The sequence below is a fragment of the Leptosomus discolor genome, chromosome 25 (assembly GCF_034619465.1).
Source record: "Leptosomus discolor isolate bLepDis1 chromosome 25, bLepDis1.hap2, whole genome shotgun sequence".
Classification (NCBI taxonomy): domain Eukaryota; kingdom Metazoa; phylum Chordata; class Aves; order Leptosomiformes; family Leptosomidae; genus Leptosomus; species Leptosomus discolor.
The window spans coordinates 4,633,197-4,921,554 of record NC_141415.1 but is presented as its reverse complement, the minus strand read 5'-3'; the positions used below and the strand labels follow the sequence as shown (position 1 = coordinate 4,921,554).

General features: G+C 47.5%; 4 protein-coding genes across 9 annotated transcripts; 1 reads left to right on the top strand and 3 right to left on the bottom strand.

Annotated features, from left to right (window-relative positions):
* Nucleotides 1-1,765: 1,765 nt before the first annotated feature.
* KCNH6 (potassium voltage-gated channel subfamily H member 6) lies at nucleotides 1,766-34,219 on the bottom strand. Its single transcript, XM_086477833.1, has 16 exons — nucleotides 34,144-34,219; nucleotides 30,764-30,994; nucleotides 22,305-22,460; nucleotides 19,309-19,418; nucleotides 17,123-17,435; nucleotides 15,384-15,595; nucleotides 10,445-10,873; nucleotides 9,346-9,745; nucleotides 8,805-9,004; nucleotides 6,646-6,898; nucleotides 5,995-6,188; nucleotides 4,981-5,080; nucleotides 4,424-4,711; nucleotides 3,806-3,986; nucleotides 2,447-2,645; nucleotides 1,766-2,053 (listed from the first exon to the last, which is right to left on the bottom strand). The coding sequence occupies exons 1-16, from the start codon at nucleotides 34,217-34,219 to the stop codon at nucleotides 1,766-1,768; spliced, it is 3,630 nt and encodes a 1,209-aa protein (XP_086333959.1).
* An 8,219-nt stretch (nucleotides 34,220-42,438) lies between these two features.
* Nucleotides 42,439-59,358, bottom strand: ACE (angiotensin I converting enzyme). Its single transcript, XM_009948357.2, has 25 exons — nucleotides 59,149-59,358; nucleotides 55,604-55,771; nucleotides 54,117-54,204; nucleotides 53,730-53,873; nucleotides 53,293-53,484; nucleotides 53,039-53,136; nucleotides 52,333-52,505; nucleotides 51,815-52,038; nucleotides 50,268-50,412; nucleotides 49,848-49,946; nucleotides 49,492-49,614; nucleotides 48,797-49,008; nucleotides 48,133-48,269; nucleotides 47,674-47,832; nucleotides 47,175-47,262; nucleotides 46,860-47,003; nucleotides 46,438-46,629; nucleotides 46,004-46,101; nucleotides 45,536-45,708; nucleotides 44,873-45,096; nucleotides 44,486-44,630; nucleotides 44,182-44,280; nucleotides 43,638-43,760; nucleotides 42,889-43,076; nucleotides 42,439-42,635 (listed from the first exon to the last, which is right to left on the bottom strand). Exons 1-25 carry the CDS (start codon nucleotides 59,356-59,358, stop codon nucleotides 42,439-42,441), a joined length of 3,843 nt encoding a protein of 1,280 aa, XP_009946659.1.
* Nucleotides 59,359-67,089: 7,731 nt separating this feature from the next.
* On the top strand, nucleotides 67,090-70,846 carry CYB561 (cytochrome b561). Its single transcript, XM_086478056.1, has 7 exons — nucleotides 67,090-67,188; nucleotides 68,226-68,423; nucleotides 69,051-69,258; nucleotides 69,459-69,557; nucleotides 69,629-69,732; nucleotides 69,815-69,972; nucleotides 70,648-70,846. Exons 3-7 carry the CDS (start codon nucleotides 69,057-69,059, stop codon nucleotides 70,844-70,846), a joined length of 762 nt encoding a protein of 253 aa, XP_086334182.1. The 5' UTR covers nucleotides 67,090-67,188; nucleotides 68,226-68,423; nucleotides 69,051-69,056.
* A 7,248-nt stretch (nucleotides 70,847-78,094) lies between these two features.
* Nucleotides 78,095-284,956, bottom strand: TANC2 (tetratricopeptide repeat, ankyrin repeat and coiled-coil containing 2). Of its 6 annotated transcripts, XM_086477854.1 has the most exons (28): nucleotides 284,890-284,956; nucleotides 232,145-232,216; nucleotides 229,126-229,128; nucleotides 226,655-226,834; nucleotides 201,094-201,204; nucleotides 182,994-183,142; nucleotides 176,168-176,354; nucleotides 162,379-162,642; nucleotides 150,075-150,200; nucleotides 141,659-141,940; nucleotides 139,204-139,337; nucleotides 127,793-128,024; nucleotides 124,493-124,659; nucleotides 121,862-122,469; nucleotides 108,082-108,190; nucleotides 103,585-103,707; nucleotides 102,586-102,822; nucleotides 100,650-100,835; nucleotides 98,389-98,482; nucleotides 92,829-92,962; nucleotides 92,250-92,373; nucleotides 87,819-87,994; nucleotides 87,400-87,532; nucleotides 86,810-86,839; nucleotides 85,817-85,908; nucleotides 84,196-84,342; nucleotides 82,141-82,241; nucleotides 78,095-80,054 (listed from the first exon to the last, which is right to left on the bottom strand). In XM_086477854.1, exons 1-28 carry the CDS (start codon nucleotides 284,954-284,956, stop codon nucleotides 78,095-78,097), a joined length of 6,228 nt encoding a protein of 2,075 aa, XP_086333980.1. The 6 variants fall into 6 exon arrangements, with proteins under 6 accessions (XP_086333980.1, XP_086333984.1, XP_086333981.1 ...); XM_086477858.1 differs by lacking the exon at nucleotides 201,094-201,204 and having other exon boundaries at nucleotides 226,766-226,834; XM_086477855.1 differs by lacking the exon at nucleotides 229,126-229,128 and having other exon boundaries at nucleotides 78,095-80,057.
* Between the last annotated feature and the right edge of the window lie 3,402 nt (nucleotides 284,957-288,358).

Below are 288,358 nucleotides of genomic sequence, written 5' to 3'. Positions count from 1 at the left end.
TCCCTAAGTACAACATGTACCTGTCTCTTAAACACCTCCAGGGATGGTGACTCCACCACCTCCCTGGGCAGGCTGTTCCAATGCCTGACAACCCTTTCAGTAAAGAAATTCTTCCTGATACCAGCCTGAACCTCCCCTGGTGCAGCTTAAGGCCATTAAAGGCCAGGTTTAACCCAATGCTGAAGGCAAGGAGTCTTGTCCTCGCCACTCAGGGCCATACGGGGTCCATTGTGGGTGATCCTGGGTCTAGCCCTCCTGAAGAACTGTCTCATTTGGACAGGAGTTGTGTCCCCTTCAGCAAGAGATGTAGTTTGGACTTTAGGTATCCCTGTGCTCATCTGAAGTCCTCCTTGCTGCAAGGACTCTGAGTGTAATCATTGCCTGAGGTCTGTTTGTGAGGTTATTTCTTACATGCAGGAGAACAGCAGCAGGCTGGTCTTGTAGAAAAATTTTGCAAATTGCTACTGAGCCTGAACCTGCATCCTATTGGGAAGGAATAGCTCAGCAAAGCCCCCGCCGGCCCCATCCTTGCCCTGTAAGACCTGCACGTGGGCTCCATTAGCCCCACACTCCCTGGAGGAAGCAACTGGGGTTTGACCACAGCCTTTTCAGGGATCTTTGCAGATTAGCACCTGCGCTTGGTGCTGACAGAGGTGAATTCGTGGATGCTCACAACAAACACAGCTGTAATCCACATTAGGTGCCAAAAACATCTTTATTAGCAAAGTGTACACTAAAACTCCAGAGAAAGAGATGCTCACAGTTTTACTACTCTCAAAGGGAGCTTGATATATTACTTGAGCAGGCGGCCTAGGACTGTCACAGCATCTAACCGAATGGCAAGGCGGCAGTGCTAAGTGGGCTTCTCCTACGGGGATGCTGCGGGAGTCTGCCAGGGAAAGGGCTGGGGAGGAGGAAGCCTCTGTCAAACCTTTATCAAAAGAGAGAAGCTGGGAGGAAAGGCTAGAGATGAGGTGGCTGGGGCTTTTCAGTTTTCTGGGATTGTGCTTTTGAGTTTTGTGCTTTATGCCCAGGCCAGTGACCAGTTGGATTCATCTGGGAGTTGTGGGATGTGTGTTGGAGTTTGCAAGGTGCAGTCGGCCTTGCTGAAGAAGTCAGTGCCCTAGGACTTGTGCTGAAGCATGCTGAAGTGGCAGGGGCTGTTGGCCCTTAGTTTCTCAGTGGCAATCAAGTAGGACAAGGAGAGCTTCTGTCCTCTGTCCTTGTCCTGGGCTTCCCACCTGCAGCTCCCCCCGGTACCACACTGTGGAGATCTCCTCCTCCTCTGGTGACTACCCTTTTTGTAACGCCCACAAGCTCTGCTGGGCTAAGCCCAGTACCAACGCAATGGTCCCTGCTCCAAAGAGCTGACAGCAAAGTGGCCTCACAGCTAAGAGCTGTGGATTTGCTCTCCTTTGGTCGCTGTGGCTCACTTGGCTTGCGCCGTTCTTGAGAGGAAGCCTTGGCAAGGAAGAGGCGGTGGGTACCGTTTGGCCTAGCCAGCTTGTTGGTGGCCATAAGAAAGAACTGCTCTGGGTTCTCTATAATGTGCAAATGAAATCTACTCTACAGGAACCGCTGGAAAACGTTGACCTTGGAAGCCAGCCACTCTACGCTTCCTTTCACGGTGGCAGAAGACAGCTACAAATTATACCCCTGAGCCAATGGCATTGTCCTCCGTCTTACCCTTGCAGTCAAAATCAACATCAACTGACCGAGCTCGCAGTTGAGGTTCCTCTTGACTTGCTTCGCAGCCCCCATATCTCTAACTTCCAGGAAGCACTGGGTCGGAGAGGTGTCTCTGAATGTCCTGGTGCTCAGAAGATGCCTCCAAGTGCTCAGGGAGGGAAGGGAAACGAGAGCCCCGGAAGAGTCCCTGGGTATTTGGTACCCTTTGGTGGGGAGGCTCTGGGTTCGGGAGAGGTGGGGAATGGTGCTCCTGCTCGGAGTAGACCGTCATGGTTTCGTCAGATGCCACAGCGAAGTGCATTCCGCTTGACAAGGAGTCCCTGGATTTCAAGTGGAACTTTTCTACCTCCGTGTAGCTTGGGCTCTGGTGGGAAAGGAGGAACCAGGTGGGTTATGGCAAAAGCAAAACAAAGTAGCCATGCTTTCTCCTCACCCTATCAGTCTGCAAGACCCAAAATGTTATTTTTTTGCCTGAGGAGGCCTTGGAGCAGAGGAACCCACTCCTCTTCCTACTGATGGGGCAAGTGGTAGTGCTGGAGATGGCAGGCTGTGCCCCCAAATCAGCGATGCACCGGGCAGAAGCATCTCTAGGTAGATCTACTCCCATTTCAAGACCCCTGGGCTTTGCCTGGACCCACGAGTGCTTGTCTGTGCTTTGCATGCAGGGAGGCTGAAGGGAACCCCTGGCCCTCCAGGACCCATCTGCTCGGGGCAGAAGGAAGCTTGGCTGGTGCTGAGCTAGGCGGGGTGGCCTTACCTGCTCTGGGGTTGTTGCCTCCTCAGCCTCCTGGGGTGCGCAGGGGGTGAGAGGCTCCAGGCTCCGCGGGAGGATGCCGTACATGGCCAGGTTCTGGGAGGATGGCGAGATGGGGCTGTATGCGGGCGGCACTTGGGACAGCTGGCGCTGCAGGAGCTGGAGGATTATATTAATGTCTGACGACATCCTGGACTCCAGCCTGGGGACAGAGGAGCCCGGCATTAGCACAGTGCATCCCCGCTGCATCCCATGAGAGCCAGACCAGCAGCTGGGCAGGGGAGGCACTGGGGAGGAGGTGCCAATTGAACTGCCTGAGGGTGATGATGCTTTGCCTGGTGCTGCTTGGTGAGGTTTTTAGAGAGCTTCAAACTAGCACTGCCACAGAGAGATCAATCCTGCCAGCTCTCTCCTGCCACAGTCAATCATCCCCTGCCCAATTTTTGTGGACCCACACTGGGATCTGGAGCGGGGAACTGAACAAAGCTAAAACTACCCTGGAGGGGGGAAAAAATTGCAATGGTTAGTTTTAATCTGGATCAATTCTCCAGGCCAGCTGCCTGTGCTGACAGATGGGAGCAAGGCAGGTTGGTGCCAACCATCTTCAACTGAAGAATGGAAGGAAATGGAAGAGTAAGTCCCTTCCTTTTGCCTTGTGCTTGACTGAGACAAGCAGCTCTGGCAGGAGCGGGCACAGCTCCCCTCGCAGGCAACAGTCCTGGCAGTGCTTACGGAGTGGGTAGGAGATGTAGTCCCTGCTGCTGGGGACGGCACATTGGTGAGACACTGAAATACGTGTGTGGACACTCTGGTGAGTGAGCTTAGCATGGGCAGCAGCCGTGGGCAGGGGAGCCAGCCGCTCGTGTGGGTGCTGCCTGGGGCCTTTAAACCTACATCTCTGGTGTGGGCTCTTCTCATTCAAAGATCATGTGCTATTTCTTATTTAGAGGGCAACAATGTGCACGAGGCTCATTTGCTCAAGCAAGAGGATGCTTGCAGCTCTTTGCAACAGGAAGAGGAGTCCTGCAAAGGGCCCAAGTCATGAGCCTGTGGGTGGTTTCATGTGTGTGATTGCATCGAGTTTGGAGGCAGTGGCAAAGTGGCAGATCCCAGGGGTGGTGGGACAGTGGCAGACGAGGTGCTGGGCTGCAGCCAGGGCCAGGACTTGTAGGACTTGAGACGCTGCTGCATTTGCAAAGCGCTCCCACCACCTCTCCAAGGAATGCAGGGTCCCAGGGGGTCAGGATGAGGCATCTGCTGCACACAGAGCCCACTGCAGCCACCCCTGGAGAGCAGAAGAAGGTGATGGCCTGGAGTCCCCCTGGGTGGTCTCCAACCCCTGTGCCCCAGGGACCTGCCCACCTGCTGAGCTGGGCCTGCAGGAGCTCCAGCCTGGACTCGATCTGCCCCGGTCTGTAGTCACTCTGCAGGGGGATGTCCCGTGAGCTGTGTACCAAGGAGATGTGTTGCAGAGGCTCTGAGTCGTGGTTTGGCCTTCGGTCCTCCCAGAAGGTGAACATGTTGGGGATGTCCAGGGGGGTGGCTGGAAGGAGAACAGACATCTCAGCACTTCTGTCTTGCATCCCTCAGTCCCACTGGCATGGAAGTGCTCCAGAGTCCATCACCCAACATGTTCATGGAGAGTCATCACCCTGACATACATGGTGCTCAGGGAGAGTCCATTACCCTGGCACCCAAGGTGCTCGTGGACAGTCCGTCACACTGGCATCCAACATGCCTATGGAAGGCACATAGCATTTGGCCCCTTGGGGCAGCCCCAAAGGCATCTCTGGGTGCTAGGAGAAACTGCAGAGCACAGGAGGGACAGAGCAGATACTACTGGGGACAAAAAGACTCTTGGCCACAAGCGTGGCTCGCCTCAGATCTGTGTGAGTTGCTTGGCTCTGTCCCAAGACAAGGCCACCATGCCCAAGCATCCCCCATCACCCTCCTGCCAGCTTTGGCTGCAGCCATGGATACCTGCATAGGACTGGCTGCTCTCCGCTGCCTGCTTGCCAACCTCTGTGCCGCTGGCGTTGGTGGTGATGAGGCTGAGCGTGGGCAGAGCAAAGTCATCCTTTTTGGATGGGGGGAAGGGCTCAGCTTTCGCAGGGCTGCCAGTCTTGGCCTCGTCATCACTGGTCTGGGAGCAGGGAGTGGTGCTGCTGCCCAGGTCATCCCACTGGTCCTTAGTCAATGGGTCCTGCGGGTTGGTGAGCTCTGAGTAGGTATGATACTGCTCTCCATCAGAGATGCCTGTGTCTGGGTCTGTGGGGCAGCACAACAGGTTAATTTGGGGAGTACCACACATGACAAAATGAGCCCCCATCCCCTTTAGGGTGCCTGTAGGGCTGAAGCATCCTAAGGAGACAGAGGGAGGGAGGGAAGGCATCATGGGTGCCCCCAGGGTGGGGACATACAGGCTGGTCTGCAGCAACGGAGGCCTCTGCTTTGGGGTGCCTGCCAGGGCAGTAATTAAATGATGATCCTGCTCCCCAGCCCTGCAAGCCAGGCTCTGCTGACGCTGTGGGACTCACCAGGCTTGTTGGGCTGGCAGAGGGAGTGCTTGCGTCGGTGCGCCCGCCGGTAGGTGCAGTCATACTCCTCGCTGAGTGGTGAGCGGGGAACGCTGTCTGCCTGGGGGATGAGAGGGGCTGGTCACCAGGGAAAGGGTGCTGTGTCCCATCCACAGCTACCACAGCCCATCCATGGATGCCATGTCCCGTCCATAGGTGCCATGTCCCATCCATAGGTGCCACGGCTCATCCATGGGTGCCATGGCCTCGGGTGCTGTGGGGGCTACAGCCCATTCAGCATTTCCTAGGGCTGGTCTCCAGCTCCCTCCGGCTCTACATCCCTGCCCTGTCCCACCCGGTGACTTCTGGACCCGTGGCATAGGTCAAGGGATCCTAGAGGCAGGCCTCGGTGCTCTGAGACTGAGTTGAGGGTGTCAGGGCCATGGGGAGGGAAGGAGCATCCTGAGGTGGGGCAGGATGTCCTGGGGTAGGACAGGACATAGAGGGAATTTGGCTTTCTTTTCTGTCTTACCAAGCAAGTGTCTCTGAAAAAAAAAATGTCAGGAAAGGACAAAGTCCAGTCATAAATTTTAAGAGTCAAACAGCAATGACAAAAATGCTCCAAGCCTCTCATGGATTGCAAACTTTAAAAAGGAATTTTCAGAGAAAGCTGGAACCAACTCAGTGAAGCATGAGAATATTTCTTACTTCAGCAGCCTCAAAACGTGTGTGACCCACTTGCCCAGGCTGGAGCAGTCCTGGAGAGGATTTACGAGTGCTGCAGAGCAGACTGCTACCGATATGGTTTGTGGGGCCAACTTCTCCAAAGAGCTCAGGAACGTGCAGTATGCACGTGCCTGCTGGGCTGTGGGGGAAATCATAACCCCATGGAGAGTGCCTTGGGGAACATGGCTGCTGGCCAATCCACCACCAAACTGAGTGAGGAGCACCTGTTGACATCCTTGCTTCAGCCCTCCCACTTGCCAAATTTAAGGCATTGACCACATCCCTCCCAGGGACAGCCCTGGCACTCACATCTCGCAGGTTGAAGGTGATCTCTAAGTTGCTCCAGAAGTTGTCAGAGAAGGCTGGGTACATGTCCAAGACCTCCAGCAGGTCCTCCCTCTGGATCTTGTGCAAGTCGCAATAGGTCAGGGCTCTCACATCGGCATTGGACTTCCCTGGGCGGGCGTAAAGGCTGATGGGCTCCCCAAAGATGTCATTCTTTCCTGTGCCAAGAGACAGCTCATTAGGGGGAGGTGGGCACCCACCCCAGTTCCAGATGTACTGGACCAGCAGACTTCATTTTGGGGCTCATGGACAAGGGGATGCCCAGCAACTCTGACCCTGGTTGTAGATGCTGGGGATTACACCGTGAAAGCCATCACTGATGGGTAGACCGAGCCAGGGGTCATCAGTGGTGGTTGTGGACTGCTGAGCCATGGCCTGCTCTCCTCACTCCTTTGTGGCCTCTCCCTGGCATTTACAGGGAATCTTCCATCCCCTGTCCACTGGTGCATCACCAGCCAGATGTTGATGAATAACCTTCCCTTCTCCAGAACATGAAGTCCTTTGCCCCTCACCTACTACCCTTGGTGCACTGCTCATTGCACATCATCCTTCACCCATTACCCTGTGCCCCTTGCATACTGCCCCTCGCCCTCCCAGAAGGAAGGACTTTTCCACCTAAGATGGCCACCACAATGTCTTCCCGGAGAATCTCGATGGAGCCCCGGGAGATGAAGTAGAGTGTGGTGAGGACATCTCCGTAGTGCACCAGGGTGTCTCCAGGTGGCGCGTGGGTCGTCTTGAACTTCATGGCCAGGGCACGCAGGCAGCCTTTGCTGGCTCCTCGGAAAGCCTTGCAGTTCTGGAGCAGCGTGCGGTTGAGGTGGAGGCAGATGTCGGCCTGCAGGCAGTCAGGGAAACCCTTCAGCACCTGCGGAGAGCGAGGGAGAGATGCTGTCACCCCACCATCCCTGGGAAGGGCTGCCATGGCAGACCTGGGAGGCTGTGCGACGCAGCGTGACACGGCGGGGCCAAACAGGGAGCCCCCAAGCCCAGAAAGCCAAAGCTGGGGACCTCTTCTGATCTTCCCTTGGTGGAAGCCTGCCTGCCTGTTGCTGTCTTGTACTGCATGTGGCTGGCGATGAGAGCGCTCCCAAGCAATAAATAATAATAAACAATCAATCTATTTATACCCATTGGTGGCATATCCCTCTTTTCATCTTTACACCCACTAAACTTGGCTGAATGAGAGCATAAACTGGTAATGAGGTGCTGTCCTAATTAAACGGCACCTGCCTGAATGCCAAGAAGCAGCACGGGCCAGTTGTGTGCACCAACAGTTAAATATACCCATGGCAAATACCTCATGTTGAACAAAAGCTAAATCTGAAGGTGAAATCAGGGTAAAATTTGTGATATGGAGAAAGCTGTTGCCACCGGTGGCTTGTGGTGCCAGGGTAAAATCCACCTGAGTTTGGGATTTTGTTTGGAGAGCAGCATAAGGCTCCAGGATCTCCCTTGCTCTTACATCCTGCTGGTGGCCAAATCTGGGACAACCAGGCCAGGGCTGGTGAGCGCAGCTCATTCCCAGCTCCATCATGATCTCACAGGCTGGCAGCAGTGCCTTAGTTTCCCTACTGGGAAATCGGGGGCAGATGAATTGATCAGGCCATGGGATGATTGATTAGATCGTATTGCGTCTCAGCAGCATCCAGCAGGAATCAGTGTGAGCAGTGGCACGTCCAAGCTGCAAGCTCAGCTTGTCGCGGGAGATTTGTGACCTGGGTTCACACTAAGCCAGTGGAACTTGTGCTTGGTCGAGTGCCATGGCTTGGCTTCTAGTTATTACCACTGGTGTCCAGCCCAGGATGTCTCCTCCATGGAAGAGGTTTACCCCGAAGCTCTCCCGGTGATAAACCCCCAAATGCTGCCCAGTTGTTTAACAAGGTGGCAGCGGCAGCTGAAGATGGAGTGGTTGAATTAATGCAAATCTGTGTCCCAGTAGTGCCCAGGGACAGAGAAGGATCAAGTCTTAGGAAAAAGGGGAGCATGAGTGAGCAGGCTAACGGCCTGCCCAGGGCCAAGAGACGGGGAGTACCAAGTCCCATCTCCCTGCTTGCCTCTTCCTTTCTCATTCCTCGCTCTGTCTTGCAGCTGGCCGAGCCAGCACGTTTGTGCACCAAACCTGTGGCCATGAGCTGAGTCCTGCCACCGTGGCCCCAGCCTGGGACTCCTCGGCTGAGCCCCCTCCTCACCCCTGCGGTGCCCCGGCGCCGTTGGCACAAGCCTTCCCACCAGGCTCGGAGACACGGCGCCTCCCCAGTGCAGCTTCGCCATTGATCTCCCCTTTGCTAGCAAACAGCCGCCTCTCTGGGCTCTAATTAAAATGGATCGAGGTTTATTTAAATGCCCTCCTTTCCCTGCCACTGAGAGCGGGATGCACTTTGCTTAGCAACCGGCGGTGTGGAGAGGAGCTGGATCGATACCGGCTCCGCGGCTCTGTGCCACCAACAGACACCGGCCTGAAAGTCCTCGGCGCCGATGGGAGCTCTGAGCTCCTCACCAGCATGCCGGCACCAAACCCGTTCTCTGGCCAAGAAATGCTGTCATGGCCCCAGAAAACCTCTGGGTAGATGTGAAGGGATGGAGAGGGGGAGAAAGGGAGATGCAGGAAGCAAACGGGCAGACAGACTCTGTCTCCAGCCTCCCAAGTCTCCACCTGCCTCCTCTCCACCCTGATCAAAAGGATGGAATGTTTGGTTGGACCCAGAGCTAGACTCTGGGTCGTTCATGACGAGATACCGTGAGGACATGAGGCCTCCTCGCCCCGTACTCACCGCATTCATGTCGATGCCGTTGGTGTAGGACCAGGCGTGCTGGAAATACTCCTCCAGGCGCTGGCGCAGGGGGTTGGGGATCTGGTGGAAGCGGATGAACTCCTTAACGCGCAGCATCTGCGTGTGGTAGCGGGCTGTGCCCGAGTACAGGCGCTGGATAATGGCGGAGACGTTGCCGAAGATGCTGGCATACATCAGAGCTGCAACGAGAAGACAAGACTCAGCAGGACATGGGGAGCCATCTGTGTCCAACTACCTCAGACATGGAACCAGCAGGTTTCCAAAGTCCGTTATCTACCATGGACCTGAAACCAGTGGGTTTCTGAAATCCGTATTTCTATCTATCTATCTATCTATCTATCTATCTATCTATCTATCTATCTATCTATCTCCCTATCTGTTTGTCTGTGCAGAAGAGGCACAGGCAGAGGGAGATGCTCTCTTAAAACCCCACATGCTACAGCCTGGTAGGTCTCTCCCTGTTTCTCCCCAAAGCAGCCCCTCCAACCTCCAAGGGATGGGGACAGGGGCAGGCACTCACAGCCAATAAGCATGACACAGATGGAGAAGATTTTCTCAGAGTTGGTGTTGGGTGAGACGTTGCCGAACCCCACGCTGGTGAGGCTGCTGAAGGTGAAGTAGAGGGCAGTGACGTATTTATCCTTGATGGATGGCCCGGAGGAGAGATCACTGTCATTGTAGCGCTTGCCGATCTGGTCACCCAGGTTGTCCAGCCAGCCAATCTTGTGCTCCATGTAGGGCCGCTCCACGTTGCCAATGGCGTACCAGATGCAGGCCAGCCAGTGGGCGATGAGGGCGAAGGTGCACATGAGCAGGAAAAGCACGGCTGCTCCATACTCGGAGTAGCGGTCCAGTTTGCGGGCCACGCGGACCAGGCGCAGCAACCGGGCGGTCTTCAGGAGGCCAATGAGGGTGGTGGTCTGCAGTAGAAAGGTGAGAAACCTCAGGGACAACCAAGAGATAAATCTGACCAGAGGCATGTCTCCAGCCTAGCTGTGCTCGCTTTGAAGGATAAAAATGCCTTTCTAGAGCATGAATCACCTTGTCCTGGAGGTGACATCTGAAATAGGTTGGGTGAATCATGCCACAGAAAGGGCAGTTTCCCTCTGCTGACCATAAAGGCAACAAGCCCTGCGATTACAGGTAGCAAGTGAGAGGAGCCAAGGCCAACCCCCTGTCTCCTGATGAGTCCTCACCTTGCCAACCATTGCTCCCAAAACAGCTGCATTTCACTCCATCCCACAGGCTCTTTGCCAACATTTTGAATCTGGCTGGCAATGTGACCCCAATTTGGCCTTGCTGGAGTGTGGGGCCAGTCCCTAAACTGAGCTCCCAGCCTGCTCTGCTGGGACAGCCCCAGCAAGGGAAGAGGGTCCAGTTAAGCACTGTCTTGGCACTTACAATAGGGCCTGTGTGGCTGTCTGATCCTACTAAGTAAAATCCCAGGTCCCAGCTGCTTAGTAAAAACCTGTAATTACGTCCTTGTCCATGCCTCTGACTAACCACCCCTCTCCTTGCAGATCTAGCCATCCACCGCATACATCAAGCCATCCATATCCCTCTCTTTCTGTCCCATACATCTCTCCCTATCCATCTGTGAGTCCCCTCCTGTCCTGTACCTCATCAGAGCCGGAACGGAAGATGAGCAGGTCAAAGGGGATGGCAGCGACCATGTCGATGAGGAACCATCCCTTGAAGTAGTGGATGGCGATCTTGCCAGGGTGGCTCACCACCTCGTCGTTGATGTTGACGTAGGTGGTACGGAAGTTGATGACGATGTCCACAATGAACATGATGTCCACGATGAGGTCAATGATGTTGAGTGGGTCACAGGAGTAGCTGCAGTCCCAGTGCTTCTCCTCCACCTGCTCCTCATTGAGCAGGAAGGCGGCTGAGTAGGGGGTGAAGACGGCTGTGTAGATGACCAGCAGAAGGATGAGCCAGTCCCACACAGCCTTGAAGGGACTGTAGTGCAGGATGGTCCATCGGTGGATGCGTGGTGCCTGCAGCTTGTATTCAGGAAGGACGTCGGCACCCAGGGACAGCACCTGCCAGGAGATGGGTGTGAGAAGGACAGGAGACCAGGAGAGGATCGAGAAGGCCAGAAGCCAGGCAAGGGGCTTCCACATGCTGGTAGGGCAGTGAGGAGCGTGCAGTGGGTTTCCTACACCCTCTTCACCTTCGTTGCTTTCGTACGTGTCTGTCCAGGAGGCCACAAGATGAATTGCCCACTATGGCTTACACCAAGGTCTGCCCAGCTCCTTGTCTGTCTCTGATGGCCAGAGCACCCTTGAGGCAGCTGTTTACCTCCTTTATGCCCTTCAGACCCTACCATGCCGGCAGAGAAGAAAGTGCCTCCTGCTGTGTCTCCTTCTGCCCACAGCTCTGTGCCACCAGCCTGAGCGTTGGGTGTCCCTGGCACAGGGCTATGGGGATGGGCAGCTTGGAGATGCAGTCCCACAGTTGTGCCATGACCTGGCCCCGAGGGTGATGGCACATTAGGTGTCCTGCAAGCCTCGCATGGTCCCTTTCTTGGCCCCAGCAGGGACCTTCCCCTTGATGTCCCTATGGCACAGTTGTCCTCCAAGCACAGGGGACAGTTTGGGCTACCGACAGCAAAGCCTGGCCTCAGGCAATGCCCATTTCCCATCTGAGCATCCCATCTGCAGCCACCAACGTGCAAACACCATCTCATGCATGCAGGCGCCCTCCCATATTGTCATGTGTCCCCAGGTCTGTCTGCCCTCATGGGGACATGCTCCCACGGCACCAGTGAATCCCCACCTGTCCCAGCTCCTGCCTCCAGGACCAACACCAGCTCCCAACGGGCTCTGAAGCCACCCCGGGGACACAATGCAAGGTGCTGGGGACCGGGAGGGATGAGGCTGTCCTGCTTTGGGTGCTGAGAGATGGTGGCATGAAGGGTCTTATCTGGAGTTGGGGGCAGTTGTATCCTTCCTGCCTGCCACTGCCACTCTCTTGTCCCCCGCGTGTCCCCGCAGTGCTGGCCACCAGTGCCACCTGCAGTGGAGGATGAAGGGCACCCCAATGCTCTCTCCCGGCACCGAGCCCCCAGCTAAAAGGGTGCTTTTTGCTGGTCTGCGAAGGAGGGGTGAGAGGAGGCTCCACATGCCCCAAGGCCACGGTGATGAGCACCACCACGACAGATCTGGAAGAAGGGCCTGATCCTTCCTGCACTGTCACCAATCTTGTTCAAGGGTTCAAGGGCTTCCCAAGGGCTCCTGGTGCTGCGGCACAGAGCAGATCCAGCCCCACAGCCCCGTCCCACCACGAGCAGCCACTCCCACATCCTGCAGCCCTGGGACATCCGTGGGTCCTGTGCCCTGGGGGTGCCCCCTGCTCCTACCTGCCTGCAGCTTGCCCGGCGACCCAGGCGGCAGCTGACCCTCGAAGTTCGGGTGTCCACCGTGGGGGCCCCCAACCCCGCACGCCCAGGCAGTGACCGGCACGGTGGGCGCAGCACCGGGGCCACGGCATCGCCCATGCAGGCACGCATGCACTCGGTCGGGCGAGTGGGAGACATGCGGCTGCGAAGGGCATTCGGGAGCCCGGCGTGGATTAATCAAACCCAATCGATGCTGGGGCCCCCGTAGGGACGAGAGCGCCAATGGGGCAGCGGGAGCTGCCGACGTCGCTGACGGATGGAGAGGGGAGGGATTGGAAAAAGTGACCCAAACACAATCGTTGCGGAGGGGAATGAGGCACCGGCTGGGCTTGGGGACCAGCTCTTGTGGGGACGGTAGGGAAGGGGACAAGGTGATGTTGGTAAAACGCTTGGTCCCAAAGCTAAGACGTGCCCAGCAGACTGGAGACAGGCTCCTATTCCTTATGTCTGGGAAAACCAGCAACACTCCCACCCTCAGAAGCCGAACCTCCTGTGCTGCCTGGCCAGATGCAGCTCTGTGGGGCTAGTTGTGAATTTGGGTCCCCAAATGCTGCTCCCCACGCTGGGATGCCAGCCCTGCCCCTTGTCCCTGCTCCTGACACCCAGCTCTTGCGGCAGAAGCAAGAGCAGGTCAAGCCCCGTTTTTTTCCACCCAGGAATTAATAAAAAGCTGTAACACCAGAAATTTGAGGCAGAAAAGGGAAAAGAAAGAACCCCCAAAAGAGCATCCAAACCAATGCAGAGCTAGGGAGCAGCTGCAGCCTTGTCACTCTCTGCTCCTTGGGGATGGAGAGGGCTGTGGGTGGCACCCTTGGGTGGCCTGGGTGGCTCTTGAGTCTCTGCGGGTGGCAGTGCCAGGTGCCCCTCATGGCGATCCCGCTGGGTGCCCCTTCCCTCTTCCCCTTCCCCCCGCGCTTACCGGCTTCAGCTGCAGCCGCAGGCTCATGGTGTGGGGTGCTGGGTGCTGGCAGTGGGGTGCTGGGTGCTGGCAGTGGGGTGCTGGGTGCCGGCCGGTGAGCGAGAGAGGGAAGCAGCCGTGGGAGGGAGGAGGAGGGAGGGAGGAGGGAGCAGGGTGCGTGCGGGCTGTGGGTGACAGAGGGGGGAGGCTCCCACGGCTCTGGCTAACCCAGGCTGTTGCTCGTGCCCTGCAGGGCCCAGTGGCCATGTGCCTTCCTCCTCTCTTGCCCCGTGCTGGGGATGGGACTGGGGAGGAGTACACTGAGCTGGGGAGGGGTCCACGCCAGAGTCACCAGGAAACCCTCAAGCACAGGGGGCTGGGCAGGATCAGGCCCATGGTGCTGGCTGCAGGCAAGCACTGAGCCAGTGCCCCTCCTAAAGTGTATCCTGACAGAACTAAGCGCCCCCATCCCTGTCTCCAGCTCTCTCCTGCCCAGCTCCACCTCCACCCGCTGCCCACAGGGCAGTTCAAGGGGACTGGGAGAGGGGCCACCCACGAGATAGGACCCCAGCACGGTGGCGCTGAACCCATGGCATCCCCATGTGCCTCCAGCCGTGCCCCAGAGCCGCAGCCTGGGTAGGCTGAGCCCAGCACATTCATTGCACTTGTGACCTGCCCTTGCTGCAGGGCTGAACCACCCCCACCAGTCTGTCTGCCTTTCTCTGCCCACCAGACGGTATTTTTAGACGCCGTTAGTGGCGTCTCGACGCTGTCTCTGCCTCACCCATGAATTATTTAGTGACCAGGAGCAGGGAGCCATGGCTTGGCAGGAGGCACGGGTGATGTTGGGGTGAGGACAGGCAGGATGCCTGCGTCCCCCAGGGCTGTGGGGAGATGTGGCAAGGAGGTCCATCTCATCCCATCCCATCCCATCCCATCCCATCCCATCCCATCCCATCCCATCCCATCCCATCCCATCCCATCCCATCCCATCCCATCCCATCTGGAGATTTAAGGCAAAGGGAAGACTGACCTTTGTGGGTGCCGCATGGCTGCACCGCAGGGCCCTGCAGCCACCACCCATCAGCTCTGATCCTGTCACCCCACAGCCAGCTAATGACCCCGCATCGAGCGGCCAGTTCCACCATGCCAGCATCACCTCAGTGCGCAGAAGCAGTCCCCGGTGTGGGTGTCCCCTGTGATGGGGATAGGGGCATGGAGGGTGCTCACCATCCCACTAGGGCATTCAGGGGCTGATCCCCGGTCACTACAGTCACCCCCGGATCAGAGGGACTAAGCAGGTTTTGGGATGAAGGGGACAAGCCAGAGGGACAAGCCTAAAAACTGCCCTGTGCCATGGGGAGCAGGGAGCCTGTTTGCCATGCACAGAGGCTGCGAGGCTGAAGGTTTGCTGGCACCAAGACAGGAGGAAAATCGTGTGGAGCAGCCTGCTCTGATGGAGCAGACTGTCCATTCCAGAGGCTTTTCTGGGGTCAGATGGCTGAATTTTCATTAAATTGGCCCTCGGCTGCTGCTGGCAGGTGTCCTTAGATGTATTTTGTATATCGTGGCTCTCCCATGCCTCAGTTTCCCCAGTGGTAAGAGCTCCTGACCTGGGACTGCAGGATACAGCAGCACATTTCACACACACTGATGTCCCTGTGTCCCCTCGGTGACAGTACAGTGCCATATGTGTCCCCCACGGTGCAAGTGCGATGCCATGTGTCCTCTGCAGTGACAGGACCCTGCCACACGTGTTGGTGACAGTGCAGTGCCACCTGCTGTCTCCCAGGGGATCCTGTGACCCTCAGCGTGGCCACCCGGCATGGGGTCCCTGGCTGAGCGCCTTGGGGCCAGCAGTGCCCTGGAGGCTCCATCCCCGGCGTTGGGGGGCAGGAACCAGTGGCCAGAGCCTCCCCAACAAACCAAGGCACATGCACACACAAATGTGGACGCGTGTGTGTCCCCTTCAAGGCCACAATCACACCATGAGCCATTCATGCCTGTGTTCCCCATGGCCACAAATTACCAGAAATACTAATTTAGAGGGGAAAAAAAGAGTATTTCAGCCATTCAGAGGAAGACAAAAAAAAATCAAACACAGGGAAACTGGCATTTCCTAAGATGGAAACTCCAGGTATCGCTGCCTGCTCTGCTCCTCGCTTCCAAAAACCACAGGAATGGCTGTTACCATACTCCAGCAGCAGCACCATCTCCCCACTGCTGCCTCACTAGCATCTCACTCCCCACGTACCTGTGTGACCTTCTCAGTGACGTTCTGGGTGCGCTCCATCACCTTGTGGGGAGCAATTATCTCAATCTCCGTTGTGGAGCCCGAGCGGTGCTTCTCCAGGTTGAACTCCACAAAGTTGAGCGTGAACTGGGGGATCTGGCTGATGGTCCGGTACTTCATGAGGTCTGAGTCCGAAGTGGAGTTGGGGGGGTTGGGTTTGACGTGAGAAGCCTCTGAAAGAGGATGGAGAGGAGCATTGAGGAGGATGGTACGAGCAGGAGCCAATCCGCGGAGACCTGATCTCAGTGCAGGACATCCAGGAGCTGGGGACCACCACAATGTGCCACTAGAAGGTACCAATATCTGCCTGGCCATAAAGGCTTGGCTTCTTCAGAGTGGCATCTGACATAGGATTCCCAACCTGAGATGCCTGAGAGGGGGTGCTTTTCAGACACTTCACCCATCTTTTCACCATTAAACCTCCTTCGGGGGGGTTAGACCAGCTGCCAAAATACACAGGCACCCAGTATCCTTTGCCACCTCTGAAGGCTGTGGCAGGTTGGGGACCAGCCCCAATGAGACCCACCAGGGAGGGATGCCAAAACTGGCATGAAAGCAGATGAAGGAGGAGGTGGGTCTCCTCCACCCTTGCGTGCTTCAGCCTGACCAACACAGCTCCTGAGGTGCTGCCTTGGTTTTTGGCCACCAAACTGAGCCAGGAGCTGGATGATGTCTCTACCTGCATGTATCCTCCACCCCCAGGCTCCAGGTAGGGAGGTCAGAGCTTTCTTTTGAAGAAGAGCTGTAGTGGGGCTGAATTGTGGCAGTTTCCCCTGGGGACCTGGGGATCTGCCTCTCTGGGTCACCACAGTGCAGGACCAGGGAAGAAGCCCCAGAAGGCTCATGGTCTTGCTTGTGGCAATGTGTAGTCATGGAGGGAGCATGTACCCACACCCAGGGCTTCAGGAACATCCCCAAGCACTGTAACCACGGTGTCCCTCTATCTCCTTTGGGTAGGGCAGGGTTATATTTTCAGCTCTATCCCTTGCACTCCGACATTGACCCAAGAGGTGTCACAGGCAGGAGGTGTCTGAAGACATTGTGAAGGTGCCCAGTTAGCCCCAGCCATCCTGCTGCCACCCTTCTTTCTGCTCATTCCCCTTTCCTCTCTCTACATTGTATTCCCTCCTGAGGGTCTGTAACCTATGACTATTTGAGGATCATGATCCCCCACCCTGTTTTCTCAAGCCAGACACCGCAGACTGATCCCTCTCCACCCCCAGTTACTGAGGCTTCTCTCTTGCCTGACCTCCATCTTATTTGCCATCATCTCTCTAGTGAGAACAAGAGATCTGGACGTGAACACCATGGTGGAGGTACATTTCCTCCAGCCCTATAGAGTGGCCTGGCTGGTGTCTTGTCCACTTCCAACACATGGACACAGCTCACATTGCACATGCCTGTAGACCCCTTCCCTCCCTCCTGGGGAGCTGGGACAGCATCGGGATGCCCCTCATGTGGGGCAGCCAAACACAGCCTCACGCGATCTCACAGCTCACGCACAACACCACGGATGGCTCTACCCAAAGAGCAGGACCTGCCTACACAGGGAATCACATGGGGACCAGCGGGTTTTGGGGAGAAGACCCCAGCTTATCTCCACTTTGCAGACCTCCCCCCCGCCCCGAGACGTGCTGGGGCCATTGCCCGGGACCGTGGCTCTCGCAATAGGACCGACAGCTCCGGGGTTTTTCCCCTACCTGAGTTTGCCCTCCTTTCCCTGAATTTTCTCTGGAACTCAGACCTCGCAGCCTCAAAGTTGTCCAAGGAGGAGACCCTGCGGAGGCTGTGGAAGCTGCCCCCAGGGCGAGACCGAAAGAAACCCCACGCAGAGTATGACCCTCGTGGGCCCAGCAAGGGAGGCTCTTGTTTCGGGGACGAGTGTTGTAGGGTGGGGTCGGCCTCCAGGCTTGGCCTCCGCTCCTTTTCCAGGAGGGATTCGGTCTCTGACTGCACACAGTTCTCCTTGGGCGATGTCTTCAAGTCCCTCAAAATCAGGGAGTCACCACCAGGCTTTAAGACAGCCGGGAGAAAGCGTTTTATTAGAAGGAGTCCTCGCGTGCTGAGGGAGAAGGAGGGGGAGCTGGGGGAGGTAAGAGAAAGGGCAGAGGGCTGGGAAGCACTGCGGTTCCTGAGGTCACCTCCAACCGGGACCAGGACTTGCTTTGCGATGGGATGACCGAGTCCTTGAGGACTGGGCAGCTCCTACCTCCTACCCGCTCCTACTGAAGGCGGGGCGGCCGCGGGACGCTTTGCAAGGCGATGCTGCGCAGCTGGGAAGCAGGCCAGAGCAAGAAGAGAAGAGGAGACCCTAGGGATAAGCTTGCCTGGAGTACCTGCCTTGCTGCGCGCTTTTCCGAGGTGTCCCTACATCCCACTACTGGACAAGCCTTTTCCTCACCCGCTGCAAGAGTTCAGGCCACCACCGAGGGTCGGTGCCCGGGGGTCCTGTGCTGGCATGTATGGGAGAGGATGTGCTCTGCACCGGGAAGCACTGGAGGAGCTGCTGGGCTTGCAAATTTGGCCATATGTGGTCCTCTCTCTCCTACAGCACTCCTTGGCCATTGCTAAACCTTTTTCCCTGGAGACCTAAAGAGTTTCCAGCCTTTAACGACTTCTGCAATGGGGTGCACAAAGCAGCCACCTGCTGGGGCAGAAACCTACGGGTCTATGCCCATGCTTGTCATACTCACAGGAGGGACCAGGATTTTGCGTTTGTGCCCAAGGCACACTGTGGCACTTCTCACTATCCCTAAGGACCTTATTGCAGGTTTTAGGATGGGGTGCTTGGAGGGGCTGGCTGCTGGCTGCTCCTGCACCTGCTAGGCTGCCCTGAGTTGGACCAGGCTCCACCAAAGTGGTGGGTCATCAGGCTGTCCTCAATGCACATCTTCCATGCGTGTACACCTGAAACATTGCAGTGCGTCATGCAGCTTCAACCTGGGGGTACCCAGAGCCTTTAGCAGTGCCGGTGTCTCTAGGAGCAACATACTGAGAACATCTGATATGTCTTCAACTTGCCATAAGTACAACCTCTGAGAAGAACAGGCACCTTTCACCTCATCATATCTGTAATTTTGGGAAGCAGCTTTATCCAAGCTGTCTGGATACACCCAGCACTGTGAGAACCTGGCGCCTGGGGATGCATTAGCAGAGCAAAAGCCTCCTGCCCACAGCCCTGTGCCTCAAGCTGCAGTATTTCAGAAAATAACACGATTGCCCAGAGGTACCTTGAGCACTTTTGAGAGTCAAGAAGCCACCAAGAACAGCAATCTAAAGAGGTCCCACCAACATTTTTCCAATCTTATCAACTCAGCAATGACAGCATCACCCTCCATCATGGAAAGCACAGTCTTTGCTGAAGGACTAAGCCAGAGGTGCCTGTGCTGATCCTGCCAGGATAATGTGGGGAAATGGGCCCTTTCAAGGTTTGCCTGCAAGTCCCTGCCAGTCCCTGCTCAGAGCAGACCTCCTCCAGTCTCCCACAGTAACCGGCACGTCCCCTCGTTGGCGTGGGGACAACTCCCTGGAGCTCCACCATCCCGGACAACTTGCACTACAGATCCAGGCCTTCCTCCCAGCTTTGGCAGCGGTGCCCGCCAGCTTGGCACATCTCCCGCTCCCCCTGCGAGCCACGGCACATGCCGTGCCAGGCTGGCCCCACAGAGCAGCACCATCTAGCTCTATCCCATGCCACGGAAGCACCGCTGCTCACCGCCAGCCCTTGCCGAGGCCAGTGCTCAGCGCTGACCCAGTGCCAGAGCCCCTACCACCAGATACGGCCCGAGCCACAGCAGCCGAGGGAGAGCGGGATGGGGAGAGCGGAGGAAGAGCGCTGGGACCTGGCCTGAGGCATGGGCTTATATCAGACAAAGGCTACGGTTACCTTTCCATAGTCAATGGCTACTCCATCAAACTCACTGGTGGGCAGAGATTTCCGCTGGATTTTGAGTCGCCGCAGGGACGGGAGACTAAACTTCAAACTCCTACCTTGACCTTGTTAAAAAGAAAAACAAAACACAAGAGAGACAGATGTAACCTAGCTGCACGTGATGGCGGGAGCGAGACAGGGCGGGGTGGTGGCAGGGGAAGAGGCTACGGAGAATTTTGGGTAGCTTTGGGGGACGTACGTGCTGCGTGGTCTTTCCTCCTCCAACACACTTGCTATTCCCATGCCATCACATCGCCGTGTGCTCAAGGCAGACCCTGACCTGGCAGAAAGCACCACTGGGCTGGAGGAGAGTCCCCTACAACTGTGGATGCAAGACAGGAAAGGTGCAGAGCATTCCTAAGCCAATTAGAGAGGCTAAAGCCACTTAAGGGATTTGGACCTGGAGGTAATCGAGCCTCTAAAGCTGCTTGGTGGGACTTGGGGGGGAAAAAAGTACACAAAAGAGATGGTAAGTTAGCAAGGCATTAAAAAAAGTAGTTCTAGCAATTTTGTTCCTGGAATGTTCTGGATTTTAGGGGAGGGATGCTGGAGCAAAGACAGGGGGCGTCTCTTGCTGCTATCACAGGGGACCAGGAGACCACTTTGCTGGAGACTGGGACTGGGGCAAGGGCAGCCAGGCCTGCAAGGAGCTGCAAAAGAGCTTCAGGAGAGGAAGGGGCCAGACATGGAGAGGAACCGGCAGTGCCCACAGCAGGACCCAATGTCCCTGGTTGTGACACCCGGTACAAAGTTGCTCATCCTCTTCTAGTCCTGGTCCACAAAGGAGAGTGTGGCTGCCTGCGACTCCAGGGTTAATGTGAGCAGCCAGGCTCACACCCTGCTGCCCCGGGGCCCAGGTCAGCCCTGGGGTTCATCCAACCCCTGGCAGCACCAGTTGTACTCACTAACTGGACCAAAAGTGGCCTAAATCCCAGGGATACGACACGAGCTCCGCAAAGGCATTGTCCGCTGGGAAAAAGCAGCACATTGAGGGGCTGTTTGGCTTTGGCAGGATTTGCTTCCCTCACTGAGACCTGAAACACTGCTGAGCCACTCGGGCAGGCTCCCGACCTTGCCCAGCTCCCCAAAAATGCCCCTGCCAATGGGGGGACCTGCGCAGGCTCCCTCTGCTCACCCCATCCCCGCTGCCCAGAGCAGCTTTTCAGCTGGAAGAAGCAAAGCAGCCGCCTTCCCCTGTGCACCAGAGAGCCAGGGACCAGCAACAGAGCCGCCTGCAGCCGTGTAATTAAAGACTGAGTCAGAAAACCCGTGCACGAGAGACCGATCTGGGCTGGTGCCAGCAGCTCTGGCCTTTCCGCGCTGCCCGGCGCTGGAGCGGGACACCCGCACAACACTCCTCGGGATGCGCAGCGCAATCTCCACGTGCAGGAAAGCGATAGGTACCCTTTTTATTTGGGTGCCTTCTGCAGCCAAAGGTACGTCTCAGGGTACGGAGGCATCATATGTGGAGACGTACTGAGAGGTGAGCGGGCTGCAAAGCAACACCGGTGCTGGAATTTAGGATTTCCTCAGCAGTCCATGCAGAGGCCAACTGGTACTAAAGCAATACACCAAAACCATAAATCTTATCACTTCATAGACACGGGAACACATGCACAGGTTATATATACATTCACACGCATATGTCCATGAGTCCTGTGGGCATATGTCTGGCCTGAGGAGGTACAAAACCCATCACCGCACAGAGCTCCTCCGCTGGTACCCGCTGCCCCGCATGCAAACACCTTAACGGCCCCGGGATGTACCTATGCACCGAGTGTGAATGTATTAAGACTCATTACTGTACCGTAACAACGGGCAGCGTGAAGGGTCCCCATTGGTCCCCAATGCAGCCCTGGCCCAGGCACCAGTCCCAGTCCCGCATGCCACCCCACATGCCGTGGGGGGACAGACTTGGGCTGCTCCCACAGCTTTACTTTGAGGCCTGCCCAAAGCTTTCCTATAGCAACCCGCGTTCCTGGGGAGTGTTTGCACAGAGATAGATGTAGGATTATTTCCCTGACTAAAATACAGATGACTGGCACCAAGGGCCATATAGCAGGAGGATATTTAGAAGCTACATCTCTCCTTCCCGTGGTCAGGTCTACCATCTGCATCCCTGGGTATCCACATCCCCTTGAGAGCCTCATCACGGCTTCCCTTTGATCCAGCTTTCCCAAAAAAGGGAGGGCGAATTTTCCACTGCCTCCAAAAGCTCCACAAAACCCCAGGATGAGGCTGGGACAGCAAGGAACAGCCCAAAGCTGGGGCAGACTCAGAGCTGTCTCAACGCGACCATCTTCGTGGCATTTGCCTGCGGTGATGTCCCCATAGCACAGCCATGCTGTTGGTGACACCAAATGTCCCCTGGCCCTCCCGGTGACACCACACACAGGTTCTGTCCCATATGAGCACCTCCTGCCCTGGCTAATGCGCTGCTGCAGGCACACAGGAGGGGCCCAAGGCGCCGCTGGAAAAAACCTCCCAGCATTAAATATGGAAAGGACGCAGCAAGGTGGGGGTGTGCGGTGGGGCTGCATGGCTCCGCTCACAGCGAGACACCCTCTCCTTAAAAATGCACCATCCCATATGAGGGGGTTGGTCCCTACCGCTGTCCCCAGGCCCCTGGGGGTTCAGGAGGTGTGTGCAGGCTGGTGTGCACGCGAGGGTCTGTGCAGGGAGCACAGCCGGCTCAGATGGACTTTTTTCACCCAGTTAGTGTGTGTCCAGACCAGTCCCCGAGCCGGCAGAGCTGCGGCCGTGCAGAAACACAAACCTCTGCTCCTGGGCACTCTGTGGGGCTCAGCCCCATGGTGCAGGATCCTGTGCTGCCATGGGTGCATCCTTCAGCCCCCATGAGCTCCCGAGAAAACAAAACCACGGGATGGGGATAGCCCTGAGGATGCTGTGCTGCCCTCCCCCCTGTCCCCACCGTCCCCGGTGACACCCACCTCCACGCCAGCTCTGCGACAGGCGCCGGTGCAGGCTCCGGCCGGCGCTCTTGGCGATGAGCTGTGCCAGGTCCTCGAAGTTGAGGATGAACATGATGACGACGCCATCCTCGTTCTTCACCGGCACCACGTCCACCAGGCAGCGGAAACACGAGGCTGCCGAGCAGAGACAGGCTCAGGGGGGGCTGCACAGGGGCTCTGCCCACCCATCCACCCCCCAGCATAAAACACTGGGTAGAAAAGTATTTTTAAACGCTTTGGTGGGTGTAATCCCTGCTGATGGGGAGTGGAGGGTGGGCCATATCTCTGCAGCATCCCAGCTCGCCCAGATCGCATCTTGCTTTTTTTTTTTTTTTTTTTGTGCCAGACAGTCATTTATATTAACGTACTTGAGAGCAGCAATTAAAGAGCAGGTAATTAAGAACTCAGAAAGTCCCAGGTAGTGGTTTAACCTCATTAAGCATGCTGCTTGTAATCACGCCGTAACGAATCACCTTGCAATCGCCAGGCAGGTTTTGGAGACTGACACCAGCTGTCTCGTGTCCTGGATGTGGGCCATGGGGGTGAGCCTGACCACATGCCCCGTCCCGACCCTGGGCAGCAGGACGTGGTGGGATCGGTGTGATGGTCCTCAGGGACATCCCCTGAAGGCATGGCATGGAGTGCTCAGGCACAGCCTTGTCTCATTCCTGCCGTGGGGAAACTGTGGCACGAGGGGGGCACAAAGACTGGCTCAGTGTCCTGGGAGTGAGGGGGGATGCAGGGAGGACCCCAAACATGGCCACAGGGCATGAGGCCATATGGATTTGCCTGTTGGATGCCAGCTTGACCCCATGGCTCTGCTTCTGCTGGCAGCAAGGCACCAGTTTGCAATTAAGGGCACCCAAAAATACCTGCAGGCCTTTCCCAAAGCAGCAAGTGGAGGATACAGGGGAGTTCCCACCTCCCTTGCCAGCTTTATTCCCCCCAAATCCTTCAAAAACACTACCTGAAGGTATAATCACTATGAATCCCTTCCTTGAGATGCCTCAAGGCACTGGTGGGAGCAGGAGCCCCCCAGCTGCAGCCGCTGCTGCAACCCCTCTGGCAAAACCCCCTGACCACCACTCCAGGCTCCTACCCCAAACCTCCTAGAAATAATGGAGCAACCAGGTACCACTGCCTGGCCGGTACGGAGCAAAGCAACCTCCTTCCACGGGAGTTTTTGCCGGGTGCGGATCCCTCATCTCGCCTTTCCCCCACGCTCTGATTCCCAGGGATTACGGGATCCGGCAGGGATGTGCTGCCGGCCCGATCCAGTGCTCTCCTGCTCTCGCCGTGGCCAAGCTCTGGCCGGGAGGGGGATGTCAGCCTTACTGCGTATAATTTTAAGGAGCTCAGGGCCTCCCGTAATCAGGAGCAGATGGCCGGCATCGGGCAACTTCAAAATCTGCCGTGACGTCAGGGATGTGCACATACACAGACACACACATACATGCACAAGAACGGGAAAGAAATGGATACGGTGAAATCCATTTAAAGGGCCCAGCAGCCAGGATTATTTCTTTCTTTCTTTATTTCATCGTTGTTCACCACAGGGAGAGGAAATCCACTTAAATGCGTGAGCTGGGGAGGAGGCGGGGGGGATTTTCAGCAGATAAAGCTGTTTCGAAGGGACGCCCGGGCACGCTGTGGGCTATCCGTGTGCGGAGCCAGCAGGGATGGAACGAAACGAGCCCTGTTCCCTCCCTTTGTCAGGATTTGCAGGGATCTAAAAGGCGAGCGGTGGCCTTGAGGTGGTGCCGAGCGAGTGAGGTGTCCTGCGTGATGCTAAGGTGGCACATGCCCGGCGGGATGATGGGGTGCCATCCCTGAGATGCCGTGGCTCTGCTGGTGCTGGCATTGGTGTGTGCAGGGGGTGTGAACATGTGTGCCCGCTCGCCTGTGCGTGTGAAGCCCAGCGGCACTGGATGCTTTCTCCTTCGGTGTGTTGTAAAATGAGGGGTTTTGTTTTCCCCTGCAGGTGATTTCAAAGCATCACCAACTCCCCTGGGACTCGCAGCCCAGCAGGGTCCATTGGCATGGGCAGCCGTCAGCTCCATGCTTCCCCCCCCTGGACTGGGAATCCTGATCCAGATGGCCTGATCCTGGCTCACGAGCTCTGCCCTGCTGCTTCTCTTTCACCACTTTTCCTTCTTAAGCCCCTCTGCGGTGGTGGTGGGGGATGGCCTTTGAGGTGTTCTCATGGGGGCCGGTTCCTGGCAGGCCCTGTGTGGCATGGAAAGGGTTAATCCCATGACTGATGCTGAACAGCTGAAAACTAGGCCCAGTTACATCCAGTTGGAGGGATACAAGGAACAGCTGGGAGGTGGCTAGGGCTGGGTTTGGGAGGCAGCTGGTGCCTGGTTTGATCCCCCAAATCTGGGAGGTGCTGAGCCTGAGCAGCCCTGGCTGACGCTGCTGCGAGGCCCCATGCTGATCCCTTCTTAAATTAAATAGAACAGACTATTTCTGTTGGAAGGGACCTTCAATGATCATCTAGCCCAACTGCCCGACCAATTCAGGGCTGGCCAAAAGTTAACTGGGTGCAGGACCCTCCAAAACCAGGGGAATCACCCCAAAAGTGGCCCTGCCAGACACAGCCCTGCTTGCCAGGAGCTTGGTGCCTGGCTCAGATCCGCACCCCATAGCATGGATGGCATCAAGGGGATGACGGAGCATCAGGGCAGGGGCTGGGAGCAGTGGGTTCCCTTCAGTTTGGCCCAAAGACAGGGCAGTCCCCCAGGATTTGGGGTCTCTGGGCAGCTGTGATGTGGGGTACCCCCAGCTCTGTGGAGAGGCTGCAGCTGGGAGACCCCTGGCACCCTCAGCCCTGACTTGGTTTCCCTGCGGCAAGCCAGATGCCGAGCCTCCTCGTCGCTCCCCCCAAAAACTGGGCACCCCAGGCCTGCTGCGGTGCCAGTGGGCTGAGCCGACCCCAGGAGGGACCCCAGCCCTGCGCTCCCATCCTCGTTCCTCGATCGACTGTCCCCATCCATCTGCCCGTCTCTTCCCTTCAGCTGTTCGGCTAATCTGTCTCCATCCATCTAATTTTATCCAGCCGCCAAATGATCTCTTGGAGGAGCCCTGGGGGCATTCTCAACCTGCCTGCGCTCCCTGGCCACTGCCGTGGGACTACCGGTGCGCCCACCCGGGGTGAAACCCAGCCTGGGGGGCTGCGGAAAGAGCTCGGCAGGAGGGATGCGATATGGATGCTGTTTTGGAGGGTCCCACGCCCAATGCAATGGGTTTGCATGGGCTGGGAAAAACAGCTCATTCCCTAAAACTCAGGGCTGGGTTTGATCTTCCCAGCACCCAGCCCACCTCCCTCAAGCCGAGCCCTCGGAGGTTTGCGCTTTCTGACCCATCTTGTCTTCTGACCTTGATAAAAGCAAGCACTTAATAACATTAAAAATGTCATCGTCGGGGGCCCTCCCTCCCCGGCCCTCTTATCCTCCGCAGCCACCGGTGGTTAATGCATTTGTTGGTATCATCAGTATTAAACTAATCAACAGGACACGGGGGTTTCCGAGAGCCGGACACAAACCAGTATTGTTATGAATATTAAAAAAGCAAGCTATTAATCTGCCCTCGGAGCTCTTACCGAGTCCCTCCCTCCCCCCGGCCGGGAGATTTAATCTGCAGGGTCTCATGGCAGAGTGGCTAAATCTATAGTGGTATTATATAACGGAGCAGAGGAGAGGGGCTGGGAAGGGCACGGAGGGGACGGGGACAGGGATGGGGATGGAGCCGTGCTCCGCGGCTGGCTGGCACGCCTGGGGAGATGCTCAGGGGAGGGCTGAGCCTTGCTCCCATCCAGGGATAAATCTGCCAGGGTGTGGTAGAAACTTCAAAGGGAAGCGCAGATTGCTGGGAGGGCCTAAAGCAAATCCTTGAGGCGGGATGGAAAATGATGGAGGTGGGGGCTGAGCAGGCGGGAGATGGGTCTCCCTTGGGGTCTGAGGTGAGTGATGGGTGCTGGGGAGATCCTGCACCCAGGTCTGCACCCTCCTGCACGGGGAGGGGATGTGTACTGCAGGGTGTGCCCCTCTCCCCGCATTCAAAAGGGGCATCAGGAGCCTGAAACCTGCTGTGACACCAGACTGGCAAAAATGCTCCTTGCAGCAACCCCCAAACTGCTAAAATGACCTTATTAAGTAACGGCCGTGGGATGGAGGGTACCCCCTGTGCAGTGAGGAATAGCAGGGCTTTCTGGGCTTAGCAGGGAGCTCGCTGCTGGAAAGCAGCAGTAGAGAGGGAAAACCAGGAGCGTTGGGTGGCTGAGGGTACCTGCCAACAACGAGGTCAGAAGCAGCCCAGCAGGGTGTTTTGGGATGCAGGTGGAAGGATGCTCTGATCCCCGGGAGCCAGAAGGGGTCCCAGATCAATACAGGGGGGTGGCAAAACACATCTTAACCTCTGCTGCAAGAAAAGCGAGTGGCCACATGCAGGCCCATGGTCCTTCCCTTGCTAAATCCCCACCGGCCACAGGAATTAGTCCATCTTAGCACGAGGCTGTGCGGCCAAAGCTGCAGTGCTGACAGCATTTCCCAGGGCTGTCCGGCCATCCTGAGGGCCCTGGCCCCATGACACATGGAGTCACTTCCCACTGGGGATGCAACAGCCAGCGAGGATGGGGATGGAGGGTTTGGGGTGGGAATAAGGGCTCTGCTGGGGCAGGGATTGCAGGAAAAGCCTCCTGGGAAGCATCCCTGGGGGTGCTGGGGATGCTCTGGATTTGCCCCTCCATTTCTGGGACATCTGGGCCAAGCACAAAGCATCCAAGGAGCAGCAGAGGATGGAAAAACGTGTCTCTTCCAGCTTTGTGCCCTGATTATGCCACCCCTGGGGCAGAGCTGGGGCAAGGGGATAGCCGGAGCTGCGGCGCCGCCGTGCCGAGGATGGCAGAATTGGCCCCACAGCGCGGGATTTCTGGGACTGAAGCATTTGTCATTGCGAGGCGGGATGTTTATAAGTCCCCATCTGGAGTCAGGCCATGGTGTCTGTCCCTTTCCCAAAGTCACAGCCCAGCTCTGCTGAGCACGACCCTTAAAGGAATGCAAAGCAAACAGCCCCAGCTTGGCTTAAACCCCACATTTTTGTACAAGCAAAGAGCTCAAGTTGGGGTTGGGGTTTTGTCAGCTGGCCGTGCTTCCCTGCTCCTCTGCCACGCAGGAGGTTGCCTCCGTCCTGCCTTGTCCACCCCATGGGGCAGCAGTGGAGGCTCCGTGGGGCTGCTGGCACCAGCCCCTAGCCCTGAGGGTGCCAGTCTGGCAACAGCCGGTGGGATTTGCCGTCCTGCTTCCAGTGAGCCCATCGGGCATGTCACACATTGCTGTTTATAAAGCTGTACAGAGAAACCTTGGCTGGATCCATCCCCACCTGCCTTAGCCAGGGCTTCCTGGCAGCAGCTGCTGGAGAGGTGATTGCTGTGCCATGGATGTTCCCTGGGCTGGGGACAGATCACCTGAGTCCCCCTGTCCCCTCTGGGTGCGGTGACACCCTGCAACCCATGCCTTCCTGGCTGCCAGCCCCGCAGCTGCCTGCTCAGGCACCCCACGGGGACCTGCGGGGGGACATCCTGGGTGACACCGGGTGCCCCAATCGCTCTGTGACCTCCCCCCTCCTCCTGGAGCCCCCGGGGGAAAATCCCAGCTTACAGCACCAGTGCAACGAGTTTGCTGGGTTGATCTGGTCCCTAATCCCTGGCCCCAGGGGACCGACACAAACCGCTCCTGCTGGAGGGGACGGGGATGGAGGGGCTGGGGCCGCAGGCAGTGGCTGCCCCACCAGCTGCTCCGGCTGTCTTGGCCCCGCACCTCCCCTTTCGTATTCATAAGCATCACATTCACACAGATTAAGCAGGAGCGGGCACTGCCAGCTGCTGCTCAGGCCATGCCAGCGCCGTGGTGCCCAGCACCTGCGGCCACCAGCCCCGCTCCAGGCACCTCGGGAGCACTTGACGGTGGCTTCACTGCGAAGTACATCACCCTTGGGGGGCAAAAAACCCAACCCTGGATGCGGCTCAGCCCCACCAGCTCCTCGGTGCTGTGCCCAGGGGATGCCGGAGGGGGCTCGGCTCAGCCCTGGACACTGCAGCCAGTGTGTCCCCGGGGCTGTGGACATGGCTGCTCCTTGCCGGGGCAGGAGCTGATCCCATACTGGCCCCCCTGGCTGGGGCAGCCCCAGCTGTGCAGCATCTTGTAAGGAAATTAACTTTTCACTGATCTCCCGGCTTTGAGCAGGGGATTAGAGCCCACACGCGCCATGGTCGGGCTCTCCCCTCTTTCCGAGGCCTTTTTGGGACTGCCATAGCAGGGAGGGACAACTGCCCTTGCTGGGCCGGTCCCATCTTCTCCCAACTGGACTTGGTTCTTGGCTCCATTTCGGCTGCCCGGAGCTGGACTCGTCGTTGGCACCCGCGTCTCCTTTTATAATTAGCTAATGACAGCAGGGGCGTCCGGGGGAGGACCGAGCAGCAAGGCTGTCCCCAGGGACACCATCACTTCGTCATACAGCATCCTGCCCGTGCACCGGCAGAGCCACCTGCCCGGACACCCATGGGTGTCCCTCTTCCCACCTACCTCCATCCATCCCACCCTGGACCTGCTAGGAGGGCTCCGACAGGCAGATTTGGGGTATAATATTGTCTCTGGCAACCAGAAAATCAAGGAAACAACCCTGTGAGCTGCAGAGCCAGGAGTACCGCAGTAATAAACAGCAGGTCGAGGCTGGAGATTGGTGCTGCCGGTATGAAAAGGACAGGCGGGTTCGGAGCCTCCGCCGGCTAATTAAGCAGCAGCTCCCTATAATGCAAAGGCCTTTTCTTTGCCGATAAGACCCATTTATAATGGGCTGAGCGGTCGCAGGCTGAGTGCTGGGGGGAAACAATTGGAAAGCACATTGCTGGTGGGGCTGGATTTTAAAAATAGACATGAAGGGCTTGCTTCTGGGCTTTTTTTTTTTCCCTTTTTTTTTTTTTTCCCTAATAAAAAAGAGAAGAAAGCAGCTCAGAGCTGCACTGAGAGTTTCCCGTGGCCTAGAGGAAAAGCAGGGCTCCGAGGAAAGCACCGAGCATCCCGTGAGCCCGGCTGGAATGCTTCAAAGCAGGGAGGATGGCATTGGATTGGGCTCAGAGCCGAGCAGTCCCCAGGGATGGATGGGGAAACTATCCCGAGGGAGGGGAACAGGGCTGCACACGCTGCCCTTGCCATGGCCACGCGTTGGCGTTGGGATGGGAGCAGGGGGAAGCATGTGCCCGCTTCTCCTCATGCCTCCCAGGCTGCGCTGGGCTCCAGCCAGCCCCCTGCAAACCGCAGCGGCCGAGGGGGCACTCACAGCCCAGCCCTGGCACCGCTCCCCAGTCCCACTTCACCCAGGACTGGCCCCATGGGGAAAAGCCTCGACCGGGTCCCTCCACAAGGATGGGAGGAAAATCATATGGGAAATGTGGCCGGTGAGCGACCTGATCCTGCCACCACTCAGGGCCCGGCCCCGCTGGGTTAACCGTGCGGGTTAACACACAGGGCTGCTGCCAGCGGATAATTCCCGGGGCCGATACGCTGGCACTTGGATGCCAGCCCAGGAGATAGGGTCTGGGAGGGAGGCCAGGACACCCGGGTCCCAGCCCCGGAGATAGGGTGCTAGGCTGGGAGCCAGGACTCCTGCCTTCTCCTTCCCTTTGCTTCCAGTTGTTTCTCCTCCGTCCTGCCACTCCGGGAGCTGCCGGCAGCAGGGTGCAGCCCCTTGCTCAGGCCAAGCCCCCATTAATACAATCTAAAGACCCACAGGTTGAAAAAAGGAGATAATTCATATTTTTAACCTCTAGTGAGCACCCGATCTGCATTCCCCCCGCCCCTGGGAGCCCTGGCTGCTGCTGATTTGCAGCATCAAGCACTAAATATTTATTTAACTTCCTGCAGTATTAGAACTAATCACTAGTATTTTCCATCAAAGCTTCATTTTCATCTTAACGTAATTCCGTCTGTGCACGCACAGCCGCTTGGAAGGCCATCGCCTGCACCCGCTTTCAGCAGAGACGGGGCGTCTGTCTCATCTCCTTTAGGAGCACAGACCTGGACACCCGCGTCCCAGCCCGGCATGTCCATGGGCTTCCCATGGGATCCTCACTCATGATGCAGGGATCCCATAAGCGATGCCCTTGCTTGCTGTGGGAGCTCTGAGCCATCCCCAAGGGCTCACAAATGACTCGATTCCCAAATAATCTGCTCGAGGTCCCAACACCCTCCGTGCCCCATCACACAGAGACAGCTCCATCCTGCCAGGAGCCACCATAGACTTGCCCTCGGCAAAGCCCTGGGTCTGGGTGCAATCCCAATGCTGTGGTCCACCAGACCCTCTTTGCCTCCCACCACCAACAGCCCGAATCCCAGGCAGGTGACACTTCCCACCACTGGATCACCCCAAAAAGCGACTCTTACTGTCTTTGCGGTAGTAGAGGATCTCAAGCTTGCACTCCTCGGAGCCGAGCAGGGCCTGGGTGAGCTGCGCGATGGAGCTCTTGGTGGTGTCGGGACCGGTGAGGAAGTCGCAGGTGCAGGGTTGCTGCATCACCTCCATGCGGGAGTAGCCGAACATCTCGCAGAAGCCGTCGTTGCAGTAGATGATGGCGCAGTTCTCCATCTGGGCGTTGGCAATGAGAAACTTGCGGTCTGCGGGGATGCGGGAGAGCGCGAGGTTTAGGGGGTTGGTGGAGACCCGCAGGGATGGGGGACAGTCTGGGTGGATGGGGGGGCGCTTGGGCTTTTTGATGCCACCATGGGGCTTGTGCAGGGATGGCTTCCCTGGGGACACTGGTGACAGGGCTGGGGGCAGGATGGCTGGTGCCAGGCCACACCACCCTGGGTGCTGCCCTGCTCTTCAGAGGGAAAAAAATCCCCCAATTTCATGTGAATTGGTGACAGTGGGGACAGGGGGACCCGAAGCATGGGTCCCCAGTAAAGGCAGTTTTTTGCTGGGGTGGGCCAACCCACACAGCCTCGATGTCTCACCGCTCGCATGTAGGGACTCGCTGCTGTCTAATACGTGGGCAATCTGTCTCCGACGGGCGCTGCAGGCAGAGGGAAGAGCTGCAGCATCCGTCCCTCCCCAGGAGCTTATCAGGGACCTGAGTTATCTCAGAGACTTCCCACCCTTGCTCAGATTTGACTGAAGTCAGCCAAGGGGTGAGAGGAGGAGTGAGCGTGAGGCTTGGCTTCGTGGGAAGCTGCATGAAACCCGTCACACAAATGATTCTCCTAATGTTTTATCAAATAACTGTGCCTTCAGGCTGAAGCTGAAATCCAGTCCCTGCTGGGCTGCATGGCCCCTGTGCTCAAGAAGAAAAGGGCTCAGGTGGAGGAAAGGGGAAACTGAGGCAGGGAGAGGTGCTGCATCATCCCCTCCTGGTGCTGCAGCCACCTGGGCTGGGCTGGGGCCGGACTCGCTGTCGTGCCGGGGTGTATAGCAGCACTTCCCAGCCCACATTGTCCAGCCCAGAAGGAGCTGCTTCCACCCTTATCCTGGGGGAGACCCAGCCTAGAGCTTTGATTTGGTTGGATTTTTGGGTTTGGGTTTTTTTTTTTCCAAGGAGAACAGGGGGCACTGGGCTGGGGAGGGCCCTCTCTGGGACAGGTTTGCTGCAATGTGATGGGGGGCTGCGGATGCTGATGCGACGGATGCCGTGCCCCACCCATCACCATCTCCCTCAGCGTTTGGCATCGGCTCCAGGCTGGAGCTGGAGACAGGTCAGAGCAGAGGGTCCGTTTGGAGGCTGCCTCCAAACCCAGACCCCAATTAATCTCCTGGATTACCCAGGAATGGCATCTGCAGCCTGCGCTCTCCAGAGCCCCACTGAGCTCCAGCCTTGTGGGGAATTTCACCCAAACGTGGGAGAAACCTCCGCATGGCTGCGGCACCCAGCCCCTGGACATGGTGGGGTGGGGGGACCCCTCCCTGGCACATTAAGTCTCTCCCTAATGTCACCTGCAGAGTCCCAGCTCTGGAGGGTGCCTTCCAGTAAAACCAGTGACCCCAGGGATGCTGCACCGACGTCTTCTGCTTCATCCCACCCTGTGACAGCCCTTGGTGGCCCTTTGTGGGGGACTCCCACCCCAGCACCTTTCCCTCTCCCACGCAGGGCTGACACTGGTGCCGGTGCTGCAAACAGCACAAACCACCATGGCCAAATATTTCCCAGTTCCCTCTTCCTGATCTTTCTCTACCCAAATTGCTCTGCCAGCTGGAAGGCAGCACCAGGAGGGGACCTTCCCCCAAAGCCCCGCTGCTGGGGCACGCTCCTGTGATAAACATTTCCCCATCCAGCACCAGCTCCATGGGCTGGATCCAGGCTGGGCTGGTGCAGGACAGGATTTATGGGGCTGGCAGGGTGCTGGAGGAAGCTGTGCTGAGCGCAGGGGATGTGACCAAGGCTGGGATGGGAAGGAGCTGCAGGGCCAGGTCTCCTTGGGGGTATTTTCACCCTAAATTTGCTCTCAGCCCTACCCTCACCTGCAGATTTGGCCTTGCCCCCGCAATACTAGCACTCTGCACCGGCCCTGGGAGGGAAGCGTTGGGCCTCTCCCTCTCCACTGGGGACTCACCGTGTGCAGCTGCACCCATGGGTGCTGCAGGTGGGGGGTGAAGTCACCCACAAGCAGGGGAGGATGCACTGCCCGTGGTAACAAACGTGACCTGGGTGGGGGGGCTGGTTTGGTGTCTCTCAACTCTGGAGTTTCACACCACAAAGCTGCCGTGGAGGAGCGCAGGGCAATGTTTTGGCAGAGCCCAGCTGGTGCCCGACATGGCTGGCAGAGCGCAGGCAGGGAGCGGGCAGGGACGAGGGGGCCTGGCTGCTTCCCCGCTGGCACACGTCGCCGCGTGCCCCCGCTGCTCCCCAGCCGCCGCTTCCCAGCGGAGACTGATAGGAACCAGGGACAGTTTTTCTCGCTTTCTGTCCCCAGGGTCACGTCACTCACTGCCAGGGCAGGCAGTGCAGATCTGGCAGGGATGGCAGCGCCAGGGGCGTTTGCCCACCCGGCAAACTCAAGACACCAGAGAAAAACCACAGCGAGCCGGGGCGGTGTGGGGTGTACAGCCCCGGCACCCTACAGCAGACCCCCAAGCACAGCTTTTGGGGGCAGCCCAGTGCCTTGCTTCCCTCCCCTCGTCCCCAGCTGCATGGGGGGGACCCAGCCCCATCGGAGTGCCCAGACAGCAGAGCCCCCGCCGCCTCCTTCCCCACAGCCCCCACCCAGCCGCACGCAAACCCCAGCGCTCCCCGATGCGCACCAACTCTTTCGCTGTGTTTGACAGGAAAACCAGCCCAAAAATTCATATAAAGGGATTACTCCGAGCAACAGCAAATGGCAACATTTCACCAGGGACGGCTGCCTCCGAGCAGCGCAGAGTTGAAGGCAAACAGGCAGCGAGCCCGTCTGCGCTGGCGTACGCCCCACTCCCCCAGCCCTGCTAGCCGGGACCCCCTCCCCGCCACCCCGGGGACCCCCTCCCAGCCCGGGGACGGCGGGGGGGGCTGCGGTGCCTCCAGCCCCCGGGGGACCACCGGCATGGGACCGCTCTTCCCCCTTGTGTCGCCCTGTCTATAAAAACCCGCGGGGACGCTGCCTGGCTGTCGCCTACCCCTCTCCCGCCCCCCCCCGCCCCTCTCGGGGCGCCTTCGTTCCCCCGGGGACACCCTGCGGGTGGCCCCGCTCTGCCCTCCCGCCTGCCCCCCCCCCTCGGTCCCCGCTGTCCCCCGAAGTTGGGGGGCCGGCCGCAGCCGCGGGGGGAGCGGGAGCGGGGTCGGGGGTGCGGTACTCACTTTGCCCTTCAAATTTGCGGATGATGGTGTCCAGGTAGGTGTTTTGGGGGGCCACATGGCCCCGGCGTACCGGCATCGCTCCGCCGCCCTGCGCTCCCCGGGAGCGGCGGAACTTCCCGCGGGGGCGGCGGGGAGCGCGGCCCGACCCCGGAGCGGCTCGGTACGGCCCGGCACGGCGCGGCCCCGCTCCGCCTCACCCCAGGGCTGGCCGAGCTCTGGAGCCGAGCCGGCCCGGGGCTCCCATGCTCCCGGTGGCCGGAAGGGGGAACCCCTCCGCCCGCCCTGCCGCGCCCGGCTCCGGGCGGGGGCGGCCGGGGAGGATGAGGATGAGGAGGGAGGGGGGAAGTGGAGGAGGACCCGCTTGAAAGGGGGAGAAAATAATAGAATAAAATAATAAGAGTAGAAATCCCCAAAGTGCTTAGTCACCGCTGCCCCCGGGAGCCGTCAGCAGCAACAGCTGCTGGCTGGGGAGCGGGGACCCCCCGGGTCTCCCCGGTACCCCCCGGCATCCCGCGGCACCGGCACCCTCAGACTGGGGGTGCTCCGGGGCGGAGCGCGGAGGGGGGGAGGGCGCAGGTGGGTGCTGGGGGTGCTGGAGGTGGGGTCCTTGGGGGCTGGGACAGGGGGTGGAGGTGAAGTCCTTGGGGGGCTGGGGTAGGGGGTGCTTGGGGGGAGTGGATGTAGGGTCCTTGGGAATCAGGGGTAGGGAGTGATGGGGGTGCTGGAGGTGGGGTCCTTGGGGGGCTGGGGCAGGGAGTGCTTGGGGTGCTGGAGGTGGGGTCCCTGGGGGCTGAGGATGATGAAGGGGTGGAGGTGAAGTCCTTGGGGGGCTGCGGTAGGGGGTGCTTGGGGCTCTGGAGTTGGGGTCCTTTAGGGGCTGCGGCCGGGGATGATGGGGGTGCTGGAGGTGGGGTTCTTGGAGGGGCTGGTGCAGGGGGTGCTGGAGGTTTGGGGTGTTGGGACAGGAGGATGTGCTGGAGATGGAGGGGACTGGTGAAAGTGGAGGTGAAGGGTACTGGGGGTGCTGGAGATGGGGGTGGTGAAAGAAGGGTGCTGGCTGAGGAGGTGCTGGGAGGGGTGCTGGGAGCGGGGGGGTAGGGATGGTGAAGGAAGGCGGTGATGGGGTGCAGGGGGTGGTGGGTGGAGGGGGGCGTGCAGGTGATGCCAATGTGCAGGGAGTGGTGCGGGCGGGGGTGCAGGGGCGGAGGAGGAGATGCAGAGGTGCAGAGGCAGAGCAGGGGGTGCCGGTGGGTGCAGTTGTTGGCGGAGGGGGTGTCTGCGGGTGCAAGGGTGCAGAAGCAGAGGAGAGAGTGCTGAGAGGTGCGGGGTGAGGGGAAAGGGGTGCAGGGGTGCAGCGGGACAGAGGGTGCCGGTAGGCGCAGGGGGGCGCAGAACAGGGGGTGCGGGGGGGTGCAGGAGAAGGAAGATGGGGTGCAGGGTGAAGGAAGAGGGGGTGCGGGGCCGGGGTGTTGGAGGTGCCGGGGGGAGGTTCGGGGGTTCCCGGGGGGGGGGGGGGGGGGGGGGACGACGGGTGCCGCGGGCCGGGCGGGGCCCCGCGCCCGGCGCTGTCCACCCGCGGCGGTGCTGAAGGGGCGGGCGGGGCGGGCGGGCGGGGGGGCTGCGGGTCTGTACTGGGGGGGGGGGGCTTGGCATGGGGGGAACCCAGCCTGGGCTCTGCGGGCACGGAAGGCCCCCGAGGGACATGGAGAGTCCAGGGGGTCCTGGGAGCTCTGGGGGACACGGAGGGTTCAGGGGGTGCTGGGGTTCTGGGGTCCCAGAAGGTCCCGTGGGCTCTGTAGGGGACAGGGGGCCTGGTGGGTACCCGGGTCCCTGTGCGATATAGGGGTCCCAAGGCGATGCTGCCCTGCTAGAGCAGATGTTCAGACCTAGCCCCAAGTTCAGCTCTTCTCCTGCCCACTTCTCCATGCCCCTCAGGGGTGGAGGCCAAGGGGACCAGCTCCCTTTTCTTCCTGAGACATCCCCTCTGGCAGGCCCTCTTCTCCCAGGCCCTGCTAAGGACAGTGTCCACTGAGGGACTTTCTGTTATTATTTTGTTATGCACGATTTTTCAGGCATGAAATTGGTCTAAGAGGATTATGGTCCATTATCATCAGCAGCAGTGTTTTGCTGGGATTTTCAATTAATATTCCAGTGCCCCTCAGCAATACACATGGGGACCAGGCCAAGCCCATGGGGCATTCGACCCACAGCATTGCCTGCTGGAGTTGCCTCTTGTCCCTGGGCCAACAATGCAAGTGGGTGAGCAGAGGCAGGTGCACTTTCAGGCCCATTTCAGAGCCCTACTGCTGCTTTTATCTCTGTCTCTCACAGAAGTCAGCCTTCCCCAGCGGAGAAAAACTTGTTCTATTGTTGAAGAGGGTGAAAAACCCATTATCTCCCCCCATCCACTCTGCACACTGCCTCTGCCGTGATTTACTGCGAGTCGTGGAGGATGTTTTGCTCTATATTACACAGATGCAGCTTAATAGCATGGGGGAGGGAGAGGGACACCGAGTCCAGGCTCCTGCCTTCTCTGTTTTCTTGTTGATATACTGGGTGACTCGAGGGAGACAGCTCTGTGCCGCAATTGCCTCGCTAGAAAATAAGGACGCCGGTCACTTGGCCTTGTGAAACCGCTCTGAGATTCCTGGATGACCAGTTCTGCAAGGGAAAGCAAACTATTATTACTACAGCTAATATGACCATAATTATGATTATTAATCACCAGGCAGTCAGGATTTAAGGTTGGCCTCCTGCCCTCCTCTCATCCCATAAATCAGTCCGGGATGTTCATGAGCACATCACGTGGACACGGATATGTCTGATGATAAGGGCACGTGCTGGCTCACAGCCCTCCCTGGTGGGGAGCAGGTCTGCAAAGGGAGTGCAGGGGCACCAGCAGGGCTTTGGGCATGGAGCAGGGCACAGCCCTGGCCTCCCCAGCCCTTCTGCCAGGGCTGGGTCTGTGGGGTGACACCAGGAAGGCTTGTCCTGCTCTGGGCATGGCAATGGGGCCACTTTGATCCCCCTTTCTCTGGCCGGGGAGTCTCAACCCATCACGTGGCTGATGAAAGAGCCTCTCTTACCAACCATCTTCCCCATACAGCCCTCACAGATGGAGTTGAGTCATGTCATTCCCTTTCAGGTTATTAATGACTAAGCTCCAGGAGACTCCCAGTGCCCCCATAGCTCTTGCACTCCCCCCACGGCTCTCCTAGTACCCCCAGTGCACCTCTGCAGAGCTGGGTCATCCACAAGGCTGCTGGTCCGTGCCCTGCCTCCTTGCCCTCCTTGAAGCACTTTATGCCCAGACTTCTTTCAATTCCCTGGGTCTTAAGCATATGCTTGCAGTTAATCCTCTGCTTACATTTTATTCTGAACAGGAAGAATTGGGGTCTCTGGGCAAATTCTCCTGCTGTTCAAGGCAGCTGAAGGGCTCCCTCTAATTCAACCGAGCAGTAATCCTTTCTCTGCCTGCCCTGCTCTCCTCCTCCTCCTCCTCCCTTGCTCAGTTCTTTCCTCTCCTCCTCCTCCTCCCTTGCTCAGTTCTTTCCTCTCCTCCTCCTCCTCCTCCTTGAGTGTTTTGCACATTTTGCTCCTTTCCCCTTCTTTCCCTCATTCCTACACCCTGGAGAATCTGTGGGAAACCACCCAATTTCCAGGGCAAAGGAGACCTGGGTGCTTCCCAAGGGTGTCCTCCCCCTCCCTGCTCCTGCAGCACAAGTGCATAAGGAGCCACCTGGGAGTGCAGGGAGTGACGATCTGTGCAGAGAATTATAATCTGCGCAGGAAATTATCACCCATCGGGTAAGGGGCTGCCCCAGGCAGGTGCAGGCACATCGGATGAGGGGGTACAGCCGTGAAATGGGGTGTGGGTTTGGGGTGGGAGGTGTGGGGTGGAGGGGACAGGCGCCCGCTCGAATCTCAGCACGGCAGCTGCCGGCTGGCACTTGCTGGGAGAAGTGTTTGCCAACTGAGAGACGGCATTTCTCCACATTTCTGTAATTAGAGCCGCACGGCAAACACAGCCGGCAAGGGAGAGACGGGGCTCTTGCGGTCCCCAAAGCCCCTTGCAGCCACCAGGGCTGTCCCCAGATGGGCTCCAGTGTCCCAGCTGCCTGGTGTGTTTCGTGCCCCTGCTTTGCCCTTCACTTTTGGAAGATGCTCCGAGGATGTGACAAGGGAGGAAGGAATTGGGGCTGTAAATGGATTTTGCAGGGGGAAGGATGCTCCTTGTCCTGACTCCCCGCCACACCAAATCCTGATGTATTTTTCCAGGCTTTCACCGCTGCACTGTTTGCTAAGTATGAAAAAAAAAAAACCCAAACCCACCTAAACCAAACAACGGTTAAATGTGCAGCCAAAATTAACCCTCATCAGCCTGGGCTTTGTGCCACACCCTCCCAGGGGAGGCCCGATGGGAGGCTACAAACCTGGGAAGGACTCGGTGACATTAAACCAAGTCACGGACGTTGTTTCCCGACAAGAGCCACTTCCCACTCGGAAGGAGCAGAAAAAGCTGTGGGGACTCAGCTCTGGGATGTGGCACGCTCGGTTCACAGCAGCCACACCGGCATCCTGCCTGTCCTTGCTGCACAGCAGGGGAAACTGAGGCACGGGGCAGGCTCATGACTCACCCACAGTCCTTGGGGCCAGGAGGATGGATGGGGCGAGCAGGCGGCTGCAATAACTCACAGCGATGCTGCAGGGAAAGCCGGGGAAGGGCAGGATGCGGCCGCAGGAGGGGGGCGCTGGCAGTGCCTGCAGCGGGTCTGTTTGGCTGGAAACCCTCCTGGGCACGGGAGGGGGGAGAGGAGCCGAGTGCCAAGGGTTTGGCCGCATGCTCCCCCCGTTGTTCGGGGCTGCAGCACTTTCAATCTGCAGCATTTCTCTCCCCGCTGCCTACAAGGCCTTGGTGGGGACGGTGTCAGCTTGAGGGGGAGCCCTGAGGGGTGGGGACGATCCCCACCAGCTTAGGGACACGGCATGGGGACATGGGCAGAGCCTGCTGCCAAGGCACCTCGAGGAAGCGGGACGGGGGGATGCTGCCCACGCAGGGCTGGGAAGGGGGTCAGGCCAGCTCACACCCCCGGGTGCATCCCCTGGTGAGGGTGGGAGCCAGCTGGGTGCCCGGTGCAATGCATCCACAGGCGTGGGTGGCACCATCCAGGTCCCTGAGGCTTGATGGGGGATAGAGGGGACATCAGGAGGGTGGGGGTGTCATTTGGGCTGGGCCTGGCCCCTGTCCACTTCGGTAGGGAATTCTTGCTAAGCCATGGGGCTGGGGGGGTGTCTGAGCTTGCTTGGGTGGGGTCTTTAGGGTCCCCCACTTGCCTCTCACCCCCGAGTTCACCTTTACCCTGCCTCAAGCAGGAGGAGGGAGGGATGGTGCCAGCCAGGGCTCGCAGGGACTGAAGCCACGGGCAGGGAGCTGGCAGGGATGGGGAGTCCCCGCTCCCTACCATGGCTCACCACATCCCTGCGACACTTCTGTTGTCCCCTGGGACCCCCCCCACTCTGCTTCCCCCCCATCTCCCCCACCCGGGGTGGCCCCCGCTGATGGCCCCTGGCTGCTGCCAAGCTGTGGCTGCGTGTTTCCAGGCGCTCCTTGTCCCCGGGGAAGGGGAATGTGAGGAACGCGGCCCTGTGCACCCTGCCTGCTCCTGCCCAGCCACCCGTCGCCTAAGAATAGACCTGACTTGGCCGGGCCTCCAGCAGCAACGAGGGGCCGCGGGGTGTGGGACCCCCCAGCCACCTTCCTGGGTAATGGACCTAAAAAGAAATTGGAAAATGGGTTTCTGTGGTGCTCAAAGGGTCACTGAGACAGCGAAGGGAGGCCAGGGTGTTTCTTGCTTTAAATTTATGTGATTTTAAAGGAAATCTCTCCTCGTGCGCAGACAGGGTGTTGCAGGGCAGCCCCCCACAAGCCTGGGGTACCCGCTGCTTCCTGAGCTCCCCATCAAGGAGTTATGTGAATTGAGGGGGAATCTCCTCCTTTTTTCTTCTTTTACATTGTTTTTTTTTCCTCCTTAGGGAGTAATTTCGCTAAGCCTCCTAATTTCAGCAGAAAGCGTGATGCAGGAGCCAGAAGGCAGCAAAATCTCTCCAGATGTTGTCGCAACGGGGAAGGGAAATCGTCCTCGCTTTAAAGGTATCTTGTAAAACATTGCTGCCGGCTTGGCAGAGCCCTCAGGGCACCAGGAGGCCTTTATTGTCCTTAAAAGCTTCACCTGGGCCCCCCACCCATGGCCCAGCAGCTCCAATTTAAGCTCAAGCTTCGGACTTTGAGCTGGTCCCAGTCCCTGGGCTGGGCTGGGCGTAACCTTATGTCCAGTCCCATCTCCTGGGTTGACTTTGGACCTGTGTTGAAGGTAACCTGGTGTCCACCCCTGTCTTCTGGATGGACTGTGGGGTTGGGTTGTCTGTGTAGCTCTGAGCAGGAGGCCACAGCCCAGTGCGCCCACCACCCACCGTTGTATCTGTGTCCACTGTCCATTCCAGTCAGCTCCTATGTGGATTCTTTGATGTCTAATCAGGGCTAAGCCTGTGTTGCAGTCCCTGAGCGAGAGTGATCAGTGTGGCTCTTTTTTCTTTATTTTTCTTCCAGAAAGCAATTTTCATGAAGCTTGTAGGATTTTGATGAGCTTGGAGACTTCTTTTCCTCCACTAATGGGGCAGAAAGGAGCCAGGGGGCTCAAAATTACCAGTGAGGAGCTGAGCTGGATGGAGCACACCTGCACCAGCCTGCTTTCCCAGGCTGAAAATACACTTGGCTTCAAACCCAGCTCTCACCATGCCAGGTCTCTGCTCCACAAGCATCGTGCTGCTGGGAAGGGGGGGAGAGGAGAGTGCCCGGTGTGCTGGGATATAAAGCAGATGCATCAGGATGTGGCCATGGGAAGGACAGGGGTGAGTGCAGGCGTCTGGGGTGGCTGCTCCCTGGGTCTGGGGACTGCGGCAGAAAGACAAGCAGTCGGGGTTTCACCTCCCTGTGGGTGTGCTGTGCTTGGAGGAGGATTGAAAGCAAACAAAAACCCGAGCGTGGGCGAGCAGACACCTGCCTTCTACTCCTCTCCCGGGTGCAACAAGCCTCTCCCGGGCCTCAGTTTCCCCATGTAAGACGTGACCGAGGGCAGAGGCCATCAGATGGGATGGGGCTGGGTGATCATCCCAGATCCCCTCATTTCCCCTGCTGCGCCCGGCCGCAGCAGATCACGGCTCTTTAAGGCTGCAATAATCCCCAGCCTGGGATTAGTTTTGCACCTAATCACTGCAGAACAAATACGAAGTTTTATTTACAGAAGCAGAAGAAAGACGGGGCCGGGGTGGGGAGGAAACCTCAAGCATGGCTGATCCCAAGATAATCAGGAGCTGGAGGGCAAGAGGCGATCGCTGACCTCAGAACCCCCCCTGGTTCTTACGTAAATGCATGTCGTTCCTGCGCCCGCTGGAGCTGCAGCAGTCGGGAGCTCCAGCCCTGTCCCAGCTTGGGCTCAGTGACACACCACATCCCCCCCTCCCCGCTTTGAACAGTTCAGGCCTGGACTTTGGGGGTTTCTGGCCCCAATTCAGCTGCTTCCTTAGGCACATGCTCCACAGGGAGCCCATGTACTGTCAGCTGCGATGGGAGCCATGGTTTAGGGGAGGATGGAGACGTTGCAAGGGAATGCTGAGCTTTCATGAATGGAGATGGGGGAGGTTGGGTGCTGCAGTTGTGTTGCCCCAAAGCCAGGCTGGTCCCCAGGGATTAGTGTTGTGATGGGGTTGGGGTGGCAGCTGTCCTGCTGGAGAGCCCTGTCCCATTGAGATCCCAGCCCCCCCTGCAAGAAGGATCCGAGCTGCTGCTCAGAGGGTGACAAGACATGGGTTTATTTTTCATCCATGCAAGTGAACAGCCTGGCAGCAGGCAAACCAGGGGGTGGCAACATGCTCTGTCCCTCCCCAAACTGCCCTCTGTCACTTGAAGTCTCTGTGGTTTTGCCCACAAGTTGGAGATGGCTGGTGGGTGTCCAGGCTGGACCAGCTCCCAGCCCTGGGTGCAGAGGCAGCTTATGATAGCTCCGTGCCTGCCGGTGCCCGAATTTCTCTTTCCCCTGACGCAGACGCTGACAAATAAATAGCTCTTTTCTGCTTTGGCTCTTGCATAGTGAAAAAAAAATCTGACCTGATTGGAGAGAGAAGTCCTGGGCTGTAGAAACCCATGGCTTCGTTGGCAAATGTGCCCATGGCATAGCTGCCAGCCTGGCCAAATGCCCATGCTTGCACCCTGTCCGTGCTCCCCTGCTGATGGTTGCCTTATTTCAGTTCCATTTCTGAGCTGGATTTGAAGGCCTTTCTCCTGGCTGAGAAGAACTTGACGCCCAGGAAGATGGTGGCGATCAGGAAGACGAGTGCCAGGGCGAGCAGGACCCAGCTGCCTGCTGTGGCTTCATGGCTGGCCAGGGACATGCCCAGGAAATCAGTTTGGCTGGAGCCAGCTTGGGTTGAAGTGGCTGGAAAATGGAGAAATGAGGGACATGGTTGGTGTTGGTGGCTCTGGGCTGGGGTGTGGTCTCTTGGTGGTCTGTCTCCTTTAGACTCAGCTCCTTGAGGAATTAAGGAGAAGCATCCAAACACCCTGTGGTATTTGGGATGGCCAAGGAGGCACCAAGACAGCTCCATCCCTTCAATGTACCCCATTCTGGCCCTGGTGAGGGCTGAGCTCTGCCACATCATGGACCTGCTGTTTGGCTGAGCCCTGCATACCTGTGTAAGGAGTCCAGTTGTACTCGGGCCAGCCCAGGACCTCCCCGTTCTTCTCATTCTCCTTCACCAGCCATGTCATGAGCGGCTCAAAGTAGCTCATCAGGGCATCAGCTGACATGTTTGGCTGCCCCGTGATGAGCTCCATGGCTTCAGGCCATGGCTTGCTGAAACCCAGCTTCAGGGCCTCCCTGTGACAGGAGAAATCAGCTCCAGTGGGTTCCCCTTTGCCCTCTTGGCCACCAGCCCTTCCCTTTTCCCCAGGGCTTGGTACTTTTGGTATCAGAAACCCTTTGGAAACTCTTCTGCCAGCCCAGAGCACAGGGAAGGATGTTCGGCTTGGGGGGAAGGAGGGGGGTTACATGGATTAAAGCCCCCCAGTGAATCCAGCCTTATGAAGAGCAGTTCCTGGATGAAAGGGTTAATTTTGCAGGTGCTTTTCTTGAAGCAAGGGGGGTGTTTTCCTTAAGGAACCGGGGCTGAGGAGGAGTAAGAAGGGAGCCTTCCACCTGTCAGGGTCCCAGCTACCATCTAGTGGCTGCTTTTGCAATCACAGCCCCAGAACCCAGCCCAAAGTGCCCCTGCCCAGGGTCCTCCCCTGCCCTCACCCCAGGGCCAGGGACCAGAGCATCCCATGCTGGGGCAGAGAGGGGATGGATGACCAGGGACTGTGTTGCCTCCTGTCTTGCTGAGCTGGCTTTAAGGTATTTGAGGACACAAATGTCTTGGCTCTGCCCTGCCCACACACTTACCCCAAGATCCTCCCAGCCTCCTTGGACTGGTAGATGTCACATGTGTGCAGGGGACCCGTGTGCCTGGCTGCTTCACAGAGAGCCTTGTGGAACTGGAACTGGATCACGAAGCTGACAAAGTACCTGGTGGGGCGGCGGAGAGGGGTGAGGATGTATGAATGGGCCCTACTAATGGCTATGCAAGAGAGGATGTGGCCCCCCTCATCCCCTGGTTGCACCCTTCTCATCTGGAGGAACATCACTGGCTTTGGAGCTCCACCTCCATCAACTTGGTCCAATCTACTGGTGCCATTTCTCCTTTAACATGTGTTTTATGGCTGCCTGGGTGGAAGAGCCGATCCTCCTCAGATAAGGAGAAATTCCCCTAAATCCAGCCTTCCTCTCTGAGACTCTGTCAGGTCCCTGGAGCTGCCCAGCACCCTCAGGGTACTACCACCAAGTATCCCACCAGCCATGAAACAAAGTACCATCACTGGCATCTGAACTGGAGGTCCTGCTTCTGTGTCCAAGTAGTCTCCCTCCTGCCTCAGCCCTGCTTGCTCACCTGATGTAGGGAACGTTGGCAGGGATGTGAAACTTTGCCCCGGGGTCAAAGTCATCTTCAGACCTTGGTGCTGGTGGGCACAAGCCCTGGTACTTCATCCTGGGATGGAGAGGAAGAGTTAGCCCAGCATGGGGAAGAGAAGGTGGGGTAAGCCAGGAGGGGACACAGCGGGGTGTGAGGACAGTGTAGGGCGTTATGTATCCCATTGTGTCCCCTTGCAGCCAACTGGACCACAGGGAGAAAACACCCAGAGGGATGATGGCCAAGGCCCTTGCACCGAAGAGGGGTCTGAATTCAAGCACACCTGAGGTTCCACCACTGCTGGTTATACTCGTCCTCCTTGATCCGCCCATCAAACACCTTCCAGCGCCACTGGTCCATGAGGTACCCGAAGGGCAGGAAGGCGATTTTGTCCAGGGCAATGCTCATCAGGTAGTTAATGTCACTTTCTGCCCAGGGTGGGAAGGTGTGAGCCAGGCAGTGCTGTACCCACCACCTCTCCACCCTGTACGGGTCATTCTGCCCAAGAGTAAGTTGTCCCCACCAGGTCTTGTCCTCTCCACGCATGCAAATGCACTGTGCACATCCCTGACCCCTTCCACCCTGCCCAGCCCATCCTGACCCTCTGCATTTCCAGCTGCCCCCAACAACACCCCCACCTTTGCGGTGTGGTACCCCCCTGCCAGCTCACCTTGGTTGTCTGTGACTTGGTCCAGCAGATTGATGCTGTGCAGGTGTTTGGGGGTAGAGACGGACAAGGCCATGACATCCCCAACGGCCTCATGGAAGCCAGGGTTGGCCCCATCGCGGAATGAGATGGGCTGGTCCATGTACTGCAGGAAGTACTGGACGTGTCCCATCTCGTGATGGACTGTGATTAAGTCATCCATGTTTACCACGGTGCACTGCTTGATCCTGGACCAGGACATGTGGGATGGAGGAGAAGGGAGGGCAGTGCTGGGGTGAAAGCCTCCATGAATGATGACACCCCCTACTTGGCCTCCCTTTCCACATGCCCCCACCCCACGTTCGATGCCAGGCTGGACCGGTTCTACTCCATTGGGTTGGTCACTCTACTTTCTCCTGCATCTCCTGCTGCCCCTGCCCATTCCCTGGCCCTGTTCACTGGATTTTCCATTCTCCATGACAGGGAAGGCATTGATTGCCCTCCATCCACCATGGGGGCTCTTGCTAGCATCTCAGGTACCAGTGGCAATGCCAGAGTGGGGCTGCCACAGCCACAGGGCGAGAGACACTGCGGTGGCATCAGGCCATTTGCCCTTATTCTACCACGATGTTGCTATCTGCCCCAGTGCCATGTCAGCTGGGGCCACCACTTGTTTCCCATAGGCACCTGAAGTCTTTGCGGTTGTAGAAGTCCCAGGCTGAGGCGTGACACACCACCTCCCGCCCATCTGCTGGCTTCTCGATCATGGACTTATCCCAGAACTCCTGTGGCATGGGGATGAGGCCCAGAGAGGTAAAGAAACGGTCCGACTCTTCAAACATCCTCTTGGGTGTCCAACCCTGGGGAGAGAGCAGATGGAGGACCTGGTGAGGGGCAATGGGGGATGCTAGGGGTGCTGGAGGCTGTGGGAAGGATGGGAGGCCAGGGGCAGCCTTGTTCCTCTGGGAAGTGAAGATTTTTAGGGGGCAGCTAGAGCTGGATCCAGCCCTTGGCATACCCAGGTGAGCAGAGAATACAGATGAGGCATGGAGGTTTTTGGCAGCAACAGAGCATTTGGCAACATGGGTGGTGGCGATGGCCAAAGGGTGCTGCGTCCCAAGGGTCTTGCCCAGAGCAGTCTGGAAAAGCACTGACCTGTTGTTTCATGGCTGGGGTGGCATCCACCTTGGTGGCATCTGGGAAAGGTATCACCAGGTCGAAAATGTTGGACCATGACTGGGCCCACATGTTGCCTGGGAAGCACAGAACGACACAAGGTGGGAGTGAGACAGGGAGAGAAAAGCAAAGGCAACGAGTTACTCCCGACTCCTGTGCAGAGTGGATCACCCTGCCTGGTCCCTGCCCTGCCTGCACAAGGGTGATGCAAGCAGGAGCCTGTCTGTGCAGGAGAGGTCGAGTCACACTGAGTGTATTGCCCTTTCCTGGGGCAGACTGGCCTCTGCAGATCCATCTCATGGGGCTTTGGGCCTTTAGCCAGAGCTGAACAGAGACCAGCCTCAACTCTTAGCATGACTTGGAGCAAACTATGCCTGGTGGGAGACACAGCTCTGCTGGAGCAGAGCCCTTACCTAGCAGGTGAGCAGGGATAGGACCCTTCAGGTTTATGTGCTCTGCACCATACTTTTTGTATAGGGCTCGGCGTACGTAGGCATGCAGGTTGAGGTACAGGGGCTGCAGCTGCAGATACAACCTCTCTAGATCTTCCTCGAAGGTAGGTGTCTCATACAGGGATCTCCAGTAGGCCCCATTGTCGGTATAGCCTGTGGCAGGGCAAGAGCAGAAGCTGTCAGACACTGCCCTTCTTGGACCACAGTCTGCCTTGCTGCCCAGGCACCCCAGGTCCCTCCATATCTATGAGACAGGGGATCTCATGGGAGTTGGTGGGACCTCCACACCTTCAATATTTTGGCTCTGAGTTGGACTATCAGCCCACTCCTCTGCTCACAGGATGCTAAGAGCATAGTGGGTCTCTAAGGAGTGGGACACTGACCATTGAGCACGGCTGCCTTGTTGCTCAGTTCCACGTATCGCGTGTAGTTGCTCTTGATGTTCTTCCCAGAAGCATCCCGCCAGCCCTTCCAGGCAAAGAGGAGCTCATCATAGTCCCGTGAGGTGGCCATGATGTCTGTGAGGTCTGAAGGGAGAGCAATGAAGCCAAAGTGATGCTGTTGGATGGGCTGGACTAATGCAATGGTGCTGCTCAGGTGGGAAGGTCCCTTTGTGACCTTTCTCTATGTCCCTATTAAAAATCCCTCTTTTCTGGACCTGTTGAAGGTGACTCACTGGACACCCTGCCAGATCTTACCAGGATCCAGGGGGTGACAGATTTGGTTCTCTCTGCAGACCTTGGCTACGCTGTATGTGGTCTCCATATCTGAGAGAAGGGTGTTGTACTGCAAAGAAAATCAGATCATGTGAGCTGGTTATCCTTGCTCTTGCTTTTCGACAACGTCACAACCCATTGTGGTGTTTTCAAGTGCTTTCCTCTGGTCCCTTCCAAGGCGAAGTGTGACCCCAAATGGAAGCAAAGTGGAGCCCATATAGGAGGGACTGGGGCCAGCAAGCAATGTGCCATTGCCACCCAAGCAGCCAGGCCCCACTGCAGCCTGCGACGGGCAACCTTTGGGTGGAAAATCCTGGAAAAAAGGATCATGGCTTTGTGTAGAATGTACCGAACTATCACCTTGTTCAAGGGCAGGGAGTGGCTGCCCAGTGACACTTCCTAAAAGTGGGGAGAAGCCTGTGTCCCCACACAAGGTAGTGGCAAGGGACACCCCATTCTGCTCTGTCCCCTTGCAGCTCACCTCCTTCAGCTCAGTCTCAGGCAGGGCTGCTCTCTCAATGACACTCAGCTTCTTGAGGATGCGTGTGACACTTTGGTCCTGAAAGTCAGTGGAGTCGAACTGCCTGGCCCTCATGCCATACTCAAGGGTGTGCTTGGACATGGCCAAGTTCTTCTCCAGCTGCAAGACCAGAAGGGGACAGAAGGAGTTACTTCAAGAAGATCCGTGAGACACAGGCCATCCCTAGAAACACCACCTGGCATGCCTTGACTGACAACCTCCCCATGGCTGCCCTTGTGGGTGCCTCATGGCATGATGAGGATTTTCATGGAAAAGGCACCTCCTGGGTGAGAACATTACCCCTTGGCTAGGGACAGAGGCTGCCCTGTTTTTCAGAGCTCATTTGAAATGTGCCCTGGGTACCAGCTGCCTGCCTTGGCTGTTGCCTCTCCCCACACAGTCCCAGGGTTGTTCCCATACCATGATGTCCTTGTTGTGGTCAGTGATGTTGGTGTTGTAGGCCCAGGATGCCTCAGTGTAGGCGTTCCACACTGCCTCAGCTGTGCTGTTATACTCGGACAAGAATGCTTTAGCTTGTGCTTCATCTGCTATTTTGTCTAGAGGAGGAAATAAATGGGCAAAGAGGAGGGGAAGGTCAGGAGAGTCCTTCTCTTTGCAAGAGCACCACCCCATGAAGAAGCCACGGTTGAGCTTTTCCTAGAACTGCAGGTCCACTGAAGGATGCTACAACTTGGGAGCAGGTTGAGCCAAGAAATGGGGGCAGAGGGGCGCTGCTGGTGTGTCGCGTTGGGCAGAGGATGGGATAACAGGACAAGCTGCACGCCCTAGACACTCCCGTGTGAGCAGAAAGGGTGCAGCTGAAAACAGATGACTTGTCACACCATGACTGATGGTGTTACTACAGCAGAAGGGCCACCACTTCAGACAATGATATGTCAAGGGGTTGGCTAATGGCACCTGCTTCCTGGGAAGCAACACCCTGTGTGACTCCACGTGGAGCTGGTTATGTCTCTTTCCTGGCATGGGGACCTCCCTCAGCACTGTCCTGTCTGAGGGTTAGGGAAGTCTCTTGGAAGTCATCTTCCTGCCCCTCCCCAGGCCCAGGATGGAGCTGCAGCCTTACCAATGCCTTCAGGGTAGCCTTCAGGGACAGGGGGACGCCAGTCAAACTCAGGCCAGCCCAGCACCTCATTTGTCTTGTTGTTCTGCTCCTGAAGCCACTCAGTGACAGGTTTGAAGTACTCCAGGAGGGCCCCAGCATCCATCTTATCCGTGCCAGTGAGTTTTGACAGGATTTCCTGCCATGATTTGGAAGACCCAGCTTTCAACACTTCCCTGCAGAGGAGTGGGACAGCAAGAGCCAGCGTGAGGCCAGGGGATGGGTGGGAGAAAAGCGGCGATGGTATCTCAGCATCATGAGAGTTGAAGATGCTGTTCCTGAGTGGGACATGAACCTGGGAACTGCTTCTGAAACCCCCATCTGTCCTGCATATGGGGACTGAGGACTCCTCATCACATATTCATGCGTTTGTTAACAACGCAGGGAGTCAATAGGAACCAAAAGTGTTTTAGTGACCTCTTGTCTGGGTGGGACGTCATGACAGGGACAATAGCAGGACTCTGGTGAGGACCACTCACCCCACCCCAGTGCTTCCATGTATTTCCATCTATCCATCCATCCATCTGCAAAGCTATTTCTCCAGTCATCTCCACAGCCACTTTTCCTTCCTTCCTTTCTTCTTTCCTTCCTTTGCACACCATCAGCTTCCACGCACACATCTGCCCGTGGCGATTGTCCCGACCCAACTCTGTCCCCACCTGAGTTTGTCTCCAGCCTCTTGGGACATGTAGATGTCACAGGTGTGCAGAGGACCGCTGTGGTTGGCTGCCTGGCACAGCGCCTTGTGAAACTGGAACTGGAGGATGAAGCTCACAAAATACCTGCCAAGGAAGCCCATGAAGGTGAGCGCTGGGAACAAAGGGAAGCAGACAAGTCCCAGGGCATGGGGGAGGACACCCGGCCACATGTCAGCTCCCCACCATTTGTGGTGCCAAGCGCTGGATGGTCTCTATGTCTTGTGCAGGGGCAACATGTCCCTGTCCCCGCTCACAGAGCAGAGCCCCCACCCCCCGTGCTCCCCAAGCCTCCAACCCCTTACCAGCACCTCCTCTACCTGATGTAAGGGGTGTTCCCAGGGATGTGGTACTTTGCTCCAGGGTCAAAGTTGCTTTCATTCCTTGAAACCGGAGCACAGATACCCTGGTATTTGGTTCTGTAGGCAGCAGAGAACAAGAGCATGAGCATGGAAATAAGGGTCAAAAGAATAAAGGCAGGGAACATGAAGGGAAGGCACAGTGCTAAAGGAATCTGCACAATTAGAGCATGCTTCCATGTATTTTGATCCATCCACCCATCAGTCCATCTACCCACCCACTCATCTACGCATCCATCCCACCCACTCAACTATCCATTGTTCTCCAGCCATCTCCATGCCTACTTTTCCCTTTTTTCCTTCCTTCCATCTTTCCTGCCTTCCTTCCTTGCACACCCCCAGCTTTCACACCCCCATCCACCCTTGGTAACTGTCCTCTACCTGAGATACCACCAGTCATAGTTGTAACGGTTCGGAGGTGTGCGGCCACTGAACACGTTCCAGCGCCACTGGTCGATGAGGTAGCCGAAGGGCAGGAAGGCGATCTTCTCCAAGGCCATCTTCAGCAGGTAGTTGATATTGCTCTCTGCAGGAAACAGAGCCTGAACCAGGATGGGAAGGAGTCTGGCTGGACAGTGCTGTGGCCACCAGACTTTTTGTGGGCAAGAGGGTGTGCAGATCCGGGTGAGAAATGGTGACAGCATTTCAACACACAATTTTGCTCCCTAGAGAAGGCTATGTAGGACACAGGAGGTTTCTCTAGATACAACTCCTACTTGGGGTAACATGTGCCCTTTTACTGAGTGGGGACAATGGGAGTGAGAAGCATGGTGTCCTCTTGCTTTCAGCCTGGCTCTCGGAGTGAGAAGGTTTTTGGTGAGTGTAACTCTAATGATTCCCTTTTCATACGTCCACCCTGTGATCTCAGGGTGAAAGGGGTTCAATCTGGAGGGCTGTCACACCACTGCAAAGGCCTTCATGATTTAGACTGGTATCAACTCTAGGACAGCCACCACCATATGATGGGGAGCACAGGGGATGGTGACATCTGCCTTCCCCATTGCCTTGAGGAAACCCGGGGAAGGACGGTTGGAGAAGGACCTGCTGGACACCCAACTGAAGCTGTGGGGTCAGAGAGGGGTCGGCAACACTACCCTGAGGGTCTATTGGCTGCCATCACTATGGTGGCATGGCTGCCAAGGCCTGATTAGTTGGGCAGCGATGCCTTGAGGCAGAGACCATCTGCTCCGTGGTGTTTATGCAGCATTGGTCCAATGCTCCTGGCTGCTGTGACGGCCTCCGCGTCATGAAACGTATTTAATGACAAGGCAGGAGGATCCCAGGACTGTCCCTCCTCCACACAGCAGCTGCCTGCAGCAGGAGTCTGCAAATGCTTGGTTTCCTCTGCCGCCGTCTGCTTTGACGTGTTGGCTGAGAGACGTTGGGCGGGGGGGAGAGACTCTTGCCAAGCCGGGCAGTGCCCTGTGGCGACAAGTCCTCCTCCACTGCACTGGCTGGCAGGCAGATTCGTCACCCGCTGACTGTCCTCATGACTGTGCACGTAAGCGCTCAGTGCCACCTCTGCAGAGCTCCTGGGGTGGATGTTTCTTGGCGAGGGAGGGGGGGGAACGCTGGAAAGGTCAAAGCCGATCAAGCACAAAGATGCTGTTTTCAGGTTTGAGGCTCTGATGGAGAAGGGAAGGACACAGACAAGCTCTGGAGAGCATCCCTCCTGCCCTCAGGGGTGAAGAAGGTGGAGCCATGAAGGGTCCTACATGGACCCATGGGGACAAGAACTCCACATAGACCCATGGAGACAAGAAGGGGTTGTGCATGGGTGAAAGGCACACATCAGCCATGTGGTCTTGCCTGCTCTGGGCTGCGTTGCCAGACTGCAGCCCATCCTGGCATGTTCCAAACCCTTCCTGGTGCCGCAGGCAGTGCCTGAACCCTCCAGGCCACCCAGCTGCCCAAGGTGGCTGCCATACCTTCATCCTCAGTGGCAGTGCTGAGGAGACCAATTTTCTTGAGGTGGCTGGGGGTGGAGACAGACAAGGACATGACGTCGCCGATAGCCTCATGGAAGCCAGGGTTGGCCCCGCTGCGGAAGGAGACGGGCTGGTCCTTGTACTGCAGGTAGTACTGGACGTGGCCCATCTCATGATGCACCGTGAACAGCTGCTCCATAGTCACCGTCGTGCACTGTTTGATCCTGCCAGGTGAAAAGGGAGCGTTGCCTGAGCTGAGTGAGGGACCTCACACCGCCTGTGCACCACCTTGATGGGAAGGACCCTCCACAGTCCCTGAGAGGGTGGCAGGACCCCATGGGGTTGGGGAAAGACCCAGTGGAGGGGAAGGCAGGGCAGTGTGGTGACCCAAGACTTTACCCCAGAATATGACAGATTGGACTGCACAGCCGGGCTGGGGGTACCCAAAATGGTGACCACCAAGGGGGTGGAGGAGGATCTTACCCTGTGGCCTTAGGTCCCTGTGTGCCCCCACGCACCTGAAGTCCTTGCGGTTGTAGAAGTCCCAGGCTGAAGCGTGACACACCACCTCCCGCCCATCCGTTGGCTTCTCAAGCATGGACTTCTTCCAAAACTCGGGGGGCATCTTCAGCAGCCCCAGGGAGGTGAAGAACTCGTCCGACACCTGGAACATGTGGGTGGCGTTCCAGCCCTGTTGAGCAGCAGGCAGAAGGTTATGGCTGAGGAAGGAGATGCCCATGCCCTGGACTTTGCCTCTGATGTTCTTTCAGCACTGTGGGGATGAGGTGGGTCTCTCCAAGGGACCATGGTCCTGCCCCTTTCACCCTGATGGGAGTCCTGGCCCCAGAAATGGGGTGAGCATTCCTAAGAACCACTGAACAGTGGTGCTAGCACCCAGCAGGGACAGGAGAGGAGAGCAGGGCTGATGCCTCAGGGGGGCTTGGAGCTCTCTTATGGTATAGACACAGCCCCCAACCCAGGCACTGGGACGGGTCCCACCACACTGTCCTTCCTCTTTGCCCACCCGCTGCCTCTTTGGTCATTGCCTGAGGGGAAGTTGGGGTCATTTCTTTGTCCCTTTCCCCTCCCAGACATGGCTTTTCTGCTGTCCCCTACACAGGTATGGAAAACCACTCACATGGGGTCAATATTATGTGCAAGCCTTGGCCAACACCCCCTGGTTTTGTCCCACTGGTGCCACCAATGAGTCCCTCAGCCCATCACCTGCTGCACCATGGTGTTCGTGACATCAAGGTTGGGCTTCTCAGGGTAAGGGACCATCAGGTCATAGATGTTGTTCCACTGCTGAGCCCACATGTTGCCTGAGGAGAGAAAAGAGCTGGAGCAGAGATGGTGGTATGTCGGGAGGAAGAGAAACACGGTGATATCTGGGACCTCCCTGACCCACCATGGCCCTGCACGTGTCCCCCTGGCCCCACCAGCATCCTGGGCACAGGCTCGAGGGTCCCTCCTCTTACCCAGAAGGTGAGCAGGGATGGGACCCTTCAGGTTGATGTATCTGGGGCCATAGCGGTCATACAGCTTCCTCCTGACGAAGGCGTGCAGGTTGAGATAGAGTGGCTCCAGCTGGTTGTAGAGATGCTCCAGGTCGTTCTCAAAGGAGGCTGAGTCGTACCAGGAGCGCCAGTAGCTGCCCGTGTCCTCAAATCCTGCCAGGGAGGCAGTGATGACTCCCGGCACCAGCCCCCAGGGGCTGCCCCCCACCCAGCCCCAAGAGCTGGTACCAGGGGACAGCAGTAGGATTTTTGCCTTTTCCCCAAAGTGTTGGCACTGGGGAGATGGAAGTTGGCTGCCCAGCTGCATGTGGATGGGGAGAGCCACAGGGGCACCCTGTTGCCCCAGTTCCCAGCCCTGATCCCTAACCACCCCCTGCATCCCCCCATCCTGCTCGTACCATCCATGTGATAGGCCTCGTTGCTCAGCTTCACGAACTCCTCGTACATGGCACGCAGCGGGTTGCCCGCGGCATTGTGCCACCCTTCCCAGGCGTAGAGCAGCTTCTTGTAGCTGCGGGAGGTGGCCATGATGTCCGAGATGTCTGGCACAGAGGGGACAAGTAGGACATGAGAGTGGGGCAGGAGGAAATCACATCCCACAGCAGCTGGGCAGAGGTGCCACCACCATTGCACCAGACCCAAATACCCATCCTCGCCCCAGGACAACCCCGATGAACATCAGTGAGACCTGCCAACGCCAGCCTGCTGGGGATGTGGGGACCAGGATAAACTTGTGGCTGTGGGGTGCTCAGCATGCCACAGGGGCAGAGGGACAAGGGCCGTACCTGGCTCCAGCTCCCAGCAGGTACCGTTGGGCAGGCACACCTTGGCCGTGGAGTAGATTTTGTCCATGTTGCTCAGGATGGTGTTGTACTGCAGGGAAGGAAAAGACATTGGGGCTGGCAGGGGATGGGAATGGCTCTTCAGGAAGGATGCACAGACTTCTCATCTCTGGAGCGTGCGCGCGTGTGTGTTTGGAGGGATGCGGAGGAGGATCGGTGTGTTTACACAGCGCATTTTTGGTGAAATAAGCATGTTATCACCCAGTTTTACACCCTTCACGCAGTGGGAGCAGGGAGGCTCTTTGGGACAGACAAGCCGTGCACAGCCGCCCACTGAACCCTCCCCTGAACACGGTGTGAGCGCTCACGGTGTCCCGGAGTGGAGCTATTTATAAAGCTCTTTGTCAGCGGGGCTGCGGCACAGCCTGTTTATCTAAGCGGGTTAAAAAAAAAATAATAAGAAAAGCAGGAGGAGGAGGGGGATTTATTTCTGTGAACTTCAACAACAGCAAACAATATCAACAGGAGGTTTCCTGGAACCTGCTCAGGGAGCCCATTCCCAGGGAAGGAAATTCCTCTGCTCCGTCCCTCTCTCCACTCCCATCCCTCTGCTCCAGCTGGGCCCAGGGGATAGAGGCAGGGGACAGCGGTGGCTGCAGGATGGAGCTGCCTGGGGACAGGCGAGACGTAGCTGATGTACAGGGAGGAGACGTGATGTTGTCTGTTATGTGGAGAGGGCAGGGATGGGTTTCCTGGAAGGAACTGGGGCCAACACTTCTCCGGAAAAGATTGTATTAGTGGGCTTTGCCAGGGTTTTGGTGGGCAGGGCTGTCAGGGAGCCACGGGCCAGGCTGGAGGGGATGGCAGTGCCAGCATCCCTGTGCTGGCGCAGAGGGAAGAGGCTGCCAGCCTCAGCCTGGGCAATATTTTCATACCCAGAGCCTGAAATCACGTTGTGTTTAGGTAAAAGACCCTGAAACCTCAGAACTGCGATGGGGAAGGCTCAGGATGTCCTGATGTCCCTAGCGTGGAACTGTGTCACCAAGGCACAGCGCTTCTGGGCTCTCAGGGAGGGCTCAGGAGCCAGGTGGCTGCAGTAGCCCTCCTTTTCAGTGGGCTGCATCCCCGAGGAGCTCTGGGGTGGAGGGTTGAGCCAGCTGGCCCCCAGCCATGGGCACAGCCTGGCTGGCCTCCAGGTGATGCCCAAGGCCGGTCCGTGTAAGCAGGAAATCTCTGGTTCTCACTGGGGCAGCTCTGAGATGAGATTAGGTCTGGATAACAGGGCCAGCAGACACCCCACATCCCCAGGAGACAGCACCCCGTCTCCCCACTCCATCACTGTCTTCCCTGTGCAGAGGCCAGGGAGACCCTCCAAAATGCAATGGAGGGGCAGCGGGCTGGGAACAGAGTCTGGAGGTTTGAGCAAAATGCCTTTAAGGGGTTTTGCAGCACCCCAGCAATGCCCAGGGCTTCACTGGCACCTTGCCTACCTGCTCTCTCTTCTCCAGGGGCAGGTTGGAGGGTCCCAGGGTCTGGATGGAGCCAATGATTTTCCTCAGCTGTGGGTCACTGAAGTTGCTCCAGATGCTGCTGTAGAGCTCCTTGGCTTTCTTCCCCCACAGCTCCGTGAAGTTTTGCTCCTCCAGCGATGCCTCAATCTGCACAACAAGGCAGGAGGGACATGGGGACTCAGGACCAGCCCTAGGGACATGCCACCACCCAGGCAACAATTTGGGTTCAGAGCCACAAGGGTTTGTAGGAGCCAGAGGGATGGGACACGAGGTGTCAGGCAGGGCTGTCCCCAATCCGTGACATTCATAGATAGAGACATCAGCTTCCAGCTGAAGCAGCAACGTCTGCAGCCCCTGCTTGCCTGCGGTGCTCCCGGCTAGCACTCGCCAAGGTGGCCTTTGAGGACATTTTGGAGGCATCTCCAGGGTGTTGTGGCCCGGATGGGGTGGGGGTGCTGGGACAGGGCTGTCCATGCCATGCGGGCAGGATGTCTGGGTGCTCCCAGGCTGGCTCTGGCCAGACCCCAGTTTCAGAAGGAGCTCTTAAGTCTGGCTTCATTTTGTTCCTATTCCTGCTGTTGCTCACCTCTGCAGAAGCCCAAAGGAAAACTACAAAGACGCCACATTCTCTTTTCTCCTTCCTTATACCTCCTTGCTAGATCTGTACATTTCTCCTTTGGCTACCTGCAGCCTGTGCCCTGTAAGTGCCATACCTGGATTTCACCTTGTAGAAGGGCACCCATTTGCACCAAGCCCCTGGTTTTGGGTCTCTCACCGTCACCCATCTCCTGCCAGACCTGACCTCCCTTCCCAGGGCCGTGGGATGCCTGGGAGCTGCTTGCACCATGGGGGGTTATTTAGGCAGCTGGAGCTGGGACCAGCCGCCACAATTTTGGAACTGGGTGTATTGCAGGCGGTTGCATCCCAGCCCAGCCAGTGATAGACGTATTTTTGGGAAATACTGATCTTTTGAGAGTGTCCTGGCCCGGGTGATGCGCAGGATGGAATGAGAAGGTGCAGAGTGCCTGTTTGCTGTCCATGTGCTGTCCCAGCATGATTTATGGAGCTCATTAGCTGTTATTCGTGGCATTTTTAGCCTGGCTCCGACAAGCCTGGTTTGTTTTATTTTAATCTTCACATTCCCTCAGCTGGCAGCAGGGAGGGAAGGGAGTTACGGTATGGCAGGGCTGGAGGCTGCCCGGGGCAGGCACCCACACAACTGGGAGACATGAGGGTGGGGATGCTGAAAGTGCTGGGTGCCCCTGGCAGCCCACTGTCAGGCACCCACCGCCTCCCTCGGACATCCCAGCACCCGTAGCATCACTCTGGGTACCAACTGTCCCTGATCCCCTGGCATGCCAGGATGCGCCAGCCCCAAGGACACCCTGCATGGGGGCAAGGTGCTCTTGCATCTCCCCACTAAAGAGGGGATATCTCTACCCCTTGCCAGACCCCGCTGTGGAGCCAGGGGAGCTGTAGGAAGCAGAGTCCAGCTGTGTTTCATCTTCTCCTTGAACAGGCGCCTGTGTTTGGTCAGGCAAATTGTACCCTAAACTCTCCTGACAGCTCCGCTGGAGCGAGCCGAGGCCAGCACTGCTGCCTGAGACCTCCTTGCCACAACCGTGCCCACCAGCCCTGGCCCTTTGCCTTCACTCTCTGTGGGGGGTGCCCCTCTGGGGGGGCTCGAGGCCCCTGGATGCCCACAGCCCCCCAGTCTCCCTACCAAAGCCACCCACCTCAGTCCCTCCCTGCTCCTGATTGCACAGTGAAGATTCAGCAGCGCAGGATACAGCCCAGGGTGCTGGGGCTGCTCTGCCCCAGGCACCCAGAGAAGTCCTGCACCCATGAGCAAACACCATCGCCAGCCTCTTGCCCAGAGCCACACCTTGCAGGAGATGGTACATCTCCCTCTCCCACCGCCGAACTCCCGGTCCTTTCATGGCAGGTCCCGGAGTTGCCCACACCGTGGTGGCCTGGCTCAGCCCCCCTTGTGTTATAGACACAAGCCTGGCCTAAGGCTTCCCCAAATCCTGCAATTTCAACCTTTCAGGTTGTGCTGGCCAGCTGTTAACCCTTTAGTACTCAGTGCCTCCCCATCCCACTGCACACCTCCCTGCTGCCCCATCGGTGGGCTGATCTCAGGAGCTGGACCCCTTCTCTTCCTGGCCTGGCTTGGGAGCCTTGACATCACAGGGAGCTCTTAGCTGTGATCCTTGGGTGTTTATTAACACAGGGTAGGGTGAAAGCTGGCCTGGAAACGCCTCTTGAGAAAAGTCCATGCAAGGTGATTTCCTGGCCCTACGCTTGGACTCAGCACGGCCGGGATGCTCCCACTCTGCCCCAAGGTCCCCGACTGCACCGCAACATCTGCAGCAGAAGCTGGGCGCCTGCCCAGACATTGCATCAGCTCGACAAAAAAAGGCCGAAGGGGCACTTGGGTGCTCTTGGGTGTCCTGCCAAGTTGGCAGCGGCTGGACCTGGCAGCGGTCTCCCCCTTGCGCAGGAAAACGTGTTTCCTTCCTTCTGCAAGGCATGCTGTGTTCTCATCCCTGTGGGATCCAGAGGGGTTCGGGGTTGTATGGCAGCCCTTGGGGTGCGGGGGTGATGCTGGGGTCCCTGAACACATCTATGGGCTTCACCAACCCCTTTGCACCAGTAGCCATATGGGGTGGCAGGTATATCTCCGAGCTGTATGCAGCACTGTGGCCGTGCCCCCCACATCGGGGCAGCCAGCAGCTCCCTGGGCACAACAAGAGCCGGGGAAACCTCCGCAGCCTGCCCACCCACCGTGATTTCCCAGCCCACGCTGAGCACGGGCCTTGCTGCAGCTCACCCAGCTGAGAGCAGCCCCCGGGCTGTTTGAACTCCCCGCCTCCCTAAATCCAGCCTAAGGATATGCAAACCCCCAGCCAAACCTGCACACGCCTGTGGGATGCACGCAGCCCGCCCGTAGCTGGGCTGATGGCAAATTCCCCATAGCCTGGAGTGCTTCCCTGAAGCTCGCTTCATCCCTGTGGGCTGGGGACACAGGGTTGGGGGTTGGCAGCCGTGGTCCTGATGCCACCCTGTTGCTTGGGCACACTTTGGGCTCTCAGTGTCTGCCCCAAACCAAAAGCCCCCAGCGCTGGGATGCAGCAGGGCTCTGGCATGGCACAGGGCTGGGATGTGGTGACACTGGCCAGGGATGGGGACAGGGAGACTTGACACCTGACCCTGGTTTGGGAAGGAGGGGAAGGAAAGTATAACGGTGCTGGGAGGAGAGAACTACCTCTAAAAATAACCCGGAGTCTGCTCTGGGACCAGGGCTGTCGCTCCGGAGCAGAGCCTCTCTGAGGGCCAGTTTGGGGCAAAACCCTGTGGTTCCCGGGCTACAAGTCCCAGCCCTGGTTTGCTATCCTGGGGTGCCAAGACAGGAGCCCACAGGGAGGAAGGGGACCACACCAAGTGTCCCCACCATGCCTCAGCTCCCCCCCAGTCACCGGTGCTGGGGACACCCCCACGGTGGCATCACCCCCATCACCCACCTGCAGAGCAGCATTTTCGGTCGTCAGGTTGGTGTAGTAATCCCAGCTGGCCGAGACGCTCTCGAAGAAGACGAGCTCAGCCGTACTGTTGTAGGCGCTGGCGAAGAGGGCGGCCCCTTCCTCGGTGGGGTCATACTCGGGGGGCTCGAGGCCGGGCTGAAGGGCACCCACCAGGCTCAGCCCCAGCAGCAGCCCCAGCGCTGGGGACATCGCGGCGGGAGCGGAGCACGGAGGGGGCCCCCCCCCCCGTTCGGTGCCTTGCGAGATAGCTTTGCCTCCGCTGACGGCTGCTTATAAGCCGGCAGCCTTCGCACAAACCCTGCCCACCGAGCCTGCCTCCCCTCGCAGATAAGACCGAAGCATTTTGGTCTCCCTTTGGCAGCTCCCGGGCTTGTGGGAAGGAGCAAAGAGCGAGAGCTGCCTTGGGGTGCAAAGTCGCTTTGGCACTTGGCCACGCCGGGAGGGGCTGGGCAGGAGGGAGGGGAGGAGATGAAGGAGACTTGAGGGAAAGGCAGAAAAAAGGAGAAAGGAGGAGATACGCTGGGGTGGACGGGGTGGGCGGGAGGCAGCTCCATCCCTGCAGGGTCCTGGTCCACTCCTGGCTCAGCACAGGGGGGATCCAGCTCAACTAGACCATGGCGCTTGGCTGGACATCCCCTCCCCACGCCAGCATCACATGGTGAACATCCCTCGGCAGCGCCCCAGTCACCCGCCGTGGGGCACGAGGGCGAGCACAGTGGGGAAAGCACTCACTTGGAGGGCAGCCAAGGTCCATGTCCTGCTGCTTCTTGCCAAAGTGACCCCCTTCCCGGCATAACCTCATTTTCCAGAGAAATGGAGTATTTCTGCTGGCTGTGAAGGAAATCCCATCACATCACACCAAGTGTTTTGAACTTGGAGGGATTAGGCTGATGACAAATGAGTAACAAAAAGTTCCTTCAAAATGAAAACCAGACCCGTGTCGGTGGGCTTGATAGTTCCTTTCATTTCTTTTTTTTTTTTTTCTTTTTAATTAACTAAATCCCTTTCCCCCAGGGCCTGGCCGCAGCCCTGGGAGCTGTGCCCAGGCTGAGCTTAGCCCTGGGGTTGGCTGAGCCCATCACCCCTCGTCAGGGCCACCACCCCATGGGGACAGAGCGGACACCTGCCACGGAGGGGAGAGATTTTTGGCGCGGGGACAGAGGGAAACCCCTTGACTTGCTGGCCCCGTTGGACACTGCAGCGCAGCTGGGCACAGCCACAGCCCCTTGATGTGAGCCCATGGGGTGACTCCCCATGGGGTGACTCCCCCATGGGGACAGTGTGACCCCTCGACAAGGGATGAGTGCTCCTGCCAGGGCTGGGGACCCTACGGGGTGTGCAGAGTCATTTTGGAAATAAATAATAAAAAAAGTAATTTAGGAGCCTGCAACCCTCCGATGTCTATGAAACCTTCCAAAAATCACAGTTTCCCACTCTGGCCTACCACCCACCACCTGTGTAGGCTGGTGTGGTACCCAAAAAACCTTCATCCATCCCTCCCCCCCCCCAACCAAGCCCATATAGGTGTGCAAACAGCACCGGCACCGCCTGCAAGCCTGGACATCACTGATCCAGGGGTGAAATCATCATCTGCCTGCAGCCCCCCTTGCTGACCCCTTTCACCACCAGCCGCAGGTCTCTGGAAACTCTAAATTACTGGGAAGCTGGAAAAAAATGGTTGGTTTGGCTCCAGTTTGGCCGGTGACCAAATGCCGATGAATGGAGATTTCCTGCGCCCCGCCAGCCTCTGCTCCCAGCTGCACTGGGGAGGGGTTTTCCCGGCTCCAGGGCGTTGCAGCGCAGCCTTCGGCACTGGTGGGGGTCTCGGGTGAGCGGCATGGATGAAACAGGCTCTGCAACCTCAGCGTGGTGCTGGTATCTGGAAATCCCAGCAAGGAAGGCCTTTTCCAAGGTTGGTGTTTCCGATGGGTGACGCTGCAGGGGAAGAGCAGCTCTCTGTCATTTTGGATGTGAGCAGCTTTCAAGGTTGGTGCAAGAGGGGCTGCTGCTGCGGGACTTTGTGTTGGGTAAGAGGTCCTCTCGTTGGTTGCATTGCCCCATCCTAAAAACCTCCAGCTGGGATCAGGCAGAAAAACACCCTGCATGTGGGAGAATGCTGGCAGGTGACGTGGCTGTTGTCCCAGGAAGGCAGGTGAGATGCCTGCAAGCTTGAAGATGCCCATTGGTGCCTCTGTGTTGCCCCAAATCCATGTTGTGCCCCAACACCCACCAAAGATGGGCTCAGAGACACCTCACAGGACACCCTGCAGAGCAGGGGGACAGGTCCTTGCTCTCCCCACCTCTCTCAGGATTGCTGGGGTGGGTGATGGACACCCATCTACTCCCAGTGTGCAGGGTACCCAGGGATGCTGGTGCCACAGACCAGAGGGACAGAAGGTTTCGAAGGATGTGACAGATGTGTTGCCACGGAGACGGATGCTGAAGCGCTCTCGGGGACGTGGGCTCCGGGGACGCTGGGCGAGATGTGGTGTCCCTGGCGGCTGCCCTGGGCCAGGAGGAAGCTTCCCATCGTCTTGCATCGCCATCACCAGCTGCGTGGAGATGTTGTCCTCCCCCTCGCCAGCGTGCGTGTGCACGGACACGTGTGTGATGGCTGGACTGTCGCCGCAGCGCACCGGGGGTTGCAACCGCAGCCGGTGCCTCCCTTGCGAAGGAGCACGACTTGCTCTCAGCATTTTGGATGAGCTCCTTGGCTTGCCAGACCTGCAAAATCTCCCTGCACCCGCTGGTGCAGCCCCTGGCCCCAGAGTCCCCAAAATAAGCAACTAAGGAGTTTGACAGCAAATATTTCTTCGGGGAGCTGTAAGGTATCAGCTGTGATAGCACTGTGAGAGCGAGAAGGGGTGGTTGTGCAAAGGTATTTGGGGATGGCCCCAGTGCTGGCTGGGAAGATGTGGTGATTTTTCTGCGTATATCCCAGCCCTACAGCCTCTGGCTGGGGAAGCTTAAGCCCGTTTTCCCCTTCTTTTATTATAAACCATGTTTTTGGCTTCCCTATCCCATTTCTCCAAGTGTTCAAGGGTGCTCCAAAACTCCTGTCTGATCCATCTCTCTGTTTGAGCAACCAAGGAGCTTCTGGAGGGGAAAGAAAGGATTCCTTCCTGCTTTAAACCTCAAAAAGAGCTTTTTTTGTTAGGTGTGCAGCCTCATGTGTTACTTTTCCTGATGTCTGTGGTTTCGTGGGCATGATGGCTCCTGCGCTGCTTGGTACAAATCACTGCATGGAGAATTTTTTCCCTCCCTCTCTGGACCCCAAGTTTAAAGGCTCCTGCTTTATTTACTGATGAATTCAATCAATTATCATAGCATATAATTCGCTAAGCTGCTTTCCCAGATGTGATGACACTGCCGTGAGGGAGAAGGGAAAAACCACCTCTCTGGTCCAAATTCTTTGTCTAAACAAACAGCTTATTTCTGATCCTTCAAAACAAAAACAAAAAGAAAAGAACACCACACCCCAAGCAACTGGTTTTTTTACCATTTATTTCAGACCCGTGATTGCTAAAATAATTCTGAACTGTTAGAGTAAGTTCTGTGGCCAGGGCAGCCCTTCAGTGTCACCTGGGCTTGGGGACCAGGACGGCAAGAAGACTCAGGACTCCTCACTCCTGGGTCCTGCTGTCTGACTGCAAAATATCTCTGCTGAGGGGTTTTTTGGCAACACAGAGGGGTTGTTTCCAGCTTTTCCCTGGATAAAAGATGTATTTAAAGCCTGTTATGTCCCTTCTGCATGGAGACGGGGTGCAATGGGCCATGGGGAGCTCACCCCTAGCCCCAGAGCAGTGATTGCTGCTTTATCACTGCAAGTGCACACTCAGCTCTTGCCAGAGGCTGAACGCAGCAGAAACGCTCCTTATCAGCAGGATTTCCACCCTCCCCTGCAAAAACGCTTCCCAGCACATGCCTGCCCTAGGACAAGGGTTTATGGCCCTGGGCAGGCTGGTCCTGGTGCGGGCATGGGACACACACGTGAGCTGGGCTGGCTGCATGGGGCAGCCCGAGCGGGACCATGTGTTTCCTCCAGCCTCAGCTCTGGGCAGCTCAGTGGGGCCGGAGGTGGAAGGGAAGAGGATGGAGATGGGGTTTCCACTGTACGTTTTCCTCAGGCTCCATCCCCTGGGCTGGGACCAGCAGCAGCAGCCCAAGGATGCACTATGACATTGCAAGACCCTGAAAGTGCAGTGTACTGAAGGCAGCCGTTGGCTCAGGGCCCCTAAATGATGCCCGCGTCTCAGGAGGGTCCTAAATAAATACAAGACCCTGATAGTCAGTCCCTGGTGACACCCCCCCCCCCCCAGCCACAGTGCAGGAGATGTGCCCAGTGCAAGGCATGTCACTGGGAGCAGCACGGGACAGAAGTACAAGCCCAGCTAGAAATCATCCCTCCTCCTTCATCCATCATCCTTTGTCCTTCATCCTTCATCTGTCCTCCTTCATCCCTCATCCCTCCTCTTTCATCTCTCATCCTTCATTCCTCATCCTTCTTCCCTCCATCCCCCCTTCCTCACCAGCTGGCCAGAGCTGGGCACCGGTAGGGAGTGAGCAAAGAGCCCAATGTGTTCCCTCCGCACCCATCAGACCAATAAAACATGGCAAAGTCCATTATTTTCCTTTTTTCCCCCTTCTTTAATAACCGAAAACAATCCCAGCCCTGAGGCGAGCGAGCGTGACTGCTCTGGGAGCATTAATCATCCGCTGCGAGCCCGGTGTTTATCCAAGCTGCTATTAAAAAAATGCCATAAACGCGCCTTCAGCCTCTTCTGAAAGAGATTAAGTGTTTGCACTGGCTGCGCTGATCGTGTTGCCTGCCTGGCTCAGCCAAGTTGTGTTCCCGGTGAGGAGGAGGGCAGGGTGGCTTAATTGGTGCCAGGAGGAGAACCAGGGTCTTTTCCAGCCAGGATGCTCCCATCCCCAGCCTGAGAAGGAGCCAGGTTCCCAGGGGAGCTTCGTCCCAGCTGGGAGTCACCCATTTTTGAGGCTTCACAGGATCCCAGGGAACTGGGGACCAATCCCGCTGATGTGACACAGCAGGACAATTTGTGCTTAGCCCTGAGCTACCCCACAGCCACTCCCTTGGCAGACGTAGAGCCTTCCAACACGACTTTTAGGGGGTTTTTTTTGCTTATATTTAGTGAAAAAATGCTGTTAATTTTGCCCCAAATTTGGGATTTCATGGGGAACCGCAGCAGCTGGGGTTGTTTCAGGCAGCAGCTCGGCTCCTCCGAGGCAGCTGGGCTCTTCAATCGCAATCCTTCAGGGAAGCATCTTGCAAATTAGCATTTCTTAGCGATAAAAACTTGATTTAGGAAGGAAAAAAAAAACCCAGCCCGAAAGAGGTTAGATCAGCAAAATGGTAATTTGATAATCTCTGTCGGAGGGCGCCAGGGCGGGGGTGAGCAGCCGGGGAAAGGCAGGAACTGCTGGTTTTACCATGAATTATCAGTTGATGATGCTCCTATTGATCTGCGGGTGCTCGGCAGCCCAGGACACACCCGGAGCAGGTGCTGAGCTTGGCCAAGAGCCGGGGAGCGGGAGCAGCATCCACTGAACCGCTTCGACTCGCTGATCTTGCAGGAAGCTGTGGGCAGCCCCGAGCAGCCCCAAACATCCCTGAGCCCCGTGGGTCCGTGCTAGGACAGCCAGCACTGGCTCTGCTACCCGACTGGCACATCGGCGTCCCAGCAGTGCAGGGAGGATTTCATTATTGCCAGCTCAGGGAAAGCTCAGGCAGATTTAATAAAGTCGTTATGCCCCCGGCAATGTCTTTAATTAAAGAGCTGGTTACAAATGGCTCGCTGTTCCCCCGTGAGAGGAGGGTGCTGGCTGGTGTTGTGGGGGCTCATTTGTCCCTGGATCGGCTGCCAGCGAGCCCACTTGCACACGGCAGTGGGTGCAAGGACCCCCTCGGCAAACACTGCCGTGTGCCACCCTTGGGTTTGTCCCTGCTGCGTGGTTGGGACGAGCAACCATGTCCATTTAATCATGGAGGCTCGAGGGCTGCTACGTCTTTTTGGCTGCTGAAATTTGAGGTAGGTCGGCTGGATGCGGTTATAAACATTTATAAAGCTGTTTTGTACTGTGTTGCAACAGTGCTGTTCTCAGCAGAGGGCGAAGCTTTTTGTCTCGCCATGTATCCTAAAGGATGAACCCCCAAGTCTCACCGGCTTTGAGGCTTTTCCAAGGGTCTCAGCTGGACCATGGTGGGGGAAAACCCTCCCTCCGCTGTGCCCAGAAGCCCGGCTGGCCCTTTCCAGCCCCAGTGGCTCAAGGTTTGCGGTTTACGGTGGCTTTTATGGTTTAGCTGATTAACTCTGGTAAACCATTTGCTAAGAATTGCCACAGTGATAAAGCCCAGCTGCAGGCTGGGAGGTGGCAGCAGCTGTGATGGCAGTGCTGTACATGGCTTCCTGTGGCTCGGGGTGGTGGCCCTGGAACTCTGCCCCAGGCTGCAGCGGGACGGGACTTTGCTTTTGGGCGTGATGGGTCTCCATCAGGCCCCCGGGCTGCATCAGGATTTGGGTTCTGCTGAATCACGCCGTGGTGGCAGTGGGGCGGGTTGTCCAGGTCCTGGGGTTTAGGGGGGGCGGGGGGGAGGAGGTGACGGGGATGTTGTGGGGGGGACCTCAGTAGGGTCTTTGGGGTGCCTTTGCTCAGGTCTGAGCAGGTGAAAGCAGCCCCAAGGGGAAGGGCTGGGGGGAGCAACCCTGCACCCAGGCAGAGGTGGTTACACCTGATCTTCTGCACCAGAGGAGCAGCAGATCCCACCAGCCACTCCAAGTCCCCGGGTGCTCCGGCTCCCATGGGTGGCCCAGAGCCAAGGGTGCTCCAGACCCCCACCACCCACTCTAGGTGTGAGGGTGCGCTGGCTCCCATGGGTGATGTGGCTCGGGGGGTGCTCCGGGTCCCTTTGGGGATCCAGACTCCGGGGTGCCGCCGGTCTCACCTGGTCACTCCGGATCCCACGGGGGGTCCGGGGCGGCCCAGGTCCCCACCACGGGACGGCTTTGCAAAGGGTCCCGGCCGCCCCCAGGTCCTCCCGGCCGGTCGGTCCCGCCCCAGGGCGCTGCGCACCGCGGGCTCCTGGTGACACCTAGTGGCACCGTGTGACACGGACAGACACACAGACACAGACACGGCGGGGAGAGGAGGGGGGGGACCGCAACCGGGCCGGGAGGAGCAGGGAAGGGGGGACCCACACCTCTCCCCCCCCCCCCCCCCCCCCCATCTCCTCCCCATCTCCCCTCTCCGGGCTTTTCTCCCTCGGGGACATCCCACGGGGGAGCGCAGGATGCGGCCGGCGGTGCTGGAGGGTCTCCCCGGGGGGTGGGGGTGGGGCATGAGGAGGTGGTTGCGGGGGGTCCCCGGGGATATGTCACCCCGCTGCCACCCCCCGACCCACAAGCCCGGCGAAGGGCCCTGCAGGGGTGCTGGGTGCCCCCACATCACCCCAGTGCTGCTGGTGGGGTGCAGGGGGTTAAGCGGGACCTCATTAAGCCGGACCCAGCAAAGCCCTCGTTAGCGCTGCCCAAATACAAACCGAACGGTGACAAAGCTGGTGCACCCTGCACGGGGGGACAGGGTCCCTTGGGGGCTGGTCCGTCGAGGTTGTGGGGTTCCTGGCCTGGTTTGGGGCCAGGCTGTCCCGGGGCGGGGGCTCAGGTGGGTGCTGGGCCTAGCACAGCTGGGGAGGGGATCACACACGCTGCCAGTGACTCATCCCCTTGGGGACGGTCCCCACAATGCACAGACTCCCCCTTCCATGGTGATATACCACACCCTCATACCCCCCCTCCCCTTCAATTTTGCAGCCCCCGTTCCCCCTCCCCAGCCTGCGATGGCACCCTCCCTCTGCAGCGGTGCTGAAGGGGGGGGTGCAGCCTCCCCCCCCCCCCCCGCTTTGCCATCGCTCCGTTGCCTTGCCAACGCGGTGGCCCTGTCCCTTGCTCAGACACTGTCACCGCTGGCCCTGGCACAGGCAGCACCACCCGGCACCCACAGGTAGGGTTGGGGGGACGGGGACGGGACGGGGGGGACGAGGAGGGGGCTGTGTGGGTGTCTGCCTCCAACCCCCCCCCCCCCCAATACATCACTCGGGCTCCCCAGCTCTGAGCTGGAGTGAGCCCCCTCCCCTGCACGAGCCTACAGCTCCCATCCAGAGCAGAGACATCCCTCACAAGACCCTGCCAGGGATTTTTGGGGGTTCCCATCCAGAGGCCATGATGAGGGGCTGCTGGGGTATGCAAGGTGCACACACCAGCCCCCCTGCCCAGGCCATGTGGGGAGGGTTTAACTGGAGACACCCACCACTCCAAAACCAGGGAGTGCTGGCTTTGCCCTGGGAGGGGGGAACCGGGGCTGTGCTTGGGGGGGTGCAAGGGGGGCAGAGATGGGGTGAGGGGGACACACAGGCAGGTCCCCACCACGGGATGGCTTTGCAAAGGGTCCCGGCTGCCTCCAGGTCTCCCAGTGCTCAGTGGTAGCTGGGAGCAGCAGACGGATAGTTTTGGGGCTGACAGGCAACTCTCAGACCCTGTTTCAAAGGCACCTCCCCGAGTCCCACTGCCAGTTCCCGTGGTCGGGGGTGGGATGGGGGGGGCGAGGTTGTTGTTCTCTGTCCCTCAGCGTGGCTGGGGACCGGGTTGGCCCCCTCTACGAGTGCCAGCAGGGCCAGGTGTTTGCCTCTGGCGGGACGATGCCCGGGGCTGACACACCTGTTTGGGACCCCCATTGGAGCTAGCAGCCCCCCAGCAGTGGTGAGGGTTTGGGGGAGGCTGCTGTGATGCAGGAAGGAGTCGGTGCCTCTCGCTGCCCCTCCACCCTGGCCTGGTCCCTGTGCCCGTCCCGCAGAGCATCCCATGGCCCCGGGCAGTGAGGCCAGGCGGCCTTTGCAGTGCAACCTAATGGGATAAACCAATTCCCTTAACCCACTTATCCGGCTGATCCAATAAAGGTGGCTGGGTATAAAGGGTGTGCATGGTCTTAATGCATCCCCCACTCCCCCCTTCCCCCGCCCCCCCCCTCCATGCTCTCCCCAGACTTGGCAGCACTGTGGGTCTGTCTGCTGCAGCCGGCTGGGTGCTCCTCCCCAGAGGCAGCTGCAGTGGGGCCAGAGCAGAGGTGGGACGTTGGCCCCCGCGGCTGGGACTTGCTGGCCCTGGAGAGGTGGCTGTGCTGGTGGAGGTGGCTCTGATCCCCGGGCCAGCGGGGAGCATCGGGGGATAACCCAGCACAAAGCACAACGTGGGTGCAGGTGGGTCATGGGGGCCATGGGACAGCTGTTTGGGTGGGTAACACCGTGTGCCTGTTCCCTGCCTCAGCACAGGGGGTTTGCTCAGCCCCAGGTCCCCAAGGGCCATTGCCTTTGTCATGGGGGGGGGGGGGGGGGGGGGGGGGGGTTCATGAGCAGCCTCGCTTGCCTCCGCGCTACCTTCCTGTAGCAGGGGCTGGGGGGCTGCTGGGGGGCTCTGGGGGTGGGTGAGGTGGGAAGGGGGCAAGGGTGGGACATGGGACGGGGATGGAATGGGAGGGCTGGGGATGGCAGGACAGGGATGGAGGGCTGGGGTGGCTGGAGGGCGGGGGCAGGAGGAACGGAGCAGGCAGGATGCGGGCAGGAGCAGGCAAGCAGAGGCAGGACGGCAGGGCCAGGCGTGTCGTGGCAGCCGGGAGCCACCTCCGGGTGTGGGTGACGCAGTGGCCCCGGCGACACCAGGAAGCGTCCGGCTCCGTGGCAGGTGAGGGTGGAGCGGCGGTGCCGGACACTGGCCGCAGCGGGACCCCGCACCGGGGCCGGCTGGCCAGGACCCCCGCTGCCACGCGGGCCCAGCTGTGGCTTCGCTGCCCCCTCCTCTCTGTCCCCGCAGGCCGGCATGGACGGGGCTCCTCTGCCCGCCAGCCCGGCCGGGCTCTCGGCGTACGTGGCCGTGTCGCAACTGCTGGGCCTGACGCTGCTGGCCACCACGGGCGCCTGGCTGGGCCGCTACCGGGGCGGCGTGGCCTGGCACAGCTCCCTCCAGTTCAACGTCCACCCGCTCTGCATGGTGTTGGGCATGGTTTTCCTCCAAGGTGACGGTGAGCAGGACTGCAGGACAAGCGCCCTGTCCCGGCTGCAGCCAGGCAGGGAGTGAAGGGGACAGAACAGTGACAAACAAGATGGGGAAGATGCCCCAAGACCCACCCCGCCCCTGCCTGCGTGCAGCACCCCTGGGAGACGTGGGGTGCAGGGGAGGTGGGGGACCCCCGTGGATGCTCATCCGCCCTCTCTCCGGCAGCTCTCCTGGTCTACCGGGTCTTCAGGCACGAAGCCAAGCGCTCCACCAAGGCGCTGCACGCGCTGCTCCACGGCCTGGCCCTGGTCATCGCCCTCGTCGGTGAGCGCCGGGGCTGGACTGGGCCAGTGGGGCTGGATCCGGCCCCGGCGGTAACGGGCTCCTCCCTGCAGGCATCGTCGCCGTCTTCGAGTCCCACCGGACCAAGGGCATCCCCGACATGTACAGCCTGCACAGCTGGTGCGGGATGGCCGCCTTCGTGCTCTACCTCCTGCAGGTGAGGGCTGGGGAGCCCCTGGGGCCCCCCCCGGGGGCAAAGGGACCCCACAGCACCTTGCAACATCCCTGTGCCTCTGCAGTGGCTCCTGGGCTGTGGTTTCTTCTTGCTCCCGGGTGCCTCCTTCTCGCTGCGCAGCCGGTACAAGCCCCAGCACATCTTCTTCGGCATCGCCCTCTTTGCTCTCTCCATCACTGCCTGCTTGCTGGGTATCACCGAGATGCTCCTCTTCAACATCAGGTGGGTGACCAAGCTGGGGGGTGGGGGGTGTGGGGTGGAGTGGTAGCCCCCCCAGATCCCCCTGACCCCCAGCAAAGGGCTGGTCTGGCTCCTTGGGGCAGAGTTTGGCCCCTGCTCAGGCTGTGGCTCCGTGGCTATTAAAACTCCCCGAGGCCTTTAGTTCTGCTGCTGCTGAGTCACTTCCCAGATGATGTTTAACAAGGGCCAGATCCTGTGACAGCTTTCTTTGGGGATGGGGATAAAACACCCACCATCGCCTCTCCGCAGCCAGGTGTTTTCAGAAACCCCCTGGGATGCTCGTGTCCCCAGGGCCTCAGCCCTCACAGCTGGAGGATACGGCGATGGCCCCAGCTGGACATCAGAGTCCTCCCCAGCCCCAACACCATGGGGATGTGGCTGTGGGGCACCCCAGGAGCTGCCTCCCCCAGGCTGGGGGAGCACATCTGGCAGGGGAGGTGCTGGGCTGTCTATGCCCCCAGTTTTCTCTGCCGTGACCAAGACTGTCCCTCCCTGAAGCAAGCAGCACCTGGACGCTCCTCTCCTGCTTTAATTTGGGGGAAAGGGACCTTTCCCATGGCGTGTGCCCAGAGGATGAGGACAACAAGGGGGTCCCAGCCAGGGTATGGACAGGCTGCCCCCACCCTGAGGCTTGAGCATTCCCCTCTGCCCCTGCAGGGACTCCTACAGCCACTTTGTGCCCGAGGGCATCCTGGCCAACACCCTGGGGGTGCTGCTGGTGGCCTTCGGGCTGGTGGTGGGCTACGTGTTGACACGGGATGACTGGAAGCGCCCGCCGCTGGCCGAGGAGCTGGCCCTCTCCATGGACTTCAAGACCTTGACGGAGGGTGAGAGCCCTGGCGGTGGCAGCCAGTGACATCCCCAGCTTCCCGGTCCCTGGCATGGGCTCCTCGTGGTGTCAGTGGGATGTTCCTGTGTACCCCGTCCCCCGTGTCTTGGGGCTCTGCTTGGCTCAGGGTGACAAGGACAGCTGGGGAAGGACATGCTTGTTGGTGTAACGCTGCCCATTGGGTTCAGCCATGCTTGGCCTTAATCTTCCTCAGCTCTGCCCTGCACAGCGCCTGGTGACCCCCTGAGCCTGCCCCCAGCCACACGGGAAAGTCAGTGCCACAGGCAGGGGGAGGGGCTGGCAGCAGTGCTGGGGCACAGGGGATGGGGGTCCCCAGGCTCTGCCCTGCTCTAGGGACCGAGGGGTGGGAGCCCAGATTTCCCTGTTGCGAGCAGCTGAAGCCCAAAGCCCGTTCTCTGGGCCGATGGGCAGAGGAGATGTTTGCCATCACCAGGATTTCCCACCTGCTGGCAGCCCATTGCCCTCCAGCGCAGCTGCGCATGGGGGCTGCTCCCCCCAAAAGGGCTCCCTGGGGGCTCGGAGCGACCCAACGTCTGTGCAGGTTCAGTGTCTTCGTGTCTCAAATGTTTTTCCCTCTTGTGCGATGTGTTGTCTGCTCAGCGGATGCTCCCGACCTAATAAAAGTCTGCAGCTAACCCTGTCCTCCTCCCGTCTCTGCTCCCCCAGCTCACCGTTTCGGGGTACCCCTGAGCTCCCACACACACCGTGGGCAGCCAGGACACGAGCTGCCCAAGGGGCTGGGGAGGGCAGGGTGGGGATTTGGGATGGGATTGTCCTGTCTGCACCCCATGCCATGCACTCAGTGCTGCAGAGCTCAGCGGTGAGCGTGAGGGACCCCATGGGGCCATCTCCAGGGGCTGGCCAACGCACTGGATGTGCCTATGGAAGTGGACGAGACCCACCGCCCTGAGGAGGCGCATCCCTGAGACCTGGGCTCATCTCTGCCGAAAGCATCCTTCTGGGTTACACAGGCAGCCGGGCCGGGGAAGCTCCCGGAGCCCAGTGCTGCAAAGCAACCGCAGCCCCCGGCGGCAAAGGCACAAGCCCAACTCGGGGGACTTTGCTCACCGCAACCCCGACGTGCCGCATCCTTCCAGCGCTGCGCCCCCAGCCCGGCCCGGCAGCTGGAAGCAGGGATGCTCGCAGCTGCGAGGGGTGTTCGGCCGCGGAACCGAGCCCTGGGTTTGGGCAGGGATGAAGCGAGCAGACAGGCGGGAGCTGCAGGGCTCCGGTGCCCACAGCGCTGAGCTGCGCTTCACAGTTAAATCCAGAAAACTCTCTGATGCAGCTCCCCCCCCCCCGCTGTTTTATTAACGCCCCTTTGCTAACGGCAGTAGCGCTGCTGCCTCCGTCCCCTCCTGCTCCTGGTGGTGCCAGATGCCTGTCCCCATCCCCACCCAGTGACAGCCAGACCCGACCCTCGCACCGTCCTGACGTCCCCAGGTTACTTCCACACCGAGAAGCCACAGCACGCTCCCTCGCTCACCGCGGCGTGGGAAAAACACCAGGCCAGACGCCGTTTCCAAGTGTTAACCATTTATAAATAAGTACATTTTTTCATACATACAGTTTTCATTGTACAGATTACAATCTGTATACATTGGGGGGGGGGGGAATGCATTCTTTTGAACTTTTCACATCTATCTCACAGCTCACATGTACAGACAAGAAAACTCTGCTCAAGCAAATACAGCAAAGGAAAAAATATGTTTTCTTCTTTCCTTATACATGAGAGGCGAAGGCCTCCGCTGTTGGCAGGGGCTGCTCTTCCCACTGCACAATATCACAACTGTGTGGTGTTCAATATATCAGTAGAGAGAACAGAACATGCATTGAATAATATACTGTACAGAGAGAAAGTCCTTTACATCAGAATTATAGAAAAGCTAAAGGAAAATTTAAGTGTCTTAAAGATCTTCCCAGCAAGTGTCTCAGAGGATGGCAACCAGGGAACGGTACAAAGCACAAGGTGTGTGTACTGTACGGGTCTGTACCAAACTCAGATCCTCTCGGATGTGAAGACAGAAGGAGACGAAACGCTGAATGCAACACTATGGGAAAGAAAAGGCTGGACAGGGATGACACCGGCAGTACTGGCAGAGTCCACACGAGTCTCTGGGTTATCGGTGTAGCAACAAAATGGACTTTACGTAGCACACAGTGCTGCTCTCAGTGTCTGGCTTCTCAGTGCACAGCGAGGCAGCCCCACGGTGAAGCGACCCAATTCCCTGGGCATGAGGCTTTCCCACCCACCCAGCACGGCCCCGACCCGCCGGAGGAGACGACCCGCAGCCCCGCCGCCGTCCCCGGACGGCGTCACCTAGAAGGGACAAAGTCTTTTGGCAAAGCAGCCCTCTGTTTTCGCGACTATAGGATGCGATCCTGTCGGACGGGGCCCAGCTGCTGACTCCCCAGTACCGTGACAGCTAGAAAAGAAGCAGGAGGAAAGGATTCGGCGGATGGGTTTGGTGTCCATCGGCTTTCCCGGTGACGGTCGCACTAGCTGTGTTTTCTCTCGGGTAGGTTTGTAGCAGTTGCAGTGAGATCCAGCTGTATAGTCAGGAGTTGGACACGAACGCATCTTGCTAAAGAATTGAGCCCTTAGTGGTTTATATTAGAAAAAAGAGTTTGATTGAATGAAAATCCAGCAACTATTCACACAAATCTGAAAAAAACGCAGATTAACTTTCAACCATTGTGCTTTGTGTCCAACACGCACCCCACCAGACTTTGCGTAGAGCAACCAGCACGGGGTGAAGGCATTTATCTGCAGAGGTCCAGCGGGTACAACAGCTCTTCCCCTAAGCCCTTGGTTAAACACCGTTAATCCCGGTAGAAGAGTTATCTTGAATTCCCAAGACTAAAGCAAAGTACAACCACCAAAGAGCTTTCAACAGCTCACCACGGACCCCCCTTTGCAAGGAGGGGGGAGGACGAGCAGGCACGCCGGCTTGCTTTTCTCTAGATAAGGCGGAGCTGGCACTTCGGTTTTAGCTAGACTTCTTCTGGGTAACCCTGAATATACAGCAACCTTTGTACGAGGGGACTGAATCGCTCCAAATTTAGTCGCCACCCTGGTTCCGGACCTAATCCAAGTATGGCTTAGGTATTTGTCACACGCACACACAAATGTTCACACTAGCCAAGCCGTTTTCTTTACAGCCAAGTTAAAGAAAAAACCCAAAAAGTTCAGTGCTCAGACGGACCCACCTGCAGGCACCGGTGCCCGGCGGCAGAGGGGCAGACAGACGGACGGACGGCTCGGTTTGTCGGGAGCCGGCCAGCCTGCGCCCTCCCAAGCAGCGATGTGGAGAAGGCGGCTCAGGCTGTGCAGCACTTTTGCCTTTGGAGACGGATCCCAAGGGATCTGTCTTGGTCAAACCCTCCCTTTCCTAAGCACTAACGACTATTTTCAAAGCCCTCCAATGCCATTCCCGGCCTGGCTGGCGGGGACCGCTGCAAAGCCCCCAGCCAGGCGGGTGTCCCCTCCCCTGGGACCGGAGCATCCTCCCAGCCTGGGAGACGAAGCAAGAGCTGGTGAATCCCCGCCCGTGGGGGCGGCAGACACCCGCACCCCGAGCTGGGAGACGGCACACCCAGCTCTTGGAGCGGCTGCGGGCAGAGGATGAGAGACACCTGGTGGGAAGGTGGGCTGAACACGGGGGTCGGCTTCTGCATCGCCTACCCAACCAACGCGCCCCAAGAACCAAACCCGGAGGTTTCAACGTCATCAAGAACCTGGTTGACTCGGTGCACCTAAGGATCCTACTCACTCGATGACAGGGGCTCACCGGCAGTGCCACTGCAGCCAGGGAGGGGACGGAGGCGCCGGCTGGCAGCAATGTCCCACATCTTCATTACTCTTTGAGTAATTAAATGAGCAGAGAGAGGACGGACAAGACAGCACCGCGCCTGAAGCTCTGCGCACGCTCCCGCACTGTCTAAGATTCGAGGGCGAAGGGACACCGGGTGAGAGCGGAGCCTCGTGCTCCACCGAGCCACGCGTACGCCAGCGCGCTTCGCAGCAGGACCACGCGCGACAGCACAGCACGGAACGACCTCTGCTCTTCATCCACGCCAAACGCGAATCGTGACTTTGAGGACACAGGGGACTGTGTAGAGAACGGCTTTTCCAGGGAGAGGTGTGCTCCTTACCCACCCGGGGACTCCAGCAGCCATCCTGCCTCAGCTGTCCCTAAGAGAATTTGCTGGGGAAGTGCTTTAAAACCACTGCAAATCATTTTGTATTTAAAAATTACTCGATCTGTTGATGCTTATATACAAGAGTCAGTTCTTGTGCTATAAATGTTATGATTCATTGCTTTGTTTCTTTTCTTTTTTTCTATTTTTTTTTGAAAAATACACTGAGACAAGAGCTGTTTTGCTATTTTCTAATGAAGACACTACTCACGCTTAAATATCCAGTATTTATCATAGTAACAAACTCAAACAGTAAAGTGCACCCATTTACAGAGAGAACAGATGGAAAACCATTAGTGCAAGAATCCTGTGAAAAATGGAACACGTGGTATTGTGAAAAAACCTGCACGCCGCAGTGTTTAAGCCTTCTTTCAGCTTGGTGTTTGTGTTAGAAGTGTGAGCCGTTTTCTTTTTCCCTTAAAACATCTTCACAAACCCAAAAGTTACACACAGAAGTGCTGTGAGGGGACGTTTCGGAAGGACACTACTAGGAGCACAAGGCAGTGAACAGCGAAAGCGAAGCACGGGCGGTTCTCGCATCGCGGCTCTCGGACCGTCCCGTTTGCACCTCAGCGGAGAGAACCGGCTCACGGCCGCAGCGCGTCTCGCTCGGCCGTTTCAAATAAGGACGGGGCTGAATTTGGTTACTTTTCCCTTTCAAAGAAGCAACTGAAGGTAGGAAGCCACTCACTTGGTCACAAAGCTGGAGGATGGGAGGCGTTGAGCAAAGCGACTGGTGCTTCCCCAGACCCAGGGACAGGCGTGCCCTAGCTACAGGCGCACTGGATGCGGAGGAGAAACGGGTTATTCCTTACAGAGCAGCACACGCTGCTTCAAAAAACAGAGAAGAAGAAAAAAACCTCATCAACACCCCCTCTGCAAGGAGAGAAATAGTGCACGGAGCTGAGTGTCCCCGCGGCCGCAGGGAGCCCGCCCTACCGAGGGGTCCCCCAGCCCACCCCCCGCTTTACAGAGCCCTGTAATAAAGCAAAGAGTCAGCACTGGGTTGCGCCTCGAGAAAGAAAACACCAACCTCAATCCAAATACTGGCTTGGATAAACCCCAAATAGCCCCAAAGAGCACAAAAACCTCCAAAGCCCACGGAGGAATCTCCCCCTCTCAGCGTGTCTACAAGACACAAGCTTCCATCATCCCAAGGTGTGCACGTCCCAGTTCGCTCTGAGCAAATTAGGCAAAGAAATAGCAACGAGATGTGCTGATCCACACGCAGAAGGAAAAAAAAGAAAGCCCCATCGAAGCCAGGGTTTGCTTAAGAGTTTCGGACCAAGCCTTTAGGCTGGTGTAAACAGATGTAGCTGCACTGATGTGGCGCTGGGGATATGCTCATTTACACCAGCGGAGGTCGGACCCCATGATTTGGTTCAAGAAGTCTTGCAATCTATTCGCATAGCCCTTTGGAAACACCGAAAGGTATCGCTCCTCCCGCTCAGCACTGAAATCGCTCTTGAGAGTTGATATGAGTGAGGTTCGGCATCGGGCAACAGGCACTATTTTGCTTTAAAACAAGCTACAGGGTTATCGCTCTCCCCCCCGTTCATCCCACCCTTTGTCCTCAGGAACTGAAAAGGCGGATTACACACCCACCAGTAATCAATGAATCTGTAAAGAAAGTGTGTTGCCCCCCCCCCCCCCCCCAAAATTTCAGAGAGTCATCAAAAAATTATTGAAAAGCCTATAAAAAGGATTTTGGAACCGTTCCCTGTTTTTCACACTGTCTTGATGTGATTTGCATTTGATTTAAAAAAAAAAAAAAGAAAAAACAACCCAAACCAAAAACTGTCCTGAAATAGATCGCATAAAGAAATTATAAATATCTCTCTTTTAACTACAGCCCCTTAAAAAGCAGAACATGGTCTCCACCATTTACAGGTACGGAACACAGCAACCGCCTTCCGAGATTTCGGGAACAGATCTTAAGAGAAGCACAGCCCTCGCTACGGCACCGGCTCCCTGGGCGGGGAAGGGAAGGGATGCTGCCGGGCTGGGTGTGTTGAAGGACCCCTCTGGTCTTGGGAACCACTGTGCCACATTCTGCATCCTCGTCATAAAAACATAAAATAAAAATTAAAAATTGCAATTTTCCTCCTTGAATATCATTTTCTAAGTCAGATTTTTGTTTTTCCTTGCAAGGAAAAAACCCCACCAAATGAAACCCCCAACATGAAGCCGTCCCGGTGACAACGCGGTGCTGTGTGCGAGGTGCAGTCGTCTGCTAACGGTGTGAAGAAGAAGTTGTAACCCCAGCTCACGCGCAAGAGGTTTCTGGCCAATTCCCCTGGTTAAAACGCACACAAAGGGCCAACTTCAATCTCTCAATGCTTGTAAAACGCCCCAGAGCAAATGAGCGTTGGGGCAGCCGGCAGGCAGGCTGCACAGCAGCGAAGCATCGTGTGATCCCCACCCTTTCCGGCCGATGACGCGATTAAATGATGAAGGAACCCAATTCGGATTAAAACACTATCAATCAGATGAAGCAGGACGGGTGCTGTGCATGGCTACTGGGTATTAAACACATCGCGCCCTCGCTCGCTGTGGACAATTTGCTCTTTGGGGGCAAAGAGCCAAACGACCCGGCTGGCACAGGGACCTGCAGATGCAGCCCTGGGGAAGGCTCCTGTGATCCCTGCTCTGCTCCCGCTAGGATTCCCATCAGAAGTGAGTAAGAGCTCATCAAGACAAAAGAAACCAATTTAAATCGAACGCGATTGTCTCTTGAAAAAGAGCTGGTTACCTCCCGCTGCGTAGGGGCTGTTTCTGGACCACCCCGCACCACGTACTAAGGTATCCGGGTTGGGAACTTAGCTGGAATTGGGCAAACGATACTGGCTCGGCTGATGTTGGCTTCACGGTCAGCTGGGGAACGAAAGGGCTGGAGCACGTGCATGGCTGTCTGACCACCACACAAAGTACCGGAGCAACTTGGTCATGTAGCTACCAAAGAGAAATAAAAATAATAATAATAATAATATGCATGGAAATCAAGCTTGGAAGTGTGTGCTGAAAACATGAGGGTCTTACTCCAACAAGCGTCTTTTACACATTAGACTCCACAAATGGTCTCTTTGGTTTGATTGGGGATGTCTGCCCTTGCCTGGAGTCCCTGGAGAGCTGCCTGTACAGGTTGTCCTGGTAGGCCTGCGCCACAGGCAGCGTCCTTGCCACCTTGACGTCGGGATACGAGGAGGCTTGGGTGACTCTCTCCAGGAGGTCTCCCCGGGACCCATTGGCCAGCATCCCATGGGGGCTGTAATAGTCTTCCTCTAGCAAATGGCCATTCTGTGCATTGTTGGTTTTGTTATAAAAGGCAATGTTGCTGATCGAAGAAGGCGGGCTAAATGATTCTGGCTGGGGGAGATTGCCAGGAGACGTAGGACTAATGACAGTGTCCACTGATGACACAGCCCAGGTCCGGTTCTGCTGATGGAGATGGGGGTACTGCTGAGTCCGAGCAGTTTTATCTATGATTCCCATGAACGGCGTGGTCCGGGAACGGGCCGGCTCGCTGGGGTAACCCCCCTGCGTGGGAGAGACCGGAGAAAGCTCATCGCACGATCTGTCGTAAGCTGGCTTGAGAGGAATCTCCATTTGCTGAATTGAAGCAGAAGGGCGGAAGTTGGGAGTCAGGTTGGAGGTGGAGGAGATGCTATTGCTGGAAGGAGAGAAGCGGAGGCCAACGCTCTGAGAGTGGAGCAGGGGCCTTGGAGTCGGCGGGTGAGGCTTGATTTCGCTGGGGTTAACTGTGATGGGCCTTCTTATGAGGTGCGACACATCTGGAGAGCCCAGCTGGCTGGCGGGGAGGGAAGAACGTTCCAGGTCAAGCTTTGAGTGACACACCGGATAGTAGGAAGCGGACTGGCTTCGCCCGATCTGAGGTGTCTGGCTGTATCTCATCCCCCCCCTGTACGCCGAGGACGGTCTCTGCGGAAGGTCTTCTTTAGCCAGCCCTCCGTGCTGACAGATCGCTCCTGCGCTGAGGCTCGCCTGAACGTGCTGCACCGGTCTGCCGTCCCCGACGATGCCCCCGATGGAGCCCTGGTAGACCAACCTGCTCTGGCTGACCCCCATTTCCCCTGACGCCGACTGGTACTTGCTGGCCATCGAGTGGGCAACCTGGCTGTAAGCACCGGTTGGGATTACAGTACTCGAATGGACGGCTGAGCTGGGCTGGTTGCTCCTCACGATCTGCGCCTTGGCTGGCTGCAGCCTCAGCCCCTGCTGCGGCACGGCCACGGGGAGCTGGGGCATCTGGAAAGACCTCTGCGTCATCTTGGATAAGGGAGACTTTGGCCTACCGGGGAGCTGGCTGACTCCGCTAGGTTCTTGCTGATAACGAACCGGGGAACCGGACTGTGACCTATAAACGCTCATGCTTTCTGCTGGGGGGCTGGCGCGATACTGAGGACCTCTGCGAAGAGGAGAAGGTGGTGGGCTTTGATATTCCTTCCCTTGACTTCCGACAGGAGGTGGGCTGAAGCGGTAAGAGGAGCCCTGGTGAGCAGGGGACGTGTGTGGAGGACTGGGTCTATAATGCGAGTTTTGGTGCGTCGGAGACAGAGCAGGAGATGTGGACTGGTACCCTTGCCTGGTTGGTGAACCCACAGAGCTATTGGACCTGAAATCAAAGACCTGATGAGAGCCAAGAGGTGAGCCAGAAATATAGGCTGAGTCCCTGTGAGCTGGGGATGGGGGTGGGCTCTGGATGATGGGCAGTCCTTGGTTTGGCCTGGATTCTGTCTGCAAGCCAATGGAAACGTTTTCTACATCCTGCTCAAGGTATTCCTCCTCAAAGATATCTTGCACAGAATACAGCTCTTCATGCTGGGCTTCAGGTTCAGGCTCCACCGGGAGCGGCGGCGGCTGCTGCTGCTGCTGCTGCTGTTGCTGCACCTGCCTGCACTCCTCTTCCACCCGCATCAGCAGCCGCTGGATCTCACGGTTGTTGGGACACAGCTTGATGGCCTCGTTCAGGTCTTCCAGGGCTGCTGAAAACTGCCTGCTTGACAAAGGGACAGAAATGAGAACTGAAATTACTCTGGATTTGAATGGAGCTGTTCTCAGAGGCTCCTGAGGGTTAAGTGGCTTGTCCGTGTTACTGAGGGAGATGTCTGTGATTGCTACCACTCGCTGCATCTCTCAAACTCTGCCTTATGTGCCTCCCTTGGATTTAATTTAGCCAAACTGAAGGAAAACAGTGCCAGCCATTCTGGAAAAGAGGGGAACACAGTCCTGAGATGGCACAACCCAGACTACCAAAACCGCCTGTCCTCTGCAGTGTGCATTACAGGCGAATTAATGACTCCTCACAGCACCACCAGGAGCTTTGCCCCTCCGTTAGCAAAGGGGAAAGCAAAGCATCGGTGACTAAGAGCCAAGCTCACCACTACTGTAAACAAGTGCAGCTTTGACAGAGTTGCAACCGCTTGCGCCAGTGAAAATTTAACTTCTGCCTGATGCCAAGACCACACAGCGTCAGGGCTGGCTCCGGAGCTCAGGGGCTCCCACGGGTCAGCGCTTTAGGCCAGGCTTGTCTCTCCAATTTTGCAGTGGTTCTGGCTAACTTCCTCCAAACGAAGGAACTGAGCCTGTGAGCTGCCCCCCGCCCCCCGCCCCGGGGAAGCCTTTGCAAGGGAAAGGCCAGCCTGTGAGGAGCAAAAGGGAGGTGGGGGTTTGGGGAAGGGGGTTGTCGTTTACAGGGACACTGTTCGCTTTTGAGCAAAACCATCTGTTTGAACCTGATTTGTCATCTGGGGGGATGATCGCAGCAAGAAGCTCCCCAGCACCTCCCAACACCGGCCTAAGCTTTTGCACAAGCCATTGAAACCCAGGCGGAGGAAGGAAAAGCCTCCTGTTCCCTGGACTGTGCTGTCCTCAGGGGTGCTGCTGGGCATAAACTGGGAAATAGAGAAGAAAAGCCAAAGCGGTGACAGTTTCTGCTGGAGAGACCTGGGGAGAAAAGGACACTTGTATGTGGGGAGGCTGATACCATCTGGAAAGGAACCTGGTTCTTAAGCTTCCTTACAAGTGTTTTGGAAACAATGGAGAGGAAAACCATTAAAGGAAAGGCACTGGGTCAGCGTGGCTCAGCTAGCAGGACTTCTCTGCAGAACAGAAGGTCACGGCTTCACCTCCCACATCAAGACCCGGTGGACCAGGCAGCGCAGCATCAGCTGGGCCAGGAGCCTGGTTCCACACATCGCCTCCAGCACGGAAGGTCAGATGGTGGTGGTGGTGTCTGCTGAGCTACGACGTTTGCACTGGTGGACCTGACATACCTCCGGCTACTGGTGGTTCTCTGCACTGCCCTGCAAGGCACCTTGGCTGCCGGTTAAAACCAAGACGCGTGCCACGACAGCGCGCCCAGCCCTGGAGCACAGGACTCAAAAGCAAGCCCTCCCGCTCCTTTAGGAATGGCATTGATCGGTTTTGAAATCAATCTAATCTCACATCTTTTAGCCTTCAGGGAGGTTAACAAGGGAATCCTCTGGGCTCCATCTGAGATGCAGAGAGATCCCAGGGCTGCAGCTCTCTAGAAGCTGGTTGCAGTGCTGAGCACAAGCTGTGGCTGGAAGCTCACCGGCCGGCGCTTGCCTGCACAGTCACTGCACAGCTAGTCAGCAGTTTCTGCCTTGCAAAAGGTGCTGTAGGACAGAGAGATTAATAGATTTTAAGGCCAGAAGACATCACCGTGAAGAATGAGTCTGCCCTCTTGCATAACACTGGCCACAGGGCTTCCGTGAGTCACATTTTGCTTCAAGTCCAAGTTGTGGTTGAACTAAAGTGTATTTTGAAAAAGAATACCCAACTTTGGTGTAAAGGTTTCCAGTGTAGTAAGATGTTCAGACAAAGTTCAACTAAGATGAACCTCTCAAAACGTTTGCAATCAACTGCCTCCAGAAATGACCAAATGAGGGAGGGTGTTACTTTGGAGTTTGAGAGGTTTGTAATCTCATTAATGAATGTTCCTTTGCCATTTCTTCCCATGGGGACACTGGTTCGGTTTGGCACGGTGGACGCCTACATCGGTGCGGCCAGGCTGGAAGAGACCAGCCCCTCGCACTTTTCTCTCTCTCTCTCCTCACCTGCTGCTGCGTTTGGCCCTTGCTCTTGCATAGTAAGCTTCGTAAGATTTCGGTTTCAGCTCCAGTGCTTTAGTAGCAAATTCCTCCGCCATTCCAAAATCCTGTCATTACAATAGGTGTGCAGATAAGTAATTGAATAGATATAGAAATAAAAATATATACAGTTTGGGAACAAAACAAACTTCATATGGACCCTTTTTTTTGCACGTACCACGGAAAACTTGATGGTACTGGAATGTTTCACATGGATTCAACATCGTTTACAGCCAGAGAGCTACGATGGCACGTCCAAAGAGTCAAAGCCCTCTCGTAACGCCGGATGCTGTCAGCACCCACAGAGGCCAGCGTGCCACTGGCTCCGTTCTCATTGATTGTGTCCCCAACAAGTGCATGCAATCCCTCTCCAACAACCTACAGTCTTGAGGAAACATCTGGTCTCGCAGAGGCTGGAATGTAATCTCATGAAGGATTTTTTTTCCATAGTTGAAAGCAATAGGAAACCTTTCCCACGCCCTCTGCTTCCCACTCTGCAACACACTGACATACTTCGAAGGGGCTGAATAAAGCTGCACATGAAGGGACTACGGCATCTCAGTAGCTACAAATAGGACTTGCCTGGCAAAGGTCTCCTACCAATGCGACCCCTTCCACTGTTCCTTGCCTCTCCCCCACACCTCACTTGGGAGACTGGTTTGGGAGTGGGGAGGGAGAGGGTGACGGCATGGGATGGAGACTGCTCTGCGTGCTTTCGAGTGGCAGTGCCACGAGATCAGACTATCAGCTCCGGTTCAGACCCCGCCGGCTGTCCTCCCTGGCCTTGTCCTGAATGCTTCACGGACCACTAAGCTCAGCTGAAGCTCGGCACTTGCGAAGGAGAGCTCTTCCCAGTGGAGGGGCTTTCATTTCACAACCAAACGTTGCTTTGGATTGCTGACTTGGGCTATGACCCTGAGCAGTCCTGGGAGGAAGGACAGCAGAGTACTCCTGATTTGTTCAAAAACTCAGTAGGCAAACTCTTGCTATCTGGAGCTTTCTCTGGACACCCTGCCTGGGGAAGCTCAAACCTTTGTTTGTACCTTCCTCAGCAGTTACTGAAGAGCTATTGCTTTATGGACTCAACTGGGAGTGTGGTCCAGAGGCAGGTACCTTTATGGTCTCATCTATAGGAGAGGAGGAATTACAACCCTCTGAAATTTTCTATCACAAAACCTGGGATTCCCCAGCTAACAATAAACCCAAAATCTCGTCCTTAAAGCACATGCTTAGCTGCGAGTTGGCTTGTTTAAACAGAAGGTTCACACTTTTTTCTACAAACTGTGTGGTTTGTTCACCAGCATTAAGATTTTACTTTTGCTGCTTTTCATCGTTCTCCCTCACAGTTTAAAGAAATTAAGGTGCCACAAAAGCCCCTTCCCCTCCAGTGTAATCTTCACTGGCTCACAGCCTCAGTGGAGATTTCCCTTCTCAAGTCTATGGAGACTGTAAGTTGTAGAGGTGAAAGCCTCTGCATGCAGAGCAAGGGGGAGGTGGCACTCGTCTGCTGGAAGAACAGTCATCCTGCAGGAGTTGGACGCTAGATGCTGCTAGATTGAGGCGGGGAGAGTGGCAGTGATCTGGCAGTTCTGGGAGGAGAGGGAGTATGTGGGGGTGTTTCTGGATGAGTCACTGCCCTGGGGAAGTGCTAGCCCCCTAAGCATATGCTCCTTCATTTTAAATTAATTAGTATTCAAAGGAGAACATCTCCTGGCTCCTCCCTCACCACTGCCCTAGAAATCTGGAAAATGCCTCCACCCCCAATTCACATCATCATCAAAAGGGAGTAATAAAAAATTCAAAAAGCTATAAACATAGCAATGAATTTTTAATCATCAGAAATGCATATTAAATCATTACTTCTTTTAAATCATAAAATGTCAGTGCTCTGTGAAGGACAACCGGGTTACACAGAGGAGAGATCTCAGAGGTCAAAGCACGATTACGGGATGGACACGTCTCTGTGCACAGGCAGAAAGCTGGCAGCTTGCGCTTAAGGCCACGAAGAGCGGGGAGACTTACGTTCATTTTCCTTCGACATCGGGAGAGGTTGAGAAGGAGCGACACCTTCAGCTCACGGAAGGTTTTCAGGTCTTCTCCAAACCCTTCCCTGGGGAATTTTTTCAGGGCATACTGGTAGCGCTGGGCAGCCTCTTTCACTTTACCTTTCTAACAGAAGAAGAACACGTCAAAACACGTCCCTGGGTTGAGTTTACTTCACTGCAGAGAACACACTCACCAGCCCCATGAGTGTTTCAGGTGGTTAAGGTAACACGCCTTCGCTATTTAGCTCCTTTCTAGAATGGAAAGCCAGAATGTTTGGACAAGGGAACACCCGATCTGGAAATGCAGATGCCTTGTACAAGTTAGGTTCTCCCCCTTCGTACAGAGTTGTCATGCTACAGTGGGAAACACAGCAGGAATTGTGTTATGTCAACTTGATACAACTCCATCTGGTTTCTGGATGGATGGGCTTTTGAGCTGGGTGATCAGCAACTCATTTCTGGAGAACATCCTACACCCAAAGCTTAATAAGCACCAGGGAGGGCAAAGAACACAAAGTGTGGGACTTTGGGTGGAGCTCTTGGGGCTCAGAGAAGCCTCTGCAATAGCAAAGGCAAATGTTACGGGACTGACGTGGCTCTGAAGTTGGACAAATGGGTTGAGGTTCATCTCCCTGGACTTCAGATGTCTCAAAATTAGGTGTCTACATCTGAGCCTGTCAACTGGGTTCCTTTTATAGTTATCGGGACGCAACAGTCACCTTCAAAGGGTGACTCATCTTTGCTATTTTGGGCACCTACTTTTGCGATGGCACTATCTGCGCCCTGGGAGGGGGGGGGGGGGCAGCCATGGCAGCTAGGGTGAAAGAAAGAGGGCAAAATGGGATCTAGGACACATGCAATTCGTGATGACCCAGACACAAATTTCGCAGCTACGAACAGTAAACTTTAAAACCTTGTAGACTCAGGTTTCTCAGCTGTATCACGTATCTCTGGCAGATAACTCCAGTTACAATGCCAGCTTTGCATATTTTCTGCTTCACCCTTAGAGCCTAACAGTGAATCATTGTTGTACTTGCACATTTTGTGTGTGTGTGCAAGTCTCCAGGTTTTGAAATTCTGCTTAAAATAAACACAGAGCAAAAAAGACTCTAACTGTAACGGTGGAACGTCTCCCATGGGCTAAAGGACACGACAAAGCTGTCTGTGTCCTGACAATCCATTTTCACTGCAAGAAGTTTCTTCCACAAGCTTTTCTGGGATATACTATCTTGTTGCCTTGTTCCACAGCAGTGAGCCTGCTAGGTAATGACAACGTTGCCAGATCTGATGCAATGACATCAACACTCCGAATCTCTGTAAAACACTTGGGTTCTGGTGTTTTCAAAAAGGAAATGAAGTGCTGGCTCAAACCCAGAATGACAGAGACTTGGCTTTGCTTCAGCTTCATTATAGACTTGGGCAATCAATTCCCCCTCCCCAGTCCCACTAAGCGAAACCAGTTTGCAACACAAGGAACGCTGCGAGCACTGGCTTTTACTTGCCATGGGTTAAGGCAGCAGCATTGCTCAGCCAAAACCTCATACAAAGTTATGCTGCAAGCTGCATCTGTTCAGTTTTTCCAAAACCGCTGTTCTCACCTTATAAAACATGTCTCCCTCTTCCATCAGCTTGCTCAACAGGATGATCATGATGTCTGGTTTGGAGGTTGCCATCGCCCATGTTGCTGGACCTGTAGTGTACAGGATGCATGATGGGTAAAAAACTCATACAATGCAAGGGTGGTAGGAAGCTGGGTGGAAAAAATATCCTGGGGTGGGAATTTCTGCTGGAGAGAACAACTTGGCACGGTCAAAGGGCAGAGCGCTCCAAATGATTGAGCTGACAGTTCCTCTCGCACTTCAACTAACGTCATCCTCACTGCAACGGTTTTCCTTTGCAGTCATTAAAGCTAATCCTAATCACCACCACCACGATGGTCTGGGAAATGATGGGAGCCATTTCCACGAGAGGGCAGTGCTGGTTGTGGAACCAGCTGGGGTGGGGGAAATAAAACATACTTAAAAGGAAAAATCAGAGTGGTTACATAAAAGCATTTCTAAATTAAAATCTCTGGAAGTCTACTAGGAAATCTGCAGTTCGACTGTCGATAGGCGTTTAAGTGGATTGTGATTTCCAGCTTCACAAGATGTGAAATACTAGAGTAGAAAATCCATTAAGGTGGAAAATATGAGAAAGGAAAGGTCACGTCTATGTGCTGCTGGTGCTGAAGCCATCTGTTGGGCTGGGGACATGCTGGCTCTGTGCAGGGGTCCACCCGTGCAGAGCCAGTTGTTATCTCAAGGACTAATACTGGGAGGGAAGGGGTGGCAAAAATTTGGGGACAACTCGTTAGTGCGGGTGAAGAATAAGTCAACAATACTCTATAAGTAGATTCAGTACATTTTGGGGGAAGGAGGTTAGTTTTTGAGTTCAAGTTATTCTCTGCAACAGTCATTAAAAAAATTATTTGAAGGTGAGGTAAATTAAAAGATTAGAGGTGTTTGGGACGCATGCAGGCTAAATCAAACAGGAGAAAGCAAGGCTGACAAAGCTATCAGATCGAAGCTGATGCTGACAGCAATGAGATATACCTCGTGGGCGACTCGGTAACGTCTGACAACCTTCAAAGAAAGGAGAAAACAAAAAGTTGTAGGAGAGAGGGGGAAAAAAAAATGGATGAAGGTGAAAAAAAAAAAAAAAAAGAAAGGAAAAAAGCAGCTGTGAGAGGCAGGCAGCAAAGAAGCCAATGCACCAGCAAAATCCCCTTTCACAGGAAAACGTAACGTGAGCAGCTGTGTGGCGCAGTGCAGGTAACACTAAGGTCTGGAAGCATACACAGAGCAAGTGAATGCAGCAGCTCACAGCAATGCATGGACATAGTACGTTTGTCGACTCCGACTAGTAAAGATAGAAAAAGCATTACCAGAGGAAAGACCTTGCCAAAGAAACAGTTGTTTATTGATTAACTTTGCTAAGTAATATGACAGCAAAAAAAAAAATATTCCCCACGTTAATAGAGAGAACAAGGCAGTCATGACTCGCCGGCTGCTTTCAGAGTACGAAGCAGCCCTGGGGCTGAGGCTGCCTCTGCGTCACGCTTGTATTTTCTAGGAAGCCAGCCCCACTGCTCCGAGTCCTGTCTGAGCACCGAGCCGACGGCGGGTTGTCCCCTTGTCCCTACCTATCTTTGCTCCTTTCTTCAGGAGAGTGACGACGACCGAGGTGTTGCGGCACCCCACCGCCCTGTCGAGGGGGCGCATCCCGCTGTAGTCCACGTGCTCAATCATGGCCCCATGGTCCACCAGAAACTGAACCTGCAACGAGAAGCCCAACAGTCGGTTCTGCTCCTGGGTGAGACCTTCGTGCGCTGCTGGGGATGTACAACCAGCACAAGCTTGCTCTGCTCTGCTGCTTGGGCTAAACCCGCTGCGATAGGGTCTGAGGGTGCACCAGCCTCACGCGCTGTCCTCTGCAGAAGCACCTGCACGTACGGAGGGCCAGGACTCTATATGCTCATGGCTACCTCAAGCTGAACCGTACCATTTTAAGGCTTTTACACCAACTGCCCGTTTTCTTCTGCATGTATTACAGGCCACTTACCACCTCTGCATCGCCGTAAAAAGCTGCCAGGTCCAGCGGAGTGCGTCCGTTTTTATCCGCGTGGTCGGTGGCAGCCCCGTTCTCCACCAGGGAACGCACCACGGAGAGATGTCCCTTCAGACAAGCCCAGCTGAGGGCTGTCAAGCCCTCCTTGTCCATTAGAGAAATGGAGGCACCTGAAAGAACAAGCATCAGTTCACTTAAGCAGCTCTCTGTTGTTGAGCACGGTGATACAACAAGCCATCCGCTTAGTGACGACAGCCTATTTTTAGAGAGCTCTGTGCATAATTATTAACTACTTTATTAACATTTCTCCCACTGCGGGTCCCACCCTCCACGGCAACTTCAAGTGCACTGATAGGAACTGTGGCAAGTGAGTTTATTCACACCAAGCTGCAAACTTTTTCGCACCTAGCTCTGTAGGCTTTCCTGGCAAACATCTTCTGAGCAGCAGGGTGGATTTGACATCCCTCATCTGAGACATCAATCTTTCAACATTCCCCCCCCCCCCCCCCCCCTTTTCTTTTTTTTTTTTTTTTTAAATCCAAACCCATTCCAGCCTGTGTGACGAAGGCCATTTTGCTGTTTCAGCAGGTCATGGCATCCCAAGGGGAACTAAGTCAATTCATACCAGTTCTTCTAAAAATCTACATATTTTCCCCTCTTCACTCCTCTCCCCTTTACCCAAATCGACACGATTTCCAGCAGTATTTCTCCCTGAACTTTACCCAATACAAATACAACGTTGTGGGATAAACTACTGCCAACTGCAAGCCAAGGAGAGAGGGACTTGACATTTTCTTGGACGAAGAAATCGCGCTGCCATACCAATGGGTCACTATTGCTTCATACGGCATATGGATACGCATATGAGATCTGAACAGCAGTATTAAGTGAACACTCCTCTTCATGGCATAAAGACAACTCCTGTTGCCATGGCACAGGCAGGGCTCTGGCTCTTGAGCGTGCAGAAGAGATCCGTATCAGCTCTGCTCCTGTGAGGAATTGTGACTACCTGTGTGATGCTCCTGCCGGCAGGGTGGGATGAATTGCTGCTGCAGTATTTTTCGCCTGTAAATAAACTCTAAACCGCCCAGCGTGGGATCTCCACCGGCTCCAAAAAGCTCAGCAAGTGCAGGAGTAATTTCCTGAACCTTCCTCTTCATCCCAGCTGACATCCCCCGGGTAGCACACACTGCCCAGACGACAGCAAACCGATCAGTCTTCCAGCTTGCACCAACTTTTTGTTTGCGGAGGAGCACAACACAGGAACATTTGCTCGGGGTATGCTCAGAAACCTCTGCCCAGAGCGCTGAAGCACAGCTGCAGCAGCCTGCTCGCTGCGTGCCTCCCAGCTGCAGCGTGGTGTGCCAGCGAGGGAGGTGGCAAACGATGTCTGGGGCAATCTGGTGTGCCAAGGAGGGACGCCAGCTGCAAGGCGGCTCAGATGTACAAGCTAAAGGATGACAACATAAGCTCCCAACACCTTGCTAGCCTTCTTTCACGTGCCCACACTGCACCCAGGAACCCTTCGGAAATCCTGTGAAAGCCCTCCAGATGATCCTCAACTGACCCAAGGCCAACTTTTGCTCAGCAAAGCAGGATAAAGCCTCATTTCACTCCTTATTTGTACCAACTTTCCTGAAATTAAACCATTGAAGTTTCCTCTTGTGTTTTCCCTCTTTGACTCTTCTGGAGCAGATGAGAAAGCTCCTGTAATAAGAGGGAAGGCTGGAAAGCCACGTCATCACTCAACCTTCCCACTCTTTTCCCAGCCCAGTGGAAGAGACACACCGTACCAGAGGGGCAGAGACTTCAGGGTATTGCTGCCGCGATGTAAGCTGAAGGTCTAAGTGAGCGGACAAAGCACACCGCTTCAGAAATGCCAAAACGCTGCTCCGAGGCAGGCTGGGCACGACCTCTGCGGAAGCGCCGAGCTCCCAAGGCAGCCGTGGCTCCCAGCAGAACCTCTGCTTGACTCTGAAGGCATCTTTTGCTCCTTGGGCGATCTCTGACCTACTCTGCATTAAAGCAGTCAGACATGAAACAAACTGATGGTTTCGAGGGCAAGTGGCTTGAGGTGACCTTATGGGATCGATCCCTGTTGCAGCGGGAAAGACTTTGTCTGGGTAAATCCAGCTTGCTTCTGAGAAGAGCTGGGCTGCTCCTTCCCTAAAAAAATTAACTGGCTAAATGCAAGAGTTTATGCTTTAACGTTATCCAGTGGGCAGCCATCAATGAGCCAGCTAGAGAAACAAAGAAACGGCTGACACTCGGAGCATCAGAAAGAAGCAGGGAGCGGCCAGGACGGTCGGATCCTTTCTGTACAGTGGATGCATGCAAAGCTGTAGCACCCAGGCAGGGTCACCCCCCCAGGGGGACGAGGCTCAGCGTCGTGTGTCAGAGCCACAAGACAGACAGCCGGGAGCAGCATCCACACGTACCATGTACCCGAAGGTAGCAAAAACATCGAGGGATTGATTTCTGCAGGAAAATGAGATTCAGAATCAAGCTCTCTCCAAACGGAACGAGTATCAAGAATTATTTCCCTTTGTGTAACACAGAGCCGTACAAACATCAGCTTTAGCAGAGCTGCTGCCAGGAAGGATTAATTCACTGTTCACATGTCCATTACTTCTGGGTGTTAAGCGAGAGCAGCAGGTAACTCTTAAAAATTTGGAATTGATTGATGACCACAACTCTGTTAATAACAATTGTTTACAAATGCTGACTGTGTTAATCAAGCACAGTCAAATGAGATTTGCTTTGCAACACACTAATTAATGCTCATGGCTTATGATTCACACACTTTGATTTTAATGAAACATTGAACAGGATTGTCAAAGCCATTTTAATTAAAATATACCATATATCACTGTACTCTGCCCAGGCTTGGGATAACTTTTCAGGACCATGTGCCATAGCATATTTAGGGGAGTTTATTAAGCTATTTAGAAGAACAGACCTTTTAAAGTAAAAAAAAAATATCACATTTTTGACTTCTTGGGCTCTCAGTGTCCAAAGAGCCAGGGAAACATTATGTGCATTTGCTGGTGAGCCCATAGCCAAGGTCAGATTATCTGGTATTTTCATCCTCCATGGAACCAGTCAGTCTTAATATGCACAGTTCTCAAGTCTGGCAAAAAAAAAATCACTTATTTTAAGCCTTTTACACAGATTTGGTCAAGCTGCAAAAGGGACCACATTACAACTCAAACAGAGAGTGTTAATTTGAAATTTTTAAAATAACAGGCCATCTGAAAAGAATTAATTCATAAGAAACTCATGCCTTTGTCACATCCCTATGTGAGTTACAGCACTGAACAGCAAGGATCCCACTGGTTTGTGGCTCAGGATAGACAGACAGGCAATGAGAAAGTTGTTCTTGGAAGCCTGGCAATTTTACAGTGAAAAAATGTTCTTAAAACTATTATGTTAAACATTCAAGTGTCTCACATTTTGGCTAAGAGGTCAGACAGAGTCACTTACGACAGGAAGAAAATATCCCTTCCCAAAGAGGGATCTTACCTGAAATAAAAATATCAAATAACAATACAAGAATTAAATGCTATTTCTAGCCAAAAAATAATGGAAAATTACCCAAACCAAGCAACGAAACATTGGCTATTTGTCAAAGTAAAAAAAAACAAAATTAGTCTCTAAGGAACTACAGAAATAAGAAAGAATCGTGTTCACACAGGTTGCAGGCAGCGTGTCGTTCTGACTCACCTCAAGCATGTACAGCAGAAATGAGTAAAACTGAAACATGTTCCTGTTGACTGAGTAACTCCTCGTGAAGGAGAGTTATTAGACACTAAGAAAGCACTGAGCAAAGTGAATCTGTGAGTGCAAAGCTGAAGAGCAGACTAACTTCAAAACAGTTCTGTTTTGTTTTCAACAAATACACCAAACCCTTGCCTGCGTCGGGGCCGTATCCTCCTGCTGATGTTGGCATCAAAAACGTGGGCAACAATACTAGCACTAAAAATGGAAGTGTTAGACTGCATCTCAAACTCTAGTCCTGTGGTTGAGTCTTGCCTGCCTTTTCCACGGCGATGTTGATGGTTCGATCACGTTGCTTGTTGATTTTTTTTTTCCCTAAGAGCAAAGCTCCAAGCGTGGTTCAAGTGCCTATTCTTCACTCAAGGCTCAATGCACCTGTGATAGGTTATTTTATTTCTAACTCAAATGAGTGGTTTTGAGGCTGTGAGCACCAAACACAGACAACAAAATGGACAGCCAAGACTAACACCATGACTAGTCTTGTTCTCCAATAAGCTGCATACAGTGCTGAGAACCTCTCCCACCGCCCGATCCAACAGTGGGATTACAATCCCCACCTCAACACTACAAACTCCAGCTGTGCAGGAGACAGTGCGGTGGGATTTGCCGCGGCTGGTCTCCAACACACTTCCAGACACGTGCTCTAACCTTGTGCAAGCAGAAACTCCACGGTGCCCAGATGTCCTTCAGATGCAGCCATCATCAGCGGTGTCCGCCCCTGCTTGTCTGCCATGTTCACATCAGCGCCGTGTGTGAGCAAGAGATCTACAATCTGCAACACACCAAGCGAGAACACACGTTGTATGTAGAGACCCAGCTGGGAACACACGTCGCACGTAGAGACACGGCTGGAAAGAAACCAGAGCCAAGGAAGAGCAGAGTGGTCCCCATGTCTTGAAACCTCACCCCCCAAGGCATGGTGCCCTCCGGGATTACTGCTGCAAGATTAGGGCATGGGAGAAGCAATGGAGGTGTAAGGACAGGAAAAACGACCTTTTAAGTCAAGAGCATCCCATTTTCTTCCCAAACGGTGAGATAACACAATACTTAAGCAAAAGGAAAAGCCAGCAAGAGCTCAGGGTGTTTGAAGCCTCAATATCACGTCTCACTCCGACCATTCCCCAGAAGAGTAGGGGTTTGTCTTCTTCACCCGTATTTCAGCAAGACGGAAGGGATGGCCTGACCCTACATTTCCAACCATCCCGGTGGCACGAGGAACCCGCTCACCTGCCAGTGGCCCTGTCTCACGGCGCTGAAGAGCGGAACGACCCCGCGGCGGTTGGGCTGCGCCACCGCAGCGCCCTGCTCCAGGAGGAGCCGGCAGACCTCCAGCTTCCCGCGCCCGGCCGCCGCCGTCAGAGCTGGAGGAGAGAGAAAACCAGTGAAGGGAAAGAGCCACACTCTCTGCTGAGTTTTTTCCTACCTGGAGATAGGTCTTTCTGATGGGTACCAAAGCGGTGGTGCCTGAAATGCCAAACACAGCTCACGACAGGCAAAATGAACAAAGAAAATGGGTTGGATCAGGACAGTTCTAGCTCTTACTTGTCTTTTTAGTTTACTTTGGAGATCAACTCTTTCATGAAAAGATCTTGTAACGTTATGGAAAGGGGCTGACTGGGACAATCAGCTTTCATTACCTTCTGCAAGTCGCAGTGAAACCGTACGAGAACCGCAGTAAGCGTAAAACGATCTACCAGCACGTGTGACTGAGGTTCACGGTGCTGCTGCAAAGAAATGTAGAGCCTTGTCACGTGAAACCTTCACCGTTTCCCCTGTGCCTCCTGCAGCTTTCCCTACTGCAAAAGCTACAGGCTGCAAGACTGAGTGTGTCTCAGTAGGGGCACAATGTCCAGAGAAAACACAGGTCTTTGGGTATGTCTGTCTTGACAAGACCTTCTGCAACCTGTCCTTGACTCCTTCCACCATGACTATGAGACAGCAAGTGAGGGATCAAGCTGGCAGCACTGACAGACCACTGCCACCCACTGGATGTCTGTCAGATTTGTGGCTTTCCTCTGTCCGAACAAGCACAGAGCAGTGTAATTCGGATGGAGGACTTTTATTTTTAATATCCGACTTTAGCCTGTAGATCTTTGAAACCAGGGAAACAGTTGGAAAGCAAAAGTGGTATGAATACGTTCACCCGTTCTTCTAGAAAAACACTAATTCTGGGCTTTGTTTGTGGCCAGGACTGATCCTACCAGCAAGAGTCTTTGTGCAAAATCAAAATCGTCTCTCGTTTCCAGTATTACAGATGCCCACAATACTACAGGTGGGTAGAAGTAACACCTGACAGCTCTTTCCCTGACAAAATGCGCCCTGTGAACTCAGAAAGTATGGTTGGGTTAGAAAAGACACATTCAATCTGAAAATAGTTCCAAGTGCAGGACCTGCCTTTGACTCGTCTTTGGTATTAATTTTAGACTTTTCGGTTCCTCCCTCCTCTCCTTAACTTTCTGTGCACTTCAGCGCAGCTCCGCTGGCTCGACGCTCGGCTGCTTCTAGCAGGAGTTTGAGCAGAAGGTGGGAGTCTATTTCTAACTGACGTAGCTTGTTTTTTCTTTGAAGTACATTTCTGTGGGATGGCTGATTACGAGGTGTTGATGGGTTTCCAACTGCAATACTGTTAATGTTGGGGGATTTAATTAATTTTCTATTCTGTTCCACATTATGGTTGAGTTTTCTCCTCTTGGGACTGAGAGACACCAAGAGTTAAAAGAAAAATCATCTCGCTGCCACAAGCAGAACATACTGCAAAATCTATAATCAGATCCATGTGGGTTTTAAACGTAAGCTACAAATATAGAAGGAGGACTGTGTGTAATGTGCACAGCAGAGGGACTGGTATGCAGGGCTTTTGGGTTCTATTTCAAAACCTGCCTGCACTTGAAATGTTGCAGGTTAATTTGAGGTATTTCACGTCAAACTGACTTAGGTTTGCAACAATGACAATACTGTAAATGACTCAGGTGTTTGGTGTTCACCACGAAACGTTCTTTGGAAAAGCCTTTACTGAAACAGGATAATTTGATCCATGGCCATCCCCTTCTTCACTCTGCCTTGCAACCCACTCTACCTGGACATGTCTTTTGCTCTCTGTTCCTCAGGGTGAAAGCAATCTGTGCAGGTAACGTGGCTCCAGTCTGTCCTTTGCAGCTCCAACTCAAGGGAAGCTCAAACGCTTCTGTGCTACTGAGCAGTCAGACCTTGCTGCTTCAGGAAGGTTCCACACTGATGACCTGGATTTGCTGCCTGCTGCTGAGAGAAACCTACCCAAGCTCAGCTTGTATAATGCAGGTATCTAAGCATAATCTATCCTCAGAAATGGAAACACCCTTCGAGGGGTGAAAGGACCTCAGTCCAGCTGGACCCTAGGAAACCAACTCGGTAAGGTACACCCGGACTTCACCAGTGCCTGTGCTTTGAACAGAAGGGTGGACTAGACAACCTGCTGTGGTCTAACTGCAATGAACCAGACAGTCTGCTGCTGCTCTGACTGCAGGTGCCTCACCCCTCTATCTCCAGCCTTCTAACCAAAGCAGCTTTTGACATCCCCAACAGCTCCACTGCTGGTCACCTCAAGCCCAGAGCACTATCCTGTGGCTGATGTCCAACTGTCCAAGCCCAAAAGCTCAATTAAACTACTTCAGGGAAAAAAAAACCCAGAAGTACCTGCTTATTTAAGCCTTTTAGCACTCCTTAGATGGACTTACCAACCTGTTTCTGACATCACCAATGTGCCTTACAACAGCCATTAGACTCCAAAAGACCCACAACACAAGGTAAGGCTGTGCCTGGTGTGTTGAAAGGAGATTGGAAAGGCCAAAGAAAGGTGATGAGAGGAAATGAGAGAAATGGAAGTGGTTTTGTTTGAAGTTTTGCTGTCTGCCATACAGCTCCCGTGGCCCAGCCTCAACAAGGTGAGTCCACCAAGCCCAGCCAAGGAGCAGCAACCAGGATCCTGGGCTGGAAAACAGGAACGTTCATTTTGCAGCTTTTCCATGAGGATGTAACACCAGGAGAACAACTCACCATGCAACAACAAAGTCTTGGCATAAATGCCATAAAACAGTTGCTGCATTTCCCAAAACACGGCTCAAACAAAACGGGACACAAGTTTCAGGTGTGGACGTGCCCCCCTTCGTCAGCAAGCAACGTCAGACAAGCCCCAGTCTCCAACACCAGGTATCTGCAATGGCACATTCTGCCTCTGCTGTTGTGCAGAGTATGTCTGTTTCTTAGAGAAAAAACAACTTTATCTGGAGAAGGAATCACTAAATTGCTCCTATACAGCACGTGTATCTGTTTCACAGCCTGGCAGCACGACAAACGCAGTTTGATGGAGTCGTTCTTTGCACCTCCAACTCTTGGGGAGTTATTACAAGTGACTCAGATACTTTTGTGCTGGGTTTTGATATTAGTCTTGTCCCAGGGGGAAATATTCCATCTGGAGTTGGCTTTAAGTTGTGCTGTCAGCAATTCCTAAACTTATGATGTAACTTGGCACTGCCATTTGGATGATATCAGGCTGATATCACTAAGCCAGGCAGTCAGTTCTGCTCTGCGGAAGATTAGACACATGAGCAACAAGTATCAAAAACCAGACAAGACACGATTCAGATTTTTAGAGCAGATTGCTATTTTGAAGTGGAAACCAGCATTTCTCTTCAAATTTATCTGAACTCGCTATTTACTTTTTGGAAAATAATAATAAAACAATGTGAAAGGGAGTCTTGAGATCTATATAAACTCATCCTGCCCGTGACAGGACACAAGACTGCTGAATTTGGTGCTTGGCTCGTTTTTCCCCTCTTACCTACCACCAGTTTTAATGGGATACATGGGTGTTCCTTTGAGACGGCTCCTCAGTTTGTGTGCGATTTGCTAATCACAAATCCACATTCCCAATTAACCCAGTTACTCAGAAACCCCTCTTAGAGAAACTCCCAGACGTCCATGGGAGTCCAGCTGTTGGCACTGCTGGGGGGAGAGGTACGGGAAGGGGGACAACAGAGGTGGAAAAGGCTTCTGCTGCCGAGTCCTCGAGGCAATGGGCGGGCTGGGAATGGCAGAGCTGCCCAGAACACAAGGAAGGAGGAAAGACAAGAGCTGGACTTTGTTAGGGAGAAATGCGGCGCTCAGCTTTCAGACCAGAGAGCACGGCCGAGCAGGCGAGAGCAGGACGGCGTGACCTGCGAAGGCAGAACTCCAGGGACAGGCAGGGTTAGACACCAGCTCAGAAAACACCTATGGCTTCACACCAGGCTTTGCCACACTCATCCAGACGACCCAGGACTATCTTAACTCAAGGAGCTTATCTGTAGTATCTGCCACTGCCCATGAGGTTACACTGCAGGGAGACAGTGGCTTTTGATCAAACTCTGAAGGCTCCGGACCACCATCCTATTCATGAGCTAGCCCTCAGGACCCAAACACTAGGGAACAGTTTTGATGAGCTGTCTCTGGCCCCGTGACCACCGTGAACCGCAAGCTCACCGACAGCAAAGCCGTTGTCCTACTACCAGTGCTCAGTCATTTCATTTGACTAATTCCATATCCAATTTCTTTTTTCTCCCGTGACACCCTAGGGGCACTTCTAAATTCCTTATTTGTATATGTTGCCCTTATTTCTGCTAATAATGGTACAATGCCCTTGCTACTCAGTCAGGTCCCTGTGGGTGCAGGAGCTGACTCCTTCCCTAACGCCCCATGAGTGGCCCAGAGCAGCCCGGCCACTCGCCAGGCTCCCTGTCAGGACGACTCCTCCTTCCATCTTTATCCTTCAAAGCTCAGGCAACACCTTCTGATAGATTCTGTTCATCACAAGGCTCTAATAAGGCTGCGTATTCAAACGTACAGCGTACGAATCAGCGCAAATGATAACCCAGCTTTTTCCTGCCCCCCTGCTTCTAACCAGGAACAATCTGACCAAAGACCAAGCCACACGCCAGCCGCTGTCTGTACCCTTGGATCGTGTCATTTTTAAACAAAGCCGACAGAATCAAAATCAGTGCTCTGCTACCCAGACAGGAACATTACCTTGGTGTATTAACTTGACAGGAACATTACCAGTGATGCAAGTAGATCAGTGAGTTGAGTACAAGAGACAGTGGATTATATTTATGAGGTCATTGGAGTTAAAAGCCAACAATTGCAAGTTTGAATATCTCAAGAAATGGAAATCCTAATGCATTTCGTATCTGTGGAGTGGAAGGGGTGAATGGCTGCTTTTGTTTTGGTAGAGGTTCACAAAGCAGGGCTTCTGTATTATACCCATCAATACAAAAATACAGTGTTGCAGTAACGGACATTTGTTTAATTACCAGGTGCTAAATAACGAGAAGTTTTCAGAAAATCAATGGATAATTTCACAGTCATGGTGCTGCATGTAACAGAGAAGGGGAGAGAGAAAGAAACAGGGAGATGCTTTCAATAAATATGCCCCATATCAAGAGAGAAAGCAGAATTTGGTGTCCATCTCACTTAACCTGAGATGTTTCAGAGAAATTAGTGGCCTGGATGTCAGACATGCTGCATGCCTGCACGCTCCTGAAAAGTGCCAGGAGCTGCAGAAGCTCAGGATTTTCAACCCCCAAACTTCTCTGTTTTACTTAAGCTGAGTGCCAGCTCCACCCTGGCACCTGTAAATCACCTGAAATCAAATCAGAACTGACCGTCCTCCCTTCATCAAAACAATGCCAGAGATCAGGGGTGCATCAGGTGACGGGGAGCCCATAAATACAAACACAAACATGCAAGAAGCAGCTACAGCTTCTACAGAAATCACCTGTCTCTCCCCAGAGGCTGTCAAAGCTGTTGATTTGTGCTCGCTCCACCTCCTCTTCGTCTTTTTCTGGAAGATCGAGCAGGTAGGAGACGATCTAAAACAAAATGACATGTCAGCTCACGAACTTGGATGTGTTATATATAAACTGCTGACATCTTAACATGAGCTGCTCTGAATACACAGAGGAAAAGGAACAGTCTCTGCCCGGCACCCTGAGCTCAAGTAAATATTCTTCCAGAGATCAATCACTGAACCTGCTGCCCTGTCCAAGCAAAAAAACCCCGTGTGTCTCGATACGACCGCACATGATGAGCCTTTGCAGCACCAGCTCCTTCTAACTGCGTCTGTCCTGCTACAGCTGACCCGGCGTGTGCGGTGGATGCACCATCCTCTGCAGCTACAGCTGCCGTAACCAGGGAGGAAACACCGATGTGTCCATCCGTGCCCACCCTCACCTGGTGGGGTGCAGTGAGTATGATCATCCCCTTTTACTGCTGGGGAAACTGAGTCACGGACAAGCGACGCAACGGTGCAACGATAATTGTTTGCCTCTTCATTACCTTAAGTTCCAGCCAAGATGAAGTTACTTCCAGAAACTATTAGCTCCTTTCTAGCAAATACTGGTTTTAAGTAGACTGTTAAGAAGATTTCCACTCTTTTTCTTCTAGCTGAGGATGCTTGAAACCCCAGAGAAGCAAATTACCTTCTTTAAAGGGTAAATTAAAGGATTTAATTGACTGAAAACTGGCAGAAAATGTCAGTGTTTGGATCATACGATGCAAGAAAGCAAGAGGCTAAGAAGAAAATGGAGATTTTACTTTAGTGACTGAAGGACAAAAGTGTTTTTCTCATTCTAGGAGAAACAGTTGTCTGCTGGGGTCTAGGCTCCAACCAGCATTTTCTGAGTACCTGGGGGGAAGCCGTGCCTGCCCCACTGCCCACAGCTGCCTCTGGGCACAGACCGAGAGAGGGACCAGCGCAGGGGAGCAGGGATTCCGGTGAGGAGTGTCCTGCCAGTGATGCTCTAGTGCTAAACGGGACATTGGGAACGACAGCGGCACAGGGGGGAACCAGAAACTCAGGAGAGCGCCCACGGGGAAGATGCCGTTGAAGTGATGCCCACGGTACTTCCAGAGCAGACACCTTGTGCGTATGTTGCTGCCCTGATGGGAGAGTGTGAGCCTGGTGTAACAACCCCCCCTGCGCTCGGCTGACCTCCCAGCCGGGTGCTGTCCTGCACTGCCTTCTGTGCCCGGCTAAAGCGTAAAGCTACGTCCAGGATGGTTACGCCAGGGTAACCACAGCGAGGACTCCTGTGTGGCTCCACCAGGGATTAAGATCACTTTAGAAACATGTTAAATATTTGTTTTGTAACCAAAGTCGGAGAAAAACAGCAAAGTAGTAGTCAGCTTGCATCTCCTATGACTGCAAGCACCTCAAAACAGGGACTTGGAATATTTTCTGTAAGCAAATGGTACAAAAGAAATATTTTTATGGTACAAAAGAAATATTAAATGATTCCAAAATTCCTTTGTATACATTATAAGGGTGACCAGTATTATTTGGGGGGAAATTCCCATTTTGAAAGTTCTGTGTCCTGTTACAAATTACGTCCTCGGCCTGCAGATCTTTAGGGTTTTGAAGTCACATCTGCTTCTAATCGGTTCAACTCACAGTCACTTAGCTAATAAGAATTTCCCAGCTTTCTTTAATTAGCTCCTCTGATCTGAGCACATTACCTATGTTTTCATGGATTATGCTTAACAAAAGCAAAACCTAAACTCGAGTAAATGAGAGGAGCTCAATTTAGCAAAGAAATCAACCAATGCAAAAATCCTCAAAGGCTGCTTCTCGGCATGAAAACATCCATCATTTTCCACATCACAAATCTTCATCAGGATGACAGGAGGAAGCTCTTTAGCTCTTCTCACCCCCCAACATGCAGTCCAAAGCTACATGGTCTCACACCCCCCTAACAGTGCTGGAGGAGCTGCGTAAGCAACATGTTGTTTATCCACCCTTGCTTAAAGGTTTATTCCAACAACTTAAAGGCTTGTTATGCTTCCGCTCTTGGACGCCTGCCCAGACCACAGGGTTTGCCAAGGGATCTGTGAACCCCACTCTGGGATGGGGAGGGGAGGAAGAGGACAGAGGTACTGACTCCACCTCCAAGACCCTCTTTGATCAACGTTTGGCTAGGAAACGTACTCAACCCTTGGTTTCCCACCCTGCAGAGGCAGCGATGGGCTGGTAGGTCTTACCTCGGTGTAACCCATGCTGGCCGCAGCGATCAGTGCCTGCTGGATGGCGTGGCTCTTCTTAAACACTCCCTGCTGTTGCCCAGCCATGGTCCAGTCGCATTGGATCAAGAACTTCACCACCTCCAAGTGTCCTCTGAGAGCAGCGTGAACCAGAGCGCACTGACCGTTTTTGTCCAAATGATCCACCTTGAAAAGAGACGACAGAACGCAGTTAAGCCAAATCACGGGCAAAACATCTTTGTTTCTTCAGAGTTTCCAGCCATGGTTTCAAAATAATGCCACATGTGCAAAATGTGCATTTTTCTGGTAAACTCTCCCTTCCACAACCGGAAAACAGCCATTCCCAAAGCAACTCTGCCCCAGGCTTAGGCATCCTCTTGGCCACAAGTGTTTGCTTTGGGTAAGTTACCATTATTTTTAGCCTTCTTCAGTTTTCTTCAGACTCGGAGGCTGCAAAAGCATTTTCCCCTTTGTGTCCTGAAGTCCAGCAACCGTGTTTTCTTGCAGACTGAAATCATACACACTGGTATCATCTCCTTCATCCAAATCCACAACAGGAAAACCAGCTTGTTTTCCAGATACCATTTCTTTTGAGCGACACAGAAGTGCCTCAGCCTGCACAACGTGAACCAAACGCAGGCAGAAGTCAATAGGAAACAGAGATCGCGCTTGGCAGCCCTGCAGGAACTTATTTGGTTGGCTTTTCAGGACTGGGCATGGTTGTCACTCGATGCCTGAATACATCAGCTGGGATTTGTAGGTCCTGTCCCAACACCAGTAACTTGGAGAAAACAGGACAGGCAGCTCAGCTACTGTCCTCCTGCTGGTTAACCCCAACAGTGCTCTGCAACATACTAGTTTTCTTTTCTCATAATTATAAGTAACAATTATTGTATTAATATATCCTACTAATATTAATTATAGTAATATAATACATAGGAGAAATATCTCTCATAATACATTAATATTAATAAATATACGAATATTTCTCAACTTTGGCAGCAATCAGTGTTGCAGGTTTCTATGCCAGAAACAAACCCCTCAGCCTTCAAACTAAACCCAGCTGGTTTCGGGGTATTTCCTCAATACAGACAGGGATCCTCAAGGAAAGCTATGAGCGGCAGGACTCCTGCATTGCATCGTGTAGCCCAAATACTCCTGTTCTCGGAGACGAAATGCTGTTTCTTTCCAACGAGTGTCAGGGAGTCATCCGACTCTCTCAAAATATCTCAACAAAAGCAGAATTCTTTTGTTTTTCCTTTATACTGTTGTCGCATTATTACAGACAACACGGCAAGATCTAAACGGGTCCCTCAGGCATCCCAACTTTCATACCAAAACTATACAAACCCATATTTTGCTTTTTGAACTGAAGCTAAACATATAGAGAAACCACAAATTGTTTCCAGGAGGCTCCACTTCAAAAATCAGCACAATTTTCTTCTTCAACAAAATATTTAAACTTGACTCATTATATACAATTAAAACTCCAAACACTCACCACAAAGCTAAACAAAGGGTATTTTTCTAGGACAAGCCTGACAGAAGTTTTTGGAAAATGTGTCTCAAGGAGATATTTAAAGAATGCTCCACGCTGCAAAAGCAACGTTGCCATTTTAACCTCGCGAGGTTCAAGGACTTCTCCAGAACATCCTTCCGCAGGCCACCAGCGCAGCGTGACAGTTCCTACCTCAGACCTGAATTCCAGAACACTAATGACAGACTCTCAGGAGTTACTCAGCTTTGGTGTCAATGCGAGATTTTCAAAGCCACGGCATTTTAGCAGAAAAGCCAACCCTCCACAGCAGCATCCTGGCTTCATCTGCTGGAGAACATTCCTTAGTGAGCGTTACGTATCCTGCCTGCACCTTGTGCCCTGCTTTGTGTAAACACAGAATAGTTTAAATCAGCTTTTAGAGGAATGTGGTCACTTTACCTTGGCCCGTTTCTTGCACAGCAGCACAACGATACTTAGAAATCCAGCAGCAGCCGCATAGCCGAGGGGGGTCAGGCCACTTTCTGAAGCGGCGTCTACGTTGGCCCCAAACTCCAAGAGCAAAGCCACCATCTCGGTGTAACCCAGGTGAGATTGGACACACAAAATGGGAGCGTTGTTCAGAACTTCGGTCCGATAATTCACGTTTGCACCTCCTAAAATCAGCAACCGACTGACCTGCGCAGGGAAAGAAGAGCTCCTGTCAGCTGAGTCTTAGGGAGTGACATTAGTTTATTTTCAGGGGAAAACCCCGAACCAGGGTTATGAAACCAGGGCCCTCTGCAGGACTCCACGCAAACAGCGAAGGACATAAAATGCCCAGTAAACCCACTCACCAAATACACAGTCTATTTTAGGCATTTTCGCCTGTATGGGAAGGAGCTGAGGCAAACATCCTTCCCGATGAAGGACAATTTGAAATCACTGTCTGAAATCCTTTTTGCTGCAGAGATGAAGTCACTTCAGCTGACACATTCATCCTTACCGATGCAAATGGGCACGAAGGGCCTGAACTAGCACGTGAGCACGTGCCGTTGTGTCTGGTGTCACCTCCGAGTCAGTGCCTGTCTAAGCCAGAGCCCTTTATGGGGCTGTCAAATTTCAACACCAGTTGGTTGCATCCCACATTTTTGGGGATGAAAACCGCAAGTGAACCATTTTGCACGAGCGCAAATTCACTGTTGACTCGCTGCAATTCAAAGGAGATCCCTGGTCAACATAGAAGAGTTGAGGGATCATCCCAGACGGTAACAAAATCCCAATCGAACTGACGGCCTCTCCGCAGCTCAAGACGAATGCCCAGAGAGCTGCTCAGCACTGCCCAGGACCACTGCCACGGGCAGGCAGCTACAGCAAACACCCTGTGTGTGGTCACTGTGCAACACTGGGAGCTTCTCGTGCGACTTCTGAACTACCCCAGCTCTCCTCCTCCTCCAGTACCTTTATGTTTGGGGTGTAGAGATTTCTCAAAGATGCCAAAGCCATCGAAAGACCTTCAGTACTGTAGGAGATCCAAAGCCCTTGAAGGATGGAGGAAGACACCCCAACTTTTTTACTCAGCCCCTAAAAAAGAAAAGATGACTTAGATCCAAGCTTACAAATATGCTCAGTTACACTGGGCAGATCCTCCTGGGTCTCTGGACTTCAAAGAATTTCAAGACACTAACAGCTATACACGAGATAACGTGACAACGTGCCACATCCAACCTTTGCAGTGATTTAATAAGGTTGTAGAAAATAACTTGCAAAGGTACTGTGGCCATCTCCGAGGTCTAGGAGAGGCAGGGTTAAACTGTGAGCAACCTGAATCCATTCAACACCCTCAGAAAATGCCATGCTAAGGAGCACAGCGTGCTTCTTTTTTTCATTTTTCTTTAAAATAAAGTACGCATTATTTTGGCAGAACTGGTGCACCAAGTTTCCTTACTATTCACACGGTTAAACTAGATGACAAGATCTGCTCACAATAAGATAAATTAAGGAAGTCCCAACCTCAGCCTAGAACAGTACTCCTGTATCCCACACCAGACTGTCTCCGACCTTTCCAGCTGGTGTCCGTGATGAGGCTCCATGTAACATACAGAAGGTCTGACATCTTTTTCCAGCACCACTAACTGGCAGAGCACGGAACTGTTAAGCAAGTTTCCCCGCTCCTATCAAAGGAGCAATAATTGCTCTGTAGCCAACAGATGGGAGCAAACGGCTGGATCGAAGAGGAGAGGACTGGGTTTGCAACTCCAGCACCGAGCTTCGCCGCGTGTCGCGCTCCGTTGTGTGGTGCGGGTACGCCCTATATGTTGCTGTTCTGCTATCGATTTACCATTAAAGTCTGCTGTTTCCATGGAAACCGTACCGACACCTTTAATTCTGTTTTGATACGCAAACCCTGATTTCTACTTCCTCGCACGCCGTGTGGTCACTTCTATCTGTGCAAAGCAGCAGGACCACATTTCAGCTTGGGAAGCCTTTTGTATGACAGACGACACGGACGGTGTAGGGCGGTGGGAAGAAAACCAGCAGCAAAAGGTGGGATTTGTTCCCTCTAAAGGAAGATGTGCAGGAATCACCAGCTGAGCCTGCTGCTGGACTCAGCTGCCGACCTCTAATACCTACGTGTGAAAGATATTCTGAAGCATCGCACCAGCCATCAACAGATTTGTCACTTGAAATGGTTTTACCATAAAAAGAAGCAACAGATTAGACAAGCTCTTATAAATAACAACTCCATGCGCTTGTTTCCTTCAAAATTCCGGGAGCTAAACAGAGACAAATATCTGCTTGTGTTAAGAGGCAGAAAAAGAGCTCAGGAATTTTAGCCACCACTAAACGCTGCTTTTGAAATGGCACAATACAGGACATTAGAGGTCAATATTAAATTTCAGTGAACTCAGTACAGTATAATTGGACAAATGGAAAACGATTTTATAATAAACGGTTAAAATAATTTAAAAATAGTTATAATACTATCAAACCCATAAATAAGTGGTTTGAGTCACCACCAGGACCCAAGGGAAAGAGTATGCATTTTCAGAATAGCCATCTGAAGACAATCACAAAGCTATAAAAATCTTAACCACTGTATTAGAACGTATATACTTAGATATTAGTGCAAGACATAAAAGATGATGTTTATCCTTTAAAGAATAAATACATTCAACACCATTATCACTCAGCTGCTGAAACAAAACCGCACTATTTCTCATTTTACAGACCATACCTTCCTTTTCTATTTCCCTTTTCTGCCCAGAACTGTGAAGCAGCTTGAATCCCTCAGTGAAAGCAAAATCCCAACTTGACACAGCATTTAACTGAAATACCATCAGTGGTTTCCACTTCACTGGGACCATTCGACAGAGGACCAAGGCACGGCCTGACCATGCATGCTTCATTTGAATAACTTTGCCAACACCACACAACCCCAGTTTGCAAACAGCCTTGCTTTTTTGTCCTGCACTCCTGTATGCAGCTGTCAGCATCCCTAATTTCTAACTTAGCGCCTACTCTGCTATTTCGCCATTAGCACCTTCAACACAAGATCTTTAGAAGGCTGTTTTTCAAGGAATATCAGACACCTTTACATACCTGTAGCTGTCAAAGTGGGTGTTTCTGCCTGTAACTGTCATTACATTCTCAATCTGGGGACAAGGGACACCCATTTCTGGATTACTGACATTTTAGCTAACTAATTTAAGATGAAACTGAAGACTTCTCTGCAGTTGATTTGCAAAACATACGTCAGCACGAAGTTTGGGCCTTCTTGTATCATTACTGCACATTTCTCTTCTTGCCCTTTCATTCCATGCCAGGCTTTCCAAGCTGGGTTTCCATATGCTCCTGTTAAGACTGGTAATTGCTTTGAAAGCCTAAAACATTTGTACTCTTTTTTCCCCCCAAGCTGTTTGAGGATGTTTGTGTTTAAAAAAGAAAACCAGCAGATCTCAGCCATCAGGTGAAGAGGGGAAAGCAAAAGCTTCTTACCACCTGTGTGTCAGGTCATCACCTCCTGTCTGCACATCACTGATTTTTTACACCTGGAAATCCCAAGGGTCCTGTCATTACCTCGCACAAGGTACCAGTGGATTTGAACTAAGAGGGATTGGGGAAGGACAAATAAGTTTTCCGCACTGTTTAATCAAAGTTTGTCTCTAAATCCAGCCCTCAGTACTCCCTGGCTGAAGAAAATGCTTTAGCCCTGTTCTAATCCTCTCCTGGCTTCATGACGGGTAAATAAAATGGAATTACAATGGCATCAGGCCTCCACAAATACCTTCAAATTTGGGATCTTCGTGGCTGCAGAAAGCTGCTGTTGTAACACGAGAACTTCAGGAAAAACACACTGAATTGATGACCTGACACGCTCCCTACTTGGTAGAAAACCCATGTCATACTGGTAACAGCTTCAGCAAGAGATCAGACAGAATGAAAAGCTCAAATGGAAAAAAAATGCTTGTTTAGAAACAAATACAGCCAGTAACAATGGGAAAAGGAACTCTTGGAAATATTTGCTTTAAAGACTGCTCGAGATCTTAAATGTGGTCTGCAATATTCCAGCTCAATGCCTCCTTCAAAAACTAATGCAGCCGTTGTTTCACTCAGCAAACACTCACAAATCCTCAGTAAACACTTGTTAAAAAAAAAGGAATAAAACCAAACCTATTCAAGTAAAAGCAAAAGACTAAGTTTTACAGTGTTTGTAATCCAGCTAATATAAACCCTTTCAAAACTTTATAGTGCTTCCAAATAACATACTGTTATGCTTATCTGTCACCGAGACATACTATTCTTACTGAAGTGTTGCAAAACGAAGGATTTTGCCGAGTGATTAGAAACAGAAGGCTGTACTGACATTTTTCATACGTTAATTGGCATTTTCTACTATTGTAAATATTGCTCAATTAAATTTGGAATCTACAGGCAACTTGTCCACTTAATGAAAATTGTCATTTGTTTAGAGCCTGAAACCCTGTTATTTGTTTCTATCGTGGAAGTGTGAAACGAAGAAGATTTGGAACCGGATTTAGATGTAAATGGCAGCTGAACAGTAAACTCACTGCTGAACTTGGCCTTGTGAAAGTAACTCAAAATTCGACAATTGTACACTGATCGGGTAACGCGCCGATCCGACGCTCTTCCCGTTGGCTCCAGCCACTGCCTTCCTAAACAAGGAGACTTTGCTCCCACACCTGATGGTGAATTCGGCACAGGGAACTCAGTAAAGAAATCCAACAGGACTGACACAAGACAGACTATCTGTTTGCTCTAGAAATACAGGAGTGCTGAAGTTCTCGAGCCTATAAAATCATACATAGATCAGATAAAAGTACAGCCTCATTTTGCCAGTGTTAAGTACCCACAGATCCTAAGTTTTAAGAAATTCTGTATTTCCTGTGACCTTACAAATCCACCCTCTCATTTCCATCTTCTGGCACATGGGCCAACAGGCACGAGGACGATACTTAGTTTATGGGTCATAGTGATGTTCACATCCAGGTTTGCCTTTCAGTTATCCAGGTCTTAAATGTCTGTGTGAAGAGTAAAATGGACCGACCACTGATTTTAATGACGATCACATTCTCCCTTTACAATCTAAATTTCGGGTTGGATTCTTCAAAACCACTCCTTTTGAAAGATTATTTTTTCTAGATGTTGTTACAGGAACTCATCTTACACGGAAAGAAATCTCTTAGGGTAGAAGAGTAATCTTAGGTAAGGAGGCTATCTGTTGAATTTACAGTCTGAAGGGTGGTTTAATTTCAAGGATTTCTTATATACCACCGCCAATTTTCTAAAGCTCACTTCTACACGTTTCAGCAGCCTGAAGCAATCACACTTCTTACAGTAACCCTAAAACAAGAAGAGACTGAACGCTGCCAGTGCTGGCAGATGATATGCAGCGGGGATGAGGTTGGCATAAGTCTTCATTTTAATTTTTGTTACCTTAAAAATATGTGCTTTGAGAATGTGATGTCCCAGTTCAATAGTTTGCTGTCGATTTAGCTTTCCTTCTTGACGGGAAAACCAGAAGGCAAGTAATGTGTGGCCACTCCTAAAATCAGAAGAAACAGTATGTTAGTATTTGCTTGTTACACCACAAAACAACTTCTGACAACAATTTTTGCTCCTGCTAAGCCTTCAACCTCGTCCAGCTTTGGGAAACAGAGCTGGACTAATTTTCACCTGTAAATCAGCAACTAATTGTATCCTTTATTACTGGTGATTGCTGATAGCTCAAAAAAACCCCAAACACTGGAGGACAGCAAAAATAAAATAATATATTTTCTGAGAGACATACTTTGAAAAAAATGGCCTTTAAATGACAACTACATTCTCCGCCCTGTGAAACCTCCTGCAGAGGGAAGCAACTTTATTTCCATGTAAAACTCCTAAACACATTCTCCAGCTTTTCCAGTAATAAAGATGCTTCTGGCAACGACCTACCAGGTTGACAACCAAAGCAACTTAACTGAGCTACACACAGCCCTATTTAAGGCAAAACACAGAAACAGAGACAATGATGACGGTGATTTTTACCAACACTTTTAAATGCTCAAATTTCCAGCTTATAAAGCCGAAAGTTCAACACGACTGAGTCTTCTCAAAGATGCGAGAAGCCGATTCTCTGCACACACAGAGAACAGACGGGGTGCAAAAACCTGAAGTATTGCAAACCATTGCTGTGTGAGACCAGCAAATACCTGCCCCTGCGGCCACGCGGGGATGCAACGGCAGCAGATGAAGCAAGTGAGGGAGGAGGCCACCGAGGCTCCACGCTTGGACCTCAGTGGCCTGGGGACCTGCAGTTTTCTTGGTTTCGCCAATAAATCTGTATTCTTCTTTAAGCCCCTGGGTGCTCCCGAGGGAGTCCCTTTTAACCCACGTTATTTCTGGAACTAAATACAAATGTGACTATACGTAAAAGCAATCAAATCCCTTCCAGCCAAAGAAAATAAAATATGATACCAACTGTGGCTTTAAAAGGGCTTTTAAGGACAGGGAATGTTATTAGCTCATCACTATTTGGTAAAGCAGAAAAGTGCTTCACGTGGCCGAACAGCAAGTAAATACTACAGAAGACAGAAGTTTTCACAACGGTGGGGATTTGCCAGCTCATCTCCATCCAGGGAAAATGGTTACCCCTGTCTCAAAATAAACTCAGAATAAAAGTGAAAGACTTGTAATGCCACGGCCAGGTGTTTGGCAAGGTCTCCCCCAAGCCCTGCCAATGAACCTTCTTTTGGACCGATAAAACACGGATTCATTTGAGTGGAGCCCGATGACACTTTGCCAGACCTCGTGGTACTGGTAGGATGTGGACATGTGCCCGCTGGAGGAGCGGGATGGAAAACAAAATGCCTTTTTCTTACAAGGCAGGACTTGATCCCCAGGTCTTGATAGATGAAAGAGCACCGCATCCCATTTACATGTAATAAAATAAGCTCCTTCTCCGGTGAGTAATTCTATTTTGCCTCTTTCCAAAATGCAATTAAATTTATAGAGGCACCATCAGCTCAAATAATAAACTGTTGTCTGAAATCTTTTTACTGACTGATAGTACCCTTCACTCTTAGAGTGACTTGAGCTTAAAAAGAAACTGAAGAAAAACCTCTTTTTTTGCCTGCTTTGCCCGTCAAGCTCCTCTCCACACCCTGGCCTGGCATATGGCGAGGTGCCCGCATTGGGATCCCGTAGCTCCACGCTTCCCATCACTGGAGAAGGAGAAGCTCCTCCAGATGGTGACTCTGCCCATCAAGATGTAGCTTGGATGCCTCAGCTGAGTGCTTAAAATTAGGCAGGATGCCTTTGTGCACAGGGCAGTGCCACCGATTTCCACACATCCGTGCTGTGAGAATACTCCATATAGCACCAACAGAAGGGACAAAGCTGGGAAAACAGAAGGGCCTTGGAAGTGGTTGTAGCACCTTGTGTTATCTACAGCTTGTTGCCTTGCCTTCCTCTTGCTCTTCCCCTCTTTGTTCCCCATCTTTGGAGTTGGAGGAGAACATCAGGTCACATCCTTTTAAAGGAGACAGACAAATCTATTTGTTCATTAAACTGATTACCCTCCAGGAATGCCCGTGGAAAGCAGAGACAGATCAGAAGGAAACAAGTGCCTATACAACACAGCTTGAGAGCTGCTAGATACAGCTGCAAGCCAAGGAGCACAGCAATTGCTAGATTTTATCTGTCCCCGTTCAGCCAGATTATGAAAACCTATAATCACTCTAATACACTCAGCGCATCTCAATAGCTCATCAGATTTACAATGCTGCGCTTACGGTCTGGAGAAGAGCCAACGCATTTACCTCCACTACAAGTTTGGTGGTGCAAGTTCATTCAGAGCCATCAGCTCCTTTCCCTTCTGGCGATCATGAACTGCAGCTTTCTGCTCCAGACCTGAGAGCGGCTGCACCAAGGGACCCCTCAGCCACACCTCTCGACCTCTACTTTTCACATCACAGAAGAGGACATAATACTAATTGTTTGCTTGTTGATGGAGAACTCTTTGAGAACATTCGGGAAGGCTCTGAATGGAGCTGTAACTATATTAATCCTAAGCATGAATGGAAGGTCCCAAAACTTCTAATGTGCCTTTTCTTCGCAGCAAGAGATGAAGGCAGATGAAGACTGACACACGAGCCCAGGTTCCAGAGTTAGCTCCTAAATTGCTTTTCAGCTGCAGCTGGTAGGGTATTCACCTAAATTTAATTATATGCATGACTTTGGCTGTCATGAATAAGGCATGTACGAACTATTCCAGAGTGAAGTACAGTATTCATGAGTAATACATTACCTCTGCAATGTTTCCCAGACCTTGGCTTTGGGCTTGTTGATAAATACTTGCAGTCACTTGCTCTGTCAACGTTAATTGCACGCTAAACCAGATTCCAACAGCATAGGATTTTTTGCCCTTTTTTTTTTTTTTTTTTTTTTTAATACGGCAGAGGATGGCAGTAATGGTTTCTACATCAAGGAGCTCAGTGAAATGATTCGCTTTGAATTTCACCACTGCAGAGTTTATCATCAGAGATTTTTCTGGTTTTAACGTAAGGTTTCTTTCTGTGAAAAATTAATAGCACTGCCAGCTCAGCTCCAGCAGCCTTTGTCTGCTCTCGCAGGCTCCTGTAACGGCCAGGGGTGCCTGCGTGGCTGTGCACATGCATGTATATATAAAGACATAAAGATGAGTCTTCCTCCTCCCAAGCCCCTGCATAGCACCAACCGGAGCACACACACAGCAGCTGTAAGGCCGGCCAAGGTCAGTGAAGGCTGCATGGGGAGATGCTGGATTCAGCAGCGTGGTCCCTCCTCGTCTGCTCCCTAACTCACCTGAAGCTGAGGCACGTAGAGCTCTGGGCACAGAGCAAGGCAAGGCAGGGAGGTGGTACCTCGAGCACATCCCTCATTGTGCCCCTGTCCCTCGTGCCACAGGGGACAAGGTGCCACTAATCAAACAGCAGCACGACCAAAGAGATGTGATGGAGCACGGGAAGACACGAAAGAAAATATTGAAAGCTCTCAGATCCGTGCTTCATCCATACTCTTCTATCCCTCAGGCAAAGTAAAAGAGATTTAAAAGGGTGTAAAATTACTCTACTGTTAAGGGACTGCACTACTGGAGCAAAAGACAGGCAAAAAACCAACTGAGAATCAGTCCCGTTTACTTCTGAACCTACCAATGTCCACATTCCCTGATTTACACCCACATCTCCCTTCTTCCAGCTAATCCCACGAAACCATTCCAAAACCCAGAGATTTGACACTGTGCCCAGTGAATCTAGTCTTCCAAGAGACGTGTATTCATATTTGATTCAGCTCTGCAGAGTGCAGTTTTATAACTTCGGCACAGAGAATAATGTCTGCTCTGACAAAGCCCGGAGCCTCCTTCGCTTTCAGAAGGATGTCTGTCCAGACTGCAGAAAGGCCAAGCTCAGCCCAGTGAGCTCCTCTTGCAGGATCACTTAATCACCAAAACGGATTTATTGATTTTTGTAACAGAGTTGCCCTCTGATGTTATAATTGCGAATTAACTTGGAAGGAATTAACACTATACAAGAAAATTCAAACAAAACAGGGAATGCTTTTAAGCACACAATATTCTTCCTACAGAATTAAACACTGGTTTAATCTGCTGAGCTAACTGGAACAGCCAAGTTCAAAGCCAAGAAAAATCTTTCCACCCCTCAGGTCAGATCTCATCGCGGTGAGATAAGCTATGGAGTATCTGATCAAAAATTATCACCCTGCCTAGAAGTAACTGAGGACCCAGCAGCGATGTGCTACCAATTCTGTCTGCTTCAGGAAACTGCAGACAAACTTCCCGATGAGTGGGGCCAGAAACCTCTGCCGGCACGGCTGCTGCTTGCTTTCTTCACCCAACAGTTGTCTTACGTGCACTGACCCACTCATACCAGAATGACAACACAGAGGAACACCTAATAGCCTCCACCGTAAACTAGAAATCCATCATTCTGGGTGTTAAACATGAGATTTCCAGGCTAAAAGGGGCTATACATGATTATCAAAGCTTACTTTTTTATAGTACAGATGATAAGGCTCAATCATACACCAACAGACGCATGGGTTAGACTTGCACACCAAGCCCAGTCAGATAAGGCTCAGCCCATGCACCCATAGATGCACGAGCCATAGACTTGCACACCAAGTCCAGCACCCCAGTTTCTCCAAAGCAGGTCTCTTAGAAAGACATCCCATCATCATTTAATATTTCAACCATGATGTTATCGCTGCCAAGCAGAAGCGCCAGACCAACTATTTCTGGTTTACAGGAGACAAAGCATTGCACAAAAAAATCCATACCCTGTCACCATCCTACCTCCTAGTGCCTCGTTACCATTCCCCGTGGCCTCGTCTAGTCCAAGCAGTAAAAGCAGCAAAACCATGATTTGCGTAAAGGAGAACTAAAGAATGGCAGGAACCACTCTGTGAGTGTTTGAAAAGCAGAAATGGAATCACTTAACGGCATCTGGCCTATCCTTAAGAGCCATTTTAATTTAAGCAACAGCATCTTGGCAATGGAGGACTTAAACGTTTCTGACATCTCATAAAATCAATAGGCTCACTGGATGTTTCTTCATTGCCAGGGTGTGACTGAACACCAGTAAAACCAATACCATCTGCACAGCTACAATCCTGCTCACATCTAGAGGGACGTGCTCAAGAAACACGAGCTCCAAATGCAGCCAGTGCTGCGCTGCCCCACGTCCTCAGCCCGAGGCAGGCAGGGGAGCCTGACCGAGCGTGCGTGAGACGCAGCCAGGAGAGGAACAAACAGTAGTTAACAAGATCTGCGGCATTAAGAGATGCTTTAGAGTGTTTGGGCTTAATGACTCCTAATTTTCAACGGGCTGGAAAGCTCTTTAGCCCTCTGACGTGGTATTAACAGCATCCACAGCCACATCATTCAGGTAGAAAGTTTATTCAAGTAACTTTCAGAGATGTAATAGCAATGGCCCCACCGATGCAGCTCAGCTGAAATGAAGACTATGTTGCAGACCTGTTTGCAATCCCGGTCTCATTTTTATTTCCCAAGGCCATCTATTAAAAATTCCGTAGGTACTAACTGTGCTGCACCCATGTTTTACCAAGGATGGGGAGCACATGCCTCAGATTACATTACATACTTGGCTACCACAGAGAAAGAGTTTGTCTGTAGTTTATCTGGGATAACAGAGCTGCATCCGTGTCAGGAGCTGATCCTGGAGAACCTCTACACTACATGAAACAACGGCAGTCAGGTGCCGGGAACTTCCAAGAGAAGCAGCGAAGAGGAAAACCAGACAACTCTGATGGAACCTTTCAGACTGAAGGAAACAAAAGATACAATGACTTCAAAAATATAGAACAAAAAAGGAAGGATAAAGGAGACAAAAAAGCACTTCCACACACTTACAGGTCCTGACTTAACGAGATTTAAAAAAACAGAGCCAGAGAGTAAAGATGCAATTCCCTTGTCTCCGTTCAGTTCATAAGGCTTTTCAGAAAATCTGCTGGTTGCCAGGAACAGATTACTTTATATTCAGAGAAAAGAAGCGTTGTCCAAGAGCAGTGTGAAAAGACTGCTGGCATATTTAATAAATACACTGGATGGGTAAAACGAATAACAACATCTTTCAGTAAGCTCTCCAGTGACTACACAGTCAGCACACAGAGAAGATCTCAAAAGACCAACCGTGCTACACCTTCTGTTCTCATTCAACCTGGCGCAATTTAAAATACATGCAGTTAGAGAAGAATGGGGAATGTGGTTTGGAAGTGCTTTACTGCTGCTTTGACCAGGAGTAAATGACCATGTGAGAAGCAAGGTGGAACAAAGTCAGGGCTGCTCTCTCCTGAGCTGCTGGAAGACGGCTTTGCTCTGTAAGTGGGTCTTAAGATTTGAGGGATGAAATAACAGGAAGAAATTAAGCAGTATTTCTTTCTTTGGTCAGGACTGACACTGTCTCCTACTAACTCCACTTCCCTCTTCTCAGTGCCTCAGTACCACAGAATGCATTATTCCATGAATATTTTCTTCTGTTTAGACAGGAAAACGGTATAGCACACAGAAGCTGACATCCAGAAGGAAAGAAAAAGAAAAGATTTTATGAGGACAGTAACTCAAGACACTAAATCTATTAAAAAATCCCTCTGCATCCCAACGCTTCGGTCGCACATCTAATGAGCCAGTTAAAACAAGCTGCTCCACTGATGTCCTTTATGGTGGTAGTGATCACATCTGCTCTCCATCTCATCTGTCATGATTTATAATCTGTCTCCCATTTCTTCTCTTCTCTTCCAGCCGACGCTGCAGCTGCAGCCCTGCCCAAATTTCAGAGGAAAAACCTGCTGCTAAGCCACTTCACCGCTTCACTAGACACAGAGCCACCACATGAATGAGTTCGAGTTTCCTTCTCTTCTGTGTGCACCCTGTCCTGAACCCTGTGTTACACAAGCATTGGCTTCTGATGCTCAGAGAAGTCCCCGTTACAGCTGCCCGACTTGCTAACCAATGGCTTTAATAATTTATTTTTTAACTCTGTATTTCTGCATGAGATTAGAGTTAACACCTAGAGGCGTGGGCAATGTGGATACTTGCATAAAACAAGTTTCCTACATTCATTTTGTTGAACTATTGCCCAGTCCTTTTACATTTCAAAATGTACCAGGTTACAAGTCATGGAATCAGAAAACTTCATTCTGGAACTCATGCGGGAAGCCTAGAAGTTGTATTCTCCGAGTCAGCACTCCATCAGGTCTCTACCACTCGTTGAACAGATTGTGGTTTTGCCCCTCCAATTAACTGGAGGACATGATGATGGATTCATCTTTGCGATTCAAAAACATGGCACTCACTATGGTCCACTTGAGGAGTAAATTAAAAAAGCAAGAACCATCGTACTGTCACTCTTACGCTATGGGTACAGATGAAGCCCTGCCCCAAATCACAGGTAAAGCCACCGCTTCTACCACACTCCACACTTCTGCCAAAATTAGAGCTGTGGAAATGAGCTGAAAACACCAGATCCCGTGGCGATTTGGTAATTAATTATACTAACTTAGCACAGGGCTTGCACAAGGGCAGACAACTGGACAGCAGGCTGGGCAAGGAAAAAAAATTGACCTCATGTATTTCGGTGACATGTGGCATCCAGCCCACAGCTGGAGATGGCACAATGACAAATTACAACACGTCCCTCCTGGTTCTGCTGATGCAGAAGTGCTGGCACGTACCTGTACCTGGGGGCACTCAGAAAAGCCCAGTGTGAGCTATAGTACACGCAGAGCTAAAAGACTGGCACTCTGGAGCCATGAAAAACACATTAAGAGAGGTAATTCCACGGGTAAAGCAATGCTAAATAATAATGGATGCAGCAGTGCTCAGCTCCCCGCTGCACCTCGAGAGCTGGGGTTGCCACCGACTGCCGACCGCTTGTGAAAATCTGATTATTTCATCTCCATCCCCACAAGGTGCTAGCAGGCACTGCCTTACTTTTAATTTTCTGCATAAGTATATAAGGGATTCAAATCAATCCTAAACCCATTATTCTGCCTCACCTTGAATTCAAATAGCACCTTTGCTTTGCTCAGTAAAACCCATCCCACGTGAATGCAGAGAAAACACTTCAGACATAGCCTGAGTTTTGGTGAACACTCGATCATTTCAGCTAACAATAAAGCAGAGTGTATTTTAAGAGCTTTTCAGAATCTTATAATACAAAAGAGGAAGAAAGTCAACTAATCCATGCACCATGACAACAAAGTCAGCTATGTGTGGAGGAGCTAACTGTGGATGGGATGTGTCATCTAAGGACCCACTCCCCATTTCAAGCTGTTTGTTTCATCCCTGAATTTTTATAAATATAATTTTCACTCAGTTCTTTTCCTCTGAACTTTCTAAATTAATTGTCTTTTGACTGAAGATTGTTATTTGTCAATCAGATTAAGCACTCCATCAAAAGGAAGAAATACACAGATTTTTTTCTAATGTAGACACTCTATCACTTTGCTGGGTAATATAAAAATGTTCATTTTGTGTAGGAAAAGTCTCCACATGCAGTGTGCCTCCTGAGAGAAAAAAGAAAATGCAAAATACCTACACTGTACGGTATTAAAAGACAGCTCTGCTAGAAACCATGGCAACTCAGGGTGTTGGATTAGAGATGCAAACTTCTGTTTGGATCACTGCTGCATGTTTAATCCACGCAGGGTGCCTTTATTTGGGGTTTCAGGGACAGGGAGAGATTTGGTTTGTGGATGTAGAAGAGGAGGGAAGAGATGAGGAGATGCCCTCAACCTCAACGATGGAGCCACCAGTACTTCTCCTTGATTATTTTTTTGGTGATATCCCTGATTATTAGATATCTCCTAATAAAGTCAATGAGCAGGAGCTGCCTGATAAAGTCTTTGTGCACTGAAGAGAACATCTCTTCCAGAGTATCGATTCCTCACGCAGTATTTCCAAGCTTGGGTTTCAGAGTCAGATCAACCCAGCGGTGCTGTTGCTGAAGAAGGCACTAACACCCTGATTTTGAGAGACACCAAATGCTGGCTGGGTCTCTCTCCACCCCTGAGCATTCAGCTTTTCTGGAAACCTGGCCACAGATGTTTGGCATTTCAGACTAACACTGCATCTGTAGTACCCATGAAAAGAGCTCTGCACCTCCGCCCAGTGAAAACACCCTGCGCGCAGCAGCATACTCCTCCAACGTTCTCTACCAGGAGACTCTCCTCCATCGTCACGCTGGCGACTGCTGTCCTCGCCACTCTCGCTCTTCTTATGGAAGGCAAAAAGCTTGTCCCCATCGTGTGGTAAATCAGAGAGTAAGTGCAGTTAACCAAACACCTATGCCACAGCAAGGAACCAGAAGCAGGACAGAGCCTTCGTCGTGCTAAGGACCAGTTTAATTTCCGCAGAAAAAAAGCAGTCTTCGTTACGCTTACTTGCAGACTGGCCTTAATAAAGCCCAAGCTCAGCAGAGCTTCTGCTCTGCCTATCCAAAACACCACAGCTCCAGGCGGGAGAAACACCTTGGGCTGCACTTCCAGGGTTCAGCAAACAGGAGCAAGCCTAGACGGAAGGCACCACGTCTGCAGCTTCCCATCTGCTCCGAGTTCCAGCCCAGCACAGGTCACCTCCCCAGGAGAGGCATGTCCACGCCTGAGCGAGTCACTCTGGACTGCCCTCCAGGCAGCGGAGGGGATCGGGTGTGGGATTCAGCTCTTCCAAGTCAACGGCTGAAAGAAGCCAGATGAATTGCTTCAAGTGTTAAAGGAGATCAGAGTGACTGCTTGAGGAACCGATGCACGGACTGCAAGCATCTAAAATAAGGTGAGATGAACCCAAGCAAGAGGTGATGCACTCAAGGTGAAGATCTAAAAGCTTCATCTTTCTAAGATCCCATGGATGCTGGCAAGTTCCCTGAGCAGTGGGCACAAAAAGCCTGTTTCTACCCTGCTCCAGACCAAGCGGTGATGATAGGGGACATACCACCAGCGTGAACAACGCTGGGTGTCCAGTACCACCATGAGAAGCAAAAGCCCAAATTAAGACAGTCATATGTGGGTAACAGCATAGACAGTATCTTTTTCCTTCCTTAGTTTTCCTGTACAAGAAAAGAAAATCTGTGAATCTACCTCAGAACCCTGTGTATTGGTTCGAAGAGCCACCTGGACAGATTCATCTCATCCGGTTTTATTTGTCAATACTGGAGACATCTCTTGGTGAGCCCATCACCCCAAGTTCCCTTCATAAATCAGCAGGAGGAGACACTTCCCAGGCATTCTTCATCTGACCTATTTTAGCCTTTTAGCTCATGGTGAAATGAATCATTCTTATTTCTCTCTTCTGACTATAAAGCAAGTCTAGACAAGGAACTCAGATGTTGATACTTAAGTCTGGATAGAGTAATTTCACTTCTGGGGTCCCATCTGACTACAGCGTTCTTACTGCCTTGCCAGGGCAAATCACTTCACTTCTGTCTCTCTCCTTCATCAGCAGCACAGGGATAAAACATTTTATTATCGTTGTAAAAGCATGGAAAATAATTGCTTGGAAGTTTCTTATCCAGTCTAGGCAGAAAACAGCAGAGCAGAAGTTAGGTTAAGAAATATAAGTGTAAGAGTGAACGTACAATAATAAGCATTTTTGCCATGCATCAGTCACAAAGGATTGGGACTTTCCCTAAAATGTTTTATGTTATTTGTCAACTAAGACGCTCAGTTAATAGTGCTACACTGACAGGCTGGGGAAGTCATTACTGCAATGCTGGTTAAATGCTCTGACAAACGCTTTTTTGGTGCCCTGTTACTAAACAACCGTGATGGCTGGGGGGGGTTCCCCTGCAGGAGAGCCTGCAGCGATAGCGCTCCCCTTCGATGCCAATTAGCCTTTGCTTTGGACAGCAAACGCACGGCGAGTGTTCAAAGAAGAGGGTTAGCGTCTCAAGAGGCTAACACAAAAACCTGGAGGATGGAGATCTGCTGTTTATCTCCAAAGCGTAGAAAAATGTGGTAAATTCTGGACATGGTGCTCTTCCTCTCCCCTCTTTTCTGTAATTCTGAGAATGTGGGAACTCACTCTCATTAATGAAATGAGGAAGATCACCCCAGCTGCAGTGCCACAGGCACGAGGCCCATTATCCCAATTTCCTTCGTAATGTCCTCGCACCTGGACACTCTGTCAGGGCAAGTCAATTAAGAGCAGCTTCACAAAACCACATTTCACTTCAAAGCTCTTCTCCTGGGGAAAAAAAAATCGGCCTCAGCAACGTGGCTCGCTACGTATCGACACGGCGAGGTCAAAAAGCTTCACATTAACGGCGCATTTCTGCAACGCTGAACGATGGACTTGAGGACTGGCCCATACAGTTGCCACGTCTTCTCAATTCCCAAGCGAGCAGAAAGAAATCAAGCTGGCTGTGAACAGACCAGACACAGGCAAATTTTCATAGGCAACTCCTATGAGTTCCGTCGGTGGCAAGCTGTGCTTCTTTTAGAAGAAATAAAACAAAAAATCATTACTTATCTTAATTGTCGCTAAGGGTTTACCATGCTCCAAGCTCAACATCTCAATATTAGCTCTTCCCTGAGAGCTGGACAGGAGGATTTTGAGGAGCAAAGCAGCTGAATCTCAAGGGGTCCTCTCTATTAATCACTGAAATGTATCCTGTTTCATTATCTACCATCAGAGTATAATGCAATTAGTGCACATCATACATTAGAGAGATTTATTAGTCCTCCAGTATGTATGGACTCACACTCAAGGCAGTGGGAGCCGGTTGCATGCATCTTTTTTTCATCAGTGGCAAGGAGGCGAGTTGGGTTAGCTCTGCAGGGCTTCCCTACTTGCAAAGAGCACGAGCGTTCCCTGTACACTTTAAAGTCACCCTTAATTTATCACGTGCAACGGCACACACAGAACGAAAAGCGATGCCTGAAGGTCTCCTGAACACTCTTGAAGGCACCGTGACACGTTCCTGACATTCATGAAAGGCAGCACCAAATCCGGACCCTGAGCAGGGATTTACCACATCGCTGGTGACCTGCCGAGCGAATACAGGCTGACCTGTGCCTTCGTGCTAAAATCACACGGCTTCACACACCCCGTTTCAGCGTGAAACCACATAAATCGCAGCACGTTTGAGTTCCAGTCTGAATTTGGTATTCTGAGAACACCCTTACCCATCGCTGTGAAATGGAGTATTTCTGGACCCAGAAGGCTAAAGCCCCCCCCCCGTTACCCAGCCACATGCACTGCTACCACACGCAGCACCCAACACGCGCGGGGTGCCTGACCCGCCAGGTCAGCATCCTGCACCTTCTTTTTGGGGTAACGAGGGAAAGCAGGGATTGTTCTGAGTTGCTCTCGTTAGGATTCGTGACAGCAAGGGCTGTGTGATCAGTGATAACTGCCAGGCGTGCTGGCTGCCGTCGCCTCACCCGGCTGACGACAAGCTCTCTCACAGCCAGACCAGCCAAAACCGCAGGGGCCAGACAAAACCAGTAGCACCAGGTGGGAGCAAGCTCTCAGCTCCATAGGCATAAGCACCGCACAGGCATTGCAAACGGGGTGGAAAAGCATTACGCAGTGACAAGCACTTAATGACTCCGCGGAAGGATATTAAATAACTAACATTGATTGATATAAAGACACCTGCTGCTGTGAGATGCTTCACAAAAGGTTCGCTCCATAGGACTATTGGGCAGAATCTACTGAAAGAGAGAAGCAGCCCGTTGGGAGGAGCTATATAGTATTTTTCTACTGCAGCCTGTTTACCACAAAATTTAAAGTGGTAAATTACTCTGCTACACAGCTAACAGCCACAGCGGCTTTCATCAGCCACGTGGCTATTCGGTTCCAGCAGATACCACCCGATTTTCTTCAGACTGACCACAGGGTCTGGGAGATGCACTGACGTGGCCTTGAATCCAAGTGTTTCCCTGATTTTTATAATTGTATTTTAAGAAATGTGCAGGCCAAAGGGAGCAAAGCTTATGGGCATAAACTACGAGAATTACAGTCAAGAGAGTCTGTTTCCACTCTTCAGTAGAAACAAAGATAACGTTGTTAATAGTGTTCATTTGGTTTAGAGAATACAAATCTAACTATGATTAAATTCTGTTCCCTGTGAGCTAAGCCAGGAACTCAGCTGCTATCAGGACAGAGATTATGGATGCATTTACAGTCCAAAATTGCTACACCCTGATTCTGTTCCTTATTTTGTTTTCAAAAAGACATTTAGTAGGACTACGAGGAACACAACTTCAGAAAGAAGCCAACTGCAAAAGACGTATCTGCACTGTTCATCCTTCACCTCCTTATCCTCTACTTCACGTGGTTTCCGTACCTTTGGAGAAAAGGAGGATTATTCCCCTTCTCCAGACTGAGACGCCAGGAGTAACCTGCCAAAATGCAGACACGCCTGGTGGCGCCTGTACAGGAGGGAGTCAACTTGGGGCCTTCTGAGGAACAGCTGATCTCATTCTGAAGAAGACTATTAGGTTTGCTGGGTCAGTTGCGTGCCCAGGGGGTGCTTATTTCTTTCCAGGAACAACATAAAGATCTAAGATGACTAGTTCAGATGCAGAGATCTACAGCGCAGACTGAGCAAATCCAGGTAAGACATATCCATGTGCAACCTCATAAAATGAAATGGTTCAGATAACAGTATGAGACAAACACATTTGTAAGCTCTGATTTCTCAGAGCGTTTGCTTACCTAGGATCACAGAGAAACTTGGTCTTTTCACCTTCTTCTCTCCAAATAAGCCATTCTCGGAAAGAGGGATGAACAAACATTCGCGTCATATCTCTACGTTTGATAAGAAACATAGAAAGGTTCTCCATCCTCTGCTGAAAGTCATCCCACTCCAAAGTGCCCTCAATGTTACCTGCATTAATGGCCTGAAAAATATGTTCATCTGTTAATGGATGCAGAGATGCCACTGCCACATTCAAGAGAGGCATAACCCGATCAAAGGAAGACTGCGTTGGGAACTTCATATTGCACTGCAACAGGTAAACTTCTGACAGAGACACTGGGACAACTTTGTAGCTGGAGCTTTTTAGTACTAGGTATCCTTTCTCTATGAGATCAAAAGTGAGTTTTAGGTACAGATAGGACCCTTGGCTCAAGGTCTTGAGGTGAGAACTGAGTTTGCCAAACGTAGTGTTGTCCATTTTGCCATTAAGCGAGATGTTGTTCTGGATCTCCGAGCTGCTGTGTATCCGATGAAGGATATATGCCTGCAGGTCCTGGTCTATGGCTTCATTCTCTTCCAGTCTATCCAAAAATATTCTGTGGAAGGGCAACAGCTTAATTATTTCCTACAAAGAAAGAAAGAAAAAAAAAAGGATACTCATGCTGGCAGCAATTATTCATTAAGTAAACTTAATTCGTATTACAATAGCACCTCTGAGACTCCTTTAAGACCTCTTCCATCAGGGCAAGCACACACGACGGCAGTTTGTGCCCTCAGGACCTCATGATCTCCTCTATAATCAAGCAGGTTATGTGTGAAACATGATTGAAATAAAAATGAAGGACACACTGTTCCTAATACTGCATCCACGGAAAAGGCTGGAAAATTCACACAGAGCAGCAGTCTTGTTATTCCTATCCCATCCCGACCACGTACTGACATGCCACCCCTTCTGCTGTCATGTCAGAGGGAATGGGCAACCAGATGACAGAGCTGAGCCTAAGTGCCTCCCCGGGAGCGTGCTCCTGCCTCACACAGCTGCTATCAACAGGGAAATGCATGGAAACATCGGGACAGATAACAGCAAGTATTTTCCAGTGCAAAGTAAACAAGTCTGTCTGCTGCAGGACACTGTGGCCAGGGATTCTCTCCTCTGCTGAACTCAATGATGACGCTTACGCAACGTAAACCAAAGACCATCAAAGGCCTTTCCAAAGGAATTCTTGCCTCATGGGCTCTCCGTCACTGTGAAGAAAGGAGGTGTGACGCAACGAAGCTGGGCAAGGCAGATTTGGGAGAAGCCATCAACTCTCCGATAAAATAAAGAGGGTGAGCACAATGCAAAACTAAAGCTTGCAGTGAAGAGAGCAGGGCTGCAAAAGCCCTAATTAAATGAGGAATTCAACTCATAGGGATGCAATTTACCTACCATTACAAAAAGATTTCTTCCAAATGATGTTTAATCTATTCCATTACTGAGCAAAAAAAGAACTGCAGCACAAACCAGCAGATAGCCTGTGCTCTCCTGGGGTCTCGGGGAGCAGCTGCCGTTCCCAGCTACAAAGGCAGCGTGCAGCAGCTGCCTGCCTTGATGGAGCTGGAACCAGCACTCAGCTCCCCGCCAGCAGGACCACAGTAAATCAACCTGTGGATCTCAATAATTATTAGCAAATCTCAGTAAAACAGCTTAATGGAGCTTGGTAAAAATGAACTCCGCAGCTCTATGCTAATGAAAAAACAGCTAATAATGAAAAAAAATAAGAAACATAGAGCTGCAGACACGCCTTTCTGCCCGGAGCAGTTGGGCCAGCTGAAGAGCGGCTCTGAGCTGGCTCCCAAATGCGGGTCCTGTCCCTCTGACGTCTGACTCCTCTGGGCTCCTGGCTCCGATGCTCGGTGTGAATGTTCCCACAAGTGATGCTGCAAATCAACCAGCTCTACTGTGAAACAGTTGAAAGAGCAGATCTGCCCTAAGTGGGTCACTGTGTTTGCTTCCAGCTTGCTCCATTCAGACAAGCAGTTGAGCCAACAAACTAAGGTCAGCTTAATCCTTATGCCGAGAGAGCGATGATGAGTAGCTAAGAACAGGCTGAAGGTAAAAACCTGCCCAGCTGCAAACTAAAATAAAAATACTTAAGAACAACCTAAACAACATTCATCTTAGAGCTTCAGCACCTCCTCAAGATAGTCTTCTTTGAGCTGAAAAATGTCTTGGCTTAACGCTGACCCCTCCAGACTGAAACAATCACACCCTCATGCTCTGGGCCACGCAGAAGGGGTATGAAGGTACAAATTCCTTTGCCCTTCCACATGGAGGAGAGGATGTTCTCGAGCAGCACAGGCTGACACACACCCTGCCCGCGTGCTCAGCAAGTAAGGAGCCTTCTGGGACATGAGCTGTCTTACTCAAACAAACTACACTATTTGCTGAAGAACATTTATTGACATGAATAAGCGATGTTGGATTAGATCCATTCAAAGCCGTAGAGTGAGTTTGGGGACATGAATGTAAATCCAAGCACAAGAAAGCCAAAAGGATAACCTGAAATAAAGGGTATTAAGCAAACCCAGATATCCACTAAGATCTTCTTTATCGAAGCCCATCATGCCAACGACACAGCTTAGCACAACTCTTGGTCTCAACATACCTGTAGACTTGTCCTGACTGTCACAACCAGCTTCAGCCAGGAAGGGAATTTTCCAATCATTTTGCTCAGGAATGATACTATGGTGTCTCCATAATCTGGCTTGTGAAATTCAGCCTCATTTAAGCCATCAATTAATATAATGAAATCTTCATCAGGGATCTTCCTCTCTGAGAGAAAGAGAAAAAGCATCTGTTTGAACGGCTAGACACGCGACTATAATGTACTGCAAATTCACTACAGTGTTTTAAAGCATCATCAGATACTGCCAAAGAAGAAAAAAGACACAGCAGCAGCACCTTTCTCACGATACATTAATTGCACATATACACAGCGGTAGGCTCACACATACACAACTGCAATTCTTCTAAAATACGTGTGTCAGTTAAGACACACACAACCGTGATATCCCACAGATAAAACAGCTAATCATGTTTTTAATAATCATCTTTTTAAAAATTACCTCTTCCACAAAGTCCAACGTTATTTGATGTGCATCAGTATCTTTCTGACAAGTTTAAAACTACACATTATTAGCGGTTCTCTACAGTTTCGGTATTAAACTCTCACCTTGATGTCAGCCTGTCTTAATTTTTGCAACTGCTACATGAAGGGTCACCAAGAAATTCACCTCTCCAGCACCTCTAGATCCTTCCAGTTTTGGCATCCGCACTTTGGGCACCGGCTTCTTAATCAACTAAGGTCTGGGCAAGCATTTTGAAACAAATGCAACCTCGATTCACAGGCAAAACAATTCTCTGAGGAATCTGCACGGGTGGGGAAGGTCCTTCAGCATTCTGGAGGTTACAGCCTCTGCTCAGCAGAGACTGTTCAAAACAACTCTGAACTTCCAGTATTGTGAAGGAGTTTGAGCACAAGTCTGTAGCCAAGGCCTCTTTTATAAACGAGTCGGGGGGGGGGAATAAAAAAGACCCTACAAAAAGTAAATCACGGACTTTTTAAACAGTATTTTTTCACTGCTGGTGAATCCAGTAACCAAACTGACGTAACAATGAAGTCAGTGTGTGTACATCAGACACCGAGAGCTGGGTATAGCTTTATTACTAAAGATACAGATTCTTTTCGACTTACACTTTAAGCTCACGTGGTATCTTCTCAAAGGTAATCTTGTCTAGTACACTCCAAACCAGGGGGCAAACGGGACATGTGAGTCTGTCGTTGCCATACGCTATTAACATGTCCTACAGACTCTGATCTGTATAAAGTTTGCTCTCCTTTGTAAAGTACTATGGATAAATCCTGCTACCAAAAAGCTCAGTATTCCCAACAGCAGGTGAGGTTTTCTCTTTGACTTCAAATTGCATAAGGAAATTTTCTATAAAAACCCAGTACAAAATGTTCATCGACGACACGAGCCGTCTCTGCGGTGTTCCAGGGAGAACAGAAATGTGTAAACACCTTGCGCTCGGTACTGCTGAGCATCAAAGTCCCCTCTTGTCTTTGCCTTATGCTACCAAGTTACATTTATTTCCTAACATACTGTTAATATCTGTATGAAAAAACCATATTTTGCATTAAATTACCACAGAACCTTTTCCAGTTAACTTCTCAGTAAGATCACTGGGTACACTAGGAAACACACTTTATGACTCTGAAATCTTGGAATGAATATAGTGCCTGAGTTTTATACCCACATCTCATGTTTCTCATAAAGCCTGAGGGAGAGAAGAGAGAGCAGGGAGGAGGGAAAGAATCAGAACTTTGTTCTCCTATAAATTATTTAGATTCCTTGAGATTTTAAAAAAAATACATATACTTGAGAAACATGAATTTAACTTTCTCAGTGACATTCACCATTAATGGCTGCACAATAATTTTGTCCCAGTAGCATTAAAGCTTCAGCAGCACCTTGTAAAAGACCTGCTGATATATTTACAGAGTCTTAAATGTTATATATTTTAAAACCAATTTCCAGACACTGTTCATTTGGTTACAAAACACTTGGTGCAAATTAGCTTGCCAGCACTCTCGATCAGCAAGGCTGAAAGACGGGAGTCCTGACTGTTGGCTCCACTGGAGCTGTGTCGAGTGCAGAGCCCCAGAGGGGGAAAAAAAAAAAAACTTTTATATAAAATATTTCCACCCCCCACAATTTAGGAGCAGATGGGGGTCAACCTGCTTGGCAAGAAAAATAAGCATCCTCTGAAGTGCTCTAAATGCAAGAGCTGGAATACCTCCCAAGGAGTTACTGTAATAACCACGAATTATTTTCCTTTGGAGCAGCGGTTCCTAAATGTATCTTTTTTTTTTTGCCAGGAGTGTTGGTAGGAAAGAGTAGCCACATTACTCCTACAGTGACATTTCTCCATGCCAGGAAAACCAACTGTTGTTGAGCTGTGCTGGCTCTACGTGTGCTTGGTGCCCGGTGGAACCACGCGCGTTGGACGCAGACGCTGCTGCTCAGAGTTTGGACGCTGTGCTTTGATTTGAACAACAGGGCTTTGAATCTGGTAGAAGGTGCATCCAGTTCACGTTGGCTCCTCCACTGTCATACGTAGGGTGGTAATAGAAAATTAGCTGAACTATTTCTGCAGGCAACTTGCAGCACACCACTTTAACAAACACCGTTCTGCAGGACAAGAGGGTCCTGAACTCTGCAACACTCTGAGAGTTTTCATGGCAACGAGCAAAGATCTTAAATTTAGCGACTGTCACAATGAATTAGTTCTATCTAACAGAGGAAAGAAAGAAAAGGAGACAAAGCCAATGCTGCATTAGAAAAAGCTCTGAAATCCATAATCAGGATAAGGCTTGTTACCAGTTCCCCCAGAAGCTTTACACAGGGTATCTACAGACTTTTATGGTATCAGCTCTTTTAGTCGAAGCTTCAAATTCTCAAAAGCTCACTAAATAATGGCAAGGAAAGAGAAAAACATTCACCCCCTAAACAAATAAATCAGAACACGTTGCCATATGCAGAGCTGTGCATGGAAATTCTTGCTTGTTCTCACCTTCAGAACTGTGAGGCCAGATCTGGGATGTGAGAGAAAGCAAGAGGAGAGAAAGCCAAAGGCACACTGTCATTAGCGTTTCACCCACAGCCCTGAAAGGCACACCAGGAGGAGAGAGGTGGTTAACCCCTCGCTTCCAAACAAGCACCATGGCATATTCTCACCTTCTCCAGACCTCACCTCTTCCCTGCAGCTCTTGAGATGCGACACAGAAGGACTGATCTATGGCCTTGTTTAAATGCCCAGATGCAACTAAGCGGCATTTTAAAAACAGTAATAAAAAACGGCGGGCGGGAGCCCAGGGAAAGCGTCGGGAGTGTCGTTACAATACCTTTGTGCAGATTTTCCAAGGGCTCCAGGACTCCCCTCCGGAAGGAGGCCATGGGATCCTGCACGCAGGACCTCAGGCTGAGCATGCTCTGCAGGTGGGGCTCTCGCAGGAGCTGCTCCCTGTAGGCAACGAACTGCGGCGAGCGGCAGAGCAGGGCGGCCACGTTGTGCACGAACTCTGGCACCAGGCAGGTGTAGGCATTATCAGCTTGGCAGTAGTGATAAGCGACAACCTAGCAGAGAGGAAAAGAAAAAAAAAAGCATCTTCATCAGACGCGAGTCGGGCAAGTTGTTAAAAGCAGCGTTTTTCGTTTGGTGAGTTTGATGTATCCTGGCAGGCGAAGTCTTTAAGAGTAGCGAGCGTTAACTACCTGTGACAAGAATCCAGACGAATCAGTTGCTAAAAACAGGCACTGATCCTGAAAAATGACTGGACCTGCCACTTGAGGAGTAAATGAAATTAAGCTGTAGCTGCTCACAGAGACGGACAGTGACAGCAACCGACATATCTGAAGCGCCGTGCCGAGCAGGGAGCGATCGGATTGTGCTCCGAGCTCTGTTTAAGGACTTGGCGTCAGTAATAACTTGTGATTGTTTTCTCAAACTTATTTTTTATTTGCTGTTTTCAAATGTCAAGCTCTGCAGAAGCAGGCAGAGAGCTGAGTACCTTACAGCAAGGTAGCATCTGCAAACGACAGATTCCTGTGAACGTGGGGGAACGTCAGGCTTACTATACATTACTCATCCACCGTGAGGATCCTGCTCTTCATTCAGAAAATCAATTCAATGAAAAAAAAAAAAAGGAAAAGTTCCTCTTTTCCCAGGTCACCTGATTTTCCAGCTCTTCAGACTCTGCTAGAACCCACTAAATTCTGCCCACTTATTTTAATAAGCAGAAAACCAGTGAGATCTTCTCAGTCCAATCTGCCAACTTTCCCGTTTCTTTTGCAATATAAAAAAAAGGCCCACAAAAATCTCACTCTCCTTATAAAGCACTCGGCAGGGTGCTCCAGCTCCCGTGCTGGCACCAGCCTCCCCGTGGCACTGCCCGGCCATTTGGTGTGAGCCTCTGCCAGGTCAAAATGCTTTTCACCAGCTCCCACTCGCTGGGTTTTCTTTTCAAAAGTCACTGATAGTATCCAAAAATACCCCAGCAAGGCAGGTGGGATGTTTTGCACAAAACCCACCACTACCCTGGAGTGCTGTAGCACAGAATGCAAATATTGCGAAATAAAGCACATTTCTGAACTTGGGAAGCACAATATAACTGAGGACGCTGCGCACACGAGATGGCTGTGGCTTCTCTGGGGGCTGTGTGAGCTCAGGATGAAACGTGGCCCATGGCTGTTGGCCGTGATGAAGGCTTTCTGGCCCTCCACCTGCAAGAACCAGCTCTTGGTTCGCAGCAGGCTCCAAGGCGGACGGGGTGGTGCATCCAGCCTCTGAGCTCCGCCACTGCGAACGACGGTACTGAGAAATGAAAACATCAGGCGTCAGGGTCCTCACACGGTGCTGCCTCAGCATCGGCTTTTAATTTTAAATAGAAATATATGAAATTACCAATGGGGTATAATCCAATAATTTCCTTTCACAGTCAAAATGAGGTGTGATGCATACAGCGATGATAAAGCTAGGTTGTTATTTCAAGCACCAAGCCCTAATACATGGGCTTAAGCTTTAATGGAGACCTCCAAATTCCTAACAGAATTTTTCCTACCAGCCAGTTAAAACATAATGTATTCCCTTAGAGAACAGCACTGGGTAATGTAATAATAAAGGTAGTGATTTCTTTTCAACAATCCTATTTATTTGGGGATTATAACTTGTGGATTCCACAGTACAAAGTTCTTAAGTGGCTGTCCCTTGATATCGGGTTCCCAGTAACAGAAACCAAGTCGCAGAGCTCTTATTTCCTACACCATAGGTGTAGACACAAAAATAAAGTCTCCTTTTTTATGAGAGGCTAGTTAACTTCTTCCAGGAATCTAAAGAGCTGCATCATGGAAAAGGGGACCTGCCTAGTACCCATGAAGTGAACGGTCACTGCTAGATATTGGGACAGACAGTTACAACTCAATTAATTTAAGCCCTTTCACTTACATTCTTTATGCTCGTGCTGGGTTTACTGGCATACTGACTAAGCAGTAGCATAAATGCAACGCTTAATAGGTGGATCTGAAACTAAACTAGTAAGCAATGAAGATTTTGGAAAGGCAACCAAAGGAAAGGCATTACGATGTTCTCAGAAACCCAACTGTGCCAAAACTTCATCTTGATGTTATTTATTCTCTGTGACATTTTCTCTATCTTCAAATCAAAGAGCGACTGCCAAAAGCCAGCGCTGCAAGCCGAGCCTGCTGCTGGAAATCAGGCTCCTCACTTACACAGCCAGAGGTGGGTGGGAAACCGTTTTCTCATCCTGTAAAATTTTTCAAGGTTTCAAAGCTTTTCCCTCCTCTGCCCTTGGGAGTGAGAGCGGGGTTAATGGGAAAAGTGAATGAAAGAGACTTCAGGACAACAATGGGTTGGTGTTGATGGGGCTCATCCCCTGTTCCTTCTCCCCCGTATTAGGTGACACCTCTAACACCCAGACACTAATGCTCTGGGGAAGATCTCTTTCCAATTACTTCACTTTATAAACCTTACTAACTGCTCAAGGCTCCAGCAAGAGGGATGGATTACCATCTCCGCTGCTTAGGATGCTCTCCTAAGATACGCTAGACCATGTCCAGACCCTGCTCTGCACCTGAAATGACCACTCCGTACGCCAGTTGTAATTCTGGGGTGTTATTAGTCTCTCTTCCTCTTGCTCGACTGGGTAAGTCAAGATGTACAACCAAGAAAAAAAAAAAAAAAAAGAACTTGTATAGCCTGGAAATGAACTTTTCATTGAAAAACGTGTGCTCTCAATAAACGCTTCATCTTCCACAAATCGAACTACTTTGCTTTAAAAAACTGCTTGAAAAAGTTCCAACCATCTCTCATCATAAACAAAATCCTTGAATAAAACATTTCATTTTATCTAGAAACTGTACTACAATGAATGAAATCACCAGGGAACAGCATTCTCTTCCAAAGGTATGGGCATGCCTGGATGTTTTGTGACCAGTAAACATTTATTTTTGTCTGAGACAACTGAAGGTGTAATTTTTCTAATCATAGTTTCAATTGGAACGTTGTCATCACACAGCACTAAACACTATAAACACTGAATTGGACTTACAAAACCTTTAAACCTTTATTTCAGCTATCAGGTTTGTTAAAAGATGTTTTCAAAGTTGGAAGCTGAAAAATTCCTTGGTGTAAAGTTTGATTTAATTTAAATCACCAGATTGCAAACATTACATATACAATGCCTATAAGCAATATAACACAAGAGAAGTGGATTTCAACGAAGGATGGGAAAAGTAACACCTAGATCAAGAGAACTGTTCAAAGTATCTGTTTATGTCATTTTTGTAAGGGCTGAGAATGCAGGTTCAACAAGTTGAGCGACTCCACACTGAGAAACCAAGGCATTATGTCATTTATATTAAATATCAAATGCCAAAAGTTACAAAGTTGTATAATTTCCTTTCTTGCTGGAAAGGGACCTTCAAAATAATTCACAGGTGTATGATGCATATTTTACTTCCAGTGATTACCTCCTCTCCTAAAATGATTTAGAGAGTCCAGCTGGCTACGCAGCAAAGAAGTAACATATCATGAGTTTTTGGTAGCCAATTCTTGTAAACATTAATTATGTGTTATAAGGCTTGAGAAACACCAGATGCGGCGAAGGCAGAGCACTGCCTCTAGCAGACCATGGCCAATGTTCCACGTGACCCCATTGTCTCCTGAAGTGGGGTCAAGCACCAAGACTCTCATTTATTCAGAAATGACACAAACTTCATCTTCTTAACTGCTAAAGCAGAATTATGAAAGACCTTATTCATATTCTCTTTAGGTGTTAAATCCAGCATGTCTTCAGGAGTCTCTTCTCCCAACCCTTCCAACACCAGCCATCCTACTCTCTCCTTTCTGCCACAACCACTTCCCATTTCTTCCTTCCTCCAGCCCCACGTAACCTTCCTCCTTCTGCTGTCCTTCCACTTGGGTTCACTCCTTCACCCACCCCTTTCTTGGATGCAGGACTCAGCAACAGTGTCCCATCCTGACGTGCAGATGCCGTACGCCCTTCCTGCAGCTCTCCTCCCCCTGCCAAAATGCTTTTCTAAATCACAGCCATGCAAACTGCACTCCAGATTTCCAAGGCCAAGCTACCGATTTCACCTGCCTTGGGCTCAGCTGAGCAGGTATGGAAGAATTCCATGAAATGAGAAAAAAAGGGAGATTTCCTCATATAGGTCAGGACTAGGAAAACAGCTGCTGGAAGAAAAAGGAAGACATGCCCGTGTTAAAAGCAAAACAGCTATTCCAAGGATAGTGGAAAACACCAGTGGAAGAGGAGGGGAAGAGCTGCATGAATGCAGCAGGAGGAAGAGGCTAGAGAGGGCACAGAGAGCAGGGAAAATGAGGCACAAAAGAGACTGTGTATCACCTATAAAGTACAGAGGGAGAGAAGAGACTGAACTGTGAAAGGGGGAAAAGACAAGAGAGAGAAGGGGGAGAAAATGACATGTCAGGAGAGCCGGGAGATAACAGTAATATGAGAAAGGCTGGAAGGACAGTGTGAACATCAAAGGAGAAAGAGGGGCTGGAGATGGCTCAAGGGAAATAAGTTATTTTTACTTAATAGGACAGGCCAATTTTAAGCAGTTCTCCAACACTATTTGTGAAAAAGAATATCCTCCATTAAGGAAGCATTCCTTTGACATCACGCCTCTGATGTGATTTGTCTCGGCTTCCTTCTGTAAGCGTGTCATGCAAGGAGGCCAGTCTGCCAAACCCTCCTAAAAGGACCAACCTCACAGACCCCTGAGCTCACAGCAACACCCCAGTTCCTCCAGTGCTCTTAAAAGGCTTCAACATTGTATTTCAACAGTATTTCTGCAACTAGTAAGATTTATCTTTTTGACCCATACAAAACAGCTTCGAATAAATTCAGTGTAATGCTCTTACCTGCCAAAATGCCACTTGCCAGGCATAACACTGGTTGCAATAATGTAAATGGAAATCAGCACTGCCGTCTTTTATCCATCGTACGTGACTGTGCACGTATGTGGTGACCCAGTTTACGGGCAATGTTCGTTACTTTTACACAGCCGAGTGTGCCAGTAAATGCCCTCTGAAACTCATTAGCATTGCAGGGCATCGAGCTCAGAAGTAACGAATCCCCCCACCTCTCTGTAAGGTAGGAGCACTCCCTTTCTTTTTACACGCCTGCAGCAACGATAATGACACTTTGGCTTAGGGCTTGGAGGATGGGGAGAAGAGCCTCTGAAGCCACCAGCCGTGCCCAGCATCAGCCGAGTGCACTAATGCAATGGATGTACAGCTCCTCCACCAGCTGCTCTACACGGGGTACGACCCATTAGCGCAGCAGAGCTGGCTTTCAGATCCATTTGTTTAAGTGCTGCTACCACAAGCAACCACACAGCATCCAGAAACCCAAAGAATATAGCTGTTCAATGGGTTATTTAAAACTGTGTGGCCAATCCATTAAAAATCCTCTGTGAATAAAGGATAAAACCTTTGGGGAAAATGGGGAAGGTGACCCTAACCAGAGGGGACACAATTTAGGCTTCTTCCTTTGAGCTGAACTGATCTTACCTTGGACTATCATACCTCTGAATGATGCTGGTGCCCCTTCCTGAAAGGCAAAGGTCACCTAGGACACATATCTGTGGGTCAGTATTTTTCAACATAGGCTAGGGTTGGTGGGAAAGTCTCTCACTTCATTTCTCTGAGGTGAAGGACCAGCTCTGGACAAGCAAGATTGAGTCACACACCCCAGGTATTTAAAAGAAATGTAGACGTGGCACTGAGCGATATGGTTTAGTGGTGGGCTTGGTGTTAGGTTTACAGTTGGACTCTGATCTTAAGGGTCTTTTCCAACTTAAATGATTCTAAGGTCAGGCTCCAGCTGAGAGGCATCAGTCCGGCCGCACTTGGAGGCGGAAAGGCAGTCCTGCAAGGACAGCCACGTGGTGACTCAGTGATGGCCACTCATTTCCCTGGCTCAGAGGAAGTAAAGTCAAGAATTATTTTAATGGATAAAAGATTAAACCGTAAAAAGGCAGAAAAAGCAAGGCGCAACATGGGAGAGGTGTGGAGCGCTGCCTTTTTATGGGATCTTAAGTTTTAAAACCTTACTGCTCTTATTCACAACTTTTTTTTTCCAGTTTCACCTTAGTCGTTCCGTGATATCAGGCAATATGTTTACGAGCACTAAACAGCAGTGGATGGGTTTACAGTTACGTGAAGCTCCGTATTCAGCTATACGTGCAGCTCACCAGGAAAACTGGTACGTATCTATCGCAGCGGAGGAGCCAAGTCTAGCCTGACTCGTTGGCATTGCAGAAAAACTGGCAGCCTGCTCATTGTCGGAGGGCAGACTTGAAATAAATTCAGCAATCCTGCAAACTTATTTCCATAATACATGCATATATATATTAAAACAAAAGACTAACCAAGCAGTTTTGCCAGAAATGCTTATGTTTTATTTGCAAGTGTCAAGACGGGTGTTGCAATGTGAGTGGTTTTATTCATGACTTTTGAGAGTTTGCCAGATTGGGCAAGACAACCGCTCTTGTCCTCCTTCCCTGCAAGTCTCTCTACTCCACGCTACCGTACAAACCTCCACTGAGACAGGGGTGGACGAAAAGCTGCAGAAAAACCTCCCCAGCAAGGACTGCTCCGAAGTCCACCAGTGAGAGCTGGGGTCTGACACACGTCCCCATGCTCCTCACCATGACCGGTGGGAAGTCCATCAGCAGCCACTGCCTCAGCTCCTCCTCAGAGGCGGGAGAAGCTCGTGAGTAGAAAGGAGAAAAGGGGATTGTGCCAGCTCAGTTCCCGGCAAGAAGATTAATGTTACCTTTAAAATTTGGAAATTGATTCACAGAAATCTCTGCTAAGAAGCTATTAACATTGCCATGTATTTAGTATTTTCCTTGCAAGGAATGGAAGGCAAGGCATTTACCTCTTGATGCCTCAAGTTTCCTGGCACAGTTCTTTATCCCTGTTGAAATAACAGCCCTGAACACAATGCCAACCACAACCTTGAACATGACCCTGGTGTGACAGTAAGACTTTGAATTTTCTATTTAAAAAATATTCTCCCTCCACATACCCAGTATGATCACTAGGAGCTAGAACAGGACTTCCAGAACAGACTGGATGCTCCAGGTAAATTATACAAAGGCATTATCATACTTGCAGTATTTTCTCCATTAATCTCTCAAGGCAGAATCACTCTGCTTCCACCTCCAAAATCTGAGTAAGATGGGCTGTTGGGAAGAGAAATGACAGAACGAAAGGAGCCATCTCAATTTTAAGCTCCTTGTTTCCTCTCATACTTTTAGGAGAAACTACTGCAAATCCTGAAAGCATCCAACCCTTCCTACCGTGATCAGTACTCGTACGGCAAAAGACTCCATTTCTGACCAGAGAGAGGGACCGAGACATGAGAACCTCAACAGCCGCCCACCAGGGTCTGGGAAAAAGGGAACTTTGCCCTCTGTTTTTGACGGTTTTTCCTCCTAGGACCCACTAGTGAGGACAGCTTCAGATAACTCTTAAATCAGTTGGATATAGTTTTCCTGGCACAGTTCTTGAAGACAAAAATCACACCTGATACTGGTTTTCTGAATTACCTCATTTCTAAGCATTTTTCTTCTCCATTAGTTTGCTGATGAACACTGAACTAGAAAACATGGACGACTTGAAACTGCTCCCTAAGAATACAACATAATAATGCCCTTTCCCAGCATGGCAAGCCTGAGTGGAGCTCCTGCTAGGCAGTCTTCCCTTACTTATGTCTAAAATTAATGATTTGTTCATCTCTGACAACAAGAGCTAAAAGCAACCCTTGCCCCCAAGAACTTACTGCATGAAAAAGAGGCAGAAAAGTACAACCCTGAACAATCCAGAGGAGGAAAAGCAACTGTTCACCTTTCATTACTGTCATCATAACTTCTGAGTTTTGGGATAAGTGACATTTTCAGAAGGAACGGAGTGGGTGAGAGGGACGGCGTGCTTCCCACCAGCATTCTGGAGCCTGCGCCAACCATTACTTAAGCCTGTTAGTATATCATTAATCTGCTTTCATAATGATTTGCACGTCTCTAGCTCAATGACCACGGCACAACCTGAGAATATCCTGCTGTGCTCAGTGCAAGCAGAGGTGGAACATCTGCACATAGCGTTATCTAGTTCCTCACATGTTTCATATATCTCCTAAAATATTCCTGACTATTGTGGTTGTCCATCACTGTCAACACTTTCTTCCCTACTTCAATTCTGACTCTAGTCTTAACGCAACTATAAACCACACATGTTCAAGAAATACTTTTCCAACCAGACTAACCTACGGGTCAGTCTTCCCTTCACTTCTTTGGACTCTTTTTTCTTCAGCCAGCTGAACAAAAATTGTTTTAATTAGGCCATCAGCAACTGGGTTTTTTTCCACAGCTCCTGTAAAAGAACATGCCTCTCTTCTCTCCCTTCCTCCTGCACCAAAGGACATTCTGCAGTTTGTTTTTTTTTGTTTTTCCCCTTCTTTTCTTTTTTAGATTAGACTCTGGAGAGCCTTTAGTTTATCTATGTAAACTGTCCCCAAGAAAGCCTGTTAGAGAATGTGGCATCAGACATTCAGATTAGGTAGCTAAATTATTTTAACCAACTATTTTTACTATTGTCTACCAAGACATTCAGTGTATTTGCTGTTTAAGAGTCCAGCACCTTCAAAGCCTCTTATGAACAACAAATTCTCATCATCTCTCAAAGACAAGTTAGATGCATGTGATCAAGTTTCTGAATGAGGCGACTGCACACAGAACAAAGAGCTCAGCACTGTTATTTTAATGGATTTTCAATTCTGTTGCCAGGTCAGTAATCCTTTTTCTCCCAGTGTCACTCAGAGACTTCAAAAACCACAGCTGGGGTGGAATAGTCAGTGTTTGTTTTATCTAGGAGGACATCATACGGCATGGTTCTTTCTAAGCAAATCAATTTATCTGCTGTTGACAGCAAGTATTCATCAGCGGTGATGCTGAGTTATACTACTCAGGAGGTTACTAAGAGTGCACTAGGCACACGACTTCCAGCTATCAATTTGACAAACATCCTAACCATTTTATTTGCCTTTATTTCCCTTCCTGAGGCTTGATAATCCATCAAACTTATTGTTCGTAGTGTGCTGCACAGCAGTTCTGGTAAAGGCTCTGATACAATAAAACTAGAATTGTTGTTTATGATAAAGAATCATCAGCAGGAACACGGAGCCAAAAAAAAAATCCACCCCAAAACCTCCTATACTTTCAGAAAAATTTCCCTTTGTGGTAGGAACTGAAGCTCTGAATCAGGATTTAAGTGTGTGCTTTATTTCAGTGCATGGCTTCGTCCAGGCACACGCTGCAGCACTACCTGGAAGACAACCGCATTCCCGAACTGAGAAAGCCAAACACCACCTCGTGACGTATTCCTTCCAGCACCAGCTACCAAAGGACCGTTAGCTGCACAGATCGCTTTTCTTTTAATAGGCAGGGAAACGGAGGCAGGCAGATGAGCTGCTGGTCTCCAAGGATCCCAGCAAGGCTAACGGCAAAGCTGGGAATAGACCCAAGGTCTCCAAATGCTGAATCAAGCCGTGCCGCTGCTGCTCTGACTCATCCCGGGAACTGTTTGCTAAACACTATGAAGCTTTTCAGAAGTTCCGCACGCTGTGTCAGCTATTTGGGTACAAGAAGCGATTCCAAGTACTCTAAGGTCAACTCCTCAGCCTTGGCGTTGATCTTTTCATGAAGGCCTAATGTTTGGAAGCCGGTAACAGTCATTTCTGGAATCTGCCTACATTTACAGTAGTCGAGATTTACTGGGAGATTAACAGCCGTACTAAAGGTCTGTAATCCTGCTGCTAGCACAAGAGGTAGTACATCTTCCCAATGTTCTGACAGCAAAAACCCAGGATTTGTTTTGCAAAAAAATGTTGGCTAGGGGATGAGCAGGGCTTTAAAACCCTTTCTTAAAGGAGTCTGCAGCCAAGGTATAACAACGTATTTGTACTTTATTTTTGGCTATAAAGATTGTTTCTCGCTCTTTTCTCCAGTGATCAGACATGCAAAAAAGCTTCAGCGCATGATCTATGCAGTGGATGTGACAGGCTGTTTGAAAGAGTCATATCCCTTACCTTTTTCAGGAGGAAACTGAAGCTAAAACCGTATCCATTTATCAATTACGTACCCAGCAGGATTACTTAAGCACACAGGGGATGAAAGTTGAGATAGATGAGGTATTTTAAGCAGAGACAGCACACGTTACTGGCCTTTATGGTAGTCTGTAATGCTTCAGATTTGCAAGGAATATGATGACTAATGCATCCTGAACAAAACCAGACCTGGCCAGTGCATTCCTTTCAAGAATTCCACATGGAAGAGGAGACTATCAAGTCTTAATATTTATTTACACAGATATCACACGCTCTCTGCCTTGCCATCTGGGCGCAGCAGAAAAGCAGATAGGACAGGACAGTATCTGGCACAAAACCCCAAGCAAAACACATCCTGGCAACAATTTAGAACAAAGACTTTGCTTGACATTTTCCTCTCCAAAGTGGGAGCAGGCAACAGGAAAGCATTAACTGCTCACATCCTCTCAAAAGGTGTAGGATGAGCAAGCTCCTCAGATTTCAAAGCAATATAATGGCACCTTCCCACCACCACAAAAGTAGGGCTAAATCTCAGTCATACAATAAAATTCAAGCTGTAAATCTCACCTACCATAAGTGACAGCGTTACATACAAAGCACTCTTGCCATAACAGCAAGCGGTTTGTTTATCGCTCCACAGGCTATGGGCTGTTTCGGGGACTTTTCCAAAAACCGCCTCAGCGCACAGGCAGCGGCAACGCTCACGGCCTGCGCCTTTACCCACCGTACGGCACCTGCTCTTTGCAAAATGAAGCACTGGTGAAACACTTGGCAATTTTGTTTTCACTGCTGAAGAAAAATTACAATTATCCCGGTAACTATGTCGTATCGTAACATTTGTAAGGATAAAGTGTGATGGCTGGGAAAGATAAATCATCAGAGCAGAAGGAGAGTGATGGGAATTTCTTTTTACAGAAATAACTTTCCTAGGGTAATAAAACTTGTTCCAGAAGTTTTTCTCTAGACTCTCCCACTAAGCATCCGAATGCACACATTTTCCAGCATACCCAGTGACGTAAGGCAGGAGACCTTCCAACAGGTGCCATTAAAATTGACATTTTCCCAAGGACCAAAAAAAAGTCCCGAGACGAATGTTTCCGTACCTGTGAAGCAAGTCTCCGCATGGCCTCTTCCTGGCGCCGGCGCATTTCGGGAGTCCCCGGGCAGCTCCCGCTGGTGATTGACGAGTGAGCAGAAGGCGGCTGGGTTAAGGGCAGCTCTCGGTTTGCATCCACATCTGTCCCAAGGAAAGAGGTCATGAATTACTCCAGGACAAGCAGGACCCACGTTATTATTACAGACTAGGCAGCTGCTGTTTTCTAGCAGGTCACGCATGGCAGTTAAAATACTTTCCACAAATACTCTGGTTAGGATTTCAGGCAGCAAGAGACTGTGACACCGTCCAGCCAGGCCAGAGGCTTCCCAAGAAACTTTTGGAAGCAGCACTTTTGGGAAGGACAGCTAAGATCAAGTGTTGAGCTTGTCTTACTACTAATCTCCTCCACTCCGATTTCATTGGCTTTAAAATAATCAGAATAATCGAGTAAATTATGTGCTCTCGAAGGTATGTTCTCTCTTCAAGTTTGGTACATTTTAGTGCAGCGCTTCCCTAACGCCGCAGCTCTGCCAACAGGTCTTCCTTCGTTGTGAACAATCGCTGGTTAATTTGATTCTGAGTCTTTCTTCGCTGAAGACAGACAATTTTTCCGAATTATATGCCTATTTTACAACATAAAGAAATGGAGAGCCACAGCTAACATAGCCATCTGAAGCCCATTAATGTAAACAGAGGAAGAGAAACAGGAGTAGGACCAGGATCTGCAAAAGGCTTGCGAGCAAATAATGAATTATACTGCAACCATCTCTGTCAGGTTTAACTGCTTTCTATTGCGTTTTAGCGGTTCCTCTTGCCTGGCAAAGCAGGAATTGGCTTTACCACTAGATTGCCACAACAGTCCACTCCCCCGGCCTCTGCAGATAACATTTTCAAACCCCTCTTATTTTCACTCATAGGTACTCTGTATACAGAGTATTTTTGAATGATGCTAAGTCGTGCAGTACTTGATGATGCCCAATTACCCATTTCTTTATTTTAGGAATGTTTTAAAAGCAAAGTCCTCGTAAGTGCAGCCAGTACCAGCAGAGGATTTTCCTGAATGGATTGCTGCAATGCATCCTTGAGTTTGACTTGAAATCATAATGCAAACAATGACCCATTTAATGGCAAACAACAAAGGAGGACGCCTACTGCCTACATAATTAAACCCCGAGTCTATTAGTAATGAAGCACGTTCTTGATTTTGAGCATGCAACACCACCTTCACCTGTATTATTTTTCTGAGGCAGGAATTAAGAGTATGAGGCTGTATTTATGCCAGTTTACTAATGCTCACAGCACAACTGCTGTAGTATTTTCAGGTCACCTATCAGCATTTATTATGAAACACAGATTTTACTAAGCATATTAGATTTATTCTTTTTCCCCAGCATGTGAAAAAAAAATAAATCAAAGAAACTTGCAGAATAATTATTATCTTCTCTAGCTAGACCAAGCCTTGTGATCTCTTTAGGAACTAAAGTCAAACTAGTTGACTGGTTCTGAAGGTCTCCATCCCAATAACTAACACGGAGGAATCATTCAGCTTTCAACTCCACGGACAAACCAGACTGCCGACGGAACAACGGTGCGTTAGGTGTGACCAAGGATCTTCATCACCTTCTCATTTAAACTATGCAAGCTTTTAGTCAAAAAACAGTTAAGTACAGTGGTCTCTTTCATCTCCACAATCCCTCTAAGCAGACTGGGGAGACATACAGTTGGTGCACTGCAGAGCTGCAGTTAAAATATAGAAACAAGCCCTGCCCTTCACTACGCATTGCTCATTTAGCTCTGACACGTGACACTATTCAACATTCGGTGACATTTCAGATATTTCGACACGGCTAAGAGCACTGCATTCCAGTAAACAGATTTAGCTACAGTTTCATTGAGATACAGTGACCTAGATCCTTAAAGATACCTTTAGGTACCTAACCTAGTATTTTTAGTCCTGTCTTATTCACTTACTGAGGGCTGGATGATTTTAAAATGTTGTCATCCCCACCTGCAAACATGTCAGCACAGAGTGATGTGAATTGGATGGGACCACAAAAGGCAGAGCAATCCTGGGTGTTGAGCCTACATGGGCTTGCGACCCACCCTAAGCATTTATGCCATGATAAACCGAGATAAACACACCACGTGGGGAGGAGAATGCACCGGCATGGGTTTGTAATAATGGAATACGGGCAGTTAGAATGGGAGTCTTCCCAATTGGAGAAAATCTGTGATGTTTCTAAGTCAGAGAAACAAGAGACAGACTATTTTGGCTCTTCAAAAAGTAGATTTGGAACAGGAGCAGTATAAATATTGCTGACAGGCGCCTCCTTGGCTTGGCAACAACAACTAAGCTGACTTCTTGGGCCTGAAGAGGAATCTGATCTTTTCAGCCAAAACCATTATCAAAGCTGATGGAAAAGGCCTCTGATTTTTGAAGATCTGTGTTCTGCTGTACTTACGTTTCGGAGAGGCATGTGGGCTATCAGAAGCAATCTGTCTCATTCGGGTGCCGTGGCAGCTGAGCGCCACCAGTCTGGAGATGATGGCGGTTTTCCCAAAGCCGATGTTCCCGACGATCACTACACCTCGGTTGACGCTGGTGTTTGAACTCTGCAGCTGCGCATCTATCTCATGGAACACCCAGTCCCGGCCAACGAAGACCGACTCGGTGGTGATGCTGGGCACCTCGAAGAGCAGTGGCTTCAGAGAGATGTCGGGAGGTCTGTAAGGTGCGAAGCGTACTATAAAGAAGAAACACAGGGAAAGAACATAACCATCAATGCTAGCAGTAAAGCTATAGTCCGGAAATCGCTGTTTAATCTTCCTTTGAAATCTTTTCACTGCAAAAGGTGAAAAAAATACTAGCTTGTTTGTTACCCGCAGGTTTGTTGTTAAAAACATCTGGCTCATTCATAGCCTTTTCCACCAAAGGAGAATTGTACAGGAAGAAGTAGTTTACAGCTAGGGCAAGTATAGCTGCAGAAATTAAATTTGTTGCTCACAGTCACCACAATTAAAGGCCCTGCCACAGGCAGAACGGTATGCTTTCCAAGGCAGTACCCCGTGACACAGTATTGTGTGTCTGTTCCATACACAGACTCACAGAATGTCAGGGGTTGGGAAGGACCTTGAAAGATCATCGAGTCCAACCCCCTGCCAGAGCAGGACCACCCAGAGCAGGTCCCACAGGAACACATCCAGGCAGGTTTTGAATGTCTCCAGGGAAGGAGACTCCGCCACCTCTCTGGGCAGCCTGTTCCAGGGCTCTGCCACCCTCACAGGGAAAAAGTTTTTCCTTATGTTCATGTGGAACCTCCTGTGCTCCAGCTTGCACCCGTTGCCCCTCGTCCTATCACAGATACATCCATATACGTAGGTATATAACGTCTGTTTGCCTGTTCAATGCAGTGAGCGCAAAAAAAATCATAGCACTTAGAAGCGTTAAATCAATCTAAGCAAATTTATTTCAACTCTTCTAAAGTCTGTAACTAAAATCAGATTGCTGATAGGATTTTCTTGTACGGCGATTAAAACGTTTTCCCTTTTTGCAAGGAAAAGCGGCACTGCAAGCAACGTAAAGTGAACAAGGAGTGAAGAAATACCTCCAACGGATCACGTATGCTGGTGCAATGCTAACACCTAAAGCCACATTTATCAATCGCCTCACTTTTACCATTTTTTTATGCATTACATTATAATAAAATGTACAACTAATCCCAAACCAGCCTTAAAACTTTTTCAGGAACGTTGCGGGGTGGAGGGAGAGGACATTTGCTGTTCTTTCCATTCAACACAAGGTATCTAGGGACATCCACCTAAAAAGAGTAACGATGCACAGATCCGGTGCAAAGATGCTATTACAAAGACCAACTCATACGGTGTGTTCTGCCTTTGAGATCTGTAACTAGGAGATGATATACATAAATCTATAAAAAAAATTTTAAAAGTGATGGAAGCACTTTGTGCCAGCAAAGACAGTTGCTGGATCTTCCCACCTTACCACCAAAAAGGTTTCTCAATTAAAAGCTTTCGGAAGGTGGCCACAGACAGCGGGTGACTCCCACTCAGCGGGAGGTTAGTCACACTGTGGGCTTTAGCTGCAAACTTTGAATTTTATAACACAATTCCTTCAGGTCAGGGCGAAGTGACATGGATGGAGCTACATCCATGGGACGCAATTTCAGACCGGGACCCGGTACAGCAGCTCTAAACACACCTTCCAACTGCAGAACATGGCTTGTACTTGACATTCAAGATGGGTACCTAAGCTGATGTGGGAAGCTGTGGAAGGTTTGAGCTGTGGATCACAGACACTGAATTTGATTTGTCTGGTGATCACGCTGCGCGCTGCAAACGAAAACAACCATACAAAATCTAGATGTCTTCATTGCATATTTTAAAAGAAATCCCATGAAGCCACAGGGGAGGAGTTCCCCGAGCAGGGCTGCAGACAGATTTAAGTAAAAAAACTATCCGTTGTTCAGTGTTACCTCTTGGCACAATCACACTCCCCACCATTTACATTAGCTGCTTCCAGTGGAGACCATTTGGTTTCTCTGAAGTTTTAAGAGCCCTCAGACACTTAAAAAGCACAAACATCGCTCAGCAACTGCTGACAACTATCATTGCTTCACCCGCTCACCCTCTGCTGTGGACGTGGGGGTGGTGGTTTAACCCCCACGCAGACCCCCTGATCTGGCCTGAAGTACCTCGGGGGCACCAGGCTTTGTACTGAACTCATCGAAAACAGTTTATCAAAATACAACAGTGGGATGTTTCATCTATGTGGGAAGAGGTTACAGATGTTCTACCACCCCAAAGACCTTACTGTAACCATGAACCGACAGGTTCTGAACCGACCAGCGTGCTGTGTCAAGCTCTGCACGTCGGGATGAGCTCTGCTCCCAGGCCGTGCAATGAATCCCTCTGGAAGCTACGAACCATGCCGGTGCCAGGTCCCTCCCAGTCCCTCCAGCCGCCTCCCTCCCTCTGAACCAGTCCAGCAGCAGAAGAGCTGCTCCCCTGGACTCCGAGGCTCTGCAGTCTCTGCCCCCAGCACGGCCCTGTTCCTGCGCCCTGACTCCATCACTGCACTGGGACCCTCCCCAGACAAGCGCTGAACTGATGCCCATGGCTCAGATCACCTTGAAACCCTTCACAGACCTGATCAGGGAGCTGATCCATTAAATTAGAGCTGACAAAGGGGCTGAGATTTAATGTTACATCACACACGCCTAAGGAAAATAGCTTATATTTTAAAATGTTAGGTATTTTGAATTTCCTTTTTTTTTTTTTAAACTGATACAGAAAACGCTGCAGACAGGAGCTGTATTTTTATTCCCACTTGAAAATGGTGAATGTGCTTTAAATTTATCCCAGGGTGGAGATGGCTTTTGAATTGCATGAGCTCACAAGCAGCTCGTTTTGATTCCCCTCGCTGGGGTCTGTGACGTGAGCGCAGCGGGATGTGCTGGCACGGGAAGGTGCTGGAGAAGCAAAATCGCTGGTGGTGGGAGGGGACGAGGCAGCGAGGCTGCTGCAGCCAGCGGTGCCGAGGCAGCCCCGGGGCCGTGCGTCCCCACGTCCCCATCGCAGCTCCGGGCTGTAGCAGCACCAGGCTGGCTCTCGGCGTCAGCAGGGCTGACGGGCTCCCCACCAGAGGACGGCACATTGCACGGGCGGCAGCACACAGGCGGGGCAGAGGGAACCAGCTGTTACCGTCCAACCGATGCAAATGAAGCGTTCCAGCAGTGCATCTGAGGAGAGCAATTTTTTGTTTGCATTATGCCACCCACACGATATATAGAAAATCAAGTAAGAAAAAAATATTAAAAAAATGGAAAGACTCCATTTGGAAAACATCAAGCTAGGGTTTATGCTTGATAAGCTGCAGCTTTATGTTACTTGTGCGTGTACGTATATACGTGACCTGTTGTGTTAGTGAGTGAAAACGTACAATAACCCTATTCTGAACGCCAGAGGTCTAACGGGTACCAAATGGTCTCGGGAGCTAATGCAGACACGAGGCTGATTAAATGTAAAGGCTGTGGGATCCACTAAGCTCCTGCTTTACATGGTGGACACCTGGACTCAAACCTCGGTTTCTTTTCAGAGGTGCAAACGGCTTTGAGGCTGCGTGACGCCTACACCTTTGACGCATCCAGACAAAGGACATCCTAAAGACTGGTCTTCATTCAAGTGGAGGAGAACATGCACGTCTCGGTTGTCACCTGGGAATAGCATATCCTGTCCTAAAAAGGCTTAACAAAACCCACTTATCTACCTATATATCTAACCTTTCTGCCCCTCCAGACCTTCCAACACTACCAGGCACTAACCACAGCAGAGTAAATCTCTTCTGCCAAGACATTTCACAACTTCAGGCTTCATTCCAGAGCCCTGGAACACGTTGCCCAGGGAGGTTGTGCAGTCTCCTTCTCTGGAAATAATTCAACCCCCTCCTGGATGCAATCCTCTGTGACCTGCTCTAGGTGAACCTGCTTGGGCAGAGGGGCTGGACTAGATGATCTCCAGAGGTCCCTTCCAACCCCTGTCATTCTGCAATTCTGTGTGATTCTGTGATTCGTGACCTCAGAGGGCAGGGGATGCTGTTAAGCATCTCACCATTAAGAAAACACCCAGTGCCATGTCAGTTTGGACATGAGTGCTGAGAACATGCCTTTTGTCCCACCAGCCCCCAAAATCACCTCCTCATGCCAGCAGAAGACATTTTATTTCACCACACGGTCTTTGGAAGACAAATGCACCATGAACGCTTTCCTAGCTGGACTGTCAAAAACGTTTATGAATAATTTAAGACTGCCATAATCACTAATTCCCGATACCGCCTACTGAACCACACCAAAACCTTCCTGTGACTATTTATTCCACAACCCCCAGCAGCCAGCGGTTCCCAGGCACAGGCAGGCAAGGCACAAACTCGGGGGAAGACCCCAGAGCCCCAGGGAATTTTTTGACTCTTTTCGGAGTTGAAAAAATGCCCCACATCCCTCTGGCTCTCCTTTCCTTGCGAAGGGAGGCTGCACCAGACCTTCAATATTTGGGGCAGAAATTAATTAAAGGATAAGCTAATGGAAAGGGCTCTGAAAAAGAGGGTAAGAAGGGTCAGAAGTATCAGGTGAGGATGTGCACATGCAGTTTGGATGAACCCTATTAGCCACTTGACTGTGGTATTTGTGAAAATCAAAGTATGTGAACCAAAGTATGCCGTCCCACCCTTAAAAACTTGTCAAACAGTTGCTGGGTTTTATATTCCTTTTTAATGAAGCATTTTATAGAACTTAAGCCAGAGCACCACAGAAATACCCAGAACTTCTGATAATATCTTAGTATAAATTGAACACATACTTTTCCTGGAAATTAGCGTGTGGAGTGGGACTGAACGAGGTTTGGTAGCGTAAAATTTTCATGAGAGTTGATGAAATACGGTGCAAACTTCTGCAGAGCCCAAGCAATAAATTCAAATCCCAAGCTGAAACGCTGCCTTCTATACCCATCCCAGCTCTTCTTTGTGGCTGAAAACTTCAAATAAATCAAACCAAAGCTGGTTGTATCATGCGCCCGACTGAAAAAAAGCCGTTGGGCTGAAAACGAGCAGGAGCGAAGTCAGAGAAAGGCCCATCCTGCTTTACCACGTAGGTCACCCTCCGCTACACAAAGGGAATTTTTAGTTATTTTAGGTGTTGAAAGACTCTAAAAGGCCTGTTCAGAAATGATTGGTTTTACAGACCCTCCTCTCTTCAAACATGATTTTTTTTCTCAGCTACGCTGGCAATCAGCATCCACAGCTCATTAGTTGTTTTGTTCCAGATGCGTTTTGTTGCCATTTTGGTATCCCCTGCTGGAAGGTACATCTCGCTGCCCAGAGAGAGCCCTCGCAGGGCTAAGCTGCGTAGCCTGTTAATGCCCATGTGTTGAGAGGAAGCCCAGGTCAGAAGCGCTTTAATATTTATTACAATGAAATGGGGTCCTGAATAACACAGGATCAATCAGCATCTGCTGTGCCCTTCATTAAGTAAGAATCCATAAATTAGCCAAATGTCTGAGTTTATCTCCTTTACTTGCTTTAGACTGCAACTTCTTTCAAGTGTCTTATTAAACACACACATCCAGCAGGATGAAACCAGCGCCTGTTTTTCACAGACCATGTGCCTAAAAAGGCTAAACTATTTTTTAGCGTTTTTAAGAAATGCATGAAACTCTCTTACCCAAAAAATGACAATATTAAAAACATACATGAGGAAAAAAAACCCCAGAAAATTCTAAGAGGCAGTTCAAGGAAAGCATGCTACTGCCATAATGCTTATAAACAATATATTGGCGGAGTCTGGGCCATCCTCTCCTCCACTCCAAACCTCACCAAGGCTCTTCACGCCCTGTATCAGCGCTGACGTTCGCTTTTTGGAGAGAAAAAACGATGATGGCAACAGTCGGGGTGTTCTAGTCCCACATAATTTGGCTGCAAATCGCAGAAGCAAAAATTGCGTTCACCAGCCGATTAAAAACCTGCCGCTGGTACAAACAGCAGCCACGCTCTTAGCCCTTGGGATCGCTCAGTCACTTCCCTGGTTAAAATAACTGATTTAACAAAAAATTAGCAGAGACAGGCTCCCATTTAGTGTCTCTGCACTGGGATTCTTGAACACTGGGATCAAATCAGTGGGCTGTAATGTCTCCCCCTGACACAGGGCCAGGAATTGCCTCGCTATTTCAGCCCAGAGCCAAGACTAAGAGATATTAAAGTTAAACCCAAGTTTAGGATTTCCAGTCAGAGCAAAGAGCTGGTGATTATAACAGCCCAGATCGACACAATTTCACAGTAATATCTGCAACATGTAGTATTTGTGGGGGGACACCCCCCTCCCTAATATTCAATGAAACGAAAATATTTCCAAATAGTGGTGGTGCGGTTTCTTCACAGCCTCTTCTTCTCCCTCTCTTTAAAAATAGCATGGCACCTCAACTAAGGATCAGAAGTAAATTCCAAAAAATTGAAACGCTGCTGCTGCTCTCATGCAAGCTTCACAAAAAAGGGGGGAAAAAAAAAAGAACAAAAAGAAGAAAGAAAATATGTAGTGCTACATGGTTTTTGAAAGTGTGTCTGGAAAACAATTTGATTCTGTTCCTACAATAAAGTTTAATGTTTTGGATGCAATCACTGCAAATTACGAAGCCTTGGCAAGCTGCTCCCTCCGAACATATGGAAATTTTGCCTGTCAAACTTTGCCTTCTTCACTTACTGCCTGCTAATACATTTTTATAACTGCCTCACCAGCCAGTAAGATTTCATTACAGACTGCGATCCAAAGCGACACTAAACCACTTTTTTCTTCCAGTCCCGGGGCTTGTGCATTTGGTAGAAATCCCAATCAGGCCGTAACAGGTCGTGCTTGTGGTGCTGAGCAAAAACCCAACCTGCCACCCTCCAGCTCCTGGTTTCCTTCCCTGAGGACAGCGGGTACTCGCTCAAAAAACCCCCAGAGAAAAGGGAAGTTGAATGTACCACCAACAGAAACCTCTCTCCCTAAGTACAGGGGAGAACAAACTAGTCTCATTGCACAGCAACGACCAGAAAAAAATCCCAAACGAGCTTTCTTGGCCATTTCCTCATTTGTGCAATGATAAATGATGGGGATGAAGCATTACCCTGGCAATCTGCTGCAGATGCAGGGCTGTCATGGTGATCGCTTGAGGATGCGGCCAAAGACTGTGCTCAGATTAAACGGGGGGTGGAAGTTGTAGGGTGGGCTGAAACCCCAAGATCACAGGGTGAATCTAGCTGGAGTTGCCTGGAAATAAACAAAATACTAAAATGTCAGCCCTGGCTCCTCTTCTCACTGCTAACGTCTTTTTTTGTGGAATTTGCCAGGAAGAACCACAAAAATTTCCCCTCTCAAAAGGCCTTTCAGAAGTCAAAGGGCTGCCTGAATACCGGCATTGTGAGCGTCCGTAAGAGGGATGCGTCGGGATGGGGGCTCCACACACTGCGCCTGGCAAACTGCAAAGTGGGGGCTGTAATCCTTTGCTTTTTGTGCAAAAAAAAATAGAAGAAAAAAATAGCAGCCCATCAATATTTCTCTTTTATTTAGAAACTATCAAAGTACCAGCCCTGCAGGGCTCAGAGATTGATCAAGGGCTGGTACGAGAGCAACAGGGAGAGGAATCTGGGGATCTTTTGCAGGAATATCCTTATGTGATGCAGCGGTGGAGGTACAGGTTCAGTCCCAGGCTGTCTGGAGGCACACGCAGCCCATCCCATCACCCTGGACGTGGCCCCTGGGCTCCGGGAGGGCAGCACCCTTGGCAAGCTGAACACGGAGGAGATGGCCTCACCCTGCCTTGAGGCACAGAGCGGCTCTGGAAGGCGGCGCAGGGGCTGCAATGCCGCACGCTGGGTTTAATGTATAATTTGTATGTGTGCTCCTGAAAAACGAGGCTGCTCAGACTTTGGGCCAGTTCAGTAAAATGATTCCTCTGTAATCCCTCTTTACACCGTGGCTATGTACAGCGTGTGTCCGGCAAACCAGACATTTAACCAGCCCAAAACGCTACACTGACGGCACTTCGCTGATCGTGGAGCAGCGGGGCGCCATCCACCCAACGACCACCGGGCAGGAGGCCTTAGTTCACTTCTTCATTTATCTTCTTTCCCCTCCGATCTGGCCATGCCACCAAGGACACTGGAAATAAAGGCGCCTGGTTCGCATCCTCCTGGAGAGGCAGCGCTTAACCCGCACGTAAGAGTCCTGCTCTGGCGTTTTCACAAGGACATGGACGAAGCAGCTGCAGCACAAGCTCCCCCCGCCCAGAGAGCCCTGCGAGACGCGAGCCCCGGAGCCCCCAGCCTGCTCCTACCTCGCAGGTCCTGCTGCGTGCGGGCGCCGGCCATGCTCTGCCGCGGCATGCGGAGGGAGGTCCGCAGGGGCGTGTGTCTCTGCTCATCCAGGTAAGCGAGATCTTCCAAATGGGCTGAGCTGGTGGCTGCCAGGAGAAAGCAAACAACCACATCACACCTGGCTTTCAGATCCAACAGTCTGGTTATTGTCTTTTCTATTTTTTTTTAAACAAAACACACAGAGCTGTAACCACGTGGAGTCAATTCACAGCAAAGATGAACCAAGTCTGATTTCCCCCTAGCAAGGAGTAAAGAAACGTTTGGGTATCTTTTTCTCATGCCCCCGTTGGTATTTGCTCTGGTTTGGTCTCCTGTTGATGTTCACAAATAAAAAAAAGACACATGCAAAATGGAGACATGGAGTCTCTTGGATCTGACCTCAGTTCTCCCAGTCACAAAACCTGATGACTTGTGTGTGCGCAAAGCTTGACAGAGACAGTCGACATCTCCTACTATGTGAAAGACAACTCAATAGTGCATTTTAGGCTGAAGCCCACAACGTCCTCTTCAATTATTTTAGAGCTACTTAGTTTGGATATTAACATTTATCTGTTCATAAAGCCAGAATTTATGGCAGAAAAATTAAACTTACAACAGACCAGCAAAAATACAGGAAGAAATGAGAAAAATGTTATCTAAAAAAAGATAACTTTACTATTCGAACGCTACTTGCTCATGGGAGAATTTAGTTTTCTTTACAACGCTAGATGAAATAGGAATAATTTATTGGTCTCTGCTGAAGGTGCCATCACTACACAAATAAGCATGGCTGGAGCAGAAACTTTATCTGTCTCTCTCTGAAACCGGCAGACAATACAGCATGAGTTACTTTTTATTCCATTTCTCAACTGAAGCACATGGATAGTTCCACCAGTAGCCGAGCGCACACCTCCAGATGACTGGGCTACTTGTGCGCGGCAGAGCTTCGAGCAGTGATCCCCATGGCATTTCGGGAAAATACAGCAAATTAAGCAGGACAAAGGGTACAACCAGCCTGATTTTGAAGGTATTCCTCTCCAAATCCCAGGGCCTCCAGCACCACCTCACGCACGGCACTCTCTACCAAGATGCGACACTTACAGCCATCGTTTCAGCAATCAGGTTTTAAGCAACACTTTTTCCACAGCTGCCCAATGATTAGAAATATTTTTTAAATCAAATTTCATGATGGGTGCTCCATGGCTCAGTGGGAAATGCCTCGGGACCAGATCAGAGAGGAACGACTAAAGTTAACACTGGCCACAAAGCTGCATCAACTGATTTTTTTTTTTTTCTTCTGTCTGGAAGATAGGAGAAAATGTGATTTAAACAAAACAAATTCAGATGACTTGCATCTGAATTTAGCCACTATTCTGCCACGTCAGAAACCTTTTCAGCCAAGTAATTTACAGAATATTATGAAACGAAGGAACGAGAACTCCACTGCATGAAATAACCTTCCCAATTATAAACAGAAAACTTAAAAATAGTCTTTGCAGATCACCAGCTCTGTTCTTTTTCTGATAACCACTTCCAAAATCCACATTAAACATTTACCAATGGAAATCATGCTGCTCAGTACTGGCTGCTCAGTACTCTGTATCTGATATTGCTTTTTTTTTTTCCTTCAGTTTTTAGTCAATTACCATAACAAGATTATTATTTTAAATTAAACTAATTCATTAAATGACTTCTTCAAAGACTGCCTGTGAAGCTGACATTAATTCTTCGCTGTGAAATGGGTAAATATTTTGATATAGCTCTCTAGAGTAGCTCATGGCAGTGGACTTTGAAGCCTTCCTCCTTGCCACCCAACACAAGATGTAACAATTCAACAAAACTGAAAGGCAGAAAATTTCAAAACCAAGAGAAACAATTTTTTTGTCCAATGCCTAAAGACCATCTAAAAATCTTTACAAGATCATGCTGCAGTCAAAACTACGCAAGGTTCAGAGCCTCAAACAAGGGGTAGGGAGTAGGGGCTTAAACCTGGCAGCATTTTTTAATGCTCTTCAAATTGCCTGAACTCCCTGTGTAAGTTTTAAGAAAAAGAGTAGGAGACAGACAGAGGACAAAAGGTAAACAACAGGAGTGAGGGAAAAAAAAGAGGAGATGAACCCATCAAAGTCTGTTTTTAGAAGTCCTTCATGCTCTTCTACTCTTGTAAAGTTGATTAGATGTTCACGGTGAAGGAGCAGATTAGAGCTGAAATGCGGCAATTAGAAAGATGTGGCTTTAGTGCAGATGCACGTTCCTTTCCCACTGCAGGCTGCTCCCAGCATCGCCAGCGTTCACCTTTGGGTTCCACTTACACTACGGTAGCTCAGGCCGATGAAATGGGCCTTTTGCACATAAACGTGGGCACTTTATGCCCACTTTTTGCACTCTAACTGAGCCAGAGGATCAGCAGTGGAGGAGATGTTGCTGCAGCAACCCCAGGCAGACCCAAAGTATCCTGAGGGGTCTAGTCCTGGGACACAAACCACAGGCTTGCCCAGGAGCCTGGCACCACGGCAGGCAGGTCAGTCCTTCCCACTCCAGCCTTCATCCCACCACCCATGCTGGCCACGCCAGCGTCTGCCGGAGCACGCCTGTACATTCGATGCAGTCACACACGTGGCTGCTGACTTGCTCATGAAAAGTAGGACCTGAACAGATAATCCTTGCTTGTTAAATAAAAATCCCTTTTCACTTCAGTTGATTATCAGGCAACACGATCAAAAGCAGCCCGCCAGGATTGCCTAGCAGTGGCTACTGCATTTAGGATACGCTGAAAATCCACACCAGAAACAGCCCTACTTGATCCTGGGAGAGTTCAGAAAGGGAATGTTCAGGCAAAAGAGACCTCCTATAAAAACAAACAAACAAAAAACAAACAACACCCCCCCCCCCCCCCAGTCTGAATGCTCTTCTTTTTTATTTGTAAATGACACTGCAGTAAGCTTATGCAGACCATTAAATTAGGATAAGGATTATCATCCTTTCCAGGCATATCTTCTACCCTTGAATGGGAGTTATTAATGCGTTACACACAGAGCTCAGCAGTTTTGCTGTGCCAAGGCTCCGTCGCACACAATAAACAAACTTGCTGGCTGAAAGAACTACTGTTTCTTTGTGAAGACATCACACTCTTTCTTTACTGACTTCTGTTAAATACCTTCATGACTTCAAAACAAGCTCTGCTGATGGAGCTGCTCCTGCTTCTCCGAAAAAAAACCGAAAGAAAACAAAACTCCCCATATTGGACTTGCTGCTAAATATATATAGAGAGAGATATGTATATAGATATATCTAGACATATATAGATATGAAAGAGTGTGTGTGTGTATATATATCTCCCTATATATATATATATATATATATCTCTCTAGCAGCTGCTGAAGGACAACATTTCCTCTCTCTGAATTCCATATTCAGTCCTGCTCCAGTCCCATTCTGATTCCATCCAGCACATACAAAGCCACCAAGGATGACCAGAAACGTTAATCTTGCTGGTAATCTCATCTCTTTATACAAGACCATTCAATGTAGCAACAAACTGATAAAAGCTCATTTTCCCAATTTATGTAACAATAGCTAAAAAAAATTATTTCCTCTTCAATTAGTCATCAACAAAAAACTAAAATAACCGCTTTTTTTTTTTTAAATTCACATCAGTCCTTGAATAGAAAATCAGTCTCACAATGATTATTAGCAAATTTCTTATGACTGGCAGTCTCCAGGAAAACCCCCTCATACAAGCCAATCCTGTGCACACCAAGAGAACGCTGCCCTACAGACAGGCTGCACGCCCAAGCAACAAGACCCGGGATACTCTACGGCAGCACAGAACCTCCTGTTAACAGCAAAGGATTTAAAATGCCAAATTGTTATTCTAAGATCACGTGCCACACACAACCTGTACTGCCCAAACCAGCTTTGACTCTCAAAACCTACGTGACTTGTTTTAGTTCACTGTTTCAGAAGCACCAGGCAGTGGCAGCTCCACACCTACCCTCTGCTTTCCTTAAATCAGAACTAACCGTGCTCATTTAAGATGAAGAAAAAAAACTTGATGAGGAGACTCACTGTGAGGCATGCCCAGGTTTTGAAGCCCAGTTTTTCAAACTCTATCAGCTGCTTTGATCAAGCATGGCCTCTCCCTGCTCAACACACCACTTGCTTTAAATTAGAGGCTAAAACCCAGCACGGGTACATTCCTGACTTTGCAATATTGGCAGTTCCACATTTTTCTTCTGAGAAAGCTGTTTTTAAGGGGTTTTTGGTGGTGGTCTTTGTCTTCCTTTTTTTTTTTTTCCCCCTCCTTTTTAAGTCCTCAAAAACCAGCTGTTAGAATAGCTTCAGACAAATGGGATCCTGTGATATTCATCTCTTACATAAAAGCCACAGTTAATAGAGAAAGCGCTGAGTGTCTCGTACACATCATTCCGATCTTCTCCTTACTGTCTACTTACGAGCTGCAAGGTTTTCCCACTTACAAAGCAGTGACAGGTTTTCAACGCGAAGCTAAGATTTCTGGAGACTCAATGATGGACAACGGGTCACCACGGCTGTTCCTGCAGAGCCAGGCTTTGGAGACAGCCTCAGAAAGTGGTTTCTAGACTCTGTCCACACCAGCCAGCAGCGAAAAGGAAGGTTAGCGATGTTGGGACTTACATGATTTCTGGGGAACATAATTTTGCCAGCACTTGTTGAGTCGTGTAATTGAAAAGCTTTTCTAGTGCAAACGGCTGAACAATCTTTCAAACTGGCATTAATCTTCTAGCATGTGGATTTTGGTGAGCACAACTGGAACTAAGCGTGAGAGCTGTTCTTCACCCCCTCGCAGTAACTGGGGTCTACAGAAAGACAGCAGTCGGTCTTTTATTACAAATCAAGGAAAGTCCGTCAACTCTGCTTGCTCCAACCCAGCGAACGGCAAAGGCACGAGGATCCGGCTGCGCTGGCGGCGGCTCGATGGCTCTAACTGCTGCACAACAGGCAGAAAGGAGTTTCCGAAGCAAACAACAACCAAATGCTTTTTCAGGCCCTGCAATACACGTGCAGCCTCCTGGAAGAGGAATTGTTTCATTTCCTGGGAAGAACTGCAATCCTGCCAGTACTTTTATTTATTTACAGAGTCTGCATTTGAACCTCTGTCCTGCCTGTGAAACGAGAAGCCAGCTGCAATCCCAGACGCTGCGCAGGGTGGACTTTGTGCGCTGCCAGAGAAGAGCGTGACGATGGCCAGTGGCCTGACTTATTGTTGGTCCTACGAGAAGGGAGGAGTTATTCCTCTGCAGCCCAAAGCCAGGCTCTCTTCCCACCTCCATCACCATCATCACCTTCCACAGCCGCAACCAAGGAGACTCGTACACGACGAGCTGCAGCCAGCGTCAGCTGCCAGATCCATTTCACATTTTGCCACGGGTTATTTTTGCAATTGTCGGTACAACTATCCTGCCATTTCTCAGATTGATGAACCGAGATTTATCTTCCTGATTTAGAACTGAGGAATAATTAAAGAGATCTAAGGCCAGAGGAACTAGAAGTAATTTTTTCTGAGAATATGCTTCAGTACTTCAAAAATTATGCAAGATCAATTCATCTTGAAAGATATAATATTAAACTGTTGAAAGCTTCTCCTCAATTCTGAACCATATCCTACGTAATAAGACACAGTGACTGCAGATAATACACAAGGGAGGAAAAAAGTTCCTCCTCAAAACCAATATTTGCATACCGCAGATGCAATTCTCCCAAGGAAATGGCAAACAAATAGTGGAAGATAATTCAGTTTCTATGTACTATTTGAACAACAAGCCCAAAACAACCTGACTTGAAATTGGTATTTGGCAGCCCAGGGAGGGGGTGGACTTTGCAGACTGGGTCTTCTGGGGGAGATGGGGAAAGGGGGGGCGGGGTGTTGCTGCTCTCATCCGACACAATGGATCCAGCTTGCCATGACTGATGCACAGATCAGACTGTGTTATTACAAGGTGTTCTCCATGTATCCTAAATTCAGATTCCCGGAGATAACCACGGCTCACCGTGTTCTCAACGAGACATAATTTACAGGCAGTTATGCAAACCTTGCCCTCACCTTCAATACTACACTTTTCTAATGGATAAAGAATTTAAAGTTAATAACTAATAATATATTTGCTGCTATTTTATATTCTCCACGAGGAAAAAGAGAGGAGCTAGTATTACATCAGGGCATTTTAATTCTCTATTAATATTTAATCAGACCTTATAAACCACGCATGCGGTCTAAATAACACAAAATTTCATGTTTCATTTCACGGGTAATAGAAACAGAATGAGACATTCATGCAAACTTCCCGAAGAAATTTGTGTCCATTCAAAACTCTGAATGCCCAACTCCGATGCCAAGCATCTCCTGATGATCAGTATGAAAAACGTTGAAGTATATGAAATGAATTATTGTGTGTATTTGCCTGGGATGGGGTAGAAAGAAAATGGAGTTGAAGCTTTCTGTTTCTGGGAACAATAAAACAGCAAAGCAAATAGATTCGCATGGGGCTGAGCTGTAAAACTGAGTTTTAAAGAATTATGGGAAGACCGAGGCTTATTTTTTGGTTGTGTTTTTTTTTTTTTTTTTTTTCTTGGAGCATAACCTCTCAAAATTGCAGCCCTCTCTCATTTTGGAGCACACACCATCTCTCCTGACAGGTAAAAAATTCTGTACCACACAGAAGTAAAGACCACTTATTTTTTTACTTTTGGGTTTTTTGGAAAAAATTTCGCTAACAGCTCCTGACTGTGTTTCTGAAACAACTGCCCAAATCACTGGAGAACCGGTAAATGCAACAAAAAAAGGAATTTTGGTAGCTTTTTCGGCACTTTGCTGTTGCTATCAGCACCATAACCATGGAGGATTTCCAGATTCACTTTGGACCCTTTGCCACTGCCACCACGAGGGCCTTGGGCAACAACTCCTTCGTGCCAGCAGGGCTGCTGGAGCACCCACGGCTGTGCGCACGTCGGTGAAACACAGAGTCACCCTGACACGGACACTCGTTACCTTCGCCCGCACCTTTGTTCCTTCCCATTTCTTGCCTTTTTTTTTTTAAAGTCTTTGAGATTTGGGGTTTTGGTTCGAACTGGTGGTTAGTGGGTTTTGCTTTCTGAATGCCGCCCAGCAAGAGAAATTGCTGTTAACACTACGAGAATGAAGGAACGTTTCTTTGTACGGCAAAGGCCGTATTCAGGAGAGGTAACACATCCCTCCCAACGCCGCTTAGCTTGACTACGTAGGAAGGGAAGGGAATTTCCTCAATTAGAACTAAGGAAATTTTTAATTTGCCTTTTTGTGGGTTTCCCCCCACACACATTAAGCTAATACAGTATAATACAGCATCAGCTAAACAAAAGAAAAAAGGCTTTGAGCTACAACTTGAGGTTAACTGAAAATATAATCACTTCCCTGTGTGAAAACAATTTTAAAATACTACTTTACAACTTTAAAATATTACTTTAAAATCACAATCACAGAATCACAGAATGGTCGGGGTTGGAAGGGACCTCTGGGGATCATTTAGACCAACCCCCCTGCCAAAGCAGGTTAGCCTAGAGCAGGTCACACAGGATCGCATCCAGATGGGGTTTAAACATCTCCAGAGAAGGAGACTCCACCACCTCTCTGGGCAGCCTGTTCCAGTGCTCTGTCACCCTCAATGGAAAGAAGTTTTCCCTCATGTTGAGGCGGAACTTCCTCTGCTCCAGTTTGTGCCCGTTGCCCCTTGTCCTGTCGCTGGGCACCACTGAGAAGAGCCTGGCCCCATCCTGTGACACCCACCCTTTAGCTGTTTATAAGCATTGATAAGGTCCCTCTCAGCCTGCTCTTCTCCAGGCTGAAGAGCCCCAGGTCTCTCAGCCTTTCCTTGTAGCAGAGATGCTCCATCCCCCTCATCATCTTCATAGCCCTCTGCTGGACTCTCTCCAGTAGTTCCCTGTCCCTCTTGAATTGGGGGGCCCAGAACAGGACACAGCACTCCAGATGTGGCCTCACCTGAAATGCTAATGTGACTGTCTCTTACGTGTAACCAATGCTGGTTCTAACCTGATAATACTTTACTTTTCATATAGTTAGGTCTGGACTTCACCAAAATAGAGCGAATTTTCAAGTTAAGTCTGAGGCTACCAGGACTAAACTGGATTTTTACAACTATTTCTCCAATAATACCATTGTCATGTAAATGAAGTTCTCTCAGACCACCGAAGTCAGTACCATTACAAGAATTTACTCCAATTTAGAACCTCAACAGGGGTTTAACAAAAGCAGTTTAATGCCAAGGAAATCCATCTGTGCCCAACTGGCAAAGCTGGAGGTGCTGGGACCTCTGAACTGCAGCGAGTGCAGGAATTTACCTCCAGCAACACACTGCATTTTCCCCTTATTTTCACATCCAACGTGACTGAACAGTTACACTAAATCTTTTCAGAAAATTCATCCAGCTGACCTTAAAACTCCAAATTCAAACAGTGTAACTTCGCTTATAATTAAATGCACAATATTAAAAATCTTTGGTAAATCCAGGTAAATCTTCTCCAGCTCCAAGAGTCTATGAGAAACTGAGGCAAATATCCACGAAGGGCCACTGCTCCTTGCATCTAGGTGGAGTGGGGTATGTTTCAGATTCCCAGACGAAAGCTGTACAACCATTTCATCCCAGGTGGCTTTATGCTATTTAGCTGATGAAAATCTAAGTTTCTCAGGCTGTGCTGTGGCACCAAGTGTTCTCTCCAAAGACGAGAGAAATTCATCGAGGGAAGCACTTCTCTTTTTGAATTGGTAGGGACTTCATAAGTAAAATGGCAGAAATAGTATAATCTAGAAAATATCAAAAAATCTTAAGGTTGTAAAAAACCCTTGGAATTCCAGAGACATATAACTAAAAAATGCTGAAAGAATATTTAGCTCCGCCAACCTCCCAGAAAAAAAGTGCAAGAGAAATGCTAACTCAATAAGAAGATTTTTAAAAGATGCCCTACGGAGATCAGAAATACCTTTTCTATATCAAAAGACAAAAAAAAGACAATACAGAGCCAGGCTGGGCTCCTCTCTGCATTTAAAAGACAGTCTGCGAACGGTGCATGAAACCAATTTCAGGAGCTGAATTGCATTTCTAGCTTTGAAAAGACCTGATGAAATTTGAAGGTGGAACAGGCTCAGCGCCTGAGCTGCCCCGCTGACTTTAAAGGGGGGCTGGCTCTGAAGTCTGGTGGCACTAATTTAAATATAACCAAGAGCCCTTCATGGGGGATGTTAGGCGAAAAGAACCAGCAGCTCTGGGCCCTGAGTTTCCTTAAGTTTTTTTCCCTTGAAACACAGTATTAGTGCACAGAGACTACGCTCACATTTTGCTTAATTTTCTTCTAATTTATTAGTAGTATTTTACCTCACAGCCAAGCCATGAGCAATTTGCTGTCCGTAAGTTCTGTGTGACCCAGAGACCTTTAAGTTCTCCTGCTACTGCCAGAGGGATAATTTGCTCCGACCCTTCTGCAGCACAGTTCCCCTTTCTCTTCCAAGGCAGTATTTTGCACCCTCGCTGCCCGGGCAAACAGCAGTGCCCTTCACAGCTGCTTCTGACTTAATACCATAAAATCGCCTAACAACTCCTATACCCCCTGCAGTAACTCACTGTGGCTCACCATACGTGCTCCCACCGAGCTGATGTGAAAGCTGGGCTCTCACTGCTTTCACAACCGGGCTTTTAAAAACCTCCTATCACATCCACGATAATCCGTGAATCTCAGAAACCTCCCAAGACGTGCTCCGCCAAATCTAACATCCCACTTTGGCACTTCATGGCACACAGGAGGCTGTGGTGGGTTTTGTTTTGTTTCTGTGTGGTGGGTTTTTTTGGTTTGTTTTGTTTTTTAGAGAACGTATTTGACCAAAAAAAGTGCTTTTAACCGTTTCTGAAGAAATACTATGCATCAAAGCGCAAGATGAGATCAATACATGTTGGGAGAACTGCTTTGAGTTGTAAGCTGTTTGGTGAGTGAAGCGATGCATGACACAGCAGTGATTGCTGTTTGTAAGCCTGCTATAAGAAAGAACATTTTTGTGTCATTTTGAAAGATACTCAGGGAGAACCTTTAAAAAAAAAGAAGAAGAAAAAAGAAAGGAAAAAAGCCACAAGGCGCAAGTGCTGCCATGCTTTGCTTCCCAAGAATAGACTGTCTGTATATAAATTCAACTGCACTTGAAAAAAAAAGAAAAGACAAGAACAGTCTGTTTTAGCAATGCTGTGGTTTCATCATTAACTTAAAATGTGGAATACCACCAAAAGAAAGGCAGCTTTCTGCCCCACTCCCAGCCACGCTTTGCCTCCACACTAATGAAGCTGTGGCTCAAAATTAATATAGATATTTTCTGGAGGGTTAATTTTCAGTCAGAGTAGTTTGCTCATCTGGTTTACCAAACGGCCACCCCATGGGTAGCACTGGTGCAAGGACAGGGAGGTGGCAGACAGCGCTGGATGAACTCTTTGGGCAGTGGCACATTCTGCAGGTAGGCTGAAGTCAACAATGAAACTACACCTGCTTTGCCTCCCCCACCACTCGAGCACACAGATAATGAGGTTAACTGGTCTGGGGAAAAACCTCATATAAATCTATTACCCAGAAAACATAATGTTCTGGTGTGAGATATCACGTGATCACTTGATGATAAGAGGTGAAGCCAAATCTTGTATTCCTCTCAGTAGTTACTACCACAATGATTTATCCCGGGACATGAACTGTGTTAGCTGACATACTACTTAAAAGCAGCAAAACCCCCTACAAAACAAAACCATCTAGAAGGAGAAGGTGTTCCCGAACCCTGCTGGATAGTTTTCTCTTGAAACAGGATTTGCCTCTAAAGGCATCACGCAAGCCACCAGCCTCCCAAGTCAATTAACCAATACACTTGCGTATTTAGACTGGTGGTACCTGGCCTACCCCGTTTTCTTTTGAAGGTGCTTACACAGCGACATTTCTAAGAAATGAACCTAAAGTAACGAGGCTGTGCAAGCAGTTTCCCACTTTTTTCCTACCCCCTCTTTCCATTCTGAAATCCCAGGCTTTTAGTTTTTCAGATGTAAGCAGCACGTGCTGTCGTACCTCTGCGCTTAGGGTGCCCCTCTTTCAGCATCTATAAAATCTCATTTCTACGTCGCTTTTAGGCCTGTGACTGTCCAAAGTGGGATTAAAAGGAAACCTAATCTAGTTATGCAATGCAGCCTGGGTTGCCAAGAGATGCTGTTTTAACAGACAGCGTCCCAGGCGCTGTGCGGTCCGGACCTTCTGAAGCAACACTCCTGCTCCCAGCCCGTGGGAGAATCCTGCGGGGACTCTACAAAAAGACAAAGACCGTAGTTCTCTGTGCATCTATACAGACAGACATACAATCCACCTCACCAGAGTGTTTAACCCTCAAGAAGTTCCCCAGCAAGGAAAAAAATATGGGGCAGCAAAAGAGAGTAATTCCAGGCAGGCAGCTTTTCAGTAAAGCTTTAATATTTTTAATCCTATCTCTCATCTCTGTCCTGCTGTTACCAACTTCAGGGGGAAACTTCGCCGGCTGTTAAAAGACATCAATAAGATACGTCACTGCATCATTTAGGAATCTTTTAAACAGCAGACGTGAAATTAAATGAAGAAAACGTTGGTGGTGTTACGCCAAAACAAAAATTCCAGTAAGGAGCAAATCCCAGATGCTGCGAAAGCCAAACCAGGGCACGCACACGTGTGTGCTAAGATGTCCAGGACAAAGTCCACCAAGAGAGATGGGATCCATAGCAACTTTTCTGCAGACAGAAAGTATTATAATTCTCTTAACCCCAAAGTTCTTAGATCTTCAGAGAAGATCAGACACTCGATTGTACTTGCAATGAATCCTTTGAAATAGTAGACATGGTTATGATGTCTTGGAATTATGTGGTATTTTAAACCCAAGATTATTTGCATTGTAAATAGCAAAGAAACTTTTTTTTTTAAAACATATTCTCCAATAATCTTACAGTCGTACTATTTTGTAAAGAAGGGACCACAGACTGCTGAAATAACCATTAAACATCATCAGAACCAGTTTTCCCCACAGGAATTTTCCATTTAGAAACAGTAAGTCAAATGAAAAGACAATTTTTGTCATGCTTAATGATGATGACTACGGAAGGGAGATTTCTCTTCAGATAATGAGAGCATTAAAAAAGCTGTGACATGTATTTCTGGAGCAAGATTCATGCTGCCAGCAGCTCTGACCTAAAGGCAAAAACATTTATTTCTTACCTGCTACTGAATTTGGCCGTGGCATAAGGTAAAGAGGAATAGACTGCACTGACTGGGACAAGACCGTCTCCAGGTTCCTCTCTGGGATTTTGTTCAGGCTGTAGGTGGAGGCCGTCATGTTCTCGTCCACACGGTACAAGCAGGAGTCCATGCTGGATTTCTGGGACTGCCAAGGTTTCAGGTTTCCTCCGGATCCAAGTTCTTTACTGCTTTCCCCTCCATATTTAGTGCGTTCCACATTTTCTGAGTAGCTTGTCAAAGTAGCTTGAAGGAAGAAATTATAAACAAAATGAGTAACAGAGAAAGAATGGCTTGCACACACGCTGCTCTACACTGAGTTGTGCAATGCAAGAGCCAAAAATGATGTTCATCATATTTTCCACAATCACATAAATCAGAGATGATGGAATTTAGTTTAATGATACTGTTTCTGCTTACTACTTCTAAAAGAACATTTAGGCTATAATGTTTTGGCTCCTACTGTTAAAAGTCATTTGTAATTACAAAGAGTATTTATTAAAAGTGATGTGCAGCATTGTATTCAAATACACAATTCCAGAAAGTGCAGAAATTATGAAGGAAAAAACATTACCAGCACTCCTCCTACCTTTTAATTTGCATTGTAATTATCACCTTTTCAGGGAATGTTTGCAGAAGTTTATAACCTTGCAAGGTCTGACACTGAAAGCCCCCACCTGACTTGCATGAACAACCAGGTCTCATGGATTAGTTTGGTTCAGAAACTGAACCCAGTATCTCATTTGATTGACAGCAGGTTTTTGAGAAGCTTCAGCTGTAATCCACACATTTTCCCTTATATTATCTCATTTTACAGATCAGGATTGGTGCTGTATTGACTTTCACATTGGGAAGCAACAATACTATACTGATCCACACCACCACCATCTCCCTGTCAGTACTTTCTCTTCTGGATTCTGATGTGGTTATCCCCTGGCTGTAACTCCCTTCGGGCTGTTGATTTTCCTTTCATCTTTAGTCTCCCACGTATTCATTCAAGGTCATAACTAGACCTCTTAGTCATTGAGAGAAGGTCCCAACACCCATACCAGCTTATCTGACTGTAGCAAACTTGCCTGCTCCTTAACTTTGGGGGGCAGGAAGACAAAAGAAGGAGAAAAAAATTTTAAAAAAAGGAAAAAAGAGAAGAGAGAGCAATCACACACCAGAGCTCACTATCCTCTCATCGCCCCAATCACAGACATTTCTGCTGCTATTCAAAACCCTGAAATTCAACTCGACCCTGAATGTTTTGAAGCCCCAGACGTGCCCTGTGCTTGTAGATCTTCTTGCTAAATCCACAGAAATCCGTCATTTTCACTAAGCTGTGGTAAATACCTTTCCCAGTCCAAATTCTCTGCTGATTTCTGCGCCATGCGTCCCTGGACACAACAACGTGGATTCTGCAACACGTGCCACGCTGCGATGCCTGCACAGGGGCAGCCCTCCTGCCTTCGCAAAGCCCATTCCCAAACCGAGGGAGATGCTGCCTCGTTCACAAACAGCACCACATTAGTTTTTATACTGATAGACACAAACAGTAAATTACTCCAAAGACTCACATGCTTTTAGGCTAAAGCCTTTCCTCTGCCAAGTTTTAAGAGTAAGCAGCCTAGAAAAGAAGTTCCAGCCAAACAGCCCCTAAAGGAAGGTGCAGTTTAACTGCAAATGGGTGAGGGTTATTTCGTTTGTTTTTCTAAATGCACCCAGAAGCAGAGAACCACATACTTTAGCCAGTTGTTTACATGTTGAACACAGGAACAATTTCACTGCCTAATATCAGGCATTCCATCTAAATTGTCAGAAACAGCCGCATGGACCTGACAAAACAGAAAAGTGATGACACTCAAGGCCAGGGGCTCTGGAGGGCTCTCCTTACCGAGGTGCCAAGCAGACCGCTGGACTCTATCCCCAGCGCAAAACCATGAACTTCAACGACCAAGGACTATTCTCACTTAATTATACATGTTAAATGACATTATAATAGGAACCAGAATTAACTGCTTACAACTGAAGTCACAAAATCATCATTAAAATAAAAACCAAGACCTGCAATTCTTACTGTGCCTCTTCTTTATCCACCCCAACGAGCTCCATGCAGCTTCAACCCTTACCCCCATTTCTATCATCTTATTTTGCAGTACTGGGTTTCTTGCCTATGCAGTGGGATCGACATTGTCACATCTCATCCAGAGTGCCAAAACTTAGTTGTTTGTAACGTATTTTGAAGTTTAAAACCAACACATGCAGCTGCTAAGAATTAGTATTTGTTTGTTGGCATTTGAAGAGGTTTGCTGTCAGGTGAACACATTTACACTGTAGCATAGGAAAAAACGATAAAAACAAGAAACAGATGTTCACATATTTCTCTTGCTCCCTCAAAGTGTTTAATACTGAGAAATATGTTTGAAATGGTTTTCTAGAAAATCTCCATTTCAAACTCTGAGTCTGCAGCATTAGGAATACGACGTTGTCGATTTACATTAAAAAAAAAAATCCATTGGTCCATTAAAATCCATTAATTTTAAAAACCTGCCTCAGTATGTCTAATTAATTCTGGTAGAAACACATCAGCAGCTGAAATCAGCCATCTACTACACCAAACTGAGGAAAACCAAACTAACGGTGTGTCAAAATAAGTTTTCTCTAAATGAAACAAAAAAAAAAAAAAAAAAAGCGCTAATAAATCCTGCTGGCCTCTTTTCTAATCGTCAATTTGTGTTCATTTTAAACATAATTTTCACTGTTTTACACTAAAGCTGTTTTATGTGCAAACTCTTCATTGAATCAGGTATTTAGGATTGTTCCCTGTGGATTAATTTACCTTCTGAACAGCCCTGGATGATATAAGTACTGCTACACAGGCTGAAACCAATTGCTCTATGGACTTAATCTCTTCTATGAGCTATTTTAAACCAAACCAATTTTGACTTTATTTAAAAGGCAAAAGCGTAAGGTTAGCTACGAGCCAGCAACATGAACCGACATGCAGAGCACGTCTCCTGGGGGAACTGAAGCTTCCCAATGGCACGACCCAGAGAGCTGCTCAGAAACTACAGCTTCACAATTAAAATTTGAGAAAGCAACATCTAATTTCAGAGAAGTCACATGGTCTGCAACTACGAAGGTTGATGCCGTGTGATACTCGGGGGTAGAAAGTTGGTAATGCAACACTGGTGAACACAAAGAAAGTGCACAGATTTGGTCAGCCCTGAAGAGGTCAGGCAGGGGGACTAGGGGATCATTGTGGGTCCCTTCCAACTGAAAAGACTCTGTTGTATTCTATTTCTTGGGCAGAAAGAACTTCACCTCAGTCTCCAACAGGATCAAGGCCATGAACACCCGCAACCAGAAGGAAATCTGCAAAATAACATTATCTCTGCGAGACTGCCACATTCACAGCCTGAACTTTCCAGAGCTGCAGAGGGTATTTCAGGACAGGGTCTGTGCTCGTATGGTTCGGGTGTGTGAGTACATCTCCCCATCATCTCCTGCGTTGGCCCCTGTGGGGGATTAACTGTGCTTTACAGTAATAATCTCTTTAGAGAGTTGCATGGGGAATGAGGACCCACCCTCGGGATGAATCCTACTCACAATCACAACAGGACTCCTGTGGCATCGTTAACGTACCTAAACGGTATCTACATGTTAAAAATATTCTGGGCCTCAATCCACATGCAGAGAAGCCGATTGAAACGGGCAACAGCAGCTACAACTAACACGACATCACTGCCCATGCTTCTATCGCCAAGCAGATTTTTGTATGCATAGCATACAGAAGGAGAGCATCAGAATATCAGATTATACTAAAAATTGCCTCTCCAGTTAAGATTCCTTCTGCTATTACTGCTTTGGTTAGACTGAACATCTGAACCACAAAACAAGTGCTCACCCTTTGAGATCTCTTTGCTCTGTATTCATAGCCATGACTCTGACTAACCCAGGCGATGGCCTGGGAAAGGAGGTCCCCATGATGGAAAGTCCCCACAGACCCCAATTACACATCACATTGTTTGAATTCTGCCAGTGCTAAAAGGGGCTGCAGGAGCACTCACGGACTCAGCTTAACCCACAGGTGAAAAACCCAGTATGTGAGGTTTTCATCACTGGTAACATCCCAGAGCTTGGAGGACACATTCAAGGGTTTGCAGGATGAGGGGGAGTCACAGCCTTGGGAGGAGAGTCCCCGTCCCCGAGTGGGCTTAGAGCATCCCTGCACTGGAAACTGGAAAATGACAATGGAATTGTCACACTGCTGGAGATAACAGAATTAATGCTTTCTTAATATAAGGTTTAAAAAATAAACAAATGGTCCTTCAGACATTGCCAGAAAATTTCTTATAGGTCTCATGGATTTTTGCACAATGAGGGTGGCGAGACGCAGGTTGCCCCAAGAAGCTGTGGCTGCCCCCTCCCTGGCAGTGCTCAAGGCCAGCTTGGATAGGGCTTGGAGTGACCTGGTCTAGTGGAAGGTGTCTCTGCCCGTGGCAGGGGGGTTGGAACTAGGTGATCTTTAAGGTCCCTTCCAACCCAAACCAGTCTGTGGTTCTACAATTTTTAAACCCAAGGACACTCAATCAACCAAAAGCTCAAAACAATGCAGCCTCTTAACAGATAGTGTGCTCTGAATTTGGGAAAAGTTAAACTGATGACCTCATGTCCATCAAAGAGCAGGAATTTTTGCCTTAAGCCATCTGCTGAGAGGTAGATCTTTCAACCCTGAGCCTCTAACAGACGATACCCAGTGCATCAGGTTACGTGACGGGACACGTTAAGCTGGGGGTGCCGCGACAGGAACCTGCCGGGATGCAAGAAGGGCAGCAGAGATGCTGCGAGAGACCATGCATTTCCATGAGGCTCTTTTCATTGCTGAATCCAGCCAGAAAGCACAACCCCGATGACAAAAAGCCAAACGTTGCAGTGCCTGGGCTCTGCCACACTGGAGCCAGTGGCTGCGATCACACCAACCACAGCACGTGCCGGTGGCTGTCGGGAGCAGAAGAGACGTCGCTGCCTCATGGAGGCACCAAGAGGATGATTGCAGGGGACGAAGTAAGACAGGGGCAGCCACGCGAGTCACACACCAAACATGTGAAACCTGACAGCCAGGCAGAAACAGCTGAGGTCCTCTACAGCACTGAAGTAATACCACATGTATATAAATATAGATGTGTGTGTGTATATAGAGATATATTTTTATATCTATATACACACGTATCTCCAGGCTCAGCTGGCATGCAAATCTCTCACTCTTTAGTATGAACACAGGCAGAAATTGAGGCATCTAAAATACACATTCATGAATAATAACACAGAAGACCCTCGAACGAGAGGATGCAGGCAGCACGGCGTCCCTTTGCCATCCCCTCCGCGCCTTTCTCCGAGGATTTGCCGTACCTCTTTCCACAAGTTTCCAACACTGCCCTCTGTAACAGCACTACCTGCATCAGCGTCGGCCAGCACAGCCCGGGCGCCTTTGAAGACAGGTGGACTTTGGTGCCAGAAGGGGCCACACTCCAGATGCTGGAGTCATTTCACAATCCTACCTCGCTTTTCGTATTCAAGATTTACGCCTGCATTTCCTTGGCAGAGGACTTGCCTATGTCAAGCTTTCATTTTCAAACTTGGCTCGTTTCCCTTCGTGAAACATTTCGATTAGAACTTTTTGCAAATAACATGGTTTAAAATATTTTTATTTCTTTGGTGGGAAAAAAAAAAAAAGAATGGTATCAAAGCAGCAGCTCATCCCAGACAGCGCCACAGATGTCACTGCAGCCAGTACTACACTTCCCAGAGAGTTTCATGTATTTACAGGATAGCAAATATTATTTCTCAAGTAGTTGCAAGCTGGTCTATGCCCTGGAGCACGAGGCTTTCAACTATACTTGTCTTGAGTCAAGCACGCGAGGGGATTTTTACCATCCCATCCAATTCTCCTTGAGGCAAAGATCATGCCTGGAAAATGTCAACCTCTATGTTCACCTTTCAGCTGGAACTGCAGGAGAAAGCAGTTTTCTGTAGTTTACCACTCTGTGATGACCAACAGCTGTGACATTAATTATAGGTAAAGATTTATAACATCTCAAGTAGGAAACTGCAGCAAAGCAGCGAGCTTCATATGTTGCACTGAAACTAGGTACTAAAAACACTCATGCAAACTCTGCAAGTTAACCTCATTTCACTCCTCTCCAGTAACATACTAAAACATGACTTGCCTTATCGCATTAGAGATGTCCTAGCTAACATGTACGAGTTGGCAGGGAGTAAAATAAATTTTTTACCCTAATCGACATAAGCCTCCATAAACTCAGCCACAGAAGGATACACCTAAATATAGCCGTGTCGCCCCAGACCGCCCCAGGGACCTCGGCTGCCAAACAGAAAGAACTGGCAGGCAGAAAGCATAAGCCCAAACCTTTCCCGAGGGAAGGCAGCAGCCTTGGGCAGTCACATGCAACCCATTCCCCAACAGCCCCTGGAGCACTTGGTGCTTTTAGAAGAACATTATTCTCTGCTGGACACCATCAGCCAGTGAGTTTAAGGCTTCTCCATGAAAAAAACAAATAAATTAAAAAAAAGAAATCCTTAAGTCTGCCCTGCTCAAGGCTTGAGGTCAAAATCCACACTGCTTTTTGTGTGTTTAACTTCTCTTACAACACTGGTCTCAAATAGGGGGAAAAAAAAAATAAAAATCACCAGCTTAATTCTTATCAACAATCTTGTAAAAAGACAGAGATTAAACAGGTAAACCCATTTCTGTTTCGAGCCTTGAGGTATTATAAATCACGATAAGCACACAAAAGGTCTTGAAACATAATGAAAAATACCTTGACAGTAGCATCATGCTGACCCTACATTCGTTCTGTTCTAAATCTGGATTCCCTGCTGCCCTGGCTGACAAGCGGGATGAAGAATGGTACGAATGCCTCGAAGGGCTCGTACCTGCGTAAGGCCTGGCTAAACCAGCATTTCAACAGAGCGAGACACTCCCAACCCTCAGAGCTCTACTCACTGCAAAAACCCTGCTCCTGAGACAGAACAGATCAGTAAAGCTTTAGTTTATAAACTTCAATTTATCACATGCAGCAGCAAGGTAATCAATGTTTTTAAGCACAGTCCACGATTGTAAACATTAATGAAATCTGTTAAAAAGGTTCCAAATCCAGTACAGAGGTAGCAGTCTTGATGGCTGATTCACCAAAGCATCATAAAAAACCTCACATGCTCCTAAATACTATTATTTAAACATATCCCTCTTACAAAACCACACACACACACATCTGGAGTAACATCTCCGTGACGGTGATGCACTAAAATTACGGACAAGGGCTTATGGAACTGCACAGGGGAACAGCGACAGAACAAGGGGAAATGGCCTTAAGCTGCACCAGGGGAGGTTCAGGCTGGTATCAGGAAGAATTTCTTTACTGAAAGGCCTGTCGGGCATTGGAACAGCCTGCCCAGGGAGGTGGTGGAGTCACCATCCCTGGAGGTGTTTGAGAGACGGGTAGATGTTGTACTTGGGGACATGGTTTAGTGGCGTTGGTAGAGCTAGGACAAAGGTTGGACTCGATGATCTTGAAGGTCTCTTCCAACTGAGACTGTTCTATGATTCTCCAAGTGGCCATAAGCTGCACGCTCCCTTCCTTGCCCAACCTGACCCCATATGCTGTGCTTCCCCTCTCACACCTACACCTCGCTGCATGTGCCAGCTACAGGTAACCACTGGATTTTTTTAACATTGGGGCTGTTACCATTTCAGAAGCAGAAATGCACGTGCACATCCCTCTAACCCTGCATCAACTCCCATCGCCTTCTTGATTCAGTGTATTTTCCACTTTTTACCATTTTGGATCCTTCTTTATTTTTGCCTCTCTCATCAACATCAGTTCACCTTTTTTTCCTTCTTTAGCATCAGCAAGGACAATTTTTCTCCTTTTTGCTGGTCCACCACAGTCCTGAAACTGATTTTAAAAGTATAAGATTTAAACAAGAAAGCAGAAAGAAGGCATGTGTGGGGGTGTGTGCACAAGGGGAGGGAAGTTATTTGTATGCTTGGCATTAACTTTTTGGGCAAGCTTGGATCACTGTGAAGCTTTTCATAACCATGAAGGTTAAAATCTTGCTGCTCTTAAAATAAAAGCTGAGAGTCCCATCTAATCTCACGCCATCAACAGCTAAAACACTAAAGAAAAGTCACTTATCACAGTATTCAAAATAACACCGTGGGAGTTGACAACACTGAATTTTCCTCTAGCTGTCTTCTGATCTGTCTTTTCAGCTTATTCTTTCCTTTCATTTTTCACTCAATTTTTTTTCCATCTACCAGGCTGGACCATAAACTGAAGCAAATTTCACAGTTCAAGTACAACATCTGTGCTGCTTCCTTCACCTTTAAACACTCATCATTTTTTTCCAGTAACATAACAAACACCTGTAGCTGACCCATAATCTAGTAGTTAAGGGCCAGATACTGGTGTCAAACCCAACCCTTGATGCCCCCTTGATGGCTTAACTGGGAGAAGGTAGAGATGTTGTTCTGTGACTTCATGGTTTTTCACTCCTGACCATCAACCATGCATCATGTCACACATGCACGCACGTGTTTGCTTTCTGCTTAATTTGTCCTTCTAATGAACTGGAGAAAGAATTGAATCGGGATGCAGAGATGGTGTCCTTTCACACTTCGTGTGGTTGGGATTCTGTGACCCCACTAATTTTGCTCAAGAGCTGATGAGATGCCTGATAAACAGCCTCCCTTTCTACCTCCTAAACTGTCAGCCCCGTCACCTGCAATATGCAGACGCATTAGTGAACAAAAGCTCATTATTCACCAATATTAGACAATTTTCAGGGAGCTCCTCCTCTGGGGAATGAGCCCAAATAGAAGCTGGCTAGATTTAAAAAAAGATCTGTAATTCTTAGAAATCTTATTCATTATTAACAGAGCATTTCATAATACTGATGAGAATGTCAGAATTCAAATGCTTTAGCTGTAAGATCACAAAAATATTTAACCTGAGTTAAATTTATCTTGATGTGCCTTTTGAGCTGCTCTTGTTCCCTTCTCAAAGCAGTTAAAATCGCAAACAAATCTATCTTGGTTTATTGTCAGCAGCATCTATTCTGCTTAGCATGCACTGTAGATGAATCTATTAACAAACCTATTTTTAACCCACAAACACATAAATCTGTAGAAAGCAGCAACTTGACAAAAGCTCAGGAGTCAGAGTAAAAAACAGCAAAGAAGGAATGTGGAAAAAAAGGTGCGTGCCAGGGACCTCCCTCCAGGAGGGAACAGGGTCCTTTACACGTTGTTCTTCGTTGTAAAAATGCACAAAATCTAAGCGAAGGCAGCTGGCCCACATGCTGTCAGCCCTACACTGCAGCAGCGGTGCAGGCGGATTTAGGCAGCTCACTGGTTTCCCTGCTCTAACATCATACCTACTCCCCTGCTCAGGATGATCCCCCTACAATTAAGTGGGGAACCCAGCGTAGATCAGCACAGGACTCTACATGAAGGCAGAGCGAGGCCCCATTCCATCTTGGGAGTAAATTGCAGCACTTTTACAGCAAGATTCAACACAGAAAACAGACATTCTCTTAATACCCGTGGGAGACTGCTGCTAAATGACATGAAGTGCTGCTCGAACATCAAGCACTTGGGTAAGCTTTACATACTGGCAAGAAATGTTTTGTGTTTTGCAGGCTTGCTAAGGCTGCTGGAGATTTTCTTGTATTCTGCTCCATTCAAGCAGCAAAACTTTACAGTCCACTTCTGCGGGGACGTGAAGTGCAAAGTTCCCTCGCAGCAGCACGTGATTCTTTGACCAGTTTTCTTTTCAGTAGCGCATTTTGAACATTAACAGTTGGCTGCTTTTACATAGTGAGAGCCAAAAGATCCTGGAAGCTATTCAGAGGTTAAAGTCAGGTCAGCATTTTCACCAGCCATTCCGTTTTACACCACGAGGATTTAGTGGCTTCCAGGAGAAAGGGCTGACTTGCTCCTATCTCTCCTCTTGGCTCACCTCCTCCCTCCTCCTCCCCCCTTCTTCATTTCTGTTACAAATAAGAGGGTCTGAATTTGAAGATCTGGACCTTGTAATACTTTTTGTTACTCTTTCAACATGAGTAGACTGAATGTCCTTTCACTGTAGAGGATCTAAAATTTCAAAGTAAGTCTGTTCTAACCCAAGTGATGCATTTATTAAAGTCATCAGTAAGCATGAAATAGTCCCTGTGCTGTGCAGATTAGAGATACGCCACGCTTGTTCTCTAATAATTGAAATTACATAAGAGGTGACATACAAATGGACAGGAATAACTCCAAGAGGACAAGCCATCAGAGAAAACCAGACTGGTTAAAATTTGGTCTTTACACTCAGATTAGAACACCAAAATGCCCCCTCTAGACACCTTAGTGGATAGTTACACCCTTAATGCAGTTAATTCGGAGTCTACAAACCCACACTCTGATTTCACTTTGGCAAATTAATGCTGTGTCTAGCAATATAGATATGTAAAATGAGCTTAACATGTACAAAACCATCTTATGCTAAGCAAAATCACAAGGAGAGAAGCAACTACGCATAATGGTGTAAGGATCAACTTCCCACCCTGGTTAACTATTTTCTGTCCTTTGCTAATTCTCAAATATTTTACAATTAGCATGTTAACCTTCTGGGACAACTCTCTGTTTTTAAAATATGAAATTTGGTGGCAGTTCATGACTGTGAGATTTGGAGATGATGCTTGCTGCAGCTCAGGACTGATAGGTGGCAAAGATCAAGAGATCTTCCCAAACCCGTAACTTTTATCAAGATGATTAAGAAATATATTTGAGCTGCCTATTATAAAAAAAGCACCTTTTTGGAGCTAATAGTCTAAATCACTTATTTGGGAGGAGCAGGAGAGACCATGACTCAGGAAACATAAAATACCTAGGGAAAAGTTTACTCTTTATCTACACATAAAAATGGCACAAAAACATAAGTAGTTTTGACAAGAAAATCTCTGACAGATTTATGCTTTTGAGGTACCAGCTGAAGCTGCTCAGACCGAAAGCCACGTCACTACAGTCATCCTTGCAGAGAACAAACACGAGCAAGGGATATGCATACAAGATCTGTATCCAATAATCAAGGAATGCAACCGAAAGGGAAACCTGATCCCCGACCCTCCAGAAACAAAGGAGCTGATGTGTTCCCAAAGGGGCGAGCAAAGGGCGAGGTGGGCTTTGCGTCCTACACGTGGACAACTTGTCTGCCCTGTGCTGTAGTGAAAATAGTTCTAGGGAATCGCTGTCATGCAGAGAGCACCTCCCAAAATTGTTGCACACCCAATTCCCATCCCAGCGGGAGGGTAATGACCAGACTGTGCATCCATCTCCCACGGGGAAATGGCCTCCCCTTGCTTGAACCGACCTCATGCTTGCAGAAGACAGCAGAGGTCCAGAAATACCGACTTAGCGGAAAACCTCCTGATTTCTTTTGCTGCTGGGAAGTATGACTGGAGAAGACCGTTTTCCCCACAATTTGTTACAGCTGTTCAGCTTCTATCAAATGCCAGAATAAGAAGGTGCTGAAAATGTTATTGTCAAAATAAAGTCTGTGGGGGGGTGTGGAATCAAGTGGAGAAAGAGGCTCTTGTTTTCCTTTGAGTGTGAACACTAGCAGAGGAAAACCTTCCTTTTTGAAAGCCCTGAAAAGCGCTTCCCCTACTCCACACAAACATATTTTTACACGACTTTTCCATCTGGGATACATTAAGACAGCCTTGGGATAAGCCACCTTCTGTTATTTCCAGAGTTTCCATAGGAAAGCCCAAGTTCCCGACAGAAGAACCTCTAAGAGAGAATCCTCCTTGTGAGGGGGCAAAAAAGAAATGTTTCAGACTCCAAAGTGAATTACTATAGATCTACCGAAAAAACGATGGGGTAGAAAGTCCGAGCAAAAAGATTCAACGCCTTATCACATGAGGAACTGGAATCATGCTGAGGCTTCTCTGACACACGGGTGTCCCACAAAGACCACCCAGACCTCCTCTGGCTTCCAACGTGGACAAGAAACTCCAGATGAAATCAAACTGCAGGAACCTACAATTTCATCACCTTCAGGCTGGCACTTGCCAACCAACCAGGAGGGCCAGACGAGCCCAACACGATAGCACAGCACGCACCGACAGATCTCATTAGTAAGATCAGCTTGCAAAAGCCGAGCAAAAGCTTTTTTGCCTATTCTGCTGCTCCACTTCAGGCTCTGCTCAAGTCTCAGACCTGATTCACAGCTCTGCCAGAGGTAAGACCCAGCTGGAACCAAGCGTCCACTGTTACTCACCGTGATCCTCCAGCCCAACCAGGCTTCAAGTGGCTGCTGTCGGACAGGGCGAAGCGCTGATCATGAGAATGAAGAGCGAGCAGAGAACGAAGGGTGTGCGATACTGCAATGACTTTTCCCAGAATTCATTAACCTACTTTGGTATGCAGCTCAGAATAGCTTACATATTTGCATTTTAAGATCATGCAGGCAGAAGTGCTACAAAGGTTGCTGTGGCATAGAGGAGCTGAACGAAGACCAGATCTCCTGATCAGCCAAGCAAAATATTAATCACTAGTACAACTAACCTCCCTAAATCACCAACCTTCCTTCCTTCTTTTTATTTCAAGCACCACATAAACTGTTGGCAAAGTAAAATCTTTTTAGCCGGAGAAATACTGAACATAAAACATGTGGCAAGGACAACCAAGCGAGGACCATCCTGCCTGATGTTACACAGACATTATTTTTCTCCCATTGTGCCTTTACAGTTATGGAACAGAAATTAATCTGTGTGTGTCATTTTCTCAAGATCCTTTACACTTGCAACCTACAGATCGCTCAAATGAAAAACCCGCTACAGCAGCTACAGAAATTCCCCGAAATTTGTGTTAATTTAATCCATCTCCTGCCCAAGGCTGAGCTCAAGAGGAGCAGTCACTTCGGAGGCACAGTCACTGGTAAGATGGCAGCAACAGTCATGGGCCACAGAAGGAAATCAGTCTTTTACACTTATAATAATATAATCCAACAGTATTGGAACCATGAACGTGATGCCATCATCGTTCTCCTTCCTCTGACACCAAAGAACAGTGGCTATGGACTAAATGGCATAAGGGAAGGAAAATGCTGAAAAAAATATGCCTCTAAGACAACCTGAGGTAGAAGGAGGGGATGGCAGCCCTAAGTAACAGCCATTGCCTGGCACTGAGACCATCCCGTCTTCCTTATTCTATCAAAACGCTGGCTTCTCTCTAAATTAGCATCTCCACATTCATCAGTGGGCACGGACAGCAGCTGGAGGAGAGGAGACAGAACAGAAGAAAGACTTGGTAGAAAAAACCCGACAACCTCACTAGAATTAAAGGATGCAAAAACGCGTTGGGAAGAAAGATTGCAAGAAGCAAAAAGGTGAAGATGGGATGCAAAAAGAGAAGAAGACAGACAGAATTCTTGCTCTTTCACCATTTCAAAAAGCTCCAAAACTCCGCACCAGTTAACTTACTTATCAACCTCACCCATCCCAACATTCACCAACTCTACATAGTTCTACCTGTGACGAATGGATGACGGAGGGGCACAATTCACCTTGGTCACTGCAGTACTAACGTGAATAATGCAGAACCACCCCACTAATGAGCAAATGCATGGATATTGCCTAAATTAAGTCTTGTTAAACCAACACAACCGACGACTGCCTGGCTTAGCCGTAGAGCGAGAAGGGCGACAGCACCCACCTATGATGCCGCTGTCTCTGCTCTCCAGCGTGGAGGTAGGGCTGGTGACGGCGCCGTAGGTGCAGTCCTTGGCGGTGACGCTGGTGCTGACGGGCGGGAGCGTGGAGCAGGGGCTGCTGGCGGGCGGCGAGGCAGTGCTGCTGGTCAGCGTGGAGCAGGGGCTGATGCGCTGCGTCACGGCCGAGCTCTGAAAAACGGGAACCAGGAACACATCACTCACCACAGCCTGCCACTGCGGGGAAAAAAAGTCTTTCTATAGCTCACGCCTGAGGACTTGCTTTGTACGGCCAAGTTGAAAAAGTGCTTTAGTGTTCACCATGAGACTGTCGCTGCGCCACCCCACATCTGTGGAGGACGCAGACACACTGGGCTGCTTTTCCAATTCACGCCTTAGAGATTTCAGCTTCCACGTTCAATAGGAAAGACAGAAAGCAAATAAAGCGGTATTTTCCAAAAGCCTGATGCCATACTTTATCAGGAATTCTGATCATTGTGTTAGTATTGGACTGAAAGGTTTTTTTTTTTAAAAAAAAGCACAAATAAGTAAAAATTATGATACAGTGAGGTCAATTCTGTGCCTCTGTGTGGAGTGAAGATCTCCTGGGTGGGAAGCATAAAGCATGATCTCACGTCTTCTTGCAGCAGGAAACATCACATACAGGAAATCCTACCAAGACCTCTGGGCCATTTCCGTCTGCTCAGAAACCTCTGTGGGGCTGCAATTTCTATTTTGCTTTGTAAATGTTTCCTCCATTCAAGAAAAACAACAGTGGTTTCACACCCTTGCAAAGAGGAAGCTCAAAATCCCTTATCTAGATACGAGACAGCCCTTCCCTGCCCAGGCATGCTTTCCTCACCAGATAAATCTTAAAAAAAAAAAAAACAAAACAAAACAAAAAAAACCCCAACAAAAAAAAACATAAAGGGGGAAAAAGTTGTTCTCCAAAAGCAGAACAAAACAAAAAATTGCATCAGCACCAAGGAGATGGTGTTTTAAAAGTTATTTTGGAAAGACCCTGTAAGATACTGTGTGCAAGAAACCTGGAAGAGTTTATACATCTGACGCTGTGCACGGAGATTATTTTACTAAGAAAACAAAATAATTCTTGAATTCGATTTGAGACAAGCTGCGATACAAGACAGAGCCCTTGTTTTAACCACAGGCTACTGGACACACAAGCTTCCCTGGCAAAAGGTCCTCTCTCTGGAGATACATCCTAGAGCATCTACAGGCAACAAAAACTGCAGCACAGAGTCACCGGAGGATGGGGAGTGCAGGAGACGGCTCATCGACCACCACGCTGGGAAGATGCTCTTGTTTACCCAACACAGCAACTTCACCACCCTTACACTGCACTTCAGAGCAATCATCCGGAGAAAACTCTAAAAAGGGCAACTTCAACACTTCCCTTCCACAAAACAAACCCCTGTGCCCCAGACCAAGGGTCCTGTTCATGGCGTGGGCATCAGAGGAGCAGGCACCCTCGTGGTGGGTCAGGCCAGCAGTCCATCTGCCCTCCAGGAGGTCAGGATGCATCAAGTAAGCATTAAAAAAAAAAAAGGGCTTTTGAGCATGGGATCTTCCCTTAAATTTATGTTTTGGCCTCCGCAGAGGGGAGGGGACCCCATCTGCTCCGTGCTCGGGGGACCCTACAGAACACCGCCATCTCCCTCTTGCACTGCTCATGTTTTCTGCAGGTAGCCTCTGTGGACAGTATTTTACTTCTTGTTGTAAAACGATACTGGTCCCAAGGAAGGGACAGCAGAGGTTAATTCCCCATTTGGAATCTGCTTAAATGATATTTCTTTCGTTCTGTGTGAATACTTCCCTAATAATTGTATGGATTTGTATTCCCTTCTCCATGTCATCTGAACCCAAGGTGACCACAGAGAGCATCATGCTTGCAAACTGCAGAACAGGTTTGACATCTGATTTTTTTTTTTTTCCTTCCTCACTATTTCATACCTGAAGCTGAAAAAATGCCTGGGATGGCCTCTTGTAAGTAGAACACGTGAAAGATTTACTGGTTTTTAAATTAGAAGGCAGATCCCATGTGTAGCTACTGGGAAATGATCTAATTTGTCCAAGGTATCCCAATGGGGCTTGTAAAAATCCTTTCTCAGAGGGTAACCACCCCGGCGTCTGAGGCGAAGTGGAGCATCCCTGCTAGCGGTGGGGCAGGGCAGCGCCGAGGCAGCCATCCCCCTCCACCGCCCCACGCCTTTGCTTTCACGCCAACGTGACTGCATCGACCTTAACTTAATTACAGAACATCCCAAACGCGGATTAGCACATCGGCAAACCAGGGACGGAGTGCTAATGTGACAGCTCCACGGGCATGAGCTGTATATTAAACAGAGAGATTGCACCACAGTAGAAAGTGAACTGTGCGAGCACTTCCATGACAATTTCTGATCTCCCTCTGGTACCCATACAAAATATCCCACCGGTGAGAGCGACGGCTGCCACCACATCGTCATCTTCTGAAGCGCTCAGGAGAAGCAAACCATCACTTTCCTCGCCCCATCCAATCTGCGGTGCCGCTAGTGGATCACGGTTATTGTTATTTTTTCATTCTTTTACGTCCTAAGTACTTACAAATGCACCTCTTTTTTCCCCAGTAGCCTTCTAGGAGCTGCAGGCAAGCTGACTGCTCTATAAATTCCGGCTCCCTGTATATCCCGGTTTCACACATTTGTTACATCACCTGTCAGGCGCCTTCTCTCTCAACGAAGCTTTTTCATCTTCCCATAACGCAATCTTTTCAGATGGCTAAATACCACATGGATTTTTGTAAATCTGTTTTTCATTTTGCATAATTATTTCTAACTTACTAATTCCAGTGGCCAAACTAAAAACTACTTCTGTGTCAGTATTCAGTGAAAACATTCCATTATTTTTCCCCTTAAAATTATGGTTTTCTTAACATAACCAAACACTGGGCTCATTGCTGCTACGTATGAAGCAGATGTTTTCACTGAGCTACCCACTACAATGGGACCATCCCTTCTGATTTCTCACAGCTGATTAGACTCCATTGACACATCTGAGCTATAAATTAGCTTTTTCCGATATGCATTATCTTTAACTCACTGACAGCACAATATCCTGCATAAAGTGTAAGATGATATTATTTTTGAGGTTCAAAGGCGGCCAACAGCATCCTGGGCTGCATCAGGAGGAGCGATGCCGGCAGGTGAAGGAGGTGACGCTTCTCCCCTGCTCAGCTCCGGGGGGACCACGCCTGGAACGCGGCACCCAGGTCTGGGCTCCCCAGTACACAAGGCAGATGGGGACAGTGGAGTGAGTCCAGCAAAGGACCACAAAGATGACTGAAGGACTGGAGCATCTGACAGGAGATATGGAGATATTCAGAACCCAGCCAGAGACAGTCCTGAGCAACCTGTTCTGAGCCGACCCTGCTTCGAGTGGGTGGCTCCAGAGGCGCCTTCCAACCTCATCCTGCAGCATCGAAAAATTTAATCACCTCACATGTGGGATCTTTCAGAATGTGAAGCATTATTACTACTATAAATCCTTTATGGTGAGGTTTTTCTGCCCTTGTTTCAACTGTTGTTTTAAACAAATCCCTGCTGAAACTTATCTCAGTACTAACATCCGCTAACCGTAAACCACAGAAAAATTACACTTTAAAGCAAATTAAAATTCCGTGTAAGAATGGCACACTCATCTTCCCTTCAGCTGATAACACCATTGTCTCATGAAATGCCAGAAGTGATATCCTTATAACTACTTTTATTTGTAGTGTTATCAATGCAGCTCCTTAGGAACAAGCTACTTGCAATGGGAAATTACTAAACAATGCGATATATCACTTGGCATTGATTGACATGTTTTATTTTTCTATTGATACAGAAAAACGTTCCTCTGTGCAAGTTTTAAATATAAATTTCCATTGACAGAACATTCTGCATTATTATTGCTGCTGTTTCATCTGTCACATTTTCACTAAGCTTTGAAAAATTAAACTGTTCTGTCATAGTCTCATTGTCCTTTGTGCTTCTCTGGCAGCCAGTAAAGTTCAAAAATAGTTTCCCGAAAAGTAGGAGAAAAAGGATTTATTCTTCAGCATTTGTGATGTCTCATTAAGGAAAGCATGATTAAGAGAGAGACAGCACATAAAACACGCAATTTCACAGCAATCTGGATTAGAGAATCTATCCTTTGACATATTCAAAATAGGGCAATTGAATGAAAATGCAACGTGCCAATTTACAGATTGGGGCCGTTTTAGTGAAAACACCTCTACTCCTTATCTTCACTTTAGCTCAAGCATTGGCGAGATCGCAAATAATTATTTTCTCGCTTGAGAAGGCAAAGCATGGTTAGAATAACAAGCAGCAGCCGAGTCCCAGCTTCTGATACAAAGAACGTTTTCTTTGCCCAGGCCATGTAAATCAAAGCACTAAAACCTACAAAATTGTTCTCATTTTTAAATTCAAGTGCAAACTAGTAGTCAAAGTCTCAACCCGATTTTAATTAATCAATGATTAATGGAAGAATTAATTTTTGCAAATCCCATAAATGTCTCGCTGCGTGATTTTCAACACTACTTTAAGTACAGTAGCTGAAAAAATTCAATTTGGGCAGGAGAGCCGGAGAGGTTTTCAGAAGATTTGCTGCAATTCAGAAGCAGCTTTAGCTGGGACAGGATTTGTGCCCGGCTCCTGTGCCGAGACAGCCAGTGGTAGATGGCGAAAGTCAGAGGAAAGCCACCAAGACTGCTGGATGGCTGGAGCTGGTGAGGTAGGAGGAGCAGCTGCTGGGGAGGGCTCATTCAGCCTGGAGAAGAGACAGCTGAACTGCATCTAGGGACAGCTGCAGCCTCCCACTGCCTGCAGGGGTGACAGGGAAGACACAACCACGCTCTTCTCGGCAGTGCAAAGGGAAAGGACAAGACACCACAGTCACGGGCTGTATCAAGGAAATTTTCTATTAGGTAGAAGTAAGAAAGTCCTTCACAACAGCAGTCGCCAAGCCCTGGAACGGGCTGTGCAGAGAGCCTGTTGGTTGTCCATCAGTGGAGATCTTCAAACCTCGCCTGGACAAGCCCTGAACAACATGGTCCAACTTTGAGGCTAGCTCTGCTTTCAGCAGGAGGCTGGACGAGACAACCTCCAGAGGTCACTTCCAACCTCGACTATTCTGGATTCTAGGCAAGTGCTGACAGCAGGAGATGCTCACAAAGAAAGAAAAAAAATTAACTCAGTAATTGAGGAGCCAGCCGCTCTTTATCTTCACCAGCACACGAACAGCATTACAAAGGTCCTGTAAAACTTTCTCATGCAAAAATTAGCACACAGCCCAAGATATCCATCTATTTTAGAAGACAACTCTCTGCTGTTTCTCTTTAGATTTTTCTTTTATTTATTCTCCAAAGACATCTTTTGCTTTAGAGAAAAGATGGGATTTTAATTTTTCTCAAAAGGCAACAACAAAAGGAAGCATTTATAGTAGAAAGCTTTGCTTGGCTTTGAAGTATTCAGTTCAAATAGGTGCCTGTTAAAAGTACATTTTCCAGCACAATGTATAGTAAAGTACATTTCAAATCCACCACAACTTGCACAAAAAAAATGAATGAAAGCATCAAAACCTTAATGAATGTGTTGAAGGCAAAAGCTTAACAAAAACACATTTCTTGGCTCTCAAGCCTACTTTAGCCCATGCAGAAGATCAAAAACCTTTTGGTTCAGCTTACAGTGCGGGACTGACAGACGGCAGGATGCTGCCCTCCACCCTGCTTTGTGCTAGGAGCAGTCCTGGCCTTGGATGACCAACTTGTCTCTGAGTTTCCTTCCTGGCACCAGGCTGGGCAAGAGATTCACATGTGCCACCAGGGCCATGGTGGGCATTCAGCTTGAATGTTCAGAACCATCATCTTTCTTGGCTGCCACTTTTCATCGACTCTTTTTATAAGGAGCTCAGGACCTTAAGTCAGGTCCTCTGAATAATGCCTATGTTAAATATCTCAGCGACTTCTGCAGAGTCATGCAATGACTGTTAAAAGGAGAGAGAATTAGAACTGGGCTTCTCAGTTTCATGCTTTTCTGCTACACACTGGAATACCCATCCGTCAACTGAAAAAAAAAAAAAAAAAAAAAAAGGAAAGAACTGTCTCCTAGTTTCATTCTTATCATTCTTATCTCACCATCACTGCTGGGAGTGGGTACATTGTGCAGGATTGAGGAGAATGAGGAAGAAACTCAGGCAGTTTCCACAAAACCTACACTGTAGCCCTGAGCTTTTTGCTATTTTGCTTTTCAACCAGCCACAGGGGATGTTACAAACTCCATCACAATAAAGATTTATGATTTGCTTTCTGTATCTGTTTTCAAGCATGAAATCACCTTGTTCGGCAAACAAGAGCAAAAACTGTGACTATCTGTAAGATCAGGCTATTACTGCTTACCTCTCTTTCCTGGAGAAACTGTGAGCCTTTATGTAACATTCTTAAAGTGCTCTTGAAATATTGCATATAAGATGCCACCGAAGTACAGATTATTTTGGTCACTATAATCTGATTAGAAATGCTACCCACTCCTACAACATTTGCAGAAACAGAAAAACAACAGAAGCTGTTTCACACGGTAGCAGCTGATCCCTGAAACATGTACTGCTGCACTGTAATGATGATTCACCGTATAACGAGGAGATACAACCTTTTACCTCATAACAATTATTTCACCATTATGAGACACTCAGCTCCCGTATAATTAGAAAATAACCACCCTCTCACGTGCTGCATTTGGATCACAACCCGTGCAGTTACTGCTGTACAAGCAGGAAGGATTGGAGGCGGCGTACCTGGTTCTCGTCCTGCACCTCCATGCTGTACTGGGGCCCTGGCTGTACCTCCGTGACTTTCTCTCCGAGGAGGAAGCCCAGGCGAGTCATGAGTGTATTTGCTGCCTCATCTACGGATGGAGGGGGTCCCAGCTCCTGCTCAGTATCACCTAAGCAGGAAGAAAAACAGATTCAGACAGGAATTGTTTACCTTGGCTACTGATCAATGTTTTTACTCCAAAACACTGCTAACTTTTCACGCTGCAATGTCAGCGTCCCAGTTTTCAGGTTATACACGTTATTCCAGTCTGTTTTAACGTTATCTGCTGGTCATTAATTCCAGGTTATGCATTGCTCCAGCTGTTAACTCATGTTCCTTCTAGTGTTAGCCGTTACTTCTCCTCTCATGGCTCGATATATTCTCAGTACCCCCCACGGAAGCACACACAGCCACCTTGCTTTCCCCATACCAGCAGTACCAGAGCCACCAGAGAACGAGATTTCCTGGACCAACAACGGAGAAGGGAGAGCCTTCCCTCTCCTCTCTCACAGAGAAACTACTCCAAGTTACTCGCAGAGAAACCAAGGCTGCACGTGCCGTTCTGAAAGCTCTCCACGAGATGCAGAGCAGCCAAGCTGCGCTACCAAGTGGTGAAGGGCAAAGAACAGGTCGGAGAACCCGTGTGCATCTTCCACTGTCACCTGCTGTTTCCAACACGCCCCCAGTTACGCAGAAGGCACTGCTCCCCAGACACCAAAACTTCTCGTGCAGTCACAGTGTGGGCCATGATACAAAGCAAAGTCCACCCGCCAATTCCCCATCGAGTCTATAAAATAGGTCAAAACCAACATTCCAGATATTTTTTCCTATTTTTCTTCTGCCATCTGTAGGTAGAGCAGCATAGATAAGCTTCCAGCTAGCAACGCACACGGGAAAAAGGCCAGGCATGTATATTGGCATTTCTCTGTCTTTTTCATTTTCTAACAAAAATTTGTGGAGGTTTTTGGCTTGTAGTATCACAAAGGTAAGTTGGGTTCTGAAAGGCAAGTTCTTCCCTGCTCACACCAGCAGCAGCACTAAAGCCTGAAGGTCAAGTTCTTTCCACGTTACACTGAAGCAATACTGTGTTTTGTGCAGTTGTAGGAGACTAATTAGGATATGCAATTAGTCTACAGTTAATTATTCATCTGATAATGTACAATCTGGATAAAAGCCCATCTCCATTTCCCAGCTCTGTCCTGCTTGGGGGTGCTCTAGCACTCAGCCTGAAGCTACAGTCAAAAGATGTTCCTTTAAGTATTGCTTTTTGATAACTGTAACTGGAAACCACAAATCACAGAATCTCGGGTATCTATGAAACCTCAGAAAATTTAAGCCACCTGCTTCCAGAAATTCCCATTTAGACTCATAACGTACATCTCACAGAAGCTTAGAGCCATTTTTCGACGTCTCACCTGCACTACTGCAAATTAAAAACCCTGAAGCACCTCCTATGCAACTGCTTCTGCATTCATAAGCACCGTCAACTTTGGGAGATGAGCATCTGGAGCGGTCCTTACATGGTGACTTCACTGTTATGAAAATGGATTATATAGTATGATAATAGAAGCTGTCTTTAAGTTATTGAATCCCTATTGTACTGCTTTAAACAACGCTGACGTGAATAGGATAGATTTAAGAGAGACAAATTTAGGTGGATGGCCCAATTTTCTGAACTGCTGACCACCCACATTCAATCTGTGGGCATTCACTATCTCTGGGAGTCAAATCCAGAACAGATACATTTACGTAAAATGAAAATTATAGAGACTTTCCAAGGTGATTTTTTTCTTTCAAGAAGTAGACTTTTAGAATTTATCCTAGATACGGGTATCTAGGATATGGCTCCGTTCATAACTATTAGAAGTTCATTATGCATTCCTCATTCTGTCTTCAGAACACATGGCATCAGTAACATTCAAACCGTGCTGATTTCCCAGCTTGGCAGAAAGGAAAAGCTGCATCTCTCTCTGCAGGACCACCCAGGGGAGGATTTAGGGAGGGTGCCCAGGTTACGGTGGGGCAGGCTGCAGGGCGCTGGGTAGAGCTGGTTTCCTTCGGCTCAGCGTTCGGAACCGCTCCTAAACCAAAGAGAACAACTTGCTCCTTGGAGGCTGGGTTTAACCTTGTCCTTAAACCTTCCTTCTTCTATACGGCCTCTAACACAGCTCCAAGGGGCACAAAGCTGGCTTTCACCTGTTAACTAAAAAAAATTATAAGCTTACCCCAGGTCACTGCCTAAGAACATAAAGGATATAGAGGATAATTGTCTGCTTTTCCTAATTCACCTGCAAGATGCTGCTCGTGGCACAAGGTATCAACAGCTGCAACTGAAGCAGCTGAGCTCTGAGAGCATCACGTTTAGTGTAGAACTATCAATTACTTTATTATAACGTGGCCTTCAAAGTACAGATAACTTTGAACTTAAGCAAAGCACCATTGTGCTGGATTATTCCCTCTTTTGGTTTTAGGTCTTTAAAAATAAGTGCAGTCATTTAATTGAGTGTCAAAGAAGAGACATAACAGCTCCGAGATGCCTGTGAATGGGTATTATGGAAAGAAGCTGTAATTTGCCTTTCAAGGTTGACAGTAAGACCTAATACTCTCTTTCTAAGTTCAGCGAAAGGGCATAACTGGGGGTTTTTTCTCCCTTGCCACGTGTGCTATCCGGTTGACGCTGCAGCCAAATTTTACACACACACTTCAGCACACTCGGTTTCCTGACTCTCACGGGCGAAATTTGAGCGCCCAGTTGATAACAGAACTGGCCTCAGATATTTTTAGGTATTCTGCCACTACTGCGGTAACGAACCACAGCAGCTCAGACACACGTACGCCACTCAACTCCACGAAACAACCTTTAGTACATCAATAAACACTAACAAACCGCCCAGCTATGCAGACCCCAAGTCGATCAGCTCATGTGTTTCTGCATAAACGTTCAGTAATATTAAAAGCTGTATCAAAATGCTCAGTGCCAGGAATCTTAAACAAGAATAAAAAAATACTTAACTCCCTGACTCACTGCGTGTGCATGAGTATTTCAAGGAGTTCTAGAGACCGTGTAACTTTACGTCCCTTGACGTTCAGCAGAAAGCTTGGGTTTTCACACGTACACACAAACAACAGGAGGGAAAGGGTCTTCGCGAGCTGGCGTGCTGCTGGGCTGGTAGGCAAACCGTACCCACCCACCACCCACCCAGGGGTCCTGTTAGAGCCCCAGTGGCCAGAAGACCACCTGACTTGTACTTCCACACCAGCCGACACCTTTAGTTACCCGGTTCAGTCATTCAGGTCTTGTTTGGATTTGAGTGAGAGGTTTTTCATGAGAAGCCCCATTGCAGTGAAACGGCCAGGGAAGGAACACCAGACCCAGCGGGGCACGAGCCAGCCCGTCTGGCACCCGCCAGGAACCTGCCTGGCATGGAGGGGACAGCCCAACAGAGCACAGACTCACCTCTTCTATGCCCAGCTTTAGCAGAGATAAATTACTTCTAATTACATCACCTTTGCTCACACTGGTGCATTTACTGATCCCCACAGGTTGCCCAGAGCAGCTGTGGCTGCCCCCTCCCTGGCAGTGCTCAAGGCTGGATGGGGCTTTGAGCAACCTGGTCTAGGGGAAGGTGTCCCTGCCCATGGCAGGGGGTTGGAGCTAGATGGTCTTTAAGGTCCCTTCCAACCCAAACCAGGCTGTGATTCTTTGATTTTTTAAACCCAAGGATACCTAATCAACTCAAAGCTCAAAAAAATGCAGCCTCTTAACAGATAGTGTGCTCTGAATTTGGGAAAGAAACTGATGACCTCAAACCATTCTATGATTCTATGACAGGATAAATGCCTTTTCTGAATCTTACTAAAATTTATTTCCAAAGAATTTAATACAGAAACTTTTCCCCATTTGGAATTTGTGGCTTAATAGGTGCTCCAAACCTGGAGTCAGCATTTCAGGTACTGAAGGCAGAGTCAAAACCAAAAGAGATTTACTAGATGTTTTCTACTAGTCCAAGGACTTTCATCACAGATATAGCCCACAGAGTACAAACACATTGCAGTGAATTGCTTATTTCTAATAACATAAATAAAAATCCATAAACAGCTCTAAGACAGATTAGTCTCAAAAGCTGGAAGGAGAGGTAATTTATCCAAGCAGTACAGGGATTTTTATTTTTTATTTTCTTGGTAAGAAAAACGTAAGCAACCAACCTTACTTTGCACTGCAAAATCAAATTAACTCGAAAATGAGACATTCAGATTCTTTTGTCATGAGCTATACATAAATTAAATGTATCTTCTAAAAGTGAAAGGAAAAGTATAAAATTCTAAAGACTACATGAAACAAGCAATTGAATTTTAGGCAGAGTCACCAAAAACCTACACTAAGGACACTTCTTTCTTTCAATCCTTAATCTTCAGAAGAGACAGGTAACTGCAGCATTATATGACAGAAATAAATAAAAGCTCCTACAGAGATGTGAAGCAGGTTGTCCTTTTAGATTAAAATACTACACGTGTCGGGGCTATCTGGCATTTTTATCTATAGCAGCAAGAGAAAGCTGGAAACAGTAAATCAGAGCCCTCAGTCTTAACACTGCTGCATGCACAGAGCGATCCAGAAGCAAAAATCAGCAGGGCAAGAGCTTCCCATTGCCCAGCACGGAGCCACAGGGAAGAAAGGAAATCCCAAACCAGCACCAGCCCCTCAGACTTCTGTGCCAGTAGCCAGCGTTCCCCCATGAGAAGTCCAGTCTACACGGCAATGTAAAAAAAATTCAAAAATACAACATAAATGTCACTTAATTCCTCCGAAACCAGAAGACAAAGTAAAAGGAACAAGAAAACAAGCCTATGTGATTTCTCCATCCCTAGTCCTTGAGGAGCATTGTGTGATTTTTTACTTATTTGTTTTGCTTCTGGATCGAATTATACCGCAAGAGATGCCACGAGAGGATCGGATGGACAGGGAGACAAGCAGAAGTTAATTAGATCAGGGGTCTGGAAAGCTGGGAGGTCATTTCGCTAAGGAGGGCTTGTGTTGCCAGAGGCAGGGTGGTCTGCGGGACAGCAAAGCCTGTTGAGGCAGGGACCAAAGTGCTGGGTGAGGAGATCGATCGATCGATCGATCAATCGACCAGGAGGAGAGTGGGGAGCGGGGACTCATCAGCAGCTGAGTAATAAGGTCACCAGGGCTCCGTGGCGGGTGAAGCAGAGGATGCAGAACCCAGAGCATCTCTCTGCCACAAACCTGCCCAAGAGCTTTTCACCCATTTGGCAGCAGCAGAACAGTTTTCAAATATTACAAATAATTACCAATAATAAATCATTAAATCCAACGCTCAATTATTTAGAAGCTTCAAAAAGAGTGTAGATACCCAAGGCACACACATACAGCTTTTGTCGTCTTTTATTTTTTTTATATATAATTTAGCTTCCAGAGTGGCACCAGATCTCAGCAGCGCACACCTCCACGGTTTCCAGCTACTTCTGCCATCCTTTTAAGTTAATGACAATTTTTTTTTTTTTTTACTGAACTGCAAAAATGCAAATTAGAAACATTATAACCTGAGCTTGTCAAGCCATTTAATACCTCTAATGCCTCCTCCCTTCAAAAAATTAAACCCACTTTAAATACGTCAGAAGACCTCTGCAATTCACCCTGGAATTTACCTGATTTAAGCCCTTTAGGAGCAATTTTATGGATCCTGGCAGCTCTGTCAGATGTCTTACATGCAGACATCCTTAGCATTTTTGAAGGGGTCAACTCTAACACCTCTGCTTAACGTCATATGCAGCAGGATGGAGCTCGTAAGTGCTCCTAAATGTTCATAGCATTTCCTTGAAAATCAAATATATCATTTTATAAGCAGTTATTAGGTTTGCTCTTTTCAAGAGAGCATTCAAAACGTACAATGTTTTTGAACATTATCATTTTAAAATATTGTTTCTGTTCCGTCCTTTCAATTCCTATAATGAAATCTGCCACATATTTCAGCTGCAATTGCTTACAAGCAAATGAAATGTCTTCATGACTTATTTGTGACTTGTTTGATAGCTACCATCGTCTAATCTTTCAGATAAACGATGTAGGGTAGCACCCCTGGGAGACACTAACAATTCGTCTTTACTCCAGAGAATATTTTTGGATAATGGTTATACTGTTACTTCCAAAACATCTGAAATTTATTTCAGCGAGTGTCTAACAAGAACAACTGGGTAATAGTTCACTTAGAGGCACCCATCACAGAATTTGCCTGATATGAAACTGATTTATCTTAAAAATCAAAACTTCTTAAATTGGCAGAGAAAAAAAAAATAGAAAAGTTATATGCAGAGAGGAAGCACCTATGGAATGCCAGAAATAAATTATACCATTTATAATTTTGATCTTCAATTACATAACTGCAGAGGTTTATCTAACGACTTCCCTCTCTCCATGTGACCTGAATCTGTCCCATTATTATGTACATCTGCTTTAAATTATTCTGAGCTATATTTGGAAAACGCCCTTGACCATTTCTGCATATCCCCCTAATCTCAGAATTAATGGAAGATTTTTTCATTAGTCTTGTTTACATCAAGGAGAGGTTTTAAAAAATTTAACCAATACGGGACAAAGGCCACCCCACACCCATGGCTTTAAATGTCTGGTTTCATCCCGCTGCTCTTCAGTCACTCAGTAGTTCTTTGAGAGCAATGGAAAACGGTCCCACCAACTTCAATCACACCACAGACAAGTGGCAAAGTAAATATATTCTCCTTATATATTGATACCAGAGCCCTCCAACCAGCCAAAAAACTAACAGTGAACCATGAAGGTGCTCAGATTGCGGCTCTGACTCAGCCTGCGCCCTGCCCCAGCCCTGCTTGCTTTAGTGGCTGATGCTGCTCTACCCAAAAATTTCTATAAGAAACTGCAAAAATTCCGATCATTAATTCCACTAAGTCAGTCTCTTGCATGAGTTCCGTAGATATTTCCTCTAAGAAGAAATTCAAACAAAAGAAATTGTGCTCCGCACCGCAGATGAATACTGCTTCCTCACCAGTGCTTCCCACTGCCTCTGCTGATGTCCTTTAATGTTCCTTCAAGTAGATTGTCAGAAAGGCAGTTATTTTTAATCAGAAACCATACCGAGCCAGAGATAAGCAGTAAATGTAATTTCTATGCTATCATAAAATCTAATTCGATGCGTTTCACGTTCTAGATTTTTAAAGAAACCCTCTGCATGCACATTTGGGGATGAATTTTCCTGGATTTCAGCTCCCATTTAAGTACCAAAGAAAAGGGAATGGGGGAAATGAGAGGACATTCAGTGCACTGATCACTGAACATATTTATGAACATAGAAAAAGGCCACAATTATCATAAACATGAGCCTGGCTATGCAGAATGTCTCCTAAAAGTGAGATTACATTAGATCCCCGAAAAGGTTCCTGAGCTCTTTAACATATAAAGGACAACACGACCGAGGCAGTAAGTTCCTCACTGATGGAAAGCAGAGATGCAATTATTTCTTCCTTTGCAGGTTTGGCATTTTATCTCTAAAACATCACCTGATCATAAACATGGATCTGTGCTCTCGGCTCTGAACATGCAACCTCTCAGCAAACACTGACTGATCAAAGGCCCTGACTCTTCAATAAAGTTGCCTGGTATTTATTTTTTAGCTCTTTGATCAGAGTTTTTATTCCAGACAGATTTGAGGATGGCTTCTCACACTCTTATTTGATGCAGAGGGGGGTTTTTAATACGATTCAGAATAAAGAAAGAACAAATACTGCCTTCAAATATTGTTTGCTAAAATCAGAGCAAAATACTTAAACAGTATTTTGCACATTTATTTTCCTGTATTAGGCATGTCACACAGCACCCCACAAACCATTTTTTTCATTTCAGCGATTGTTTATCGAAACCTCTCGCATTCCCTTCTCTTACCATTTCGCACATCACAAACCTGATAAATCTCACAACCGTTACGCATCACAACTGGTTCGAGAACCAGGAAGAAAACAAAAAGCAGTAGCTGGCTTAGCTCTGCTCTCGGGCAACTTTAGCACCAAGTTTTACTTTCATGATGGAGTACAAATAACCACACGGTGCAAACACAGTCGACTGGACAGCGGCACGACTTCAACAGAAGCTCGGAAAAATTCTCACCCCCTCAACCGTTCGGGATGATGCCGGGTTGGCGCCGCGTGCAGCCCTGCGCAGGGGGGTCCAGCCGAGCCTCTGCAGGAGCGTCCCCGTGGGCAGCTGCTCCGCCAGGGCCAAGCCAGCCCTGCTCCACTAACGGTGGTAAAAATACAGTTGCAGGAAACTTCAGGATTGTACACATGTATGTATGCAGTATTTCTGCCATTGTATCAAATCGCTTTAGGTTTTCATCTGCAAAGGCCACACTCATTTCCATCCCCAGCAGCTGCAACAGTGGCAGAGGCTACTGAGAATCCTTTTATTGTACCCCCAAGGCAGCATCCAGCCACAATTTCAGCATTTCAGCTTATTGGGGAGAAAAATATGTGCAAGGAGATTTTTACAAATATCTTTTCTTCTCCTAAGATAGCTTTGCCAGGTCACAACGCAACAAGCATATAATGAGATGTAACTTTAGAAGGAAAATTATGACACTTCACTGCAGCCTTTAACCACTGTGAAATGGGAGGTCGCGGGTCTGTAACAGAGCAAGAAGAGACCACGACAGCATAAAAGCGTTGTCTTTACTAGATCTGGTATAGTAGCATGTGCCCAGAATAAATTTAATTAAAAGCAAATCAGACTAAGTGATGACCTTCGATTGCTCTGACAGCAATCTCCAAAATCTCCTGCCTTTACATACCTAAACATGATTTCAAAAGTACTGTTGGGATATAAAAACTACTACACAGACGCAATAAGCTACTGTTACCACTTGTGAGAATACCAAGCATAAAACCATTATTGGTTGATTATTATTTTCTATGTTATAAACTAATTCATATACATAAAATAAACCCACAAAGCTGCAACATGGTATGTTCACCCCAGCAGAAGTGAAAGGACTGGGCGTGCTGTTAATGTGGTGCAACTGCAAACTGAAATATTCTCGGGTAATGCGGTAGTAGGCTAAGATGCAGCAACCCCATCACTTCCAGTACTGGCACGGACTTTTGTAAAACTGTTCTAGGTGATTCTAGTAGCAACCACAAATGTAGCGGTGAATTGTCTAAGATTTTCGGTGCTATTTTCAAACAGAACCAATGTCTATGCCTGTTGCCAACTAGCACCCCTTCAGTGATTAGAGAGGGAAAACCTACCGTCCACTTGGATGAGATCCATTTAAAACTTGTTATTTCTCTAAAGCGTCAACCACATCAATGAAAATCTTAGATGGCTCAAAAATAAAATCAACATCACTGTCCTCACCGGGCGTTTGAGTTACACAGTGTACGATCCGCAATTTCACCCATATAATTTGGGTTGAAATACAACACTGAAGTTCCCGAAGAAGGCACAGGCGACAGCCGTGCAGGTAACCACACACCGTCACATCTCCTCTTGCCAGGCAAGGAAGACAGACGCCAAGAAGAGACGGGAATAGAGCAGGGAGCCCAGGAACACCATGGTGCCAGACATGCTTCCCCAGGCAAGCTCCATCGGCAGCCAGGAGCGGAGAGCGGCACGAGACCTGCTCCAGATGCCGACACGCTGGGTGGGACAACGCTTCCCTGGAGAGAAAGGGGCTCCCCACAGGAACACATACAGAGGAGTCAGGGGGCACTCGATGCAGAGAAAACAGAAGGCAACAAGAAGCGGAGTCTGAGAGGAAGGCTGCTACCGTCGCAGACCAAATACAACAATTTCGGACCCTGCAGTAAGTTACAGACCTCTGGAGGAATTTGAAGAGATGGTGGGATAATCAATGCTTCACAGCAGGGCTGTACTTTCAAACTGGCAGCTGGCCAAAATTTTCATGTCTTGATTCAAAGCATTCGTTTTCCAAGTGATTAGGAGTCAAATAATTAGTGACATAATGTCAAAAATTCTCTTAATAAAGTGGACAATGTACTGTGGTGCAGGAGGTTATGAGCAAATTGATCTCCTTTCTTCAGCGTACAAGTGGAGCTGTGCTGCCCTAGAGAGAGGAACAGACAGTATGGGGGGAATACCAACCATCAAAACAAATTACAGCAAGGGGAACAATATTCATGCTGGAGAAGAATAAAGACGTACTTGTTCTGCAGTCCTGAGGAGGGTTAGGAAGTCAAGGCAACTGGTAAGAGAGCAAAAGTAATGGTGTGGCTTTCAGGGCACCGCATACTTTCACTTACGAGAAGCTCACCATAGCATCACTGAAGTTCAAGTACTTTTTGCATAGGACAGAAAAAAAAAAAGCATCCGTTGGCCTCACGTACGTGTGAAGACGTGGGAACCAGGCTCGTAAAAGAATTGAGCGGTTTTCTACAAATGCACCCACCTCTTCTTCTATCCTTAGAGCTGGCAAAATGAACATTGAGGGGTTTGCCTCCATAAAGATTTGAAACAAAATAATAGCATCCCAAAACATTGTAGGAAAAAGAAGTAGAATTATTGACCGCTCCCTCTAGGCTGTAAAGTATTTCGGAATAAATATCTGAGCCAGAAGGAAAAAGGGAAAACTAATCGGCACAACCATGACAAAGAACTCCAGCAACCACCATTTCCTTCCTTTTTGCCTCGCTTAGCATCCCACTTCTCCACTTATGACAGGCATAAACGTAAGGCGAAGGCTAACTTCAAATTAAACTCAGCCTAAAGAATTCAATAGCTCCAGGAGTTAAGATGGAAGATTAGGTTTGTGTAAAGACATCGACAGCACTGGAAGCGGGAGCCCAAAGACAACTAGGACAGCACTGTCACAGACAGGTCAGGGCTGCCATTGCCCTGGGACCCTCACACACTGCCCTTGTAGCTAACACCGAGCACGGGCTGATGCACAGCTAATTCAGCCTGACAGATGCTGAGCAGAACAGAATTACTACACGATGAACAAAGTTGAAATGATTTCCCAAATCTAATTTGACAGGTAGTATCTTCCCCAAACTGGAAGCACTGAAGAGTCTTTTCTCCCAAAGAAAGGAAAATCTGGGGACAATGATTCCGTTTTGGCTAGAATTTATAATTATAAAATGCAAGTGCAGATCAGTGCTCCTGTGACACTTCATGAAGACATTGAGAAACACCAGACTCTTCAGCGCAAAGTGAGCAGCACTGCTGGGAGTTCGAAAGGCACATTTTACTACTTCTGTCAGCAATACACTGAGATCCTGAAAGTGAAGAAACAGCTGAAGATTTCAGTAGCATGATACCGACGGTAGATGCCTTTGACGACCGAGAACAATAAATAGTCCAAAAGAAATTAAGCAGAAGGCAAGCACAGAGACAGATTTGTTACCTGTTACCTACAGGGCAAAAAAAAGCCCAAGATCCATTCCAACTTTTCAATATGAATGACTTTTTGGTCTAGGACAGGGTTTTTTGTATCTCTGTACCTTTGCAAAATAGGTTAGGTTAGAGATAAATCAATGTCCTGTTATCTAAGCCAGAACTGAAGTTGCTTCAGACTGAAATTCTAGGCAAGTCATCCATCATTAGATGGTCCAGTGACGCTGGTGAAAGACATGGTGACATGTTTCATTATTAGCCATGTCTTTGTCCCATCCCTAACAGGTAATTTTGTTTACAGATGGATACGTTAGGCCAACCAAGAAGTTGAAGACGGAGCCATTTGCAGACAAGGTGTTAAGACGGCATTTGGGCACGTGAGGACTACTGGAACAATGCTGGAGGTCTGCATTGGGCGGAGGGTCCACGACCTGCGATTGCTCCACGTACATTGCCTACTGGAACAGTCCCTGAACTTACCAAACCCTCAGTTTTGCTTGCAGCCAAAGCACGATGTTCTACACCCAAAGACAGCCAAGTGGCATGGATGGTCATCATCGGAATACAATCCTGGAGCAAAACACTGACCTACACCAGTAATGAGGACAAACCCTACACATCAGCTTCCCAACACAACTGATTCCTGACTAATCCACATACTCCGAGTACCTTGCTTCAGGGGCCATCACGCTTTTGCAGCCACACTGCCCAAGCTGTGATATTTGGGAGCATCAGCGCAGGCTGCCCTTGTTTTTAAAAATAATAGACTAGAAGAGGAAACTCCTCTGTCATGAGTAACTCATTCAACGAGAAGTCTGACCATGTCTGATGATGTCTACCAGCAATGAAAAGGATAAGTACACAGTACATGGAAGGTCTCCGACGTCCCATCCATACAAGAAAGTCTCATACCAAGCACCTAGTCACATCTCCTCAGATGTGGAAGAAAAGGAGGTTTTACACTCATCCTTGTAGGCCCCATCACTGACAGGTGCAAAATCATGAGGATTGGTTTGCTTGTGCACATATTTACTCATCGGCAAGACAGAAAGCTATAAATATTCAATAAGCCAAAGTATTAGCACAAAAAAAGAGTTACTGTTTCCTAACAGGCTGAACGCAAGCACTGTTTAACGAGGCAAAACAACTCATTAGACTCCCGGGATCCATCCAGACGGGCAGGCAAAGGTGCTAGGCTGCAGGAAATTCTGCAGCTGAAGTATCTGATGTGAAACACACTTCAGAGGCCATTGAGGTTACATGCTTCGGCAGTAGCCACAATACTTTGAAGTTGGACAGTTCTTCACATAAACAGAATTTGGATCACTTAAAGCGTGTTGTCCCCCTCTTTTCCCTTTTTATTTTTCTCCCAGAAACCTAGGTTGCAGAGGGAAGTTGGTTGTTAATAGATCACATCAGGGAGCTTCAAGGATATCATGTTATCTGAAATTATGAGCAGTTAAAACATATGACAATGGAATATGGAATGTGTATTATTTTCAGGTCTTCGCTTGAGCATCTGCCCTTTGACAAGACCCTAAATTGTAAACCCAGCCCTATTCTCCAAGCTCAACACTCAGTTTGCAGCAAGCCAAACTATACCTAACAGCAAGTGGCCCATGGCTAAGCCAGAGAGACAAAGGACACTCTAAAAACACCTTCGTTATTCCTCTGTCAGAATCAGAATGTCAGACCAGGATGGGGGTTGTCTGGATTTGGTTTATTTGGGGAGGTGTTAAGTTTAGGATGGTTAATCCAGGAATTTATTCTGAAACGGTTTTCATCCGTCAATACATCAGAAGAAACCAGCACTGTCCTCCCAAGAGAAGCATGAGAAAAGTCATTCGCTTCCATAGCAACCGACACACCAAATTGCCATGACTCTTCTGCAATTAGGGCCGATCACAATGATTTCCCATTCCCTTCAGGTCAGTGGGCTTGATAATACTGGGACAACCACAAGATTCAACAGTAAGACCATTTGTCAAGCCGTGGTTGGTTTGATTATTCCCTTGCCTTCCTCCCAATTCATCACTGTCCGATATGACAGAGGTTGGACAAGGATCCTGCTGGCTGAATTTGTTTGGGGTTTTGTGGGTTTCTTTGGCCCATTGCCTGTATTTTCACCATGAAAAATCAGAGTACAAAGCTGTTTCATGTATTCCCTGTTAAAGGCCTTTTTCTAACACCTAAGAAATGTGGTGTTGTTTTTAAGAGAAGTGTGTGGTTTGTGTAAAATGAAAAATACACATTTTACATGATGAAAAGAAAGAAGCAGCAGCAAGCAGATGTCAACCTCAACGATTCTTTAACCAAAGAAAGAGAAAAAGGAGTGAGGAGATGAACATAAACGACGCTGTGATGGTAAATCACCCTTCACTGTCTGTGGCGGCGGCACCGCTGCAGTACCTAACTCAATTAGGGATGGAAACAGATGCCTGCCAGCCTAATGTGCAACAAGCAAATGTCCCCTGACCAGACATTTAAGATTTGTGTCCCAAAATTTCTGAAGAAGAATTTAATCAAATTAAAAGATAATGTCCATAACATACTTAGCCTTTGAAAAATAATGACAAGGCAATAAATCACGCAAAATGCAACTGCAAACGTTGATCTAAGACAAAAGGCAATTACCTGAAAGCACCATCCATCTCAGACTGTTTCCAACAGGCTTCCTGAGCACTTATAAGTCAAAACATGTTTTAGCTACCATGCTACAAAACGGAAAAGCAGTTCAAAGAAAAATGCCTTCGTGATACACAAGTAAGCAGAACCAAGAAGCCAGGACACCATTCACTACACAAGCAGTGCCACTGGGCAGGAAGACTGAGGTGTGATAAATTTGGGGCGAGGGGGATTTATTACACATTAAATTTATTACACATTACAGAAAAGGTTTAACAGTTGAACAACAGTGATCTGAAGGTCAATTCCTTCTCTTCTAAGCTATCCTCCTTAAAAAGCAACGATGGCCATGGGGGCATCATCCCCAGGCTGTCCCAATGTCTTAGAAAGTTTGACAAGAAGGAAAATGAAAACACCTCTGCCAAACAGTGCCTGCAGGATCGGAGCAGAGACAGGGAGGGAGGATGGATCAAACTCCTTCCAGAGCCTCCTTATAAAGCAGTCAAGAAACAAGGAACAACTCCTTCTCTGCAATAGACACTCCAAGTCAAAAAGGGCTTGACTGAACTCTAAACGACCACTGCAATCACAACAACTTTTACAGAAGTATAATTCTGATAGAAATTGGTATCTCAAAGCCATGAAACATCTTTTTTTGTCATCATCTTAAATGCAACAACTATAGCACGCGGGCCAATTTCTGCTTTCGCTTAAATAGTAGTGCACTGCATGTACTGACAGGACAAGGGGTAATGGCTTTAAACTGGAAGAGAGTAGATTTAGATTAGATGTAAGGAAGAAGTTCTTCACTGTGAGGGTGGTGAGGGACTGGCACAGGTTGCCCAGAGCAGCTGTAGCTGCCCCCTCCCTGGCAGTGTTCTAGGCCAGGCTGGATGGGGCTGGGAGCAACCTGGTCTGGTGGGAGGTGTCCCTGCCCATGGCAGATGATCTTTAGGGGGTCCCTTCCAACCCAAACCATTCTGTGATTCCATTTCATAGATTAAATTCACCTCACAGAATTTAATGGCCTTCTTCGGCAAAACAAAGAATATAATTTTTAAAAAAATTATACCAAGCTTAAAGCTTTACTATGTCCTTGCTATTAGAACTTCCCTCAAAAGATACTAGCCACCTAGTTCTTCCTTCTCCTTCCTCAAAGTTCAAATGTCTAGAGCGTGTCGCCTCGAACACTGCTTCACACTGCAAGATGTCAAAAGCAGTAATTCCCCTCAGCAGCACGAGAGGCCAAGCGGTGGCACGGTGGTTGCTCAGGAAACCATCTCCCTGGAATGTGCTGAAATTTGCCTGAAGCCTTAAAATAAGCATTTTAGCATTGAGCAAAATTTCATCTCTAGGCATCTCAAATTGAAATAATAATTTCTATATGCAGAGTAGATAAAGTTCTCTCCTCGTTGCTATTCAGTACTTTAAACTGCCTTTAAGTGTATAATTAATTACACTACTTGTCAGGGATCACTTTACAAACCACTCCACCTCCACTCCATTGCTAGGCTCTAGCATACCTTCAGCCTCATTTTTCTCCTTCTTTTAACTCATCATCATTCTTAAAGACACTCAGGATTTAACACTGCGTGCTAACATCCTTCACAGGACGCACACGCTTTAGAAGAAGGTTAAAATAAGCCTAACACTGAAGAAAGGAGCTGTATTTCCTTGGAGAACTGACTCCAGGCAGTGCCTGCAGGCTTTGCCGCAGTCCAGAGTAGGGCTCGGTCCCTCTTCCTCCACCTTCCCATCAGGAACTGGACGCTATGCCCAGACTCAAAGCCCTTTGGGCGCTACAAGCTGTCCAGATCTTTGTTCGTTCTTTTCTTCTTTACACAAGGATCATTCCCCAGCCACCTACTTCTTCCCAAGGTCTCATCTCCTGAGCTCCTTTAATCCAGCCTTCCAGCCCAGCAAAACTTCCAGCCCTCATGCTATTTTCACAGCAGGAACCATAAATCCAGGCAGGTAAAGCATAATCCATTTCTACCGTAGCAGATGAGTAAACCTCCACGGGGCGAGCGCTCACCAGCGCCTCGCTGCCGCTCCGAGCGGGGGGCGGAAGGGAGGAGCTGCAGCACTGCAAGAAGGAAACCGCGCGTGGCACAAACCTCCTTCTACGAACACCTTCAGAAATCCTTCCCCAACGGATTCCTCTGTTCCCCTCTTGACCTGCCTGTCTCACGCTGCTAACATAAACCTGGCTGGGCTCTTCAGAAGCTGCAGACCCTGGGCAAAGGCAGGCTTCCCAGCTGGCCGAGGTCCTGGGCGCCAAGCACGCGTGGACACAGCGGAGAGAGAGGCTCCTCAGCAGCTCCCTTGGCACGCTGAGGCAATCTCAAACCTGTAACCTGAAGTTTCCACCCTTACTCCAAGTTAGTGCCGTTCACTAGCACCTACTATGACAACCCTCTTGCTCTCACTTTTCTCCCTTCCTTAATGATACTTCATGTTTCTTTAATGACGCTTCAAGGCAGTAGGAAACTCCACTTTTCCTTTCAGATCACCACACTATCAGCAAGAGGAGGAGATCAAAAAGCAGAAAAGAAGATGGCAGATCCCATTGTCAGAGCCCGCTCCTGGGCTTGGCAGGAGCCCTGCTCTTCAGAACAACCTGGCAAGCGAAGCTGGGGCAGGGGGCAGAGACACACGTGCAAGCACGCCTGCAAGACGTAACGCGAGACACGGGAATGTGGAATTTATGCTTTTTAAGCCAAATTTACTATTCAATTATAATTCTCTGTAGATGCAATCATAATAAGTTTATAATTACTAACAATTATAAACATGACAGTAGAAGCTATTTAGTTAGAAGAAGAAGAAAGGGCTGCAACAGCAAAATTTTAATTGTAATTCATAGTGACTGAAAAACAAGGAGCACTTTTCACAGCAGCTACGGCCTCAAAGGAGGCACTTCCAAGCACAGGTACTGTCTTTATTTTTCTTCCCAAGACAACTCCTCTTTCAAACACAATACATTAAAGAAAGCCCACGTTCAAAGTTTGGACAACATTCAATTAATTCCTCCAATTAAGCTCACCGTCCACAGAAATAAATGGTACCAGAGAATCATTTATCAATATGACCTTTTCTACTGTAGCTCCAGATTTAATGGGCAGCTATCACAAATTTACATGCCATTTCAAAACACTCGAGATCCTTTTACCCCAACCAAAGCCTATACTGGATATGGGTCCCTTTGGTTCACAAGCTAGGGAAAACCAGGGGAAGAAACGGCAGAATTCAGCAAAAAATCCACTGAAACACTTGCTGCTGCTTTAAGACACTGCCCACCCCAGCCTCCTCCGAGGACAGCACCTCCACTGCAGTCTCCAGCGCTCCCCACGTTGCCACTTCCAAGTTAGGAAGAATCTGGGAAATGATAGGGAGTTGGCGGCGAGATGCAGCTATATAAAGCTTTCACGGCACTCGCACATCTGCACGAGGTCTGTCTGGGCTTGAAGGTATTTATGCAACTGCCTGCCCGAACCGTCAGACGCACACGGGGTTAAGCCAGGGAGGGACAGGACCCACTCCTATTTATGTTTCAACAAGAGGCCTCCTGCAAGATGTATACTTTTAAGAGCAACTACTACAGGATACATAAATTAGAAGGTTATTTCTTCAAAAAAAAAAAAATCAGAAAAGCAATATTCTTGGATGCAGGTAAACAAGATCCCATGGTTTTGCACTACTTGATTTAATAATATTTCTGAAACGTGGTTTTATTCCAGCCTCTCTGAAGACCAGCATTAAAAATTAAATTTCAAGTCGTATGTTTATTGGGTCAATTTTATCTTCGCAAAAGCAAGTCACTAGATCTTCTAAATTATTCTGAGGGGAGAGCGGCCACACACAAACTTGCAAGTAACAAACGTAAACGGGTATCAATCAGAAACTCTCACTTATTCAAGTTTCCCAGTCAATGAAACTTGGCTGTGAAGGTCCAATCAACCATCTAGAAAAAGGAGCCAGACTACATTTAACAATCCTTCTGGGCTGGCACTGCCTGCTCTCCCTCCTTTAACGCAGAGCCTTCGCATGCAGCTTACCAGGGCAGTATGCATCAACGTCCAGTTTCTGTGCTGAAGAAAGTGTTGGCGAGCCAAGCTCAGACTCTGGGATTCGAGGGCTCTCAACAAACTTTGCTTTCCTCAAAGGGGCTAAGGAGAAGGAGGGGGAGAGAGAAAGAGAGGTCATGAGTAAGGGAAATAGCAGGCAACAGATGGAAGCACTTAACTAAACGACACTGTCAGACTCATATCAGGTTACCCTTTTTTTTTTTTTGCCAGGAAAAAAAAAATTATCTGCATTCTTTACAAAGGAGATGGCTCTTGTTAAAACTTTCAAACTGTACAGTCTCACTTTAAAGTGTGCGAGTATTGAGGCACATTCTTGATACTCTTAAACACTTCCTTTTTCCTACTTTCTGATATAATTTTTTTTAATAGGAAGCAAATGGGCTTGCAATCGGCAACTGTAGAAAAGCTAAGATCATAGAGAGGTACACAGAGCCCGTCAGGGTTTAAGGTATTTAACTATAAATATCTAAAATGAACACACAAATTCTGCGTTCAGTAATTGTTTCCTTTGAACATAAAATTTCAATTTCAAAACATTCTGCATGTCTGACCAAACAGACTTGGTGTTCAACACAGAAGATCAGAGTAAAGCTAATGCTGTCCAAGACAAAAAGTGAGGACTCCACTTTTATCCTTGCAAATCCAGAAAAGATTCAAGAGACTTAAATAAAGAACAGTGAAAAGGTAAAAATGTCTGTAACAAATCAGTATTGACCACTAGTGCTAGAGAAATGGGATTTTTCTGCACGTTTTAACAGTCTGAATTCTAAAGACATGAAGTTCTGTGCAACATTTGTTTGTATTAAATAACTACTAAAATACTTTTATTAAGAAGTTTTTAAACAGATATTCCTGCCAGACCAGAGGAATAGAACTAGCAAATAAATTATATGCAGACATCATTATATTACATTTCAAAGTTAAACTCACATGCCCATTAAAGTGAAAGGCTAATTTGAAAAGCCACTCTACAGACAGTATGGTGGGTCAGCATGCTTCATGCCTCTGATTCTCAGCGTAATAGCCTCGATTTACATAATTTATATTTATAGTTCTCTGTCCTGCAAATTAAATTTGGGATCTGAAACTAAAGATGGGAGGGGACGTTTGGTCTCATGCATCTCCTGTAATAAAAGCTCAACAGGTCAAACGATGACCTCTGAGGCAGCAATAAATCTCTTCTCTCAAGCAGCCTGCACGCAGCCAGCAGGGTTGGCCCTGCGGTTGGAAAAGCAGCTCTGATGATGAGGAACCAGAGAGACTCCACACAACCAGCTGGCTCTAACGGCGCTGCTACATAAACGAGCACAGGAATTTTTAAGAGGGGGGTGGGGAAAAACAGAGATAAAGGTTGGGGTATGTTTTTTCAATCAAGTCCTGGATCCAGGCAAGGAATCAGCCTGCCCCCCCGCCCCGTACCAAAATAGGTGCTAAGCACCCTCCTGACTCTTCCATGATCCATCCCAGGAGACCTGAGCTGATGAGGAAAGACAGGTACCATGCTGCGATTTTGCACAAGAAAGTCCTGGATGAATATCAGATCTATTTACAGCATGTTTGGTGTAACATTAGCCATGCCAGGCAGGAGGAATGCGGGAGCCTGATGGAGATAAGGGCAGCCTGAACCCCCCTTCTGCCCCTGGACCTGCTGCCGTCCCACTGGCACACGAAGCTTGTGGATGTGGATCCCAGCTCCCACACACGACCTGATGCTAAATGCCGCAAGCCAGTAGTCAATTGTATAGAAAACCCCCAAAACCCCCACACATGCACACACACGCACCCTATCAGCTTGCAAATTGGCCAACACCAGTGAAAAAATTATTCACAGCAATGATCTTGTGCCAGATAGTGATGCAATGAAAACATGTAAATATTGAGAAGATTATTACTATGGCATGAAAACTGTTTAGAATAATAATTCTGCACGGGCCAATCTACTAATATTTCATTTGCAATTGCGGTTTTAACAAATATGTTTATTTCAAATGTTTTGCCATGGCCCCAGTAACAGACATTTTTATAACATCCATTAGAAATAGCTCATCTTTCCTTTCTTTATCCTTTCTGGCTAACACTAAAACCATAAATCATCCTCTGTGACACTTGGCAATGCTCATTTTGCTCTGAAATACAGAACAAACATGATTTTCATAGTTCAAGAGATGTTAATGACTGTAACGGGATTGTCACCAGACAGTACTGCACTAAAGGTTATTCGAGTCACTAACCCAAAGAGGAAGAAGACATCTAAAAAAAAAAAAAAAAAAAAAGGCTGATGACACCGACTGTTCTGCCTTCTGTGTGGACTCAGAAGTCTGCAGAAGATGCAGAACCTGCACGTTGCGATAGATCAGCACCTACGAGGTCAGCTCCCATCCGCAAGAATGAATACAGCAATCTCCTATTTCAGCTTGGGTTTTATTTCTGCTTCTCTTCTGGATCTTCTTTACTCTGCACCGAGGAGCTGACCCCATCACCTGATTAATTTCTGCCTTCTCCAAACAACTGACCTACGATAGGAAAGCGATCAGCTCGTGGATTCACCAACTTTTCTTTTGAGGGCAGTGAAGAACTTGCTATCAACAACGTGGTGAATTCTCACTGTACTGTGAGTTTAGTCATACACGTCATTTTACAGTATTTATGTTTTTGTTCCCTAAAAAGCATGACTTAAGTCTTAAAAGCACATGTTACCACCACACAAGATACGCTATGTCAACATGACTTAAAGACAACAGTCTACTTTAAAAGGATCAAGTCAATACAATCTTGTCAGTGTAACTGCAGATGGGGAAAAAGCCACAGAGCAGTAACTTCTTTTATTTCAGATATTCTGAACCTGAAAAAAAGACAAAAAGTTCTCCTAACTCATATGTAACCCGATTACATGAAAGGAGGATTTTCACGTAAAGAACTAAGCACTCCTGACTCCTGTCCAAATGAAGATTATCCTGACAGATTCATATTTGGGCATTAGTCTTCTGTTGGAATAAATAACAAATGGAAATGCCATAAATTCAAAAATCTGTTTGGCCTCTTTTTAGCCAAATGTTAAAGGATAACATTGATCTTTTTATAAAAGTGACTTTCTGTGCACAACAGTTTGCCTATGTCCTGAACATCCTCCTGTGAGTACAGGCGAATCTTAGGATCAAAGTCACGGGGTGAGCATTTGGCAAATACTATAAAAACTTTCAAAAGCATGAAAAAATTATTTGAAGTATCCTATACCAGCTTTGGGCCATTAGGCCTCTTATTTCTGGAAGATTTTCTGTACGAAACAGACAGACTCTAGGCATTAAGCAGCATCAAAATAGCCTTTCCTGTTACACAACTGCAATTTTTTGAGCAGAGAACAGTATTTTGTCTAGATGACCCATTTGTCACAACTCTAAGCTAAAAACCAGCTCTGTAAGCTGTTCCAGAAATAGAACAAATTAAGTGGTCAGTAGCTAGCGACGCTGACTTTCTAGAACCGCAAAATGCACATTTAATTCAGAAAAACGTACCGATTACAGGTGGCCTGAAGTCACAACCCCACCACTTGGGGCCCACTGCCCAGTCACTGATGACGGCCCAGGAGCCAACGGCAGCAGCCCGTGCTGAGCGTACGCTCAACGGGCCAGTCCTGCTCCCAAGGGCTTGATGACAAACATGACTGACTTGCTACCACTTAAACTTAAATAGCTAGGAAAGTTATTTTAAAAGAAATACTGCACATTTCTGGGCTCGTTCTGGCAGTTCTCAGTGAGATGAATCCCCATCGGTATCCAAGCCAAACTGAAAATCGTTCCTTCAGTCCAAATAAAATTCTCCTTTGACTTTGACAGCAACTTTTCCTGCGCAAGGAAAGCGATGCTAATTCTAGGGTAGGAATTAACCACATAATGCGAAACAATTACCAAGGCAGGCATTCAGAAAGTTTAATTAGATGGCTCATTTATGACACTTTCCGCAGCAGGTGGTCTATCTTCCAGTGGGGACACAGATATAAATTATTTCTTTCTTGGTTTTCATGCTCATTCTTCTTAATATCCACGCTGACACTGCAAGTACCGTACTGTCACCAATGACTGAAGTCTTCGAAACAGACAGGAATACAAAACAGTTTAAAACCTGTATATAATGTACTTTTTGGAAAAGAATACATTTGAGAGAAACTGCCCTTCTTAGAAGGAAGAGTTCTGTCATCTGGGTTTCAGATTGCCCATTGATTATTAACCCGCAGACGGCTTCTTACACTAGAAGCGCCGTACAATGGAAGATACGGCCCACAAAGTCCAAAAACCTGCCAAGCCCCGACAACACTTCTTCATCAGCAGAGATGGGAGACGCTCCATTTTCTTTCCTCTGATGACAGAAGAGAATTAACTTGTCACCTAACTCTACAGCTAGGTGTGAATTAAAAAGCAGATAAGCAAACATGTATCTAGAACAGATGCACAGGACTGCAGTAAGGCCCTGTTAAACTAACACTAGGGAAAATATTTTATTACAAGCTGCAATGTCAAGCAGTCTGCAGACTGCCTCTAAGAGTCTCTTTAAAAACAGAGATTCAGAGTATTTGGAGAGTGCCCCCGCCTGAGGAACAGAAGCCATCAGCCCGTTTAATACTATTCCTTGAACTTGTATGTCCATACTAGGCATTCCTGAAGCTCTCATCCCAGAGGTGGAACGAGCAGTACGGGAGAACTGCACAGCCCCTTTGACACAGAAAACACTTCCAGTATCAGGAGCTGCTGACGGTTTATCCTTTTGTACATCTGCGTGGAGCACTGGGACCAACTCTAGTGCTATTTGTGATCAACGCCAAGCATCTAATCTACCACCAACTAAAAATAAACCAAAGAAAAACCAAGATGTGTTTATTGTTTCAGAGTAATCATTTTATCTCTATTAGCATTGTGCTCTAGTTCAGCCTATTGAGCTTCCTAATTCTATTGCATTTCCTACGTTACCATTTCATTGTCACATAATTTATAGATGACTTAGTATTTAATTAAAAAAAGGTTTTCTTTAGATTAAAAGGCATCGATAAAAGGAAATTATCCTGGATTAGCAAAAGGCTTCATCCACTAAATTCCATTTCAGCTCTGAAAAGAATGTTTTGCTAAAAAAGGGTTATTAACATCTAATGACCTGATTGAACAAAGTGTTTTTTCAGGCAGTAATTTCAGTAGATCTGAACTCATTCCATGGTTTGATTACTATATATATACACCTATACCTTTGAGCGTGCGTATACACCCATAAAGATACACAAGAAATCAATCACCTACAGACAGGTAAGATGCTGGAGGAAACAGTGACTCTTTTTCCATAGCACGAACAATGGATTGATCACCTCGGGGTACCGGGGGCCTCTCCTTGTACCCGCTCCCTACAAGCATTAGAGAAACGTACGTTACGGTGCCCCGAACTGCACCAACACAAACCACTACAGCCTTCTATTCCGCAGACTCAGGCGCTTCACCATTATCAATACAACCACAGCATGGCCACACACCTGAATCCTCCTGACTCGCTGCTACGGGGCAGGTCCTGGGCAGAGTCCGGCCAAGGAGCTCGGCTCAAAACCAACTTTTCTCGCCAGTTTGGTCCTCTCCCTGCCTTACACACAAGTACAGATGAATTTCAACCACGCTTTGAGCCTTCCTCTGCCAGAAGAGGATCATATCTATATCTATTTGCTATCTTTGTGTAAAAATACTGCTTCTTACCACAGGCTAAAGAGGTGAAAGAGTGCCACCAACAATGAAAACGAGTGAACCGCTCTGTGTTTACTCCACACTCATCTCTCATGACTGGTTCAGCTGAAGAAGAGCTGAATTTTGCACTTAAAACGTTGTATTTGTAAATATTGTAAGCACAATATTACAACATAAATTCTGTATGGACAGAACGCAATGCCCAGAATGCAAAAAGCTTTTACAAAATCCTGCCCAAGTGAGACTGTGAGGGGAAGAGCCCGAGCACCAGTCTGAAGAGCAAACTTCAGAGAACTCCTGTTTGGAGAGAGTAAAAGTGGGCGCGTCGCGCATCATCCGTTCCCCATCTTTAGTTAATAACGAGGGCTGCCGTGCCAAAGGCTGATTCACGTGCTGGAAGCTGCCCAATGGCTACGTAATGCTGCAGAGAGTAGACTTTATTGAAGTCCCCCTCATACTAAAATGTTTTAAGTGCTGCAGTGCTATTGATCCACACAGCTCCTGGAACAAATAACTGTCAGATTCAACACAGCTGGACTACACCCAAAACACAGGAGATGTAGCTTTCAGTGCTGCCTCTGATCCCAAATGACTCTTTATTTTGCTGAGGTAGGAGCCATAAAAAGAGAAAACTACAGACCACACGATTACTTTTGCTGTGGCCCTAATATACCAGCTATGTGTAATTAGGATTTTTAGGTATAAATAAAAAACCCACTAAACTTAAAACAGTGAAATTACAAGTTAATATCCTTCTTTCGATAATCCAGCATTATCTTACAGAAGCCACTGTGTAACAGTAACAGTTTTTTCCCTTCTGTTATTTGAGAGTATAAAAGCTTTTTTAATTACGGTTTAAAGCCTCTCTCCTTTCATCACCCGGTTATCGCAGCATCGTGGGTAGGGCAGAACATACAAGTAGTGAGAACAATGTGTTGTCTGGAAACATCATACTTGCTCCAAAACTTTCAGAAAACATGTTTAGTTTAGGAGATAAGGTCCTGAAACAAGAAAATTGAAGGAAATGAAGGTGGAAAGAAGAACAGAGCAAAAAAAAGCAGGAAAGGGAGTCCAGCGAGCCGGTAACTGGAAAAAAAAAAAAAAAAAAAAGGGAAAAGAAAAGCTAAAATAAGCAACTATTAAAACCTGTCTTAATTAAAAAAATTCTTCTTTAAACTGCAAGACGTCTGTAACACAAAGGTTCTGCCTATTACTGCTTCTGAAAATGTTTTTTTTGTAAAAACAAGGAATAACCTTCACTGGACGAGTGAATTCTGCAATCCTGTGGGACCTACTGGAAGATTATTTCACCCTCTCTGTCTCGCTCCAGATGAACAGCTCTGTACAAGGCACAGAAAATAGTGGCAAGCCATAGCAGTAATGTTACAAAAAGATGTTCAATGACATCAGAAAGGAATGAGTCTTCTAGAACAGTATTTTAATTCAATCAAATTATAACTCGTCTTACTTAAATTATTACAACCTCCCCCAAATAAAAACAAATTACTGATCAAAATCTCCTTCTGTATGAATAGGCACTCCTACTCAAATTTTCAAGGGAGAAAATAACTTTGCTGTGAAAGGCTTGTATTTTAAATATATACAGAATAAAATAATGGAGATTTCTGTGTGAAGTGCTCAATAATGGCTAGTACAACGATTTTTGCAATAAATTTGCATACTCAGAAAGAAAATAATTTCATCTAAAATACTAACCTGTATGCAGTCTCTTTCTAAGTTCCAGAAAGAACTTCGCTCAGTTTCCATTTTGCTTATTACTATGCAACTATTTTCTGTCATTTAGAGCAAATGGAATAGCAATTTGATATTAAACTTATCACTGCTGAAGACAACAGACACCAACCCAGCCCTCTCCTGGGTCAGCCCAAATGTTTTAGTTTTAGGTTAGACCCGTCGGAGCACCCCAGCATGAATCTGTTGAGCAGCTGTTGCCTAGAATACTCTGGCAAGCCTTCAGGAAGAAAGTTGCTCCTATTAATGATCCCAGAAAGAAAAAAAAAAACCCTCTCTTTCCCTGTAGATAAGTTTATTTCCAACATGGGCTGCCAAAAAGCCTTTATCCCCGTAGGGGAGACAGCTTTGAGGAGAAGCAAGTTATTTAATTAACATATAGACATGGCAGGAGCAGGATATGGCACTTTCATCCTTCCCTTCAAACTTGTCAAATTGGTTTTGACTCCTCCGAGCAGTGTCACAGTAGTAGAACTCTCCACGTCATTTCCCACCTAAAATTCTTCTTTTCAGCATCTTCTGAAGTCTTTTAAAATTGCCTCTTTTAGTAGAAATTCCTCATGTGTGACTCAAGGTAGAAACTTGTGTATAAGAGGAGGAGGATGAAAGAAGCCAAAGGAATTCGGCACCACCTGCTCCAGCTTCCGAAGTCATCTTGTTACAAAAATAAGCAATTCACCCACTGACTTTTTTCATAGATTTCTGATGCAGGCAGTTTTCCTTTTCAAGTTTCGGACTTTGTTGATACTAAAAAACCCAGAATGAATGAAGACCTGGGACTACAGGATGAAATCATGTCATCAAAATGTTAAGCCTATGCAAGATCTGCTCCAATACTCAGACAATCTTCCCAAATGGCAGAAAGGGGACGGGGCAGAGCTGGAGGGAAAAGCATTCCTCAACCCCTCGCATCCCTTTTCACAACAGTTTTATTTCATTAAATGTTAAATTTAAAACAGATGAGAGGAGAATGCAACAAACACGAGTGCTGAATTGCGTTACTCCCGTTCAGTCTCCTACTATCCTGGAGTTGTTCTTTCAGTCAGTGACTCAAATATTACACTGGCACTAAAAATGAGAAAAACTGTTCAGAAAAGACCTGGATATACAGTGAAGGGCATTTATTCTAAAGAAAGCAGCAAAGAATATGGTCACTTTAATCAAATTACAGGTTAACGCTGTTAATTCACTGTTTAGAAATAAACCATTTCACCATTTTCTAAGCATAAAGCCTGACTCATCAAAACACAGTGCTCTGATTTCAAGATAAACTTTCACGAGAGAAATCAGAAAGTTACCAAACAACTACTGAAGCAAACACATTTTCCTCCACAGTACGAATCTAACTGTAAGACAGATCTTGGGGAAAAAATGCCTGGTTGCTACACTGCCCCCACCAAGGGGCTTGTGTTTTACGGGACTTTTTAAAATCGCACATGTTGAACAAGCCAGGCTGTAGGAACCTGTCTGAACATTTCACATAGCTTCATTTATCTCAAGCCACTAGAAAAAAAAAGAAAATATACTTAACTGAAGATTCTTCCCATGGAAGAAAAAAGCAAGTGGCTATAACCACTTCTGAACTAAGGTGGAATCTTCCGGCTAGCATGTGTTTTCCTCTTTTGCTCAGCAATTCTCTCTGTTTTTATTTACACTGAGATTTTGACTACAATAAAATTTGAATCACAGTGTGTAGCTGTAAAGCCACATTAAACTAGAAAGAGTTCAGAATCGCTGCTCTCCTACCCCATTACACCAACACTTTTTCTAGTGCTTGTGATGCTACAGGAGAGCTCAGCAACGGTGTGCCTTTGTGCACCGCCGTCCCTCCCGCACGGAGGGGAGCAGCGGGTTCAGTGAGCTCAGCACCCTGTCTCTAGCAGCGACCACCAGGCACCTCGGAAAGTGCATGGGGCCGGGGATGGCGAGAGCCCTGTGCAGTCTCTCGCACGTTGCAACACAGAGCCTTTGAGCCAGAGGTGTTATCCCCCAAAGCCCGCAACAAATTTATCTTCCATTAATATAACCAGTCACTTTTCGAGATAGATTTTCAGCATTTGCAACGCCTCGCAGCACAGTTTCCTGCGACTTAACTACACAGTTTGGAAAACCACTTCCCAGTTTTGCACTGTTGACCTCATTTCTGAAAACACAGGGAAACTATCAACTTGAATTCCACTCTGCAAGGGCAATGACTCTTCCAAAGCCACCCCGACAGACTGGCGGAGCCTAACGCCGCTGGGCAATGCTCACGTTAACTTTTTCCTAATATATTCTGTTTTTCCAGGTAAGCATTAACTCTGCCCTTCAGATCACTTTCTATTAACTTGCTCAACACAGATACCAGGCCAACAGGTCTGCAGTTTCCCAGAGCTCCCTCAGAGCCCTTTTTTTAGTACTTGATGCCATAATAACCACCTCTCAGCCGCCTGCTGTTAAGGAAGTTATAAACGAGAGGTTACCCAGCAAAGACAGTAATTCAGCATCCTTGAACACCTTCTGGTCCTCATGCTTTGCCACAGTTTGTTTTTATGACCCACTCCACCATGGCTGCCATCTGAGGCACACACACCCCTCTCTCATTTGTTCTTCGCAGCCTCTGTACCGACGAGGTCGGTACCTGCTGCCTCTGCTAAGGCTGCGAGCGAGGTTGGGCTGCTCTGAATTCTAGTGCTCCCCTGTTATTATAGCAGTAAAAAATTAAAAACTGCACTAGACTTGGAAGTGATCTGAAAAAGAACAACAAAAAGGAATTATTCACTCTAGACACTGCTGCAAGAAAGCTGTTTAAGTATTTTACAAGCAGCCGAGAGCGATCAAAGGTAGGCATCAAATTATATAGCCACATTAAACTTGAACAGAAGTGGCAGGGGCCAAGGCCAGGAGTAAGCCTAAGTTACACATAAAACAATAAACAAAATCTAATTCATTCTCCTACCATATCCTTAAGATCATACCAAGATATTGTAACCACAATAAAAGGGAAGGCTAAATTGTAAAATACCCATTCAAAGCCCAAGTAATCCCATGCTAAAGCACATATGAGACTAGACCCTGTTCACTATACAACACCATTGTTCATGACCAGGACCATATAGCACACAAGCTAATATAAACTCAATACTTGATAACAGCATCTAAAATTAAGGCAGAAGATGTGAACAGATACAATGATTTTATTTATCTGTCAGTCATTCAAATTTTGCTACGCTAAGACTAATGTAGTTGGTTTAGCTGATAAAGGCAGACCTGTAATTACACTGACATGTATGCATAATGGTTCAATTGATACGAAACTGTATTTAGGATCCATATTTCTTTGCTGGTAGGAGCTTCACAGAATATTACATTCCTAAAATGAAGCTGCTTATCTGGCAAGACACAAGCCTGAATTAGCTGAACTTGTTTGTTAACACTCGAAAAACATATTATGCTGTGTTTACGAGGTGGTTTTTTACCTAAGGAAATTGCTACCGTTCAACCACTTTTAGTTTTCAGTAATTTATTCTTTGCTTTTAAAATTCTTTATCTACTTGTGTTAGTAGGAACAGGGACCAGGAAACACGGCATGCCTAGATGCTTTAATTAATAGATCTAATGAACATGGGATTATTTGTGTGAACGCAGACAGTTAAAGCAGACCAACTGCACTTGCGAGATGTCCCGTGAAGGACCAGGTCCTGTCTAGTCCTTTAAGTGAAACTGATGTTCACTTTGGTGGGAAGGCAGCGCTCTCAGCACCCATCTCTAAGCTGAAGAAGCAACAGTCATGGCACATAACAAGGCCAGTGACCATTTACTCAAAGAAAGGCACCAATCTGGTAACTTTTCTTCAAAAAACATTTTCTCACTTCCCCTTACTTACTTCCATGACTGAGAAGGTAAAAAGAAAAGTATAACAGGGGAAAAAAAAAACAACCCAACATACTCCCCTAAGCTTTGCAGGTAAAAACCTTGTAGAAATTCCAAGTTTCAACTTTGCACAACCCACAAACAGAAGCAAACCAAGGAGCTGCACTCTTCATCACAGTCACACAACTCCCTCCATGACGCACCATCCATCCCCGGGTCCAAACACACGTGGTGATCAGCCGGTAACGCAAGGGCGACGCTCAGTCCAGCTCTGACAGCTGAAGAACTGCTGGTGACACCGGGCACGGCTGCTGCTCCTCCCTCCTGGGCTGGGCGACCTTCCTACCCACGACACAAAAGCTGAAGTAGGGCGTTTCAACGAAAGGATCAAAGATTTACCCGCTCCTCTGTAAGCTCTGGAGCGTGCCGTTTTCCACAAAGGCAACTCCCAGAACAAATACTTGTTTTGTAACCTGCCTCAGAAGCGCTGCCTTATCCCAGCTCACACCTGCCTCGGTTCTTCTCCGCATCCTCAGCGCCCTTATCTTCCCTTTTTCGTTTTATCTTTATCCTTTGTCAAATTGAGTGTTTTTCCTCCCCACTCCTCTGAATTGAAGCTTCATTTTTTCCACCTACACTTTCTCCCTATCCAGCCTTCACACTATCTGATAGCTGTCCCATCCCCTCGCAGCACTGATGCCTTCATCTTCCAACCAGCCCTAATCACACCATCTCTCCTCTTCTGCTCGCTCTCCTATTGCCCATTTTGAGGACTCTAAAGCAGATCAGGAGAAGCAAGGCAGGCGAGCTGCCTTTACAGCCCCCTAAACAGATTTGATACTTCGCAGAACCAGAAAAGACAAAAAAAAGGACAGAAAATCAATACAAAACCCCCAAAAACGCTGCTGAGACAACAGGAAAAGAAACCACGAAGTCCGACAGCTGACCACCACGGCCCTGAGCTCTTGCAGGACCAACCTCCTCTACAGCAGGGTTAGCTGGTGCAACATCCTGGCGCGCATCTACAGCCACTCCCCAGTGGTTCTTGTATTCATTGCTGGGAAGTCTTCAGGTTCAGTACTGCAGTGTGGAAGCTTCCCCAGCTGCCAGTTATTACCAGCAGCAGTAACAGAATTGCCAATAAAAATAGTTAGAACATTCAGAATTGCAGTGGTCATTATTTAAAGGTAGGGTTGGGGTTGTTTTTTTTTTTGAAGGGGGACAGTTGATCAGCTTCAACAAAACCCGTTTTTCTTTGCATTTAGTTCTTTTTAAAAAGCAACTGGTTTGTTCATAAATATGTAGTTATAATAGAAGCTCAGCTTGGCAAGAGGTTGGGTTTACCGTCTTTTTGGTATAGTTCTTTTAGATTGGTGGGATTCATATCACTGTTGCTCTTATGAACAAAGCGCTGGACAATCTTATTCACCTGTTCAAACTGTGGCTAGAAGTTTCAAAGCATGCCCTAGGAAGAACTGCAGAAAGCAAAGTGCTTAGTTTCTCCCCTCCCCATGAAGCGAAAAATGAGGATGCAAACCTTTGGCAAAAACTAAGGTTCAAGAGGCTGTTTAAGTTCACTCAGAAATCATTCTCTGTAGTCATATACTCATGAAATAGAAACTTGGACATTCTAATAGGAAAAACCCACAAAGGACTTATACCATCGACTTGTCTCTATAGACCTTGATCTGAAAGATTCTACCACCGAACAGAAAAAAAAGAGCAAGTCTTGCTTCCTAAAGAAATAGGGTAGACAGGAATCCGCACACAAGAAATTTGTCTATGCTACATTTACGGAGAAAAATCACAGAAACACTGTAGAAGGATAAACCAGGCAAACCCAGAAGAATGTAAAAGAGCAAGCAACAGTCCATATCTTTCACCTCTGCATGAACTAACATGCTACTCAAACGTATCCTGCTGAAAACAAAGGTACATAAACAAGTCTTTGTTTTCTTAAGAGGTGAAATTTTAAAACAATGGGAAAGAACGACGTTAGGTTTAAATTAGCATCTGCCAATGCAGATTTACAAAAGCTGACCAATACATTTCCTCTGCTTAAATTTCATGGTGTCTGACATTGTAAAACAAAGGGCACTGCAGCTTTAGGACAAACTTGACATGAAGTTAGGTTACAACCACATGATTAGCACAGAATTAAATACTTACAGTGCAAAGCCACTTACTTCTGAAATCAAAGTATAACACAATACTATATACTAAGTACTATTTTGATGCAAACATGAAAGCAGAAATTTAATCGTGTGTGTATAAACAAATCAAATGTGCAATGTTTAGATGGTTATGGCACAGCAGTGCTGTGTATTTGGCAATCAGAAAGAACGTCTCAGCACAACAATGTATTTATATATGCATAAATGCCTTCTGTCCAATATAAACTTTTAACAAATACGGTACAAGATAAAACTAAGCCCATATGTTCTGCAGCAGTGATTCCTTTACTAGAAGACAATATGGACTTATTAATTCTCATCCCCTTATGCAACCTGCACTGGATTAAGGGGGCAGCAAGAATCTGCCTATTTTCCAGAGCAGCACCAGCAACAGGTACGGATCCACATTACTCATTTCTCTGGCGTAAAACACAAGAAACCAGAAAAGCTTTTAGGAATGTTCTAATATTTCAGAAAATTTTTGTTTCCCATTGCCACGCCTCTTGCCTATATAACCAGGCTGATTTGGAAACACGATTCCAAAAACATCTTTTCTAACTGGGGGGGTGGGGAGGGAGAGGATAAAGAAATTATAATTGTGTGTTTAAAAAATCCTAAAGAACAATCGACTACCAAGACCTAAAGCAGCACCTCATGAGGCATCAGGCACAGCACGATCTGCGATTGCAGTAGGCACAGAGCTCCTTCGCACGAGCCAACGGGAACCCTCTCAAAATCGCTTGTGAAACCACACATCTACACTGTCATCTCCAGCCAAGCCACCACCCACAGCTAATCAGGAGTCCCCGTGGGACAAAGGCCCGAGGGCAGAGGTGCCTGGGCAGCCATCACAAGCGCCAACCAAGTTCGGACCCTGACAGACACGGACCAGACCTGTGGGTCCTGCGAGATAAGTGGCATTCAGTTACAACATGGCACGTGTCAGGACCCTAAATATCTGGTTTAATAAATACAAAGGTACCAAACCAAATAAATACTGGAAGCGAGGATTATTTTTTTTTAATTTGTTCCAAGTACCATTTCAAAACAGTTTGGGTTAATTTGTTTCCTCGGTTCATTTAGCTGTGGGATGTTCCTTCTTTGTTGGCAGAAAAAATACCCATCTCCACATGCAGAATAAAAATCTCAGGTGTATCAGCTGTAGCTGTAGCTTCAACAAACTGGGTACTTTGAGGGCTATTGTTTATTAACAAAGCTGATGCTGGGATAAGAAAGCAGCTAATTCAGAAATGTGTACACACAGTAAGTGCTTGGAAATAAATCAGGAATCATACCTTGGTGACAAACATGTTGCTAATGAAGTGCAAGGAAGAGGGATGGATTATACTATTGCATATTTTGAGGTGCAAGAACCGTTGGTAAGGGTTTCTGGCAACGGAAGGCATGCAGGTATACAGGAGCACAGCCTGAACATTGGGCCAAAGCATCTTTGATCCAACCCCAAATCGTGTGCGTGTGGTTAAATCAGCAACATATCCAGGAATGGAATCACAGCACCAACAGTTACTCCAGGGAAGTCACCACAGAGCAAGGAAAGAGACAGCAAGTGCCAAAGCGAAGGTCCAGCACCAGTGAGCAACCTCGGTTCTCAACTTCCTCTCTGTTTTGGGCATCGGTCAGAGATCTGTGATGAAAACCCAGCAGGCAGCTCTGCAGGAGGTGAGCACATCACAATGCTGGGCACGTGCTGCGGGGACTTCTACGAAGAGGCATCGCTCCAAACTTAGCGATAACACCGCGAGTCTTGATGAGCCTGACCAAAGCTTCCTACAGGACTAGAGGCAAGCAGGTACAGATCGCACCAGAAATTAACTGTTGCAGAAGTAACCGTCAGTCTTCGGACAAATAATCCAACCTGATAACCCAGCATGATCATGCAGACACAGGAAGAAGAGCTTCCAAAAGAGGTTGTCTTGTTATAGAAGTAGGAAAGGACTGGAAAGCAAGAGCCCAGTTGGAGATGAGGGCTTATTCCAAACGAGTGCGTCCTGCTCACAAGGAGCGGCACAACCAAGTGCACAGAACACCTCTGAGGGCATGCTCTAGGAGCAGGAGGAGAAAGATGTGGCAAAGGGAAGAGCGATGGCCTGATTTAACTCCACAGGAGGCTTCCTACACCACCTTCTCTTGCTATAGAAACCTCTTAGCTATGTCTAAAAATTAAAATTCTCACACACCAGAAGTGTAATTGTGACAGATGCTCCATTTTGCGCAGCACCAGTGTGAAATAAGGACAGACTTCCAGCTCTGAGCTTCTGAAAAGCCGTGGAGGTTCAGGGCTATTTTGTTTGCCTTTTTAACAATATCTGCACTAAACGTAAACCTTCGGGGTTCTGCCTTTGATTAAGCATCTATACAAATATCAGAAATGAAAAGCCATTACCACCTTTTCCAGCAACAGTGCTGTGACGACATGTTTACCCCATCCTCTGCAAGTCTGAGCAGTTCAACAGCCTTGATGCAAAAAAAAAAAATAAAAAAAATCCTGGGGAAGAGCAAATTAGGAAGGTTCTGCAGGCCTGGCAGGCAGGCAATCTCACACACAAACGCCAAGGGAAAGCATGTGGGATTTTCTGCATATCTCTACTCCATCACTATGGAAGTCAGTTGTGGAGCAAAACAAGACAGAATAGGGGATCGTCTTGCAAGCAGCATTTGGGAAAATCCATGCTAAAACCAGTTAGTGACTTTCAAAAACCAATAAATAAGATACACCAATTTTTCCCTTCCCTCCATTTAAAAAATAAAAGTTACATCCAAACTGTCCTGAAATTAATGCAGAAACGTCACAAGTTTGACAGGTCTCCAACAAAAGAAAAGCCCTCAACACAGGATTTGCTGTAATTCAGAAAGTTACAGATAGACACGCTATTTATCTGTATAAACTTCAGGGACAGTTTTGGAGCCCCCAAAAAACTTAAGTAGGAAATTTTCCAATTTCACATAATGAGTTATGTTTGTTTAATAAAGATAAATGTAGGTACGTGTGTATGCACAGAGACACATTCATCCACCTGTTTCACTTCTGCAAGCCCAGTTGGTTTCCATTTAAGCATACGCCTGTCAAAACAAATCACAAGTCCAAAAATAATAGATGAAGCATCCCAAAAATGAACAGCAAGAATTGACACAACAGGAAAAAAGTACTCAGCATAAATCTTTGTAAATGAAAGTGGATCCTCCTTCTCCAGCAGGTTCCATTGCTGGAGACATTAGGGTTTGCCACACTAGAGTACAAGACAGGTGCCAAAACCACAATGAAATGTTGGGTGTGTGTGGGGTTTTTTTAAAGGGACGACTCAATAATTGTGACAAAACACAAGTTTTCTACTTGTTAAACCTCTGGATAGCCACAGATTGCAATGCATCAAGGGAAAATTAAATGGAAAATTAATTATGCCGAGAAAAAAATTCATTATGTATCTTGAAAACCCCCTGAATCTAATGGCACTTTACAGCTAACTCAGTCCTTGTCATTACTGTGCAGTTCAGAAACGCAAGAGCGGGCCTCCAGTCCAGCCTCCACTCCTACATGAAAAACATGAATTTCAGATCAATGTCATGCTGACAGTATGACAGTTAAAGAAAGCAATAAAAAGAAATGGAAGCATACTGCAAACAGGGTGCTATAAAAATACCTAAAAAGGATGAAAGTCTGTCCCAACACCAACAATTTTAAGCACAACACCCCTCAAAAATTAGATGCAACATGAGCACTAGGCACTTGAATAGCTTTTCCTCAAATTATACCTCAAAAATGACTGAATATATGTATGTATTTCTTCTAGCAGCGTTGAATTTAAAATCTCACTCTTTTAGAGAAGCAATTATCCTCTCTCCCTCAGCACACAGGCATTTTGTAATCCACTCAAATCTAATTTGTGATCATTTTGCAATACAAAAGGAAAAGCTTATCTCAATCCCATTGTTCTAAATTTTAAAAATAAAACACTTCTGATATATGTAGTATTATTCAACTGACTCCTCAGTAGTTCTATTTTAGCAGTGCTGACAAGTGGAATTTTTTCATCGCAGGCTAATTTTACATTTTGTATGTGAAATTCTGCACATCCTAGCAAGCAGGTGACAAACTCAGATTATGTAAAAGTATTGCAACAACTAAAAGAACAACCACCCCAGCAGTATAACCCCTACTGACACTAAAAAACCTTCTAATAATGGCTTCCTTGTAAACTGAGAGCATCAGAATCCCTCCCTCTACATTGATTTTCTGCAGAGTTAAAGGAGGCCAAGGAATGCCTAACACAATTTAAATCAAAGTCCATGCAAGACAAATTGTCCAAATACTCACAGGGCTTTGTTTTCTCTCCTCATCACCTGAGAGCGGGTAGCCTTGCAGCAGGAAGTCAGCAAGCCTGTTAATTCATGGGTGCTGGTGCCTTGAGAGCAGCACTTCAGTCAAGATCCTCCTCCGGTCCACCCCTCTCCCTAGCGCTAGCTCCATATTGCTGCTCACAACGTCAGGATGATGTTACAGGTGACACCTCCCGCTGCTGATGTCAAGCTCGGTTCCCAAAAGCACAACAACCACCTCCCTGCAGTGCCTACTGCCCCTAACAAGCATCACTTCTGCATCTTCTCTGTTCCCCAGGAGCAGGCTCCAAGATGATTTCAGAAAAGCTTACAGACACAGAGCTTTCTCTCTTCGTTAAGTCCCTCAGCATTGAGGAGCCTTTCCTTCCAGAATGCTGCAGCAAATGTAGACTATACGCCTCCCTTGGGGGGAAAATGAAGTATTTTTATAGTTTCTTTCTATGGCGCAGTTTAATTTGCTCTTTTGTTAGAGCAAACTGCTGAAAGAATAGGTAAATAATGGCGCAGAATACGGGAGTGAATGATTCACTGATGCTCTCCTGAACATTTCGGAGTAAGGCGAAGGGCTAGCAATGCAGCCCAGGACCAGAGCTGATGAATGGTGCAGTGCTGCTGTTGTCATGGCAACCAAGAGGAAAAAAAGCAGCACCATATAAGGAGTTGTGACATGGATTCTGGGAACAATTTATACTAAAAGGCTGTAAGCCCTTGGATGCTTTAAAGCTGCAGCATCCCCATCTCGGTTGGATACAGGTTTCATTGTTCAGACTGAAGCAGTCGACACAAATCATCACACACACAATCGCATCAACGCAAGACGTGGCCTCATTGTGAGTGGTGTACCAAAACACAACGAAACAACACGGGTTTGGCAGTGTTTTGAAACAACTGACATTGAAATAACTGAAATTATTAAGTAAGGAAAATGGCAGGGTGCTAACAATGACCCAAACTAACATCTGTGGAAAACGAGGGTACCGGTGAGCCCCACGGATCCTGTGCAGCTCTGCGCAGGTAAGAAGCTCTGTCTGTATGGAAGCAAGCCTGAGATGAACCAAACTGCAGCACCATCAGGTGGCTGACTGCCTGAGCGGCAGTGCCACCGAGAGAGATCCAGCCACTCCTCCTAGAGACAGTAAAATATCCCCAAATTAACCTGTAAACCAGTCGCTGTTGTACAACGAAGGCTGGCAGTGCCCTTAAAGCATCTCCAGATACAGCAGTGCAGCAGAAGCCAACTCATACATACAGTTGCCATAACAAGCTATAAACAAAAGACCAAGGTTTATATTCTGTGCTGTAACACAGAGGGGGAAAACCACTTTATTTTACACAATCATCATCAGATGCTTGTCACTTAATGCATGTGCTCCCACAGACAATACACCATGATGAAGAGAACTGCAACTGTTTCACCAAAAGCTGACACAACGCTGTAGTTCTGAAGTCTCTGCTCAGTAACTGAAACCTAAACTTTTAGGGATCCTTTCCACTGATTACCCTATTTAATCTGAACAAACAGGTACCAGCACGGCCAGCTTCTCCCCAGCACTCACACCCCTAAAGCAGCTGCCTCATCACCTCTGATGTTCACACCCAGCTGAGATAGTGCATGAGTTTCGAGAGAATAAGCAGTCCCAGAGGGTGCAATTATTCATCTGGGTTTGTCACCATTAAACAAGGAACAGTCGGAGTTTCCAAGTAGAGATCTCTCTGCTTGTTTAGTCCCACAATTACAATTAGCATCAGGAATATTTAACCATTTGCTGAAGACACAGAGCACGAAGAAATTACGGTCCTTATGGCTGTTGCCAAGAGATATGAAGGAGGATGTGGAGGGACGGGGTGACAACAAGACCCCAGCGCTACAAATGGCATGGGTGACGGTGGCACAGGGGACATTGCCCGTGGGTGGCCCCAGCCCAGCTGGATCTGGAGGGTGTTGGGAACCACAGCAGTGGGTCCTCACTGGTGTCACAGGGAAGAGCAAGGCTCCATCCTGCTTAGCTCTGCTCTCGCCATCTCCGAAGGATCTAAGAAAGGAGTACATGTCTTCTTTAGGAAAGAGGATGCTATCCATTGCCTGAACACGCCTAGGAACGTTGCTACTCATTTCTGCCAAGTTAGTTCTTAGGGAAAGTGCGCACGTTCCCAAAGCGCAAGGGAGGAACGTTCTCAAAGCCGGTGATTTGCAATGAAACCGATTCCTCAGGCCCGTGTCTTCAAAGACGCTGGAGCATCTAATTCACGCTGGATACAGGAGGAATGAGGCCTTTGAGAATCCCAACCTAAACATCTAGGCCGCTTTTAGAAAAACATGATTTATTTCCTAAATTTCTTGGTAATACTCTCCCCTCCTCCCTCTGTGCACGGGCACTCACACACATGCTCTTTCTAAAAGAATCCTAAAGCTTGCAATCTGTCATTCAATGGAAAGAAATAGAAATAGCCAAGTACAGTGACGAATAAAATTATCGCTGCGCATATAAATTTACAGCATGCAAATTAAAAATCTTTCCTGAGGAGGAGTTAGGTGCCACACTGGGCTTTGTGCAAGCCCTTGGCACATGGTGGGTTCCACAGTAATAGAATAAAGCAGCGGTAGCTGAGCATTTCAGCCCAATATCTCCTCTTTTAACCTAATACAACGCTGGGTTACTATTTTTGGCATTGATTCAGGAAAGCACTCAGATACATTCATCTCTACAAGCACCCTCCTGAAAAGCCCGGCTTTCCTGAATGAAGGTATACAATGCAATTGCATTATTTTCATTGCAGCCACGGCTTTGAGTCATCAGTGATACACTTCTGATGTATCGTAGAAATTTAACCCTCTGGTTTTGAAAATGGTTGCTCTCTTTGTGCAGTAAGCATGGTAACTTTTAAGTGCTAATTTTATTCCAGACAGAAATCAAAATGGTGTCTCCTACGTACTTATCCTGGGTTGACAGGGTTGGGGGTTTTTTCTTTTTTTTTTTCCTTTTTATTATGGATTTTTCACATTACACTTGCTAATAAAGCCACTGTTGTTATTAAAAAAAAAAAAAAAAAAATTAAACATCATCAACTGAGTATGAACATGCCGATCTAAATATGTTCTTAGCCACTGCTGAACAATGGGTTATACAGGCAGGAGAGGGAGAGCCAATAACTTATGCTTACCACTACTTCACCCTTTAGAGCCACAGTGACCTTAGTTTTTCTTCATCACCAGACTACTCAGCAGAGTGAAAACTGCAACATACCGAATATTTCTCAACCTCTGAATCCAGCCAAGTCTCCTTGCACAGAAAACTCAGATATCAACATGTTAGCAAGTGACCTCAGTCCCTCAGGAAAGAAACTGAACACCCTGTGTAACGTGTTCCTATTGCTTTTTACCAAAAGTGAGTGGGCATTTTAACTGTTCTGCGGAGGAGCTGCTGACTTGTTTACACATCAGCCAGGTTCAGAACTTGAAAAGTTTATATTATCAATAAATAAACTCTTCCTTTTTAAAGGGCCAAGTTAACCCCCAAATTAACATGACACCCCCTGATGCCCATGAAAAAGCGCTATCTCAGTCGCTGCTTTCCCCTCCCTGTTGGACCTGACAATCTTCTCTGCTACACTAGAAGACACACGCAGATCCAGAATTACCCAAGATACTTTAGCCATCAAACAGGAGCAAATCATCTTGTAAAGAGCCTAAGAAGCCTGTTGTATTTAAATTTTCATCTCTGAAGAATTCCAGAAAGCATAAATGCAGAAGTTGGTACAGCCACGTTTTGTTGCAAATGGTCTTGGGAATTAAATCTTTTGGGGGGAAAAAAAAATAAAATGAGACAAAGTGGTTTATGTAACAAACGGTACCATTCCGCCATCCGACCACTCCGCAGATATGGAAATTATGTCATGAATGGGTTAGTCACACACAAATGTATGTAAGAAGCAAACAGCATGAAAAAGCCCCTACAATTGGATAATTTCTCAACAATTTTCTATGCTCTGAAGGTCGCTTTGAAAAATCCATGCGGCAACTGTCAGACGGACAAAAGCCTCTCTTTGTAATACTTCAGTTTCCCAGAATCACGCTCATCCCTTCTCCAAAAGGAATCACTGCTGTTATTGTGTAGGATTAACAACTGGACAGCAGAACGAGACAAAGCAGAAGAGGAAACCATCACAGCCAGCGAGACTCTGTGAAACGTCTCCATACATTTACTGTTGAGCTGCTGGCTGCTTATTTTCATCTGAAAGCTCCCACAGTCACATGAAGATTTTTTGAACCAAGTTGCTTATCAATTCTACCAGATTTTAAGCACGCTACGGGGGCACTTACAAGACTTCTGTAAAATCAGAGGCATATTGGGCAAAACTGGGGAGAAACACATAAAAAATAGCACAAGGCTGTGAACTTGTCTTCACAAATCTAATATTAACTCCAAATTTTATTTTACAGCTCATGCTGTTTCACTAATGCATATAAATGAGGAGGAGGGTCTTTTACAAACTGCCAGTTGACGTCCCCCAGCCAAAAAAAAAAAAAACCAAACCAAACCCCAGCCTTTTTATTTGCTGTACAGGAAATGGTCAGTCATTCCACAGCCATCTCTTTCTGCTGCTGGAATTTTTTTGCTTTTTAAATCTCTCAGATTAGTAGCAAATAAAGGCAGACAGATAAGGAATAGTTGAAGAAACTTGATAAATACTATGAATAACAAAGAGCGGAAAGCAGTCCTTTCCCAGTTCCTTTACATGTCACCTTAATGAAAGCAAACACAGTCCTATAATGACTGCGTGAGGATGTAAAATAAACACCTTCCTTTTACAATATCAACGTTAAATTAAACTAATAATTTAAAAAATCATGCTAATCCACCAATGCACTCAAACACACTTCGAATTCTAAGTGTATCAGTAGCTCCACTGGAGTCACCAAGACATGTACATGCAAAACATTAGCATGTGTTTCCATGCTACAGTGGATCGGGTCTAGCCAGAACAGGATATGCAGAACAGATGGAAAAGGAGAAGTATGCAAGCAGAAGACAGACCTAGCCATCTTCCCTGTGTGGCCCCAAAACAGATCTCCGAACAAAACCAGGAGCCTACACTTTTCTTCTCTTGCTTTTGTGCAATAACAATTATGGACATTTTATTGACGTCATCCTGTTTTGTTCAGGTCTCAATTTCATCGTGTATCGTTTCCAAACCAGCCCGACAGAGGAGTACGCATTTTCACCAGCTGAACGTCTACAGCATGGCTCTCCAGGACCATCTCACTGGTGTTTGAGCGAGCTGCCCAAACCCCTGAAGTCTGTGTGAATCACCACCCCTGTCTCTGAATTACTACCTGCAAAAGCCACTGCTGGAATTCCAGTATCTGGTCTTTTGTCTAGTGGGACACTCCAAACAGCAGCCCTGCCAAATCCAACAAAAGCTTTCTGAGCTTGGAGCTAAGTGGAGTCTCATCTGTTTCCACCTGGAAAAAAATAATTATGAATAGATGGAGCTTAATCTGCTGGAATGAATTGTGACTTTGAGGAGCGGGAGGAGGTTAACGTCTATTTACAAGCCAGAAGTCCAGCAGATCTACAGCAAGGCAGCTCACTGAGCAGGCTGGAAGTTGTTAGAGAAATGGAGCTGCAGCAGTATAAGAAAAATTGCTCTTTCCATGGGGTACAGCTCAAACCCTCTGCCAAACAGTATTTCAGAGAAGAGTAATGAACTGTTCAAGTAGATACACGAATATAATGTACCTCAGAGCCACAGCAGCAAGCGTATAAACACAAAGGATTATAGTTCAAAAGAAGGGGACAGAGGGGTAATGAACAAGACAAAGATACTACCAAAGGCCTAAACTATCTGTAAAATATAATGCTTTTCATCCTTTCCTAACTGAAAAAAAGCTCTATGGAACTGGCTAATACTACCTGCCTCTACCAAGGAAGACACACCAAAGAAGAAACCCGTTGCAAGTAACTCAAACACTAAAAGGAAGCGGTAACTGGATGAATGTGAGGATCATGGCAGAAAACTCAGGAAAAGCAGGAACACACTATCTATACATTACACAACGAATTAAACAAGTACAGAGACGCTGTAGAAGAAAAAATAGTCTTGATTTATTTTTGTCATTCTTCACGACCCATGCTTTTTGTGGCAGGAAGGTTGTGATTCCACACCTACCCACCATGATGGGGCATGGCAGGGGGGGAAAAAACCCAAAACAACAACAAACCAAGCACACACAGAATTTCCACCCCCCCGAGTGCTGCACGCAGCGTATTCATAGCAGAGAAAAGTACTGATAACTAGAATAAAAAATACCAAGGTTTGAGAGACACTAGGCTGAAACGGATGGCACTTTGAAACTATTTTTGTAATCCACCACTGAATGTCATGATTCTAGAAGTTGACACCGAACTTCTAAAAGTCTAGCGTGTTTTAGCAGCTGCTCTGGTAAAGTGCAGTACGTTGTGTTCCTGTGTTCCAGAAGAGAAGGAAAAGCCGAAGGACAAACAGAAAGGAGCTCTGAACATCCAGCTGCACAGCCCTCACTCAGGACTGCAAACTGAAGGATACTCTTAAAAAGGAAAGCATTTCAAGAAAACCCCAAAATCCACAAAACCCCACAAATCCTCCAAGTGTCACATCATTGGTCCTCCTGAAGAACGGGCTCTGGACTACATAGCTGTTCTCATTTCCACTAAAAAGCTGGCTGCAATTTAAGGCAGAACTTCAGCCACACTTCCGAAGTCCCTAGTGATGGGAACTGCACATTGTAGACAGCTAAGACACTGAAACTTTTCTTTTAAACAACTTTCATGTCCTTTTCTATCTCCTTCTGCCTGATTCTCTTGCACCTCTTGAGCTCCACTGGTCCTGCACGGGCTCAGACCACCACGAGATCCTGCAAAGCGACTCGATCACGATTCAGGAATCCCTTCCTCCTGTCCTTTTCAATTTCTCCTTTCACCAGAGGGCACGGAAAACAAAAGGTACAAAGTGTATCAGAGCTCCCTTTAGTAAGCACAGATCAGATTATATCAGGTAAAACCTCTTTTTGGAGGTTTCTCTTAGTACAAACGCAGTGCACTGGTTGATCAATTTTAAAGATGGGCATGGAGGGATGTCGGATTTTAGGCAAGAAGCAAGCTTCTCAAAACTGTTACCAGTAGAAATACAATGTCAGGCCTTTAAATGGATGTCAGACTCCAAGTGCTTTTGAAAATCCAACTACTTTAAAATCTCTAGGTGTTCAAACCACAATCCCAGCAGATTAGACAAACAAAACAGTTCAAAAATATGCATGAACCATGAAAAAAAAAAATCACGTTGCTGTATAAGTTTATAATTTTTCTGACGTATTCCCTCAGCATTCAAAATTTTAGCATAAAGTTCTTTAAAATGACTGTAACACTTCTACTGTGCATAAACTGCAATACAGAGTGGAACTGAAATACACTCTGGTAGAAATTTCTCAGAAAAATAAGAGAATATTTGTAAAACAGAGAGATCATTTTCAGAATAGAAAGATTTCTCTGTCAGCATGAAATCCAATCCGTTCCTGGTTTTGACTGAAGTAGCTGCTATAATAAACAAACGATGACTGTATATAGAAGCTTGTTCAAAGCGTTTTCTTACAGATTTTTGCACCAATGGACCTTAAAAGCCCCACTGAACTTTATTTAAAGTCCTTACCAGTTAACTTCTTCACAGGTTGGAGCCGAACACTGATAGACTGATGTGTGAGTAAGGGGGAGGATGGAAGGGAGCGGGACATGCCCTCCATAATCCGAATGTGCTGCATACCTTCGGTCACTGGGAGTGGCGGAATAGCGTAGTCTGGTTCAAAAGCACAGTCGTTCTCTGTGGAGGTGCCTGATGGGAATACAAAAACAAAAAGGAACTGGTTAGAACACAAGGGAGTCTCCTGCTCTTACCGTCCCTAGGCAGAGGGCTGTCCGGCTCGGGTGAGCCCAGCCGCAAAGCCACCTCGCTGCACAGGGAGCAGGGACGGCTGCTCTCTCCTGTTCCTCTTGCACGGTCTTGACACTTCCCTCGAAGAAATTGGATTTCTGGAACAGCATCTCAGCACACTTCTTTAGATTATGAACAGCATAACGATGAAGAATTTGTTTCAATTCTTTTAATTTGTCTTTTGGAATCCTAGAGTCACCAGTTTTAAACATAATTCTGACAAAGCAATAATCCTTTTACCAATAAGCTTTTTGTGCATTTCTAAAAATAATTCCAGCTGAATTAAATTTCAACATGAGAACCTTTAGCCTAAAATCCCCCCTCAAACAGAAGAACAAAAGCCTCTGAAAGCAGCCACCACCACCTCCAACTCCCCCCTGGCAAATGCACCAAAGCGCCCAGAGCCGCACAAAGCCTGTATGGGGGTCGCATCACTACAGATCCACATGGAAAACATCAAATAAGATGACGACGAGTGGAGATAGAACAATAAAAGCACATATTGCTAATTGTTGCAATAAATTATAATAGCAAATGAAGGGCAGGTGCTCCAGATCAGCCAGAATTGGGAGCAGTAAGGTTCCTCCCATTACCTGCAGAATATGGAAACCTCTGGTCAAGAACACTTGGTTCTCCACTGCTAGTCAGTAAGGCTGATAGCCTAACACAGACCACAAATAATTCATCTGCACAACCAACTTAAAACTGTTAACGTTAATATTTCATTACAGGTAACGTAAGACGATTACACTTGTGCCACACCTTTAAGAGATGGATTTTAGCTTTTCGTGCCTACTGACGTTTTTCCTCCATAAAGACATCTATTACTCGATTTCCACTGGATACCTGTGTGGTTCTCAAAGACTTGCCAGAATATGTTTAAAAAAGAAAATGTAACTCCTGGACAGAAGGGTAGACGGACACAAAACAAAAGGGTAAATGCCTCAAATACGTGGTATTCCAGAGGAGATGACGGACTAATTCTATTCCAGATAGCCAAAGGACAACGTGAACAACCCAACTTGTTTGTGATCAGAGGAAAACCCATATTGAAATAACTGTCAAAAATCTTGGACAAGCTCCTGAAGTGTACTAAGAGGTAGTATCGTTTGTGGCTAAAATCCATCTGCTATGATGCCAACTTCCATGAACAGCTCTCAGCATTTTTGTACCATTCTCTACAAGAAAACAAAACAAACACTAACACACTTCACACACACACTGTTTTTTACAGTTCAAAATACAACTTTTACTCTCTTGCTTGCCACATTCACAGTAGTTTACTGAACATACATTCAAAGTCTAATCCTTACAGAGATGATTTTCTTTAACTTCCGTATGCTCTAGTAAATATGCTACAGTTCGGTATGTTTTATTCATCAGAGACTGTCATTATTGCCACAAACCCTGAGCCAGACAGTGATGTTTTTCTATTCATTTCATGCTGCTTTAATTAAGTGTGCACAGGAATGCTCTAACAGAGTACAGATCGTTGTATTCCTTTTTTTTTATTAAGATGCTGTTGCTGACAGTATCATGCCTTTTATATATATACACACACATAAATATATATGTATATACAGATATATATATATATTAAAAAATATTTGGCTATAGCCAAAGAAAACTAGAATTACTGCCTTACCACCATTCCCCTGCAGTTTACTACCATTTCTATGTCAGCATTTGCTCAGCCTTGCTTCTCCACCTGCAACCGTCCAAGTGAAGCTGCCCTGTGCCACTGTGACCCATCTACCACCAGCACTGCTTCGTTACAGACACCGAGTCTGTGCTTGTGGCCATCTCCAAAGCATTTCAGTCCTCTTCAGTCACACACACCAGCAGTACTTTAGTGTGCTAAAGCATTCCTCCTGTGTAATTTGGTGTCCCCAAAACGTGCCTACATCTAGAAGCACTTCTAAAAGGCAGGGAGTTTAGGACAAGACCATCTAATGACACATTTTAGAATTCTGCTTCAGGAAGAGAAGTCCCAGCCTGGACACTCCACTGGCTCCATCCATTACCTCTCTGTGGACTCCAAAGGGAGTTGAGGGCGACAGGCAGCTCCACTGCACCCACCCACGTTCAGCCACCTGAGCACCACCCCAAGGTCTCCCATTCAACACATGTCTGAGCTACACACAACGACCACAGCTTCAGAGGTAGGAACTCTGCCCTGAACTTTCGCAGACCTCCTTCCCTCGGACGTTACGCAGCACAGCAGGCAGACAGGACAGAGACGTGCTGGAGAGACACACGTGCTCTCAAGAGCAAGCCCAAGTCTCGGACACACACGACACACGGGACAGTGCTACTGCTCAGCAGAGCTTGGAACCTTAAGTTTGATGACCTTGTTTATAAGTTTTTCCTGCTAATCATCCAAAAGATGCAGTGGCTCTGTTAGGGCACTTGGGCATAATTTGATGGCATGCTGCTAATATAGCAAAAAAAAAAAAATTGACTTCTTCCAGCTCTGTGTTGCCAGTTGTAATTATTGGCTCCATATATAGCTTACTTGACATAAGCGGATCGAGGACCTTGCTTTTTCCAGGATTATCGTGAGGTGAACACCTCTGCTGACTCTGCAAACCTATTCATAATCACTTGCAAGTGCCAGGAAAGACAAACTGGCATCAGTGCCAAAGTCGGCACTGGCATGGACAGAAACAAGCTACCGTGTTTTTTTCAAAACACATTTGGTGCCAGACACATAATAAATAAATAAATAAATAAATTGTCATCTTTGATTTTGCTTCTTAAAAAACAAAGTTCAAATTTTACCTAAATTTTTACCTAAAACCAAGGGCATCTGGGGGCAGTATCTTACATAGAAATAAAAGTAATGATATCTTTGCAAAGTTTTCAGGAGTATTTTCCCTCTCAAAATTCAAATGCTTTACCACCAAACCAGTGAACTCACAAAATACCCACAATGTACTATTTTCATTCCACAGATGTCAAAATTTCTCTCTCATCCTTGGAGTAAACAAACACACAAACATTGTAATTGAAACAGTCTTAAATTTGTTTCAGTCAGAAAGCATATCGGGTTTATCAGACCCTCAAATTAGGGACCATTCACAGCTGAACAGGAAATTTGACAGTTTGTCTATAAAATATATGTAAATAAAATGTTGCTGCAAAGTGCATGTTTGAACTAATAAACTATTTCTTGAAGTTTTCCAAGATAAGAAAGCTTTACAGACAGCTGTAACACTTGGGCATCACATGCAGCAACGGGGAAGTTTAAACACAAGTAAGAGGACAGCCTCGTTTCAGTTAGCTGGTTTCTCTGAACATCATAAAATTCCTTATCCCATCATTAAGAAAAATAAATATTAACACGTGCAGACAGATAGCAACTTATGGACACAAAACAGGGCAGTTAAAAATAATACTTTCATAGCGCAGAGAGACTTCTTCCCCACTGCAGAAAGTAGAAGCATCTACAATTGCATCCATTGATCAAAATGCAAATATTTAGCACAGAAACTTGTTTCTCCAAGAAGCTGGAAGTACTTTTTTTTAACCTGTCTCCCCCTCTACTCCCCTCTCCTGCTGAAAATTCTTGCTAGCTACTGCAATTCCTTGGGTCATGCTCATTAAGGCAAAGAGATACAAGTTGGTCATTCTTTGGCAAGTATTTGCAAAAAAACCCCCACGTCCTCTGCCCAAAACTGGTACTTTTCCACAGCAGCCGGGATGCTGAGTAAATAGGCTGAAACATAACCTGAGAGAACAGAGCGTCCGAAATGAGTGTACGGAAACCCAGCAGGCAACTCCCATCAGCAGCTGCATCTGAGCTGCTGTGTCTGGTAACAACAAACCACCGGACAAAACCCAGACAAATGAAAGGACATCACAGGGACCAGCGGCAGGGAGAGTGGGCAAGGCTCAGCCTCCACGAGCAACACAACAGCAACTTTATCTGAGCTAACAGCCCCTGGAAAAGAGCAACCATTCATTCTGTCCTCTCGAAGCACAGAAATGCTGCTTGTGTACAAGCTATCACAGGGTATGTGCAGTTATAAATGCTCTTGTGCTTTCCCAATTTTATTTTAACCCTTCTATTTTAAAATAAGAAAATTTAAAATAATAAATTCAAAAAAAGTAATAAAAAGATCCTATGTTAACACAGCAGTTTCAGCTGCTGATGTTTCACGGGGCTTCAGGGTTTTAACTCTAAATTCCAATCCCCCTAATTCTGATTGCAGAATTCAATCACTTGCAATAATTTTGCCCAGGCAACACTGGAATACTGCCAAAAAAGAACAATGCTCTGGAGAAAATGTCTCCATAATAAGTCATTAGGACACCATGACAACAACAGACTTGAACCTAAATGAAAGGAAAATGATTGCTGCAATCTCAAGGAGAAAATAAGTCAACGCACATAGCACCTACTAAAGCCATGCTTCCAAAAAATGCTTCCCAGTCCCAAGAGCTGTGTGAAAATATCAGCATTTTCACAACCCTCACAAATGAGCAAATGCTTAAAACTTTAAGTAAGCGACTTCAAAGGACACATAAGCCAGCACAGATCTAAGAGCTGCTGCTGTCAGTGACAGAAATCCTGGTTACACGGCTCTCAGGTGGTTTTAACCACCAAGCCTATTGTGAATGGTGGATACTGAACAACAGAGTTTGTAGAATCATTATTTAATTAATATAAAAAACTATTTCTACTACTCTTTTCCTAGGACCTTTTCTCCTGTTCCTGTAGGATGAAGCAAAACAAAACACAAGACGTGACAAGCGGCTGCTCGGCCCCCGGCAGGAACGCACAGGTCCCCTCTCTATCCTATCACCGGGTCTGGGGGGAAGGAGAACCTGGTTATTGAGGACTTGCCAGGTTCTCTCCTTTGCAGTCAGGGGAAGGCAAGCGGTCACTGAGCGGCCTGTTGATGGGTGCTGGTATGTGCTGAAGACTTCTCACCCCACCAGCCCCAACAACCGCCCTTGGGTGAACCTCCGTCCCTCCATCTGCAAAATGGAGACGCCACACACTCTACAGGTACGCCTGTGCTGCGCCATGAATTAGTCTGAACTCCTCCAAACTACGCAAAGATAGTCTGTGCTGTGAATATTAGTGAATTTGTAGCTATGCGGATAATAACGATGGTTACAAAACTCTGCAAAACACAAAATGTAGATATAAAAGGTGAACAAACGAGAAACGAGTCACTGAGGCAGAACAACACTAACGTTTACCTTGCCCAGATCGGCTCTGACGGGAGTCTACACTTGCCTGTCTTCGGTCTGGTGGCTCCTCGTTCCCTCCATCTGCATGAGAACCAAAACAGCAGAAGTAGAACATCATAGTGGACAGGTCAGGCAGATGCAACTTTTCCTTGAGTACCATCACCTATCTTGGAGGGACAGCAGAACAAAAGGTCCCTCTTGCAGGCTGAAGCTGGGGCAAACTGCTGACTGACTCCTTTGCTGTTCCTTCCAGGTCTTCCCCAGCTCACTGCAAATGAAATCTGTGAGGTCCTCAGGATATAAACAGGCTTTTAATTTCTCCTACTGACCCCACACACGTTTTAATGAAGCAGTAACCAAACGGGCATCTTCAATTACTTCCTTCACTTTGGACCGTTATATCAAAATATAAAAAATATTAAGCATCTGAAGGAAGACATCCAAAGAAAAAGAAAAAAAGAATAAGTCTTTGAAATCGTTTCCCTTTAAAATTATTTGTCAGCTAAAAAATAGGAAGGCTGGGAAGAACAAAACCACTCTCATTATATTCTCCTGAAACTGTTTAGGAAAGCAGCTATAGTTAACAAACAACAAATCCATCTGGATAAATGTAGAGTGGGACATTGTGTGCAATATTATACAATTAATTACACGCTGGTCTTCATTGATCAACTGACCAGATTAGAAACAATAGATGTGCACATCAATATAGATACTTGAGTACACAGGGTTTATACCAGCTGAAAGCAAAAAGAAGTCTAGCTATGCAGATTGTGAAAAAGCAAACCCAGGCATTTAAAATGCAGGATGTATTTCAGCGGCTATTACACCTTACGGTAGGGGAAGGGGAAGATTTTAGAATCTTTAAAAACAGTTTTGAAATAACTGAATTTTTAAATAGCTGTTTAAAAACTCGATAGTTGATTTTAGCATTTATATGTTTTGATTATACTAAAAGCAGCTGCACTCTGACATATTTATATCCACATATATCTATATATCCCCAAAGTTATTTGTTGGACGGGTCTGTTATACCATACAGTAATTCACTTTTATCAACTCATATTACGTGTGAGTTACATCTGTTACTCTGGCTTTGAAAGGTACGTTGTGTACTGGAGCACACCACCAGAACTGGTAAGGTGACCGAAAATTTCAGTCCACCCCACCCTCAAGGAAAGAGGGCCACAGCCCAGGCCGTGGAGAGGTTTTTTGGTTTCCTCTTCCCTGGGCAAAACACTTCCAGCCCTCAGTTTCCCTGAAGCAACGTTCGGGCACCCTGTACGGGTGCCAGCAATGCAATTTTCTGTCACCTTTGTATTTTTCCCTGCTCATACCACAGCTTAACACAAAGGTCACCCTCCTAAAGCCAGCCAAGGCAACCCCAAAATCCCTTATTTCCTATCAACTGCTCGTGCCCTGGTAAGCCACCTCACCTGCCAGGTGTCAAGGAGGCCACAGACCACGACACTTCCCTGCTCACTTTTCTATTCTGCTAGCGAGAGGAATGTGACGCTGCAATGGGACTGCCATTCCAAATGGGACTGCCATTCCAAATGGGACTGCCATTCCAACGTGTTCATAGGAGGCTTTATTAGCCCGGAGATACCGGTATCTCTTGGGGATTCGTTGCACTGAGCCTTCCTACAGTCTGGCTGCCGTAAAAGAGCATCAACAGATCACTATCTCTCTACGTTTACTTGTAATACACGAGGTTGGTTTTGAACACTGCTTTGCATACAGATATAATCATCATCACTAAAGGCCCCCGGCTACGAGCCCACACGGACAACCTCGAAGTTATGAAGAAAACAAAAAGCCTTTGAGTTCCAACCACAAACACAACAGTGCAAGGTAATTATAAGGATTGAAAGTTTTAAAAGACAAGGGTTACAAACAGAAAGTCACAATATTAGAATCACGAGTAAAGCCCCATATTTATCAAAAGCCACACAATCATCATCAAAAGACAAACTCTTTTTTTTTTTTTTTTTTGCACAGTTATTGTGAATGACACTAACGAACACCTTGCCAGGACAGTCCGGCTAATCCACAGGTGGGTCCTGGCAAACCTTCCTGTCCTGGTACGGAGCTGGCTGGACTGGTTTTGATGGAGGTGGACTCTAACAGAGGAGGATGCTGCAGGATGCGACCTCGCAGGAGATCACACGTGCACAGGTCCAGTTACGTGGCAGAGATGGACCACACAGCCCCGTCCCGCCACAGGAACAACCCAGGAGGTCCCCGTGGACGGGAAGATACAACACAGCCGGGTTAAATTACGTTTTAAAAAACCCTCTGAAACAAGACTTCGAAATCTAATGCAATTTTTTTTAAAAAAAAACCTATGGCAAAAGGAAGGAATGTTTGGTGACATGAAACAGTTTATAAGTTTTTCTTGAATTCAGAGTAGCTTTTTCCATAGCGCTTTGCAATAAGATTTAGACAACAGCTTAACTCTAATTTCAGTTAAATACTTTTGAACACCAAAGGCAGCTAATATTTCATTATGTTAATAATACAGTTTCACTATAAACAGATGTTCCAAATTAACTTTAAAATGCCCTTATTCTAATTCATCTCAAAGAGCCAAATAATACCCAAAAAACTCTTAATATGTGCCTGACAGAGATGGAAGAGTTTTGAAAGTTCCAGAAAAAAAAAATAATAAAGGACTTTAAAGACTAAATTTGGCTTAAAGCACAATAGCATAGTAAGGGATGCCTGACCTCTCCAGTCTCAGTCTATGCTGCTGGGTGGGATGAATTCTGGAGATGAAGGAACACACCCCCTATGAACCCCGAGTTCATTCCAATTACTTTTTTTTTTTTTTTTCATATAACTGGCCTCTTTTAAAAACCCACGTCACCCTCAGCACGGTTTTGCTCCAGTTCAGCCCCACTCCCGTAGCTCTCCTAAGGCCCTCCCTCCTCACCCAGCCGGGTTTACGATCCCCCCTGCTTCAGACAAACTTGACCCGGCTCCGCTCCCCTACCCGCCGCATTCAGACGATTAGTGAAAAATAAATCAACATCGACTGGGACCTGTTCCTGCTCTCCACAATGAGAGCCACCACCACCCGGTGTTGGACTGCAGACCGAGAACAGGGAAGTGTCTCCTGCTTTTACAACATGCGGTGCAACGGGGAAAACGGAGTATCAAAGCATCAACGTGGATTTAACCACAACTGGTTTGCAGCTCCTCCAAAATTTGGTTCCCCCATTAAGCTACAAGGTTTTGACTTGACATCATTTTCAACAGAGAGGAAAAGCAAGCTGCTGTTGGGAAGACAAAAGGCTTTTACCCAATAGCTTTACTGGGAATCTAAACCTTGCTTGAATTTTCTACAACGGAGTAAGTTTAAGAGACAAGCACATGTTCTTTATTTTAAAGAAAAAAACCTGTTAGCTTTTAGCCCAAACGGAGTAGGTTTGGGTCTCTCAGAAGTCAGTTTCCCTTCTGAAGCAAAGCAGGTATTTTCTAAGTGCACTGAATTTACAAAATACATGATGGGAGCTTGAAGAGATACAATACCAACCCACCAGCGGCAGTACTGCTGGAATACCTCATGCCCAAGCATGAATTCATCTATTGAAGCTCACTTGGAAGGACACGACCTCTCTCGTACAGTGATAGTTGGATGGAACAAAACCAGCGCTTGTGCTTTGAGAACCAGCTCCACCCAAGGCAGCAGAGCTGACGGCAGGCGGTCCCGGCAGTCCTGCTCTCCAATGCCCTTCAACACTCACCGGTGGGGTGGAAAATGGTGACAACCTGGTGCCAAAGCCGTTGGGTTTGAGAATGGGAACTGCTGCATAGGATTCAGAGTCTGGCATAGATTTCTCAGGTAATTTGCAAGTTACAGAATATGTTAAGAGGGAGAGAAAGATCACAGTAAATTGACTTCCTGAATCAATTTTAGGAGGGTGGGAAAGGAAAACAGCAATCTGATGACTCAGCATGTATTATGTCTTAGTCACCACGCAATTGTGCTCGCCCATTGCTTCTGCATTCGGTGCAGCGGCAGCAAAGGCTGTAGCTGGGGTGAAACCCAGCACAATCTGACGGGCATTCTCAAAACCCTTCAGTAGCTTTTAATAAGGGGTATTTCCAGAACAAGCACAACCAGTGCAAAGCTGCCCCTCTCACAAACGTACAGACTTGCACGTGTGTGCACACGTAATGGGCATAAATAAAACCACAGGTTCACTGTATTAACGTAAGGCAGCCTGACAGCCTCGGGGCTGCTTCGGGAAGCCCTTTACCCTCTACCCTGTGCGCCACCGACCCTTCCCATCTGCATGCCCTGCATATTCATGTAAAAGCAGCAGCAAACACGGAGCCTCCTGCAGACAGATCCAGGCAGGATGGATCCTCCAGGGCAGAGCAGGAACTGTGAAATGATGAACCCTTGCAATAATATATAAAAAAATACAAACAAGTCAATGCCAGGTAGCGGAGAAGGCTGGTACGTGCAGAATTTAAGATGTACGGTGAAAAGGCAGAGGACTGCAGGAAGATAAGGAACAGCCCTCAATTAAGAGCTGAACAATTGAACTATTTAATTTTTTCCTCTTTCCTACAAATCAAAATTTTGAACGCGCTCCATTCCCTGTAGTAGAGGAGCAAGGTTACCAGGGAACAATACCATACATAATTAAAGAGTTATCTTAACATACATGCAAAAAAGGGGCAAATTACGGTTGCTCAGGGAACATTAATTCTCACATTTTCAAACTTCTGAGTGCTCAAGTTTACAGTCTTGATAGTGTTCACCTCTGTGTGCATATCAGGACTCTTGTTCCAACACTTATTTTGTTTAAGCATGATTTTAGGTACCTTGTCAGTATTTGCTTTAGCAATACCTATTCTTTATAGGCATGACCTACTATTTGGACAATAGTTTGCAGATAGTATCGCTCATGGAATTGCAATCAACTCAGTTGCTGTAATGACTGTCAAAATGGTGAAACACCACAGTTATTGACAAAGCCTCAGATGCGACATCTAAAAGAGGTCACCGAAAGTAAATCGGTTGTGAAATCATTGCTAGAAAACACAGATATCTGTGTTAATTTAAAATAAAGATTAGAACAGACTGAGATAAACCTGGTTAAGGAGCTTCTCCAGAAGTTGCCACAAGAAACAGAAAACAGTTATTTTTTGCAAATGCCACCAGGGAAGTAAATGACATAGTAAAATATCAGCTCAGTAATCCATATTCTCTTGTATCTAGCACCGAGAGGGAGGAAAACTTTTGTGGTTGTTTTAATTTTTAAATATCTCAGTGTTAGGAAAGTCCATTAAGGCTTACACATTAATTTCAGAAAGATGCTGTCTCATCAGCATCTAACGTCCCTCCGCCTGGGACGTCAGACAGAAATGGGGGTCAGAAATCCAGAGAGGGCCGGCCGAGTGGCTGATTACACGGCAAGCATACAGCAAACAGTAACAGCTATTAATTCTTTCTCTCAATTACGAAGAGATTAAGTAATCTGAACAATCATGCTTAGTAACAGCTTCAGAAAAGCAGTCTCTCCTACTATAAATGGGTCTGAGAAACGCCTGTTTCTCGCTCGCCCGCTTGTGTCCCCCCACCCCCTCCTTCTACCAGTTCTCCATTGAAAACCAGTGACACAACAAATCCTCTACAATACACAGAACAACTGTATTCTTTGAAGGAACCGCTCCCGAAGGGCAAAGAAAATCCCAAGGGCTTCAGCAACCCCACTAAATAAATCCACTGCACAAAGCACTGCATCGCAATTAGGAAAACCGGTCTGCAAACACAAGCAAGATGCATCTGCAACACCACGATCTGATGTCAGCAAATATCACAGCACCTTCAGCATCACCTCGCTGCCAGGTGCTCCCATTAAAGGCAAAGACAACAAGTTTTAAATAAAATAAAGTGCCGGCAGCCCAATATTCCTGTTCCTCCATTTAATTAAAACAGCGTCTAGAACACGCAACGTGACTAAACATCTTCCCAGTTCTTTTATCTGACAAAGCAGTTTTTAACGCAGAAAAATAAAAGGGTGGGTCAGCCTGCTGTACGCATGCTGGGAAATCTGCTGCAAGAACTGACTGCATTAGATGTGCCGCTGCTCTAACAGCAGCTGACAGCGCGCGCTCCACCGTAACAGCCGATAAATCGATACTTAATAACACAGGATCTGGAAAACACAGAACACTCACACAAAGCCAGTCCAGCAGTTAGAAACGGATCCGATCCCAGCCCAGCCTGGCACCCCTGCGGAAGCAGAGGTCTGCCTTGTGCACGGTGTAACGTACGGCGATGTGGCTTCCAACTGCCATCGTGCTCCCAAAACAGACCCAGGCAAAAAAAAAGCTCCCAAAACCCACCCCAGGGGGGGAAGGCACGCTGGAGCTGAGCGGGCAGTGATAGCAGCCCCACCGGTCCCAGGACCTCAGGGCATCACCAGAGGGTCCCGTCCCCAGAGCCCGCAGCGGCTCAGCCCGGCGCAGGAGGGGAGTCGCGCAGCTCGCTCGCAGCGATCCCGATGGATTCCAGCCAGGCGAAGGAATGACATGTGCCAAACGCAACCGCCTGCTGCTCTCCCGGGGTGAGCCGTGCCTGGAGAGAGGCAAAACGGACCCAAGCGGAGCAAGAGGGGAGAGTGGGCGGAGGCTGGTACTTCAGAGAGTCATTTTAATCAACAATTCTTCATGATTATTTAGCTTGTGAGGGAGTCTTCTGCTTTGCAAAACAAACATAAAAATTATTACTGTGCTAAAATAAGTATTAGTATAAAAATTATTATTATGATAGAAATTATAAAGAACTGCGTTAATTTACTAACAGACTAAAGCATCAACCCCCACCAAAACAACTCCCCAGTGGGAGTGCTGGGGTGCGGGGAGGGGGGTGGTTGGGGAGGGAGGAAGATTTTTATGGATGGAACTGTAGGACAGACCTGGGTTACTGATCATCGTATCATTAAAAAAGAGCTCCAGACGTTTTCCCACACGTTGGCCCCTTATGAACAACTCTGACAATTCACACACATCACACAGGACATACCAGGTGTGCTGCTTCTCTGTAGAATTATTCTGCTGCAATTAACGTTAAAGAGAATGTTATTGAAACTAATCCCAGTTCCTGGACTTTCACACACACCAGATGAACTGATCTGCATTCAGAGGCTGAGAGCACACACCAACAGCAGGTATTTTTCAGAGGTAAGCTGAGCAGTGAAATTTCAAAATGTCAGAAAGGAAAAAGCCCACCTTAGTTACATCACTGCCCTGATACAAAATCCAAAACCAAACCCAAACGCCAAAACCACCCAACAAAACAAAAGCCTTTCAGCTGTGTACAGTTTTTTTATGCAAAGCAATGGGAGGGGGAACTCACAGAAATGTTTTGATAAAGGTAATATTGTGCTTGGTAATCATTAGTCCATGGGCCATCAAAAGACTTTCTTCCTTTTTTGCAAACAAAATGTTTGTATTTAAGAAAATGGAAATGCCAGGCTGTGTTTTGAAATGCTATCGCTAAAGTGGAAAATTAATATACATTAAATACAATAAGGGGGGGGGTTACCTCACCGTATGTTCAATATAGTCCCACTGGACGTAGGAGCAGTAAGCAGACGAGGAGTCAGTACTGACATAAGGCAAGCACTGACTCCAGTTGATTCTGTGGTTTGAAAATAACCTTGAGTATCATAAACGTTCAACCTTATGAACAAATTATTTCTGGAGTCATGGCTGTAAGAGGCCATGATGGAGTGCAGAAATCCAGTATTATTGCCACTTTGTTAATCCACCTAAAGACCAGAAAACAAGCACACACACTGCCTTGGTTATTCCATTAAAGCTTACAAAATTACATTACAGATTTTATCCATAACTATAAAAATATGTGTGCACTTTATACTTCGTGCACTTTAAAATGGCATTAATAAGTACATTATCTAAATTTATAAACAAAGGCCAGCTACCCTCAGTAGCTATATTGTATCTGAGCTCATTAAGGAACAATCTCAAGAGGAGAAACCAACCTGTAGGGAAAACATCATTCCTTAATTTGCCCAAATGGCTGTGAGAAAGGGCAAAAGCAAATGTATGGGGACTCTGAACAGCCAAGGTGAACACAAAAGATGACCCAGAAATCAATCTACCCCCACCCAATTCATAGTCACAAGATCGGTTGTTCAAAAATGTATACTGGAAGCACGGATTTTCACACTGAAGATTTCAGTGAGTACTTTTTATTTTTATTCATGACGTTTTTATTAAAAGAAGTCTAAAACATCCATGAACTTTTAGATAGAATAAAACTTAAAATTCAGCATAACTCCTAATTTCTCTAATGTAGACATCCCTAAGTGGATCAAATATATACTGTAATTCTTCTTAAAAAAAAAAAGTATATTCATTTAAAAACAGGACCGAGACGAAATGACAGGGTGCAAACTCTATAGAAAATAAGATTAGTGAAGACAATTTTCAAAAGAATTGCACTTGTTCAGACTCCTTAAGTTCCATTCACTGTCAGTGAGATTTGGGTTAAATCACATCAGTGCTTCTAAAAATTCAGCCAAATAAGCCACCTAAGTTCACTGCATTTTAGCTGACTAATTTTGTTTAGATTTACTGTTCAAATTTTCAGTGCTCATCCCTAAAACTGTTTTCATGAACAATCTTTCACTCTAGTTACTAAAACAGATAGAAGTAGCCTCACTTGTTCACTATTTTAATAATTTAAATAAATGTAAAGCTGGTCTTTTTGGAAAACTACATAAAAGTTAATGGGGCAGTGTAGGAAGTAATCAGCTGAATGTAATGTTTGCTGTCACGGAATCAGAAAGGTACTAATTTGCAGCAATCTACGTGCATCAACTTATAATTATTTTTCTGAAATTATGTTTCAAGCTCCTATGGGGGCAATGCAGAATCACCCAGGATGAGCAGATAAAAGAGCCACGGTTGCAACTTTCAGAGAGGAGAAAAATAAGAAGAGCTCGCCTCTTCAGAAGTCATTGTGAGGAACACAAACATGGATAGAAGAGGTGGAATTTTATCCACCCACTCAGAAAAGGCTGAGGAACCGTGACAGATGGCTTGGAGAAAGCTGATCAAACCACCAGAGTGAGAAATAACTTCACTGACGTGGGGTTAAATGTAAGCGTTAACTATTTTAGGAGACAATAAATAGGTTTAACAATTGGACATAATACTGATTTGATGATAGAAAATAGTTTTTCTCAGAATTTGTGAGCAAATACCTGAAACAGTACTTCGGTAAGTGTTTTGGAAGAAATTTAAAATTTATCCTTAGATAAATGGAAAAACACATCAATGACAAGACATTTATTTCAGACAAAATACCTGCTTTGCTATCAAAATCAGAGGACCTGCCAACTCCCTCAGAGCACCATCTAGCAAAATATTATTACTGCATCATTTTTCGGTTTAGTTCTTTTATTTTTGTTCTGACAAGCAGATGAAGACCGTTTGTTAACAAACCATGTGCCGCCCAGAAGATAAATGAGGTTAACAGGAAAAGGAGGTACACTGCCTCCACAGACTGTTAACCTGGACCTTCTTTCCCCCAAGGTTTTCTTTCTTTAAGCAAACTGCTCTACCACCACCACCACCCAGGTGATTTCTCTAAGCCTGAGCGGTCTCTCCCAAGCATTTCTCCTTCACAAATGACGGGCTCTTCATTAGCCAATCAGCATTATATCACACAACAAAAACGTAACTCTGGCCAGAGGAAAGCACCTTGGAATCCAAACTTCCAACATCTGCAGCGCAGACAGCTCATGCTGGAAAACTGGTACGGAAAGAAACCGTTTCAACCAAGATGCCAACACTTGTGCCTTGTTCCTTGGTGCTGCTGCTATGGATTGAGCAGGCAGCGTGACCCACAGCAGCGCTTTTCTGATATAACATACTAGAATTTGTAGCTTGGAGTTACTGTGTGTGATCTTACAAGAAACTGTGCTAAAGATGCCCATAATTGGGTATTCGGGAAGAACCAGCCAGATGGAGAAGTCACTCTGAAGTAGTTAACACCCTGACACTGCATCAACCCTGCTCCAGCGCAGGGAGAAGAGAGATGGGACCATCCCTTCGCCCTTCCCTCTCTCCAAAGCACAGCTTCTCACTGACTGCTGTGACTATCGCTATGTTGTGTCACCGTGGTGAAATGGAAACTCATCTTCATGACTGCCTGGAGGAGCAGCAAGCACAGCCCTCGCAGGCACCCTGCTCTCGCCCTCCCAGCAGCAGTTTCTTCCCCAGCCTCGCCACCTCCCATGGGCCTCACCAGCTGCTCTGACATGCAGGTGGGCCCTCTCCCAGTCTGCCCAAACATGCTTCAGGCTTCCTCCAGCTCCTCCTAAATGTGCCTCAGACACAAAACCCAGAGGAGGTTCCACAGCGGGGAAACAGCTTCAATTATCCTTATTCAGTAACCCAGCAGCTCCTATGAGGCATAATCTAGATCTAGAAGTTAAACAGAAAGATATGAAAACAAACATGTTTTCATTTACGTTAAAGCACAAATTGCTTCTTTTCTTGCAGTGGAACAAAACATCATTCTAGCCATTTGAAAGATTTTGGGGTAAGGTGGTCTTACTTTCAAACCCAACTAGCACAGAATTAAATCTGGTGTCAACACACACAAGTAGAATGAGTTTTGAACCGTTACACCTTCCAAACGAATAAATGCAATACCTAAACATGTAACGGGGGGGAAGAGAGGTAGGAAAATGTAAAAATAACCAGAACATTTCAAAAGGCAACCAAAGAACAACTCCACAGACAGTACAGTCATTCATTCTTTGAAACTCATTACAAGGTGGAAAAACCCTTTGTTCTGTATGTGAGAGCTTTCGGTGTCTGGTGGGGAAGCATATGCATGTTGGCGACGACGGAAGGCGAAGAGAGTGAAGGAGGATCAGCGATGAGTGACTTCCGAATTCCCTCCTTGTCATCACTGACTCAACATGCTTTCGCTCTCCATCTGTAAATTATAAAATACTTGTATACTCTCATAAGGCTGTCTGGGACCTTTAGCAACCACAAGCATTTTCAGCTTCAAATAAAAAGCGTGACAGATACACTAATTATTCCAATTGACTGAATATGTTAAAATGTAATTAACTAAAAACAATTAACACTATATACAACATACGCTTTTCCTAACAGTTACAAGAAGAGTTACCTATTTTGTAGGGCAAATTTCGTCTTTGCATTTGTGCTGGTCTCTAATTAAAAGTTCAAGCAGCATTTTTAGAAGGGCTTAGTGGTCATCTGTCCTAAAATGAGTTGAGAAATCGGTACAAGCGACTGAAACTCAAAACAGGTTACTCTGATGATGGGCAGTCTGCTGCGAGCACTCAGCGACCCCTGAACGACGACAGAATGAGAACAGCGAAAGGGATTTGTTATGGATTCAAACCCTACTGCAGAGGAAAAAGGTTCCCAAATCCCCCAAACCCATAACCAACATGTTTAAAATATCATTTTGGCCTTGGCTGAACCCCTGGGAATCCAAATGCCATCCAGGCTCTTTCCCTGGGAATGAACCAGCGCACCGTACCCCCCGGACCGGGTGCCGCTGCCCACCGCTGTACAGGAACCGCCCGGCAAAGCGAACCCGAACCCGCCGGGGCGCAGGCGTGGGAACGCCTCGCACAGCACGGCCGGCTCCTGCCGCTGCCCCCGAGATGCTCTGCTCAGCGGCTGCCCTGCCTCCCTCAGAAAGCCCAGCCTACCAAAACCTCGAGCCAAATACTTCAAGTACTTGCAAAGGCTTAGGCTAACCTTGGCTTTAGAACTCAAAACTTTCTTCCCTGGATAACACTAGTACACCCTATTTTATAGCTAGAGCTGCTACGGCCACTGTGTCCTTCCTACACCTTCAATTAGTTTCACAGCTACAGAAACGTTAATTTTGCCACTCAAGCGTAAGGAGGCACTGTCGCTTACGCTCCTCTAAGTGATTCTCCCAAGATCACAGAGTAAATCAATGACAGTCAGCGGTGCTGTTCAGACTGCGAGTCCCTGCTCTCACCTGCGGACTGCACCACTCTGCCCACCCAGATGTACTTAATTCAATTACCTTGGTCAACCCTATTGATTCACCTGTGACTTGCTACAGGAAATTGATTTTTGGCAGAGTGTACCAGCACTTTTGTATTAGGATTTGTCACAATTAACATGCAGTTTCAAACACCAGTCTTCCAGCTTTAAGTGTGCATGTGATAATCACCGTGGTATTGTCACAATTAAACATACTTGGACAGGCTGGTATGAAAACTGTTATCACTCTCCAAACAATTATGTGGTTTTTAGTACTGAAGACAGTCATTTAACTACTGTCTGAGTCTGAATGTGCTAGCGAAATTACAGTAAGATAACTAAGCAAAAATAAAAGGGAAAAGAAAATAAAAAATCCCATCTGAAATCCTTGTATTTCTTAGCATTTCATTGTTTTCTCAAACAGATGTAACACTGAGTCTCATTTTCCATCATCAGCTCTTGTTGCATTCTGCACTCTCATACTGCAGCTGAATTAATTCTTCCATTCCATTTCCAGTCAATGCACTCCCAATGTTTTCAGAAACACACACCAACTTTTTCTCAAAGGTATTTCCACCAAAAGCAACCAAATTCCTTCTTCCAGTCTGTTACCTCCCGGAACCCAAATAATGAAATTTTACAGGTTATGCTTAAACGCTACAGTAGGAATAATGCAACCCAAACATCCTCAGTAATCATCTTTCTTATGGCTCCTGTGGCTCTATACTGCAACAGAAAACACTTCACAGATGGATGCAGTCACAGTTCATGGCCTTTAATCATAAACACCACCCGATCTCCTACTTAAGGCAATTATACAGTAAATCATAAAAGAGGTTAACAGTTCTATTTAGTTAGAAGAATGAGTAATCATTTCTAAAAATTATTTTTCAGATACTACTCAAGCAGCACTAGTAACATATACATGTTTACAAATAAACACAGGCAGGGCTTTAAAGAAATTAAGTGTCCAAGAAATTCTGCCCAAAAGATAAAATGCAAAAGGAAAAGCAATACACTGATATGCAGTATCACCAGTACCAGATTTCCTACCCAACTATTTCTAGACATTCCTACATTAATTTTAGATGGCACTTCACAACACTGCACAGTCTGGAGTTACACAGCAATCCCTGCACCACCACGAAAGGCTCCTCTCAAGTACTGCACAATGCTGAATTCAGTCAGGAACAACACAAAAGGGTCTAAAAAACCAGAACAGCAAGGGAATAGCAAAGCATTCGTACATCATCTCTGCTTGTCCAGGAATGAGTTTGCCCATGCCAGGGGATGCCATGTCAGCCTGTCACTGCAGCACCAGCTTTAGCAAGCTGCTGCCGAGCTGTATGCAGCATCATAAACTGCTTTGCAGAGACCAGACATAAATTCCTCTAATTAATACAATTACAGAAGCTCTTTATAGTAATTTTTTTTTGATTTATCAACCAGGAGGTACAATCAATCTCGTACTAGCACAGTACGCATGACTGCTTATAAACATTTTTTGCCAATTAAAATGATGATGTGGACTACTCACATCCTAGAAGGTAAGGATACACTCCCTTCTCCTCCATCATTTTTAAAAGGAGAATGAAATATTCAGAGACAAGCGCAAAAAGCTACTAGAGTGAAAGAACAATTTTAGAAACACAGAACTTACCTTGCATCAGTATTCCAGCAAATTCAGCTACATAAGCCATCCATCTCAAAGAGCATTTTGTGAAGTAAGAAACCCACTCCTCAAAGAAATGCAAGTCATACAGGACAGATCAATAACCAACCTGTAATCTAATGGAAACAGACCTTTACCCCGATCATATAATGCTATTAATGTGTACAGCCACAAAAAAGCCCTTCTCAGTTGGAGAGAAGTTAAAAAACTACAAATAAAGATTCTTACAGTGACAGAAAATGTAATCACAAATGATTAAGAAGTTATTTATATGGTAAATAATCAATAGCCTAAATGCAAACTGTTTTAAAATTACTGAAAGCAAAAACCGATTGCCTTATGGCAAAAACCCTGCCATATTTCTTGGGGGAAAAAATAAATTAAAAAATTGGTAAAAACAGTCTGATGCTTTGTTTTCACATGCTCTGCTTGTATCTTACCACCACGGCAGCAAGCATCTGACGACAGCAGATGGCACAAAATTCAAACCCAGAACCTGTGTCAGAGGTTAGCTAAAACCTCACAGCGTCAGGAAACCTTGCAAGGAAAAGACAGGAGAAGCAAGAAATCACATGGCTGGGGTGCCACTCCAGCAGGCGACCGGGATCAGGAATCATGAGCAAACGTCTTTTGCGGAAAGCTTATGAGGAAAATTTACTTAAGCAGAATACGGGTAACATGGCCAAGAACCAATTTCCAAAGCACAGCCTGATCTTTCACATGAGAAACAAGACTTAGCACGGGACAACCCAGAACCAGCAGCCATGGGGCGTTTCGCTGCATTTGCTTCTTTTCCAGACAAACGTCCTCCTCCCTCCCTGGAGAAAAGCAGGCAACACCACCCTGATGACCTGTCACATCCTCAGACACAAAAAGCTCTGGAGAACAACGCTACACTTCCACAGAGGAGCCTGGCAGACATGCTGGAGTCTTCTACCTGAAATCATGACCTACCAACTAATGCCTGAACCAAGGACTGGTGGGTCCTCTGAGGCTCATTCAACAGCTTTTCAGCAACGCACAGATTTTCCTCCGTGGGGCTCCATCTCGATAACACTGTTGCTGTCATACAGCAAAGTTCAGTTAGCTGGGACTTCACATTCCCATTACCAGCGGAAGCTCACTACCTATAACCGGAGATGCACTCCTGTGGGTAAAACCGCCTGGGTGTCTCGGCGGCTGCTGCAGAAACTGCTGCTCCTTCACACCCGGGTTCACAGTTACAGGCAGGACTTGGCAAGGGAAGGAGCGTTAATCCAAGGTTTTGATCTGGGAGAACTTTGTCAGGCAAAGTAATTTCTGTTTTCTCCTCCAAGTGATCTCCATACACGCACGGAGGGACTTGGCGGAGAACCCTCGCAGCCCCCAAGAGCAGGGACTCTTCCGTGAGCACCGAAGACCCAGCGCAGCCCCAACCCACCCACATCGAACCGGACACGTCTCAGGCACAGTGTGATGTGAAGCCACAAAAACAACTTCAAAACTTCAAACTCAAACTTTGAGCCTGGCCAAGGAACCCCACTGTCAACGCCACAACTGAGACTGAATCTCACAGTGGAAACCCATGGGACCAAGGTCTCTCTGCAGACAGGACCCCAGCAGCCCCCCACACACACCTTGCTGGGCTGCCCTTGGACCGTTTAACCCCCTCTTGCTTTTTGGCTTTTTGTTTTTCCTTCTCCATCCTAGGCCCAGCCAGCTTTTCTTTCAGCATCGCTATTATCAGTTATAGGTTCTAATTTTTCACCAGAATAATTTTGCTGATAACCTTCTGAAGTCATTCCCCTTTCGTAGGTACAGACAGGCTTGCCAGCACCGCTCCATTTACCAAGCTTTTCACCTGAAAATGTATAGACAGAACCCAAATCAATAGTTTAGGATTTAAACTAAATCAAGACCACATGTACAGATATATTTCACTTGTGGGTTGATTTATACGGTTATATATGTTTGTAATCTTGCCTGTGACCAGGCTCAGCAGTGACTTTGCATTCAGTTCATCCGCCTTTGCTATCATCTCTTAATTAGCTGTTATGTTTCCCTCATGCTGCCCCACTACCTGGATGAGGTGTAAATTATCTGCTAAAAAAATTGTTTATACTCATCTTTGTTTTGCTTGGCAATTTAAAATTGAGACTGTTGAGCATTTAATTTAATGAGGCCAAGTTTTGCATAGCATTACATTATGTAAAATAATTACACTTTAAAAATTACTGCTATACAGAAGATTTTGGAGGAACCTGTTAGTGCTAAAATTATTCTATTTATGTAGACAAACTTTGAAGTTTATTAATGAAAGTTTGCAATGAAACAGCTGTTCTGCTGATTAAATAAATTATGACTAAGTTTTTGTGTTAGCTTCCTCAGGCAGGCAGCCATTAAAAAGCTAGACGGACTAATTGTATAAAACTCGTGAAATGCAGAAAGATGTGCAGCATATTACACAAACACGTGAAATTATAAGCAGAATTCAAACCATCCATTATTTTAAGTGGCATTCAGACTTTAAAAAAAAAAATTACTGTTTGCTTGTAGATGCAGATAAAGAATTCTGAAGAATTCCTAACACTATGACCTGTCTTAAAGTAACCTACAGATTTCAGGTAAGAGAAAATTTAATGATATTTGAGTTTGACTTATCAGAAAATTTAAATGAGCAAGTGAATTAAGGACGCACAAAAAACTGTCCTTGATGAAATGAAAGGAGTGCTAGTTTCTCAAATTTGTACCCGATACCCAAATTCACAGTAGGACCGAAAGAGAAGAAAAACAAAGAAAGAAAAAAACAAACCCACAAAAACCCCACAAACCAACTGTCTCCATTTATTTCTCATGCTCCAAAGAAAGCTCCATACATGGTGGCAGTGCTGAAGGCAGGACAGTATCAGCCTCTCCCTGGGCTGTGGGCATTATCGCCCATTAGCACAGAGAGCCGTCAGCCAACGCTGTAAGGTCAAGAGGAAAAAATGTAAATGCCTCAAGATAGGCTGATGCACATTTAAGCTTAGCTTAGTCATAAAGATGAAACAAGATTTGATACAGCAGTAATAAACTCAAAAGGTTTCCAGCGAAGATGGAGCAGAAATCTAAAGGAGGGAAACTTAACCTGAATACATAATGACCAAATCATATGTCAAAGTATTTCAGCTTTATGGGCAGGTACAAATTCATCTAATTATCTAATTCTTTTCAGGCTTTCACAGATTCAGCTTCTTTAAAAGCAAGAACACATAATAACTCAAGTGTTTTATGCACCGTAATAGAAGCATTAGGAAACACTGTACCTTATTTTCTCAGATCTATAGAGGACTGCAAAGCTAATGCAAACAAATATTTGTTTTCTGAGAGGCAATTTTCAGGCCTCTCAGAAACAGCGGGCATAGCAGTCTTCCACAGGAAACCAGCCCATGCAACGAGCACGTTAAGATAAGGCAAGACATTTTCCTCATAGGCAACTGAGTGACGATTTTTATATATATATATATACACATACATATATACACACACACACACGTGCATGCGCACATATGTATATACATAGACCCATACTGATGGTTTTCCTCCTGAGAATTATTTATCTCTTAAAATCAGATTAATGTTAAAACCCAGGAAGGCCCACCGGATGATCTAGCCTGACTTACTGCAGCATAGAAGCCACATATTTTCATTCATTTATGTTTGACTGAAGCGATCTGCTCCTCTGCTGCCAAAAAAATCACTTCCATTCAGTTACCATCAATGATTATTCATCCTGTTAAAGCACTGTGCCTTTCTTCATCATTTCCAGTTCTCACTTCAGTTGGTGCTATACGCTGCACGTCATATATCCCTGTCTTAGATTGAGTGGCCTTATGGCACTCGTATTTTCATCAAAATACTGTACAGAATGGTAAGTCAGCTCCCCCTTCCTGATAACCTTCACACCCAGAGCTCCTGATCTTCCAGGATGTGACATTTCATTCCCTACACCCTGCAGCCCGCCATGGCTTTCTGTTTTCCCTAATTTTGCAACCCCTTTTTTGAAATGCTGACACCAGCACTGACTGCAGCGCAGCACACTGACCTCACCGATGTCTTGCATAAAAAACCACCTTCTCTCTCATCCTACTTAAGGATGTCTCGCACACACTCACATATGTCATTAGCCCTTTCTGTCACACTATCAAACTAGAAACACAACCTTTTCACCACCGCTGTTGTCCAAGACATTATTTTCTCATTTGCAAGTATGCGCACGCATTTCTGTGTATACGACCTCAGATCTGATCAGCTAGTATTAATTATCCCACTGGTAGTATGATCAAATAGTTTGCACCCCCCTATGCCTAACTCACTTTCCCCTGCGCTCTGAGTCTTTGAGAACTGAGACTTTTATCAACACCAAATTCACACACAACCTCAGCAGAAACACGCCATGTGACTGTCAGGCTTTGCATTCATTCTGACTTCCAGAGATTTGTTTAAATTCAGACTTCAGCTCATGTAAGATCATTGAAATATCTTTTTAAATAAAACTTAAAGCCCAAGACTCTTCTACTGACAAAAATCCCACAGCCCATGCATTTATGAAGAACCACAAACCCATCTACTTTCGGAGGCATTTACACTCAGGTGCTTTGTGAGACTGGCAGGAGCTGCTCTGGAATGGACTTTTCTTACAGCTCCCAGCACCCCCCATTGCAGCACGTTAGGGACAGAGCCTGGTACTTACAAGGAACGTGCAAAAGTTAAAACTGGAGGGAAGTGAAAGAATTTAGCTGTAAACTGTTAACAACTTGCACTACATCGATCATTTGAATGCAACCCGTATACATGAATAAAAGCAGGCAGGCACAGCATCATCCCCCCTTTCCCTCATCACGCATGCTGCTTTGCCAGTAAATGTGTATTTAACAAGGACACCAGCTGAATGGCAAACTGTACTTCAGGAAAATAAACAGGGGAGACTTGGTAAAAGCTTGCGAGCGCCCAACTAGTAGCAGTTAGCTGTGTGAGGTGGGGAGAGTGAGAGTTATCTGTCTCTCTGTGCTGTCTTACTCTGGTAGAGTATACACATCTTTAATCTGTTTACACAGGCTTTAAACACAGATGCTGACAAATAAAACCCTTCCTTTTTCATAGCCGTTTCCTGGTGTTCCTGAATTTAAATGGCATTGAACAATCAAATCTGAAGCAGTTCATACTATAAAACATGAGCAAGCTGCCAGTTTCGCTCCTTAAAATGTAAACTCACCCCGTTCATGATCTTTGTGGACGTTAGTGGCAAAAAGCTGGGCAAAATCTCAAGTAAATAATATAGCCCCAAATAACGATACAGTTGCTGTTCTCCCAGGATCAACAGAAAAACCCCAATCCTTTTAATGGAACTAAACTGCTTATACAGTAAACCTACCCCGTAAGCCAACTGCATCACTGTACTGATACGGTCCAACTGCTTGCCTGGGAGAACTCAATTCTGTAGAGATAAGACCTCCCACACTTAATCCCTACATCGACATTTATGGACAAAACAGCAGCCCTGGGTTGTCTGGCAAGCCGAGCCATTTGCATAACGCCCATTACCTCATGCCCTGCACAGAACACGTACCTGCCTCCTCTGCATCGCGGCTGGCCACGCAGGGAACGCGCTACCGACAGCCTTAGCCGTCCCCTGCTAAAGCAAATTACCTACTACTTTTCAAGCTAGCTATGAACAAAGAATCAAAGCAGTTTCGTCAGTCTTCTGAAGTGTCGGTACGTGGGTTAAGATCCTGTCAACACACGTGGTTTGAGTTTAAAGACAGTGGCCTCAAAGACCACCACCATCGGCTGCATCTGTAACTGCTCCCTGCAGCATCACACCACACTCAGCAGCTCCTCCTCTTCCAACACACTCTCGCTCCGGGAGACCACTGCCCAATTTTGTAAATACTCCTGCAGATGCAGAAGCCGACTCTTGCGGTGGACTTTGCTGGACTTCCACCCAAAGGGCTCCAGAAACATCTGTCTTACACATTCGATTCACAACCCAATAGGAACGGAACATTTTTAGCCACCTAAGCCATATGCAAACTGCACCATCCAGGTAAAAGCGCACTTCAAAATATACTTATTTTGTTTTCTAAGGACAAAAGAATCCCTTCCCTGTGGTTTAAGAAGATTCACCCTATTCCCGAATTCTACACATAGGATAATGCTACTACACGTGCAGTTCCTGGGGGGGTTGGAGGGGAGGAGATAACAAGGAAAAATAATAATTTGCACACATTCCGTTTTAGTATGATCTGGTTTTACATAGAAACAGCAGCACCCTTACACCTAATTCTTCTTGCATTTGTCAGGTCACACAGCTGCTTGAGCAATTAATGAAAATTAAGTCTTTCGAATAGCTACATCTTGTATTTAGGTTAGCCACAGTCAAATATGTTACACAACCAAACTCAATCCTTTCTTCTTAATTGACATCAGGCATTACCAGGCCAGTAATTATGTTTATTCATCTCCATTAAAGGACAGAGGAATACTGACTGGTTGCATAGTTCAGTCTACAGTTTCCTTATTACTCCTGGTAGTACAACAAGAACAAATCAATCCCTGAATCCTTTCCTTTTCTAGCACTCCATTTCAGTCTTTGAGCAGCAAAAAACACTTAAGATGCAAAAAAAAAAAAAAAAAAGAAAGTTTTATTTGAACAGATCTCCATTTACCCTCTTCTTGAGCCACATACAGGAGAATTTAGAAACGCATGTTGCTATTTTTATTTAATTTAAAAGTTTTTTTGTTTGTCTTTTAAGTAAAGTACTTTGGGACTGTGTGTTCTCAGCCTCAGGACCTGAGGCTCACAGAGCACTCTGGCGTTCAGCATATCCAACCCCTCCTACTCCAAGCAACACCAATTTAGATCAGGTCACTTTGGGCTTTACTCTTCATAATTTTGATCCTTCTGTAACATGTTTATGACAAACTGCACAGAGCCAGCACAGCTACCTGCATGACTCACCTTTTCCTTTTCATCCACACCTGAAAGAAAAGCTTCAAACTCTGTCTGAAGCTGCAACAAAATGAACTTAAAAGGCACTAAAGCAGACAGAGCCACAGAGTTTCTCAGGCACCTGCCATTCCCCCTTATCTTTCAAAGGATCAAGTCAATAAGGAAACACGTCCCAAAGGTAAATCTATCCAGCAGAAAGAAACACCAAGGCTTTCACAAACGCACTGAAGCAACAGCAAGAAACCAGTCTGCAATGTGCCCGAGTTACCACGAGCACTAGCCCCAGGCAACCGAGCTGCATTCCACCAAAAAAGGACTCATCTATATTCCAAGAAAACTTCTTATTTCAAAGGAAATGTTTTGGTTCCCATGATGTAACTACGTGTCACCCGTAATGACTAATAGCAGGGATACAGACAAGTATACTCGTTAATTGTAAATGGAGCACACATCAATAGCCAGCCCGAAGTTTAAAGGGTGATAACACACCCTTCACCCTGTCACTAGGGATAATCTAGGTGTCACCTCCACTCCAACACATGGTACACCTGTAAAATAAAAAGACAGAACTGGTTTTGCTTTAAAAACATTTCCAAGCTTAAGCTACATATTGATTCCCTTTCAAAAAGGAAAAAAAACCCTAATCTTTCCAGAACTTTTAAGAGCTAATCCGCAGAGAACCATCTTTGAACTGGTTTCTTAATGTATAAAATATCCTGAACAAAACATCATAAAGCATGTTCCTTAGTAAGGAGATGCCTAATTAGTCCTTTTCTTTGGTTTAAGCATTCCTTAAACAGTCTTCCGAGCCAGAAGACCCCGCTGCACACAGCCCTCCATGCAGCAGCTCACACCACCGTGCCTTGCAGTGGTCCCATTTCAGTGACCCGGGCTGTCAAGCCTGAGCCCCTCAAACTTCTCCAAGTTAGGGAAGCAATGAGAGTAAGTAATTGTCAATAAAATAGCCTAATTACAATTATTTTTTTCTAATGCCTATATTCAAGTTAGCAACTCATTTTAATGTGGCAAAACCCAAAAGCATGTACTTTGATTAGTTTATTCTTAAACCTCTATAGGTCAAAGGAAAGTCCTGCATAGACACTATGCCCACTAGAGCAAGACCTTTTAAATTAACTCCAGGTTAAAATAAATACATGAAGAATACACCTGTAAGATCCCCAAGAATTCCCCAAAACAGTTTCATTTTCAGCAAGGAATCACACACACACACACCCCCACACACACCCCCCAGAAGGAGGGTAACTGCACATAGTGCCAAAGACAACTGGGGAGTCATCAGCAGCATTCCAGGAGAGAAACACTGGATGATCCTAAAAAGAAGAAATTAATCCCTCAAGTTGCTAATAGATGCTTAAGCTGAATCTCACACAAGAAAAAAAATAAAATATATATATAGCTGTAAACACACTGCTGTATTTGTCTGCAAAAACACTGCAAAATATTGCACATACTGCGGTTTATTTAAAATACATGTTCACTAACTCAGTGCTACACACAAAGCACTGCGTGCACTGAATACATGTGCTGTAACTTCTATGTAACAGCGACGTTGGCTTCCTCCAAAATTGGTTTGTCCATCTACCACATTTGTGTTTATACAGTGCCATGTAAAAATACAATGTTCTAGTTAAACCATCAGTATGTTTTATTGCTTTCATTACTCCATGGCATTTAGTGAAGTATTGCTCACAACAGCTGAAGGGGGTATTTTCCCCCTCCTCAAAAATGGATTTTGAAATTTGGTCCCTCTCAAGAAGGTGAGAATTACGAACACATGAAAAAGCAGGGAGGCAAATCAGCAAAACTTCCATTACTGCTTTTCAGCGGTTGTGCCGTTGCACACACACCCTCCCAACCACTCCAGAAAAACGTCATTTATACTACCCAGAGTACATGCAAGAGACTCTACATAAATCGCAGCAAAACTACGTACTCAAGACAGCTTTTCTGAAATAAATTACTTTCAGGGAATTTCTTTCCAAGAAAAGTAATTGACCATCATCTATAGTAACTATAGCGCGCACAGACAACTGTGCTGCAAGAAACGCTCCGCAGCAGGGAAGACCCAGACTTCCCTGCTAGAATATGTACATGGGTTTTAAGAACTTAAGTATTAGAATGCCACGATATGGATCAGGGTTTTGCTTCTCTTTTTGATTTTTATTATTTAGGATGGCTGCCATTCTGAAGGGAACAGAGATGGTTGCAAGACTTGAAGCTATTGGAAAAAACCTTTCAACTGACGCAAGATGCGTTATGCTGGAGGGCGGATAAAATACGTACAAGTTCTGCTGAGTTCGTTGATTTGTATTTTTTGGTCATTATCAACCCTCTGCATTTTTGTTTGGTCTGTTTCTTTGCAAAATAAACAGTTCTTCTTGCCCCAGCTAACTACCCATACTCTGCCCCTGTTTCCTCACATCTCTTCTGAAGGAAGCACTGCTTCTCCAAACAACCACTTCATTTCTTCTCCATCCACAGACTTTCTCCCAGCTGGATTGCCGTTCCACATGCCCACTTAATGAATAAGGTCTAAACGTTTCTAATCACCTCTTCCCCCCCCGCCTGCTCCCTTCTAATATTAAAAGTGAAGCCTGCACACTCATGCTTGTGGATCTACTGTCCAAATAGGAACCTCTGAGGAAGATTATGAGCTCTCGGGGATGCCAGAAAAGCCGTTCCTTGGGCCCCTGTTAGTTTTTACCCCTCAACCAAGAAAATCAACTTTTCCACAAAAGATGGTTAAGAGGCAAAGCCTTGCAACAACAGCGCCTGGCACAAAAAAGGTGCAGCGCGGAAGGTTTTTGCTGAGTGTTAATTTCTGGCAGGGAGCGTGGTTTATCTGTGCAGCTCTGCCGCAAACCTGAGCTGAGTCCCTACTCATCTTCCACAACCACCCCCCAGAAAAGAGCAGGGTTTATCTAGTCCAATGAAGGAAAACAGACAGATTATCCGGGCTTTTCTTGTCTAGACTTACCACAGCTCCCTTGAGCTCTCCACAAACAGTATCCCCTTACCAGCACACGGCATTGCCCGGTTCCTCACAGACACTGACTGCGATGCTCAGGAAGGAGCTGCTCTCCTGTCTTTCAGGTGCTTTTCTTCTCACCCAGGTCATTCTGAGCACAGATTTTGCGGTACACGTGGAAGCCTGAGACCACAAACCATTAGAGAACGCAATCTTCAAAGTCATCTACAGGGCCTGTCTGGGCCGGGATTCAACGTGAACTTTATCAGTGCAGGCACAAGTAGGTGGGATAAGGCATCCTTCCGGGGACCTGGTTATCTCAGCCATGCACAGTTAGCAACACCATCTCCCCATGTGGGCTAACAGTAGCATAAGACTGTGATACTCTGAAAACATGAACTTTTACTGCATAAGATTAAACCAAAGACGTGTTTATTACTGTAGCAGAAGCCTGCCCTCTGGCTTACAGCTGCCACCAGGCAACAACAGAGGGGCACTCCTTCATTTCAGCAACTTTTTTAAAGAACGTCTTTGCCTATATTGGATTTCTAGTTTTGGGGCACCTTTTGTAAGATTGCAGAGTTATCAAATGCAATCACACGTTAAGATTCGCTATAACTCTCAGCAAAGATTCAATCATCCTATCGGAGAAACAAAATAATTATGTCAAGTCCCAAACCCTTCTTGAGAGCAAACACTCCCACACCTGTACGACTCAGACAAGAGGGTATCGCAGTGCAAACGACCTGTCGTCTTGGTTGGCCATGAACCCCAAATAGCTGAAATACACAAATTGACCACATGGGGAGAGAAAATGAAAAGACAGCGACGGAAACCTCTCAGCTAAAGCTTTATCAGATCACAGAAACACAGCCAGAGCTCACACATCCACCTGTGACAGATCATCACACTGGACAAGCCCCCTAGAAAGTAACATCCCAAAGCAAAGTTCATAGCTACTGCTGGTCAGGCAGATGATCTGAAGGACACTTCTGGGCAGTCAAACTACAATCTGGTGCTGTTTGTGGCACAAAGTTGAGCCACAGCTCTCTAATGAGGAAAGGGAGAACAGTTACAACAGTAGTGCCATGATAAAGCTTTGATTCTGACCTGGATGATTAATTCACAACCAGGAAACATAAGACATAAAAAACGCACTTGTCCAGTAATGCTCACAAATGTCCACTGATCCTATTTTGACAAGGGATAATACTTTGTCCCTTGAGAGCCCTTCTAAAAAAGGTTTTGGATTTCTGTCTTACTGGCTGGTACTGGATGATCCAATCCGAACCAGGGCAGCTTCTGCAAAAGATCTCCAAGGGGAGCTCTGGTTGGGTTTCCCTGATGGTATCTGCCCATGGCCCCTCACACCACATCTCGGGGAAGATGAGGAGGTTTAATCTCCTGCTGAGTTAGCTGGCAGAGTGACAAGGGTTACGTGCCAAACTATTCTTAATCCCAGCTGATCCTAATTACAATCCTTCACTAACTACTGGGCAAATTAAGTTTTATTTTTATCAAAACATTTCCCACCTCCCACCCCGGCGTGTTCTAATGGCCACAAAACTCTCCAAACAATATTGCTATGAAGACCATGGAAGCATGCCAAAGCAGCTTTTTTAAAAACACATTTCAACTGCTAAGAAAGAAGCGTCCAGTCTAATGAACACATCCTTTGATGCCATTTCCATAAAGTCCTAATAATCACAGAAACGCAAAATAACGAACATTTCCATAATAAATCCAGCTCATCCCTGTCTCTCTGCACTCCAGCAGCGTGGGCGAGCTGTGCTTCCAGTGAGTATCCTCATAGGAGAAGTAGAAGCACACGGTGAAGACACCTACATGTCACCAAAGGTCAGGGCTACATGGGCACCACAAAGACACGGAGAAACTTTTGCAAACAGGAAAAAAGGCTGAGGTCATCCTAAGTACCGAATGTGCACTGTGAAGAAATAATTCGCTAAAGGTTAATCCATAACTTGTACACTTAAAAAACGTTAAAGCCTTGCTCGCACAGAATGTGTGTGACCGAATGACATTTCAGCATATTACAGAGACATTATGTGCTACATTTTTCACTTCAGAGATTAATCCACATGTTGCCAACTTTACATCAACTAATAAATATTAGAGAGACTGCTGACCAGAGAACTTCCAGGCAAGATATCTGAACTTTTGTTTTTAAGTTTTGCTGCTATGAAAGTCTTTGCTCTTCTAAGAAAGCAGACATACCCATTTTCTCTCTCTCAAGCAAATCTGAAGTCTTGAAAACAGTAATTTCTAACATTAACATAGCCTACGTTATTCTGACAGAATCTAACTAAAGAAAAACTACAATACATAATAACCAACATCAGTGTCTTGATATTTACAGTATATTTACTGGGGTATACCCAGCAACTATTTTTCAATGACTTATGCTTGATTTATCCTCACAATGGCATCATTGTAGTATAAAAGTTGAGTTTCTTGCCTCACATCCTGCTAAATCAGCATCTCCCAGAGAAAATAATGCTATATAACGGCTTTTATTACTAGACCTTAAAAATCATTTAACATATCGGATATTTACCTAACATTACACTGACACATACATGGATGGTGTTTTTTCATTAAGTATCAACGCCCTTCTGAGCAGACTAGCTCTTGGAATTTTTCACTGTATGTTACACGTCTTTAAAAAATCTCTAGTCTTTATGGTATTACTTACAATTAAAACATATGGGCCATATAAAATGTGATTATTTGGCCAGCAGAAATCAGCAACTCAACTCTTCAGGGTGATGGTAAAGACATAATCCCTCTCCTGACAGTCTGTATAGAAATATTTCTCAGTAAATACTAGGAACTGTACCTCACTTCCCTAAATATCACACAGTTCTCACAATTCAGTGAAAATCACGCTTAAGAAATCATTTTGCCTAAAATTACAGTACGCCCTATTACTAACAGGCTCTGCTTCTCCTGTAAACATGCACAGCCCTCAAGAGTATTCTGAAATAAATTAAAGCTTACAGTATTATGAACATACCCTAGTAAAACATTTAAAATTTAAACTCTTTATACAGCTTGCACTTGTTAGATCAAAAGGGATAAATACCAAAGGCACCGTGAGAACCTCCACAGTTTACATTACCGGGCCCATTATAGGAAATGTTATTACAAAAGTCTCAATCAGTCTTGTTGACTTCACAGTCCCATAAATTTTATGCCCATAGTTTTACACAAAACAAACTTAAAAGAAAAATATTTTACCACAACTCATGTCTTGAAACACTCAAACTTCAAAACACTTCTGCCTTAAAGCCACAGCATCCACCTGCCAGTATCTCACTGTAGCAATACCTGTGATTCTTTCACCTTTTTCTATTTCTCCTTTAGGAAACTACACATGTTTCCTCAGCTGAGGACAAAAAGACATCTGTCACCAGGTTGTGGATAAAAGCATGTACAAATACCAATGTATTTATATGCTCAACAAATGTAGTATTTACAAAAAAAGACCCCTTTGGCTGAGCACTCAGTAGGTGGCTATCAAACAAGATTTTTTTTATCTTATTTTAAATCAAATTCATCTGAGATGGACCCAGACCAGGGCCTACAATTAAAGGTACTGTCAAGTTAATAATCCCAAATCGTCCAGCTCTCAGTACTGCAGCTCAGTGATGATCATTCTGTTCCAACTAATGAAAAATCAGTTCTTCAGAAGGCAGCCACATAAAATCTCTAGGTAGAGACTTCTCAAAACGGAAAACAACTATTTTGGAAGGGAGAGTTACTTTTAAAAAAAAAGCATTGAAGTGTTTCTTGTACATACCATATACACTACCTTTTTTGCACCCAGCTCTGAGCCTCGGTCAACGTGAGTTTAAGAACACAAATAGCATTCCATAATTGCATCACTGAAAACACATCTCGGATCTATTTCTGAATAGAAAATCTTTTATTTTTCAGTAGTAACTGCAAACTTGTTTGCAAATTTCTTAAATTAAGTCTGTTTCCCTTTCTTCCATCCCAATAACAGCTGCCCAACAACCAGTCAAAATCATTGTATTTTGCTTAATTTCTATTCAATAGAAATAACTTAATTGCAGCTAGCTCTTCATCTGCAATTTTGCAGCACTAATCTATACCAGCCATTTTGTTTTCAGCATGTAACACCAAGAACCAGCTGTCTCCAGCCTACTTCTCTATTAGCATAGCAGATCATTTAGAGAAATCAGCTAAGAAGCAGAACATACCAGTAATGGCTGATTTTTATCGTGGGAAATACACTTGCACAGATAGGACCATTACCTGATTTTTCTGATTCACTACTGCTGGCTTTGATTCAGCAAGATGATTTCTCTTCCCTTACTAAATCACCATCACTCCCGTACCTGTGCTATTTTCACACTTCCTGAGTTGTTAGCTATTAAAAGGAGGGCCAAAATACTGTGACTTCAAAGAGAATAAAGCAGTTGCACTGTACAACTTGTATTTTTTGTATTAAAGGGAAAAGGGCACTCACTCGATCAAGGCATTACAGCTGTATTTCCCTGCACCATCTAACTATGGATAACAAAGACGTGAAGGCGAACAGGCGCTACTCTCCCCTTTTCAAGGGTGTCCACAACAGGGAGCAGACAGAACAATTCATCACCCGCTTTGACTGCAACATCCTGCTGTCCGAATGCCAATTACCAAGTGTTCATGTAGGAAGAGTCACTGAAGTCCAAAACGACAAATTACTAAAGCCAAATTTAAATCCTAACGGTGAAAATTGTTTTCTGGAGCCTCTGTCTTTGCTGCAAGGCATTTCATCAGCCGACGCTTAAAAAAATCTCAAGGAGTTGTGATTGCTTCACACTTAATAGACTAACTTTAAACTTTCTTTTTTTTCTTCCTGGAAGACTTCAAGCCATTTATCTTTGCTTTGCCCACATAACCCAGAGAACGTGTCTGGTATAATCTGGCCCTGCAGAGCACGTTACGGTTGTGCAGCGACACCATTGAGGATGAAGATGAAAATTTTCATGATACTTTCAAATAGGAAGAAACTGGGAGATGTAACTGTCCGAAGGAGAGGCCTAACTGAAGCTATTATTTCTATTAAACTTCATTTTAGTTCTTAAATAAAACAGAACTAGTCAATTCATAGCCTCACTGCTATCATTCCTTCACAGTGCTGCAAGAAAACATGGATACACTCATTACTGCTGTACTTTGTAATGGAGATAGTTGACCTTCTTTTGTTTCATCCACAACTCTCAGTTATATAACCACCATGAAATGGGTAAGAATAAGGGAAAGCAGATTTCTAACTAAATGTAAAACCTGCCTTCAGAGGTACTCTTGCTACTACTGTAAACTATTTTTAGCACCTATAGATCTGCTGCATCATTCTAATTTTAAGCCAGTTACTAGTAAGTGGCATCTGAAAAACATGATGGCTTAGGCACAGAGAGGAAGCAAAGATGCCTTTCTTTTTATTCAGAATATTTAATTTAATCAGGAAATATGCACTATGGAGCACTATTAAATTCAAACGCAGGGCTTCCTTCCTTGAACTATAGTTTACACCGCAATAAATAAGAGATGGGGAACAGGTACGCATGATAAATGAACCAAACCGAACAAAACTGAATGACTAAATAGACTATTACACTCCAGCAATATAAGTAAAAATGTTAAAACATATAATCTTTCATTTATAAATAAAACAAATGCCTCAAATACAACACTAAAACGGTCTGGCCAAGCATTATCCAGACTTAAAAAGCCAACATTTTCATCACAAAAACCCCTTCTATTTACCCAAGTTCATGAACACACACAAACCTCGTGACATTAATCCCTCAGCCCTCCTTCCCTTCCCTCTCTGAAGTTTAACCACCTAAATGGAGGCACACTTTCACAATAAATACACATTTCCCCCTACGTTTTGGCTATGTAGCGATTGCATTTCCGCATGTTTTAAGATAAGCCATCTCATCAGAAACCTAAAAAGTTTACAAGTCAAATCCAGCAAGTTCTCTTCCCTAATGACAGCGCACTACAGGTTCGAGTGATGGCCACATAAATTTTGACTGCACGAGGACACATTTCAGCCTGTGAAGCTGTAGGGGGGAATTTCAGCTGCAGTGGGGAATTCAGCCCCTTCTCCATCCCCCCTCAGCTCTGCACCCCATGACCGAAGCCCATGAATCAGCATTGTTTTAGCCCAAGCACCCCACGTACCAAATCCTCTTTGAAATCTGAGCATTCATAAAATAAACAGCTCTCATTAGTAGTGATACAGTATAAGAACAGGCTCACTAAGGCTGTACAACAGAATTATGCTTTTTGTTACTAAGTTTCACAGCAACATTATTCCTACCACTGCTTAATGATCTAAATAATAGACAGTAAAAAATATATACATGCATAAGCGCACCGTAACGTAAAAAAGCTTTAACTAAACCTTCTTCTCTCTGCGTCCTTGGGATGCTCATCACCCCCCATCCCAATCCCTGCTCCCTTCCTCAGTGTGCAATGACATATTTTTATTAAGTATTTTATGTGAAAAACAAAACCAGTAATAACTTGAAGCCTTGTTATCCCCAATGCAAACTAAATCGTGTCCTATCCTTGTCAATAAAACCTGAAGTGTTCATTCCCATGATTTTCCACATCTCAGCTGAGACACCTCTGTTAATGCTCTCCGGCACTATTATACACACAAAACCAAATTAACAAATAAAAAAGGTGGAGAAAAGGAGGAGGAAGAAGGGATTAAGAGATACACAGGGTGTGTTTCATTTAAAAAGAAAAAAAAAAACCACCCCCCCACAAACTTGTATTTGATTGCCAAAAACATACAGAATCATCCTAACAAATCACACAGAAGATAACCCTTTTCTGCATGCAAACCAACGTTTCCACAAGACACTTTGTAAACACTGAACCACAAGTGGCACGCACGTTTTCACGTACTTCTACACTCAGAAGGCGGCCCCATGGCTTTTAAAAATGTTAAACCTCTGGGCTCTGACAGCGGTAACTGCATCCCGAAGCAGGCAGCGAAACAAAAGACCCCCTAAGCCCCACCAGCCTCTCCAGCTCTCCTCCTCGTTTCCTCCCTCCCTCGGTGATGCAAACCCACCTCTGAATTACGCGAAGGTCCGTCCTTTCTGCACTCAAACCCCCCGCACCATTTTGCCAGTCTCCGGGCAGCAGAGCAGGCGATGCCGGAGCTCGCCCGGGCGATGCCGCAGCCAGGTCCCGCTCCCTCTGAGCGGCTCCGGGCTCTGCTCCTGCTTTCCCTTCACACGGTGCCGCGGCGGCAGAGGAGGCAGCTGCCCGCCCAGGCTGTACGTGCCACCTTCCTATCCCCACATCCTGAGCTACGTGCAATTTCTTACATTAACAACGCCGAAAATCACTTTTTTTTAAAAAAAAAAAAAATACAGCTAGCAAACCTTGCCTTACAAAATCATTTCAGGCAGATTATTACATGTTTTATTCTTCGTGCTTTGCCATAGTCACTAAATTATTCAAAATAAGCCGCAATTTTTCATGTTTTATAATGGAAAAGAGATGCAAACTCATTCTATGTAAAAACGTAAGTAAAACTTTAATCAGTGAACAGCGCATTTGGTGTTTTCACGTTGTTAGATCTCCTATGGAGCAAGCCATCTGTTTTGGGGTAAAACCATCACTGTTTGCAATACGGAAACTTTCTAATTAATGAAGCAAAAATAGCAATTTGGCTTAAGAAGTTTGGCAATTCATAAACACACTTAAGTCCATCCATTTATCACCCAAGCTCCTCTCTCATCAAGGAAGGTCAGTCAAGCACCGTATGAATTATGGCTTTGTTTTGTTGAGGGAGCTGCAACAGGGATCCAGCGAAGCATCACCCAGTGAGCAACTGCACTGCCAAAATGCCTCAGCACCTCTTAAAAAGTTGGCTCCCCCCCACTACATTTTTATGGCAATAACTTCATCTCCTGAGCAGCACAGAACAGAGTCTTGCTGGAGCTGTGTACAATAATACACGCACTTCATAAACACACCTCAGAAGGTAAAGGCACAGTGCCTGCTTGCTGGATACCCGAGAGTAACTACCCATATTGCTCATAGTTTATGAAAAACCACAAAAAAACCCAACCCACATAGCCAGCGGCCACAAGGCTACTAAGTGCAACTGCAGCATTAAAAAAGAACTCTCTTCCTCTGCAAGTATGTTTGTGTTTATTTTTATTACTGCAGTGCTTGGAAGCCTCAGCTGGAATTAGGGTCCTACTGTGTTGGCAGCTTGTACAAAAACACAGCACAAAAAAAGCCTTGTCATAATAAATTTATTAGCTTAAGTCCTACTCCTACAAGATAATGTCAGCATTACTTCCCATGGGTTTTAGACACAACAGTAAGTGGGTTTTTTTCCTGGCATGTACAGGTACACACACTCCTTCAGAAACCATACAAACCAACTTTTGGGTTATTTGGGAGCAGGATGAATCCTAAATAAGTTCAGGCATCAGCGACAGAGTTATCTATCCCTGAATCATCTCAACCCTTTTATTGTCCCTGGAAAGAAAGAGGTACATGTCACCTGGGATACCATGCATCTTGTCCATTCCACAGGGGAAAAAGTGGCATCCTTATTTCTCTCTGTTGACGGCAAATCACCTATACTGCATAAAGTGTACGTTAATCAGAAACTATACCCTTTGCTTTTTTATGTGGGAAGATGACTGTATGACAAGATGAATACCTGGAGTAAAAAAACTGTATAGCTAATAATATTTGAAAATCATACAGCATATTTTATTCATGAATTTTTAAAACACTGTACCCAAGTAGTTAAAATATTGATAGCGATTATACAGCTGGACACAGAAACTTGAGGCATCCAGGAGCTTCCCATGTCACATTAGGGAAAAATAAGCACCATCAACAAGCCCGTCGGTTTCTGCAAACAAGGGAATCAATGTCGTCACCGGGTGCTTCCTGCTCAGAGGTCCCCTCCAACCGAACCGCTGGGCACATCTGTCTGCTTTCCTCAGCAGAATTCACCACGCGCCTGGAGCCTTCCCGCCTCTCCTCGCCCCCGGCTCGCCGAGCTCAGGAGCAGGGTGGGACCTGGGCAACAGCCGCCAGCTTTGAGAGCAGCCACCTTCATCGCCAGGGCTCAGGGTGGCAAAGTCTGGGGTTTTAGGGGCTGTATTTGTAAGAGCGATCGCCTGATCCTGAAATTTAGGAGCCAGCCTCCCGTTGAACCCAACAACTTATGGACCTGCTAGGAGGGAGCAGGATGGTGCAGGGCATTAGTTTAACACCCATCTGCTAATCAACTTTTGCTCATTAGAAGCATCGTCACTTATGTCAACGTATACTTGACATATGTTCTTCATACAAACGCTATCTGGTAAAATCCTTTATCCACTATTACATACGAGCCTCCACATGAGAATAAAAGAGATTTTCTTCTTCCTTCAGAGCAACACTGACCTGCCTGCTTCGATGTCTCCTCTCCCATCAGGTTCTCACCAGTCATTTATTACCACCAAACATGGGATCTTTCTTTTTTGAGGCCCTTTTAAAAAGTAAAAGATCCCTTTTAAACCTGCATTCGTTATGTATCGCCCCTTTGGTTTTAAGATAAAAGCCAGTCACGGATGGCACTGAAGAGAATGACATGCAAAGTTATCCTGACCTTTTTCCGATGGAAAAAAATTCGTAGAGTTTTGTTACAGTTTGTACCAATTCAATGTAAGAATTGGTCCAAGGTAAGAGCTAACAGGAGGGCAGACCCTCACTTTGCCAGCACGTTTATCACAAACCTGTTACAGAGCTGTTCACTGACGTGGGTATCAGCCTTCCTACTGACTGTGATAACCCCCATTTAAAACAAATTGTATCTAGGTACTGTACTGAAGTTTAGCAAAACACAGTTGAGTTTTCATCATCACTCAACTCAATTATCTACTTTGTGGGTTAATCACTATGCTGTCCCACCACACACCTCTGCTACGGCTCAATACTACAAGTTTTATGACCAGGTTTCACAGTAACTGATGTTTAAAACTGCCCCAAGTCTAGAAAAACGCCACTGAAAACCTCTGAGCAAGTTTCTCTATACAGGAAAACATTTTAAACAAATTCTTAGTGGGGAATCTCAAGCATCTTTTTATTATCCATGTTTTTCCTTTTTACAGCTTACTTTAAGTAACAGAAAGTTGCCAGTACAGCATTTAAAACAGCATCAGGACTCTGTGCGTCCTTTTCACTCCCACAAATTCAGCTCAACACACGCTTTAAAGATCCTTTCCCCCTCCTCCCATCTGCAAGACAGCCGTGGATCGCTACTCGCTGGGCTAGAAGGAGGCTTGGGGACTTCTCCGTGACCACCTCAGCAACTCCCAGGTTGGTATGTGGCACTGTCACCACAGGAGCACGTAGACCCATGCCCATCGCCCACACCTACACACCCATTTCAGAAAGCAGCCTTAACCTTAACCTCCCTTTCAAAAGTTTGTAACATACATTTGTATACGTAATTTTTAACCTGAAACATTTATTTTCAAAATTAAACAGGAAACTCAATAACTGAGTTATTTGACATAGAAGGCAAACTTACAGAGATTTAATTGCTACTCAGAAACGATCATAGTGGTATGGCTCCTCATACACTCTATTATTAAGCATTTCACACACTGGCAGCTCAGAAACTTTTTCAAATCTCACTTTTACAGTAGTTCTCTACCTTCTCTTTTCCACCAGTTTTGCTGAGCAGAACTCCCCAAACTACGGTTATAGATTTGCCCAACGGTTGCGAGGTCTGGGGCACCGTACGAGGAAAGCAGCAGCGTCATCTTAGCCTGCACTTCATTTACGCTCCATCAAACTGCTGTAAAAGTCACCTTCCACATTTTATGAACATTCCCAGTATCAGTGATGCACATAAGCAACCGCTGCAATTTTAACATCAGTATTACATGACATGAAATAAAAGGGGTCTTTCAGTACAACCAAGCTGGCAGCAAACCACTCTTGGCAAAGGTTTCTTGGCTTCGCTCCTGTCTCACAGCTCACATCGGTATCTGAAAATCACAACATTTTCTGGAATGTACAGGTTGAATTACAAGATGGGGTTTTGAATTTATTCTCAGAGAGGACATTTGGTGAATCGATATTATCTGTGTCATGAAAATGGATCATTTTTATGGCTTTATCTCTTTGTTGCCATTATTTTACATATATTTTTACATTACTGCCCAACCAAAGCCAAGTACCACAGCACAAAGCACTCACTGATTAGAAAAACACTTGCATCCCAAAAAACTGCTCACATGACTGAGCATTTACACTACAAATAGAATACATGATGAGCACAAATGTGTAACGTAATGAAATATTACTGACTTCTAATGCTGGAAAATGCATTGGAAATATAAAATTAGTTTTAACTTCAACTCACAATACTGATAATTCACTAAAATTCATTTTAAACAATAAGACTTTGAAGATCTCTGCAATGCTACTTGAACTCTAAGTTGGTTGTAACTTCACAAACATGCTAAATACCACATGAACAAGGAATCCACACTAGTTATAACAAGAAGAATAGAAGGCAGCAAAGTAAAAAGTAACTTTTATGTCAAGAACGTACCGGTTGCTTCATAATTATGATTTTTTTTGTTCATACCTAACAAGAAATTCATATGCACATCAATAGGAGAAGTTAATGTAGGTCCACAGTCATCTTAATTACAATTCTTACATAGAACTGTTTGCAAATCAGTTGCCTGTAAAGTTAAAAAATCAGATTTCTTCAGATACCTGCAGTCTGGAAATCAGAGGGAGCCATTCTCCTGTTCTAAAGACACTCATCTCTAGGTTTCAGCCATAGACTTCAGAAGATACTCCCCAACTTACCTGCAAACATGGGGGAAGTAACACATCAGCACAAAGAAACTGTGCTCTGTGAAGAAGTTCTTTAATCCTCGATCAAATCCGCAGCCAAGATCTATGGACATCTTTGACAGCACACAGTATTTACTCGAGGAAACTTATCCGCGCTCACTGAAAGGGGCTTTTACAATTAAGGAAGCAGAAGGCAGGGGCTCTTTCACAATGTTCTCTTCTTGCTATACTGGCCAAGACTAACGGCCAAGCCACCCCCTCCGCCGTCAACACTGTTTTATCCTCAGCACATGGCGAAGGCAACGGTGCCAGCAGCAGCCCCAGCCAGAAGGATACCTTGCACACAGCCAAGGCCAATCTACCAGTCTGCTTTCTCCCTGGCTTCTCCGCTCCAAAGCCCAAAAGACCTCTTCCTTTCACAGGAGATTAACTGGGCTCCCTGGCCCTGAGCTCCTACGTTATTCATTCTCTCTGCTGAAGACGCTGGAGCACGGCCAGCCGCCCGGACTTCCTTCACGCACAGTGTCCTAAAGAGACACATTTGGAAAAAGCACCCTGTGATAAATCATTACTGTTGCCAAGTATAGTTACAAAATACTAACAGATTTCTGTCTTGAAAGAAAAAACCCAAAGCTGCCATTAACCTCTCGTGCACTGTGATGCCTGAGAACCTGTATGCAAAACACCTACCCATGGACAAACCAACCAAGAAACAACCATGTAACGAGCACAGTACAACATCAATGCACTACATTTGCATAAATCAGAAAAAAGACGCTTCTTTAATTTTCCAGAATACATTTTTTCTTTTTGTTTTCCTATTGAATTTAAAAGGAACCAGGTAGAAGACCAGATTTCCTATTAATCTAACCTAGTCACTTAAACATGCAGCAAATGACACAACAGGATTCGCAGAAGGGCCTGAGAGGCCTGTGTACTCCTCCTCATTCAATATTTAAGAACTACTGGAAAACCTGACAAAAGTAAAGTTATAAATACTTTTCTTTAAATGGCCAACATCCAAAGAATTTGTTTAGCCCAATTAAAAATTGGACTTGTTTAGTAAAGTGAAAATTACTCCTTCAGTTTAAGCTTGTCACACTGTGCCTAAAACAGCCACCCCTGTTTTGTTAAAATATGGGTTTAGAATGAAGAAGCTCAAAGTCAGTACGTGATACTTTTCTGCAACACTAGAAGTGCTACAGCACGCAGTGTGGGAAATACTCTTAGGAAAACAGGAAGACAATTAAGAAAACTGACTTGAATTAATAAGCAAATTATTACGACGAGGCCTGCTTCACTGTCATTATGCACTTACGAAGTAGCCTCTGTTTCATGTGATTTTTGTCTCCCTGTGCCCTAATTTTACTGAAGTGCTTTCAGGTGCAGCTCCTGCAGTTCCCCTGTCTCAGCCTCCCCCAAGCACGATGCTGCACGGGTAGGAACAGTGTGCTCCCTCCTGAGCTGCTTCAGAAAATCAGTGAAGAAGTTCTATTTTCACAACTTCACATCTGTTTTAAAGTGATGATCTCTCTAGAGTGCGTCAAGAAAAGAGGTAAACTTTTCGGTCGTACAAAGAACAACCAGCAGAGACCAATGTCTCCCTTTAACAGCAAGGACGTGTCTCCAGCATCTGCAGTGAGCAAGAAGTTCTTGCTTTGTTTAATAGTCAATAAAGAGAAGATAAGGAATAGCAGGATATTCAGCTTACAAACTGTTAGTGGGCTTTTATCTTCAGGTCAGCTTTCAGGGCAACATGTCTCAGCTCAGGATCACTTATCAGCCATTGGGATCAGCAGACAGTACTAAAAGACAGCTGGGATGTTCAGACACCTAGAATTCAAATTTGTCTTACCTTTTAGAACTTTGATCTACTTTCACCTTTCTAGATGTCTGTATTCAGTAACGCAGCGTTGCTGTGCACTTTCAAACAAGTTTTGTTTGTGTAAACAGACTAATTAAGAATATAGATGCATTTTTGAACTTGAATTTCTAAACAAAAAAGAAAAATGCAGAAACACCACCAGGAATGCTTTCCACAGCTTTTTATTTCTTTCAATAAAACAGTGTTGGCACCTCAGTGATCAGAATGAGACATCTCACTGTGAACAACTTCAAGGAATACTTTAAAAAAAAAAAGTGTAAGTGAATGACTCAATTGTTTAACTCAGACAAGAATGTGACAAATAAATCATTTAAATGCACTATTAATTCTTGTGGTATCAGTGAAAGAAAGTGTTTTAATGTAAGTTAAAAGAAGACTAATTTGTATTCAGTACAAAAGTAAATTCATATAGTAATAGTTCAGTTGAAATTGAAACAAAAGAAAATTCAAATATAAATTAAACACTTCTTTTAAATCAGTATATTGCAATCGTGAGATAATCCATGATCTTCATTTCTTACTCTAAGAACAGACTAAAGATCCTGTTCATCAGATTATTTTTGTGTCTCAGCCATTAGGAACAGAGTTGGTGGCTGATGACCATTCTGAAGTACACAAATGGTTTCATGCATCGCTTCATCATAATTCGCCCAACAGAAGACACTGATTTTCAAACCTGCTTAAATGACCCAAAACACCTTCTGCTAAGACCTGGACACCTTGTCAAAGCTTCTTGTAAAACCACATCCTTAACTTGCTTAGATTTGGGGCAGGGGGGGCATTGTATGCCAGAAGAGTATGGGTCAGTTTCTATACTGATCACATCCTCAAAAGGAAAACAATGATATAAAAGGAAAAATAAATCTTTCCGCATCAGAAAGGTCTTGCAGCAAAGTTCCACAATTCTCTCAAATAGGTCATATAAAAATGGAAGCTTTAACAAAAATTATCCATGAGTTATCTAAAAATACATCCAATATTAAAAAAAAGTCCTCATACGAACATTGAGAACACAAAACTTCCTGGGCATGTAACAGAAACAGTCTGAAGAAGAGAAACTTCTAACGAGATGATAGCTTAAAAATCAATCCTCTTATAAAGAAAAGATAATTTTTCCATTAAAAATATTAGTAAGTACTAGATACTTACTCTTCCTTAAGGAAAAAAGAAAAAAGGAAGAGCAAATGCAACCCCAGTAAAGAGCATGTAATAATGACATTACAGACATTGATTTGCTGACACTAAGTGCAGGTACTTCAGCATCAAAGAGATGCTTATAGGAATGAAGTTAAACATATGTCTTCACAAACCCAGTAACTTTACATACATAGTGCTGAACTGGGAGCTGCAAAAGCCACGCTGGCAAAGCCGTATAAAACCCCTGGAGGCTGGGAAGAGGAGAAGGGAGCCAATTTTACTGAATTGTGTTTGATCTGATCATATTTGTATACACCCTGCATTAGAACAATTCACGATAGATCAGCAGGTTTTATAAAAGCTGGCCAATGTTTTGCGTACAAAAATCCCTCAAAAATAAAAATATGAATCATACCTGGAATATAATTCTAGGATAGAGTGATATGGTTTCAACATCTGTCAATGTAATAAGCAAATGCAAGAATCTGTATCAACACTTCCCATGGATAAATCACACTGAATATAAATAATATTTATATTTAGGAACCAAAAAAAAACATGATATGAAAAAATCCCACCTCTTCGGTGGAAATTTAAGTAAAGGCATGCTTAGACTAATAAGGATTAATAATACCGAGGCAAGCGTGATGAAAATGGATCTGGTTAACACACATGTAGGGCCAGAGCGTTCAGCTCTCGGGAGACAGCACTGAAGACAAACCACTCTCTTCAAAACACACCCACCGCACACCAGGAGAACAGGCCAAGCTTGCCCTCCGGTCGTGCTCCAAAGAGCTAAGTGACACCAGGGATCCAGCAACTGGGTACAGGCACGACACCAGCAGCAGCTCAAGCCAAGTGCCTGGGTCATCTTTGTAACAGCACGGTCCGGGCAAACCCGAGCAGCGCTGGCCTCGCCCTCAGCAACACCTCACCGCACTTGACGTACCTCCTGCAGCATCTGCCAACAGGACCTTTGTGGTGGGTTGACCCTGGCTGGACTCCAGGCACCCACCACAGCTGCTCTGTCACTCCCTTCCTCAGCTGGACAGGGGAGAGAAAATACAATGCAAGGCTTGTGGGTTGAGCTAAGGACAGGGAGATCACTCAGCAATTACTGTCATGGGCAAAATGGACTCCACTTGGGAAAAGCAGGTTAATTTATTACCTACCAATCAAATCAGAGCAGGGTAATGAGAAATAAAAAGCAAATCTTAAAAACACCTTCCCCTCACCCCTCCCCTTCTTCCTGGGCCCAACTTCACTCTCAATTTTTACTACCGCCTCCCCACCCAGCAGTGCAGAGGGATGGGGAAGGGGGGTTGCCCTCAGTTCATCACACATTCTCTCTGCCGCTCCTTCCTCCTCAGGGGCAGAACTCCTCATACTCTTCCTCTGCTGCAGTGTGAGTCCTTTCCACGGGCTGCAGTTCTCCACAAACTGCTCTAGTGGGGTCCCTTCCACAGGGTGCAGTCCCTCAGGAACAGGCTGCTGCAGCGTGGGTCCCCCGCAGAGCCCTAAGTCCTGCCAGCAGACCTGCTCCGGTGTGGGCTCGTCTTCATGGATCCACAGGTCCTGCCAGGAGCCTGCTCCTGCTTTGGGCACATCCACCTGCCCCGGCATGGGGTCCTCCATGGGATGCAGGTGGAGATCTGCTCCACCGTTAACCCCCATGGGCTGCAGGGCACAGCCTGCCTCACCATGGTCTTCACCAGGGGCTGCAGGGGAATCTCTGCTCTGGTTCCTGGAGCACCTCCTCCCCCCCCTCCTTCACTGACCTGGGTGTCTGCAGGGCTGTTTCTCGCACATATTCTCACTCCTCTCTCCAGCTGTCATTCCACAGGGTTTTTTCCCCCCCCTTCTCAAATATGGTACCTCTGAGGCACTACCACCATCACTAATGGGCTCGGCCTCGGCAGGTCCATCTTGGAGCCGGCTGGCACTGGGCTCTATCAGACACGGGGGAAGCTTCTAGCAGCTTCTCACAGAAGCCACCTCTGTAGCCCACCGCTACCAAAGCCTTGCCACGCAAACCCAAAACACTTTTCATTTATCAAATAAATATCAAACAATTCATGAAGTAGGCTTTGTTGCATTTTGTTCAGGAATACTCCTACCACGCTGTAAGCCAAAACACTTCCAGCCGGTACAGAAGTGTTTGATAGCCAAAAAATGTTTTGCACATGGAGCACAGAATCAGCAGGCAGTCATGTTTCATGAGACTCCTTCAGTCTTGTCAAAGGTTATGAAACTGCAGGTTGTTTCTCAACTGTGATTAAATATCAAAATTAAATTTTACAAGTAAAAAAAAAAATTAAAAAAATCAGCAGTACTGTGAAGTCCCAGAAACTCCCTCACGATCATCTGACATGCCTTTGCTAAAGCTGCTCCAACTCCTGTCACAACAGCAGCTCTTCAAGGTTAGCATTTCAGACCCTGTCAAACTAGAACCACCTTGGGATGCAACTTCAGCCTGCCTTATAGCCAAAGAGTACATTAATCTCTCCACTCAAACCCGTCTCTGACATACAGAGGTATTCTAATGTTTATTTCAGAGCAATAACTACAACTTCTCCTGGCTGTCACCACACCTCATCCATCTTTTTCTATATTCTTTGCTGCTTACTTTATAACTGGATAGTCGAAAACATCAAACATATTGAAAATGAAATTTAATAAAGTAACAACCTAATAATGCCTTCTGCCATCCAGCTACAGTCTCATCTTGACTTTTATCATCACATTTACAGGCTTAAACACAAAATGAAATTATGAGACAAGAGGCTTATTTTGCATTCTGATATTTTACAACAGAATTGGGAATATAAACTCCCTCTATCGCACAGGTAGTATTTCTTCCTTCCACCATATTTTATAATATTCAAAAGACACCTAGAAGAACCGTCCTTCCCTCTCCCCAAACATAAGAAGCATGACCTTTGCATTGTAGCACCTGTGCCACACGCTCTGCCACTCAGTTTCTACTTTATATTCTTTGTATTACCTATGCTGCATAAAAATTTATATATAGTTGCTAAAAGATTATTCTCTTGTGGTCTCATTGAACCTACCGCTACAAGTTCAGAGAAAGACACTGAAGCCTTTACAAATCTCTTGATACCGTAGACTCCAAAAAAGCTAAATTTAGTACTAAAAGTTGCAAAAAGCCACCTTGAAAGAACCTTTTGCACAGAGCTGAATTCCTCCCTACGAGACGAAGTCAACTCACCTGCCCCGTGAGTCACAGGCTCCTGCTGCAGCACTGCACACCTGCACCTCACACAAGGAGAGAGATTTGCCCAGTTCATCTATCAATGTCATTTATTGCTTGGAAAATCTTCTTGAAATTGTGCTAAGCCATGCGACAGGAAAATTCACAAGCTAACTAGTAAAGGAAATTACCTGTGGCTTTCTGTGACTGACATAGATTAATTTGAAATCCTTGCAGGCAGAATTTCCCTATGAACAGAAATTACAGTTTCAACATTGAAAAGGAAGAGAATTACAAAGCCTGATACTCAGTTTGAACTTTTCTCCATTTTAATTCTTTTTCCTGAACCTGAAGATGTTTGCTTATTTTTGATCTGATTACAAGAAAACAGACATTATATATTCAACACACTAAGGTAAAATGGCAAAATCAACATGCAAGGGTTGAATATTTCTTTATTTAGAAACATTTCATATTTAATAAGCTTCCAGAATTGTGAATAACATTACCTTTAGTTTGCTTGTATAAAAACCCTGAAATCTATTTTTACAGATTAGATTATTCATTTTGTTTAAATCGTGCTTTAAGTTAAGGAATCCAAGTTTGTTGCCTACCTAGGAACTGAGGCTTAGGCTTCTTCCAGTAGATAAAACCAAAGATCAGTCACTAGACATTACTGATTTTACACGTGAAATAGTTGAAGTCACAGATATAAACCTTTGGTTTTAACTGACTTGTTGGTATTTTTAAAACTGTTACAGATATGGTCATTATTATGGTTTCCACAGACATCCTAGAAAGGACATTCTACTTTCCCAGCAGTTTGTCTTAACAAATCCCTCAAATCGATTATGGGATTTTCTTTCGAAGCAAGCAGATATATTCTTTTTAAATTGTGTATGAGAAAACTTTTTTCTTTGAGGAGTAAGAGAAGGCAAGGTCATTTGACATGGAAAAATGTAACTTTATCTCCTTGCATATCAGCCTGGTGCATTCCAGCACAGCTTTTGATACAGGATTTGTCAGAAAACTTCTGCCCCCTCTACTGGTTCAGCGACAGCAAGGCAGCTATAGGTGGGTATATGTGAGTAACACCACGAAATCCCAGATGTATCCAAAACTACACAAAATATACATATTTTACTCTGTTCCCCCTTACAGACCTGTCGCTGCAGTCTGACTGTAATAATAATATAATAATATAATAACTGATATATTTCTTCCGTTAGCCCAAAAATTTCTGCAAGATTTAATAACAGAACCGATGCTTCTGGTTTCCTTAGCACCCATGTGGTATTGTAAAGCTCAACAAGTTGACCTAGTATGCAGTAAGAAGATTTTGACAAAATCATTAACTGCTGTGAGCTCTTCTTCAGTCCTTTTCAAAATATCCAAGTGTTGTACAGCAATGGACTGCTCATTTGCAAGGGTAAGGGATGAGGCATTATTCCCGTTTCACAAATGCAATCTAAGGCACACAGAGTACAGATAATATTTCCACCAATTTTTGGCACTCAAACCATTAAAGAGGCTGCATTTGAGAGCACTGACCATTCTTTGCTCCTTCACACACTCAGCGATTGCTTTCTCTCTTTCTTCTTTCTTTACCTCCCAATATGCTTCTACTTCAGTGCACATAACAACTAAGTACTTAAACACCCGTCAGGAGAAGGCCTGGGACCCTGACACCACACCTCGTTGTGAGCACCCAGCCAAAAGACCACAGTACCATCCGTTACCCATTCCCTGCGCACAGGGTTACTCTGTCCCACCAGCATGACTTTGCATTTGTTCTTGTTCAGCTCCGTAAGGTTCCTCCAGACCATTGAGATCCTTCAGACTGGCAGCCTGTATGCTCCAACACATCAGCTGCTGCCTCCAAGACAGTGCTGCCCACAGAGTTGGTGAGGTTGCTCTCCATCCCTTGTCCTGGCTGTTGCTGACGATGCTATATACTACTGACACCAGTATCAGCCCCTGAGGAATGCTCCTCTTAACTGGCCACCAGTCACGACTTTGAGCTTCTGATCTCCCTCCTTCAAGCCTGATAGTGCAGCCAGCTTTCCTCTCAGGCTGCAGCCATCTACCTAGCCCACATCCCCTCCAGCTGGCCACGTGGGACTTGGACCGTGTTGAAAGCCTTGCTGAAGTCAAGGTAAGCTGTGTCCACCACCCCGTTCCCATCTGCAGAGCCAGCCACTTCATCAAAGGCAATCAGGCTGCTCAAGCACAATTTGTAGCTTGATAAATCTTTCTGTGTCAGCTTTTCCCAACGACCTTCTTGTCTTTCATGTCTGGAAACGGCTTTGAAGAAGTCTTCATAATTTTTCCCATGACTAAGCTGAGGCTGTCAAGCCTGTATTTCCCCAGACCCCTTCATTTCCCTTAGATGGGTACAACGCTTGCCTTTTCCCGGTTCCCGGGGACCTCCTCATGCTTCTTGGCACGTACCTCCCAGCTTCCTACATTCTCCTATGAAGATACGGAGATGCCAGAAGCAAGGTCTGGTGGAAAGCATCTGGAGAATGACTGGGGAGCTCCAGTTCATAACAGCCTTATTACAGCTTTCATGCTACACTATCTACACTGATATTCTTTGCGTGAAGAGGCTGTTCAAAGCTCTTTAAAGATTTATTAGCAGTTATCAGTACAGTAAACAGCCAGTTGTGTTCTTTAAGCAGCATTCAGCGGTTAGTCAACAGGGATTAAAGCAGCTAGGTTGCACAACTGAACAGAAATTTTAAAATTATTTCTGAAACTTCATACAACATTCACCATGCAGCTCCATTAAAACTGCTGGCAAATGCAGTAGAAACAAATACGACGTAATAGGAGGAAGAAGGATACTCCTAACACCACGTTTCCCTCCTTTCTTCCAAGCCTCCTACCCTCCGTCTCCAGTAAGAAACAAGAGCAGCTTCCACAGCTATACTCACAGCCCCGGACATCCCTCACAGCACCCCTTGCTTTCTCATCCTGCTCATTCCTACACAAAACCAAAGCTTATACAGAAGACCACTGAATTCCATGAGCTCTGCTCAAATACTGCTTTCTGCCAGTACAACACTCCACGGAAAGCATTACATCTCATCCACAAAGGCAAATCATCGTTACCGTAGGTTCTGGCAGCTCACAACCAAGCACGCACAGTGAAGGCTTCCAGCTAAGTTCAGAGCGAGAGAAGGTGGTCGATGGCGCAGTGTCAGTGGAGCCAAGCACTGCCTAAGGGCAGAGCTCGGAAGGGGAAATGGCACAACCTGCAAACGTTACCGCTCCCTGACCCCTTTAATTTCGAAAATCGATTCCCTTGTTTGCAAAATGGATGCCCACATAAAGGGCCAGTTCAAAAAGCCTTTTTCTTTTCCCTAGAAGAAACTCTCCGGAGGTTAAAGAGCTTGGAACATACGAGGACAGCAGAAGGGGAGAGGGCTGCCGTAATGGAAGCAGCATTCAGAGTAGAGAAGGAGGACAAATCAGCCCTTGCTATCAGAAGGGACTTCGGTGAATTAATCTCAGCAATCAGATCTGTAGAATCGCTAATGAAGGGAAAGGTTTGAGAAGGATTAAAGCTGATATAGAACTTGAGAATGGGCTCACTGACCTAGAGATAAATCTTGGATAAAAACCAGCAAGTAGGAATATGTCTGAAAATTAAAATGAGGATGACTGAGGAAAAAAGGAGTGCTTGTAGACGCACAGATAGAAATGAAAAATGGGGAAAACAGCAAAAGAAAAAACCCCAGCACCCAGCAGCTGTCCTGTCAAACACTCAGGGCATGCCTTCCGCTCCTTTTAGCTACTGGAAACAAACAGAGCAATCGGCACAGAAGAAATACATCTCATGTTTTTCTCTCACCTCCCCAAACCCAATTTTACAATTTAACCTTTCTGAACAAATGGGGCAGAGTCTGAAGAGTCTTTCATTCATTTTGTCTTGGGGGAGGAGAAAAAGACCATTTCAAGCTCTGACAGGCTACTTAAATGAAAAGGGAGGAAAGAGACAAGAACCGCACCTGTACCAGGACAGTAAATGTACCCGATACCCAGGGCCTGCATCTCAAACAATGTTACATTTTGAAAAGAAAAGCACAACCTAAGTGGGGAAAAAGGATTTAGAAGTGTCCAAAATTTAAGCCTCATAGTAAAGAGCCCAAAATACAGCATTTCAAAGACAGGGAGATGCTGCTTTATCTTAAAAATCAGACATTAAGAAACATGCTATGCTTCCAACTCCCCCACAAAAAAAAAAAAAAAAAAAAAAAAAAAAGGGCAAAACATTTGTGAATACTGAAAAGGAGATAAGTATTCAAGAAGATTTAACTGAAAGAAAACGATAAGTCGTCGAAATATTCCAGATTCCAGAAACAATGCAGTAATCTGGTGGGCTGAAATATTGAGAAAAATGGAGGAAAATCATACTGCGAGGTTTGAAAACAGTGGCAAAGTAAAAAGGAGTTTTATAAGTGTACCACAATAGGGGAAGTTAGAAAAGGAGGGTCGAGGCAAGGAGGGAGGCTCAAAATACAGCTCTGAAAAATTTTGCATATGAAAATCATTGAAGAATACCATATAGCACCATGAGAGGACAATCAGGAAATGCTGAGAAAGGACTGAAAATCCCGCTCCAGAAAAAGATTAGTATATATGTCTGTATTTGATGAAAGCAAAAAATAATAAACCAATAAATTAAATCTCAAGATGGCGGGAAAAGCCACAAAAGGGATGTGGGAACAAACTCACTGAACGGTGCTTCAGGTAACAAAGTCACTTTTAGGGCTCTGGAAACAGAGAGGTGGGGTGAGGATATCCATTGCTGGTTACTCACAACAGGATGGAGGCAGCCTTAGTCACGGTTGTTGTTACAGCTGGTGATGTTCAAATTTGCGAAAATACTGGCAAGGCTTAGGCTGATGGAGCTGGATTATCCCCCGCTCCCCCCATACGCTCACACTCAGAAGCATAAAACAATACGGGTTGATAAACTAGTGGAATGGTTGAGTCACTTAAAAAAATTATAAACACAGTAAAGGACTGAACAGAGCTGTCAGACAAGAATTATTTATGAGCTATAAAGCAAGATAACATCTGCGGTATTATTAAGAAAAAAGAAGGTATTGTGGATCAGAAGTAAAGAAAAATATTAGAATAACATGGGCACTAGCTGCTAAAATGCTAAGATAGCTGCGCAGAAAAGAAGCAGAAGCTTTATTGTCCAATTATCCTTTATTTGTCTGGGAAGAGAGCTTGGTGTATGAACAAGACATATTCTGACCAAGAAAAATTACTTCTTGGCCAAGAAGGCCTTACCAAGAAAAAAAATTGCATGCATGTGTACACATGTAACCTCCCGATATACTTCCTTCTGAAGAAGAAATACACTAAATTATATAAATGAAAAACAAACTTTCAGAAAGGGTCAGTTCATTCTTAATATACTCAAGGACAAGGCTTCACTGTGGTCAGAGGAGCTATGGATTTATCAACATACTCAAGACTTGTTTAAAAATGGATTTATGAAAATTAGCAAATTTTTTGGAAGAAAATGGTCTGATTTATTTGGATGGAACACCTCGAACATGTGGATATATATGATATTCCGTACCACAATACATCCTGTAACTCTGATAGGTCTTTTAATATCTCACTTCTGACACCTTCTTAAATTAAGTTATCCCAACATCTATAGGACCTCCCCAGCTGGATCTCACCACTCAGCCATTTCTTTCAGAAACGAAATCCATGAAGTGATTGTGACCCTCTAAAACTCTTTTGGGGTAAAAATTATGCTTAGACTTCCAAAAGAGATCAGATAGATAAGAAACTGCACGGAGTTCTGGCAAAGCAGTGCTGAGACCTTCCCAGAAACGCCTTTTATCTTAGAAAGGCGAGAATCGAAAGCGGAGCATTCAACAGGGGCTCCTTCAGTCCTGGAATTAAAATATGAAGTGGCAGGTTCCAAAAGGCCCTATAAATACATCGGAAGTTGGAAGTAATTAGGTCTCCTGTGAATCAGGAAAGAAGAACAGATTTTAAAAACCCTACACCAAAAATATTATGAATGACAGGCAGGCTCCTAGCTGGTAAGCTCGAGATAAAAATTGCGTGCATTATATCAGTTAAGAACTGGAAAGATACAATTCCTAACTCACTCAGAAGAAAAAAGCAGACCCTTTGGGCTAGTTTATAAAGGATTACATGCCTCAGATAAATTTAACATGCAAAAAAAGACAAGAGTACTTCAAGAATCTACTTCAGCCTCCACCAGAAATAAAAGAAACAAATTGCTGGACTTAACACCTCACAAAGTGAGCAGAAATATAAAACCAAACCAAACGTGCAGTTTTGCAGCTCAATATTACTGGGTTCTAAAGGGAATCTCAACTCTTACAGTAGCATTAATCTAATGCGATAATGTAAGGAGGAATAGTCCATCTGGTTGGAAAAGAAACCAGGATAATTGTAACAGGTGGAAAGATTGGATCCATTACAGAGGCTTATTTCACTAACACAATACCGGAATGGATGTACTAATGGATTGATTTGATGTGAACTAATTAAATACATACCCAGACCAATGAATATTCAGTATAAGCAAGCAAACTGCAGATAAATATGAGACAGTTCCTTGATAAAACAGCTAAAAAAAAAATAGAGGACCTTATAGTCTCTGGATACAAAGAACAGAATAGAACTGCCCTTAAAGGGCTGAATTAGGGGAAAAGAGCCTCAAAAAACTTTCTGACAAGCAGCAGCAGCCAGGAGTGCCTACCTGCACATTTCAATGCAACTGCTTGCCCCAGCCACAGTGCTTCTGGCCACAATAATGCTGGATCTTCACCCAGGAAGAGTAAAAGAATGGAGCAAAGCACAGTCCTCTTACGCTTTAAAACAAACATATCCTAAGTAAATCTATCCCCGGGTACAAACTCGAGTCAGAAAACCTACATGTCTGCATATCTCTGTAAATTAATTCAGAATAGAAAAATAAAGGTAATATTTAACTATATTCAGATCACATTTCAGCTTTACAGACACTGTTGTCTGGTAGCTTTGTGCAATATCCATTTACGACAGAAGAAAATACAGCCTAATCAAAATACTATTGCAATCATAATGTGTCCTCAAGGCATTACTGTGAAGTATCTTGAGTGCTCTTGAGCCACAGGAGAATTTTTGTTAAGACAAGAGATTAAATATGTGCACAAATACACACGTACAGAGCTGTACTGTATACAGTACGCTGCCACGAAATCCTGTCAGTAGAGTTTTGAAAGCACACACACACCAAATGAACCACAGGAGATTACACAACCTGATGTTGCAGTACAAATTCATTTATTTTAATTGGCATTGCTGCATGTAACTGTACATTCATACAGACGTAACAGGCATTCTTCTTTTATAAATATTTTGTGTGTTCCTGAACCACAACACCATAAAGAGTACCCGAGGAAAAAACCCACCCCAGCTGAGTCAAAATAAATTTCAACCACAGTTCTTCAGAGAAGTTGCTCAGCAGTTTCTGAAGAGGAGTAATAAGAAGGCATTTTACTGTTACCACTACCAGTGTTCTTTTAATCATGAAGAATTATCAAAACCACATCACAACATCTAGGGATTGTTAGCTTGACTTCACTGACCCTATTTGCTAACTATGTTCCTGCAAATGAAAGAAACTGCAAAGAACAGTAATTTCAAAGGCCAGCGTGCTCACTTGGAGTCCCCACGGAAAAAAACCCACCATACCTTTAACCCTGCTTCAAAGGTTTACTCCCGCACTGGAACGCAAAACGGCTGGAGTGTAGGAAATTAAGATGCACAGACTGCAATTTCATCCAAACCCACACGCACCAGAGACACCCGCGTGGGCTGTCACCTACCCACGTAATTTAAAACCATTACATGGAAGCTGAATCAACAGCAGACCCGAAACCTCTAACAGATCACTTTCACAGCACAGAACTTAGGATTTTGCTTGTGTCCCCAATTCCCAGCGATGGCCATAGCTCTGCGTTAGCTCCCCTGTGAACATGGGTGTTCTGCAAAGTTCCGCCTCTGCCATCGGGGCAGCTCACGCTCGCTGTCCCCCGGCTCTGCCCTCCGGATCACGCTGCCCCAGGAGGAACCACCTTCCGAGGCCACGAGGCAAACCAGAGCACCGAAACCATCAGGGACGCTTCATTTCCAACGCCTAATTAGCAATCTAAATCATGTTAATGACAAATATAATTTTAAAAATTCAGTAAGTACCTACTCTTTTTAAAGTACTTGGCTGAAAAAAAAAAAACAACAGAACCCACAGCGTCCCACCTATGCCCCCCCCCCCCCCCCCGAAACAGCCCCCTCAAAAACCCAACAGTGAAGGCCACAGTGATGTGGGTGACCAGAAGTTATGCACTCACCGGGTGAACACGTTGTAGAGAACGAGACCTTCAGACCCAGCTGTTTTACATGTACATTTATTTAAGGGGGTGGGAGGATTCTTCAAGGTCCTTTCCCTCACACAGCAAGAGAGCAGAAAGGAAGGGAGATGAAGAGAAAGGCAGCATGGAGGTTTAGGGTAAGCAAAGCAAAAGACTCAGATGACGAGGATCAAGTTGGGCTGCTCAGACCAGTGCAGGACTGCTCTGTCAGGGACAGAACGGGTGACAAATTCCTTTTGTATATTATTAGATAAGTACTCTCCTTTTTCATCAACTTTTAAAGCATCAAATTTGTAGTCTGCCATAATTGCAAAGCAAATAAAAAAAACAAATTTCAGGCTTGTAATACTGTATGCTACACAGAAATGTACATGGAAGATTTATTGCTTTTTTCCCTTACTGTGTGGCAAAGAAATACAGAATTAAATATATTTATTAAACAAATCTAGGCAGCAATGAATTCATCTCATGTCATGTTGTAATTTGATAGACTGATATTTATCTGAAAAATTATTTTCCAGTGGAGGAATGTTTTCCATTCAGACACTGCTAATAAAACAAACCTTATCATCACATTTTTTTATTCCCGCTCTTCCTCTGAAGAACACCAAACAGAACTTCTCAATAAAGCAACTCATTTCAAAGGTAGAATTGCAATAAATTAAACATACACTGTAGTCATCAGGCATTAGAGAAAACCTCAGCGATTAAACGCTGTCCTATTGTTTTTCAAGAAGGCCCATCTCTCTCTCTGTTTCGCTCCAAGACAAAAGTACGGCCGTATCAAATCTTGTTATATCAGAACAGGCATTTTTCATTCACAAAATAAGTAACACGTATTTGGAAAGCTTTGCATATACAAGATCCTTAATATTGCTTTGGGAGATAAGCCAAAAGGAATACTAGGGACTGATACCAGAATACCTGACGAAGATAGAGCTTTGTACAGAAACCACAATTTAAGATTATTTGTCAATGTACAGTTTTCCAAAGGTTATGAGTATCATCAGAGGACTTGTACTTTCCTGGGCTTTAAATTGTAAATGTGATACTTCACAGAGATACAAAATCACAAGAAGACAGAGCCCATCCGCTTGTGTGTCTTCCCAAAACCTGTCTTTTTATGCAAGTACCCCCCTCAGCTTAACCACTCCTGCAACAAAAAACTATGGAGTTCGTAAGGAAAGAAAATCTCCTTCATAAAAGCAGTGAATGACAACCACGACCTCAGGCTGGAATTACTAAGGGCGTCTGCAAAATACCGACATCTCTCCCACTATACGAGACAGACGCCAATGACAGTAACTAACGCGAGGAAGTCAACACCGTGATGTGCTGCTTAAACTTTTCACGACAAATATCTTCAGGATCAACCAACACAAACTGGGACTCTCACCAGAAACCAGACTCTAACAGATACTGACGTGTAAGGATCAAAACGAAGTCAGCGCTGCCACCAGGCAACTTCAGGACACAGCAAAGCCGTACTGCTGGAAAACATTAGTTCCCCTTCCCCAACTAAAACTTGGGGTAGTAAGATTAAAAGTCAGGGGGAAATTCTGGCACTGTGAGAAACACGTAACAACTTGTTTCGACCAAGGGAAAAGAGCCCGTTTTTTCCACTGCATTTACCACCATTGTATCTCTGCATCTTCACTGTGGTTTCCCATGGAATACAGATAGGCGCTATTTACACAGACACACAAGCACAAATAAACACCATATCCCAAAATATTCAAAATGTGCTGCCAGATGGCTTTAAAAAGAAAACCGAAAGATCTAATTAAAAGCTCTCACACTGCCAGCACTCCATTTTTGGAAATAAATACAAAAGTTGAATAAAAACGTTTTTAAAGCATATCAATATTTTTGTAATGTTTTGCTTCACAATTACTCTCTCTCCTAACCTCCTTCACGGATCAAACAGGCTGAGCCACGTGACCTAGTGCTAACTGTAAACTCCTCTCCTGGGATGGTGGAAAAAGGAGACTAACTAAATTTAGTGACTAAATTTGGGCAATTTCTCCTTGATTCCATCTCTTCCCATTCCTCTCTCTCCCTCCTGTTTAAAAATTAATTAAAAAAAAAAATGCTTCTGCTATCACAAGTGTTGTCTGTAATGAAGAAGATTTCACTGCCACAAGGTATCATCACAGTCATTTTTGAGGAAAAAAATTAATTTTCTTAAATTTCCATAATTGAAACATGAACCTTGATGTTAGTTTACTACAAGATGATGTATAGTTATTTGTTTTTCCCTACATCTTATCTCCCCAATAAAAACAGAATGTGGTTTACATACATTTTTAAATAAATATGCATATATTTTTAAATATCAAATCACAGCACAGTATTAAAATGACCTATGATGATGTTGTGAGTCTACAAGATCATCAACTGAGTACGTCTATTCATTAAAAAGAAAAAAGACCCAGCAAGACCAAAACACACATAAAAGGACTACTTTCAAAAACCGTAAATAAAACACATGCATGAGGAGCTGACATTTACTTACCACTGGACCTGTTTTTGCGGTTTGACTTCCCTCCTGTAAGAAGCATCTTGAGACTGTTTCGAAACATGGCGATCCTGTTCCACTTTGCGTACCCCAGAAACTGTGTAAAGCAAAAGAACAACAGATGTAAAGAAATCACTCTGATTTGGTCAACAGGAAAACATTACAGAAAGTGCTTTACAAGATAACAACTTGGAAGGACGAAAAACTATTTTGCCAAAACATTTCCTAACAATAGAAATCAACATCCAGATAAAGCCTCCCATTCTGTTTGCTTTCGTTCGTCCAGGTTACTTCCAGGACAATACCATTTCAGCACTGCTAGCATCAGCCACCTATTCTGTCAAACGATTTGACCAAATTATCACACTAAATAGTGAAAGACACAGCATGGAGCAAACTCTGCCTCCATTTCCCACCACTATTAAAGCCAAACCTATCAGAAAGAGCTGCTACCCTTAACATTGCTCAGAAATAGTGAATCTTGCTGAACACAACCCACAGACTACAAAAGCTGTTGTCTTTAGCTCCTGAGCTAGTTGACTGTCAAATCCTTCTGTGAGTTGAATAAATTGTCATGAGGAGGAAAGCCACTCAAACCCAAAGTTAACTGATGCAAAAAAAAAAAAAAAAAAAATCAAACAGAAACATTATCCATATATTTTCCTCGCTCTATATGTCTCAAAAAAAAAAAAGTTGTCTCTGTGCTGTTGAAGATAAAAGAATGAGCTTCTGGGTTCACCAGACACACTGACAGCTTGTTCTGGTGAAACATTCTCCTATTAAAGTAGGTAAACCATCACAACAGCAACAACAAAAGCAACTCCTAACTAGACCAAAAGAATAGTAAAGAGTCTTTGATCAGGACATACAATAAACCACAACTTTCCTTCTATTGTACACACAATATTCTATAGTTACAAGGTAAGACATTAATCTTACACAAATGTATCATGAAATTTTTCCCTGCAAGAATATTGGGTTCTTCTTAGAGGATGCTCAATAAAATGTGAAGAAACTCACGGTCACATTTATCTAATATTTTCAAGCATATTAGTACAATAATGCTTAGTTCAAAGAGCTTTCTATGTATATATAAAATAACTGAAAGTCCTTTTAATATGACTTACTCACAGAGACACACTAACATTCCAAGGCAGCAACTGAGGGCACACACATAGCAAACACCAGCACACCTGCATAGGTGACATTAACTTCAGCCTTTCCTGACTTTCAGGAGATTCCATTCCCTTATTAGATTCCACAAGCAGATTTGGGGTATGTTTGTCTGCATGCATATATGTATGCGTGCATGAATATTAAAACAGAAAATACAGTACTGGCATTTCCTTTGCATCTATGAATCGCTTGAGTATCATCTGGCATCTCAGGCCCTGCATAATGACATCAAAGCACAACGAGCGAGTGTTTAGGCTTATTCCCAGGGCCCCTAAACAAAGCTCAGGCCCCTCTTCGAAGAGTCCTACTGTTACATGACTACAAAAAAAATTTTCACCTGGGCACAAACGCAATTGTCTTAAATTTGAATTCTGTTCATTTAGTTTCTTTAGATGGCTGTTACGTCCCAGCTCACAGCACAGAAACAAAACTTCTGGGGTTACACATCCTTCCTTTCTTACGATCTGTTATTAATAAACTCCATGGACAACAGCCTTTGCAACATCAGAAGGAGAAAATACGAAGTAGACATGAAATGCAAAGAGGAGGGAACCAAACTCAAACTGCTATTTATTTTGGATCACGATAATATTATAACCCCTCCAACATCGCACTCATCCACATCTATTTATCTAAGCTTTGAGGAAGACAACAAGGTGGCAGTAAACACCTCCTGCTACTATTTGGAGAACGGCTTGAGTCTGAATGCAACTTACCTTTTCCTCCTCTACAATACTGAGCACTATGCTGATAACAGTGTACATTTGATTGATCGATTTTCATTATTTTTTTTTTTTTTTTTAGAAGAAGCAGACTCAAGTGGTTCTTATATTAAGCCAAGTGCCACAGCCACAGGGAAGTTAATTCTTTCCTAAAAGTTTATGAACAGAAAAATGTAACTATTACCTAGCAACATTTTTCCAAGACAGGAAAAACAAGAAGAGGTAGTTTCCTTGCACTCTGTGATAGTAATACGTAAAAACAAGGAGAAAAAGTTTCACCAGCTATCAGGGTTAATCACGATTCACACTAACATATCAAGCTCGCAATAACACATGACTGTGTTCCAACAAGCAAACTGAGGCACTTCTGGAAGTGTAGCTGCAACAATGAAGCTCGGAGCAAAGGGGAGGCTAGCTGATCGGGAACCGACCCCTTCTCTAGGCAGATAACACAGCCTGCACCAAGCTCCTCTGCCCACACCTAACTCCCCTGCCTTCCGGGGCAGGGACTACAGTGCCACAGTCTGAGTAAGACCTTCAAAGCGTCCCACGGAAGACAAACTCCAAGCACTCCAGCGAACTAAGCAATGATACCATCTGCAACCTGCGGACTTCAGTTATAGGGCTGTGTCTCTAACCATGCTAAATTAAACCAGAACCACCTCCACTACTAATGACAGAGTAACATCAGACTTTGCCACCACCCAAGAATTACATCTTATTTTTCATCTTTTACCCATGGCATTAAGTACTAGTTAGACAATTCAGGTAGAACAGCAGAAGGGGACTGCAAAGTGCTCAGCTTGCTATTTCAGATTCAGGTAAAAAGAGGGTAAATAAATAACAATCTTACAGCATCTGATGAGACTAAGGGTGGAGCAGAAAGATCCTGCTAAAATCCCACTAAAGACAAGTGTAGGGTATTTTCTTTTTCTTTTCTTGTTTATTTTGCTTGTTTTAAAAAAGCAGATCTCCAGGTACCCATTTTGAGCCCCACTTAAGTCTGGAAGGACAATCAATCTTTATAATGGCATTTCCCTCAGAATCAAACTCTCATGGTAGCAATGGACAGCCCAAAACTTCAAGATTCCTACAAATTAAGGAGGTGGTTTAGGGACTATCCCCACGTCAGCTTGCACTGGGAAGAGAACTGAGTGGAGCTGTGCCGTCAGTGCTGAGGTATAACCTAATTAAACCCAATTATGCTGAAGGAGCCAAGTGGACTGGGCCTGAACAGTGCCAAAGGTGAGGACACCAGTTTGATAAAGATACTTACCTCTAGCCTTCACGTGGCAAACTGTGCCAGAAAATGCTGTGCTGCTACTGGGACTGAATTAAATCTCTGCATAGGGCATAGATGGGGCCTCCATGAACTTGCTCTTAAGAACCACAGAGCAGAGAAAAAATTGATGCCTTTCATTAAGGCCCTGAGTTCCCAGCCATGGGATGTCTCAAGGACTAATTGCATATTCTCAGAGCTCGCCTAGGAGCCTCAGAGGACTGCTAGATTGTTAGTGACCTGCACAGGTGGGAGATGGAAAGAAAGGCCTTTTAGGAATAGACCTAGT

Bases quoted from the DNA above. Each gene is read 5' to 3' on its own strand.
- KCNH6 (XM_086477833.1), bottom strand. From the start codon at position 34,219: ATGCCGGTACGCCGGGGCCATGTGGCCCCCCAAAACACCTACCTGGAC. The intron at 10,874-15,383 runs GTACGTGGGGAG...ATCTCCTGGCAG, and splicing joins TCACTGAGAAGGTCACACAG to GTGCTGTCCCTGGGTGCCGA. The intron at 9,005-9,345 runs GTGAGTGCCTGC...TTCTCGTTGCAG, and splicing joins CTGTGTCATGCTTATTGGCT to CTCTGATGTATGCCAGCATC.
- ACE (XM_009948357.2), bottom strand. From the start codon at position 59,358: ATGTCCCCAGCGCTGGGGCTGCTGCTGGGGCTGAGCCTGGTGGGTGCC. The intron at 53,485-53,729 runs GTACGAGCAGGA...CCTCCCTGGCAG, and splicing joins CGAGGCCTATCACATGGATG to GATTTGAGGACACGGGCAGC. The intron at 50,413-51,814 runs GTATGGCAGCCA...TGTTTCCTGCAG, and splicing joins CACTGCCACTGAGGATGAAG to AGAGCAATATCAACTACCTG.
- CYB561 (XM_086478056.1), top strand. From the start codon at position 69,057: ATGGACGGGGCTCCTCTGCCCGCCAGCCCGGCCGGGCTCTCGGCGTAC. The intron at 69,259-69,458 runs GTGAGCAGGACT...TCTCTCCGGCAG, and splicing joins GGTTTTCCTCCAAGGTGACG to CTCTCCTGGTCTACCGGGTC. The intron at 69,973-70,647 runs GTGGGTGACCAA...CTGCCCCTGCAG, and splicing joins ATGCTCCTCTTCAACATCAG to GGACTCCTACAGCCACTTTG.
- TANC2 (XM_086477854.1), bottom strand. From the start codon at position 284,956: ATGTTTCGAAACAGTCTCAAGATGCTTCTTACAGGAGGGAAGTCAAAC. The intron at 150,201-162,378 runs GTAAGAAATAAA...TTCTCCTGGCAG, and splicing joins ACGGCCAAATTCAGTAGCAG to CCACCAGCTCAGCCCATTTG. The intron at 84,343-85,816 runs GTGAGAACAGCG...TTCTTCTGTTAG, and splicing joins AGGGAGACATGTTTTATAAG to AAAGGTAAAGTGAAAGAGGC.